Source organism: Astatotilapia calliptera, chromosome 1 (genome assembly GCF_900246225.1).
Source record: "Astatotilapia calliptera chromosome 1, fAstCal1.2, whole genome shotgun sequence".
NCBI lineage: Eukaryota > Metazoa > Chordata > Actinopteri > Cichliformes > Cichlidae > Astatotilapia > Astatotilapia calliptera.
The window spans coordinates 28,113,840-28,350,418 of NC_039302.1; the positions used below are offsets into that span (position 1 = coordinate 28,113,840).

The 236,579-nt window shown below is 39.7% G+C and overlaps 4 protein-coding genes across 9 annotated transcripts in view; 1 reads left to right on the forward strand and 3 right to left on the reverse strand.

Annotated features, from left to right (window-relative positions):
- Positions 1–1,269: 1,269 nt before the first annotated feature.
- Positions 1,270–74,885, reverse strand: cd276 (CD276 molecule). The gene is made up of 8 exons (XM_026172836.1): positions 74,521–74,885; positions 69,545–69,640; positions 56,981–57,331; positions 55,212–55,508; positions 23,323–23,460; positions 19,778–19,822; positions 12,365–12,403; positions 1,270–2,145 (listed from the first exon to the last, which is right to left on the reverse strand). Exons 2-7 carry the CDS (start codon positions 69,588–69,590, stop codon positions 12,381–12,383), a joined length of 900 nt encoding a protein of 299 aa, XP_026028621.1. The 5' UTR covers positions 69,591–69,640; positions 74,521–74,885; the 3' UTR covers positions 1,270–2,145; positions 12,365–12,380.
- A 3,519-nt stretch (positions 74,886–78,404) lies between these two features.
- On the forward strand, positions 78,405–85,812 carry LOC113025276 (ubiquitin-like protein 7). Of its 3 annotated transcripts, none has more exons than XM_026172848.1 (11): positions 78,405–78,486; positions 78,887–79,088; positions 79,245–79,364; positions 79,458–79,543; positions 82,508–82,592; positions 82,681–82,738; positions 82,826–82,959; positions 83,130–83,179; positions 83,291–83,467; positions 83,643–83,756; positions 83,930–85,812. In XM_026172848.1, the coding sequence occupies exons 2-11, from the start codon at positions 78,914–78,916 to the stop codon at positions 84,068–84,070; spliced, it is 1,140 nt and encodes a 379-aa protein (XP_026028633.1). In that variant the 5' UTR covers positions 78,405–78,486; positions 78,887–78,913; the 3' UTR covers positions 84,071–85,812. The 3 variants fall into 3 exon arrangements, with proteins under 3 accessions (XP_026028633.1, XP_026028642.1, XP_026028651.1); XM_026172857.1 differs by lacking the exon at positions 78,405–78,486 and adding an exon at positions 78,512–78,699; XM_026172866.1 differs by lacking the exon at positions 78,405–78,486 and adding an exon at positions 78,512–78,688.
- Positions 85,813–92,191: 6,379 nt separating this feature from the next.
- shf (Src homology 2 domain containing F) lies at positions 92,192–185,155 on the reverse strand. 4 transcript variants are annotated; one of them, XM_026172887.1, is made up of 7 exons: positions 184,007–185,155; positions 169,616–169,748; positions 115,137–115,355; positions 106,063–106,206; positions 100,123–100,297; positions 99,899–100,018; positions 92,192–94,040 (listed from the first exon to the last, which is right to left on the reverse strand). In XM_026172887.1, exons 1-7 carry the CDS (start codon positions 184,436–184,438, stop codon positions 93,854–93,856), a joined length of 1,410 nt encoding a protein of 469 aa, XP_026028672.1. In that variant the 5' UTR covers positions 184,439–185,155; the 3' UTR covers positions 92,192–93,853. The 4 variants fall into 4 exon arrangements, with proteins under 4 accessions (XP_026028672.1, XP_026028665.1, XP_026028680.1 ...); XM_026172880.1 differs by having other exon boundaries at positions 106,063–106,209; positions 184,007–185,019; XM_026172895.1 differs by lacking the exon at positions 106,063–106,206 and adding an exon at positions 114,214–114,306 and having other exon boundaries at positions 184,007–185,004.
- Positions 185,156–234,820: 49,665 nt separating this feature from the next.
- The window catches only part of ube2q1 (ubiquitin-conjugating enzyme E2Q family member 1), a 12,350-nt gene continuing 10,591 nt past the window's right edge, over positions 234,821–236,579 (reverse strand). Inside the window, exon 13 of the mRNA XM_026172919.1 lies at positions 234,821–236,579. This exon is cut by the window's right edge and continues 1,470 nt beyond it. The gene's annotated coding sequence lies outside the window, so the exon portion shown is untranslated.

The window sequence follows — 236,579 nt, forward strand, 5'->3', positions numbered from 1 at the left end:
ACAAGTCTAAATTTTGATGTGATGCATCATTGGTTTATCATCTTTTTGTAATAAGTATTAGCACTACTGCAACAGTACTAGAAGTACTAGAAGATGGGGACAAAAATCAGTTTTGTGTAAGTAAAGCTAATATAGAGCATCGGTCATCTAATTTAGCCAGATGAGGCAGTTTTCTAATAAAATAAATACATTAATTAATTAAAATAATTAACACACTTTCTTTTTCTGCCTTCAAACAAACTGTATGTGAATGCAGTTGGAAGTGAATATAATTTTTAATTAGCGTAACATTTGCCTTTCTTGTTTTCCCTAAAATAATAATTTTTTTTTTTTAAATCCTATTCAGGACGGTCAAAAAGTAACTATGACCTACTGAGACGACGCTTCATCAGAGTTCAGCTGAGCCTCTGTCACTTCCTCCTATAATGTAAGATTTAGAAATCTTTGCAGACAATTCAATTTTATGTGACCACTGGCTGCAGCACTCGCTGTCACAAGAAAGAAAATATCTTCAAGACTGGAATTTTCTCCCTTAAATCCCACAACATCTTTTCCAGTTTGTGAATGAGAAAATGAGCGCTTCACTGAAGGGCCAACCAAATAAACCCCTCTTTGGGCCTGGAGCCACTAATCTGTAATTTAATTTCAGGCGGGTGTCTGGGCTATAAGGACACACAGCAAGGTCAAGGGCTACTGTACAGAGAGATCTGCGCATTTGGGCACAACCTGGGGTTTGGTCAACAGTCTCAGCCAGCTTAAGCAAAGGACACAGTGTGTGCGCGCATGTTCCTGTGAATGCCGTATGGGTATCAGTATGGTTAGGTGTGCTGGGAAGGTATTTCTGCAACACTTCTACAAGTCAGACTTGATACAAGGTAGCTATTTTATATATGACAGGAACAAACAATCACAGAGAAAATCCATTATTCAAAACAAGTAAAATGTTTGGGATGACTGAGCATCTGCAAACAGAGAGGGATTAGGCCCAAAATAGGACTGCGTCTAACTGGGAACAATTCAACATGTCAGTGTTGATCTGCATGTAAATGAAATATTTGTGTTACTTTGACCATAATTCATGTTTTACTCATTATGTAGAATAGGGTAGTCGGCAGACATATCAACTAATAGAAAAGTGGAAGGACAAATTTGAACTGCGTGGCTAATCCTGTGAGTGAAGAGAAGAAATGTCTTCTCTTCTCGACCTTGCTCTGCCTGAACGAACACACAGTGGCCCTGGGAACTGGACCAATAATTACCAATGACCAGCCAGTTTCACCTTGTCTCTTTAATGTAAATAGGCATTCGGTTATCAAACACAAATGGCTTTGACATTCATACATGGACATACCTGTACTGCATAGGAATCTACTTAAGTACTGCAATAAAACAACCTGCACAACCCCTGGCCTGGGCGAGATAAATCTTTCAACACCAGCTGTAGAAGCTAGCTGTGATAGTCTGACTTCATTAAAAAAAAAAAATTCTTACATACAAGGCAGTCAGGTCAGTGAGGAAATCAGGGTGTATCCCATGCACCATTTGCAGTTTGTTGGAGCTTAGCTGGCATTCAATTTCAATTCCCTCAACTTACTGAACATAGGAGAGCGGCACACACTGACAGGTACAAGTTACTCCAGTGACAGACGCTAATTAGCAAGTGCAGGAGTAATGGGAGAGCCAAGTTCTCTCCCTGGCCAAGAGACAGTGATAGCAACTGAGGCAGGGTCATCTCTTTAAGTGTCTCACTTCCTATTAGACAGGAGATCTCTGGCACATGCCCCATCACTACCCATACAGAGTGATCTCAGCGACAGAGAAAGGATCCTGTCACATCCTGTAGTTCTCAAATAGAGCTTCTCTTTTGCATAGAACACAACCCACTCAACTGCATTCACTCACTCGCGTGGCCCTCCGTCGACAGAAAGGGAGGACGGGCAATAGAAAATAATGGCACATGATGTGTTTATGTGTTTTGATGGAAACTCGAGGGAAAGTCTTCGAAAGAAGATGATGGACTCGTCTTCTGCTCAGCGAGGCTTTGACATTCTGTAGGGGATGCTGGAAATAGTCTCCAGGTTGATGGATAGGTGGAGTGGGATCACCCGCCAGACTCATCTTCTCCCCCCCATCTGGTCCTGACTCCTGAAAAAAGGCACAAAAAGAAAATCGGCATCAGCCTGCTCAGTGTGGAAAAGGTGACGATCACAGCAGAACACAGAAACGAAATAACTAATGCAAATAGTGATGAGTCAGCTTCACACCAAGTAAATAACAATTTTCAAAGCACTATTGTCATTATTAGTGGCAGTAATAATTTAAAAATTGCAAAGAAAGAGTCAAAAGAACCCAAGTGGATTTCACATTATTAAATAAACAGTTACACCAGTAAGAATTAGTCTTTTCAACACTGTTACAACCTACAAGTCTCTCTCTATCCTCCTCTCTGTGTCTTCCTGAACTTCCCCTTACTGGTGGCCCCCGTGGACCATCCCACTGCTAGCGCAGCGAAAGAAACTGTTCTCCCTGCATCATTAAACAGTATGAATTAACTTGGGAGGAATTTAATTATGTCACACATGACGCTCTTCTACTTGAAGCTTTTAAAGGCAGTATAGTTGCCTACACACTTAGAGGTTCAGTTTTTAGATGCAATAGTCAATTTAGCCACATCTGCTGGACTCCTAAATAAACATATTGAAGACAGATATTTTCATTTATGTTTCCTGCTAAGATGAATGTACTCTGAGAGGGTCTAATAATCTGACTTGTGTGCTCTCTGTACCACTAAGACTTTGGCTGTCTAAACCCGTCATGAATCTACTTTTGTTTCAGATAGGATATAACTTGAAAAGCTTTGACTCTGTGCACTCAATAAGCAGATGTATTGTGGTGTTTGAAGCCCTCACTATAAATTTCATCACAGGAAGTACAAAAATAGTCCTGTTAGCAAGCTGCTCCTACCTCCTAATTAATGCTTATTATCATCCTTTTATTATATTTTACACATGACAGCTGGTGTGATGTGGATAAATCCTAAATGAAAGCCCTAAGGGTATTGCTAACAGCTCCAAAATGTCAGAGCAACAACTGATACAGTTGTAGAGACTGTCATTATGAATGATAGGAATCTTTGCAAATTGTAAAGCTTGCCACAAGAAGATCCATTTCATTTGCTCCCTGTCAGAGTGTAATCTGACTTCCTAACATATCCATCAACCAAATGAACAACAGATTTTTCAACTGATTCAAATCTGCCCTTAGAGTCAGACATACACATTCTCTGAAGATGTGTTTTTCAAAGTCATCAAAGCTTTTGAGCCCAGAGGTGAAATAAAAGCACCCTTTGTTCAGTGAATATACAGCTACACCACAGTAATGTAGAATCTTGCAAAATAACAAGCTGTCCACCGGTAATCAAAAAGTAAGATCCACTTTAAATGTTTAATTAACAGCTTCTGTCTGAGAATCCAGAGGGGCCCTGGCAAGGCAAAACCACTCCTGCAACCCAAACCCTGAGACACAAGGAACCACAGATTTACTGGGGCTACAGGAGGATATTCACTTGAATGATACAGCTGCAGAGGGGGTTCAATCTAATGATTGATTAAATCCACACTGTGCCCATTTCATTCCTCATTTACAGTAAAATAAGCTCCATTTCATTTTTGTCATTGGTAACTTCTCCCTAAAAGAATAACATGAAACTTCAAGTTAATAACAAGCAACACAAGAACAATCGGAATATCAATCAAAGACAAAGATCAGGCATAGCGCTGTGGAAGAAAACCACTGAGAATAACCTTGGAGACGAATTTAGAATAATGAGGAAGCAGCTAAACCTTGGTGATACTTAAAAGATGTTACCGGATGATAAACACATCATGACGCTTTCTTTGCACAAGAATGAATAATTATGATAGGTTAGACATCTCTGCCTTTAAAAGTACATTTATATTTATTTTTAAGTAGATACCCTAGAAGCTTATAATGTAAAGATGATGCCAGGGTTACGGCAGGACAAAAACTGTATGCTGTGAAATATATTTAAATAGCAGTTACTATCATCAGTGTGGGAAGACCCACAAAAGGCTGTTATTATTAGGCCTAACCATGCATGTAAATGCACTGCCTTCGAGTAAAGTATGAGGAATGTGACTCTAAATAAGGTACTAAAAAAGTTAAGTGTTTTATTACCTCTCTCTTTTTTTTTGCAGCACCTTCTTTTAAAAATAAGCTGTAGAGTTCGTGACATACGCATTACTTGAGGCAGAACTCTTAAGTCAGATTTCACCATTTATTTTAGAATGACATACGTTGTCATTGACTGTCCCTGAGATCACATCCCAGAGACTGAGATTTAAACCATTTGAATGAAAGAAATACAATATGTACAATGAGGAGGAAGGAGATGAATTTCAGTGTATCTGGGCAATGTAGTGTGATGAGGTGAGCACAGAGCAGCAGGAATAAAGGACGTATGAAGCAAGCTACATGGTTGGGCTTATGAGTGTGGCCCTGTCTGAACTAAAAAGAAGTACCATTAACATTAAAAATTTCTATTCTTAAGTTAAAAATAATTACTAAATACTGTAAGTCCCGCATTAGAGCACCTTATAGGACAAGAAAATAAGAAAAAGGGTCGGAAAGAAAGAGTGGCAGTAACAAAATCTGCCTACTAGCATCTATTAACACCTTATGTTGTCTTTGGTAGACCTGCACAAAACCCATACTTTAAATATAAGTGCTCTAAAGTGAGCTCTAGAAGAACTGGGAAGCAAGCTGGCCATAGCTTCATACTTACAGATGGAAGAATGCTATCAATCTTCTCCTCTGGTTCTTGTCAGGAAAACAATAAGTGATAAAGGATTACATACGTGTCATATTCTCTGGAAATCGGCGCAGACAGTTACTTAACTGGAAACTGTTAAGAAGAGTTGTGGGCACAGGCCTGTGCTGGGATCTAAGGGGGAGGGGGGCCCTGGTCCCGTGCAGAGATAATTCAATAGATCAGAACATATAACAATGATCACTATGAATGATGGAGTAATGCAGCAGCTCTTGCTATGGGCTTTTCCACTTTATCCCAATAACAATAAGCCAGAGTGAGGTGTCTGACAGGTCATTCTGTTACCACACTGTTGTTCCAAAGCAGCAGCATATATCACACTCTAAAAATCTTACACCTTTATCAGCTCTTTTTCCTATGGTCGCGGTACCCCACCCTTAACCTCTTTCCAAAAGCAGTCTGCAGCCCCCCTGGTGTTAATTATAAGACTTTTCCCCCCAGAGCCTGGGCAAGACGTGGAAGTGCATTAATCTTGATTCTTCACTTCAGTCTAAAGGATCATTTGAAGAGACTCCTGTGGTAAGCCCCAAAGGTGAGGTGACTCAGTACCAGGAGAAAGGTACAAAAAGGGGTAAAGAAACTGCCCTAGTTTATTCTGGGCGCACACTGGGACGCTGGCTACCTCAACAGGCAAGTCGATCATTTACCCTAACCACTTGTATTCTCAGTATGTTAACTTTGAGGAGTATTCAGTGTCATACAGGATGACATGCCAAGAGTCTCTTACCTGTGTTGTGATTCATTTGTTCCCTGATGCAGCATGAAGGTGACTGTCACCTTACAAGCTGAACTGAGGCGAGCTGAGAGACAGCTAAAGGGCTGTGACATGTTTACGTCAAAGATTTTAGATTCAGCTCCATTTCATTGCACACTTTAGTCCATTACAGTTGTGCATAAAGGTCAATTCCAAATGTTTTTATGGAAGATTCATATTTCCCATTTCAGTAGGTTTCCGGGTATCTTTTTGGCTCTTTAAATGACTTTTATTAACGTAGAATAAAAGTGTTTTGTGATGTGTAAAAATAGTTTGGTACTCATTTTATAGCAACAATCCATTGCTGCCTGATGCACAATTACTTATACGCCAGTGCGTTCCTGCACTGTTTTGCTGGCTGTGTCACAGACTGTTAAGTGGAAGGATGGAAATGACACGGGTAATCGGGCAATTGCTTAAAAAAACAAGCAATAAAAAAGCCTGTACGTGATAAACAATGGTCTGAACACACAGGTCATTTCTGAGGATAAGAGCAAAATGATCACTTCTAACTGACTGACAGATTGAATATTTACTCATGCACTACTATGCTGGATGCGATAGTAAAAGAATTAATGGTTCCATTAGAAGAAAAGAAAATCTAGAACATTCTTACAACCGTGTTAACAAGTGCATTTCAACAACATCTCTTCTGTGCACTTGATTCTGAATAGCTTGCTCTTCGCATTTGATCATGGTCCTTCTTATCTCATTAACTACTCTTCTGCATTACTGAAGCAGTTAGCCTGCCGGGACGTGCATGTTTAAGCTTCCGCTGTCTAATCATGCGATTTCTCCTGTAGTTTCACAATAATGTGCACACTTCTGAAAGCTATCCATGAAAGTCATCACGCCATCTCTCCGAGCAATATGGTTAACATATTCCCTTCACAGTGGGGGGTTTGTTCAGTGTTTAGGTTTATGCCATCTGTAAATTCTCTAGTGCTTAGCATATTCACTTTGATAACCAGCAGCATCATAAACAATACGCTGGGATCCATTTAAAAATACCAGTTTTTACAAGTGATGAGTAATTTATGTATAAAAAGTAGGTGCCAGCCAGTGTTGCTTGATATGAACTGAACATTTTCAATGTAAAAAGACAGTTGAGGAATATTAACCGATGCTATAGCTTATTATAATTGAGTTTTAGTCATTCTGTCCTTACCGTGTTGCACAGAGCCTAATAAAATAATCTCACAAGATACAAACATGTGCACACAACAGTGTCTATTATCATTATCAGCATAATAACTTTGTTGTTATTGTTGCTGCTATTTGTGTGGAGGCTTTTTTATAATCTATGCATTGATCCCATATCTCACAATCAGTGTCCATTTGGTCTGTATCCACGAATGCATCCACTTTGTGTTCGCACGTTTTTCCAACATCAACACGCTGTCGTATGCAGTCTTTCATCTGCATTATGAGTAATATATGGTAGTTAATTGAGCCCAGAGGCAGTTGGTTTCAATGAAGGCTCCTGTGCTTTCCTGGCAAAAACAGTAGAGAAGTAACTCTCTGGAGAAGGCAGCTCTCTGTCGAGTGGCAAACAGAGCAGAACTCCTGCCGTGTTCATTAGCTGTCATTGATCAGTGATTCAGTTGCTGTGCAACTCCTACCATAGCTCACATATTACCAGTTTCATCTCCTAAAAATTAATATAAAGGTAAGAGAGCGAAGCCAGCACAGCATTTTCCTTCTTGTCTTTTATTTTTATTTTATTTTTCACAGCACTATTTTGATGTGGATGGATGTTTGCCAAGGTTTTCAACAGCATGCAGAGATTGCTACGCAGCACACTTGTCCATTCCACAGTTTTCTGATATCAATATGAGCTACTATATTCAGTTATTGGCTTCCCTCAGAGGCTATCATCGCTGCAACCTACTCCATCACAGGAGATGTACTGTAGAATGAGGCTGCGAGGTATAAAAATGCTGATAAATGGCTGAGACAAAAGCATAAATAATGCAGAGATCAGAGATACTGGAATAGTGAGTCAAACTCTACTTCAAGATACCCCACACCTCCCTGGAGTGAGTCCAATGTAAGTGTCCTGTCTGACATGATCAGTGTCTGCCGGGCTTCACCTGCCACGTACAACACGGAATTCAAGAACCTCCTCTCTGGCTCCCCTTGCCCTTTACTACTCCTTGCTCCAAAAAAACACAACATCAGAGAACTCACATCCCATCTTCTAGAGTACACCTGGCTGCAGCTAGCTTTTAAAATACACTCAGGCTAGTTGTCTGTTTTCAAATTTCACCACATCTCCCCCCTTTTCATCTTTTCATATCTTTGAAAAAGAACTCCCTATTTGCAGCACAGTATGTAGTTAAAAATCCATGATAGAGCCAAGCCGGAGCTACTACTGCATAGAAATACAACAATGAGATGTATTATTCGCATGACAGTGCAGAGTTTAAGTGAATATATAGGGGTGAATTAAATCAATATTTCACAACTCTGCTGAAGGAGCTGCAAAAGGGCCATTATGTAGCACTAATTGCACCTATAGGGCCTATCTTTAAAAAATGTAATCTGCACTCTCATTGGAATTCATCGAAAGTCCTCAGGTAGATGACCGGGATCGTCCGTGCTACCCCTTATTTCACTGAGTTTTCTTTATTCCCTTCATGTCTCCCTTTGAATATTTATTCTCATCTCATTTGCAGCTATCTCTGGCTAGGCCAAGGTTCTGCGCAGTACCAGTGCTCATCCCCCCTTAACATGCACAAAGAATAAAAGACTTTAAATATCATTTCAAATTACGAACAGAGAGAGCAAGCAATGAAATGCAGAATTTCACCTGGGAAGCTCTAAGGTTTCTCTAGATAATGTTACTTCTAAGATATTCGCTGTTTTATGTCAGACGAGTCCATTGTACGATGTGATACAATAACTCCAGCTCTCTAAGAACAATGCATCGATGTTCAACTTTTTCCTCGAAGCTTTGCTGGGAGCATCATTATTCAGTGAATATCCTTCCATAGGCAGAAATACAAAAGGGAGATTTTAAACTAAAATGACAATTATGAAAAACTGGACTCACGGTGTTCTGTGGACAAGAAGGAGATTTTGTTAAATGTTTAATAACTTTAAGGAGCTCCTTGTTGAGGGAATAAATGAAAAAACCTCTCTTTTAAATCTCACTTTAAAGAAAGAACTGTTGTTCCCCATCAATTGTATCTGACACCTTTCAATGCTGAAAATATCCCACATATAGAATTGAACTTTTATTAACAGAAATTTTCAAGGACCAATAAGTTACCATAATGATCAGCACCTTATATTTACAGTGTTTACAATCTACAAAATATTGAGTGTTCTACAGATAGTAATTATCTCTACAGTCTGTGTGTATTGCTGCTAGAAATAAAACAATAAAAGTTTGAGTTGATAAATAAAAGTCACAAATGAACACATGTAAGGCAAAGGTTTATGAAAACAAAGTGCCCCCTGACTCGAAAACGACTTAATTAAATCCAGAGCCTCGCTTTATTAAATAGAATATGCTGCACTCTGCATAAATGCATTAATCGATAGCAAAGCTGCCACACAAATATTAGAATAATTGATCCAGGATGATTCAGCAGTGGGGAGGTCTTGAGGTTTGCAGGATATTACCTTGCAATAACAGTCTTGATGAAAGTCAGTAGATGCTACAGTAATGACAAATGTCCTCTCTTTGACTCCTTCTGGCCAGACTTTATTTTGGCTAGTTACAGGAAATTACTTTCTGTACCCTCCATCATCTTCTACTCACTCTGCATGGTGCTGCTGCTTTATGGCAATGACCAATCAGGGTATAATAAAAACAAGCTGTAACTGTCCGGCTTTATAATAAAAAGTATTCACACAATCGACACCAAACTGCTGGTTATTAAAGTACGAGCTAGAGGCCCAGCGAAGAACATTGTGATCTATACTTTGCTAATGTGTGATGGTAGTAAGTAAACGAGCCAACAAACTCCACTGGAACGGCTTGTCAGATGGTGGGATAGCTTAGAAAACATCCCGCCAACTGTTTGTCACACTTTTATGAGTACAACAGAGTACAACACTGTGAATGTCATCTTGTGGAGATGGTTTGAAAATTAGCCATTATCCGCATATTTAAATTACATTGCATCCTATCCCTACGCCTGCTGGTTTTTCACCCCATACTTCAGTGTGTCTGTACTGAACAATTATATACACTTAATTCAGGACAGAGTTGTTAACCTTTCATACTGATCTCTTTATTGCTAATATAACTGCTCGAGGTCCATGTGCATACTGTATCTGTACAGAGACCTCCAGGTCTGTATGTATGCAAATCTGTACACACATACAGACCTGGATAACAATTAAATGCATTAGAACTTGAATTGTAGATAACGGCAAACTTACTGTGGAATACTCTGAAAAAACAACAGCAAAAGTATCAGAAATTTTAAATAAAACAAGCTGTGTTTCATTTTCTGGCAAAAGACAGACTCTTATCTCTCCAGCACCTCAGTGACAAAATACTTCAGTATTTGTCAAATCAAAATGAATGGACTACCTTCTAAAATGTCTCCCAACATATCAGCACCTAATATCAAAAGATCTATGTCAAACCAAAGGGGAAAATATATCTTTTCACTTACAAAAGAAAGCTTTGAAGACAAAAATATCTTTTTTCCTCATAACAACTTCTGTCCTTTGTTGGATACAGTACTGAAGCTTTCCCAAAATAGCTCTAAGGTTCTGGGCTTTCCTGGCCATGTGCTGTGTTCGGGGGGAGAAGGCTAACATAGCCATATAGAGAAGTGCCTAGTTACCCAGCAATTTAAACACTGCAATTCAAGTACTAAGGAAAAAGATATACAAGAACAATGCCCTTGTGATAATACCCAGATGACAAACAACTGCCAAAGTCCCTCAGGCTAGATAGAGAACATGAATGGATTCAGTCCAAAAGTATAAATACCCAGAGAGCATCTTTTGGGTTGGAGAATGGCAGCTAAAACAGGGAGGACAGCCCAGGTAGAAGGTGCTCATAGGGGAACGTATCTACAATGCAGCAGAAAAAAAAAAAGAAAAAGAAAGAGAAAAAGAAAGAAAAAAAAAAAGGCAGTTTCCTGCATTCCAGACAATATGGATATCATACAGACAGAGAACTCCGTGAGTTATCTGTTTACTTGTTGGGCCACTTCTTTGTGACTCTGTATAATGCGTCTGTACTGATGAGGTTCCTCTCAGTATGGTCACAACATTCCCTTGACAGTTATGTAACAATTCTCCACACGCTCTCCAGGGAGAATCCCCTCAATAATCTAGTTCACCACTCTGCTTTTATGTTCACCAACTCTTGACTTTTCCAGAGGGGTATATCTGAGTCATTCACTAATTCACAAGAGACCACAGTTCAGACTGGCCAGGTACATCACCACTATTAACTCATTCACTGCCAGCCATTGGCAGTGAATGAGTTAAACCCATTGACTCATTCACTGCAGTTGACGGCTATAGACGTCAATGGCAGTGAATGAGTTAAGGAGGCAATCCCATTCAGAAAGCAATACCAAGATATGCAGATCTTCAGCCATCTGAATCATTTGGGGGTAAAAGTGTTGCTGTCCATGGTGCTGAAAGCCTTTTCTCCTCTTCCTTGCATAAATAGTGGCCTTTGGTTATGCATCACTTAATAAACTTCTAGTTTATTTCTTTTATATAAGCTTTAAGAAATTGAAAGACAACTATCTATTATTCTATGCTATAAATGTTTTCTTTTATATTGCTACTTGGGATAAATTGTTGCACTTTATTTTTAGACTTTTAATTTTCATATTATGGATGAAATCTATTTTCTAATGTGAAGACTAAATTCTCACGAGCCCTGCTGTACTTAGTATATCATGAATCCTGTGCCTTTTTACTCATTCTTCATTTTCTGTAAATACACTAATGTTGTCAGATCTACCAATCCCAAGTCAAGTCAAGTCAAGTCAGCTTTATTTGTATAGCACATTTAAAAGACAACAAGTGTTGGCCAAAGTGCCAACACCTGAAAAACAGAGAAAGTGACTAGTAATCATGTGTATCTTTAATGGTGACAAGGATGTCCAGAAAGCCAGCATGATGGTACCAAAGTGTCCACTGTATGCTGATTAAAGTAGATGTGGTTAGTTTGGGTTTGTAAAAAAATAGAAGCTTCTTTTATCCTGCAACACTGGGTGCACTCTTCTAAACACATTACATTCTAGATTATCCAAATATCTATAAAGAAAGCATCAACATTTTAAAATGGTCTTATTAACCTTAAGGCTCTGATTTAAAAAAAATCAGTGCAGTCTGTTATAGCTATGTTCAGGGTGTAGCTAGCAGTTTAAATGCTTTATAAGGATGACACTGAGCACATGTTTCAGATGCCATCAAAAAGGAAGAGACCCTGCATAGCTCACAGCTTAATTGTTTACCATTATTAAGACTTTCACTGTGGTTTTAAGGAGTCCAGGAAATCTGTCTGCATGGCAGATGAAATTAAATAGATTCATCACATCAATCAGTGACCCTGTGATTCCAAAAATCAAAATGTCAAGACTTGTCATATTCCAGACTTTCTGCTGAATTAATACATCCTAGCCTCATTACAGCTGCACTTACCCGTATCCTCCAGAGCATTACTACTGAGTAAGACTACCAGACAATTGTGATAAAGAGAAAAAAACAAGTGCGACAACTGAGCAACACATTAAAAAAAACCAGATCTACTTAAAGACACATATACTCACCTTTATTCGTTCGACCTTAGCTTTTCAGCGATATCATTCCTGAAGGTAAGAGAAGAAAACAGTTAACAATTCTGCTCAAAATATGAAACAACTGTATGACAACTGTACAGTGGTCACTTTAGTTACTTTCTTGTCCATTGTCTTATAGACCAAAGCATTATCATAGGCTTAGTAGTTGTTATCCTGTTCCCTTCTTCAGTAGCACCCCTCTGCTCCATCTTTGTGCACCAACCTTGCCATGGCTAACAGGAAGCAGAGGGCACAGCGCTTTATTTAATTAGTCACAGCAGCTGAGTGCTCATGTGGAACCAAACAGGGGAGGCAGATTGGGGTAGTGAGATGGATAGGCACTCTCCCACTGGGTCTTGGCTGTGCTGTCAGAAGAACGCAGATTACATGACAGAAGAGGGATTGTTATAAGGTGGGTGGGTATGGCAGGAGGATGTAAATGGCACTTGTACAGGGGGATTCATCCCAGAAAAAAAGAAGAAGATTGCTGTCACTCCTAAAGTAGTCTTATTCTTTCACAAAAAACCCAAAACATAAACTCTTACTTACATGTACTGTTACATTTATCTAAGCCGTGGAACTAGGGATCTGTTTTTGTGATGCGCAACAGTGAGCAGTTTGGCTGCTTTTATTAACTGTGACAACGCTCATTATTCCAAATGATTTAGGACCTGTTCTTTCTTACTCTTCTGACAATGTTCAGGTGGCCTTTTCCTTACAGACCAACAGATAACCTCTAAGACACTGCAGAAGTTGTTTGTTGTGAAACACATTCTTGATGAATTTCTAAACTCAAACAACTTGCAATTCACTTTTGTAAATGCTGATTTTTCAACTTACGTGTACTGAATGTATAAAATAATGAGTAAGCATACAGGAAATAATGCAACCATTTGTATATAATTAGAAGATTATATGTGATGTGAGGACTACATGATTCATGTGGTGTGAGGTTTATAATTCCATTATCATCGAATCAGTGTTACTTGGCCTTTAACCCTGAAGAGCTGCCTCAGGGTTTACCCTTGCTGAAAACACAACTGTAAACATGTAGGTTACTGTATGTTGCTGAAACAGCAAAGAACATGAATGCAGTACTTGTATAATTGTGCGCAACTACTAAGCAGTGGTGTGCAGGGAGCTCTTTTAATTAGCGCTCTTGAAGACATTCAGTGACCCACATCTAATAATGAAGGCAACATGAATGTTCTATTTACATATCTTTACTCAGTAATGTGTGACCGTTGGGAGAGCTCAGTGGTGGAGATTCTGGTGCCAATGAAAAGGGAGGGCATGTCAAGCAGAGCTGCCTGAGGCTACCTTCCAAGGCCTTCTCAATCTGAACTGCAGCAATGTGAAATGGTATGCTAGCGGCCTGCAGGTCTGTCAAAGTGGGTTATGTTATAAGGAAACTGTGTGCAACTTTTAAATAAGGCTTCGACTTGTAATACCATGTAGTCCAAGAAGTCAATTCCGAAAGCTCCCCCCCCCCCTCCACCGCAATATGCAGTTCTGGTTAGGGCTTCTTGATTTAGACCATTACAATTATTGTATCACAATACACACACTGGCAAAACTACTGAGGCCCATCAGATCTTTTACTTCTTCATAAAACATTGAAAAGCCCATATCTCAGAAAACACCTAAAATATTTATTTGTGTTTACATCAATTTTTCTTGCAACTAGCCTTCCACTAAACCTCTTGTTGGTGTTGCTGGTCGGTTAATATCACAGAGAGCAGCTCAACAGAATAGCATGGGGCGATCGTGGCTCAAGAGTTGGGAGTTCGCCTTGTAATTGGAAGGTTGCCGGTTCGAGCCTCGCAGTCTCGGTCGTTGTGTCCTTGGGCAAGACACTTCACCTATCGCCTGCTGGTGTTGGCCAGAAGGGCTGATGGCGCGATATGGCAGCCTCGCTTCTGTCAGTCTGCCCCAGGGCAGCTGTGGCTACAACTGTAGCTTGCCTCCACCAGTGTGTGAATGGGTGGATGACTGGGTGTGTAAAGCGCTTTGGGGTCCCTAGGGGGGGCAAGTAAAAGCGCTATACAAATACAGGCCATTTACCATCAAACAAATAAGAACACCTGATTATTTATTTATTTTTATCTGCCCCAAAAAACAACCAATCAAAAAAATATTACTGCTTGGGGTTATCTAATTTTTTACATTGCAAATTAAGATTGATTAAAAACTACTTGCTTACTCAATAGACAAGACGTTAAGGTAATCCATAAAGCGTGGCTGTCCTTGTTTCTGTTTGGAGTCACCATCTTGAAGCCTTTAGTCAGTCAGCTGTTTCAAATTATCACAATATCTAAGGTGACAAAGTGCTGGGATTGAATCTTTAACATGAGTTCAGTAACTGTCATTCTTCTTTCAGTGGTAGTCTTGGCACAAAGTTGCTAAGAGAAGAGTGAGTGAGAAAAGATGGTGGGACTTCCCTCTGTCATCACCTTTACAGGGCTTGCTATTCCCTAACCTTACACCTTCACAGAACCTTGCCTCAGTTAAAAGGGGTCAATAAAACCCTTTTTCAAATTCTGCTTCCTTTTAAAGGAGTATGTCAAATTGTTATTTTCCAATGATTCTTTGTCTGTGAAAGAACTGGGTCACTGACTGGCACTCTCTTTCAGGGCCTTGTTGCTAAGGCCTGACTCCTTGGAGTCCAGGCTTATGGAGACAGGGTAGTGCACACAAACTGAAGTCAGGTTCTGACAGGAGTTGCACTTGCATGACTGCGGCCTTCTCTAAATAGCACATCATGCTCAGATTACTGAACACATTTCTGAGCGGAGGTAAGGGATGAAGGCAGCTAGAACTGTATGCACTGCACGTATCTGCATGTGAATGGGCACTGGTGTAAACCACTGCTTCTGTCTGTGTGCTGCGGGTGTGTTCCTTTGCTTCCGACTGTGTGTTTGAGTGTGAAAAGGTTGCTGCTGGCTTTAGCCCCTAGAAATACATCCAGAATTTGAGCTTCACTGTTTGTTAAACATTATTTGCTTCTGCTGTAAAGGCAACAAAGGGATTCTATCCCACTGCAAATGAATGAGTCCAGGTCTCTAGTTATCGCTGGTTATTGTTCCAATCAGGCTGGCTTTGAAAGGGGAGGCGCGCTTTCCTTTGGACAGCTCATTAAGATAACACACAAACGTGGCTCCCCATCATCCTGGGTTTATTAAAGTGGGCCTCATTTCAGCTCCTTTGTCTCATGCAAGAACCTCTGCCTTTGTCAGCGCAATTGGAGCCAGATGGCAAAACAAAGCTGGCTGTCTGGATTGCTTAGAGAGCTATCTCTGAAGACAGAGCCATTAGCTTGACTTCACAAGCTCACCGCCTACTATGTCCACCTGGATCAACCAGGTGTGCAGACGATGACGAGAAGCAGTAAGACCAAGGGTGGCCTCAAGTTGTGCTCTTGTCACTGCAATACATGCATGCATACTACAGTCTCTCAACTCTGCTATCCTTTACTCAGGCCTTTTGGCTAAAGCTGAGCTATTAAGTCTCGCTAGTTGCGGGATGGCTGACCCTGCTCCTGGCTGCACAGATCTCTGAAACATTCATGAGAGAGGCAGTAGAGAATAAAAGCCACTGTCCCTCTTCACTCAAAGACTCTCCTTCACCTCTCAGCTTATTAAAATCACATGGTATTAGACTTGGGTGTTCACAGAAAGGCTAAATAATTCAATCAGAATAAAGAAGGTGTCAAATGAATAACTCTAATGACATTAACGCTTGAGGGAGAACTGCTCAGGGCTGTGAGGGGTAGTTACTGAGGCTAGGCAGCCAGAAGAAACTTGCTCTGCTTGCTAATGGCAAAATTAATTCTGAACTCAGAAGGTCATATTAATACTAAGCAAAATATCACAGCACTCTATTCAAGGGAAAAAAAGGCAAACATGACAGTATTTTATTTTCGTTCACTAGCACACTAGAAAAGGCAAGGATAAATACTGAAGAAACCTGCAGCTCTGGTTTAATGTGATGGTACATCTCGAAAGTTTACTAATTAACACGACATGTAAACAAGTCTGAAGTTTTACAGTGTTTGTGCCACTACTTCTTCCCGCTTCTCAGACTCTAACTTCAACGGTACTTTACATTTACTGCTAATGAGCAAATATTAACATAACATGCGAATATGCTAAACTAAGACAGTGAAGATCCTCAATACAAGGAGGAAAGAAAGAAAGTGCAGCAACAACCATGTCACAGTGGTCTCTAGAAATAGTAGAAAATGACTCTTGTACCGCTCTGGATTTTCACTGCTGTCAGTGCTGAACTTTGCTTTCTATACAAATCATGTAGTGAGTGCAAAAAAAGAAGAAAGAAAAGATTCTGTGGACACAGACAGTGTTACATTGCAAATATGCACAAGTCTTTTTTTTAATTGTCTAATTTTTGTCACTGTCTCTGGTTTTGATTGGTGCTTACTGTCCTGCATTGTTAGTTAATCTATTTGAGTTTTCATAAGAATTTCTATTGTCTAAAGTTTTGAATTTCTGATTTGATCTTTTTATAAGTTTTATAAGTGTTTCGAATCCTTTTTTCATTGGTATTCTAGTATGCTGACCTTTAGTTACCATGGTATATTGCCATGGTAACCGCCTACTGATCTATCAGTTCCCAAGAAAATAGCGTCACCATTCCTGGAAGATCCCTTGGACCTCTGCGGGGTGAGAAGGTTTTTGCATTTCCCTCATGAGTATCATTTGTGAATATCAGGAATTGTTTATAAAATTTGAAGATTTAGAAAATGTATAAATTCTGTTCTACTTGATATTAATCTGCTGCTAAATCTCTTTTAAACTGCTGGAGTTGTACCTACTAGAAAACAGGACACATGCCAAGAATCCCCGTTTGAAATTCATTTTATTTTGATCTGTATTTAAATTAAAGTGATTTCCACATTTCCTTACTTAGGGCTAGTAATGTTTAATGTTTAAATGTATCCCGTTTAAAGTTTCAAAGCTCTAATGTGCAGATGTCATGCTAGAAATAAACAGTAACATAGAGAGAGCACTCAGCAATAAAATAATTAAGTTGAATTATCGAGTCAACTGAGTTGATAGCTAGCTTCGTGTGACCACTTACCCCGACTGCAAATGTTAGCATAAGTACATTTGGATATTGTAAAGATACCCTGAATTTGTTGAACTTGCTTTATAGTACAGGGACTCAGTCCTCCCCGTATCCTATGTCATATTTGTTTAATCCTTCTGTGTAACCCGTAAGCTTAATTTAGGCTTCTGCTGGATATCTATGTGCTAATTTATGTATCTGGAAACTCCTTTTATCGGTACACCACAGCCTTCATGGTATGTGTCGACCCAACTTGTAGAATAATTCCTGCATTAGTGTGCGTTGTCCTGCCGTTTATCCCTCGTGTTTTCTGGTACCTCCCAGCTCTTCAGTTTTTGGTTTTGTTTTGATTTTCTGTGTCATGTTTCTAATTTTGATAAACCTTGATAAAGCTTGTCCTTCCTATTCTGCCTTGTTCTGCATTTGAGTCCTCCACCTCCACACTACAATCCACACAGCTACATTGTGACATTTTTAGTAAATTGGCATCAGTGCTGTGCAAGAACACACTATTCACATTTTCAGTAAAAGGTGTTCGCAGTTAAAGAATGTGTTTCAGAATACACGGGTGCTCTGAAGTGCCTGCGCCGCCTGTGATGGACTGTAAACAATAATAGAGAAATGACTACTGCTGGCTTCAGTTCCAACAACATAGCTACCAGCAGTAGTGCTGAGGCCAATCTATATGAAGATTTGAGGGCAAAAAACTCTGACTGAAAACTCTCACATTTCAGTCAGATCATCAGCTAAACTGGCAATCACTTTGAAACAACACTGACGAGCCTGTATTGGGTGACTGATGACAACAGGAAATAATTACCAATGAAAATGAGCCAACAGCCAAACAAGTTTCTATACAGCTGTTTTACATTTGTAATCTTTTACTTTATGACGCAATGCGGTAAAGTCGTAAAACACACAAATGCATGTTTTTTCTAGACTTGTGAAAGTAAAGTGTGTGTGATTCTATAGTGGTAAACAGTAACTGTTTTTATTTGGTAAATGGTAGTGTAAGATGATGTTCTACTGGAAAAGAAGACCTCAGAGCACCTTATTTAAACAAGTGCAAGAAGTTTATGTTTTTTGTTCTTTTGACACATCCGCTTGCAAGCTGATTAGCATTTCAATTGCAAGCATGCTATTATCATATTAGCATGCATCTTTCTCTGCCTTAGTACTACCCAAAAGAACTGCTAGTGTGTGTGTAGATGGTACAGCTCTGACCAGCTCCTATTCCATGAAAAATTCTAAATAATAAGTAAACGACTTTAGGCTATTGGCCCATTGGATACATTTAAAGAAATAGTGGCGTGGAGACTGCTAGAAGTGTGTATTTATTTTGCTAGACATCATAAAATTCAAGGCAACTTATTTCAAGTGACAACAATATGCCCAACACATTTCAGCCAGGATTCAATTGCAAAATCAATTTGCCTTGATAAAAAGGATAATTTAAATGCAGGACACGGCAGCACTATTGTTGGCATTTTGAGAAACTTGAAACTTGTGGAACTTGTTACCATTAAATTTACAGACAAGATAAATTTTACTTTTATAGCTGTAGCTTTGGGGGGTATGTATAATGTAAAACAGCTTGTTGGCATCACTAAATTAGTGTGCCCGTCTCCCTCTCCCTGCCTCAAACACTTACACACACACACACACACACACACACACACACACACACACACACACACACACACACACACACACACACACACACACACAGTGGAAGAGTTATGCCACCGGGTTGCTGTGTTGAATGGATTTGATGCTTGGAGCTGGTCTTGTTTCTCACACGCACTCATGCTTCATCAACGCTCACTCACACTTCAGTAAACAAACTTAACATTCAGTTACTTGTGCTGTTGAGTCCCTACAAACCTGACACCTGCATTTCGTGTTAAAGAAGCTAGACTAAACTGTGGGGGATTTTTGCATTATTTAATATTTTTGCAACTTGAAAGCCCTGCACTGTAAGTAAAGAAACCCATATGTCAGGAAAACATACACTTCTAGATCAAACCACATATCCAAAGTGTTGCATTTGTAAAGAATTGATTGCCTTGTTTACCAGCTTGGCTGGGTTGACTAATCCAATTAATACGGAACTAATTCTTTCTTTTTTTGTTACCTTGCCTGGTACTGACAGTACCAGGCATGCATGCATGATTACATTTGAAGTATTTAAACATATTTAAACATTTTTGATACAAGCTAAAAGATGTCAAGCTTTAAAAAAAAAAAGCTATTTTAAACCACATCTCTTCTCTGACCATTTGAAAAGCTGAAACTTGACCAGGTGTGTATTTGGCTGACCTGTCTTTGACTCCTCTTCTTCTTCCAGCACCTTGGCTTCTTCAGCTGTGGGAAGACAGAGGAGCCATTATCAGTGGAAGCAACAGTACAAAGGCAGGCACACAATGTAGTCACTTCATCATAAGCCTGTGGTGAGCTGATCCTTCCCAGCTCAAAGGACACGCTGTGATGACAGAGCTATATGACGATGACGCTCCAAACAATAGTACCCCCACTACATCACACGCAAGCGCGCACACAGACACACACAAAGAGTCATATCTACCCCTTAACCTCCTATCCAGCTCTCTCACAAAGACAGTAATCACATTAGGCTTTAGCTGTGGGCTCTCTGAAAACCACTGTCAACGGAGTTAGGGAGCCCAGTGATGACTGTCACACTTTATACACATGTGGCATACGTGTACACACACACACACACACACACACACACACACACACACACACACACACACACACACACACGCTAAAAATAGCCTGGGACAGAGCATCCAAGCACCAGATATGCATTCTGTGACACCATTTTCACTGCAATCAGACTCAAGATCCACTCTTTAGCGTGTGATACATGAGATTAAACTGCTGGTTGAACAAAACTAAATGTCAAGGAAACACAATTCAGATGTTTATATTCCAGCACATTTGCCTGACTTTCCTGGACTCTGACAGCAGGGACTATAATCCTCTAGGGAAATTAAGCAAAATCCGTATTATTACAGCAGCAGAACGTGTTGAGTTTCCAGATTCAAACAGCCTGTATCTAAGTCTTCCCACACCATATTCCTTAGTTTATCCTCCACTGTGTTATGATGTATTTGGAAACGTATTACACTCATTGACACATGTGTCATATATTATCACACATTTTCGTTAATCGGACCAGGTTTGGGCTTAAAGCTGAGTTGAAGATTTTGGGAAGGGTTTAGTGCCCTCAGCAGACATATTTTTAGCAACTTTAAACTAAAAAAGCAATATAATCCATAATGTTACCACATGAGCCTGTTTGAATTCATGTCTTTATTCAGCACCTCCAAGTTTGACCAGTCCTAAAAAATGGAAGCAGTCGAAATACCTTGAGGGACAAGACTTTGATAGGAGAGTAAGGTCCGTTTAAAAGCCACCTTAACGTCAGGGTGAAGACGAGGCCAACCACAGAGAAGGGGTGAAAACTGTCTCCCTTGGACACTGAATGTTATAATTTTATACCCCTACTGGCAGTATTCCAAATGCGTGGGGGTAACAAAGAGGGCGGCTATGGCTTAAGTGCAAAAGCTGTCCGAAAACACATAAAAGTAGAAAGAGTCAGGGGACAGAGATTGCTGTTCATTGAAGCTAGTAGAATGTTAATGTTCCTCTTCAACCTGCCATCTGTCCCTGTGCTTCTGAATTTCTTTAAATACTGCTGTGCCATCATGAATGATTCACATGTAAGCAAAAGAAAGGCCACAGTTAGAAACCTATAGTACTAGAAATACACTCATTAGTGGCTTAATTCATTCATTCTTGGACCCTAGAAGCAGCAGAGGCTTATTCTTATAAACCCTTTGTGCATATTAAAACACACAAGACTTAATGGCAGCTGCGTTTTGTGCTGGTAGGGTTTTAAATCTCCCTTTGAAAATGAGTGCTGGATGACAAAAATCAAGCTATTTTGCCCATTTAAAAAAAAATAACCATTTTGCTAGTATTTTGGTAAGAGATTTAACGAACGCCTGTTTTAATGTGCTTTTTACATACACCTGGAACAAAATAATTTTGTTATTTCAAAAGCTTGAAAGCTTTTTGGCATGGGGTATTCCTGTTTTTTGTGCCTAACCGTTAACCCCAGTAAAACATGTGCACCACTGTGCTACAGCCCCACAGGGAAAACACTGACTCCCTTCTGACTTTCATCTCTCACACGGGGGAGCTCTGTCCTGTGTCCCTTACAGATGATCCCAAGTGTAGGCTTGATTAAATCACACGCTTATGTGAATGTAAATTATGCTTTAGAGAAATGGATCAGTGGCCCCTGCTAGCATATCTCAGACACATAGTCATAGTAATTATGTAAAGAGGCCAAAGAGAAGTATGAATGAAAAATACAAAATGGGAGAGGGCCGAGCCGTGCTGGCGTTGAGGCAACTCTGCCTCTGGAAGGGAGCTTTCACTTCCAGCTGCAATACCACAAGCAGCTCAGCTCTGTTATGATACATATTCTAGTGCCCCACATACATTATGACAGGGAAGAAAAATGACTTGCTCACTTCTCCACTTTTACTGACCCTTCCACCCTCGATACCCAGACACAGTGAAAAGGAGTGTCAACTTCAATCTGACCATATCCGGGAATACCATTAAAAGATAAGACAACCACAATTAAGTTGCATATCCCTGCTTCCTATTCTCCCCACAGCTCTGGATATATGCGTACCAATCCTATTTTAAGCCACTCAACATCTGTATTCACAGAGTATCACTTTATCAGGAGTATAAAACTTTGCATGATATGTGAATAAGTCAGCATTCCCACTTTTTGGATCGGTGCTCGGAAAAATACATTTTAATAAGGTGGGCAGTGGATGACCACATAATCAATCCTGCCTTCAGTGGTAGGGCTGCAGGCGAGACAAGCAGATGATCTTCCAGCCCACTGAAGAAAGGGGTCCCACAACCCCTAGGAGGCCTTTGCCCGTGGGAGGAACTGCATTATATTTTTCTCTTTCCATTTCATTTGATTTCATATGTTCCATGGAGCTATTTACTCTGAGTCTGTGTCACTTCCATATTTATTTTTAAACCTCTGGGCCTTGGTGCAGACACTGGCTGACCTTTATTTAAATGTCTCCTCCACTCTGAGCAGATCTCATTACAGCAGAGCTGGTGGCTTTGCACTATCTATCTCATTTCAAAACTTTTTCTCTGTGCACTTGCGGCGATCCTTGGCTATTCCGCAACGCTAATTACCAGAGCCTAGTAATGATGTTCCTCTCAGCTGAAGATATGTGTCCCACCATCCAAGATCCTGCCTATATGCATTAACCAGAACTCCCTCTGGATTCTCACAGTTCCTTGAGCAGTTAACATCTCATCTCTGCTTTCTCCTCTATCTCTCTCACTATCATTGTGCCTCCCACGTGATCTAGGCGACACATTGGAGTACTGCATCATCCACCGGGCCAATATGTGAAGAGTTTAATGAATCATCCAACATTTTAATGAAGGCCCTGAGAAGGCTTGAAAATGCTTGAGAGCACCACTGGTTAACATCCATTATTCAGTAAGCCCTTGGATTATGTATGTAGTAGGCAAACATAGTCCAAAAACTAAAATATCAAAATAGACGACATAATATCATGACTTTATTTTATTTTTTGTGGGGGATAAAAGCTGCCACTGCTCTAAGATTAATATTTCATATTTCCTAATGAAAGCAAGGCAGCCCTAAAACATTCTTTTATCCAACCTTGAGGACTCAACACAGAATTTGAAGAGGTCATCACCCATGAAATGTGAGAATATACACTGGTGTTGCATGTGCACAGCCACCTCTCCATTTCCCCCACCTTCTCTCTTGGCCTCCTCGCAGCTCTCCTTGATCTTCCTGCGGCAGACAGCAGCCAGGGCAATGAGCAGCACCAGCAGACATATAGCCAGGCCAACAGTTACCCACAGAGCCACCGGAGGGAACGCAATGTTCTGACCTGAAGCAGAAAGGGCAGAGGGAGAAAGAGCCTCATTATTCACTCTTGCAGTGCTAAAATAAGAGTGCAACTGTCACTGCTGTATCCATCACCATTATCGTGCTATTTGACAATTTTGCTGTTAGAATTCCTTGCCATAAAGAATCTGAATTACCAAGCCTGCAGAAGTACTAAAGCAAAACATGATGACACAGATGATGATTATTGCCATCATCATCATCATCAACACTGTCACATTGACTCCATATTAGGTTTGACTTTCAGAAACACTGGGACTGTCAGAGAAAATAGATATTACTGGGAAAATTTGCTTGATGTGAACAGTAAGAGCTTCTTTACTACTGTCCAATTAAGACACTTGAGCCTTTCAATTGAGCCCAGATGGCAGATAGTTTACCAGTCACACAAGACTGTGTTGTCGTTTCAAACAGCACTGGCACCGCTTTCAGAGGTTGCTGGCACTAACTATCCCACTCCCTACCTTCTGCTACACATTGGTCAGATGTGACAAGTTTTGATGATTTTAATACTCTATAACTTCCTGATGTACCCAGTCAATGACTAGTTCTGAGTTTTGAGATGTACAACAAGCCAGAAGATTCTCAATTGTGGTTGCCAAAATTTAGTTAATGTTTGTTTTGTTGTTTTTTTTGCTATACATATGCCCATATGTTAAATACAGGTTTCTAACCATAAAATGCTTTCACTTCACATCACTTTTCAGAAATTATCCATCAAAATTGGTGACAGTATCCTGGCTAACTGGAAACTGATGAGGAAAAATAAAAAACTGGTTAACGGGACAACAAAAAGATATCAGACACAGCCAAATTTCCCTGGGGTATTCAAACTGAACAGAGGGAGAAGGAAACAGCAGAGCCACTAAATAGCTGCGAGCCTGGCTGTAGCACAAACAAGCCTCCTTCAGAGAATGCCCACTCGGGGCAAAAAAAAAAAAGAAAAAAAAAAAGAAAGAAAACAAATGCTGAAAAAATGACTGGCATTGGACAAACGCAATGGTGAAGCATGTGTAAAGACTTGGCATCAGAAATGAAGACAGGCAAGCTAAAATATAAACCAGCCAAGATGGAAGGCTAATACCGGCATTTAATCTCCGAAGGAAATCCATTAAAAAAGTAAACACCACAACAAAACAAAACAAAAAAACATTATCCTGTAAAACAAGTGTACTTGATATTAAAAATAGATTTATTTGATATGGCAATATTATTTGGTCAGTTTGTTGGCTTACCATATTATTAGATGGAGTGGTGTGGCATTTATTGTACAAACATGACTCCTAATGACTTCAGGAAAGATGCCAGTTAATGTTTTACAACACTAACTGGAGAGATCTCTTTAAGTCTGTACACATATTGATCCTTTAACTCTTTTGTGAATGCCACGATCACATCAAATTCTCAGTTTGTACAACATTTTGGTTTATTGACAAAAAAAACCCCTGCAAAATGACTATTCACCTTCACTGTGAACATATTAGCATGCTGATGTTAGCATCTAACACGATGCACCGTTTGACTTACACCCTGCTTTGTTATTTCTGCTCGACGAAGATTCATGCTTTGATATCACTCTAAATTAAGAGAGCAGAATTGCATACAAAAACGTATGTTAAGATTATACTGTAATTTTAAGGTTGCCATGGCCTGTTTAGCTGTTTATATCCATTTCAAGAGTGTCTCTCAATACAAAAGGCATTATAAAGACTCCTTGGTGCTGCAACTGCAGAGCAGAATAAAGAACGAAATGTCAGAGAAAGGATAAAATCTGGAAAGTCAATCTTGTCATTATGATGAAGCTGTGTAAGCCTCCCCAGGCTAGCCATGAGTGATGATGCTGTGGACTGCTGTCCACTGAGCCCTTCGCTCTGCTATATTTAAAGAATGACCATCTGAAAGCCACTTCGTACCAGGAACGAACACATGTATGAAAGAACTAATCGTACAAGAGCTGTTCACGTGTTGTGATTGCAAAAAAAGGTAACAAATATGTCTAGCTTTTTGTGGCGAGTAAAGAAGGTGCAGTGCTCTTTGTTTCCATGGTCTCTCATTCTCTTTTTATTCTCATACCTTCCCCACCATGCTTTTCCTCCCTCTAGGCAGGCTGATAAAGACAAATGCCATAGTCGGCTATCATTGCAACGCTGGGGCCCAAAGGGCTGCAGGATCATATTTTTCTTTTTCTCTTGTTTGATGATGTGATTTTGTTTTCTTCAGAAATAGATTTGTCTCTAATGGCTCTGTTTACCTATCCTCTCTTTCCCCTTTTTCCCTACTCCCTCTGTGCAAGGGTAAGGATGGAGTGCTCTGGGCTGCACTGTCACATTACCTGGAGCCTGCAGACAGAGGACAAACTTAACTGATACACTTGGCATTTTCTCAATGCTGTTAATGTGTAGCACTAATCAGAATACACACTTAAAATGTTGTCTGTTAGAAAAATCAATTATAAATTTCAAGCCAACTTTGTACTCAACACTGTTGGAAGTGTAATGTGTGCCTAACATTAAGCTGATTTGATTTGATAGAGACAGACAATGATAATAACAGACCTAAATGCCAAACTCTCATCAGGGTTCCTTGTCTGTATTTATTATCCTTCCATGTTTGCTGATGCCAACACAAAGTGTTGTGTTACCAGTAAACATGAAATGAATATTATGTGCACTGTGGGCACAAATGAAATCATGCTATCTACAGAGTAGATCTTTTTTTGTTGTCATATTGGCACATAAAGAACTGGAAGCACAGTAAGGATCTAGATACTTTTAGCGTATTTAAACTTTACTGCATTTATGAATTTAGTCTTGCGTAACAGTAATACATTTTATCCTGAAATAATATTTGGTCTTCTAAAAATTACATTTAGTATACTTCATATATGAAAGAAGATCAACAGAAATCTCAATTTGAATTCTGAGGAATTTTCTTGCTTGTGGCATGTGATTCCAAACAAGCAGCCTCTGGTTACTCGTTTATTAGATATTTCTGTCTTGTGATGTGGCCACTAAGAAGGGACATAATCCACAGCTCATGTAGAGATCACATATTTTGTGTACATTACTGATAAACAGATTGTGAGGACATGGCAGTAGTAACACCAGTGCAATATCATAGCTTACTGATTATGTTGTGACTTTACTCAAAGTGTTGGTGTGACGCTATATATATGTAAAATATAAGGTAGAGATGGCACGATACCACTTTTTTATGTCCGATACCGATATCATAAATTTGGCTATCGGCCGATACCGATATGAATCCGATATAGTGTGTTTTTTAATCAATAAAACTGTTTTTTTTAATATCTTGCTGCTTTTTGTATAAGTTCATACTCAAGTAAAAAAAACCCCCAAAAAAACACACTAAAGCTATTCTGTTATACCTGTATGCAAAAAATGCACTGCACCCAAAATATTTCATAGTTCAGCAATACTGATCAATCTAATAATCTTAAACCTACTCCATCACCCCTATTCTGGTATTTTAAAGAGTAAGCAACCTAACTAATAGGGCTCTAAAACTCCCAGCAAAAAAAAAAAAAAAAGAAGAAAGAAAAAATAAGGAACCACCCCCCACCCTCCACCTCATGATGCTTAATCGACGTAATCAACTTTAATTTGAAGCAGTGTGAAAAAAAAATGCACAGAAATAAATTATTTTTCAAGAATAAATAAATAGATTCAACATCTTTCTTCAACATAATTGCAGACTGCACAGATGGTACCTTCCCAAAGGAAAAAGTACTATAGCTTACTAGGGTATATTAGACTTAATAGCTACTATATACAGTAATGGACTTCTATTCATTTTACGTCAGATTAAAACTTTGGGTCTAAGATTCAGATAATTATTTAATAAAAGCTAGACATTTTAAATGAGAATAAGAAAGAAAAGTATGAGTTTTGTGAGGTGCTTTTTTGATATTTAATGGATAGGATTACATTTTGTATTTTTCTCCGATATCCGATCCAGTAATTTATGTCAGTATCGGACCGATACCAATATGTAATATCAGATCGGTCCATCTCTATTAGAGATGTGAATATTACTGCAGATGTTACTGTCAAAGTTGCTGTGACTCAAACATAGAAACATTTGATTTTTTTTATTTCCCTCACCTAGTTTATTTTAAAGTATTTTATAGCATAGAAAACCTTTGAAAATAGGCTTCAGTTCACATTTAAGTCCAGAAAATCATAAATCAAAATATGGATATTACCTGTCCACAGATTCATGGTGACGTAACTGCTCTTTTAACTGTCTGGTGTCTTTGCTTTGTTTGGTGTTTGTAGACATGGTTTACATGAGTTTTTAGCTGAGATTCAGAGGTTTCTGTGGACACTACTCATGTCAGCACTTATATTTCTGACCTTGTGTTATAATTGATTAAACGCGATCTCCTCCCTTTTGCCCCCATTTTTGATGTTGTGGGTGCAAATGATCAGGCATGACATTCTCATAATAAATCAGAGAACATACTGCAAATAATTATTTCTGCATTTGTGTGATTGAAATGAATTGAAAATGTGTGCAATGACACCGTTTTAAAGATTTAGCCTAAATAATTTTGGCGTGAATGAGCCTAAACATGATGACCTGACTAATGACACCATATCACCTGTGACACTCACACACGCACGTATGACTTTGCCAGTTTCAGCTGAAACAATTTCAGTGTTTCAAACCATGTTCCAGAGTTTTTAGTTCATCGTTCATGAGGTTTCAAGAAGAAAATGAAAGACAGATCTGAATGTTTGAAAGTGTTTTGGAGAAATTCTATAAAGATTAGATGAACAATACTCAAAGGATAAATTTAATTGGTTTATTTTGTTAGATAAGTTGAACAAAAAGTTAAACAAGCAAGTAAATAAAGAAACAAGGTAAAACGAAGTAAGAGCAAAAAAGTTAGCAAGTAAATAACGAAACAAGGTAGAGGAGAGAAAACCCCAACAATCCCCTCTGAGCAAGCACTAGGCGACAGTGGGGAGGAAAAACTGCCTTTAAACGGGCAGAAACCGCCGGCAGGAGGGGGCAGTCAACTGCCGGGACTGGTTGGGGGGGTGAACAGAGGTGGAGCAAGACGAGGCTACATCAGTTGAAGAAGCAGTATTGTCCCTCTTCCGAAAAAAGCTGAAGAATTTTTTCTTCTTTTTCATGGACTTTTCTACGAGCGCCTTTTTCTCCAGGATGAGGGTTCTCAACTCATCGATGGTTTCGGTGTTTTGCTCCTCAAGTTTCTTGCATGTTTGTTCCACCTGTTCTAATGTTGCTCGTGTTTCTTCAAGCTGTTCTTTGAGCTCTTTGGATGTTGCCTCCTGTGTCAGCTTTGCCTTCTGCAGGTCTGCATTTCTCACTTGATCTTCTTTGTGCAGGCCTTCTAGCTGCTCATTTCTTCTCTGGATGTCGTGGAGCGTACACTGCAGGTCTACATGCGTTTTGTCTTGCTTTTGGGCCTGCATTTCGGTGTTTTCCCGCTTCAAGTTGTTGAATTCCAACAATATCCCCTTAATGAGCTCTGAGTTGTTTTTGGCCATTTGATCGATCCTTTTCTGCATCTGTGAGCATCGTTTTTCCAGAGTTTCCTTTTCTCCCTGCAGCTCACTTGTTTTGACCTTCAGTTCATTACAGAATCCTTGCAACTTTTGATTTTTACTCTCAAAGTCCTTGATAATGCACTTTTCTTCTGTCAGTCTTTCTTGCTGTTGCTCTTTCTCTTGAATGAGGTCTTTATTTTGGCACAGTGTTTGATCCAACCTTACCTTCACCATTGTGTACTTTTCCTGCATGCCTTGGAGTTCGCGCTGCAGGTCTTTTTGCTTTTTGTCCTGTTCTTCCTTCTGTTGGAGGACTTCTTTATTTTTTTCTTCAGCTTCATCAAGCTTTCTCTGGAGCAGGTGATTCTTTTGGTCCATGTATTGGAGATCCCACTCTATCTTATCAATCTCCCACTCTATCTTATGCTCGGACATTTCTTTAACTTCAGCGCTCTTTTGCTTGTTTTCTTTGATGAGGAATACAATCTGCTCTCTGGCTTGAGCAAACTTGATCCCCCAGCCCTCATTAATAATGTTGATGTCGGGCTGGCGCTGTAGTGTTTCTTCCAGGTGTTTGTTTTGTGCTTCCATTTGTAAGCACTTCTTCTCCAGGTGAACTTTTTCTTTTTCAAGTTGTTGAATTTTGTTCTGGAGATGGTTGTTTACATTTCTACTCTCCTGTAATGCCCTTTGGGTGGATAAGAGGCCATTTGGAGAAGTTGGCCGGCCACGCAAGGAAGGAGAGGCGGCGTAATCGTTTTGTCTCGGTTGCCGTAATCTTGGATACATGCTGGCGTTTGTATCCGATGACTCTGAGAGGTTTCCGAATGTTTCTGTAGTGAACGTTTGAAAGCTGCGAACACGAAGGCTGCGAAGTAACGAACTAAAAATTGCTGTTTGTCACCCCTATTTAAGGAAAAACTTCAAAGGATCAAAGATCCATATGACATCATCACTCCTAAGCCAATCAGGTTGTCACATGACATTCTGGAATGGGGATTTTTTTTTTTTTTAAACAGTTTTCAAATGTAACTTAATATTTCTTAAGTGACCTGTTTAGTTGATTAAGAAATTTATTGCCACAAACGTCCCTAATGTTAAATAAGAGACAACAGAAAAAAATAGGTTTTTTCCTATGTAATAGAGCTATAATATTTTTTTTATAATTATCCTACTTTTTATAAAAGGGAACATTATTTAAAGAATATGTAGTTAATTAAACAAACTCTCTGTTCATCTACAGGGTATAACGAGAAGGGTGAGCTTCCTGCTTGAAAATGAAATGACCAAAATAAATGTATTTCTCTGCAATTACAAACTGTGTAAACAGTCTTTGTATCAAAAAGCGAACGCTTGTGAGATGTCATTAGAGATTACAGATGGCACGATACCACTTTTTTATGTCCGATACCGATATCATAAATTTGGATTTTGGCCGATACCGATATGAATCCGATATAGTGTGTTTTTTAATCAATAAAACTGTTTTTTTAATATCTTGCTGCTTTTTGTATAAGTTCATAAAACAAAAAAACAAACAAACACTAAAGCTATTCTTTTATACCTGTATGCAAAAAATGCACTGCACCCAAAATATTTCATAGTTCAGCAATACTGATCAATCTAATAAACTTAAACCTACTCCACCCTCCCTATTCTGGTATTTTAAAGAGTAAGCAACCTAACTAATAGGGCTCTAAAACTCCCAGCAAAAAAAAAATAAAAAAAATAAAAAAAATAGGGAACCACGCTCCACCTCATGATGCTTAATCGACGTAATCAAATTTAATTTGATGCAGTGTGAAAAAAAATGCACAGAAATAAATTATTTTTCCAAGAATAATTAAATAAATTCAACATCTTTCTTCAACAGAACTGCAGACTGCACAGATGGTACCTTCCCAAAGGAAAAAGTACTATAGCTTACTAGGGTATATATATTAGACTTAATAGTCACTATATACAGTAATGGACTTCTATTTATTTTACATCAGATTAAAACTTTGGGTGTAAGATTCAGATAATTATTTAATAAAAGCTCGACATTTTAAATGAGAATAAGAAAGAAAAGTATGTCTTTGTGCCCCCTTTTCCCTGTTCATGCCCTATCGGCCCCCCTGGCCAAACTTTGCTAGATCCGCCCCTGCACAGTTACCAGCCGTCAGCTACGTAGAAAAGGATCCTGGTCTAGAAAGCAATATCAGAATCAGAATCAGAATTGTGTTTATTGATTCTGATATTATTAAATATCCATATATTAAATAAATTTTAACAACAGATTATCAAGCTTAAACGTGCTGCTGTTATTCAGCCGCTGGTTTCCTCTTTCTGGTGCAAAGTGGGAGATAAACAAACAAGAGAGACGGACTCGCGACAGAAAAGCCGATCAGCTGATCACTGATCAGTTTCATGATTGAAGTAGCAGCAGGAGGGGGAGAGAAGAGGCAGTCGCTTCATATATCGGTTGTTAAGCTTAACGTGGGAATGCTTTACAAACATTCAGAGATGAACTTACACACTTGCTTTACTTCTCTCTGGGATCACTTCCTCGGAGATGAAATGCTGGTTTGCATGCTACAAATACACACAGCCGCTCTATGTGAGCACACTGCTTTGACGTGCTAAGGTTATGAGGAGAGTCACGCCGTGTCGCAAGTTTTGTGAGGTGCTTTTTTGATATTTAATGGATCGGATTACATCTTGTATTTTTCCCCGATATCCGATCCAGTAATTTACGTCAGTATCGGACCGATACCGATACGGTCCATCTCTAATATAAGGCAGGTGCAGAAGCTATAAAGCGGTCATTTTCTATTACGCTGCACATGGATATAACACACTATGTCGTTTCCTTGCAGATTTTTTATGAGCATAATCAAATTTCTCAAAAACAAGTGCCATATGGAAAGTTGCTACAATTATACCATCAATCAATTTTTGTAGCATTTTTATATGTGATAACAACCACACCTAACCCAGGGCTTATCCTGAAGTAATACTTATTATACAAGGGGTGCATCACCGTAGGTGTTTTGTGGACTGTAGAAGACCACAGGAGCCTACTAAGATAAAAATAGATATTTAATGGGGGCAGGTAAGAGAATGATAAAATACCACCTCCATATGGAGCCTCTAACATAGGGCGCAACGCCAGGGAGAAAAGAGGCTCCCTTAGTCTCTAGAAGACACTATAGAGGACTTGCAAGGGCCCAGCTTAGGTATTGTTTGGGCTTCAGTAAAAGATTTGCAGGCATTTTTACAAGCCTGAGTGTTTTCTCTCCAGCACCTCTGGAGGAATAAAGTGCTCCTAAGACTCCCTTGCCTGTCATCTTGGTTCTGCAACGTGAAGGCGGTCGAGATCAAAGCTGCTTTCTCTCCAACTGTCACCCCAGTTTTACCTTCCTAGAAGACACCTTGCCTCTTAAGCTGGGACCAAAGGAGAATAATGTCTCTTGACGGAAGGATGGCTTCAGGCTAAAAAGAGCCTCAAGGCTCATTGTAGACAAGCTGGATGGATGAGGAAGAGGAGAGGAAGAGTCAATTAGGTTTTTCTTTCATTGTCAGGATGAACAACTTGGCTTTTTCCTGGCTGGTTGTGAAGATGGAGGTAGAGAGAAAGGGCACCTGTTACAGAGGAGAATTGATCACAGAAGAGCAAGCTGGACTAGGGGCTAGCCCAAGGGTTGAGCAGCAGCAGAGCCCAGCCCTGCTAGAGGGCCTATACAGCCCTGGAGACCACAGAGGCACAGCTAGAAACATGCTTATATAGCTTTCTAACAATGAGTCATAAGGTAGAGATAAAGACATTTATTCTGACAATACAGTAAGAGCGGGAAGACAAAGTAAAGTGAATGAGATATAAAACTCAATGAGACAAAACAGGAGCTCAGAATTAAATCATACTCACCGTAAACTAGTGAAGTGATTGATATATATACACAAACTACCTCAGAAAGTGCAAATAGATGCACAGGCATCGATGATTTCAACTTTTTTCATGCACTTTCTGCGTAACACAACCTGACCACGGAAGAAAAGATTGGCAGAAACAATAACAACTGTGCTAATGGAAAGATGGCCTCAGTGTCAGAGGACACGGATTAATCAGAATGAAAAACATGAGCATGAATATTAGGATTACATTGAACGAATGACTTTGAATTTGTTTCAGCTTCAGTTTCAATTATGAGCCTTTATTATCAACCTCGAAGGTGTCCATCAAAACCCCAGAACCCTCCCCATTCAGCCCCAGCTTGAAAAGCTTGTGACTGCACAGGCACACCAGCTGTTCTTGCAATATTTCTAGGAACACCTCTCCTCACCAAGAGAGGACAAGGAGCTGACTTGTAGAGGGAAAACTTGGCAAACTGAGATGGATGGCGACAGGTTTTTGTCCTGTCAGCATCTTCGCTTGGAGCCTTTGCTCTTTTTTGCATTTCAATAAATAGCTTTTCAGTAAGATGCTACCTCACTGTCATATTGGCATGCAGAGAGGCAATGTGCTCATCTCTAGGACGACCTAGCGCCCATTTACTTACACAATTTGTCTGACATTATTGCCCTTCCCCTGACGCTATGGGTTTGAGGCAAGCAGGAGTGTATGATGTGCAGACGTGCACATTAAAACAAAATAATGGCTCTGCATTTATAGGAATAAAGATTCTAACAGCCCTCTTTTTTTCTCAGCGGGAGAACTATAAAAGCCATCTGGTGGTGGTGCAGAAAGTAGTGGAAAGTATGCAGGAGAGCAAGGTGGATGAGTTAGTGAGTCAGTGAAGGTTGAAGCGATGGGGGGTAAGCGGGGGAGTGACCAAGTGACCTGAGGAGGTGAAAAAACAATTGGATGAATTAGTTTTTGCTTCATAAGCAAGCAGAGACTGAGGCTGTGACTGCGTGAATGCTGGACTGGGCTTGAATCACAATGAACTCTGTGGTATTAGTCTACTCTCAACTCGTAAGCTATCTCTCAGACATGTCAGGCTGCTTCTGACCTTTCTCCAGTGGAAGGTTGGCTCAAAGTGTGGAGGTAGTCTGCCTATAATGCAGTGCTATGGATTTAGAATGATGAGATGGTGTGCTAAGGTTACCACCCTCATAAAATGAGTCAGACTTTAATCTGATTGATCCACAGGTGAATATTCCCTGCCACTCAACAGTCGCACAGCACAGAGAGGTTACAATGAGACATGGAGATGGAGTGTACTTGAGTTTCATTTGGCAGGTCAAAGCCAGAGATGGATTTCGATGATCGCAGCTTTTGCATATGAAACAAAACAGTGTAGCAGTATGAATGAAAAACTAAATTAATAGTATGAATTCACCTTTTTTCCCTCTCTTTGTGTTTATACGCCACTCTGCATTTCCACAGTGTGTCTTTTGTCTCATCTCCCTCCCCTGGCCCCCTACTTGCCACAGCAGATGGCTGCCCCTCCTTCAGCCTGGTTCTGCCAGAGATTTCTTCCTGTTAAAAGGGAATTTTTCCTTCCTACTGTCACCAAGTGCTTGCTCATGGGGGGTTGTCTGATTGTTGGGGTTTTCTCTGTATTAATATAGGTAGGGTCTTTACCTTGCAGCAACTTGTTGTGATTTGGTGCTATATAAATAAAACTGAACTGAATACAGAGTATAAAATGGTAAATGGCCTGTATTTATATAGCGCTTTACTAGTCCCTAAGGACCTCAAAGCGCTTTATATATCCAGTCATCCACCCATTCACACACACATTCACACACTGGTGATGGCAAGCTACATTGTAGCCACAGCCACCCTGGGGCGCACTGATAAAAGATGGATATAGCAACTGTAACATGACCCATTGGTTTCTGAAGTCATGTTTTGAAGCCTCAAACAATTCTGTATCAACATCTGTTTAAAAAGGGTGGAGCTGATAACGAAGAGGGGGCTCTGACTGTAAATCTGCATGCTGATTGACTAATAGGTTTTGGCAGACAACTTATTAGCCAATGCGCATAAAACCATTCAATTTGAAGCACAGTGTGAGACAGATTTATTAAAAATGCTTAGCGTTTTTATTCAATGTGACCACGAAAGATTGACTAACCCATAAACTCAGGACTAAAGTGTTTGCAGAAAGCTGTTTTCTGAAAGACTTCCATAATGCCAGAAGTCTTTTTGCAACCATAGCTATCGCCATCTGGTGGCCTTCAGACAGAATGAAAATTGTTAGGCTGAACTGGCTTCATTTTTGTGACCCAGAAGCAGTGTTGGTCAAGTTACTTGAAAAAAGTAATCAGTAACTAATTACCGATTACTTCCCTAAAAAAGTAATCCCGTTACTTTACTGATTACTTATTTCCACAAGTAATTAATTACTTAGTTACTTTTTAAAAACACGATTTACAACCTGAGTAGGTGATAAAGCGATAGATCTTTCAGCCCAATTCTACTTTTTCTGCATAATCCATCATACAAAATGTAATCAAATGGAAAAGTCTCTTTTTAAAACTTGTTTAATTAGTTTTAAACTTTTAACTTTATGCATCAAGCAAAAATTTAATTATATGCAACATTCTCTGACTGGAAGAAATTTGTTTAACATTTAAACTTATTTTCTGCACATTCCAGCACATAAAATATTTTTTTTTTGTGTGTGTTTACACTCACTCTTTCAAATAGATGCAAGTAAAACACAGCAGAAAATAAATAACATCAAAGACTCAGCGGTCCTCTTGCTCTATTTTCACCTGTAAAGCAGGAGTGGCGTAGGCGGAGGTTTACCCTGGTGCAGGTGTGCCGCAGCGGTCAGTGGAAGAATCCGCGAGTTTCTCTGTGAGTTTCCCATTACGTCGTAGCGCACTCGGTGCTTGCTTGGAAGTTTAGGGGTTTTTTTCGCTGTAAAAAGAAGTTTTCTTCCCACGCACAACGGACACTAATGTTTTTGTCACTTTTTATGGAATCAAACTCAAAATAAGGTCAGTACTTCCACGCTTTAAACGCTGCACGCTCATACTCTCTCCCGCACTCGATATATGATGCACTGTTGATCTGCACACAGCTGTTGTCACGAACGTCGCACTCGCTTACCTCACTGTCGTGAGACATTCTCGCAAAAGAAAAAAAAAAAAAAAAAAAAATCACGGTTTTAGTAACGCAGCGTTCCTACGGGAAAGTAACGGTAATCTAATTACCGTTTTTGCAATAGTAATCCCTTACTTTACTCGTTACCTGAAAAAAGTAATCAGATTACAGTAACGCGTTACTGCCCATCTCTGCCCAGAAGTGATATCCATGTTTTATACTGTTGGTCTGTGGGTTGTGTGTGAAACAAGGTTAGCCAAAGAGCAAAATGACATGCATTTTAAAAAAAATGGCAATACCATATAAACAAAAGGGGAAGAAGGTAGATTCATAACTGTTAGAATTTTTGAGTTTTACCACAGTACACATAGCCAAAAGTACAATGAATGTTACTGAACTGTCTGATGGGAAAAGCATAGGGAAACTAAGTCACAAGTATTTACAGAGAAATTATTTCAAGTCTTGCTCATATATGCCAGGGGCAAGGTTAGCGTGAATTTTCTCATCTTTACAGCTGAAGGTAATCCCATACCCAGTAGAGGGGCTAATTAACTGAATATACAGCTCAGAGCCAACTGCACGGCTGTCGTGTTAGTAATGCAGAGGGTACGTTACAGACAGAGAGGTGCGAGGATGCGTAATAGCTCTGTGCTGGCATATATAAACAATGGCCTGGGGTAGAGGTGCGCAGTATAACCAGAATAAACTTCAGAATGGTAAAGACACTATCTGATGTGGATTGGGATACACTTATTTGTTCTGGTGCAGAATGGAATTTAAATGTCACATCAAAGAGCACAGTGAGCATCTTAAATGGCTTACTGGATGTTAACCAGTAAGCATACACTTGCATTTTACAATAAAAAAATGAACATTTGCATGCAAAGAAAATGGTGGGTGAAGAAACAGACTCAGGCGGCTTAACAGAGAGACGCAAACCATGAGGTAGCATGTCAGTAAGTGTGTGGGATGTTTGAGAATGTGACCCAGCTGTGACATGAACAACCCTTGCACTGGTGTAAAAAGAAAAACCACAAGGCACAAGACACTGCTGACCGAGTCCCTGTCCTAATGATAAGACAAGTCAGCCATGGAAGGACATGGTGAAAAAACAGGATTCATAGTACATGAAACACACTTGCAAGCCTTTTACCCAAAATGAAATCCCAAACCAGAGGTTTTGTGAAGCACACTGCATGGATATAAACACACGCACACACTCTACTGGCTACAGGATGCGATGAGCTCTTAATTTTAACCAGCATGGAGCTAACCTCCACAACTACTGTAAACTAGAACAACGTTTAATGTGATGATAAGTTAAACTTTAGCTAAAAAATGTATACAAACAATTCTGTGCACATTGTCTACCCTGCATTTGAAACCTATTCAATTAAAAAAACATGAACTATTAAAAAAGGTACACAGTTCTGATGTTTGCACAGAGACCACAGCTGCTTCAATAATGTTGAGGTTCAGGTTCTGGGGAGGAAAATCTATGACAGTGCTCCATTGTGTGTTTTTCTGTCCAGATATGCTTTTACTGCAGTTTGAGTGTTGAGATCACTGTCACTCTGAAAAATGACGTTGTCGCTGATTAGATGTTTTCCACATGGTATTGCAAAGTCGAATAAAAATCTAAGGGCACTTTTTTATCAATTTTAATAAAATCCCAAACACAAAAATCAGCCCTGAACTGTCACAGCCCCTGCACCATGTTATACAAATGGCTGTAGGCACTCATTGTTTTGCCTCTCTCCTGACCAAATCTTGACAGCAATCTTTCCACCGAGACCATTTCGGATGAGGCTTCAGCAAAAAGTAGATGGATCAAGTGAAAAGTTAACTGCATCTTTCAGGTCCATGGCTATATTTACCTAGTGTCCAGCTAACAGTTCTTAAGGGATTACCTCATTAATACTATTTTATGTCTATCAAACTGAGTTATCTTTGGCATTTTGGTAGAGTTGACTATGAAAATGGGAACAAATGTGTTTTTTTGACATGCTCCCAGTAACAAAGTTCCTAGAAATGTAATTTAAAATAAGTTTGTTATCCGTTACGTGTAAACATAACAGTGTTAAGTTAGGTGCATTTTGTATGCATGAACAATTACCCTATGGATCATTAAGTCCTTTAACAAACAAACAAACAAAAACAAATTCCTTTGAAAATGGTCAAGTTCAAGGACTCGACTAAAAATCAGTGAAAAAGCAGCCAATGCCCTTGAGAGCAAGAAATGAGAGGGGGCTCAAGACTTTTGCACATTGCTGTACTATAATAAAAATTGTAATATAGTGTGCAGCCTTAGCATAGCAGAGGAACAAAAGCGTGTGAACACTGTCTCACAAACGGCCTTCCCATGTCATCTAATATGGGCCAGGCTAACGCTCTTCTCAGCATTTCCTGTCTCCCTGTCTGCCCCGCTGGGGCCTCAATTAAAAACTCCTCTGATGTCTAGTAACTGACAGAGAGTCCATCACTTCCGCACATCCCTCTCCTCTGAGAGTGGCATTAAGATGTTGGAGGCAGAGTGGACTATTGATTTCTTTTTTCTTTTTCTTTTTTTCCCCCCCTTCGGGTGGGGGTGGGGGGCTTCATTTCTTCACAAGGCCATCTTCACGATTCAGTCCCTGAGTGTCAGTGCAATAATCAGGTTACAATGTTGCCTTGTCTAAATTTTTAATTAGCTATAAAACAATCACTGTCTCTGAAGATGGTGAGAATGTGTAGGAGATAATCACTAGTGACAACTATCTGTACCAAAGCAGCGTATCTGGCTGGTTGATAATGGAATAGTAGAAAAGCTATGTTACAAAAATACAAAAAACCAAGAGCAAATAGGTTTAAAACACTAAGACAAACAAGAGCTGAATCTTGTTTCTTTGGTAGCAATATTATTTTTTTAGCTATATGGTGGCAGGTCAACAAGCTGTAGCCACTTATATTATACAGTTAGGTCCATAAATCATTGGTCAGTGACAAGGTTTATTAAATTTTGCCTCTGTACACCCACAACAGTACATTTAAATCAAACAATCAAGATGTGTTTGAGGTGCAGGCATTGAGCTTTACTTCAAGGGATTTAACGAAAATTATTTGGGCAGTTCACTGGCATGTGAGACCAATTCCCTCCTTATTTCATGAGAAATCAAGCAAATAAAGGTTTTGAGGTTGAGTCCAAGTGCTGAACTTGCATTTGGCAGCTTTTCACTGGCTTTCTTAATATGAAGCACAAAGAGATGTTAATGCAAGTGAAGGATGTCATCATTAGCCTAAAAGTGAAAACAAATCTGAGCGAGAACAAAAACTGACTGGACGAATCATCACTTTGGTACATTCTTAAAAACAATGAATGCACCGGTCAGCTCACTGATACAAAAAGGCCACAAAAGACAACGATAGAGTATGACTGCAGATTCTTTCTTTTGTTTAGAAAAATCCATTCAAACCATCTAGCCAAGGCAAGAGCACTTTGTTGGAGGTATGTATTTTTGAATTGAAATGCAGAGAGTCTATAACAAAGTAGGGTTATACCAAAACAACAGGAAGCAGAAAGTAGGAGAAGGAGAAAAGGAACATCTACCGCCATGTTTAATAGAACTATCATACATAGTGGAAGCAACTCTATGGCATGGGCACATGTCCACCAATGAAACCAAATCGGTAGCGTTTGATGATGATGTGAATGCTGATAGAAGTAAGAGGATGAACATTTTCTCTTTGCACAGTGTTTCACAGCACAAATAGATAACAACCCAAAGCATACTGCAAAAACAACTCAAGAGTTTCTCAAAGCAAAGAAATGCCACATTCTTCATCAGCCAAGTCACCTGATCTCAACCCAACAGAGGGTACGCTTTAGTTACTGAAGATGAAGCCAGAGAGACCGGCACATGAAAGAATAAAGTTACGTTGAAACCAAGCACACCATTGTTTTTCTTGTGACATTACCAATACGTTTGATGTGTCACATGGCCGTCTTCCTATTGAAAAAACAAAAGTTGTATCCAAGATGGCCGACTTCTAAATGGCCACCATGGTCACCACCCATCTTGAGGAGTTTGCCCCCTCACATATACTAATGTGCCACAAATAGGACTTTAATATCACCAACCATTCCCATTTTATTACGGTGCATCCATATAAATGGCGTTTTCTTACTGAAATGAGCACGGCCTTCTCTAGTTGTTGCTACCTGTGCATAACGTTCAGTCTTAATGTTCCCACTCAAGCATAAGACACTTTTCCCATTCTGTGTCTACTGATGAAACCAGATACCTTTTATAGAGGCTGTCTTTGGGACCAACATAGACTCTCCCTTTCTTTTTTTTTTTTTATAATAAACTTTGTTTGTTTAAAAAGAAATCCAAATGATTATAAGTATTTTGAAAAGTGATAAAAATCATCATGTTTTCTTTGTATGATTTTCAATTATATGAATAAGGAAATAAATGTAAATGTAAAATTATTACATTACATTTCTAGGGATATTTTATGCATATTTTATGTTTTGGAAATGGTGTTTTAGGACACATCAAAATGAGTGATTTTTTTTAATTATTTTTTTTTAAATCGCCAGCTAAAATTTTAATGGCAGTTATGACATTAAGCTAAAACAGACCATAAAACCAAATCAAACATGCCTTGTTATCACATGGTACCTTTTCCCATAATTAAATGTAATCCACTATCACTATGAAAACATGTTTTACTGCAGCTTTAGACATACATAACTTACTGAAATGTTTTTCTCTGCATTTTCTCTGTATATACACTGAAAAACAAACAAACACTTAAAGTGATGATTAAGTGAACAGATGGAACCATAACAAGAACGTCTGCATGCATAATACGTGACACATAGACAAAAATTAAATATTCCATTTCAAAATACTGAAATGTCAAAGTTCCATGGTGGATGAGCCATATTTCCAGATTCCTGATGCTCATTCCTGCGGCTCACTGCTCCGAGAACAAGCTGCAGCCTGAAACCCTCTGCAGACACTCTGTAAAGTGCACACCTATTGCTGAAACAACTCCTGTGTTGCATCAGTATAGTGCAAAGTGGGAGAGAAATATAATTCAGTATATGAACCTCAACATGACACTTATTGAACCATCCATTCGAAGTGTTCATGCCAGAAACATACCCAGTAGCTGCACTAGTTTTGTAATGGTTTTTCACATTTGATTTTCATCTCTTTAGACTGTTAAGAAGCTGTAGAACACTACATCCTGTATCTAGTGTGCTTAAGTTCTAAAAACGAAAGAAAAAAAAAAAGCCATATCACTTGGAAAACTTTCACTCAGTCATCATTGATTCTGTCTAGCATCCTCTGGTTAGACTTTGAAAAAGTGAGGCAGAGATTTTAAAGTATCAATGTTTGTTTATGATGAAACAAAGCCATAGTTCAAACCATCAGGAATGGTTTCTGCTTACATGACAACATCTCTGAATAAAAAATGACAGGATGTAAGCTTAACCCTGTATCACAAAGCAACGTAAGCTCTATCCAAAACATTAAAGCACTGCCTGGACCGCTTCAAAGAGCACAACTTCTTAGTATGCTTCTCCCACTGCAGTATTACTAGGAGAATATATAATGATAGATTTTTTTAAAGACATGTCTCTGTATGTCTCTGCCTAGGGCTCTCATTATAAAACAGCATTTCTCATTTTCCTGTGCTGCAGTCTTTGGTGGTTACTGAAGAGACAGATGAATATTCTCAAAGCACTCGAGCTAGGCTGGACTCGGATGCTGATGCAGGTCAGCTTATTTGTGTTATTCATTTATCTCATGAAAACAACCAAAATTCCTTCAGTGATTAAACTACATTTTACCTAGTCTAGAAAAAATATAACAAATCTTGTTGCTTTTAGGCAAGTCAAAGATCAGATTTAGCTACTGAGTACTATATACACAGGGCTCGCAAAATCGCTAGCCCGACGTCCCGGGGCTAGCGATTTTTCCAGTCGGGCTACCAAAATCTATCTCAGCCCTGCCCGTCGGGCTATCATAGGAAGGAAAAAATATATGTCAATGCTTTTGCATTCTTTCGGAAATGTAGCTGGGTAATTATGTCATTGGCATCGGTGAGCCACTGTCAATATGTGACATATTGAAATCGCGTTTGAATTTGCGCTTGTTTTTTGCTTTCACTTTGCAAATGTCCAGGTGCCTTCTTTTGGCGCACCAAGTCACTCGGGTCAGAACATGGGGTGCCACCATCATCCCACTTCTGACACCAATGTGGCGAGCTCAGACAACGAGGAGACGGAGGTGTCGTTTGGTCTTGCTTCCCGTGAGCTAGCCAGGGAGCACAGCCGTTTATTGACATCTGCAGAAGAACGCTGCCGCTAGCTAACTGCTCAGCGCGGCAACCGCACAGCAACAACAACAACAACAACACACAGGGCGCCCTCTGACCCCGGAAGGACACACCGTCGCAGCGAGAGGGCGTCACCCGTCACTATAGCAACATAAACAAAACATAACTGTACAAACAGAACCCCAAACAGCCCTGACCCGCTACAATATGCTGCTGAGAATATAGCCCAGAAGAAGCGTATAGTATAGCTTTTATTTTGGAAAGAGCCATTTCTCTGTAATAAACTCTCTTTTCCAAAGTGATTCCTCAATCAGATACGCAAACGCGCGTTGCAACTTCTTATCTGGTGCGAGTCTTTTATTTTGACAGCGAATGCGCACATGCGGACCACTTATGTGCACCCGTGTAAATAACATAATGTTCTGCCAGGTGTGTTGTTGGTTTTCTCTCGATTTCTGAGTCGACAAGCGCCTTTGTTACTGGGACCAGTCATTTTAAGAAAGGCCCCCATTAGAACCCATGAGAAATGCAAGAAATGCATTATTGCTCAGTCTGCAATATCTTTCCCAGAACAAACACCAATTGCAAATAACATACTAAAAATAAACCTGAAAAATCTGTTTAGAACAGCGTACTATGTTGCAAAGAGTGAACTACCACTGGCAAAATTTAGCAGTCTTTGCAAACTTCAAAAAGCAAATGGCCTAGATCTTGGTTCCACTGTCTCTTACCCGTGACTTCAGCGGAAATTTCAAATTCAGGATCTGACACAGACTGATTCATGTCCTACACAGTTCTTACAAGTTCATAGAAATTTCTGTTCAATTAGAACCAAGTATTTGAGTTGATGATTGTAATTTTTATACAATGTTGTAATTTGTTTTTCAACAATTTTTTGATTAATGTTTTGTTTCCTTTACAATATTATACATTAAAGTATAATATTGTAAAGGAAACAAAACAGGAAACAAAACATCAATCAAAAAAATTGCTCTCTTTTTTATTCGGGCTACTTACATTTATTTTTGGCTACCAAAAACTGAAGAGTCCCTGCCCGAAGGGCTACCAGGGATTTTGAAATTTTGAGAGCCCTGATACATGACAGCACTGGTGCTATAAGGGATAGCACATTTTAAACATTAACATATTTTTTTAAACCCATGTGTCCTCAAAGGAACAACAACATATTTATTTATTCAACATCCACTAGTTAAAGCAGACAGCAAAGAGGACACATAGCCTTGGAGGGAGCACGTGGCCTCTATGTAATACTATTACAGAGGGTTTGAATGCAGCCCAGGTCCTTTGCTGCGCATCTTCCCGTTGCTCAGCTGTTCATTCAGCCTCATAATAGATGCACCTATAAATTTAAAATTTCCTCTGTGATTTTTGACAAACTTGACCTCTGACCTTGACGTTGACGTCACTGGGATTTAAACTTGAGATTATTACACATGCACCTATGACCTATGGCAACTTGTTTCATGAGTTATCACGTTCATGGGATTTTCAGAAAACCCGACCTTGGTCAAGGTCAGAGGTTCAAGGTCACTGAGATTGTCCAAGAGCTTTCAAAATCCTGTGTCCGTTGTAGTGAGTTATCGCATTCACAGTCTTGGGTGTTCATGACGCTCGCCCGCCATACCAACAGGGTGATGATAATACCTCGCCAACTCAACACTAACTCAGCAATAAATAGCTTAAATAATAAATAATAAAGCAGTGTGGAAGCTGGCAGGAAATGATTAAAAGAAAACAATTCAAATATTTTAGGCTGTTAAACAGTAAAACAGCTTCACCATGTCCATTAAGAGCTCTTCTAAATCAATATAGTTCGTTTTAGAAAATCTAGCCATTTATTGAGTCTAAAACATAAAACAGTCCCTTCATTCACTTTTCATTGACTGTGTTTGAAGTTCTTGTAAAATACTTTGTAGCCAAAAGTCGGCACTGACATTGGTAAGAGTGTCATTATTGATGACTAAAATCACATTAAAATATAACATTTTGGCACACTTACATTCTTTCTTTACTGCAGTCATTTGACAAAAGCAAAAAGCTACTCCAGGCTTTGCTTTGACAGTTCTTTTAGAAGAGTCTCTAACAATGCCTTTAAGCTGTTCCAAAATCACTGTCAAGTTCAGCTTCTCATGGCTTATTGCTTAAATATACTTTGTCTCCTTCCAGCACTTTTAAAATACGGTATCTTGGACAGACTGAAAAAATGGCTCTGTAAATCTGTCTCTCTCAGTGGAATTTAGCTAATCACAGTCTCACAACTTGTGTGTAGCTAAGTTATTTAGCCTGAGAAAATGCTCAGCCTCTGGCTGAGAAACGAGTCAGGGACAATATGTTCATACTAATGTCCCACAAGGGTAGCCTTTCCACAAAACGAATATATTATAACTAAACAATGCCTTCTTATGCACAAATGAGGACAATTATTCTCTCATTCACCTTAGAATATCTACACTGGGGGCACAAAACAACTGAAGTAAGTTCTGAAAAAGTCAGAGTCAAACCAGATTAAATCTGAAACTGACTGATCATAATTAACATGTCAATAAATCCCTTTTTTCTATCAACAGATAGAAAAGAAGACAAGGAAAAGCGCGACAATGATGAAAGAAAAAATGAAAATGAATAAACACCAAGTTTTGCTCATTTTTTTAAAAGTTAGAAAACAGAAAAGTATGTTTAACTGTCCTTGAGCACTGTATTATCTCCTAAAGCTCACCCCAGCTCAGTTACTGGCATATGAGAACACTGGTCATTCCCAGGTGTGACTATGTGAACCAGGTCACTGCTATAAACAGCAGCTATGCTAAGCAAGCATTTTCTTAATAAATAAAAACAAACTCAGTTGGGGCATGACTTTGAGACAATATTCTTTCTGTAGAACAATGAATGTCTTGAGAACCATAGGTGCAAGTTTTCAAACAGTCTGACAAGATGCACTTACACTAGGGCTTAATTATAATTACAGGTGAATATAATTTGCTCAGGGATGTGCAAAAACACTGAGAAAGGATTGAGTCACAACTACTATATGAGGCCGGTAATGTGTCAATGCATCCAATGTATTCTGTATACCTGGTTTGATGGCACATGTACTACAGAATGGATGATGATTACTTCTACCAGGACTTAGTTTTTGATTGTATTCTTCTTTTTTCAGTTACAGAATACATCTTTATAGGTCAAGGTCAAGATAATCTTTTTAACCCTCTTTAAGCAATTTGTTGAACAGCCAGCAGCAAATACAATCATCGTCAACCGTCTACACACAAACAATTTATACAAAAAAAAACCCCAAAACAAAACAAAATAAAAAATGAATTTAAAAAAATTGCATCATGTTATTCAGAAGCACGATCGCAACAGGAACAAATTAGTTTCTTATCTATTAGTCTCGCTACTTGACAGATTATATCAGCAAACCAAATGGATGTAATCTGAACTCAGTGAACAAGGCTCCTACCATCACTGCACCTAAACGACAGAAAGACCTTGAAGCAAATGTTAAAATGAGTTTGTCCTTTGTTTTCCTCTTTTTTTAAATCATATTTGAATCCATTACAAAGCACACCGCTGTCGTCTTTGAGGTTGTCTGTCCCTCGCTTTGAAGTACATGATAAATAACAAGGAAATACAGGGAAAACATTTTAAGACACTGTTGAAGAATCAATGGCAGGTTTACAATGTTCAGGATTACAACTTGAATCCTATTTTACTCTGTAACCTTGACAGCTTCTTTTCCTGCTTTGGAGTACCGGCACTAATTCTTCTCATGGTTCACAATACAAAACAGGACACACTTACTTTCATCTCTGGAAGTAAGTCATAGTTGGTGAAGCAGCACATATTTCATACCTATAAACACTTACATTATCTGGTCAACGGTGTCATCACTTTATGTCAAATAACTTTACCCAGAATTGGCGGAATAAAGAATTCCAAGGACATCAGTCATCAGTGTGCTTGTAATGTATTTTAGCAGGTATATAAACAACATCCTATAATACGAAATGTAATATCACTGATACAAAATCTCTACACACCTGAATGTGATATAGGTGAGTTGATGAAAGAAAACTTCATAAAAACAATTGTCTCAGTTACTGCTGGTGTATATATTTACATATTTATTAAATTAGCTTGTGCTGTGCATTTGTCTATTTCAGTTGTGTTTTATTCAACTTCCACTGAGTTTTTTGCGCCACTTTTTGCATTTGCTGTTTTTTCCTCAAGTTACAATGTATTTTACCTCTAAGGGCTACCATCAAAAACTATGTTTTTGACATGTGGTGGAGGACAGAGAAAAGGAAAATGTAACTGTCCAAAAGCTTAAGCCTCTAAATGTATATGAGAAAATGAGAAGTTGCCCACAGAGGTTGGATGGACTGGAACATGATTAATTAACTGTACCAGTAGTAAGCATGCTAGAGTTCTGTTTAATTTTTTTTATATAAAGATAGTACACTGAAAATGTATGCAGTGCTTATTTATTTTGTTTGTTTGTTTTTTTCATTTCACAAGCCAAATTAAATAAAATGAAAAACTTGAAAATTTGGCATTCCAAATGTTTACAGTAATGTATATTAGTATTGTTATGATACAGATAGCTTACATGTATTAAATTAATCTTGCCTAGACACCACTCTCATATCTGAACTGTAAAATAAAAATCAGATATGGCTGCAGTTTTGGCCATTCTGCTTGTCTTTGTACAAAGCCTTATGTCCAATCAGAAAATCACTTTTAAAGTTAAATACCTATCAAACAATATTTTCAGTTGTAAGTGGATTTTGCTACCTTTGGACATAGCTTGGAAGTTCCTGGTTCCACAACACACTCATAGTACAGTGAACGATCCAAACCCTGTTTGGTTTCACTTGACCCCTCTAACAGCCACATTTGGAAAATAACCCAACAAATAGCATCACTCTTATTCCGGCAGAGTCACTGACTGAAAGTGTGGAGACAGATACATCATAGATATGACAGACTCTTGTGGTGTGGGTCACTGAGCTGTCTGTGCCACTGACAAAGAGTTGCACTTACTGCGGCATCACACATGAGAAGGCCAAGTGATGAAATTAAACACAGTTGACAATATTAATAAGGTAAGTGGAGCGAGTTTGCTTCCTTGTGGACAGTTTGTCTGTAATGAGCTGCAAGTTGTCAGGCAATAGGGAGACAGGCATGGCTACAAACTCCAAGCCAGCAGGAAGATATTAATGCAACGTGAAGGGGATGTAAGTCATGCTGAACTACTGTCCATTCAAACTGGTATCATAAGGAGCACGGCCACAGCATGGCTTAATCACAGTTATTACTGTGATATTTGACACTAGGGGTTGAAATAAAGGGCTCTGTAATAGGTGCGTTTCTTTTCATGCAGTGAGTCAGCGGGTGCTTACGTAGTTTCAAGTTGAGCTGTCAGTACAAAGAGAGGTGAGCGAGTCCAGCATATGCTTGCTCAAAACCACTCTCCTTTGGGACACAGCCACACTCAGTCCATTCTTAACTTCCATTTCACACTTGGCAATCAATTACTGCTCTCTAGAGCTATTGAAGAAAAGAGTCACCTATCCCGAGAATAAGCTAAATCTCTCAACGACTCCTAATTGAAAACACATTATAGCGCTAGACAATGGTTTTTGTGTGTTGCCAGGCACTAATTTGGACTGCTTGCATGCACAGAACAAAGCAATTTACTGAGGTTGCAAACATCCTTTGCAGGACAATAATTCATAGTGTTATCAGGTGCAGAGTTTAAACATCAAATAAATGGGCTGAATAATTAAATAACCAAACTTTGAAGGTGTGCCCAGTCATTCGTTGGTGGTTATTCTCCCAGCAACTCTAAAAAGCTGAAACTAATATGATTTCATATCGTGAAGCCAAGACAGATGCCAGACCTCCCGAAACCAATCCCTCTTACAGGATTTACAGGGAGCTGTGTGAAATGTACACTGCAGGGCCCGACTGGTCCCAATGATAGTCCATGCTATGAGTCCGAATCAAAATGAAATCGATCAATAACAAAAGAGGACTTTTGTGTGTTTACTACCATCATAAATACAGTGTCCTGAAAAGAAAAGCGAGGGTAGACATAGAGAGACAGACATAAAGATGTCAACCTCTACTTTGTGGGAAGGCAGCAGAGGCTAACGTCATACTGTGTTGGTACAATGCCAAAGCTGGACCCCGTTTTGATTAAATACAGAAGACCAAAATAAAAACTGAGAGGTGTAGTCTTGTAGAAACTAGACACATTCATCACTAATGTAGTCTGTGTGTAAATGCACATAGACAGAAACTGTTCTTAGAAGATAAAATACTGAACATAAAAGAGAGGAAAAATTCCCTATGTAGTAAGAAATGCTCTAGCCAGGGTCCTAAGCTTTTTGGACAGTTTACAATTTTCAGAATTTTGCCTTTCTATATCACCACTATAAAAAAGTGAAGTAATATACATAATGAATTGCTGGTCTACTAGCTTAGTAGCATTTAACCAAAGAAGCAAAAATGCTTCAGCTTCTATCAACAGTTAACACTGCTGAGCCATTTGCAGACATACAAAGCCAAGTCTACCTTTACCATGTTTGATAGGTGATTTGATATGTTCTGAATTATGAATGCTTCCTTCCCATCCCCATAATATTCTCATGTGATCACGGTGGTACAAGTTCATCTTGGCTTCATTTGTCTAAAGAATCCTTTTGGATGTTTACTAGCAAAGTCTACTTCCTGTTCTTGAGTGCTACCACTGACAGGTAAACCCTCATTACATTCATGAATGCACTGTTTGTGGACTTGACAATGACATGCCTAAACAAGTGTCCTTACTTGTCTGTAAAGGGGTATTTCTTGATCAAATAGAAAAGAGTATTTCTTCTTTTTTTAAGACTGTGCCAAATTGTTGATTTGGCCTCTCCTAAAGTTTTTGCCATTGCTCTAAATTGGTCTGTTTTCTTTTCGCCACAATGACAGCTTCTTTTGTAGCACCTCTCTGGTCAACATACTGAGAGTTTATAGAAAGCCCTATCAAAGGTAAATTGAACAATTGGAAATAATTTCACACCAGTTTATTTCCTTAATTTGTCATTAAATAAGAAAAAGCCAGGTCACACATGGCCACGGTACTGCATATCAGTCAAGTTTCCAATTATTATTCAGCCTATGAAAAATGTAAAAATGGGTAACTGTTATATCACCTCGACTGCTTCATTTCAAATCAGTTGTGGTGATGACCAGAGTCACAATTACAACAAATGTGTTATTGCCCAAAAGCTCAGAAACCTGACTGTAGGTCAGTGTTGCTTTTAATTGTAGCAAAGAAAAACATTCTGACAACCTGACAATGCCAAAAGCTTTGCAAAACCACACAGATCAGCAACTGCCCACAACGGAATATAACCCAACAATCCCTCAGAGCTGCTAACAGTACTGGGACCATGACAAATAACATTGCCTGGGCCATAATACAGGGATAAAATTTCCTATACTGAAGGCCCAGAAGAGGACGTCTTAGAGCACTGACAGCAGCAAGTGGCCTGGAGTTAATAATCCTGATAGGAATTAATGTGCTTACAATGGTGCATTGCTGCCTACCTGAATTTATTTTAGATTGCCTACATTACTTCATCTGTCTATTGGGTTGTTTTCCCTAGCTGGGCTGCAGATAACACAGAGCATACATTCAGCAAGAGGAAGAAGGCCTGTTTGTGCACTGGACACTAATTAATACAGTCGAGAAACTTGCTTGCTTGCTGCTCTGCTGACAACAGATTCATTTATACTGTTTTTTTTTTCTGTCTCTCTGACGGCTCTGTTAATTGCATTTAAATTAGACTTTGTTCAACAGAGAACCAAGGCCAACACAGTGGTTTGTTGTGGAATCTAGAAGCAAAACCTTGATTTGGGGCAAAATATTCCCCCAACATTGACGGACAGAGCTTTTGATAAGAGATCCTACTGAAGTAAGATGCAAACATGCTTGTAAAATATGTCATGAATAATTGCAATTACTACATTTCACCACAACAGCTACTCTAATGAGAGAAACTTTAAAGCAGCAGATACTGCATCTTTCTGTTTAGCCCTTTAGCAACTGGAGTACAGCAATGCTTTTACTTCAATTTGAGATACATTAATGTTTCAAACTGCTGCACAATTTTTTCTTCAGGGATTCTAGGAGAAAATAAATAACGTATATGACAACATTCTGAGAAAACAGTCATTGAAAGTCTTAGAAACAGCAGAGAGCTGGGTGTTTTATGGGTTGAATGAGTCTGGCAGGTGGCTATTTAGATGGCAATATGATGCCAGGATTAAGCTTTGAAAACGTAATGACACAGACTGAAAAAAGTTGTAAGAAGCAAGCTGGCACACATCTAATGATGTAAAATAATACTTCTAAGTGGAATGAATACAGAATATTTTCACAAACCCCACTTACCATTAGCACCTGTGTTAGAATCCGTCTGCCTGACAAAGGTCAATGTTTGTATAGCAATTAAAAATACTTTTTAACCTTGATTTATCCAGCGAAGGTTGAATATGTATGCATTTGTTTCACAATTATACAGTAACAAACAATCTCCTTGGGGATACACTGCAGGCAAAAGTTTGTGGGTTGCCCAGAAAAGACTCTCAGAAAGAAACTGTTAAGGTATAAACATTAATGTTCACCATCAGGCATGTATTTGCATAAGAGTCTTTCATAAAGCCAAATGAGTTGAGCAATCCTTTAGATATTATGAGCTGAAAGGGATTTAAGGGCGGTTAGTATTAGTTAGAGTTAGGGTTCATGCATGGTAAAAAATGTCATGTACTGCTTACGAGCAAGAAGATTGGCGATTGTTGCAAAGCAAGCAAAACACACACAAACAAAGCCAATCCCAACCATTTGTGCCATCAGCACATTGTCTCACACCAAGAAGATTCTGGGTTTCCACCCCTGTCAGGGCAGAGAAGTTAAAATGTTCGCTGTGCTTGTGTGGGTTTTCTCTTGAGCTCCGAAGGAACCACAGAGGAATCGAGTTTCTCCTACCATCAAAGACACACTAGGTCTTTCATCAAAGTGATCAAGTACCACCAAGCTGCTCCTAATATTAAGGATTATTTAAATACCAATAAAGAATTACCCTACACGGATCAGTATAAAATAACTTAAGAAACTGTAAACTGCCCTTTTACCTAGCTTCCTTAGCTAGGGTCTACAAAGAACTACACAATGCCTTTGAGCACTTGACAGAGGACATTCTAGAAAAAGTTTTTCTTTAATACTTTTGCTCCACAGCAAAACCTTTTTTAGGGTCACACCAACATTTTCACAATAATATAGTAGGGTGCTGGTTTTGAGGCAATTTTAGTTGAGCCGGTGAAGCTGCCTAATGATCATGGAAGTCTTAACATAAGGTGGTAATCACCTCAGAGGCTGCTCCATTCCTCTTTACACAAATAAGGGTACTTACTGAATTAAATCTGAAAAAGACCCAATCATGGCTAAAATATTAAGAGTTGGAAAATGTAAAAAAAAGAAAAGAAAAAAAATGATGAGGTTAAAAATAGTCATTTTCCCAATGATTGTTCAGGCAGTGTACAAAACAACAGTGCTAACCTTTAACTAACTCTGCTACCCAATGAAACCTTGAAAAATGTGTAAAGATAGTAAAATCCAGCAGGAAATTTTCCGTGCTGGGTGGGATGGCCTCACATTCCATCTGCAAGTCTATCTCCAGTGTGTCAGGTCATAAATGCCACAGCTCTGGGCTCAGCAAACATTGTTGTTTCCATCTTACTTTCTGTCATCTACTTCATACCCCTCCTAACTCTGCCTCCCTTGCTCCCTCTATCTCCCTACATCATCTCTCTATCTCCTTCCTTTCCTCACTCGATCTCCATCGGCACACTTTTCACTGTAAATGCTGTGCCAGCAGAGCAATGCCGGGGAAATGGTGCCTTTCACATTGAGAGAGCAAGCAGACGGAGTGGGGGTGGTGCTGGAGGGGGTGTTCAGTGACAGTCCTGAAACCCAGCCATCAGACAACACACTGCAGCAATCACACAGCTCCAGAAGATGGGATACACTGCTAAAGCTCTACATTCAGAAAAGGATCTGGAAATCAGAAAAAAACAATGATAGGAGACAAACTGCTGATCCCCAAAACATAATTGTTTTTGACAAGAACAAAGTGGTCAGAATAGGTTGCGAGTGTGAGACAGTGAACGGCCTCAAGAAAAGAGAAGGGGGAAGGGAGGGAGGTTCACAGGCACACTGTCCAGGCAAACAAATAGGCAACGGTTCATTTGAGGACAGAGGCTGCGCCTTTCCATCATTCAACTGTTCATTAATACCAACTATTCCTGTGGGTCTCCCCACACCTAATCTGTGCTTCACTCTGCAAATTTATCAATATCCCAGCAACACAAAAAACGTTCTCTACTCCAGGACCTCAGCTTAAAAGCTGACCAGCACTCTGCAGGGCATTGCTAAAACAGTCTCAGAGATGTCTGATGATATCTGCATATGCTGTGTGAATGCTTTGTTGGAAGTTAAGATGTTTATGGTGCATAAGTTTAAATTGTACTAACAGGAAAAGAGGTATGAGTATGTGTTAAGGAACACTTTACACAGACTCTCAACATGTTGCTCATGCCAGACTACATAGTGCTTGGCTCAGTTTGGGTAAAGGGTTCATTTTCTCAAAATTAACCTTGTCAAACTTGTGTTCTGCCTGGGGGAGATTTGTATTACTATTGTAATTTTTCAATCAAAGACTGGGGAGAGTGTGAAATTTGAACATGCTTGTTCACACTTTACCTCTTCTCATCTCTCTCTCTCACGCTCTCTCTTTACTCTCTTATTTCTTACTCTTTTTTTTTCCCCCACATTCATAGTCCATTTAGAATTTTAAGCAGATTTCACCCATTCTTATAATAGGATTCATCCCTGCCTGAGTGTGGTGTGCTGTTCCTAAGTGTATACAGCAAGCGCATTCGCAATATCAACTCAAGCTCGGCACACTCTGCTACTCCAGCAGAAGAGTTCTGCTAGGTCAGAATTAATTACACAAACTGTTAAGTACACACCAGCTGTTGTAAACAAATGCAAATACATTTTCATTTCAAACAAGCCCTCTTGTATCGTGACACACAAAATACTATAAATCTTCTGTGTGTTTACTTACAACTTGGGCCATCATCAAGCTGTGCTGCCGCTCCTACTGAGAAATTACTCTTATTCATGTGCACCCAGTTGCTGAAAATTGCAATCACCACTGCTTTAATTAAGGGTTCCCCTAGTTTATTTGTGGATTTGCTTCTTTTGTTGTCTCCGTTTGTTACAACAAGTTTCAACGCAGTCTTTAGCCAGACACATTTTTGGACTATTTTGGTTTTTGTTGTCTTCTTTGATTGGGTTTCTTGACACAGGTTTTCTTTGATGTTTAGTTTGGGGAAAAAACCAAAACCGTAGAATGATATATAAGAATAGCTTTACCATCAGGGAACAAATCTGTAACGTTTAAATGTCTGGATTCCCATGTACAGGCTGTATTATTAATAAAAGCTATGCAAATAAATAAGAAAAATATTGTTGTGGTATTGACTTGCCTCTCCTAGAAAAAACAAAAAGACCAACTGCATGACCTTTTAAATCACTAGCCCAGAAGGCTTCATCAACATTTTTCAAAATGGAAGACTTTTGTTTGTAGAGAGGAAACAGAGGAGTGAAAGAAAATAACACTATTATATCTATCTCAGCAAAACCAGAAATAGTCCATCAATCCAGCAAATGGAGAAGGGTAATAGCCACCACAGACTATTTTAACAATTACTTTACTTCCCTTCAGTCGTATTTCATTCACACCGTGTTTTTAATACCTTTCTACTCCCCCAATGGTACTTCTGACTGGTTATCTGTGCTGTTTTAAAAGAGGCCAACCAAATTGTTAGAAAGGCCACCTTCCCTCAGCCATCCAGTCCTGCCAATCGGCCATCCTGTTTCCAGACAGCACAGTCATTTCCCAGCCCAGTGGAGCAGCACTCCCTGACCTCTGCCTCGACCTCCGCCTCAACAACCCAAGCTCCAGCACCAGCTTCAGCCCAGAGAGCAGGCTCGGGCCACCTCTACTTATTTATGAGCCATTTCACACAGTGCTGCTCCCATTAGAGACCCAGCCTTGGCCCACCTTACACGGTACTCTCCTTGCACTTAACACATAGAATACACCAGCAGCGCAGGGGGGACATGGATGGTAGGTGGTGGAGGGTGGGTGTAGGAGACTATTAGACCTGTCATACAGGTACTGTCACACATATTGCTAAAGATTACATAAAACAATGAAAGAGAGGACAGCACATCATCCTGATCCCTGGTTAGCAAATGCTTCCTGCAGACAGCTGCTGGGAGGCCAATTGCTTCTTACTGCACATTCTTTCATTATCTGCTGAATAGCTATTTGACTATGCTTAGGGAAATAATAACTCACTGATCTAATTTAACAATGCACAAGAACTGATAGGTTATGCTTATTGGACCATAATTGGACATTTCATTATTTCTCATTCATTTCTTTATATCATTACTGTGACTTAGAAAGGGAGAAAAAAGTTAAGCATCCACAGCAGAAAATTCAACTCATTGATTGATTAACAAAAGCGTACAAGACTTTAATAAGAAATGCTACATATTTATGAATGAACAAAAAAAAATGCAGTGTAAGCTGGTTACGTTAAAAAACGTTGGAAACCAATGAGAATTTGCTTGTTCGCTCCCCACATGAATGAGAAAACTTTTATAAATCCCACCTGTGACTGTAACGGAGATGTAGCCCTCCTCTCCAAGTATTGGGTTGATCAGTCGGCAGCTGTAGGTACTGTTGGGCTCCAGCACCACTGTTAATACACTGGTCACGGTAAACAGCCCTTCTCCATTGGCCACAACTGAAGTGGTGATATTCTCTGTCAGGTTGCGCCCGCCCGCGTCCTGCCATATGACATCACCCTCAGGATAACCACCATAGGAAACACAAGTCAGGGCAACCTCATCACCTGGCCGCAGGTTGGATTGAGGCTCTAAAGTCACCACGGGCTTGGAATAGGGTGCTGGGGAAAAAAATGTGCACACAAAGAAAGATAAGATATGGGTTAGGACTGAAGGAGGGAGTGAAGAAAAAAAGAGGACTAGGATGAGTAAAGACAGGTGAGAATAGGGATAAGAGAGCAGCAGAGCCATACTGAATTCACTAGTTTTAGATTCTCTGCAGTGAGTGTCACCCTGGGAACTGTTTGACATGATTCCCATTAAATTCTTAATTATATTTAGGGAGCTTAGCATAACACAGTGCTTAAGATCCCACAGACAGCATCTGCGGCACATCCTGATGCTGCATCTCTACACTCTAACGCCACTCTCTCTGGAGACCCAAAGCACTGAGCCACTCCCAGAAAGAAAAATATAGTGCAAGCGAGTGAGGAGGAGGCCTGGGAGAAAACTGCCATGCTGAGAGATTTGGGACGACTCAGCCTATGGCACAGAAAAGAGTGTAGAGGGGTGGAGGTGAGGGGTGAGTCGTCAGCCTCGGCTAGAATCACGCTTTTCCAATCCCTTGAGCTGAAGCATGAGTACAGAGGTGGCGAAGAAAGAGGCTGCTGTATTCCCAGAACCAATCATTGCACAACAAACAATGGGGTGGAGCTGAGGGCGAGATGAAATAAGTTTGTGCTGCTTTTTGAAAAGTGGACTCTCAATACGAAGACGGCTATAGTGTGGCACACACTAACTTCCTCAGCTGTCCATTTGACTGACAGATTTCCGTTGAGAGTTCCATTCATTTTCTTTCAGCGCAGCTGAAGGAAATCTGCAGTGTTACTTTAAATGCTGGCTAAAAATAGAATACCTATCATTCTAATGCATAAAATGAAACCAATTTGTCACCGTTGGAGGCAGTGCTGTCCCTTTCCCCGGCAGAGGGGAAAAAAAAGAATACATATGAAACATATTCATTAGCACTGCCTGATGCATAAAACAGAAACAAACTCATAACAGATACAGAAATGTGAGAAGGGATGAAAGGCATAAAGTACCACTACAAATAAAAAGAAGAATCCCTGCTGTCAAAGTGGGATGTGTGGTTACCCAGAAGAGAAGATGTTAGCGATGGCTGATTGACCATAACAACGGCTAATAATCAATGTCATCAGATAATGATGACAGAATCAATGTTTGACCAAAATCAATGCTTAATAGCCCAGAGGAAACTATTTACATCTTGAGAAAGGAATTTATCCCAAAGAAGTTAATTGTACGAAAGTTAAATTGATTATATTTAACTGGTGCATATATGCTCATTATGTAGTTGTTGTTAGCGATACTAGATCAAGGTGAATTCATAAAAATGTGCAACTCTATTTCTTTAGCCTAATTCAAGAATCAGAATGAGAATACTTCATTAATCCCTACGGAAATTATGATTCCATTACACCACGAATGTAGAATATAGCATTTATCGATCTTGAAAAACACTTTTCACACTTTGTGCATTTTAATGTGTCACAGACATCACAGCTTGACTTACCAGCCACCTGCAGCAGCAAAGCAGCGCTGCCAAAGTCCTGCACCCTCACAAAGCAGGTATAGCTGCCTTCATCAGCCACCACCACCCTGCTTAGTAGGAGTGAAGCATTGCCCAGGCCCAGCTGGTTGGGAAACAGTCTGGTACGGTTGGCGAATCTCTCTGCCTGGTCTGCCAGCTGGTCGTGTCCCTCCAAGTACCTATGCACACTGCGTTGTGTGTCTGTCAACTGCCAGAAGACACTCAGATCGGACAGGTTGAAGGGGTTGGTGTGGTTAAAGGAGCAGCTGAGTACCACATCACTGGAGTGCAACGCCACAACTGGCTGCTCTGGGACATTCAGTTCCAACACAGCTATAAGAAAGAACAAGCATTACATGAGTATAAATAAAAAGAAAACACTGGGAAAAATACCAGTACTGTAAAGAAATGTTGTATTCTGTCAGCAACAGAAAAAAAATTAATTTATTAAATATACTTTTGGACATTTTTCCAGCAGACATCTGTAGTCAGAAGCCTTTACTATGCCAATCATGCATGCCAAGCATTATCTCTTTGCCCCTTGGCTAGCCTAAAATAAACAATAAATAGTATTATTAAAGACTATTTGGCTCATGTGTAGTATAAACATAAAGTATTCACTGAATCACAGTATTAATTCAGTGTTCAAATGTGAAAGACTGACACCTACTCAAATGTGAATGTCTTTGAAAATGAAATCAATGCTGCATTTTGAAATGGATGCTGTGACTGAAACATCCACTTTGGGCAGCACAGTAGCATAGAAAAGGCGAGACGAGATGAAGGCGAGAGGGGGATGAAGAGTGGAGATCTGGAGGTAAGCATTAGGACTTTGTTTGTGTTCCTATAGGCCTTGCCTCCTGGCGATGGCTCAGTGTGCTGAAACTCAGCAACGGAAGCAACAACATCAGTATAGCTTTAGGTTAAATGTTAGTGAAATCTAAAAAGACTTTGGTGGTGATAGCGGTGGAACATAAATGCAGAAACGTGTGTTTTTGGAGAGTAAAAAGTGACTGTGCTTCGTACTCAGAGGCTGTGCATCTGTATGTATGCATTTTGTCTGTCTAGACTAGGCCAAGCACAAAGACACAGCATAATCATTGTGGATTAGTAGCCATTGCAGGCAGTCTAAAGTACATCCATGGTATTCTCAAGAGTCAGCATTCTCCATTGATCCCTGTCTGCTGTTATACAACTCTGAGACACTCATCAGCATCACAGGAGAGAAAAAAAGCCAGTCGGCCCCTGGAGCAATACACTCTATGCTCAGGCTCTCTAATTGTTATAATCACAGCGTCATTTTAGCCTCAGCACCCCTTTTTGAGCTCTGTCTATCTCACAGCCAATGTCAATGTTGAATCACTTTGCTATGAAGGATATTTGACTGCTGCAGAGGTGCAGTAATTACTTTGCCTATTAACAACAAACAAGTCTTTCATCTGAGAGGGTTCATATATGGATGGATATTGCCAAGTCAAGGCAGACCTATTTTCAATCACATTCAGCCAATCCCAGCAAGGTGGCCTCCACATTACACCCCCCAATACCCTGCTCCTCTGCAGGAACAGTGCCACCTACTGGATTACCTCTCAACTGCAGATGAGGACAGGAAAAAAGCGTCGATTTATGCTAGTAGAATCTCTTGTATGCAGAATACAACTGCATATAAATGGCTAAAACTGAAAACACAATGAGGTTTCTGTGTTTTTACCCAAGTAAAAAAGTTACAGTGAAGGACACGCTGCATAAAGCAAAAACAGTAACATAAAAGCAAAAGCACAAAACTGTTTCTCTTACAGAAGACCATCATATCTGTGTCATAGGTTAATGAGTTGGTATTACCTCAGAGTGTCTGCACCAACAAAGTGCCAGTCACAACAATTCTCTTATCCTCAAGGTGAAAATGGCAGGAGGCTTTTTTTCTGTGATTACAAAAGCTCTACTGTTGTTGTGGGTGTTTTCTATCTCCCTATACTGTGCACACATTCACTCAGCATGGCTACACAATACAGAAGGGTTATCACACCAAAGCGTGGCAGAAGCAGGTGGCATTCTGTCACCACCAATGGGGATAACTGAGCAAATTTCTAGAGTTTGTATCGGCACTGTCTTAGAAGACAGTCCAACCTTTGTGGCAACGAACAGGTTGATGGTATTTTTTGTATAAGTAGAGGGTCAGTGACGGCCTCTACGAGACATGCATGTTGAGGGAGGAGGAGAGAGAGCAATTAAATCACTCCCCGAGCAGCCTGGGATGACTCACACCACTGAGTTCGTACACGAAGGGGGAAGGGAAGAGGGGAATAAGAAAGAGAGGCTGGTGTTGAGCTCACACTTAAAGATAATATCTGGAAACAAGCCAAGGAAGAGGCTGTGGTGGAGCCTCACACACTAATCCCTCAACCCGGACCAGAGCCATGTCAGAGAAGAGAGAGAGATAGAAACTCCCCTCTCTCATTCTACATCTCCACCTCTTCCCACCTCTTTCATTCACTGCTTCTTTAAGCAGTGACCTACCACTCACTCCAAGGCCCTGTGAGGACACAGCTCTACACAGGGACCTTGTGTAGAGACACCGACTTGGGTTTGGAAAGAGAACACAAGTGGGGAATTTTGCATTGCATCAAGGGGAGGGGATTGGACAGGAGAGGAGGGCAAGCTAGGCCGGCTGACGTCATGGAAAACGCACATCTGATGTCCTATTCGTCAGAGGTGAAGCACCACAAGCCAAAGCGAATGAGCACACGCGGTTTTTGATCTGCTGCTGCTTACAACCGAAATCATTTATACGTTTAAGTGCAAACAGCAGAAATCTACATATATTTAAATACGGAAAAAAGAGATATCGGATTGCCCTCTAAAAAAATCATTTGAAATATAATGGTAGCAATGCATGTAAAACATATACAAAAGCACAAAATTGTTGTTTTGTTATGGGGGGTTTTATTCACCTGTGCCTACATAATCTTTGGTTTATAAAGCTGTATGCACTAAATGAAATCAACTCATATAGCATAAAGACAACATCCCCAAGAGAATGCAACTTTACACTAGCATGCTGTACCTTTTTGGAACACTGCTGCACAACAAACATCATCTTCTGTACAACAGTTGACTTTTTGATATATTTCCACAGAGGTCTGCTACCGACACGGAAAAAAAAAAACCACGCTTACTGAGCAGAGACAAGCATAAGCAGGAGAAGATAAAGAGTGCAGTGCTTGTGGTCTTCCATGAGGAAGCTGCCCTGCACATTGTCTCCAGGCTATTCATGTCTTCTCAGAGGGTAAGTGAGGATCTCACCTCTCCCTTCTCTCTCTCGATAAAGAGATGCTCAGAAGCCATAGAGGGCAGGCTGGGAGATGTCAGGCTGTGGGGATTTACACACTGCACTTTGTGTTTATGGGTCTCAGCTCTGTTTGAGTGCCTGCGAGACAGAGACGGGCACTTTCACAGCCGACATGAAATAAACTCATTACAGCCTTTGCGAGCACTGGCAACGGGCCCCGCTTAGCAGCAAGGCACAGGGCTGGCTAGAAAAGGCTGCAAGTGATCTTAACACTGCTCTCCACTCTACTTTCAAGACTACCCACTACCTTGTCACTATCAACACCTCCTTCCATCCTGCTTTCCTGAGACATGCAAGGTATGGGTGCTACTGGGGTTTCTTCTACCCAGAGTTTTTCATATAGTGAACAGCATGCTCACTAGGCACATGAGATGAGCTTGGAGGCTGACTGTGAGACTGAGAGACAGTGTGATATGCAAGAAGACAGCAAAGGTGAATCTGAACTGTTATACTGGGGCTGCTCACAGGGTAAAGCACAAGTCTGTTGGTAAATAAAACCCACAGATGCCTCGCATCAAACTGACAGATACCGACAGGTGAGTGTGCATGTGTTCACCCACATGCATTTACAGATGCAGTATGTGTTCGCGTTGGATTACCGAGCTGTGACTGTAGGCCTTCAACAGTCAATCTAGTTATTACGATAGGCTTTCATTTCGACAAGTCTGATGTGCACACCTCAATTACTGTGTTATGTGCTGGATTTACAGTTAAACAAAATCAGTCGCTGAGTTTGTGTAATTTTCAACAAATTATTTTTAACCTTGATGTACTTCCGTACTTCTGTATATGTAACTGTACAAACAACATCTGGATTAAATGATTAACGTTAGAAATAACCAGATATATGAAGATTAAATAAGAAGAAACAAGAAAGAGCCTCTTAACCAAGTATACTTAAACGGTGGAATGAGTAACTAGTATTGGAAAGCCATGTTTCCAGGGCACTGATATAGTAATAGAGTCTGCTGTGACATTAGTGAAACCAGAAAATACTCCTTACTCCTTGTATAGAGTGAATAAAAAAAACTGACTATGTACAATTTATACTACCAGCTTTAAATATCATGAAAGAAGGGAAAGTATAGTGCCATTGAGCTTGAGTTAGCTTTATACTTGTGGCAGCTTTGTACTCTGGCAAGCTGTCCAGCCCAAACAGCAGACAAAAAAGTTGTATTAGAGACAATTTGCAATATTTAAAGTAAAACGCTCAAAACCAAATATATTAAAAAAACAAAAAACAAAACAAAACTGGAAAGATGTCCTGTCATCACTTTCCTCCTGTCACTCACTCACATGCTTCACATGCGTCATGCAATTTACTCATTTCAACATCAACTTTTTTTTATCCCACAGCTCCAAAAGTGAGTCAACAAAGGGATAAAATGTACAAGCACATTCAGCTGCAAACAAGACCATGCACATACACTATTACAGCAAGAGAGAAAAAGATAAGACAGACTTCCAAATGAGCTTGGACATGTGTGTGGGACAAGGACAGTTTAAAAAGGTGCAAAAATGAGAAGAATATCCTGTTGCAGACAAGCATGCACCAATACAGAATACAACCAGGGAGAAGGAAGAAGAGGCAAGTTAGGTAGTGGTTACTGGTCTAAAGCGAAGCATCCATTAGTTTTCTGCTGCTAGATCATAGTACTGCAGAATTAAGATAAAAACCAAGCCTTTTCCAACAAACAGAGGTAAACAAAAATTTAAGTAGAGCAAGAGTGCAAGGGACAAGCTACTACCATATGTTCTTTCTGGAACATACTGAAGTACAGATGAAGACCTGGACAATAACACTCTTATCTTGCATTGTTGTTGATTGTTATTACCTGCTGTGAATCACTTCACAACTGTAATCTAACTGACATGAAATCTCTTTACAACTAGATTTCAAATCTACAAATGGAAGAATTTTTGATAATTAAATAAACTAATATATTAGTGAAAACTTGAGAAAAGTTTCCAATAGCAACAATACACTATGTCTCAAAGGCTGCATTCACTCTTTTGATCAGCTTTAAGTATTCTTTGGGGTGTTTTAGCTTTTATTATGAGCAGAAAGCTTAGAAAGAAAACAGAGGAAAGACACAGAAAATGGCTCTTGGCAGATTCAAACCCAGGCATCTGCAACAGCCTTACGGCATATGAGCCACCTGCTCAGCCTCCACGCCACCTAGCTTTAATCTCTAGCCTTCTCAGAGTCATCATGTTCCAGTGGTCCTAAGTAGGGATGGGTATCGTTTAGGCTTTATCCGATACCGGTGCCAAACCGGTACTTTTGAAACGGTGCCGGTGCTTAAACGGTGCTCAAACCGGTGCTTAAAGAATGGAGAACACAAAATTGGTCCAAAAACCTCTCATGTTCAGCTGTTTTTTTTTGTAAAAAGATAACAATGTTAGCCTTTTCTGCAGCTAGAGGGCATATATGGTATCACTCTTGGCTGGAAGCAGTGCTTAAACAATGGAAAAAAACACCAACTTTGTCTAAAAACCTCGCATGTTTAGCTGTTTTCCACTTTTTCTTTGGTCATTTTAGCCTTTTTGGCCAGGGTGAAGGGAGCATCTGCCATCAAACAAGAAGACAGCCACATGTAACTACGACAGTGTTTGCTAGTTCACCTTGCATGCATTAATGTAATAACGTGGTTAACCTACTCAACGTAAATTACACACGAACAACATTAAGCTACTCACGCAGAGAAGAACGGCTGCTGCTGCCTTCATCATTTCTGCTACACTGGCAGGGCTAGGGGCCAGGACTCTCCTCTTCGGGCTTTTGGGGGATGTTGCTAACTCCGGGTCCGATAACAGGCAACCCACCTGGAGTGGATGTGCTCGGTGTGAGGTCTCGCAGCAAGCTATCAAATACGGCGCATTTTTCGGCTTTTAAAAAAAACGCTATGCGTCGCCAGGTGTTTCATCGGATTTGAGGTGTTACCTCCTTTGACAGTATCACAGTATCAGCTTAAAGCACTTGTTGCAGGCTGCTGAGTTTGCATATTTTGCTATGAAGTACAGCCTGACTTTTGACTGCTTCGCCTTGGGCATTTTTAATCTGTAGCTCTGCTCTAAAAGAACGTACGTACCTGGGCCCGCCTACTATCCTCGGAAACGTAAAATGATTGGCTAGAATTCAAAGTGTATGACATCTCAGGAAAATAAAGCACCGAAATAAAGCACCGAAATGTGCGCTGCTTTTCGGTCTGGTTACTACCGTTTATGTCAGAACGATACCGGTACCCATCCCTAGTCATGAGTTTAATCAAACTGTTGATCGTTGCAAAATCTGATCCCTTCTGGAAAAAAAAAAGCTTGGAAAAACAAACTGTGCTGATGCCAAAAAGGGTCAGTTCTGCATGGATGTTACTACAAGATTTAAAAAATAAAAAGATGGTTATGCCATTCCTGCTGTCTTTCAAAGAGCTGAAAGGTTTTGCACAAACAGTATTGTGCAGTAGGAGTAACAAGTGCTGTACAAATGTGTATATTGCAGTAGATCACTACTATGCTTTGTTGGAAAAGGGAAAGGCTACATAAAGTGTTAGTATTGATGAAATGTATCAGTGTTATCTCTATGAATGCAATTTTAAACAAAATCCAGGTCCATAAACACAATCCTACTGACATATACACATATAGAGACAGAGACACAACTTCATGCAGAAACAGACACCCAAAGGCCAGACAGCACATTGATATTCCACACCTGTATGACTGCTGACAGCTCCACAGCATCACACTGTCAGAGGATTTGGACATGAGGTACCCTGACACTACAATGGAGACACTGTTACAAAGTTGCTCTGGAGCAGAGAGGTTCCATCAGCCACAGACACAAACACACACATGTATACACAGTGCTACATCACTACCCGGGCCCCTTCCAATGTCCTTGACACACACACACACACACACACACACACACACACACACACACACACACACACACACACACACACACACACACACACACACACACACACACACACACACACACACACACACACACACACACACACGTCATTATTCAAATCAGGAGTTTCTGCAGTAATCTACAAAGATACCTCCAGTCTTTATCATCAATGTCCACTACAAAAAAATATATTTTTAACACTCAGTTCAATAATCATTTTTTAGCACTACAAAAAAGTGTCTTTGCTCCAATTAGAGTTAATTTCATTCCATTCTGTCCCACTTCATAAAGCTAATAATGGCATCAATTCACTAACAGGGAATGGAGCTATTTGCACAATGAGTGTTTAACACAGTAAGTGCATGTTTAAAAGGTACAGCCCTGCTGAAACATGATACAACAAGTGCTAATATGATTTAATACATAAGGAACATCAAGCACAAGCACTGGAGGGGAAATTGCTGGGGCAATATTGACACAGCAAAGCAAACCGGTACGTAAGGTGCAATACTAACAGACTGCACCGACAGTGGGTTTTGGTTGGGCAGGGAGAGACGCAGGAGAAAAATGCTTTTACAATAGTGCCCCCCTCTGTTGATGAATGTAACTGTAGCTCAGCACATTTCTATTCTACACATTACGCTCTACCTGAACATCAAAGGATTTTGCTCAAAGGATCTGCAAGCCCTTTCATACCGATTACTCTTATGATATTACCAATCCCTGTATAAGTCTGAGGGGAACACTAGCTTTTGATTTCATGGTGTCAGAGCAGATGTGCATGTCCATAACACTCCTATTTGAAAAAAAAAATGCATTTGGAAAACATTAACTGAGTGATGGGAGCATGTGCATAGTAAGTATGATATGGATAGAAATCACTGAGGACCGAGAGCTTATTCTCAAAAAATATCATAAATCACAACAGGAATTATCATTGCTCTATTTTCCTTTTTCTCATTCATCTCTTACTTGTTCTCTACCTGTGTTTTTTCTGCCTTTGTTTCTTCATAGAAGTATGTCATCTCATATCCCGTCAATAACTCGTTAACGGATTTCGGCAGTCAGATGGTGTTGGCTAAAGAACAGTGGGCAGATAAAGGCAAGCCTCTGGCTTACAAGCTGGAGGGACAGAGAGCCTTTGATGAACAGGAGACAGAAAAACTAGTGAAGAGATGGTGTACATGAGAGCGCCTGAAGGTAGCAGTAGGGTCATGGGGTCATATATTAGTAAAGTGAACATGATTTCTAATATTTAAAGCCTAACAAAAATAAGTGCTGCAGTTTGTTTCCAATTACAAAAGGTGAAAAACGAATTCATTTACTTGTTAATGCTCCACTAGGTCACAAATTGTTAGTAAGAACTGTTATTTGATGATGAATCTAGAGCTGATAATTTCTCATACTCTTCAAATGTTTTAGTAACGCCAACAGTGGCTGAAGAAGCTGAAAATTAATCCAAAGTAGGGGAAGGCTATAATTTCAAATATTTGTCACTACGAGGTATCTGAAAGGGATTCAAATGTCACGCAGTTAGGCAAGAAACTGAAACTCAAAATTGGCTCCTACGACAAAATAATTGCAATGAGACCTCAAAATGTACTATGAAGTAGATTTTGCTGTAGTAATGTGCAACATCTACCAAAGAAGGGGTACTGAAGAAGTTTCTTGTACATATCTGTTACGGCCCTAGCAGGGCCTCCTCCTGAAGGTGCCTGTGTGGGCGTGTCCCACCACCTCTTCTACCTGAGGTGCCACCTTTCCCTGTTACACAGCTGACTCACATCAGTAATTAAAAGTATTTAAGCCCAGGGAAAGGTGAGCTCTGGGCCAGAGTGCCATGAGTGTGTTTGTGAGTGGTTACAGCTAGTGAGCTGTGTTATTGTGGTTTGCAGCTAGTGAGCTGCTCTCTTTCTTTTTGGCTTACGTTTTACTTTATTGACCACGCCTGAGTTTTGTTTGTTTTCTTAAATGGTGATAGCGGCTTGTCCGTCTTTTTTAGTTGAGCTACTTTAATAAAACTCTTTGATTTAACCCTTTTGCCTCCTTGACTCCTTTTTCTAACCCGGTCACTTTTTGTTACTCCCCCCTCACCGCCTAGACCCCTCAGGGGAACGTAACAATATCTCACAATTGTGGTTGGGTTTTTTCAGACCAAAAAATGTAACTAAACAATGCAGATCACGCATGCAAATTCAGTTTGATAGGTGTTTGTTGTTGGAGTTGAACATGAAACAACCCGACACATCACGACAAAAGACAGAGGCAGAGTTTTATCCCCACAGCACCTGACGTCACCACCGCCGTGTGTCAGACGCAACACCAGGCAAGCAGGGGTCTCCCTCTGTCAGCTGCTGGGATGCTTTCGCAGCAAGCCAGTAGTAGCTGTGACACTTCCCAAGCACAGATCAGCATCCGTTCAACACATTCATCAAAGCCTACTAGACACACAGCAGGCCCACATATGGCTTCAGGCCTCTCTTCCCCTCCAGAACTGCAATCTCGGCATATTACCTGTATCAATTTTTTAACGATCCACAAGCCAGCATTTTTAAGACTTGTTGAAATAATCATGAGGTGCTTGTTGGGTAATGCACTCTATTTCAATAAGTGCACTGTAAGAAAAGAAGAGCTGGGAAACAGTGAGACAGAGGCAAGCCAACAGAGACTCGTCATTATGTATGCACTGCAGCGAAACCAATCTTTGTTGAGCCTGTCCTCGATTGTTTTTAAAAGGATACTTTACTGGACACAATCAAATTAGCAAAAACATCACTGATACAGGGTAATAACCCTAAATTGAATTTGTGCACAGGCTAAAGTGTCCCCTCTCTGCAGAATCAATTGCTGTGAAGAGAAAAGGAGGGAAGGAAGAGGGTATTCATAGTTAGCAGACCTTTAAAAAGTACACTAGAGATGAAGGCATGAGCGGGCTATTTTCACGCTCTGGGGCCCTGCCATAATCTGTGCCTGGCGACTACTTTACTAGATGCAATCTATCCAATTATGCTAGTTAATTTGAATTACCTTACAGTTGCCATCACTGAGAGTAAAAATCGTGTCTGGTTTTCAATTCTACATTTGCATGGATGCGATTCTCTTTCATTGTTTGGTTTCTAAGAGCTGCCCACAGCGAGCTCTGGCAGCCTAGTGACTGTGCTAACTGAACACAGAGTATGACAACAACAAGCAATTAGCTAGACAGCCCCCTGTTAGCTCTGCAACAGGCTGACACTGCTGTGTGCTGCAAGCCAAGACTGTTACTGTACTCAGCTAACTGTTGTGGCTCAGGCATTACTGTACACAGATCTGCAATTTATTTTGCATTTTGCAGACACCTGTAACCACAATACGTTATAATGAGTGTGTTAAAAAAAATTAAGTAACACTTAAGGTCAGGGGTCAAAGCCAATTCTGAGCAGGGTGGCAATCTTTTCTCTCTCCTGCTTCCTAAATAGAGAAAAACAACATCCACCTACAGACAAGGCTCATCCTAGCTCTGGAGGCAACAGCTGTGCAGTGCTGTATGAGTAACATCAGGGAGAGATTTTACTGAGAATAATCCATCATCTGACTCCTGAGTCAGGATACAGCTGGGAGCTACAGAGACAAAGTTACTATGCTGGGATGACAGTGCTGTCATATGCCTTATTTCTTTTTCTTTTTTTTTACCCCAAAACATACCATTCTCACAAAGTGTTTTGGCAAAGCCCACAAAGTAAAATCACGTCTGCTGATATGGGAACTTGCAGGAATTATCAAGAAATGACATGGTTGAGTACAACAAAGATTACAGCAAGTAATCCCAGCGAGGGAGTTAGAGACCTCGGAGACCCTGGATCATATCAGCACAGCCGTCCACACATATAAATAGATGCTCAGTTAAATGCACAAGTCTGTAGGTTTCTGTGTGTGCCAGCAGAAGCTCTCTAAAGCTACAGGAAGTGGTGATAATAATAGTTTAAATAATGTCCACAAAATATGAGACTTTTGTAATATGATACGGTGTTACATAGGCAGACTGTAGTATCAAACTAGACTCCAACTAATTCACTTAGTGCTCCAGTTAGCAGAAAGTGAATCATTGTGTGAGCTACAATATAGCCCATTACCCGTGAGTTAAAGAGCTCCATCAGTCCCTGACACCTCCTCCTCTTCCCTCCCACTGAGGGAAGCGAGTTAGGCAGTGGATGCTATACAGCCAGTAATGAGCAGGCCGCAGGCCCATTTGTGCTGGGAGAGAATGGGTCCCTAATGAACCACTGAAGACACTTAGGTCCACCGAGTCAAAATTGTAATGTGCCACTGATGGCCGATAGGAGGTTGTGTCAGCTCAACCGGAGAGCAGAAAAGGCAAAAAAAGCTCTTTAAATGATGGCATTTTGGACGATAAAAGTTCTTTGTGAACTTTGAGGATTTGCGAACTGATTTTGTCCTTCTTCTTCAGGCTATATATTAATATAGAAGAATGGTACTCAATATGAGATTTAAATTTACATGGCATCAGCCACACACCAACTGAGAAAGGGCTGATGTTGAAATATATGCACTGTTGATACTTCTTTCGGCATATGCCATTCCCTTCTTTTATTTACTGTCATGAGATGCCATCACGTCAGCCCAGGCTATTTGTTTCTTTTTTATGATGACAAGTTTTCTTTGAGCGTCATTTCTACTGAAGTGAAACTTTTGAGTATGCGAGTCATGCATCCTCAGTTGCAACATCAACCACCAGCACCCTGCTTCCCGGTGTTATAAATATAATACGATGACTTCCTCATCACCCTTCTTGAGTCAAGGCAGGAAAACTCAACTTCTAGCATTTTTCACAGCGCACCTTACCTATGCCCAGAGCTCTCGCCACTCCTCACATGCTTGGAAAAGGTCAAAGCTGTTCTCTTTTACAAGCTGAATTATAAAGAAAATACAAAACACCCTCATATGATGAAGTTGTAACCCTTTAAAACTAAACTCAAAAGAATTACTTTGAAAAATATCCCTTTTCTCCTTTAGCCAGACATCTGTTTAAATAGGAATTTGCTCTCTGACAACTCATTTCAGTTGATGTGGGTTTAAACAGGGACAGTTTATAACTTTTAAACTATTGGCACATTATTTTTTGGGAGTAGCCTCATTTGAACGGTTGTTTTTTCCCAGTGAAGCTTTTGAAGGCAAAAGACTAATAGGCCCTGCAGGGTGTATTGTTTAACAAGCGATGACATTTCCCACCGCAGCCACTCAAATCTAATAGCAGGGCAGAGGGAGCAGCAACACCCACCCATCGCTTGGACAGCCAGCACTGCGGACAGCAGGAGGGACAGCATGGTCTTTCAGGATGGATTCAAAGTGCAGGTCAACTTCTTCAGACACAGCGCTGCGGAGGAAAAAACACAGACATATGAGGAGCCCCGAGATTTTTATAACAAGGACACAATAGTATAGCAACATAAGGTGATGAGCTGATTGGAGGATTACTGAAACCAGACGGGTTGCCTTATACTAATGTGTCTTGGCGTTCTTTAACTTGTTCTCCCAAGTGGAGAGAATTTGAGATGAGAAGACAATATGTGCTATATGAAAATCTCAAATTAATTTTGTCATTTACAAACTTTACTGACAAACCAAGTTACACGTGAAGGTGACTAAGACAGTCCTTTCTCTGGCCTGCTGAAAGCTTCTTTCTTTTCAGAGCGAGTAAAGCTGTGATGACAAATGGGGACTTTCAAAGTTGACAGGAAGCAGCCAAATCATTTTCTCCACTCCCCAGAGGGAAACACTTTGTGAGGACTAAGTACAGCCAGACAAAACTATCTCCTCCTTGTCTACCTCCACTCTCCTATGCATGAAATATTTATAAGATACTTATCTCAGCTAGATTGGTAAAGGTCATTATTTGTATCTGTATTTGCTGAGACAAAGCCCTGATTTTGCATCTTGGATAAAACTGAAGACTATTGTTTTTTCCCCAAAGAAAGAAAGTCACTGTGATACAACCACAGAATATGAACTAGTGGTGTAAAACAGTGTAAAAAACACACAAGTTAGAAAGCACCACTTTGTTACATTTTTTGTTACATTTTGCAACTATTGTACACACAATCTCTAGGTAATGCTTTCTTGAGATAAACAATATTGATGAACAATATTTTGGCTATTAAAGCAGAAAGGAAACTGGTATTTTGTGGATTATAATACTACATGCGTGAGTAATTCTCACATTGTTAACAATGTTAATAACAAAAAACGGTCAATTATTTAAAAAATATAACTTAATTGGACAAGGAAAACTGAACTTTTCATATATGTTTGTGGTCAGAAGTTGACATGTGCTTATCATGGGCATGAATATAAGGGTTATTTGGGGCTTTTAATGATTTTGTTGAACCAATTCTTTTTCCAGAGTGAAATGATTGCACAGCATGCATCTTTAATTACTTAAAAAAATGTATGCCCATGATAAGTATACGTAAACTTCTAACCACAACTGTACATTCTGTAGATAACTCCCATTGCTTCGAGTTAAAAACATCTAGGTAGAAGGAGCAAAAGTCATAAAAGGCTTCTGTAGGTGAAACTGTGGAAGGATCCTTAACGGTTGCCTGCAGCTGCTTTCGTCTCCCATGGTCTCTCATTTGGTCTGGTTTTGGAGGCGTACGACCACAGCATCAGTTGTTGACCTCAGCTTTCCATCTCTTTCTCTCTGGCTATCGTGTAGCTCTCCTGAGCAATGCGAATCTGCCTTTTGTTGCCCCTTTCTGCACCCGCTGACATCCCAGTAGAGACTGTGGGCTGGCAGGGGCCAAATGACTCTGTTTCCCGCAGTATCCCTCGCTTTTTTCGTTAAAAGTTCACTCCAAAGTTTTTAAAGATCGAATAAATCACTTGTAAAAGGACACCCTTTAAAGTTAACGTTGGTGTATTTAAATAATCTAGATAATTACTGACCAATATAATCACTGCTTTTGCCACATCCGGGTAGTCCTACCTCGATGCAACTTCTTTGAAAACACAGAAAATTAGCTCAGGGCTTTGTTTTTTTCTTTTATACCACATGAATGAGGATTATCCAGGATTTATAGCAATCACTGAGTGTGATTCACTGCTTTGATGAAAACCCTGAAAATCCAGGTATGACTGTAAGCTGGGCAACGCCCTACCACTCACCACAAGTGATAAAAGTTTCTGGTGGATCATACAAATCTACAAGTTCTGGAAATTTTGCGTTATGTTTTGCATGTGCAAACACATTTCAAAATGGGAAAACAGCTGATGGATCAAATGTTTTGTTTTAGTGCTATGAATCATTTCATCATGTAGCTCCACCTCATGGCTTAGCCAAAGCTTTTTCCATGAGTTTCCATTTATGGCTTCAGCAGAGAGGATGTGGGCCGGAGTGCCGTTTCATCGCATTTTCCACAACAGCTCTGCTCTCCACTCCAGACTTTCTGTATCACAATGTGAATTTTTCTAACCTTAGAGACACTGAATTCTTCACAGCAGCGAGACTCAACAATGAGAATAAATATTCATTGAATAAAAGAGCAGATGTGTATTGTAGCCAGCATTTTTCCAGCTTTACCTAAATATATTCCTAATGGTAGCATGAACTGTAGTCTGCCAACACACCAAACCACAGTCTGACTCAGTCTGTGCAGCCCAGACATCAGGAAGCCATCAAACAGATTTTACTGAATGAGTCACATTGCTGACTCCTTACCAGCTTTTGTTTCTTTCCTTTTTCAATTTAAGATTTCGTTAACTAAACTTGCATGTCACAAACTTTATATAAGAATACAATAAAGCTTAACTGTAGGAAGTTGCAGTTGAATATTATCCATTACCATCTTACATCAATATATAAAAAGTACTGCCAGCTTTTTATTCAGGTTTTGACATTTAAATTATTTTCATGGTATTATAATAGTTAATTGACAGCACTGTCATAAGACCATATAAATGAAAAAAAGAAAGGGGTTCAAAAGCTTGCTTGACAGCAAAAAAAAAGCTCAAATTTCTCTTAGTGATTAGTTGTAAGCTTTTGAGTCATAATTGCCCTTTTATATCATTTTGACACTATATGTTAAGGACTATTAAAGTTCTTATTGAGGTCAGGGGAAAGGGAAATGATTCTTGAGATGTCACAGAACATTAAGATGAACAATTTTGCCCTGCTCATTGTACCATCACTCTATTCTTTCAAGTAATCTCAGTTATAGTGGTCCTCTTTCTTTACTACTACACTCTTGAATCCAAGATATTAAATCTTGACTCACCTTTCTGACTGAAATGTCTGATTGGCATAAAGCATCGTTACCAAGCTCCTCAAATCATCTGGACCATCATTCACCTTACTCACAATACTGACATTTTTTTAACCTTAAAGACAAAAACAGAGCCCCTGAAATTTATATAGAGGCATAACTAGATTTTACCTGAGTCCTCTTAGGAATGACTGGATTCCTTTAGTCAAATCATTTACAGCATTACCTAATAAAAGTATAATATAACATATAATTCGCTCATCAAACTGAAAAGCATATCTTAAACTTTAAAAAAGGGCTTATGGCTAAGGAGCTGTATAAAAGTTTGACTTTTACTACTGAATGCCGAATTTAGTTTTCACTACAGCGCCACCTTGAGTCTCATACTAGTGTTCAACATGTAATTTAGTGACGGCTATGAGGCAGGGGTATACATCTGTATGAATCGATATTTGGCTCTTGGTAATCTGCAAAGTTTAGAGAAACTTTTATCTTATGGCATTCTTGATATATGCTGCATGTGGATTGGCATGGGGAAGCAAAACAAGAACTAAAAGAAGGTAGCGCACCTGTAAAAAAGACTAAATAAGCTCATCCCCTAGCCAGCTCTTTGCTTTTTTTTCAGTGATCAGTTTTCAGAGAGAAATATCCTGAATGATAAATTCTACATCCTCCTGCTTCCCACGGGTAGATCTACCTGCCTGCTAAGCGCAGCTGCACAATCAAGTGACAATTGCAGGATGACGGCAGGCAACATCCTCTTTGTACCATTCCTGTGGCTTCCAACCTTCTAAGCTTGTTTTCTTTAAAGAGCAAATATGCCGACTTCAGAATCAGAATCAGAATACTTTATTGATCCCTGGGGGAAATTATTTTATTGCAACCTCACTTTCCTGACTGTCATCCTGCTGTGACATCCAAGAAGTTCACTCTAGAGAAAAACTTATCCTTCAAGTTTTGCATTAAGAAGCAAAGATTAGGAGAAAGCCTTGTCTTTCTATGGTAGAAATATGAAGCCCCAGTCTGTCTTAGAGTACAGATTGGTGACCAATGTAATCTAGGATAACCTGGTTTGCCACTTTATGCGTGCAAGCATTTTTATCCCCCGCATATTGAGATTTGATTTGTCTGATTTGGTTCTAGTTTACAAAAGTAAACACATACAAGTCTCATAAAAATCACATAAGAGATCTGTACTGAAGCAGAACAGCGGCTGAAACAGCAGTTAACAGTTATAACAGTTAATGGAGGAAATATTTGAGTGTAAAGAGACCTCGCACAAAAAAACTTTAGCCTTTATTTAAATTTATAACAGGGGTGTTAAACTGTATTCAAAGTAAATAAAGTATATGTGTTCTTAATATTCAAACCTTTAGCCTGCATAGCTTGTTTGTGTGATTTTAGGTTAGATATATCAAATTCTCAGTCTGGTAGGACTTTTTAGTACTACCAGGGTACTATTTACCCCACATGTAGTTTGTTTGAATCTAGTAACGGTAATATAACACGGGCCTCCATCGCCACAGCTCAATCAAAAACACAAAGAAAGAAAATATGAGGAAACTGGAGGAAGATATTGCAGTAGTAAGCAGCTTCTTTATGAATGTTACTTTATTTGGAACTACCGTTAAATGCAATGCTCACTTTCTATCAAACGAGGGCGCAGTCCGTTTAATTCATAAATATGAGCTTTTTAGCTCCATTTTTGATAGAGTATACGGTCTAGCTTAGTAGGCCCACGACTTGTTTAAAAGGTAAGCTACAAACATCTGTACCAGACGTGTCTCTAGACCCGGTGAACAGAGCAGACTAAGCCTGTTTAAGTCAGCCATAGCGCCTCCCTGGTCCGACTTCGTGGAGTTTCCCTTCTCCCCAGCTGTTGCTCGTCTTTTAAAATAACCTAAGTTTCCCGTTAGCTTTTTCACTATGATACAAACAAAACATGCCGGTTAGCTGGTGCTTTTGCCCCCAAACACTATGTATAAATGCTTACCATGACAAGAGGGAGAAACTTGAAAACCACCAACCCTCCAGCGGAGGCGACTCTTTTCTCTGTTCAGCGCTGGCGGTGTGATTTTCCAGAGCAGTTCATTCCTCTTAGAGCAAAGCACGGCTATAACACTTTGTTTTGACGCTGGATAAAACTAGAGGGCGTTTTTCCTGAGTGTTTGGGTATGTTCCATTGATTTGGGACGGGGAGCTCTTCACAGAAACCACTCCTTGCTGCTTCGTCCAGCAGTGATGTCATGCTGACCCCCATCCCCCAGTTAACCATTTAGTGTCGTACCTTTTTTCCGTGAACTCATCGACTTTTCTTGCCACGTTACAGTATTTCAGGATAAATACATGGTTTGACTGAGTACTTCCAAGTCCAAGTGTGTGCAGATCGTATGGTCCTAAAAGGTATGGTGGCCCTAATGTGGTAAAATGTACATTTTTTTTAATTAATAGGTTAATAAATAAATAAAATAAAAACACACACACACACAAATAACGAAAGAATGAATTGTATTGTGCTTGGCAAATTTTTGTTTTCACCCGGGGATAACACAAATTATTGTAAATCATTTTTGGATGCTTGCAATTTGGTTGCAATTTCAAAACAACGCCACTGAAAAAAGCCCCCCACACACTGGCACCATCCATGTGCCGCCTAAACAGGAAATTATGGTTCAGCAGTGCTAGTGCACTGGACATCTGTGGCAGTCTGTGAAGAGCTACAAACAGTGTCTGTTGTCAGATAGGGGTTGTGTCAAAAGTATGATACTCTTGCTTGTGCTGTTCTTGGTCCATCAGCCAGCCACAGAGACAAAAACGAAATAAAAATAATGGAAACTGTCCACTGCAGCCACTGTCTGCAATATTCATACAATGTTCAATTATTTGTAATATCTTTGATGGGCTTTTTGTGCTTCTTCCATTCTTGGTGGATTCTGCTGTTTTCTTCTTTTTCTTTTCCCTGTTCTGGTCAGCATTCGACCTATACACAGCACTACCCACATCCAGCAATCTGCAGTTGAGATTGTGGAGGACTGCACTGGAGCACTTTTAGGTTGATTGAAAACCCTTCTCCATAGCCAAATACATATGGAAATGGACACAATCATGGTGCCATAAATTAAGCATTATTTGGCACACTTTTTTTCCCCACATGCAGTCATCGACTTTTCTTTCCACATACAGCATTGCTGTATTTCATAAAACACAACATTCAGAACAAAACAACACAATAACAGAGGGGTGTGCTACAAAGTGATATTAATGGCTTGGCAAATTAATTTCACTTTGATCTGCTGACAAACTAAAGTTATGGGCTATGGGATGGTAAAAATGTATCTTTAAATTGATTAAAGTTTGACATTTCAGAGCTCTAATGTGCAGATGTGAAAAAAAAAGAAAAAAATATAGTGGTATTTAGAGTGCGCTCAGTGATAAATATACATATATATATATATATATATATATATATTTTTTTTTTTTTTTTTTTTTTAAACTGGAATTAAATGTTTACCACTCTTCATGTAAATTGTTAAATTGTTAAAACCCAAGATAAACTATTTTATACAGTATTAATCTTTTGTCTCATTTGCAACATGATTGCATTTTACTGTTATATTTTAGATGTTCTTTATTGATTTTTCATCACAATTTTATCATCATCATCTGCTAATGTCTCTTATTGGAGCAGTCAGCGCTCATAAGGATCATTTTGTGTGAAAGAAGAGTTATGCAACCCATGAAATGCACTTTTTCTTGTGAGCAAGCACAGAGCCTGAAGCAAAAAGCCTAGCTTAACTGAGAAAGTTGATAACCGCTGTCATGATACCCATCATATCCAGCTGGGTTTTGAATTTTGTCGAGCCAGCTACGGCAAAGAAAGCTTGGTTGTATTGAAATACATTTATAGTATACCCTTCAGGAGAAAACAAAATTATTTGTCAAAAAGCTTGAAATTGGGGCCTAGATGCAGACTGAGAAGGCAGGCAAAGTAAACACACACAAAACGCACCTTTAGTAGCGAATGGATCTCATTCGCTACTAAAGGTAATGTTTTGTTTGTTGCTTCGATCCAATTCAGAAATGAAAAAAGTCCACAAACATGCAAGAATAAGAGTGGGAAACACACTAGAAGGATAAACATGCATGGTGATAAAGGCTGAGGAGAAGACAGTAGACTTTAATATACATAAGGGTAACCAAGAGAAGTGGACAAAGCAGAGTAAGCACACAGATGATAAAAAATAAAGACAATGAGACAGGAGTGTAAGCAAACCTAAACACAAAACTTTAGAAACAACAAGCAAAATAAGACAGAAAGAAATTTCTACAGAGGCCAGACCCACACAGACACCTAAGAGCTGCTAAACAATGAGGGAAACTGGAGTGAAAGAAAGCTGAGAATGTGTCGATAGTTGTGCACATTGTCATTTGGTAGGATATTAGCAGCAAATACAAGCAATGCAAGGGATAATACATAAAGGTTGTTTTTTTGTATAAAGGGTATAATTTTTTGATAAAGTCTATCAATGATTGCAGAACTGGTGATAACAAGGTGATTACAGAAGTGTATAATTTAATGGTATTAGCAGCAGTAGGACTTTTTTTTTCCAGTTATTCCCCGAAATTTGATTTGCATTATAATACAATCCTGATTTTATGAACTTTAAAAAGCATGTTAAAAATTTTCTTTCCCCCTTCCTTTTCCTTCAGTGACAGATTAGTAATGGATAGGTACAGCTACAGAGAAACAGGCTGACATATTTCCTGTCAATTATGTTTTTCACAAATGTTTACTCGTTAATTGCTCATCTAAAGTAATTGATTAGCTACCCAAGGGCACTTATTGCTCATTCAAAGTGGCCACTTACACTTGTCTAGCGGTTTATTGGTAATTCAGACTAGTCTTTTAAATGTTGTAGCACATGTTAACCAATCAAATCAAGATTTCTAGAAAATAATTGGCTCATTTAATATAATCTATTATTCATAGTATTGTTTACCTTTGTGATAATAGCCCATAGCCCATCCCTGTTTTGTGAGATGTTGTTTTATTTGCTTTGTTGATGTTGATTTTGTGATATGGAAGAATGTCATTATTAATCTGCTTTATGCAACAGACATAGATAGTGACCGATGAATTTACATATTAATGATTCCTTATATTAGAATATTTGCATGTTTGTTTATTCCAATTGGTAACACTACCAGTTCCCTCAGCAAGGCTCTCAAAACACTTTCCTCACACCTGGAAACAATATTCAGAGTTTTACATGTTTCTGTGTAAAACCTTCTTTCAATACTGCATGTAAAAGTGGACTAATTAACCATTCAGTGCAGTATATACTGCATGCACTTTATTGGACAGTCAGTCCAATATAGTTAAGTCAGCATCATCAGAAAACAAAGAAAATATAATATAAAATATAATCTATCCACAGCTGTTAACACAAAGTCATTAATAATCTCTGTCATTAGTAATCTCCATATCAGTAAACTGATGCCCATTCTCTGAATACTGATTTCAGAGCATGAAAGCCCATTTTGGTATTAAGTGAATCCCTACTACAGCGATCAAGGTAGTTTTAAAAAAGTGGTTTACAAAAGGTTTATCAGTTGAGGGCTGGGGAATTTTGGACTGATTCCATCTTGGACAGGTAGGATATGAAAGTCATTCTATGTGGTGTTCCCACAGATGACGTGGGATAGAGATACTGATGTAACAGTCTGACCGAGAGCTAAGTTGGATTAGCATTTATTTTTCATTTGTGTGTGTGTGTGTGTGTGTGTGTGTGTGTGTGTGTGTGTGTGTGTATTTAAGAGTCATCACAAATATTCGAAAATATATCTATCTATGAATATCACAGAAAAGTGAAAACTCCTTCGTTTGGACAGTGGACGTAAACGCAACCTAGACACGTGACTAAAACCAGGAAGTGAATTGAGTGTCAACAACAAAAGGGTGAGTGTGCAGTTATTCGTATAGAGTTTTAGTTTTATTCTTAGTTCTGTAAGGCTCAGTTATTTAAAAAAAATGTTTTAAATCACCCAAACTAAACGGCATGAAAAGTTTAATTTAGAAAATTCGGCATGCTTCGTGAGCAAACGCTAGGCAGCTAACCGGGTCGAGTGGTAACGTGATTCATTACAACCTCGTAGAAAAGGTAATCGTCAGGTAATAGCGCATTTTGTCGTGAGTTCCTCCTGTGGATCATGGGTCTGAGGTTTATTTTGTGTCAAAAAGACCTGCCTTATCTTCACACTGAAGCAGAGTGAAGTGTAATATTATACTGTTAGCTAACAGTGTATATGTTGTGGTCTACCCCACTGTGTTAAGCTTGTGTTCTGTGGACTAATTGCAGGTGTGTAGGGTTATTAAACAGGAAGAGATGGCCTCGTCAGAATGGAATCTGTCTTTGAAGCTGGTTGATCAGCCCAAATCTACCTTCCACTTCCCGGAGATGATGCCAGGTGATGTTCCACCTGGAGGATACAGGGTCGCCACCCTGAAACAGCTTGTTGCAGCTCAGTTCCCAGACTCCATCCCAGACCCTGAACTAATAGGTACACCCAAAAACCTCCACTGTTAAACTTGGGTTGATATGAGACCTTGACATACAGCATGAAGTGCATGCTTATTGTTCATCATCCTTTAGCTGTCAGTGAAATCTGTGCATGTCTCTATGTGAAAATCTCACCACTCTTCTGTGTGTTTACCAGAGTTGGTCCACTGTGGACGCAAACTTAAAGATGACCTTACACTGGATGCCTGTGGGATTCAACCAGGATCCACCTTACACATCCTCAAAAAGACGTGGCCAGAGCCAGAGAGTAGTCCAGGTCTGTGTGTATGCATCATTTAAGCTTAAAACTGTGTTTAAGCTGTAAATGACATTGAACGTGTGAATCTGAATGTGTGTTTGTATTTTCCAGAGCCAGTAAACAGGGTAACTGCAGCAAGGGAGTTCAGGGTGTTTCATGCTGCTCTTCATTCTCTCAGCTCGGCCTACAGGGACTCGGTGAGTAGAGGAGAGGAAACACACTGACGGTAACTGAGCTGCTTAGGATTTCAGCTAATTTTTAGTGAGTGTTAAAAAGAACTTGATCCTTCATTCACTTCTTATGAGATTTCTCTCTCTCCACAACAACCATTTTGGCTAATATCTAAATTTTGTTTGAGGAAAAGAAGAATCAGAGATCTTTTGCTTGTTAGGCAAATGTGTAAACAAGCTGCTGTTTCAGCAAGGCGTGAATGCTGTTATGCACAGTATATTAGATTAGTTAATGACTTTTAAAATTAACATTGGTTTTCCAGTGTTAGTCCATGATGTGTTAACTCTATTTGAAGTAAAGTACCGGAATAAGAAACTCATTTCAGCACCTGCAACTGACGCATGCAGTAGAATGGGACCACTGAAGGTCACTTTGAGTCTCATGTCTTGTCCTGAAGCTATCATTAGCTTCTTTACTTTCTATCATTAGCTTCTTTACTTTCCAGAGCCCTGCCATTAGACAAGGTAGTTCATCTTTCAGAGAAAAGTACACAAGTGTTGACATTTTGTGTTTTTGAAAGACATTGTACTCTTCCATTAATGACAAGTATGCTTAAAACAGTTGGCCCTAAATATGAACCACTCAGCTGGAAATATTTTGTGGTGGTTTCACAGCTGCTTCTTGTGCTTTTTTTTTATTATTATTATTATTTTTACAGTGATTACATGCCTTGAACAGACAGAAGTATAGTTCCAGAAAAGAAATTTTGTTTTGTGTTGAGTTAAGGGAATAGTTATCAAGTGAAAACATGAATCAGCTGTAAGAATGGAAAAACAAAAATCATTCATAATTCATTGGCTTAGCTCTTTATTTTTCTTTCTTTTTTTTTTAGGCCATGTGGCTTCACAGCTTGCATAAAGTTATTTGACACAGGCACTAAATTTTATTTTTGTCATGCCTTAAACTAAAATAAATACATAAATAAGTAAACAAATAAGCGTTTGTCCTTGACCATGCTGGAATCTTCTCCACTGTCCTTTGGATGATGTCACATCTTTGTTCAGTGGTGTTTACCTCTGATTGCATCACCCTAGTTGCATGTCGGAGCTATGGATAAACAGACCCCAGGCCACTAGGAGCTGCTTTAAACATAAATGAGTTTAACTGTTGCAGCCTTTGCAGCATTCAATCTCAGCAACATTACAGCATGTTGGCTTAAAAAAAGATTGGACTAGGTGGATTCTACATAAACTGGTATAAATAAGTCACTGCTATTGATAGTGCACTATATGAACAAAACAAGTGTGCCACATATGCATTACAAGAGCTGCTTGGCCTTGGTCCACTGGAGTTCCAGGGGCACCTTATTCAATTATTAAATCTTTCCCCCATAAAGACAGCATTTGATGAACTCCCCGTACCCTTAATGATGAGTTTTCTGACACCCCAGAATAAATCTTTTTTTTTTTTTTTTTTTTTTTAAGAGATGTTGTTTAACATCCATTGGAATTGTTTCTGGGTTTTTCCAAGCTGCACAGGCAGAGACCAAACCCAGTAATCTTGTTCTTTAAGCAGGCCTGACATATGGCAGAAGCCATTCACTTCAGAAAAACAAGTTCAACCGTTACTTATAGTGACCTTTAGAATAGAATAGAATAGAATAGAATAGAATTCAACTTTATTGTCATTGCACATGCACAGGTACAGGGCAACGAAATGCAGTTTGCATCCATCCAGAAGTGCTTTAGTGATATCCTTTCAGTCCTTTCAGGGAGTAAAGAGTTATGAAGTGTTTGCCCCAGTTCTTTGGTCCATATAGTGTAGCTCATAAAAGTCAGGTCAGATGATACAGTAGGTCCTGTAGATGTATATAATCAGACGTACTTGTTAGTTCACATGCTTTGGGTGCTGTGTTATGGCCCTCAAACATCATTGCTATCATCCTCAACTTGTCATTTACATTCTATATAATGTACTGTATTTGAACAACTAGTACTTGCCCATGCTACAGTATTGCTTGGCCTGTTTGTACTTTTTGGCATACTGATAGACTGCATTGCCACGAGAAAAGTGAAACAAAAAAAAAATCAGGTTAATAGATGTTAACCTATAACATCTACAGTAGATTTAATAGATGTTGTTCCCAACAAGCTCATCTATAACTGGAAGGTTGCCGGTTCGATCCCCGGGCTCTCTGTCCTGGTTGTTGTGTCCTTGGGCAAGACACTTTACCCTACCCTACTGGTGTTGGCCAGAGGGGCCGATGGTGCGATATGGCAGCCTCGCTTCTGTCAGTCTGCCTCCACCAGTGTGTGAATTTGAGAGTGAATGAATAGTGGAATTGTAAAGCGCTTTGGGTGCCTTGAAAAGCGCCATATAAATGCAATCCATTATTATTATTGTTATTATTATTATTATTAGTATTATTATTATTATTATTATTATTATTATTGTAGTAGTAGTAGTAGTAGTAGTAGTATTATATGCTAAAAATGGGTAATTTTAGCCAACTGCTAACTGGTTGCTAGACATGTATAATTCAACTTTTGAGGCTATAAATGAGATGTTACTGGCATGAAAATAAAACAATAAGATGCTTTCATGTGGCTAAAAACAGGTTTTTTTTAGCTCATTGCTTGGTGGCTGCCAAGACACTTGATGACATAATATATCATGAATAATACTACAATTTAGTCATTTTAGTTTGCTAGTTGGTTGTTAGGCAACAGGATGATCTTATCATCTCTGATATCGATTATAAACTCGAGGGTCCTAAGATGCACCCTTGTGCCAAGTTTGGTTACTTAAACTCTTGATGGTCTCTGAGGAGTTTGCGATCAAAGAAACAAAGCTAACCCTAACAGAGAGGCAGAAGTTTCATATGTTATCGTAAGAAAACACTAGTAAATACCACAGCTGTTACTGTAACTGCTGCTACATCACCACTTCTTCTTCTGCTACTATATTTATTGTCTTTTCCCCTCTCATAGGTCTATAAAATGCTGACAAACAAAGAGTCTCTGGATCAGATTATTGTAGCCACACCTGGACTCAGGTCAGACCCAGTTGCTCTAGGTAAGGTCATTCTGAGTTTTATGAACATCTTTAAGCGGGTTTTGTTGTACCATGCAAATAGTAACAATTTCCTCTAATCCACACTCAGGAGTTCTCCAGGATAAAGATCTCTTTGTACAGTTTACAGACCCCAACATGTTGGATGGGTGAGTATGGCTTTCCTCTGATTTCAGCTCTGTTATGACGCATAATATTCATGTACAGTGCGGTGGATGGTTGTCTGTCTCTCATAGGTTAATCAGTTCACATCCGGCCCTTGTCAATGCCATCATCCTGGTCCTGCATTCTGTGGCAGGCAGTATGCCCGCTCAGTCCAGTGCCAGCTCTTCTCGCAATGTATCAGCCAGTTCATACAGCGATATGCCGGGTAAGCAATATAACTGAACTGAAGGAGGAGCATATCGATAAAGTAGTTCCAACTGCAAAATCATCTAAAATTCATTGTGCTGTTTCTTCCTTTTAATAATATTGTGCGTGTTTCTTTTAAGTGAATGTCCAGGTTATTAATCAGACAAAGCTTTTTGTGTTTTTTGGCAGGAGGCTTCATGTTTGAGGGCATGTCAGATGATGAGGATGAATTCCAGTCTGTAAGTCAATACAAAACTGCAAAGATCATGTATAGAAACACTGATGCCGTGTGATGTTTAATGTTGTTAATAGCCATAACGTCACTTGGTGTGCCTAAATATGTGTGACAGAGTAGCCCAGCAGGCCCCTCTAACAGAGGCGGAGTCTCTGCAGGAATGCGTCCAGTGTCCCTGAGCCATAGTGGAGCAACAGGACCGAGACCTATTACACAGAGTGAGCTGGCAACTGCACTGGCCCTTGCTAGCACTCCTGATAGCAGCGCTGTCACTCCGACAACGGCAAGCCAAGTGAGGGTTATTTCCATTTTGCGATAGATATTCAAAAACATGCTTAAATCTTTAAAATAGTACATTTATGCAAAATTTACTTAAGATTATAATGTTACACATTAAAAAAAATTACAAAAGCATTATTCCTAACACTCATTGCTTGCTTTTATTTCTCATCCTGTCTTTGATTAAGTCGGACCCCTCCAGTGGCATAGCCCCCATGCCAGCAGGGACACCAGTCAGTAACGATCTTTTCAGCCAAGCACTACAGCAAGCTCTGCAAGCCACCAACATGTCTGCTCTGCAGGTGAACTAACTGAATAAATCCCACGTGTGTTCAGTTTATGGAGAAAATAATAATATAACTGCCATTTTCCTCAATGGGTATTGGCTTAGGTATGTAGTGCAGCTGCAAGCTTGTTTAGACAGGGCTATGTGTGGATAAAAGATTAGGCCTTGAACATGTTTTTGTTTTGCTAGGGCCGCTGGCAGTCCCAGATGCAGCAGCTCAGAGATATGGGGATTCAGGATGAGGAGCTGATGCTGAGGGCGCTACAGGCCACAGATGGTGACATCCAGGCTGCCCTCGAGCTCATATTTGCCGGAGGCCAAGGACTCTGAGCCCGTACCCCACGGACAGCCTTTTATAGATAAGAGAGCTTAAAAAAGCTGGTCACCCTGCTGCCCAGAAACAATAGAGCAAATTATGAGTGACAGTGTAAGGATTTCTTAACGTTTCCCAATAAAGAACAGAAGCAATTCAGCTCATCTCCACAGGCCATTTTGTTTCTTATTGATGAGACAAATCTTCTAATAAACTTGTTCATAATTACCATTCAAGCATTGTCCATGCCAGATTTATAGTTTGTTTGCAGTATTAAAACCTTAAAGAATACAACTCAAAGTTCATTTAAAAAGGTATTGGCTATATTTTCTTTACTACCATATATACCATCATTAATAGAATTAATTGACTCGTCAGGTTTAAATGTTGATTTAATTTTGTAATGACTAAAATTAACAATTTTTTATTTGGTTTCTTTTCTGCCTAATGACTTGAAGGTATGCACAGGCATATGGCCCATTGTAGATTTTTAACATTTCCCACACCTCTATAAAAGATCAGTTTTCAAGTTGTTGTTTCATATAAATGTGTTAAATAAAATCTTCTTTTATTTCAGCTCCAGAAGTTCCATTTAATGCACGTAACACTTATTCTGTATTTACATTATCCTGCCTGCATATGCAATTCCCCTTTGTGTACACTAGATGGCAATGCAGTAGTTTAGTACTGTGGAGAGTTGCCTGATTATCATCTTAGCACACTTGCTGCCCTTTACACCCCCTATTAATTTAAAGTCTTGGGTTTGATCAGTTTTTTGCTGAACATTTCTTGGTAAATGGTTTGTGTTTGAAGTTGTGTGCCTTCATTTCCTTCAAAGGAGCACAATGCGCCTAGACAGACATCAGCATAAAAGAAAAAGTTGCACAGATAAGGTGAAAGCTTTATTAGCATTCTCTGATATTCCTGTGCTTGTTGGAGAATTGTTACATTAGTTAAGCCCCCTTTCCCCCCCAGCATTATTACAGACGGATACATTTGCTTTGTTTTGTTGTCTCCCGTTGGGGTATTCAAGGGGAGGACATATTGTTAACCCCCCCCCCCTAAACACGCACACACATACACCCTTCCACCCCCTCTTCTTCTGCTACCTACCGTTCTCCATCTACAGTAATTGCCCTGCTTAGTTTTATTACGGCATCTGTGAATGTGACAGCTCAATCAGTGGATTGGCCTTTCATGAGCACAGCACCCAAACAGCGCTTTGTGTCTGTCTGTCCCCATTACCATTTTATATGCACGCACACCTGCGGGCAATTTCCACCTCCAACTGCCTCCAAGGGTATTTTAAAAATAAAGCATTTCTATTGTGCTGAAGGAAACTGTGTCACAGGTTCAAAAGAACAATGGTGAATAAAAGTGCCATTGCCTTTCTTGCATATTAAAAAGGAGACCGTTTCAGTCTTTCAGAAAGAATTGTTTAATTTGAAGCCAACAGAGTAGATGTGGCTTATTGGTGCTTGCTTTAGCTGCAGAATAAATTCAGTTCATATTATATATACTGGTGTTTTGAATGCATACTACTGTATCTAAAGCACAGCTTCCATACTATTCTGAACAGTTTACTGTGGCAAATGGCACTATGAGAAGTTGTCATGGAGATGCTCGATGGTGTGCGAAATGCTGCCACACATACAGTATGGAAAACATGTTATTACACACCATATTTAAGTCCCTTTTGTTGGCAGCTGTAGTATTGACTGTGTAATCCCTGAAATTATAAAACACTATAGAAACTGTTGGTACCTGTCGACTCTGTTTTCACCTTTCCATCTATCTATATCTATATATCTATATCTATCTATATATCTATATATCTATCTATATATCTATATCTATATATATATATATATATATATATCTATATATATATAGATATATATATAGATAGATATAGTAGGGGTGCAACAATACACAAAATTCACGGTTCGGTTCGATATTTTTTTGATACAAAAAAAAAATGTTCATGCCTTTTTAATTTGTCATTTATTAAATTTTCACGGCACATTCCGCCCCACATCTCTGTGCGTTCATCATTTGTTTGAAGCCAGCTCACCTCCTGCAACTACTTTTCCGAGAATACGTGCTTCTTTTGTGGTTCGGACTCCTTCTGACATTTCTTTGGAGGTGGAGGAACATCACAGTAATTGCTTAAAGGAGCTTGCTTCTTCGACATCTTTAAGAGTTCTAAACAAATGTCTGTCCTCCTCCTGAAAATCTTATGTACGCAAACACGCATTGCAACTTCTGATCTTGTGCCCGTTTTTTATTTTGACAGCGAATGCGCACCTGCGGACCACTTATGTGCAGCCCTGGTTATTTCGCTTGTCATATTGCAGCCACAGAAATTCTTTTGTCCATGAAACCATAAAGCTGCACTTTCTTTTTGCCTTATCGTCTGATTTGTCATAACTTTTCCGTTTTGTGGTAAGCTTTTCTTTGGCTGTCACTTCTTCACCCCGACCTGTCTTATTTGGCTCAGCAGAATTAAAATATTGTGGCGAGCTCAGACAAGGAGGAGACGGAGGTGTCGTTTGGTCTTGCTTCCCGTGAGCTAGCCAGGGAGCACAGCCGTTTATTGACATCTGCAGAAGAACACTGCCGCTAGCTAACTGCTCAGCGCGGCAACAGCACAGCAACAACAACAACAACAACAACACACAGGGCTCCCTCTGACCCCGGAAGGACACACCGTCGCAGCGAGAGGGCGTCACCCGTCACTATAGCAACATAAACAAAACATAACTGTACAAACAGAACCCCGAACAGCCCTGACCCGCTACATAGCCCCCACCTAAGGGGTCAGTCGTCCCCGACGACCCCATTACCCCACACAAAGTCCTGCAAATGTCCAGGTGCCTTCTTTTGGCGCACCGGCTGGTCACGACCGGCGGGGGAAAAGTCACTCGGGTCAGAACAACATGGGGTGCCACCATCATCCCACTTCTGACACCAATGTGGCGAGTTCAGACAAGGAGGAGACGGAGGTGTCGTTTGGTCTTGCTTCCCGTGAGCTAGCCAGGGAGAACACTACCGCTAGCTAACTGCTCAGCGAGGCAACAGCATAGCAACAACAACAACAACACAGAGGGCGCCCTCTGACCCCGGAAGGGCACACCGTCGCAGCGAGAGGGTGTCACCCGTCACTATAGCAACATAAACAAAACATAACTGTACAAACAGAACCCCGAACAGCCCTGACCCGCTACAATATATATCCTGCTGCTTTTACACACGCACTCACATAACGCTCAGCGATTCTCTGCGCGATCAACCTCTCACATGTTTAAGCTTGCTGGGAGATTTCACTTGTCATGTTTGCATAGCTAAGGATTGATAAGACAAAGTCAGAGGAATTGGTGCACAAATTATCATCACTCACAGATCAGTGCTGTCGCTCTCTATACACAGTTCGCACGATTGCAAAGTGAAAGCAAAAAACAAGAGCAAATTCAAACGCGATTTCAATATGTCACATATTGGCAGTGGCTCACCGATGCCAATGACATAATTACCCAGCTACATTTCTGAAAGAATGCAAAAGCATTGACATATATTTTTCCTTCCTACGATAGCCCGACGGGCAGGGCAGAGATAGATTTTGGTAGCCCGACTGGAAAAATCGCTAGCCCCAGGACGTGGGGCTAGCGACTTTGCGAGCCCTGTATCTGATTGAGGAATCACTCATCTTTGGAAAAGAGAGTTTATTACAGAGAAATGTCTCTTTCCAAAATAAAAGCTATACTATCCGCTTCTTCTGGGCTATATTCTCAGCAGCATATTAAACATATCAGGTCCCCATAAGAAGAATCATGTGCTAACGGCTGTCTAAATGACTGGGGTAAAGTTTGTAGCATGCGTGCTTGTTGTTTTTTTTCTGCTTCCACTTGTCTTTGCACTAGGATGATGTCGGTGTAAATGTGCAGTCATATTTGTTGTGTTCCCACTCCTTGACATGACGTTAACGCCACAACACGGCAAATCTCCGTTAACGAGCTACCGAAGATCGCCCGTGCATGGGGCTGGACAGCCAACACCTTAACGAGCTAACTGCGCTAACACACTAGCTCCCACCCATGTAATTGAGCATTGCGTGGCACATCCAACATACTGTTTTACTTTAGTCCATGACACGCTTACCTTCAGGGTCATATGTCACATGAAAACCAAAATAGTTCCAAACGCCAGATCTGAATGAGGGTGGGGGAGGTTCAATTTGCCATGTTGGAAGGAGAGCTTAACTTCTGTCTCGCTAGCTTGCCCTGCGCTCAGTGAATCTGCGTTCGACTACTCCGCTTAGGCTGCACTGTCGAGCGCAGATCCACTGAGCGCTCAACACAGACAGCATCGTCAGGAGGAAAGTTGATAAAATAAATTATATATATACATATATATACATACATATATACATATATATACATATATACATATACATATACATATATACATATACATATACACATATACATATACATATACACATATACACATATACATATATACATATACACACATATATACATATACACACATATATACATATACACACATATATACATATATACATATACATATACATATATACATATATACATATACATATATACATATATACATATATACATATATATATACAGATATTTTTAAGACATGGACCAGAAATGGCTTAAACAGTTGGAAAAGGGTCCTTTTTAATGAATCAGGCCCTGAGCTTTGAAGCTGGCACAAATCTGCCCAATTATTCCCACAGTGACACTGGGATTCAGGTAATGAGCAAGGTTCTGGAGCGTGTCATTAAGGGCAATATATTAGGCCAATAGAAATCATCAATATCAGGCCTTTTGAAATGGTGTAAAAGCTTGTCTAATCAAGCAGCTTCACAGACAAGCAGAACATTACCAACACTATTCTCTAGATGAAATCCTCTGACGTGCTGTTGCAGGAGGATGGGATAGGGCTGGTATAATGGCTTCCATGCACTTTTGTTTTTCCTGAAAGGAGGCAACTCACATGTTATTAACATAAGGTCTGTTACCTGAGATTGCTTTCTGCCCATCGTGACTGAGCAGAATATGAAATGAGCTTCTGATAGACACGAGGCCATTTTATCCCCTTGTGGCCCATTCATTGCTTTCAAGCCATGCTTTTATTCGTTAGCCTTCTTTTGCGGCACACTTTTTGCCCACAAAAGGTTCTTTGATGCATTTCATCCAGGGTGCTTTAACCCTTCACGGAGCTTCTCTTAAGGAGAACAGAATTGAAGCAAAGAGAAGGGTAAATATTCTAGAAAAACTACTGAGGGGAGTTTCTGAGGGTACAAAGCTTTCTCCAACAATCCAAAGACATGCATTTCAGTTTAACTGGTGATTCTAAATTGGCTTTAGGCGTGGATGTGAGAGTGTGAGATTGTCTGTCTCTCTGTGTTAGCTCTGTGATGGACTGGCAACCTGTTGAGGGTTTTCCCCATCTCTCTCTGTGGCAGCTGGGATAAGCTCCAGTTCCCTTCATGAACCTAAGCTGCGTAAGTGGTTAAAAAAACTGAAAATGCAAAGTTCTGTTTTAATTGTCTCTTTTTGACCGAGGTTGTAAGTCAGATTAATTTGTGTTGGGTATGAGAAAATGAAGGAAAATGTAAACCGACAATGTTCACTGTCATTTTTTATTTTATAGTTCTGCTAAGAAATTGCTGAAAAAAAAGAAAATACACAGAACAATTTGATTTAAACTAACCTAAAGTTGTGGCTTTTGTATAGTTCACCGTTCCAATTACCTTCAACAGCTGGACTCAGTATATGATAGTGCCATGGTGAACTGTCTGGTTGAAAAGTAAAGAACTAACAGAAAACAGTGCAGCTTTTATCCATTTACAGGAAGTAAATTTTTTAGAAAAGTTAAAAAACAAACAAACAAAAAACTTGTCACATTAAACAAATTAACGGCACTGATTTTTTTTCTTCTTTCTAGCAGTTGTTTCAGAAACCTTTACAGACCTATGAATAAAACCATCACCAGGGAAAATTAACAGTTGGCCAAGAAATGGCTGCTCAATCTGTCACTTGAGGTTTTTTCCAAATGCAAAAAAAAAATCATGTATTATTCACACTCTGTAAAATCTAGGATGGATGAGTACACCTTACATATAATTCTGATGTACAATAAAGGCCGAAAGATGTGATTAAAGGGAACCGGGAAACTAAATGTAGGAAACGATGCCAATTAAACTTCAAAGGCAAGTCAAGATAATTGTACTGGAATGAAGAACAGAGTGAAAAATATATTACGAGACTGCAACAAAGTGGATCAATAAAGAACAACAAGGGTTTGCAGTACTGGCTTGATAATAGCTTCAGCATTCTGTCCTTGACTCAAACAATGGTCGCTCTTCACTGTTTATTGAAGGGCCTCACCATGGTAACTGGTCATGGCTGAGATTCTGAAAAGGGTCTTTTTCCCCCGCTTCTTTTACCAAATAATTACGAGTTTGCTTTATTGATCTGAGTCAGTGTAAAACAGGGACTGTCAAATCAAACCCAACTTTATTTTTGAAATGTATTTATTTTGTATTTATTTTGAACCTTGATGCCTCTATGTCCCCATACAATACATTCAATATATACATTTGGCCATGAGGGACTGTACAGAGATATGTTGAAGTAGTGCATACATACATGGCACGAAAATGTACACAAAGAAAACTCAAAGTTTCCACTTTACCACAGTCAAGTCTCAGGGCAAGTCTGTGGCTGATGGCTGCTTACACCAGTGCACACACATGCGCGCGCACACACACTCACTCATTCAACAAACACTGCTTCAAGCATGCACATTGTGTGTGTACGTACACCAACACACACAAGCTTTAAGACACTTCCGAGGGAGGAGAAGGGTTCTTTCAGGTTCTCATAAATAGATACACAAACGTAAAGAGAGCGTCTGCTGACTGCATCACCCTTTTTTCAAGAACACCCTCTCCTCTGTCTCCTTTATTCTTCTTCTACATCTTTCCATCTTCTTACTCTCCAAAGCTAAGGCCTCTCTCTAGACAGTGCTGCCATCATACGCAGGATCTTTCCTATAGTAGGGTAACACTCATCAGCAGCAGTAACTTAATAAAGAGCTACTTTCAACATTTGATCTCTTAAGTAGTGAACATTCGCAACATAAAGAATTCAACACACACACGGTTAATTTTAAATTTGCATTTCCTATTTGGATATCTTCTCTCGAGAAGCACATAGGTCCACTTCAACAATGCACTATTCCTCGATAAAGCTGCAGTGCCATGATGAGACACCCTCATGCGATAACAGCACCTGTCTCTTCACTTAATGCACCAGCAAAATATACCTCTAAATACATACCACATTCTGCAGTTTATTTTTTACTAATGCCACTCTAGTGATTAAATTTCTTCCTGGCAGACATCTTGTACCATCACATTTGTCATTAACATTTGTAGGAGGCACACACCTGACATTTTCCCTTCAATGACTGTAGTTTATAGTTGCATAGCACACAGCAGAGATAGTATTAAAGCCAAAAGTTAATTTGGCTTTTTACAGAGTGGTCATGCTCACATAAGTCAGTTTCTAACTCTTAGTGTCTGTAACTTTTAGGTAGGACTAAAGCCTCTCCCCCCCCAACTTTTTTTTCTAATTGCTCATTAAACCAATGGGTTTTTCAGCTCATAAAAAGTGTTAAAGTTCACCAATGAAGAAGAAGTTTGGTCACACATGCATCAGGCAGCCTTATTAAAATCACTTCGCGGTGCGACTACTGTTGGAAAACCGGCTTCTTTGGCTTATAATTTGCCAGTAACATTAGAAGCAAGCATGTCATTACTTTGAGTTGTTAAAATCCAATCTGCTTAATGAAAGAATACAGGAAGAAAGGGGGTAAAAAAAAAAAAAAAAAAAAAATAGTAAGCCATAGGTGGGGGGGGTAGAGGTGACAATCTAAGAGGTTTGAGCTGTACCTGTCACCAGGGGCCAGCGGGGTTAAAAAAATAATAATAAGAAGAAAACGACTGCAATTCTGAGTGTGTGCACACATTCTCATGTGCATACAAATACTGCACACACAGACCTGTTGGACACATGCATACTCACGCTTACACCTAGTATAGACATCTGGAGATTTTAATGAAAAGTGGAAGCATGACAGGTTGAAGGTAGGTGATTATCCAGTTTGGACACGCTGGACTGTAATCGATGTGTGTGCGGACGGGTACGCAATCGTCTCTCACACGAGGTTTGACAATCCTGTCGGACAGGAGACGCGGTGACTTGTGTCCCAGAGTGAGGCCACCGAGGCAAACTTGCACTTAGCAGAACTGGAAACAACAAAAATGCTGAAGCACCACAGCAAAAGAGGCTGGAGTAGTCCCATAAAACACGATCACGTTGGCACAGAACGATGAGGGTAGGGGTGGGGGGGAACGGGCCAATCACAAAGGAGTAACACATCAGTAATAATCACCCCAGAATAAATTACAGTCACAGAACAATTGTTAAAAGCAGAATTAGAAATCGACTGATCTAAGCGGACTGATTTGACCCATGCATTTTATAAGGCATTAACCAAACATTTCTTACGTTGCACAGTATTATAATAGTCACTATACATACAGTTGCTGATCTGAAAAAACAAAAAACTGCTTGTGTTTTCATTAAACAAATCTCAGATTAATTGTATAAAAAAAAAAAAAAAAAAAAGCATATTCCTAAAACTAATGATGCATTCTTTAAGGGAATTGGGAATGTCGAAGAGAGAGCAGATCAATGTCTGCAATCCCATTGTACCTATTGATCTGCACATGGGCGAATGAAATTGATTTTCTGAGGTAGACAATACAAGCATATTTCATTCTCCCGATGCAAAGCCATTCTAAGCAGGGGTAGTGGGGATAATTTGGTCCATTTGGACAGGCTCTGGTCTTTAGCCTCAGCCAAATGTACTGTGTCAGATGGGTTGACCCATCCATCATGCTCTCCTGCCTGTCTCAACACCACGGTACTTACATTGTCACTGGTGTGATACACCCACTCAATGATGGATAGCAGACAACATGCACTATGACAAGATAGAGAGATCAGTCTGCACAGCTCACAGGCTTGTTGTTTCCACGCAGCTGGGGACGCTCCATTCATACACAGCCAGTTTATTTAATATCCCGGCCACTGTATGAGGCACACGTGGACAATATCGTTCGACATGCATCATAAATGTTGCTTCCCTTACAGAGGTCTTATAATCTTCAAATCCCCTTTGCAATATGATTACAGTAGCAACAGAGCCTAACCGAATGAGACACTCAAACAAACATTTCAAATATAATCGTCATTTTGTGTACTCACAGGGTACAACAGTTTATGCTAAAAGGCAAATCCCAGTGACAAACGTTAAGTTGTACCTTTCTTTTTCTTTACGTCTTAAGTGCTATGGGTAATCAGCTCAACAGTCAGTGAAATGATGTTCTGTAGATAGTCAGTCTGATCTACTAAGCAGATGTCTATCATAAATAAAATAACATAACATAACATAAAATAAAATAATAAAAAACTTCTGCAAATCTGAGTCTGTATGTATGAGATAGTAAGCAGAGGGCCTTCAAACAGGTCTGGAATCTGTTGGCCAGTGAGGTGAGTCAAGATCAGCAGTTTAGGATGCCACTGTTCATCTTCCCGTGAGCCTAGTGGGCTCTTTCCAGAGGGACAGGAAACAGCGAGCCACAGGTTGGCCCAAAGTACTGCAAAGCAGATGCCTGCAAGAGACCTGGAGTACTATAGTGTCCTGATGGCTACAGGGTAGAGCAGGGACATATGTTCAGCACCTTTGATGGGCAGCTTGCGGCTGGAGTAGAAATGGATGATCTCAGGCACGCTGTCGAAAGGGCAGCTGTTCTGGCCCAGGATGTACTTGTTCTCCTTGGTCCGTGACAGCTTCATGTGCATGAAGCCCTGGCTACTCCTGGAGACAGAGGAAGACAGAAAAAGCTCAAAACAAAATTCTGATCTTTACAAGACAAAACCAGATTATTTTTATCATGCTCTGACACACAAAAATCTTTGAAAAAAATAATTTGTTTTGTCCCCACTTCCTATATTTCAGGAGCAAAGAGGCCTTTCCTTGCTTCAGGCTCTGTCCTTTCACCCAAAAAGGAATTTGATGACAGTTCATTCAGCTGACGTAAAGACATTTCACTCAAAACCGTCGAAAACAGTCGAGCCAATTTGTAGAGGTTCTAAATACTGTAGTTGGGAGATATCAGTATGGATCAAAGCAACGTATTGACCAATTAGCGAGCAGACTGATATTGCCACACCACAAGCATGCCTTAAAAAACACTAACAAGAGACAACAAGTATGTCAAAAGCATCAATCTATGGGAGTCCCAACAGATATCCTCTTTTGTCAGCTTCCCCTCATTTACTTCTCCAGTAGTTGTTCCCCACAGTATGTGACAGCGCTCTGAAAGCTGGATTACCTCTGATAACTTTGGAGGTGTCAGGGGAGGGGACTAAAAGGCAGGTTGCTTAAGGTGCTGGGTTTCACATGCAGTGCATAAGGATGAGGCTAATGAACCCCCAGGATAAATCACTCAAGCTGCAGCAATAAATGCACAGCAAATTAAAAGCTCCCCGCGTGTTCCAAGGAGCCTTCGATCAATACATTTTACAGCTTGCCAGTAATCTTCTGCTTTAAAATAGAAAATTACTTCTTTTTTTTTCCACTTGGGAAGAGATGCAACAGTAAGCTTTAGCGAGTAAGTGACACAAAACTAATGTTCACTGTAGCATGTTTTGTAAATATTCTCTTTTAGTAATTTGACTTTACAGACTAAATTAGCATAACAGCTTTTTCAATCAGCAGCTAATACCTCCAGCAGGTTATGATTGCTTTAGGCACAGTTCATTGACATTATAACCTGTCCTCAAAAATAAAGTGCACCAGCACCTGCCTAACATTTATTTTTTGGAAAATAAACTCTCGTGCAAAAGGTAAGAGGGGATAATATGTTAACCACATGTAGTAATAAAACTCCTATTTTTCACTAACCTAAGGATAACAGCTGTAAAGGTATTTACTTATGAGGCCAGTCAGTATAATCTACACTATTCCATTCTGTGCTTCAAAGTTTATACCGAGCAGGGCTCTTGTGAAAACTGTGAAAATGCACTAACCACAACAGACAGGAGCAGTGGGCTGTCAAGGCTGTTGATGAGGCTGCCACATGAAGCAACTACAGCAAATAAATTTATGTTTTTCCACAGTAAATATATGCATATTTTTGTAGTTATGCCCATTATCTTTGATGAACAGGAGTGACAACTTGGCTTTAGGCACCTGAAGCATCAGGCCGTTCTTTACTTATCTCCTAATTGCATGTATGATGCCGGTGGATATGTTCTCTCTCTGATGCACAGAGAAAACCCAGAACAAAGATAGCAATAAGATGAAAGGAAAAACAAAAAAACCAACAACAAAATACATATACACATATACATACATATATACATATAAATACATACACATATATACATATACACACACAGGTTCAATTTAGGGACACTGATCAGGAATAAAGCACAGATTTTTCTTTATTTTAACAGATAAAGAAGTGCGTGTTTTGGGGTTAGCATGATTGAGATTATTACTATAAATATCCAAAATATTTCAAAGCTAGTTCGGAGCTTTTTATGTGTAAGAACTGAAACAAAAAGCTGTAGGATTTCTAAGCCATTAAACTGAAATACACACGAGTGCCACCTCTCCATTATTGTGCAGATTTCCAAATCTCCGTTGCCACGGGTCTCTAAAATGCTATGATTCTGCAAATGGTGCTTTCAGAGCTCATTTACAAAAAAAAAAAAAAAAAAAAAAAAATCTTTCCTGCAAAGTGCATTTGATGAATCTTCACATGGAGCGCTGGGAGAACGGTGTTAGGTTACACAGAGGCACACTTAAAAAGGCAAACACATCAATAGCATCATTTTTAGATTCCCAGCTGATTTTCCATTTGGTGCTCAAAGCTGCTTATTATGTTACAGTCCTGCAGAGACAGAAACCAGGACAACAGAGCAACACGGCAGTGTTGCTGATAAAATGAATACGGGGCTATTTTTGAAAAGACAGGCCTTTGTGGTGTTATCATAACACTGCGTTCGTGAACTTATATTTGTCTAATCAGGATTAATCTGACTGGGGAGGTGTGCTGTCTTGTTTATTGAGGTTTATGACTTTGATTTAAACCGAGTATCACTCAGAGCAGGAACAGCCTGACAGCAATCACAGCTTATCTTCTCCTTCCATATATTGGATGGCTTCATGATTGATACTCTCTGTGTTATGAATCTAAGGCAGCAGAAAAAGCAAAGTCATATGCCAACAAGATAGTGAACCATAGCAAAAGGGCTGACCTTTTTAAGCCTTTCTGGGCATCGGATGTCGTATGTACTCATGATTTTATATTAGCATACACTAAACCTCCCTGGGATGATACCATTCTGTACGTTATCGACGCTAAGGTAAGTGGGTGAAGTGGCAGACAAATAAACATACAAACAACTCTTGGCATAGTTTTGTTCTTCGGCTGAGAAAGGTCAGGCTAATTTTTGTGCTCCATGCAGTCATTCGTCTATTATGTGTCATAATATGAAGCTGACATTTTGCATCTAAAAATGTTCAAAAATAGTGTCTTTGGAGGTGTTCCAGCGATAGAACACACCAGTAAGTTGCTAACTTACCCCATTTACCCCACTGGCATCAAACAGTCTTTGGGATACATTTCCCCTCCTCAACCAGTAGAAACAGGCTCTGCAGAGCTCTCTCGTGACGTGAAAAATGAAATGACACTGTGCTTTGAAAGCCCTGTGAAGGCTTTAATACAACTCAAATACCAAAAAAAAAGGTTCTCTCCACTGAGAGTAAAGAAGAGGAGCAGGTGGGGACAGGTGAACATAAAAAGGGGTTTAGGAGGGAAAAGCAGACAAAAATGCTTTCCGTAAGGCCAGAGGACTCTTGAGGCAGGAGGTCTCAGTGACGTCTGTCTTTATCAATAATGCAATACACATATGTGGCACCTCGCGGCCTCATACATTTTTCAGTAACCTCAGACATGTCGGATCTTCACCTTGGGTTTCCACTCATTTTCTGTGGCAGCAGGGGAGACGGGCTTGAGTGAGGAGGCTGAACTCATATTTGTAGGGACATGCCATTTCCACAAATGAGCATGACGATCGTTTTCTAGGTTTCAGCTGGTTTACATCAAGAGCACAAGATTCTATAACCCAAATGTGCTGACACACAGTTACACAGAAATTATGAACAATCTGCTGTTATTTAAGTCTATCAATACAAAAATAAGAAGGTTAAACTCCTAAGATGTTTGGTTGCTTACAACTTTAAGATCTCATATGGTTAAAGTGAGCTCCCGCAACAGGGTGTGGAATAACAGGGGGAAACCACTGATTTCCAGTGCTATTGGCAGACCACAGCTATTCCCAGGCAACATTAAACCTCATTCTACTTAAGATTCCAAAAAACCTTGAAAGTAGGCCCTGGAGCGAAACGCTCTAACAGACAGTGAAAAGGTATTCCTAAAGTGCTCGAGACACTTTATTCTATAGTTCTCACTAAGTCGAGACGAGTAAATAATTCTGCATCAACACTAATGACCTCATCGGCATGGCCTTTGTCCTCTCCTTGTTTTCAGACTGACAAACAGCTATTAAATGTGTCACAGAAGCCAGTCAACGTTTTATCTCTTAAAAGAGTAACCATCAGAAAAGCGCAGTAACAGGGGAGCAGAAGGATCCGACCTCACTTTCCAAACTGTTCTCTGATAGTACAGGCCATTATTATAAAGGTCCATCTGAACATCCTTTAAATGTGGATTAGTGGAATGAGACCATTACTGAACTAGAAGGTTAAAACATGTTTTAACCTCTCATCACTAAATACAACTTTACTGACCATTGCTCTTATCGTGGCCTGGCTGTGTTCAGTATAGAAAAAAAAAAAGCTAAATAAGTTTCATGGCTCCAGGCCTTCCTCACTCCCCCGCCTCCCTTCTCCCTCACTCAGATAATCTAACAATCAGCTATTTCATTACTGGAGGTAACCCCAATGGCATTAGACGGCCAGTCTCTTTTTAAACATACGAGAGAGATGGATGGATTAATACTCTCAAGCCTGGCACAAATTATACACTACATTTTCATATTTCAAAATGGGGCTTTTGCTTATTAGAGAGGCTTTCGTCAAACTCGCTGTCTTCATCATTACTCTGCATATCATCATCCCGCAGCAAAAATATTCACTTGTTATCTTTACCATTTTGTTAAAAAAAAAAAAAAAAAAGCAGACTTTTTACTTTTCTAGATCACATATTCAGGTTTGCACTTTACACACATCAATATGTTTCTTTTGAGTGCTAAACAAGTTATTTTTGTTGCTTAAACTGACATTATTACATATTCCTAACTCCAAGGAAAATTCTTTTGGTTTTACTTTCCCAGTAACTTCATATTAGACTGTTTTGTGTGCCAGTCTTCTACAATGACTATGCAATAAAACATCTGTGCATTAACTGTTAACATGTCTGTTTGTCTTTTTATAGTGCTTAGCTTTAAGCATGCATTTACGACACAATGCATTTAATTCAAAATGACAACATTTGGGACAATTGCTACATATTCAGACAAATATTTTTCTCCTGCTGTTTGCAGTCATCCAAAAGCCAGTGTACTAAGTCAGCATCCTAACAGTGCGTCTTCTTTTCAGTCAGCAAGGCAGAACAAGAAGCAGTCATAAGATGATCAGCCAATGAGACAGGGAGTTACACAGGCAGTCGACTACGGTACTGTCAAGAGAATTGGAGCAGCAGCAAGCAGAATTATTATCTTTGTCTTCCAAGTTATATAAGCCTCCAGCAGGCTGACTCCACTCAAAGAACAAAGGCTAATCAATGTGTCTCTACATACTACAGTTTTATTTCATCTGATGGCTCCCACATAGTTGCAGAGATTTTTCTAAATGTCATGGGACTGAACCTTGCCTGCAATGGTTAATGGAGCATATATAAAGTCAGTTTGACAAGACTATTTGGTAACAGATATCGAAGCCGGTTAAACACTGTTGGTTTTGGAAGACTTTCAGGCCGTTTCATATTTCTGATTATGTTTCCGACGCCGTAGCCGTGACACCTGGTAGCAACGATCGTCAAAACAAATCCAGCAAAACTCCACATTCCTATCAAAGCGATGGGACTGCACTGTAGGACTTCAGGCTAAAGTAACCTCTTCCAACTGTCAGGCTACACGTAACATTTCAGAGTAGCTTTTTTTCGAACCCTCTGCTGGACGCGGCGGGGATCAGGAGGTCAACGATGAAAGTGCACCATTAGCCAAGTTGCGGGTACATCAGCAATTCGAGGAGCAGATTCTGTCAGAGGGGTTACTGAGCGGAGGTGGAGGACGAGCCACGGGCAAGGTGTACAGCAGGTGGGGGATAGAGGTCTGAAGGGTGAAAGCTATTACCATACAGAAATGGAAGAGTCAGCAGGTATGTCCGCACCTCGACAGGGAATGATGTTACACTAGTCCACTGTGTGTACTCTGCCACTAAGTAAGTGTAGCTACTATGATAGGTCACACTGTTTCGTGAGTGTGTGTTCCGTGTACAAATCACTGACACAAGTTGTCACAACAGGCAAAACGGCCCCGAGTATTTGGAATCACATTTTCACCAAGGCTGCCAACCGAAACTGTGCATCTGATTATACTGTTTGTGGATGGTCATTTAGGAGACGAGAGCAGAGTTCTTACTTGAGAGAGAGGGAGTAGTCGTTCTTGCTGGTCTCGCTGTTTCTCACAAGATAGCTGGCCTCCTTACAGAGCCTAAGCAGAGACTCTGCATCTGTTCGGCTGATGGCTCCATGGTACCAGCTACAGCAAACGACAGGAAACGAGGATGAGAAAGGAGGAGGAACAAAGGAATGTTAAGTAAGAAAGAGTCAAAGCTGCTAAAGAAAAACCAAGATTTGACTCACAACTGGCTTTCCAGCGGCATTGTGGGATCGATACGTTCCCCGAGAGAGGAGCTGCAGTGGTCCAGTGAAGTCATTTTGGTGTTGACCAGACAGCCACTGGAATGTCGCTGCAGCGGCCGAGTTTTCCCCTCCTTGGTGGGCGACATTCGAGACTTCTCCACACCATCAAATTGGACTGTAATAAGAGAAAATACAGCTGAAAAGATTTCATTCTGGACAGATTTGATGGTTCAAAATGGCTCTTAATAAAGACAAACACCTGTAAACACCATTGAGCTACACTTCAGATTAAGGTCACTTGGAAAAACAAATTGTGTTTACAAGTTACAACATCCACGGTGTCACATGTATCAATTAAACTCGACTACTGCAAAGTGTGAGAACCAAAATCCACGCTGTGCTTTTACCAACTTTCACACACGCGCACACACAGAGCCGCTCTGTTTAACTCATCCTACTGAAGGACATGTACACATGATGAAAGAGACATAAATCAATCTAGCTTGCCCGTGTACACATTCCAGTTAGGCAAAATACACACACATGCAACCTTCCTCCAAAACAAGCTCATGCGCCTGTAAATAATCCCATATATACTACTGTATGGCTGAGCATTTTCACTCTTTAAGTACACGCAAATGTGCACACACTTAAGTGCACGCCCAACTCCAACACCCAGGTTCTGCAAGTTAAACATTGAACTAGCTTTTCAAACTCTCACGGTCAACTGTGGACATGACAAGCTCTCTTGGCAGCCTCACAGGGAAGTGTTTGATGGTGTTTGGGGGCTTAAAGTGACCTATGCGCACACATGAAATGCCAGGGGTCACGGGGCAACTTCACAGCCAATCAGCAAACAGAAGATAATGCTCTCAAGGACAAATTAAATGTGAATTTACACTTGTGGGAAAGAGTTGCACAAGCTAAAGGAATAAAAGGCTGGACAGTGGATGTAAGAGTAATTATCATGCGTCACAGGCAGCTGAGACATTTTTCCTCAGTAATCCATCACTGTGCTTCATGCCATAACATCTAAAGCTTCTGAAATCCCCCCCCCCAAAAACAACAAAAAAAAAAAAACTATTTAAAGCTACTGACACGCTTCTCAAGCAATAACAGAGGGGCGGCTTCCTACATCAACCGTATGACAAGCTTTTCCTGGTTATTGTCGCCTGCTTCTATATGGCTCAAGACCAACAGATAGCCGTTTTTGTTTTTTTGATGGAAGTGGTTAATGTCGTATGAAACTCGCATCTACTAGGCAACATCAATCTTTGCTGCTCTCTGTCACTAATGGCCATCCTTGCATCTAGTGTTTAATTACCGGGCAGAACATGGCAGACACTATACACAGAGACAGGCAGTGTGATCTTAACAACACGTCTACATCTGTCTAGACTCTGCATTCCAGTCAGAGGATAGCATTACACTTTACAGATTGTGAGCTTGCCAAGTGCCTCTGTATCACACTGAGTGGAAGGGCTGACAGTTTAAATCAATTCAACACTACTTACTACAAGTAGTTTACTTGAGTATTTAGATGTTGTGCCACTTTATTGCTCACCTCTATGACATTTCAGCTACAACTGATACATGTGTTTCTATAGAGCCTGCTCTTTTTCAAGATATTTCATTTAAAAAAAAACCAAAAAACCCCCCCACATGATCAGCTTATAAAATGCAATTAAATGATAAAGAGTGTTACCATTCAAAAAAAGCTGGTTAGTGGTTGCTGTCATGTGTAAAGTTATTCAATGTTTAATTACCAGCAATTAAAACAAGTATTTTAATTATAGTAATTAAAAGAAGTGCCACTTCCATTAACAGTGAACTACTGCTTATTAACTCAGGATATCGGAAGAAAAGCTTGTAATGAAGTATTTTTACAGTAGTGCAGTTGTAGTCCTTTAGGAATATCTTTTCTTTTTCGAATACTTTCTATGACATACCATGATGTCATCGCAAGCAGTGCTTTTTTTTGACAGATTACAGCTGTTTCAGGTCTGACCACTAGGGGCTCCCCTTAACCTCCACACTCTACTTGCGGTTGAACTCGTTGGCCTTTGGCTCAATGATGCGATTCCCCAAACATAAACTCGTGGAAATGATTATTTCAAATCATTCCGGCTGTTATCTTTGCCTCTGCACATTTGTTCATTAAAGGCCGACAGCGGGCTGGTAAAATGACAGCAAAATTGTACTGTTGCATGACAGCTGGGTAAATTCTAGGTCTCACCCTTGGAAGAATACAAGTTGCTGATCCATGTCCTTGAGGTCTGTCGCTCCTAATATAGTAATTCACATTATGATCCCGTGTTGTGTCTGCATTATTTTATATCATAGAGTCCATTTAAATTACATGCTGAATACTGGGAATTTGATCCAAGTCAGATGAATATATTGTATATGTGTAAAGGTGAGAAATGGCGTTTCCATGGAAACTGACCAAGGGGACATGGAAGATGCATGTTTGTTCCATTCAGCTCCTGTCAATGCTGACAGATCACAACATGAAGATGGAGCCAATTGCTCCCTGTCCTTTGCTTTCGATTTCTCTCTGTTTGCATGTGTCCAACCTTCTTCTGCCCTTTGCCTTCTCTTCTATCACTCTTGCCTCATCATTCTAACTCTGACTTTTTCCCCGAGCTCTCTTGCCACTCAGTGGTAGAAACAGATAGGGGAAAATGGACTGTGGAGGAATGTCTCCACAGGAAAAAAGGGGTGTTTTGATCTGTTATCTCTGATGGTCCCACTGCAGGGCAGACTGTTGCCAATTACACCTACTACTACAACAAAACCCTTAAACAGTCTACTTGCACTTCCATATTGAGAATTGACTGTGAACATAATATTATCATCTCTTCACTGATTAGTGACGCAACCATAAGAGGCTGGAAAAGGTATCAGACATCGTTAAGGATACAGGATGCAATCTTGGCTTTTCCCTACATAGTCCATATTGTATCTACAATCCACTCACCCATGTGCCTGACCTCAGCTCTTCACATTTCCCTCCTCTTACCCAGACACAACAATCAGTGATTTATTTGATCGTGATTAAACTGTTTTCTCCCCCCTCTCCGCTACCAAGAAAGGGTGGGTTGAGTGGCTATTCTTAGTGTAGCTCACCCCGTCAACCTTTCTTGTCAAAGTGGAGGCTTCACTGCAGGCAGAGTGCAGTGCTCTACAAGGAGAGTATTACCCTGAAGAAAGAGCCCCCCAAACTAAACAAAAGCCATCATTTTTATTTGCTCAAGAGTGAATGGACTCATGTCTGCTTTGTTAGCTGGGCGCCTCACCATCACCATTCCGAAACTGATGTAGAGTTATGTTTTAAGGCAGAAAATCAGTGGGAGTGAGGCAAACCAATTCCCCTCTCTCATTCTCCAGAGCACACAGTTCGAAACATGGACGACAGGAGATTGACTAGAGGATTGGCCCACGGGGGAACAAAAGCCGTATGAGGAAGCTTAAGAGGGACGAGAGGGTGAAAACCTCCACACGCACGCACACACACACGGTAACACACTTCTCTTGAAATAAACACATAAAGGCACATGGGCAACTGTGTATGTTATCAGAATTGTTGCTTGTAAAGCACTGCAAATGGAATTTGTGTATCAGATTGAACTGTCAGTCAGATGGTGACAGATGGCTGAAAGACCTGTCCCCTTCAGACACACAGCTTCCTTTAGAGACAACTATATAAAAAAAAGAAAAGTAAATAACACGCACACACACACCCCACACACATAAGAGGATGGGGAAAGAGCTGATTGGCTAAGGCACAGATTAAAAAGAAATGGCAAAAGGACATTTCACGATTACAAACCACGAGATAAAGCACTGCTATGTAATATAGTGCTGCAGAGCAAGGCACAGGTCAGCACAGTACATAATAATGTCACTGTCTAACAACATAAAAAAACACTCCAAAGTAGAAGTCACAGTAATCAAAATAAAAACGAAGGGAATCAAAAAATAAAAACCACAAAAGTGTAGTGACATCTGTCACTGAAGACTCAGCACAATTTAACTACTACTACTGTCTCCTCTTCCCCCTGTGCACAGATTTCTCTAATTAAGCAGGCTAATTAATTCTCATTTACTAATGATACTCCTATTACAAAGGATGACTAGTCTGAGGGGCAAAGTGTTTCATCGGCTGCTGCATTGTGAGGTGAAAATTAAGTTTTCCAGCTAGGACTTGTGAAATGATTAACAGGTTTCCAGCTTATTAGAATGCAGTGCACGCTAAAAATAGGGTTAAACTTTTACGCCGATATTAATTATATGCACCAGGAACTAAAATAATTGCTGCATGGCTTTTATAATACTATATTTTAGAGCCCCACTGTGGCCGTTTGAAGCTATAAGCTTTATCTCTGATGAGTCAACCATCTAGGAATACGCTCTCTTCTTTTAAATAAATTTCAAAAGGAAATTCCAAATTAGGTTTTCCAAGACAAAGGAGTGACCCTACCAAGTGTCAGCTGGGGAATTCATTTAAAATTAAAACTGGATACTTTTTAATTACTTTGGTTTCTTAGATTAAAAGAAAAATGAGGTAAGATAAATGCTTCAAAGTACATATAATTAATTCATGTTAAAAAAATTAAAAAGATAGGAATCTCTGTATCACATCCAGAAAAAAGTGTCTGGGCGTAAGGTGTAGATGTATTATTTGTTCTGCTGATCTGCATTTGAATTTTGGTAATGATGTTATATATCTAAGGACTAAACAAATGACCCTATCCAGCTTTCTAGTCTGGCTGACTCATGTAACAGATGACTAATGTCTTGATGTGTGACTGAATGTCTGCCTATATGCTGAGGTCAAGAGAGTACATTGCAACTGTATTCACAAGGGTTGTGGAGGCCATCAAGCCCCCTCCCCAAGTCTACCACTTGGACCTTTGACCCCTAAAGATGTAGACTAGGGCCATACCGGCTGAGACAGAGAGGGGATCACTTTACAGCTGGATGCCGATCTTAAACCCACTCACTTCACCGAAGGAACCAGAACCTTTCTCATGGATTTACAGGCATAAATCAACTCCTCGCCCTGTCCTCGCCTACAACACACATTGGTGTCCTCTTACATGGCCTCACTAAGTCTTTCCACTCTGTCAGGGGAAATCCCATTCCTGAAATTAGTTCTGCTACATGTCCTTCTTTTCTCTGGATAATGACAGCAGACAGAGGGCAAGTGTGTGAGAGAGCTACAAAAATAAACTAATGGCTCTCTCAGTTAAAAATAGGTCAATTACTTATCCACTGCATGCAATGAAAAAGGTAAATATGGCAATAAGTCAAGAACTGAATTCGTCTCCAATGAGTTTGATTTCCTAATTCGTGTGAGCCACTTGTAGAGAACAGCAGACCAGAGGGACATCTGGGATGGTTACGAGTATGTTGACAAGAGGAAATGGGGGTCACAGCGAATGGCAATTACGCATGCAGAAGGCAGTTCGGCACAATTAAAACTAATGAGGCTTCAGCCTAAAACCTGCAAAAGAGTTGGTGATTTTCTGCCACATGTATTCCAGATGGAAAAGAGCAGTCATTACAGAGCTAATACCTATAGTCAGATTTTTCAGTACTTCTCACATATGGTAACTCTTTCAGTACGTCTTCAGTGACCAGAAAATTTGGGACAAACATAATCATACATTGCAGTAGCAGACTAACCCTACCTATGTTTTGGTAGCTGCATATGCTTGGCTAGTAATGTTTTTTAAATGTTCAGTAGAACTAAAATACTGAGCTGTATGCTATGTAAAACACCATGCCTTCATTAATTAAAGACGGATGGATGGATGGATGGACGGACGGATGAAAAAATGGACGGACAAACATGCCAACAGGGAATAGGAAGATGGACTGGAGTGCCAGGGTAACTGATGGAAAGGATGCTGGACAATGAACACCAACACCCACCATGGTGGTGCTGGTCACAGCTCGTCTGTCCTGGCGAGGGCTGAGCTGTCTGGGAAGGAGACTCAAGCTCCTCCACTGGGGGAGGGCTGGTGTTGAGCTGGCCGACAGGAGGGGGCCATGGTAGGTCCTTGATCACTTTAATCTCTACTGCAAGTGTCACCAGAGGAGAGATGGAGGCAAGGAAACGATAGCAACAAGAATAATAAAGAAAGGAAGTGAGTTAGGAAAGGGAAGTAATGACAGAAAACAGAAGAAAAAGACAAAAGGTAAAAGGGGTAAGTGAAAAATACTGTGGATAAGAGCAGGAGAGTTGGTTTATACTGTGATCCAAAATTCAGCAGCAGCTGTGGGCTAGAAAAGGAAGGAATACAAGAGGACTGGAAAGGAAGGAACGTTAGTTCTAAAAGTAGGGCTGGATTTTATATCCGCTTCCACTCTGATGCAGAGCTGGATACTCAGATTGCTGAGAGGCCCTGAAGGTAACAAAAGGAATGTGAAAGTTTTCAATTATCAAATTCAATAATACACTCAGATTCAGCCAATAACTACAGTCTCACCTTGGGAGAGATACACTAGATAGATGCAACAAGAAGTTCTTAAGGCCGAATTGTTCAAGCTCTAATGCATGATACAGTGCATAATATCCTTAAATAACATTCAGGCCCAAGTAATAATACTGTACTTTTAATGAGCAAACTATAAAATACAAACCTGCCTTAAGCCAAACTAGATGATCAGTGAAAACAGCACAGCTGCATACACTCTACTGTAACAGTTGGTGCTGTGTTTGATGACAAAGACCCCAGGCCTCTATATTAAGCCAAGTCAGAGTGTAGACAATATCTGTAGCTAAAAAGTACCTAAGAGTAATCCATGAAGGCAATGGACGCTACCCTGGCTTTGCCCCTTAAATAATGTATGCCTCATGCAGTTGGGGCTTTACCAGGATAATTGAGCACTCATGCAGCAGCACATCTGTTTCCAGCACAGGGCCACTTTTTAACCAGCCAAGGATAATTAATGAATGAGACAGAAAGGGGAATGTTTTTCTTCATACAAGAGAAAGCCAGTGATCGAGCCAAGGCTAATAAATAAATGCAATCCATGGGTAATAGCTTTGGTGAACGACTGCATGTTCCTCGGGTGGTTGTGTTATTTTTGCTTAGATTTTGCAGAGGTCTCAAAAGACATCTTTGTGCCATCAAAGCCACAGCGATTGAGCAAATTCTAAGGTCACTGTCCATGGTGCTGGAGATTTTATTCCAGTTACGAAAGTACTGTAAAAGAAAAGAATTTTAATGTGCAGCTACTTTTGGCACATAACTATTAACGGTTTCTTTTAAGGTCTTATAAGTTAAAAACAAAACCAAAAAACAAAACACGTCATCCTATTAAATACATGTCATCCTTCATTCTCTTATCTCCTTTATCAAAACCAAATGCATTCGATGAGTACGTTAAGTTTAAAGTACGGAACAACAATGGCAAGAAAGGCTCTCAGAACAAACCCCAAACATCCGAAACCCTCATTGTGACTGATATACAGCAAATATTCGGTCATCTGTCCAATAAAGGGAGTGGCAGAATTGTTCAAACATGGACAAACAACAGGCAAATATATGGGTTGATGCAAATCAGATATACTATTAACGCTGGTGCACAGACTAGTTTTTAGTAGGAGGATGAACATAATGTTATGAACCTGTCTTCCTCCCTGAAAGGAATTGAACCATGGTGGTGGTACAGGACATGTTAATGAGAAGCAATATCAGCAAGCTAGATGAAGGGGAGACTGGAGAATATTCAATCCGACAAGCAATTAAATAGCCGGGCCTGGGGTGTCAGGGGGCTAATCTAGAGAAAGGTGGCTGGAAGGAGGAGCTGCTTGCTGTCTGTCCTGATGGGAGAGGTGTAGGCTAGAGGAGTGGATACAGAAGGTCAAAAACTCTGCTAGATAATATAACTTCCTCTACTTTGGGGTGAAGTAGGGGACTCTCTTCCTATGAGATTAAAAGCCTAATACTCATTTCACATTGCAGATTAGCGTGTAATTGTTTGGGGGAGCAGAAGGCTGCCTCCACTCTGCAGCCTCAGTGTGGGGACGAGGAGATGATTTCAGCGAGCGTGGTTCAGACTCGCTTGGTTGCACAGCTGAATAATAGCATTTAGCACTGTGAAAATTAAGGAAAACTGATTCAATAGTCAGGGTTTTGGGTGTGTTTGTGTGCGTTTTTTTAAACCTGGGTGCCTCACCTTGTGAAGCATTTTAAGGTATTGTTACTCCTAAGGTTGTCACTGACTTTAGATGCCACGCTGCTGCACAGATGAGTGCATCTTTACACTGCAGGGACAAATTCATATTCAGCACCGAGGTGACAACAGCAGTTCAGGTGATTTACACATGGACCTGAAGGCTTAGCACACTGCAGCCCACATTTTCACAGATCACACTGCCCACACTGGCTCTATCAATACATACCTGTTTACAGCTAATGTAGATTTAGACCCATTATCAGGTCTGTGGGTGGTAAATTGTACTCTGTGTACAGGTTAACTGCATCAGAGACCGCACACGCATATCAAGTAGAAAATGTAAATCATGCTCAGTATGACATAAATACTGTGCATTTTGTAGGTTAGGTTAGTTATATGTGTTAATAATCTGAGTCATATTTGCACAGCACCTTTCTAAATGAAAAGAGAAATAATGCAGAGCCCAATTAATAATTCTGAACGTTCATGTGAATACATCCGATCTTTTTTGTCGTCTAACCTTCCTCACCTGGATAATCCTCATTCAATATTAGTACACACCTCCTCCTGTTGACACAAAAAGCAGGTTATTGCCTGTCTGGAACTTGCGAAGCAGCTGTCGCTCAAAAGTGGCCATGTTAAAAATTTGAAAAGAAAACCCATCACTCATGTCCCTCCCATTGTACTCCTCCCATTGGATATGTACTTTGTTTTGTGTTGACAGTGTAGTAAATAAAAAGAATAAAAAAATAATGGATAGGGGTATGCGCTTTCCTTTCCTTTGTTCTTCCAGGAGCCGTTCTTTTTTTTTTTCCTCTCAAAGCCAGGTATTTGTTTACCCGGGCTTTTCATTAGCCCATGGCACTTCATCACTGTAAACAGTGCAGCACCATAAATCACCAGCTATGCTTGTTTTCCACCAATGCCGTTTAATTTAGTTCTGCTTAATTTGGCTGGCTAATTGCATGCATATTCAAAACAAGCTGGAGTATTGTGATGTTTATGCCGCACATTATGAGCGGAAGAGCTCGAAATACAAAAACAGCCTCTTCCGAAGACGTGTTTGTTCCATCTGCACTCAAATCATTACAGATAACAACTGTGTAATGCTCCAGGGGAACTGAAATGCCACTTCATAATTTTTCCGGTATACTGTATCCATCACATTACATAGTCCGGCTTTCTTTTGAAAGGACCTGCGTTTGTATTAAAAATGAAAGTGACACAGAAAATGGGTGATGGTTAAGAGATGACAGCAAGGCCTTTTTCCATGCTCTTCCATATAGAGAGAAGGGAAAGATGGGTTACTGACAGCTGGCCAGCAGGAGCTTCCATGGGGGCTTTCTGGCAAAACGCTGCTTCTACACTTATAGCGGGAGGTTTACAGTGCTGTTGTGTGTGGCCAATGTGTGTGAGTGAAGATAAGACCCATGGCAGCAGCGCTCCGTAGAGAACGGTGGGACACATTTGAGGCTCATGAAAGAGGGCTGACAGGAAGGTTATCAGCAGGGTGTTGCAGCAGAGGCCAGTAGGACGAGACAGCGCTGCAGAGTGACAGGCAGCGGTGGGGGATATCGGATCAGCCAAGCACAGAGAAACTGAACCCCGACACCCACAAAACAGCTGGCTTTAACCCTGTTGCAAGACACCACGGTAGGACTGTAACTGAATCAATTATTTATTTTAGAACATTAGAATCAGATCTCAGATTTCTAGGTCGTTAAGTCCATGAAGATTCATTAAAAAAACCCATAAAGTTTCCCAAGACCTGAGGGGCTAAGCGACTACACTGCCTCTGATCTTCAGTGTTAAATGCACGGTACCCTGCAGGCCAGGAGTCAAGTGAAAGGAGTTAGTAGCAGGTAACAGGGCAAGGAGATTAGGTAACAGTGGCTCTTAGTCCCACTCCTGCTGAGACAGCACTCGGATTTCCAATGGCGACGTGTCCACGTCTGGCTGTGAGAGGGAGGATACTATATGCAGAGCCAAAATGTACAGGGTGATAGACATATGGACAAACCCTACACGGGCCTCATATACTAACGCTTCATATATGGTCAAATTCTAATGCATCTTGGTCACACTTCACCTCCAGAATCATCCATCACTTACTCAGCATCCAGGGAGTAAGGATAGAGGTTGTGTCGAGTACCTGTGTTCGGCAGCCGAGTATGGTGTGGCGCTGGGGTGGAGAGGGACAGTGAGGATGAGTGATTAACTAAACCGCAAGTACACAGCCTCCCAACCCCCTAACAAGGCAGAGGATTTACATTCCATTGCATACCTGTCAGGAGATAGTTCAACAGTGAATAATAACACCAGACCAAGTGTTGTGAACAGGCGTGCAGGCAGGCTGTGATAGGGACAGCTGAGGAAAAGGGGGCTGCAGCAAGGAGCATTACTCTACTTTGCCTCCCCAGCATTAATGAAGACAAATAGTCTTTTATACAGATTGCATTACCGTGTTATACCACTGTGGGAGGGCGTAGGCGGCACTTGGTACTTATTTAATTGTTTTTTTTCCTTTATTTTTGAAACACCTACTGCACAATTTAGCAAGGTTGTTCATCTTTTTTCATTATGTGCTAATACTTTGTTTGGCGACATTTTCATTTCCCACATAATTGTGGGAATATGAACTGTGAAGGTTTTGATGGGTTCAGAAAACCGCTTCTAAATCTAAATGGTGAACAATATCATTAATCATTTATATTACACAGGCGTAAAGTGCTTCAGCAACTATAGAAATGTTGCTGAGGAGAAGTGCCCTCTGGAAACCTAAAAAGCCCACTGAGCTATAATTAGTCCTATTTTAAAAAACAGGCTATCTGAGCACAGAAAGGCTGGAATCACAACTTACCGCAGCCTGATAACGTATTTACTTAACTGCTGACATCTGGAGGCATGGCAGCATCACCACAATGGAAATCAGGGAGATCTGAACATGAACAGTCAAACAATTACAAATCTATATATAAAACAAATAAAAATGTTGTCATATTCTGCATAAAAAAAACTTAAATCAGATTTAGTCCTACAAAATCTGATAGAAATTTACAATGGAAAGCTTGGAAAATATAGTTACTTCTTTAAATTGGTGGTTTGGGTAATATTTTTAAAGCTTATGATAAAAATTAAGCCAAGGTTTTTGTTTTACATGTTCATGTATGTTTAGTTTTTAATTTGGACCTTTGTTTTTTTCTGTCAAAACATCGACTTTTCTGCAAAATGGTTAGTGGTTCTGAAAATCGAACAATCACTTCAACTACAACTAGGTTTGGTAAATGACAAAAAAAGGCGTTTAGGCTTCTCAAGCTCTAACGCACAGAAAGTTCATGATCTAAAATTACAGGACCGCCCGAGTAACCCTGTCTCGACTAAGGGTGTAGGACAATTCCGTATTGGATCTGTGACTCATTTATGCCACAGATTTCCTGGCAATGAGAAAACGAATGGATCCAAAATATAATCGACAGCGGTGCAATAAAGCATCTCTGGGAAAAGACAAGAGTAGCTGGGCCCTAACCTAACTCTTAAAACCGTGCCAGAAGAGATTAAATGGGGATAACTGCTAAGCATTTGGCTCACATGACTTAAACATTGAAGCAATGTATAATGTCCTGAAGTCGCAGGTAAGCTTGTTGCAAAGATCAGAGACATGGGTGCAAGCACACAAACTTCAAGCTTGAAAGGTATGAAACTTTCTCTAAGCCCCTTGATGTCAGGATCCAAGGCTGGTCTGCACTGACACCTGCGAAAGCAACAAGCCCATGCTGACAAGGCTTGTCTCAGAGATGTCTTTCTTCTTTTTTCCTTTCTTCCCTTTTCTGTTGTTCAAATGTTGGGGAATTATTTCGGCTTGACTTAAGCATAAAACAGAACACAATCCAGTAATAAATCAAAGTACTTTTTACACTGCAGCTTTCCTTGAAAGACAACTTAAAGACTTATCTCTTCAATTCCAAACCAATATACTTTGACATGCACTGGAAATTGAATTAATCATCATCAAAAGAGGGACACTCTCTGTAAGAGGGGGGAGTTGAAAGAGGGATGTGTTGGTAAATAGTGTCTTAAACAAACTCTCCTGAGTGCTGCTTGACAGAAAAATAATGAGGGAGAGAAGGAAAGTGATTAAGAATGCAGCATCCCTTATTTAACTAATCACTAGCACAGGCAAAAGAACGCGACTCCTATGAAAACCTCGGGGCCGAGGGTACACAGAAGTAAACAGGAAACAGAAATTAAGTGGAAACATGGAAGGATGACAAATGAACACACTGACAAATTTATTTTATACATTTGCCTACAGAGTCTCACTACACTCTGCCTAACATGAGCCAATGAATCCCTTAAATCACAACTCCTGCCACAGTCAGATACATCTAGCTGAATGCTATCTATCTGTGGAAATCTTCAAAACTAGCCCAAAACCTCTCAGTGGACAAAGATAATTTTCTCATTTATTTCAAGAACTTATGCTATCTGTAAGCACCATTGATTGGTACATACCAGTACTCTCATTACCTGCAGGTATGCACCAAATACTCTTATGAGACTATTCTCCAGCAAATGAGATTCATGAGTTTGTTTCCTTTGCAATGCCACATAAGACTTTACACGTACTTAAAAATGAGGGAGCAGACCTTCTCCATCATTAATAACATTACAAATAATCTACACAAATAGAAAAGTGCGCTATTCCAGCGATTTGGGATGGATCCGTTTTGAAATAGTCACTAGCTCTGACCGGCTCTTCGAGGCATTACATCCAAATTAGATTCAACAATTGTGATGAAAGTGGGTTGGAGATGTGGCATTAATTACATGCTTTATTGTTGGATATTAAAACGTAGCTGTGCATGTAAATGATATTTATGGAATAATTCCCTTCAACTGCGTGACTGTGTGAAGTCCATTGAAACAACCCATTAACAGCACAACACCACAAGGGATTAATGCCTCTTTCATCTTCTGTATTGTAACCGTTTTACTTTATTGCAGTGCACTTCATCTGTGATTTCAGAGCACAAAGGGAAAAATAAAGGACACATAAAATAGAGACATTTGTAGAAAAAATTTAACTATAAAGAAATTTAATTACAAAAATGTGAATTATTTTTGTACTTTGCATCACAGTGAGTTTTGATTTACGGTGCTATACCGCGCAATTACTTTTGCATGTCGAAAAACCAAATTACAAGCTTTGCCACTTGTTCCCCCCCTCAACTATACACCAAAATGAGCCTTGAGGCCATGCGTGGTTTTAATAATGCATGCGTGTTGTTTTTATTTTGCTGTGCATCAGAGACCACTTTGCCATATTTTCAGTTTGTATAATGATCATTTCCACAGAAAGCCAAACCGCACTATTCTTGTCATGGAAAAAGAATAATTAACACTGCAAAGGGTGGACGAGTAAACACAGTTTGCTTCACTTCCACCCCTGCACCCTTCAACCCCATTGCCTCTTCTTTTAAGCAGTGCTACTGCACTTGCTAAAATTGTGCGCCTGCTGAAAGACTAATCTGAAGTACTTCTACCATGCCTTTGCCTTTTTTTTTTAGTCCACTTCAAGCTCTGGGGGATTGTGCAAGTAGCATACTGATAATGTCATTCTAATTAGCAACATTTTCCAAGGCGTTTTTCAGTAGGTGACCGCTGGGTTCATTTGGAGAAAACAGCACTTAGGATTCAAATGTTAATCAAATCGTGACATCGCTAATAAACTGTAAAACAAGCTTGTAATTTTAAACAGCATTTCCAGAAAGTAGAGTGCAACCCAGAGGTTCAGGCATCAGTTTCAAAAAGCTCTAAAAACATCATACAAAAAAAAAAGAAGAAAAAAAGAAAAAGAAAAAAAAAGGAGACAATCCCCAGTCCCGCCTCCATTGGTACCTGTGAGGGATTTGGAGTCCTTTCTGCCGTAGGGATCTGATCCAGTGCCATTTACAGAGCCCTCGTAGCTAATGCAGTCATAACAAAGCAGAGCTGTTCAAGGATGAAAAAGAACAAAAATATATATATATGAAGAGAAAAATGGGGCGATTGAAAATAGTCAAGGACTGCTGATTTTCTTGAAAAAAAGGATAAAATACTTTTTTTTTTTTTTTTTTTAATTTGGGGTGCATATTTATATTCTGGCGGCATATCTTTCCAGGAACAGCCCTGTTTGATGTTATGGCTGTTTTAGCCATGCTGAAGCTCTTAAAACCACAGTGACTACCTGGACCTACATGCACCTGCGCAACCAATCATGCCTCCCTGAGCAGCGTAGGTATCAACTTAGTTTAAACAGGCAGGAGCTGGATGAAAACAGTAAACAGTGTTCTGGACACCTGCAAAATGAAAGTAGCAGGTGCAGAGGAGAGGGGGGAAAAAGCTTAAACAGAAAGGTAAAGGCAGCAGCAGCAGCAGCAGCAACGGGAGCCTCATAACCTGACAGAAGCCATAATCAAATTTGTTAGTGCTGGAAAAACAGACGTCTGGGTTAGTAAAGAGAAACAGGTTCAGATTACGTTGTGTTAAAAGCTTGACAGTTGAGCCGTTAGATTCAGTCTCTGAGCATTTGACATTAGAACAAAGACTGCGAAACAGATCGAAATGAAATTCTGTTTGTTTTTTCCCCCCTTTTTAAAGATACTTACTAAAAAGGTAGAAATAATGTTTTCAGAGTAAAAGTGCATTATGCATCTCTTGTTCAAAAGTCTTCTTTGCAGTACTTTCAAGATTTATTTCACTTACTTCTCTCTGTGCCGTAAGTTACAGTGAGGTTTATATTCTCCTTCAGTGGTCATAACAATTCGGTCAGTCAGTCCTACCTGCAAAGGCTTTGGAAATCCTCTCCTTCTTCCACTCCCAGGGCTGGTCGTACTCCTCAGGGGGTCGCTCATCATCCTGGGGCAGTCTGCTTTCTCTGGGGCAGCGCAATCGGTCAGGGTCTGAGTCGCCACCGTTCTCAGCTGGCTCGTATGGTGTGTCGTACAAGGGCAGCTGCCTCACGGGTCCGTCCTTAGGACCTCTCCCGCCAGACCTGATCTCTAAAAAACATGAGAAAGACTCATTGTTAATGCTAGGTCTCTGACATAAAACTTAATAGATGAAAGCTATAAAGTTATGACTGTAGGTTCACTGGCAAACACAAAGGCAACATATTTTATCAGGCCTGAAGTGGATATTTCTTGTAAAGCACGGAATATGGAAGAAATATGGAAGAAGTAGCCTCACATTTACACTTTTAGCATCTGTGTTAATACAGGAATAAAACTGTGACCAGTGACATCAGTTTGATGGCCAAAGGGCACAACTAGCATCACCTATCAAGCTGAAGACTAGAATCTTGTTTTCTATGTGTTCAAATGAGAAAGTATCCATAGGCTGAGCAAGTCCCTCACTTAGTGGGTTTGGCAAATTTACAGTAATATAGAAATAATAAATAAAATATAATAATAAATTTAGAAAATAAACAGCAAAAAAACAGACTAACAATGTAGTAACTTGTGGTGAGCCAAGTTATCAAAACACTGTTGTACAATATTAAAAGAATGTGCTTTGTCTAAAATACCAAATGCATTTCTTGTACAACAGCTAGAAGCATCTCAGTCAGAGGCCATATGTAAAATAGCAAGGCAATGCAATAGTTAATACCGGCATAAGATGGGTGCAGATAGCACAAGTCCTGCGATATCAGGTACAGAGCACTGTCAAAAGCAGGCTATTCTCACTGAAATCTGCCATCAACAATAGTCAGAAAGCAAAATTGGGCATGAATAAATTGAAAGGCAGGGCCTCCTACAACTATTATTCAGTGAATGGCAGTGACAGTTTGCTGTTGCTATTTGCAGAAAGTGGGAAGCGAGTCTGCACTGAAATAAAAAAAAAAGAAAAAAAAAAAGGTTGAGTTCATGCAAAAGCAGCTCTCTGCATAAAGCGTAGAAATCACACAGCGGTCCTCGATGAACATGCCCATCACTGTCAGAACCGAGTTGAATATAAAGTACCAATTTTCTTTCTCTCTGTAACATTTAACAACTCTTTGAAACCAACAGAAACCGTCACAAGCGTTAGAATAATTTTGTCGTAAATTATGTGAAAATGTCAAAGGGCCAAATAACGCCCCTGATCTTGATGTCACAAAAGCGAAGCAAGCTGTGGTTTCTTTTAAATAAAATGTTTTGTAGCCTCAATTTAGTTCTCAAGCCACATAAAGCCTTAAATCCTTTGAGCCTATTCCCTCTAGTGTAGAAATACTTTAATCATTGGTTTTGGAGGTGGATCCCAGAATAACTATTGATATAATACAGGAACGACAGGTTAGCCACAATAATAACAGTGTCACAAAAAAAGCAATTCCCAATACACTGTAGAACAATTTTCCATAATATCTGTGTAACTGAGTAATAAAAAATAGCTTGAAAAAGCAGACAAACACCTATTATGTAGTGATTCACTGCATTATGGCGTCACCACACAAAGTGGTTAAGTACTGACACACGACATGCTCGTTTTAATAATACAAAAACACAGAAACAGTGCTACAGTGTATTCATCAAGTATCACTTGAAGAAGAAATATGACATACTAGATATTTTCCCCACAACCTACCTAATGTATGATTTCATAGCAACCTTTGTACTACTTGTCAGCATTTCTCCATCAGACTTAAATTCTTGGCTAGACGCACAAACAGAAATGATGACCACCTGGTGACCTAATGCATTAGAAATTTTTTTTTTTTTTTTTCAGATTGACCTCTCTTCAAGAAACACGGATGTTTGCAACTGGCAGAAAAGATGTGGGCACAACCCACATCCTCAACCCTGCTGTTCAACCCAGAAAGGGATTTTCCTTATGAATGTGACATCATTTAGCAGCAAATACTTATTGTATTAAGTTTATGTGCCACCACTCAGGAAAAGATGAAATGCAGGAAAGGATTTACAGTGCCAGAAAAGAAATAGCAGGATCAAAAAAAAAAAAAAAAAGAAGAAGGAGGAGGAGGTGATTTTATCTATCATGGTGGTTGGACAAAAACAAATGTGGGCATAATGACATTATACTTTGTGCAATCTTTGTAGAGTTCAAGAAAGGGCTCCGTTTTTAAACTTTGGTACCCTCCTGGAACATACACCATTAACTGGTTTCTGGAACATTGCCAGTTTGTCTATAGACATCAGTTATAAAACGTCTACGTTTTCTTTTGTTTACATGTATAATCATCAGTGAAACAGAAGGCATTGAACGTTGCTTTGTTGTTCAAAGGCGGTGGAAATACAAAGTAAAACATCTTAAGCGTGTTAACCAAATATGACTTTCCCCCTGTAACTGTTGCATGCAAGGAGCAAAACTGTCAATCCAGTGTACATTTTTATACTCATGAGTCACGTCGCAAATCTAGTTAACATCACCTGACCACAACTAAAACGCATGCCCACCCTTTCACTCTCCATGTAAGAAGGTGAAAAAGACCTGACGATGCTAATGAAGCATCATGCCCTTGAGAACTCTCCTCTCCCTCTTCCACCGCCTCCTCCCCTCTCCAACCTTCCTCTTCTCACATGAAGTTGTTAGCAGCCTGCACCTTTCCTCCTGGGCCACATGAAGCTGTTAGCGGCCAGAACCACCATAGAGCAATGCGATGTGAAGAGAATGAAATATTATGCCACACTACTGCATAATTGCCTCTTGGCCCAAGGGAGCTCTTGCGGAAAAATGAGCAATGCGTTGAGCCTAATGGAGCTACCCGCCACTGGTGGTGGTGTAGGGGTGGAGTGAGGTGAGGCTGCCAGGTCCCGTATCTGAACGTAATCCCGCATTAGACAAACTTGCACTCTTTGATCTTGGCAGTTAAAAGCCTTGGTGTTATGAGATCCTACCACGATTAGGCCCTACCTTTGTTGCAGAAGAACAAATAACTCTGGAAGAAGGGAAAGAAAGCAAGTTGCAAGGAAGGGGGAAAATTAATGGGGGAGGTGTTACATTGGTGGGGTGAGTACACCATGTGGAAAGAACCCTTTAATTGAAGGCATGCTGCCTTCAATAAACTGTTGCGGTGGACTGAGACTCCCTGCTAAACCAGGCTTGTGTATGGAGACAGGAGCCTTGTTGGCCTCCTTACCTTTATTTGCATTTAAAAAAAAAAAAAAAAAAAAAAAAAAAAATTCTTCCTCCCAACCTTTCGTTCTTCCTTCTTTCCTACTGCTCGTCTTATTCATCTCGTCAGTTCCTGTTGATACACGTTTAGTAAACAGGGAGGGGGCACATCTGTCAAGACAAATTGCAGAGACTGGCCTGACCGTGAGGTTGCATGTAGCAACACTGCTGCAGCCTATATTTTGCATTTGACCCCTACCCTCTGATCAGGGTCAGAAGTCAAGCACCACACCCTCTCTTGATCTACCTCATACCTTCCCCTCCCCGGATGTCAGAGTTCCTGTCCAGATGCTGCACTTCCACTTTTTGCTTTTTACAGCCACCCCCCCAAAAAAGCTTGCAAAATGTGATTTATAAACCTCTCTAGGGGGCAGCAACATTGTTTTTGTATGTTGGAAAAGCCCTAATACAGTCCACCACCCTCAACAGGGTTTTCAAAAGTCATGTAGTGGCAGCAATCTAACACCCACAACCATCTGTTTAGTGCTACTAAAAAAGATGGTTGCGATGGCAGCACACTGCTGAGAACCGAACATCTGCCTTTGCACCGAGAAGCAATTTTCCCTAATGAAAAATGACAAATACTGCATGCCAAAATAATAGGTGTCCACAACTGAAGGCAAAAAAACCAAAGTAAAATAAAATAAAATAGGAAAAAGAAAATTTAATCTCCAAAATAAGAGGCAGATCCAATCTTTGTTTTCATTTTTCTTCCTGTGGTTCCAAACTAAGGAGATTAATTCTGAGAGAGAGGAACATGTTCCTTGCTATAAATCCAGGGAGGCTCCTGTTCTACTTACTGCATGAGTAGCCCTCTGGGCATATTATCATGGCAGCGCAAGGGCAGTCAGAAAGCTCTGGATTAAATCAAAAAACATTAACTGCAACAAACCTGGCAGCCGCATCCTGCTGCACATAAAGAACTGATCAAACCATCCTGCCATCACCATCATCCAGACCGATTCTGTGTTATTTTCCTCCATTTCCATTATTGACTGTCAGTAAATTCACTGCATTTGCAAGAAAGTAGCAAACAACTACATAACCGTGCTTTTATTGCGAGGCTAAAGAGTGTAATATGTAAAAGAAAAACACATTTATCTGCCTCTCTGGTTGACTACCACCCACCCACTCACACTGAGCCAGAGAGAATTTGCTGCTGTGAGGCGCTTTCAGGGGCACAGGGAATATCTGGATTTGATTGAGGGCATCTCTTGAGCACTATTGAAGGATTAAATGTGACTGACTTTACACCCCTAGAAAACAATGTGCAGAAAATATCCAGGCTTAAGGATTTGCTCTGCCTGCTCTACCAGCTAAATCACTCTTAAAAGAAATCCTTTATCATTTGAGTTGGCTTGCTTTTTAACAAGGTGAATTTCTGCTGACAGCAACTCCTTAAAGTGAATTACAAAATATCACAAGTGAAACTGGATGTAGAAAATGAGACTAAAAATGGCTTTTTTGTTCATGTATTAAACAGATACATTTAATTGCATTTGCTTTCTGATTCGCTAAAATAATAAAAGACATGGTCCTCCCAAAGACACATATTTAACAGAGGTAGAAAAGGAGCTGATGAACAAAGCTTTGATTTCGTTCCGTTTGATTGGCCTAGTCTGTGACGAGAAAACGGGGTTGATCTGGTGTTCAAAGCCAGAGATTTGAGCAATATCGGGGGCCACCCACAGGTACTGTGTGTCAGTCAGAAAGCTCACTGACAAGTAAAGGTGTTTGTTCATTGACCCATGGCGCCTCTGTGTTGAGTATAAATCTGCTTAGTGACTAGAGCCAAGAGGAGGCTCTTGCTGCTGACGGTTCCCCACAGATCTCTGGGAGAAAAGTTTCAGTAAACAAAGACACCACAGTCCTGTCATCTTTGTGTCTGTATCTTGGCTAAATTATGATTTCATCTCTATGTTTTATAGAACAAAAAGGAGAAAAGACAAACATGAATACATTTATGTATGCCTTTTTAACAGTCTGAAAATATCAACTTAAAAAAAAAAATAATTCATAATAAATATATATTATAAAGAGTTTTTGTGAACCACTCAGCGTAAATGTTTTTCCTATCCATGCTCATGCTGTGACACGTTTGTCCACGTGTGTGGAGGACGTGCATCTGTGTGCTGCTGTGTCTCCATCAGCCTCCTGCAGATGGAACAAAAACAGCCATGTCGTTTGTTCTCTCGCTCCTCCTTTCTCCTGGCTTAACACTGCACTTGAGGTGGATACACATTGAGGCCTGTGACAGTCACACACACACACACACACACACACACACCTATGTATATATATATATTTATGGGAAGCCTGGAAACTAAGTCTCAGATCTAGTCTATTCATGCTTGGTCCAGAGAGGAGAATATTTTGGGTCTTGCCACACTATTTTTGGTTCGTTCCTTCCTATAATTTCTGTTTCTGTTGAAGGCTGTACTTACTGAGAAACAAATGACACACAGTGACAGGCGCTTGTCAGCAAACCCACATAATTGGGTCACCTTTGTGAACTGGTGAAAGAAAATCTATTAAAATTATTTAATACAAGACATAAATATGTACTAATTTGTTCAGCGATGGTACAAAAAGAACCTTCTATCAAAATAGCAAAACATAAAAGAAGGCATTGGAACCAGCCAGTCACATATCATATCCCAGCGAAGGCATGCCTGTGTTAGTGTGTGCACTTTATGCGTAAATTGTTTGTTTCTCTAGGTGGCCTGAGGGAGTAGAAGATGAACAGTGTCTTCCACAGCACTCTGACATGTATATGGATTCATTCCCTTACTGGAAAAGAGAGTAAGCCTAAAGAGACAACATACACAAAGCAGAAAACAAGACAGAGGCGGGCGGTGACGGAAGTAAGCCAGACAAAGTAGCGGAGACAGAGAGCGACGAGGGGAAGAGAGGAAAGCATCGGAAGGAGACAGTAGGGATGTATTTAAAAAAAAAAAAAAAAAAAAAAAGACAACAGTGACAGCGAGTGAATAGAGAAGGGGAGGAAAAAAGAAAATTAGAGACAGTCAGGTGATGCAAGTTTGCCACAGAGAGAAATATAAAGAGAGAACATCAGGAAGTTGAGGAGAATGAAAGCAGGAAGCACAGATGGTGGGAGAGTGTGGCAAGAATAAATATACATAATAAAAATACATAACAGCGGACAGCTCTAATGAACACATATCACTTGATATTTGAAGCTCAATATTAAGAGACCACTGCTTCTGAAGGGTCAGGAGCCAAGAGGAGGCTTTTGCTGTGAACTGGTTTTAAATATGAAGGAGATGTAAAAATCCTCTTCAACATAGTCTTCTTGCTTTAATTCTCATAGGAGGGGAAATCCTTACTAATCAGTCACACCATTACCAACTATAACTAATACACAATACTCTAAATTTTACCAGCCTCTAAAGAAAAAACATCTTCAGATTTCCTTTACTGCATTTCTTATGATGCTTTTAAACTCATGTTTAAGATGATTTCTTTCTGTAGAGTGATCCATGTCTAAAGTGCGTAATATGAAAACAGTTTTTTCCCCAGATGTATCCGAGGTCTAAGCAAATCAAAAACAACCATTTAGAGGAGCACACTTAACTATTCGTATCAGGAAAGGCTACAAAGAAAACAAGTGTACCTAGTATTGCTTTATAGAGAAAAAATATATATCAGTGCTGCCTTCTGCAAGTCATCAGTTGCAAGATTTATGACTTAATTACTTTGGCATGCAGACTAGAGGAAGCGGGAATCAAACCACTGAACCTGTAACTGGTAGACGATCAGCTCTACCTCTTTAGCAATGTTTACATTCAAGAGAAACACCATGAACCCAAATACTTGTAGGTGTGGTGGAACAGATTTAGTCTCAGAAGTAATAATGCTAAAACCATCAAGCGTGGGTGGGTGAGCTTTTGACTATACCATAAATTTTGTCTTTTGAACATTTACAACCAGTTGTAAATGCAGTTTTTCAAGAGTGAAATGCAGTCTGGAACTCTTGTTCTGCCTGCTCTACAGAGGTGGCATACATGTATATAATCGCATCATCAGCCTAGAGATGTACTTTTGCTGGAATGCTTGCGCCAAAATAAATAGAAGATAAAATCAGTCCGAAAATGACCCAGCCTCTAAACTCCCCAAATTCCAATCTGATCACTTCTTTTGTATGTCCAGAATGAATGTGATTTCTAGATGCACTACTTTGCAAGTTCTGTAGGTTGTGCCCCTTGCTAGACTCCACAGCGTACCCCCGGAGATCCAGTATCTGGACTGTGACAGATCAGGATGCATGATGGGAATTTTCACAACACTGGTTTCAAACATTGTCTGAGAACCATGAATGTTGTCTACAGCAGGTAAAAACCTAAGAGATCAACAAAGTCATCCAGAATTCATAATACAGTTGGCAAATTGTTATGCAAATATTTTACAAATATCAATCTGACTGTGGTGCTAAGACACATTGAGAGATTATCAGTCAGCAGGATTCAGGTCATATTTAAATTTTGGCCAAAGTGTTGGACTACTCCCAACTCACTGACATCGTCATCACTGTCAACAAACTACTTGATGAGGTCAAGCACTCAACACACACAAACTTAACACTTGAATAAGTCTTGAGTTAAGCCTAAGAGCTTCCTGTTTTATTTAAAGGATCAGCTTAATAGCTGACACAGTCTGGCAGTAATGAGTAATTAACTGGATTTTCTGATTACCATGGGATCATTTAACACTGTAAAATCGACTCCCTGTGATTTGATTCTCGCATCACTGTCTGATTGGCACTGCCTCACCTACATAAACGCCTGCCAACTGTAGGACCAGCGCATATAAGGTGGCATTGATTCTTTGCGTAGCTGCAATCACAGCTCATTAGGACTGAGGTAAAAGCTCATTAATAGAAGATTAATGGGAACAGTGGCTTGGACAGGTGCCTACCTAACAACATGAATCACAGCATAGTCCGAACAGCTAATTTATACCGCTTCATGGTGAACAAACAAAAGACAAGCGACAGATCAGCATACTGACACAATGACAGCAAGCACAGATACGAGAAGTCATTTGCTCTGGCTGTCAATTGCACTGCAGTAATAGAAATTCCATTTCAACCGACAGTCAAACACACAGAAGCCGAAATAATTTCTCGACAAACAGTGAGGAAGACTTCATGTGAAGCAGAGACAGGCTGCTTGGCTGATGCTGCTGGATGCAGTGTCCCACAGCCTTATGGGAGCAGAACATTTTTTCTGACGACTGTAGCTCTGAGCCATGCTACACTCTGTAGCTATTGTTCCTGAGCTGAGATAAGACATACGGTGGATTAGAGGGGAGTGCATCCAGAGTTCAGGTTGTGTATAGCTGGTGAAAGGAGAAGACAGCATGGGAATGGGATTGGTTTTGGGAATGGAAATGGGAAGAAGAGAGTGGTAAGCACCTTTTGTCCTGATTCCTGGGTGGTCACAGAAGAGGGGGACAGGGGAGTCAGATGACACGTGGATGTGGCTATGATGTATTGCCACTTCATGCCTCTACCCCATTGGGGGTCAATAGCCCATTAATGTTGAAAGGCCTCCAGCAACAGTCAGCAAAGACCCACTCGCGCCCCCACCACCTTGCTGCCACAACCTTCAACTAGCTCACATTCCTCCCGGGAATGTCAAGACAGCTCATTCTACTTCTCTTTTAGAAAGAAAATGCGTTGGAAAATGGACTGGACATTGGAAAGGAAAGTGCTATATAGGGCCTACAAGGGCTGTCTTATCCTCCCAAAATTATTTGCCAATATAAACAAACAAAGAAAGATTTAAATTGTAAAATTTTACATAAAAAAGATTGATAAAAAAAAAAAACATCCAAAAAACCCCAAAGATTACAAATTTCCCAAATATCACCATTCAAAAATCATACAATTCCCAATTAAATATATAGTTTATACGATCTGCAAATCATCTTCTTGTGTTTTTGGTTCACAACTTTTTAAAGATAAGTTTGTATAATATACAAAGATAATCACGTTGGATTTCCAGTTATACTTCCCCAAGAGTCTAGCTTCAACAAATAAAAACAGAAAAAACAACACACGCACTAAACACTTAAGCGGTGAAGGCGCGAGAATCTCATGCTTTTAAGTCTATTTTTTTTTTTCTACATTTTGCGTCATTGTGTGATAATCCGATAATCTCCCCCTGCAGCACAACAATGCAGACAGAAGCCGCAGCCTAGAAATATGAGGAAAATTAAGTTCTATCACCTCCGCACTTAACGGTGCTGACAGACACCGCGCTCTCCTTAGGCTGTCTCTCATTAGTGGAGATAGATTCATGCTCAAACGCTGACATATTTTACTCTCAAACTGGGTTGCAAACAGAGGACAGAAGCAAATCATTTCTTGTGGCAAAATTATACAACCTGAACTGTGCGTGACCTCAGTTTTGCTACTCGTAATTCACAGTAAAGTCTAAACTACAAATACACCCAATGAGCATTTAAATAATAAAGCATAATGCCACTCTTACTATTCCATCACTTCAAAGTCATGGCTCATTTATGAGTCATATTGCGCATAAATGAGGACGCTATTGCAACGAAGTAGGAGAAATAGTGTAATTAGCTCAACAGAAAGGCATAAATATTTATTATGTCCAAAAAAAGTTAGATTTTCAGGCTAAAGGGGGGGTACATAGGGAGACGCCAGAGTGCTTGGTATTGATTTGTTCTCTTTATCCGAGATAGCTACTTCTGCTGGTGCAGCATTGTGACTTGTGTACCAATCCTGCTATTCCAGAGGACGTACGTGTCCTTGGGGAAAACGTGCATTAGCGAGGCTCGGGCAATGCAAATAGTTACACAGCATTGACCGTGGTCTCTCTTGACACTTGTGCTGTTTTGACCTTCAGATGAGTGCTGCCTCTTGGTAGGTGTTCCCCACTTGATTACACATGAGGAGAAGTAAATACAGTAAAGGCGGATTACCACTGTAAGCTGCTAACAGTGTTTACATGACTGCTTGTGATCTGATCCCTGTCACCCTGCTTCTGAGCAAATGAAACAACATGACTGCCAGCAGATTAAACAATGGGGAACACCAACAGTCTTAGAGAAAGTGGGTTCGAAATATTTTACAAAAGGATAGTTGCAGTCCACTTATCAGATTTCCACAGCAAACTGCAACATATTGAGCTAAAATGCAGAATGAGCAATACAAGTCTTTTGGCAAATACACAAAATAAACTTTCAAAATTGGACCTTTGTTCAGGAAATGATCGAATTTTTACTGAAGTGTATTTTGCCAACAGCATTCAGAAAACAGACTCCCTTGAGGTCAGACGTAATTGATAACTTGATCACTCAGGCATTTGTGCTGCGCTGGTTTTATTTTAGCCATTCAACTTCATCCTCTATAAAAAGAAAAGACAACTAAGGCAGAGATGTGGCTCTAACGATATAATGGGAGAGTGGATAATGTTTTTCATGTTTTATGTTTCTGGTGGAATGCATTTTTTATAAAGCCCACGCTCTAATATTGAAAGCATCCAGTCCAACGATCAGACATGAATCATTGCAAATAGCCAAAGCCTAATTAAAACCTACTGTAAAAGTGTCTGACTACAGCTAGAGACTGCGCTGTCGGTTACTCCAGCTAAACTTTACACATATGCACTGGTTTCAAAAAGCAAACAAAAGAAAAAGAAAACCAATAACATATCGTAAAAGCTTTATATAAGCAAAATGATTAACGTCATACACTTCACTCCTCTAGCGCCTTTATGTACTTTGGTCTTTGGATCTGCAATATATCCAGTGAGCTGCACAAGAGTGAAAGTCTACCCTGTGTGTGTATGTTAGTGTGTTTGTTGTCTGTCCTCTTCAGCTTCCATTAGATCAGACATTAGACAGCCTGGAGAGAAAACTCTGATAAAGTCCAGTCAGACCTCTCAGCTCTGTCCAACCTGATTCAGTCTGACAGGGCTGATAGACCAGAGCTGGGAAGGCACATGAAATATGAGCTAGCAGTAAGGGCCACGGCATTTCTTATAAAACTAAGGTAAAAAGGACCGAGCAATTTGCAATAAAACATCCAAATGTGCATCGTTCTTTCTCTGTGCAACCAAACCACATTAAATCTGGGTTTTAGAAAGGGAAGTGCAGTAAAGTCCTTATATGCTCCCACGAAATCTCTCTTCATTTTCATGGACGTTTTACCCGCATGCCTACCAGTTGGCACAAATATGCTAACCAAGCTCCCAGCAGGTGTAGCTGAGACCAAGAACTGCCTGACTACAGCGCAGACTGGAAGAACAAACACCGTCGTAGCAGATGGTCATTTGCATCATTTTCTCATGCGCCATTGTGGCACTGAGGAAAAGGCAGAAATGGAGTATAACAGCAGGGGTTTTTACGCAATATTTCACCATTCTTATAAGATGTACAGAGAGCGAAAGTAAACATGAATGTTGGTCATGCTAATGAATGCATCCACAAGCTGGAATGCATTTGTGTCACAGTACAGTTGCTGTGTTGCTGTGATATTCAGATCCAAACAAGAAATTTATAGCATATTTTTATCTCATGAATTTGTACCCGTGCCTTTTATTAACTCACATGATGTATTGATTTCTTTTTTATTAAAGCTTTTCTCTCTTGTTTTATTACATCATCTTTCATGACACTCAAAAGCCTTTTGATTGATTTGTCACACTGTATCAAAATTAAAATTCTTTATCCCTTGTTGGTATTTAGGTCAATATTTGACAACAGCGAATGGGATGATGCATATTTTTTGTTTCCATACAAACAATACATATTAAAATTTCATTAGCTTTCACATGGCTCACTGTTAATCAAAGCGTTTCAAAATTCATAGCACGAGCTTACACATCAATACTGCTGAGCACCTGCCCTTGAGGAGTAAACAAGACAATGCAATAGCTGGCAAAAAGAAGAAGAAAAGAAATGTCATTTCAAAAGAAAGGACAAGAATACATTTCAACACGGTTGTCAATTCAAATCTTGTTTCCAACCAAAGTCGATTTTATTAAAAAAAAAAATTGTTATAAAAGTTGACGTGTAGTTATGGTGAAGATTAAAGGCACATGAGCCAATGTGTGCTCATGGTGACGGTATGTAATGAAACTCAAACGTCAGTTCAGTCTCACTCCAAATGAAGCTCTTAATTTTACTCTTCTTCAAATTTGCTTTATTCACACTCTACAAGGAGCTATCCCATAAAAGCGAGCTCATTTTCCTTAATGAGTCAAACACAAAACAAAAACTCCAGATGACTGAACAATGAATGCTAATCGACCCCAAGAGTGCACTGTAGAAAATGAGCTCTTGTAAACAAAACTGATTACCAGTGAAAAAAAAAAAGTTGCAAAGTAAACCTGGAATAAACTAGTTCTATCGCTCCTCATGAATACATTTCTTAAACACCTAAACGACTTCCACAGCGCTCGCGTCCTTAAGTGGGGTATGACATGTGGCACTTCATAAACTACAGGAGCAGGAGTAATTTATGGACAGCTGATTGATGGTGTGTGGGAATTAGTGCTAAAGATTTTCGACTTTTTTCTATGTGTCAGGTTAAAGTACTACCATAACAAAAGGGCTCGTCAATAAAGGCTCGTAATGACCGACCCTAGAATTAGTATACAATTTTGACGACAGGATCTCTGCTTTGCATTTTCTTGTGGAAATATTAAAAAAAAAAAAAAGAAATTCAGCAGAAGTTTAACTTCACTCTTAACCTTTTTTTTTTTTTATTGTTTTTTTAGCACAACTTTTTGCTCATTTATTTACACTTGTAACGTTATTCTTCTTACTCTTAGTTTAAATTTTATTTATGAGCTGCTGACTTTAATTTAACAAAGTATAAATTGGCCTTGCAGACAATCTGAAATCATAAGTGCATCCCAATCTAGTCTTTAAAAAAAAATTCAATCAAATATAATTTAAAAAATGTGCAAAACTGTATAATAGCTACGAACATGATTTAATCAGATAGGATTGAGGAAAGACAAACATAGCTGCCTTGATTCGCAGTAAAAAACAGCTCGCAACGTAATAATACGATGTCAGTGTCTGCTATGCCAGGTCCCACACCTTTTTTACACTTTTATGACACCTCTCTGTTGGCTGGACCCCAGACATGTGCCTGCAGTATGCCACGTGGGCTTCTCCACAAATTTGCCAGCAGCAACAGCAGCAGCGCTGGTCGTTCCTCTGCCAAACATCCGTCAGCGCTCTCCTGATTTTTATAGTTCAAGTTCCAAAAAAACACCACCAATGAAACTACAGTTTGCCAGCGCTGTATTTTGGGAAAGAGTGTGTCACTATTGCAGAACAGTTATTAACATTTGACCGGAATCAGGCTCAGGACTTGCGTTAGAATGTCCCTTAAAATATATTCATACCCCGCCTTTAAAAGTCAGCGGGAATCCTGTAAAAACACTCATGCCAATAAAAACTGGATAATGCTGAGTGAGTAATTTTTGCCTCATCCCTTTCCCGGATCCAATAATGGTCCATGCCATTGCAGAGAAAACAAAAAACAAAAAAAACCCAGCAGAAGGCTGAAAGAACTGCCAAGCTATAAGGCTCATCCCACTGATGAAGCAGCAGAAGTTGGTGTGACAGTACAAGTCAAAAGAACGGCTTGTTTGCACTGCAACTAACTCTTTGTGGCAAAAAAAATAAATAAAAAATGCACTTTTAGATTTATAGTATATACGGAAGCCATTGCAGGCAGTCAACATGTAGTAAAGATGAGCCAAACTAGGTTTTACTCTCCCACTTCTTCCACTGTTTCCCTCAGGAGTGTAATCATCCTCCATGTGGTTTGGCCGCCTCCTTCAACCCCAGCAGGAATGCCTTCTCCATTGCCAAAATCCCTTTCACAAAATGTGGATGCAAGCAAAACACAAAGAGCCAGGCCGTGGAGCAGGATGAAGCTCATTCTGTCACTAGGGCAGGGAGCGTGATATCAAAGTGTTATAAGCAGCTGCCGAGTATGTTTTGTAGGAATGCTACTATTGATTTAAGCCAGCTCCCTCTGTATATCACGCTAGTTGGAAGGAATGACATGCTGGCCTTTTTTTAACAATAGTTATTCACATACTCAAGCATGCACGAGAACACACATACAGAGAACTCCCCCTTTTAGGTCAAAACCATCTATTACTGTGGTCTAAACTACAATATCATGGCTTCACAAGGCTGCATACCTGCTGTTAGTCTGGTATTTAGCTGGTTATAGCACTAGCGAGTGGGAGGCTTCTGGATTTGTCTCCTTCTGCAGCTGTGTGGGCGACTGTATTCAAAAAAGGCCATGTTAATGAAAGGTCACCTGGTACGCACAAATATGAGACAAGTAGCTACATGAACACATTTGACGCCACAGACGATTGGTACAAATGTGTGGAGAGCACACAAGATGCATACCAGTGGCTGACAATCACACGCATGGATGTGCCGCACTGCCACGAAAAATACTCCCTACCCCACCTCCCTACAGAGTAACAGGGGTGGGCTGACAAGACCCATCCCGCTCAGAGCTGCTAACACATTCTTGCACCTGCTGCCTCACTCTCGACTGCTCCTCATGCGCTCTCTTTAGGGAGCACACACGCCGGATTCCACACATGTGTCGCGGCTGACTGTTGAACGGTCATAATCTTTCTGCTATGCACAGTTGTGCTGTTAACTTCTGACAAGTGTATTTCTAACTTGAGCGCTCTGTTTTCTTCAATGAATAAAACATAGTTTTGCTGAAAAGGAGCCTCTACGGGACTGACAGGACATTAGGCAAATGAAGAAATGTTAGCGGGGAGGAAGGAAGCAATCTCTGCCATCTTATGCGAGGAGTAAGACTTTTGATTGTAGGTCTACTTGTCTATATACGTGTGCGTGTGTGAAATGTGTGACAGGGAAAGAAACAAACATGTAGGCAGGCCCTGCCCTACAAAACATACGGAGGAGACAGGGGTTCTGTGTTCTAGTTCTGTGGGCGTGGAGATGAAAGACTGAGAAGTCTGACTTTTTGCACTTCCTGCTGAGACATAGGAAGCTACCAAAATCCTGTCAGGAACAGGAGGGGCCAATTTCTTCTGGCTCAAATTTTCTATAACTTGTCAGCCTCTGCTTCACACACTACAGAGAAAGACAAAAAAAAACAAAAAAACAACCAAGATTGCTGAATGACATTATCACCTTTCTTGTGTGTACTCTATATGCGATCATGTCACAAGAGAAACAGAACGATTCAACACTTACAGTCTAAATAACAGTGGGAAAGACGAGAATATTGTCGGAAGCGTCTTATCATCATGCTCTGTGTGTACTGACATTTTCCACTGCTGTTGTGTAAATTCTTGTGGACACAGTGTGGAGGATGTGGCACCAGCGAAAGCATTCTCTGCTGGCTAAATGATACCTGACCTTTCCACTGGCAGTCTGCAAAACAGGGAGCCCAGCTCACAAGTGAGTCTTGATAGGACACAAGGGGCGGAGCGGCAGATGAGGCTGAAAAATATTTACGGCTCCAAGAACTCATGAATACACGCGTGAATGGATGAAAAAGATGACACGGTTGTTGCAGATGAGGAGGATTATCCCATCCTTACGCTTTTGTTCCCTTGAAATGGTTAATTTTGAATGGCTGTCTGCTTGCATTAGCAGGCTTCATTAATAACATTCATTAGCCATTCAGGGTCTATTTGAACAGAGCATCAAGAATCTTCAGCCTCCCCTGGCTCCCGTCCTGATACACTTACATGGACCATGTAATGCCTGCAGGACAATTCAATTAGGAAAGAGGCATTTGATCACCATTAAGACTTAAGACTCACATCTTAAAAGCATAATTTATCACCATCAAGGTCTATTGTATGACAGTGCTAGATTAGACGTCCTGAGCATTTTCTGGAAGGTGACACATAGCTTCTTAGAACTGTTAGGGGTAAATGAGATTAGCCTAGTCTCCTCCTCTCTTTAAAAAAAAAAAATGGAGCCCCGAAGAACTAATGATACAGTCTCACTTGTTTTTTATTGTTTTTACCTACAATAGATCATGACTGAACACAAGCCATTTGTTGTCCTTCTCATCATAATTACACAGTTTCCAGGAGAGAGCAGCAGAGGCAGAAACAATCAATCACAAGAAGCCCATCTGCAGATGTCTCTTTAAATCATCCACAAATCAAGGCCATGAACAATATCCACCGAAACCAAAAAGGGGAGTTGTATTGAAACAAAACCACTCCAAGGTCCATTTGCGGTGAATGAAACCTTGCCAAGTGGAAGGAGAATGAGCAAGAGTTGAAAAATGGGATGAAAAAAAAAAAAAAACAGAAGAGGGGAAATGAAGATGCCAGGAAGTAAGGCAGGGTAGTGTGTGAACAGCCCTCTGTGCCAGCTGACCCACTGTTGGCAGGTCTGGCTGCTGGGCTCTTGCTACTCTCAACAGCACCCAGACGCAGAGGGGAATCCGAGGTAATTTGTCCACTTGTTTGGATAATCCACCATCTGCCACACTGCGAAAGGCCTCAGGCCCAACCTTAAGGCTCAGTGTTGGACTCAAATGCTAAACATATGGGGGCAAGCAAAAATGAAGTCCAATTTTTTCTCAGGGCACCACAATTTCAAAACAAGACATAATCAGGGAGCTCCAAAACAAAAATCGAAAAAGCATTCTTTCTGGACAAATCAAGCATGATTTATGATGCAACATTTTAGTCCATTTAGTAGCATTTTAGATAATTAACGTTTATTTTCCAGGTTTATTTTTAGAATTTGGGATAATCGAAAGCAGCAGATTTTCTTTACTTCTTTTAAGTGTTTATAAGTGTGAATATTTTGCACAGGGCAATAAGACATGGACTGCAGCTCAGCTCAGTTATTGCTTTCATCTCTATCGAACATCACAGGTCAACTCCAATTTGGTGCTAGCTGTTTTGTTTGCTAGCAATGGATAAAGCTAATTTATTTTTATTCAGTTCAAGTCTGTTTCCTTATAAAGTCCCAAATCCCAACCACGGTCAAAAATGATCTTTGATCAGTATCAATGCAAACTTCAGCCTTATTTGGCAAGAATTCTATGTCATTGCTACACAGTAACTGCAAACTTCTACAATATAACCTATGACGTAACCTGCCATCTGCATTTCGGGCTACTTTTTGTTGCAATTTTTGAGTTTTTCAGTAACAGAATAACAACCATGTCACAGTATATGGAATACAAATCATACAATTAATATAAAGACTCACAAATGTTAGCAAATTCCTGAAGAGCGATTGAAAAATATTAGAATGGAAGTGAGGGAACGTAAAAGGACAAAAGAAGAAAAACATGTTTGCACCCTGAAAACAAAGACGACGACGCTGGAAGTAAAAAAGTCCCAGCACTTTACTTGTTTGCACTGCATATAAAACTCTGGGACATGAGCACAAGTTAACTGACACATAATCTACCAGCACAAGCATAAATGCAAGCAACGCTGTCAGCCACTTATGTAGGTTATGTATTAGACTCCACAGTGATTCACAGCAGGAGTCTAAATCAGGCCTCAGTTAACACATTTTTTCGTTTGTCTCCAAATAACCTGGTACCATTCTAATATTCATGAACAACATCGAATTAGTCAGAAAAACACGATATAAACCAACAAATGCAACAGCACAGCACATTTGTAAATGTGCACTTGCAGGATGTAAAACATGCTATTACGGGAACTCCAAACTGCAACTTTACTAAAGCAGAATCTGTAAACATAGATAAAAACACACACGCTCAGTGATGCGCAGTGACTATCCTTCATTATTACTGTAGGTTCAATCAGCTGTTGGTGCTGCAGTTTCTCCAGCAGTGAACAATTAAGAGACAGACAACCTCTTAACTGCACTCTCTTGGATCAAAGACCATCCTGGTCTTCTGAAGTTGCAACACAGCCCAGCACTTAACATTCTCTGATGTGAATTAGAGAAAGCTGTAGAATAAATTCATAATATTTAAATAGAGATTGCAGGTCTGCAGGTCTGCAGCACCCACACTGGCACAAGGGAAACTATATTTGTACCACCAAAAGGAGGATAGCAAAGCGTACTGAAATGTCATGGAAAACCCATTTCAGGAAGGTTTACCATTCTATCAAGAATTATTGCTTTCAATTTCCTGGTTGTTTATAAGGATAGGAAATGGAGGAACATGCGAGGCTTCATCATTTACATGACTGGGCCCTCAAATGACCTTTGAAAAATAGAAAATTACTTTCCAGATTCTGGAGTGAAAGGAGAACACAGTTGTAAGAAGTGAATACTGAAAACAGCAATATCCAAGTCTATCATTATCAAGTGAATAAACATGACAATATTTTGGTGCGGTGAACATCATCCTTTGGAAATTAAGTTCTTAAACCAGCTTCAGCGCAATACAGGTTAGCTTACTGCACCTCAAAACAATGAAGAAAAAAATGAACAGGTAAGCCGACAAGAGTGGAATGAAACACAGAGTGAGACTTGGCAGAAAGAAATCCAAACAACAACACTCTTGGTCATATGCCTAAGATTGCTCGCCACACTATTTCTCTGCTGTATTTCTTTTGACAACAGAGTGTTGCGGCAGCTACTCACAGTGCTTTGAAGTGCCGTGAAATGACACAAACAGTACTTTCGTAAAAGGATGAACTGAGTCACCGGGCAGTGGCGTGACCAGGTCTGGAGATGATTACTGCGAGGAGGCTGTGAGGAGAATAACTTTGGTGAAGAGTGTTCTGCTTTTTGGTCCTTAGCTTGGCTGCATGGCTGCATAGTTAACAGGTTCCCCACTAAGAAGATGACTTTGATTTATAGTCAAATGAAGTAAACGATTATCCTGGTGATCAAAGCCTGGATTTCCCCTCAAGTCACCAACATCTGCTGGTCTTACATAAACATTGTGCCCTTAAGGAAACATCACCGTGTATCTATTAATAACTGATGATTTTCTATCACTAGCTTTAAGTCACACAAACACTGCATATTTCCTGTCAGAATTTTTGATTTTCCACAATCAAAGCAGGTCAACATTCTATTCTATTCTATTATTAGCAGGAAACCATTGCCACAAAATGAACTGAGTCAGCAGGTTACTGTTTGTATCGCACACACGTTTTGCTGCCATCTTAACCGCATGCAATGAACAACTTCTTCCAGTTATGGGTACTAGTGCAGGGAATTAAAGTTTCTGTAAGGCTAGCATGTGCTGAGAGCAGCTGGATCCCCAAAGACTGTGCTCATCCATATAGGCAGTGTCTGTATGGATGGACACAGACTGTGCTCATCCATACAGAAACTGCCTATGAGAGATACTTAAGAAGTCTGCATTTTGGTTTAACACTGAAGCAGAGCATTATGGCTTTATCATTAAAACCATTTATTTAAAAATACTGAAAACAGCTATGCCTCTGAGGAGATGTAGTGGAAATTAGAAGTCTTCATAGGTCCGGTCAGACCTGTCTTTTTGAACTCAGTTGAGTTGGAAAAGGTACAAACGCCACTTAGTCGAATTGGGTCAGGGAAGATCCTTTACAGGATTTGTGGGTCAATATGTAAAATGTCTGGATTAATTTTTATATAAAATTATGAAGCACATAAGCAAACTATTTTAGTTCCTTTTAGTTCTTACTCGCTGCTCGTGTTATTCCTTGTGCTGCCGATGAGGTTTCTGTTTTCTCTCCATTACAGCCTCATTATGGACTGGGCTCAGCTATCCTTCGTTTCAGGTAGGCTGTTTGTTGGGTTCAGCTATCCCTTTTTTATTGGAATCCTAATGTATGCAGATCAGATTCCACAGGTCTGCTTCAGATGGGGTCCAACGTTTTTGGAGCAATGAAAAATCTCAACCGCAGACCACCTGCCAAACTGCAACAAAAATCCAATAAGTTACAAGGTCTGGGAGAAATCTCGTCTGAATTCTCTTGTGCCATAATTTGCATCTCCTATTGCTCGTTCCAGCTAGGCCATATGTAGACAAGTGAATGGATGTGTTCTGGTTGCCCAAATCTGTAATATGACAAACACATTACATGGAGTTCTCAATGTTATCAGAATTACTGTTGTTTTTTGAAGAGCGGGACGGGTTCATTTTCTCAATGCTTACCGGTGCAACTTGAGCATCTGCATGCTCTCCCAGACTGCTGAATGAGTGCAAATTGCTGTAATGAAGCTATTTCATTATGGGGATGAGCAGTGCTGAATAAACAGGAACAACAAGGCAGAGTGCTTCATTGAGCCATCTGTGGAAGTACTTTGGCAAAGAGTATTGCTGTGTTTACAACACTGATGGCTGGCAGTAGGACACAGATGACTTCTTGCTACAGTAAGTTGAACAAAAGTCATGTCCACTGATCTACAAATATAACCACTTCAAAGCAGTGGGGTGGTGACACCAGAAAAGAATGGATAGATAAGATTAATTTTCAACTATGAGCTTTCTTAAGTATTGTCAGTGTCATCTTTATTGCAAGGTCATCTGATTTTAAGGCATATTTATAACAGCAGGAAATTAATTTTAGCCTTACAGCTATCTAATCTAGCAACCTCATTATGAGACAAATTAAGACAGCCCCTTTATAAGAGAATGCTTGTACTGTAGTAAACTAAACACAACACAGAAGAAGCAGATGATGCAGACTGACAGGACAGTCAAACAGTAATAAGAAATATACCCAAACTAAAAACAACAGGTAAATCAGATATATAAGGTAGAATCGGCTTTCTACCTGATTTCCTTTGTTCTCACTTAAAAATAATACTTTTTTTATGCTGAGGACTTGACACAACAAGACACAACGTAAAGCTAAAAAACACAGTGAAAGCAACACTGTGCTGACTTCAGGGAGTACTCAGGAAGGAGAAAAGGAGCCAGGGTCAATTTCAGCATTTTTCCGCCACCCCCTTACAGAAACGGATGAGAAATTGAGTTAATAAAAGAATCGAAAAATGGGAGAGAGACACCACTGTGTCAAACAAATGCCTTTGTAGTTGCTGCTGCTGGTGCAGCATGATGCCATGCTGGAGACTTAAGGCGCTCTCTGACATCTGATAAAACTGAATCTAGAGTTGATGCTCCAAGAAAAGAAAAAAATCCACTTTTTATACACACTCACTGGCCACTTTGTTAGATACACCTGTCCAACTGCTATTTAACACAAATTTCTAATAAGTTCATTCAGATAAGGCATCAGTGTTTTAGGCTGTGAGTGGTGGTGGGGTGGGGAGTATTTTCAACAGTGTAGCAGTCAAACAAACACAGAATGTTTATTGTGGAGTTTTTACCTTACAATATAGAGTGCCTTAAGGTAGGGCTGTGCGATATGACCAAAATCTCATATCCCGATATAAGAATTCTATCGTCCGATAACGATATAAATCACAAAAATGTAACATTTTTGCAGATTCTGTGAATCTCGGGCAGCTCGACTTGCGGGAAGTGTTTTCAGCTGCGCGTCATGTACCTGGAGTCGAGTGTTTTAACCGATGTATGAAACTATAAATTTTTAGACATAAGTTGTAACGGCCGCCGTTTTCTTTGAGAGTATTTATTACACTGCGTGCTGCGGGGAACAGCCTGTTCTAATGTTTGAGTCTAAGGTTTCTTTTTTAGCACCTGGCGGCTCTTTTTTACTTCTCATCCGTAAATAATCTGCTCTTTCACGTGATTCAGTTTATTTTGAAAAATCTCAACAGGATGTTGAGGTTTATTGTGAAAGGTTTATGTGGAAAATAAACAAGCGGACACGCGATGGTGTTACCGTCGTTGTTGCTAACCACAACGCATAAAAACAGGCGCTTGTCTGTCCTTAGTGTGGTTATATTAAATGTAAGAGAAAGAGAGAACTTTAAGAAATTAACATAGCCACTACAGTGACCATCAAAACGATGAAAAAAATATTGCCGTAAAGTGACACCACGAAACAAACAATAGCGTAAAATGAAACGATAGACGTTTTTATATCGTCATCCGATATATATCGTTATATCGAACAGCCCTACCTTAAGGCAACTGTTGTGATTTGGCGCAATATTAATAACATGGAAATGAATTGATTTGAAAAGTGGGTGTGTACATATTTAGACATCTTTGTGGGGACAGAAAATACCCATGCTACTATACTTGTGGGGTCCAACGGTCACTAATAAGGGCAAAATGCCCGTCCCCATGAGTTTGAAGGAATTTTTGAGGCTCAAAATGTGGTTTTAGTGTCAGGGTTACAATTAGGTTAAGGTTAGGTTTAGGCTGAGGGTTAGGACTAGGCATTCATTTTTGATGGTTAGGGTAAGCGGCTAGGCAAAGCATTATATCAATAAGAGGTCCTCACTAAGATATGAAAACAAGCTTGTATGTGTATGTACAATACTTTGTCTGAAAAGCAGTTGTTTAAGGAGGAGTTGTAATTTGTCAAAAGGTAGCTCATGATGGTACTGTAACAAAGACTGCATAAATGAGTTAATTTTCAGTCATGACACACTCCACGGATGATTACACGATAAAGACGAATACATCCAACGCATCAATCGCCAGCCTCACAAATGTCCGGATCAGCTCATTTTCATGCCAGAGTCACATTCTCCAGACATGTCATAATTACTTGTCTCCTGACATTCATTAAGTAACATGCTGATTTCCCTCCTTCTCTCAATTGGGCTTAATTGACCGCTTTTAAAAGCCAAGCCAGTTCTTCCATTAGAACAAAAGCCAGACAGCTAAATGTGTCGGAGAGTGGAGAGTGCGTGTGTGTGTGTGTGTGTGGGCACCACTCTGCACATTCGCAGCAGTAATGGGTTGGGGCAGCTGGTCTCAGTTTTTCTGTCATTCCTGTGACAATGATGGAGGCTAGATGGCCGGGCAAACAGCAGCACTCAGCCCTGCATCTTATTCTAACATTGTGCTGCTAACGAACAGAACTGCTCAATGAGCTTCACGTTACAGAGGCAAACTGGCAATCCTGTTTTACTCAGGAACGAGAAGTTTAACAAAAAAAAATATGCAAAATATTGTATTGCTGTACAAAAAAAAAAAACTGTAATAATTTTACTTTAAGAATGACTCTTAAAAGTTACCTGGTTTCTTAAACAGGAACACCTGTGGTGAATGCAAAATTTAACAATTGCCTATTTTCTTAATCGATCTTTTAATGGAAGGAACACAGATGGGCTTTATCCACATCACATTTATCTCACATTTGCACAGTTATCAGCTTATCACAATCAGCAGTAGCTGCTGAGCATTCCCAATTTCTCATTTTCTTGTCACTTAAAACAGAGCCTTCTGTCACTTTGCTGGCTGTGTGCCATGTCTCAATTATACCTGCTCTCACCCTGGTGATGTTAATACCTTTAATTCTTTTTAATGCCATTAGAAGTCACAGCCAACCATCCTATCATCACATATAAACTCAAGTTCAATCTAATTTCCACTTCTTCCATTTATTTAGCGCTCTACTGTCCGTAATGGGAGCAGATTAAAATATCTTTGCATGGTCTGAAAATTGAGGACATTTTAATTAAATATGTCTTGAATGAAAAGGTGTGTGCTGTTAGAATACAGAGTGGCAGTCAGACGTCAGACTCTGTTAGCTGGCTAACTGCAGTGCTACTGCAACAGAAACCGGACTAAGGAGCACTGGAGGGAGCTGAAATGTGGCTGGATGGATTCATGGCAACAACAGGAGGACGTGTAACCCTTTGGTCTAAACTAAACCTCACACTGCATCTGGAACTCTGCACTGCTGTTGGGTCTGAATAAATGCATGTAATGAGTGTAGTTAGGAGAGATACGGTGCATGACTGGACCACTGACCTTTCACTTAACTTTTCCCCTCAACAGCAATCCTCAAGACATAATTTAGCAACCACAACTAGGCCTGTCAAGGCCTGTCAGGCTCAGTTTTCTCCAGATGCTAAACTATATTTATTGGGATGTAGTTAGAGTGATACTGGGTGGCAGTGTTTTGTTTTTTTTAAACCACTTTTCCAAAACTATACACACACATTCAGAAATCAAAGGAAACCACTAAAATGTGTGTTTATGTGCCATAAATGCTGGCTAGTTGGCTCATGTACATCCTTAAAAATCAGAGTGGTTCTCCTGTCTAATAATCGCCCCACTTAATTAAACCACTGCATTCATATCATATTACTTAGTGATGCAGTACTGAAAGTGTTAAATCTGTGTATTTTACAAACACTTGAAAGCTAGCGTGGCACGGCTTCATTCCTAATTTTCCTAAGAATGAAATTCCATGATCAGAGATTCAACCTTCAGTTTCATGAGAGGCAATGTTATCGCAATCCACTGAAATATTTGTGTTCCACTGTTTTATTGAAATTAGGAATAAAACTGGAAACTGACAAGTGTCTATTTAACTTTGTTAAAGCTTGCTATGTCTTGTGAAAATAAATTTGTTCTGTCGTTATTTATAGGCGGGTACAAGGAAATTAAAAACAAAAAACCCCCCACAACAACACAGCTGTGCGCTTTATTTTATAATATCTACAGTGCTTATTTCTTATTATCATCATCATAACAATAACGGCAGCGATTGTTCATCATGTTTAGCAGATACTGGGATCCGCAGGCTATTTCCCTACAACACGAACAATAAGGTCTTTCAACTATGAAAATGTAGGGTCAGGGGCGCACAGGACAAACTCTATGAATATAAATCAGCTATGAAGGAGAGCTGCCAATCCAGAAGCAGATATTTGGCAGCTGCACACAGAACAGAGTTGGAGGCACCATCCAAATGTGTCAGAAAAGTCAAATATCAGCTTAACAGCATTTCCCCCTGCATTGCTACGAACCTCTGCATTAAATTCATCAAACGCTAACAGGAATAAACACAGGAACAACTGACAGCTTTTGACTTTAACATCACTGTGCTCTCTGAAACTGAATCAGGCTTACTGTTATAAGCCATATGTTTATCATTTTCCTGTCTGTGTCCCTATGTTTACAGTATTACTCAGCAACAACAGCAGCAGCAGCTATGTAAACTAATTTGTGAGTGACATTTATTAATCCAGATAGGAAGATCAAAACCTTCCTGTGACACCAAAAGCATGCTTTCACAGGGTTGTAAATCGCAGGCATTTTGTATTTTCGTTCGCTTAAGGGGGGAAGCTATATTGCCTCAGCCTAGGTAATGTCAGTTTATACATTAACTCAGGTAAAAATTACATTTGCTGTTAGATGGCACTGAACATGTTATTTTATTTTAGCCAAAATAAATGGATTACAGGCTGATTTTGGAGACAGTAAAAAAGATACTAAGCACTAATAACTGAGAAAAATCTATAGCTTTTAATGTAAAGTAGTGAGATACGCTCTTTTTTTTTTGCTTTTTATTGATTGCATTTGTTTTGCTTTCTTACAAAAGGTAACATAAAAGACCTGTATCTCAGAAGGGTGAGATAAGTAATGTTGACATGACAGAGTCCTTAAGTAGCTGAATGGACACATTTCTGTGTGTATCCATTCATTTTGTGGTAGGAATGCCTCAATGAAAAACAGACTGAGTGGTTCAAAAATAGCTGGAGTGCTGCTGCAGTTGCATCACTGCAGCTGTGTCGACAAACTTACAACTGCTGACTATTTACAGTATTAGGCTACAAAGCATATACGTCTGCATCACCGAGCTGATGTTGGCTTTATTTAGAAAACCTTTAGCTGTTACTCTCCATTGTCTCAATTCAAGCTTTTTCTTTGGGCAGCTCTCAGATTGCCACTGTAATTCACATAGAATTAGAATTCCAACAGTAGACCTACCATAAGAGCAGTAATAATAGCCCTTTACAAGCCACACAATTGCTTGCCTGTCATAAGGAGAAGGTACAATGAATCAACAGTCATACTTAACTGGAGCAAGATGACATACCTTTTCCATATGAGGGCATCTGATGGGTTATTTTCAGCTATCCAATAACTTTCAGTCTCAGTATTTACAATGCTGACTCAGGCACAGGTGAAGTTTCAACACACCAACCGTCGAGACTAAGAAAGCTATTTTTAGAGTAAAAGTTCCATGCTATGTGCAAACATAAGGGTGTTAAATTAGCTTAATGCATAAACATGCTATTTTCAGTATTACAGTCTGGCAAAGAAAACAAATAGCAGTGCCAAAACAAACATCACACATTTGAAGTAATATATCCATGAATCCTCACAAAAGAAAAATTAAGGTACTATAGTTTAAGATTTTATAAATCACCAGCTCTGTGGCAGTAGAGGCCAAATGGGAGCATCAAGGAAACAACAAAAGAACTCCTCGACTCCCAACCCGATAAAAACTCATCTTATCCGACTTATCGCAGCAGAAGTAGAGTTTACACAACTCTACTTGAAAAGTGACATTGCCGAACGGATTTTCTGCCCTGCATCTGAAGGGCCAGCTTGAACTTCAGAACATGCCTGAGGCCACTTATGAAGTGAGGACAAATCAACCTCGAGGCCCACAAATGTAGTGAAGTGAATACATAATGGCAGCACCGGCACTAAGGTCTGCATTATCTTAACTCATATATTGTGGCTTTACGACAGCAGGGCATGGCTGTGCATTAACTGGGAAGCACCGATCTTAGGAAAACAATCATTTTAGACATACGGAATAAAAGACATATATCCAGATATCTCATCGTTTTATATCTTAGACATTCTCACCATTAACCTAAGGCAGTGGCAAAATTTCAGCATGGCAAGCATTCAGATCCTGCTCTTTGCAACCTCATCTCTCTGATTCAACACTTTCCTGGATCCGCCTCAGCTATTTAGGACATTTTAATAATGCATCATCTAATGATCAAAGCCAATTAATAGGCAGAAAAGCCTTTTTGACTCTGTGGCTCTTAACCTTGTAAGGCCTTCAGTTCTGTTGAATAAATTATCAGCCAACGGGATCTTGTGTTTGCATAGTGTCGTTTCAAGATTGAAAGGCCTGTGTGGGCAGGAGTGCACACTTATCTTTTTAGACTTACTCAGGCCTCTTGAGTATTTCTACAAGACTTGGTATATCTGCAGCCTTGGCAATACTTCTCTTTGTAGGAAACACTGATAAACATCAGCTGACTCAGTCCTAACTTTGGCAGTGGACACCTAGTCCCATTAGTAAACATCATCAGTATGAAGAAAAGGTGTCAAAGCAGTGAGGCTCAACAATCGGGAGTGTGAGCACGAGAATCCTCCGACAAACAGGAGTGGCATTCTCAGATGAGAGATGGCGGGGAACCAGATGCTTTATTTATTTTGGGAAAAAAGCAAACATGCTCTCTGTCAGCATGACCTTGTTACACATTTAAATATACATAGAGTACGCCTTGCCTTGTACTGACAGCGTTGAACTGCAGGACAAACATGGTCACTGAACAAAAGCTGCAACCTTATTCAGGGATTAAAGTCAATCAAAATGAGTAAAAAGGGAAAAAGCCAAAGCTAAAAGAAAAGAAAGCTTTAGAGCAAATTCAAACATTACACAACAGCACCACACTATGTTCCATCCGTCTTGTGCAAAGACAGACAGGCTTGCATATAAAACTCATATTCACCAGCACATACCCATCCATCACTTTTAAAAAAAAAGGGTTCATAAACACAATACGTAAACAAAGAATTCTTAGCCTACATCCCAAAAGGTTTACTGTAATATTATTATATTACAGAAAATGATAGTTCAGTAGCTCTTTTGTATTATGCTACACACTAGAGACTGTTTTGTTTTGCTTTATTGCAGGAACTGCATACCTTTTCTTAGGACAGAAAAGTATGTTGCATGTGATACAGTTTGTTAGACTCGGCTAAGTTTAAAAAATAAAAATAAAAATAAGGAACCCAAGATCATTATAGGTAGTGCAGAGACGGCGGGATGTCAGACTGCCTCCCTTTCATTTTGTTTTAAGAACATGACCTATTTCTTTCAATGTCTCTCCTGTACATTTCGTCTTCTTTCCCCTGGTACATTTCCGTGCTTTCACAGAACAGAGGCCTGAAAAGGAATGGGAGTTTTCATTCCGGATCTCCTTTTCAATTAAACTCCTTCGCTTTGCCCGGAGTTAAAGCAGTCCAGCGCTTATGCAATCTTCCTCCAAACACTGAGGCTAAGTGGCAGAGGGGGAGAGAAAGAAACACAGAGTGAAAAGAGACAAAGAGGTACGAAAAGAGTGCGGGACGAGTGATCCTTGCAAGTGTCTGGCACCGTCTGACCCGGTGAATGGCTTTCCTTTGTCAGGATATGGAGAGCGTGGGTGGGTGGTGCTTCCGTCTTCATTCGCACACTTTCTTCGCAGATGAAGCGACTCTGTTGCCACACGCCTCCGCGCAGCTGTCATAATCGGACCAGGCAGCAGGTAAACACTGTGTCTGCCCACCTGAAATCAGGGGCCCCTGTCTCTCACCAGGTCCCCAACTGTTCCATTAGAAATTCTGAAGTTTCCATTGAACGGGCTACCAAGCTGGAAGACTTGGAAAATAAAGGGGGCCCGGCTGGAACTGCAAAGGAACTTTGATATATGTAGCGGGTGATAACAAAACTCCCCAGGGAGCAGGAGGCAAGCTGGAATGAGAAATGGAGAAGCCACAAGGTTTCGCAAAAAATGCTGCGGTTGCTGTACATAAACCCCCTCCTCTCCTTCCAAAACCCTAGCAGCCCCTCTCTGCATCCTCAGTGTGCACAGTCGCTGCAGGAAATACTGGGTCACACTTGTCTAAGAAAGACTGTGGGCTGCTCATGCTGGGATTTTCTGCATGGCACTTCACAGCTCTAAGAAAGCCCAAAGAGTCTAATTACTCAAGATGAAACCACAGCATGCGAACAAGTCCTACAGAGAAAAACGTCCACTATGAAGAATGGGCTTCATAGATGTACAAAATCCAAATGAGTTTAGTGACGGTTTATCTATAATCCAGCTGCGATGGCATAGCTTTTACCTAATGTAAGTAGAAATGACACAAGTCTTTTACAGACTTAAATATGTCACTCTTCATAAAGCCATCTGGCACTCTAATCCCTATGTTTACACATATATGGAAACTCATACACAGACTCACTTCACTGTTTGCTTGCAGTAGTTTGAATAATCACTACCTGCATACATAAATCCAGTATTCATAGCAAACAATCCCTCAGGACTTCCAGTTAAATATGAGAAGAGCATCCAAGGAAGAGGCCTCAGAAAATTCAATGCATCTGCAAGTAATGGGGATAAAGCCTTCGATATTTTAATCTGGGCATATTTGTGCGCATGGGGCAAGTAAATGAGAAACCAAATACATGCTCTATTGCATTTCAACATACAAAACATTAACATAAAACACTCAGGGCCAGAATGTGAGGTCAGAACTGCATAGACACAGCAAGTTCATTTCATTAATGACCAATATTCTCCAAAGAGCGCCACAAATTAGTGCATCAAAATTAGCAAAGAGGACGAGGGACTGAGCAATCTAACCAAAATAATACAGCGTAAACACAGGTATACGAATCCATTTCTCTTCAGAAACAGTATGCCAATTCAAATCAATGAGAAGCAGCTGAAGAAGAATCCATATCGTTTTGATATTGAGACAAATGCTTCGGTTAGAAATTGCTGAGGAGTGCTTATCATCTTGCTGGTTGAGACTGTGGTTTTCTGGAGAAATGTATACCAATAGGTTGACTGCTTATTACAAAATATTCAATTATAGAAACTAACTTGACCTGTAGGCTATGCAGAAGAAGAACATGAAGCATTTATGTTTATTATTTATTACTGGCAAACATCAATTTGGTTTCTAACAGATACCAGGAAGGATACATTTTTAAAAAGGTTTCTCTGTGTGCGTGAGTGCATTGAGCACAGGCACGCATGAGACACAAGATATTTTCGTTATGTGCCAAAATCTGAAACACTGCCTGTACAACAACATGCACCCATGTATGAGTCTCGTAGTGAGATTCTCCAGCTCCCTCGGATTCTCACTTTGGTTCAGTTAAGTTATGCTCCATTTCATCAAAATCCCACTACTCCTGATGATGAAATATGTTGGAATCAGGTTTAAACATGCAGAGTGAGGACTCAATGTAGAGTAAAAGGACACGGCAAAAGCTTAAGGACTAGGCTCACAGCATTGAGCGATCCACCTTTGACATCTACCCACTTCCTCCGATAAAATCACTCCCCCCACCCAGTCCACATAACCCTCCTAGTGTCAACTCCCACAAAAACACCAGGCATAAAATAAGGCATACTTTTTATTATATTGTATACAATTAAAAAAAAAAAAAAAGTTGCAGTAAATTGCCTGCTGCAAACCTTAGCAAATCATGCTTCCGTGATTCAGTTGAATAGGCCCTCACAAAGTCTGTCCCTAAGAAAAACTTCTACAAGCACATATTGCAAGGCTCTTTGAAAAATACCTGTATCCAACATTTTCAGTCACCAAAGTGACCCTGTGCCCCTTTAGTAAACACCGGGAGTAGCTTTTTAAAAAGGGTTTAAAGAGGTTGTTTGTTTGTTTTTTGCTAATGCAGACCATTAGTAAATCTGGCCCTTGGAGTACTGTAAAGTAATAAATTTTTTTAAAATCCATTTCTCAATCAAATCAACTTATGCCTAAAGCTGTTTATGCATACACACTGTTACAAACATTATCCCACTGAGAAATGTTTGGCGAACAGATTTGCTAAACACTGTCTTAAGTTCACATATAATAGCAGCTTGGGTTCCTTGCCCTATGCTGAGGATGACGCCACTTGTACAACTAAAAAAAGTGGCTCTCTCACTCTTTTGGTCACTTCACACAAATCATGACTACAAATGAGAATTTGAGCCACTGGAAAACTGATAACTTCCACCTCCAATTCCATTTTCACATGACTTCCTGTTACTAAAGTGTCAATCTCACCCTGGAAGATTTCTAATCAAGAGACAAAAATCTCTCAATTTCTTCTTGAAGGTAGAAATTTGCAGAGGTGTGGACTCGAGTCACATGACTTGGACTCGAGTCAGACTCGAGTCATTAATTTTATGACTTTAGACTTGACTTGAAAAAATGTTCTAAGACTTGTGACTTGACTTGGACTTTTACACCAATGACCTGGGACTTGAATTGGACTTGAACCGGTTTACTTGAAAAGACTTGATATTTCACCCCAAATATAAAACTTAACATGCATATTATATAGAGATTGAAAATGTGATGTCATTCAGGGGTAAAACCGCAAAGGATTCTGGGAACTCGTGGCAAGAGGTACTAGCGCACGCAGGCTTTCAATTGAAATCAGTCACACAGCGATAAAAAGAAACACAAAAATGGCAAGAAGCTGTTGTATTATTAACTGCAATGTTGCATGACAGCCACGGGAAGCCGACGGGTAAAGAGATCGGTTGTTATCGGATTACGACGTTGAAGAGAAATTGTTCGAGCCATGTTTCCGAAGTAACAAAGACGCGACGGATGGCCTGGATTTCAGCCATTCAAAGATCAAATATAACGTCCCAGAACACTCCAGCTCACAGGTTAGTCTGCTCCAAGCATTTACACAAAGGTCAGTGTTTTTTAGTAGTTAATACGTCATTTTCATAACATAATTAGTGATATAGGTTACAAGCAAGTCTGGCGCTGAACAGAATTTGTCGCGCTATGCTCCTTTATTTATTGTGCATAAATAGTGAATTGTCCTGACACAATATTGCGCTAAACTTCATGAGTGTGTGCACTCACTCCAAGAACCGTATAATTATAAATATGCATATAAATATGCTACGATGAGATAGCTGACTTCATCTAACTAGCAAATGTTTTCCAGGCTACGTTGGTGATACAGTTTTTTTTTAATATGTATGATATTTTTGTCATGCGATTTTAAAGCCGGTCCTACAACCGCATCCAAGAATAACATGCAGCGTATCTCAGAACTGTCGGTGAAAATTATTCTTGGAGCTAGGTTTAATTGAGCTGCATTTTATAGAGGTGCAATTTCACAATTTGTGTATATTTTCTAAGTTCACTATTTTGTCATGTGTTGAGAAAAACACAGATTTTAAAATTACATGGTCTAATATTTACATTTAGCATAACTGCAACATTCTTTTTTCATTTTTTTTTTAAAGACTCGAAAGGACTTGAAATTCAAAGTTTCAGACTTGTGACTTGACTCGGACTTTTACACCAGTGACTTGAGACTCGACTCTGACTTGCCTGACATTACTTGAGACTTGACTTGAGACTTGAGGATAAAGACTTGAGACTTACTTGAGACTTGCAAAACAATGACTTGGTCCCACCTCTGGAAATTTGTTCCTGCTTCCTAAAAGTCCAATTTTCTATTTGCCAACCATGGCCCAGGACTACCTAGCACTGATAATCCTGTCTGCTGCATGTGAGGCTTCAAATTGTTCACCAGCATGCTGAAGGCCACAGGTTACTAAAAAATACTTTTGTAATGCCATCATTTCAGTTTTTTTACTACTGTCACACACATTAAACTGAAAATATTTCATTTAAGTCGTTTTCTTAAAAATAGCGAGTATCTCAAAAATCAAATCTTAACTGGCTTTTACAAAAAAAAAAAAAAAAAAAAAAGTTAGGTAATGTTCCCTTAAGTGGCTTTGGTGTTACAATCATCTGGGGTTACTGGGTAAAAATGTTATACAGGATAAGAAAAGCCTGTTGTTATTCTGATGGTCCTGGAGACTCAACACTGCTTTTGTATGGTCAGGAAATTACCCACCTGGTGCAATCCAAGTATAGAGGCTTTATTGCTCAAGTGTTTTGTTGTACTGAATCCTACCTCTTAACACAGAGGGAGTACTGGTTACTGAGCAGAGACTGAAGAGGGTAAGGGTCTCTCCATCTGATCCCTGAGGAGCTGTCCTTTCCACAGAATTCATTGGTAATGTCAAGTACATCAATGTACCAGCAAAGCGGGGAGAGCTTTCAGGGTGCTCAGGGTATTTGCATACCCTCATAGTGGGTCAAAGATGGAAAAAAAATAAATAAATAAGAGCAATGACCATATGTACATATGAATATCTTAAACAATTTCATGAGCATGGTCACAAAACAACCACAGGGGATGTGTTGGCTCGAAGTCAGACTGACTTAGCTAAATGTGTTTCCAGGAACAACATGAGAATGAGTTCATTGTCACTCTCTTTTCTAGTTAAATCAATGTAATCAAATTAGACTGCTTCATTCCTTCGCACTTTGGAAAAAGAATCTAAGCTAACACACTGTCTAATTAACGACATCACATACAAAAAGCATTGTACACAACTTCATTCTCTTGTCGAGTGAGTCTCACCGTTCTCTGACTAGCACCAACACCATGTCCATAGGCAGAAATCGCACGCATAATGTTCTTTGATACTTGCAGTTAACTTAAAATTACTATGCACCACCAGCCTTTGGTGTGGAGAATCGTTTTGACTGAAGTTGTTCACTTCAGTCTGCTTTATCTGTCCTGTTTATTCTATTTGCTAAATCCAAACTGAGAAGGCAGCCAGGGGACACAAAGGCAGCAAAAAGAATGGAGTGAGAAGGGAAAGAAATAGAGCCAAGTCTCCTCTGTGTGTTTGTGGGTGCTGATGAGCTAGGCAGAGAGGATATGGAGAGGGTTTCCTGTGGGGCAGCAGTCTGCTCTGAATGGGCCAGCTGTTCTTTGCTCATTCTCGTGTCCCAGTGCCCACCGAGCAGCAGGTCTCTGCCAAAAAGAAGGACAGGCACAGCTTCACTACGGCGCACACACTGACAAAGCCTGCTTTTGTGAGGGGTTCCATTCAGAGGTGACCAACAGGCTCCAGGATAGCTGGGAAGACCATATGCTCTAAGCAGGGCAGAGCTTCTGCTCCTTCTTCGGCTTTTTCCTCAGGACATAGTCCACCTCCATTCGACCCCACGACTGGCCTGGCTTGACCTGGCACAGATAGTCTGCAGGTGGCCTCGGGGACCCCAGGGAGGTGTTGATGGGCTTGGAGTCCAAGCCTGGATGCCCTGCTAGTGACCCACTGACAGTGACACGTGGGCCTGCTGACGGAGCACTGAGCGGGAGCAGAGAGGAGCACGGTGAGGCCAGACATCTGTGGACTTATGCAGGGCAGTGGAGGGTTAACCCTGAGATGGAGGGGTTGAAAGTAATGAATACCTTTGCTTTGTTTTTCAGTGAGTGCAACACGAGCGCATATGAACAGACGAGGAAATAATGGAACAACTGAGTGGAATCGGTTAATCATTTACTTCTGAATTTCTGAGAGTGGCAGGTCTTAAATGTTTCACTTTACTGGCAATGGATCCACTCTGGTGGAATGCAAAAAACTTCCCACCTTTGGAAACTCTAAAGGAAAGCCTAACGCCTTTCTAACTAATCTCAGTCATTTATCTTAATGATAAAAGTTCAAAAGAAAGCACATATGCTCAGCCTACTGAGATACTCTGGCATCATCATGAATAATAACATGGTCCCAATCACCCCACTCAATCAGAGCAAGAAGCAAAACAGGCACTGGAATTGTCCTGAGTAAACAAAGATATTGATTATATTCACGAGGCAATAATCACTGGATGTGAAGTTGTAATTACTCTTTAATCTCACTTTCAAATGAACTTCATGGCAGAATCCATTTTTCATCAGAAAGAAATTTCACGCTGCTTATGTGATATCATAAGATGCAAATGTGATGTGTTAATAAACATTTTTTTGCAAGACTTGTGATTTAAATATGATTAATGATAGTGTTTTCATAAAAATAAGACAATGTAAATAATAAATGTAAAGCTGTTACAATTCATTAAATAAAGAAAGAATAATTCAATGTTTACTATCATTTTTCCTAACATAGGCTTGACTTATTAAACGTTTAAAAATGTATTTCAACTATTAAACATATTCTAATTAACATTTAATCTTATCTAGACTGTATTGAGACACAGACATACAGCACATGCTACTTAGACTGGTCTCTAATTCACCTGCTGCCTTGTGTAAGCAACACATCTCTGTCTGCCACATCTGCTTGGGTTTAATGAGCTCTGAGGTCTGATAATGAAATTACTGCCTGCAGAAAACAGCACTGTGAAGAGGTTTTCTTCACTCACATTCAGGAGCACTAAGCACACAATACTGATGTGCTTGCACATATGAAAAGGGTGAAATGGTTGCATTATCAAGCATCATGTCTGTAAGTATCACTGGAAAAATAAATACCCCAAATAAAAACACCACATCAAAAAACCAACTGACGTGGGCACAGTGCAAATTGATTCTTGTGCACCTGAGGACCATTTTAACACACACGTTGCTGCACTGGATGTGTCTCTTTGGCTCTGGGTGATTGGTGACTGCTCGAGCAGTGAAAGGCGCACCATAAAGCCACACTTAACAGGATGGAGGATTTCCTGCTGTCAGCGAGGCCTGAAAATCGGAAATGTCACTAGTTGTGGTTTTTGGGATATTTATTGCCACTCTCTTCACTTTTACTCCTTCAAGCCCAACGCTTTAGGTGCTCGTCATCATGAACAGTGTCCGAGCCACGCACAAGCCCAAATATAACGCAGGCTGATACTGCTTAATACAAATATGCTTTGACAATATTTCAAGACAGGATATAGGATTCTGTGTATAATATTTGGTGTGTCTGTGGCTCTGTTGTAAAAAGTTCCAATATGCTCCTGTTTTATTCATAGGTAAAGAATCTGGGGGAGTCAACTACCTCTATTATATCAACTATATATAATTTTTAATAATGTCCATTTTAGGTTACAATACAGGGAAGGTTATGTAGACTGAAGATATACCAGTGCTCAAAGGTACATCATCAAAATCTGTCTCCTGACAATACAATGCAGTAGTATTTAGACAAGACTTAAATTCACATCCTATCAGGTCAATGTAAAACATCACAACTGCCACACCTCTGAGTAGGCTTCCAACATGACGGACTATAACATGTTCTGATTCTTAGGATGTAAACAAAAGCAGTGATTTATAATAGACTAAGGCATGTGCCGTGTTTGCCAGTGCAGATCCAATTTACTAACAGCGAGTGGCAGTAACTCAAGAGCAAGTGACGCCATGAAGGTTAAAAGGAAGGTCCGTGTGTGTGTGTGTGTGTTCAGCCATGCTTGCTCACTGGCTAACCAACAGTAAAGTGAAGACTGGCCACGATTCTTCAGAGGATGAGTCAGATCACAGATGACACATCTGGCTGGTTAAACAAGGACACATATATGCTGGAAGTTAGACTGATGTTGTTTTAAGACCAAACCAGAGACTGTGAGGTTGCGTTATCCCTAACAGGGCACTGACTCTGAAATCTGAAGTGGCATTAATCATACAGAGAGAAAATAAACACAGGTTAAAAGATGCCGTAATCTGAGAGGATAACTGTCAGCTTGGTATTAATGATGTCATGATTATACTGAACTTTGATTGTTTAGAGATTTGGACAATGGTCATTTGAAATGCAAATGCTCTTCTGTAAAAAGCACCACAGGCTTCTGTAACTCAGAAAAGAAAGGGATGAATATGGACAACTATACCTTTAGTTTTTCCTAAAACTAAAAAAGAAAAAAAGAACTTACAATGTGTAGCTTCAGTTCCTGTTTTTCAGTCCCAAAAAAATCTATTGTCATTCTGTATTGTGAAGGCATGAACCAGTACAATCAGGTAGCCTAACTGTCCGCCAGGGACGACTCCAGGTCAACCAGCCAGTGCTTTATCCCCTGTAGTGATCCCACATGAACAGCGGTCAGCTTCTAGCTCCTGCTGGATTTCTCTGAGGTAACTTCACAACCCACAACCCACTCTGACTCGCTTTCTTTTTCTGATATACTCCCTGACAAAAGATAGACAGCTATGGAAAAAAGGAGAAAGACATATGCAATGGAGAAGACATGTTTTGAATCAAAATGTTGCACAAGCTAAGTACAACTCATAAATTCAAACTGTGCTACAAAGACAGGAAAATTGTGTGCTTTGAAGAATAGCAAACCTGTGTTTTAGAAACATAAAAATAGAAAACAAATCAAATTATCGCTCCACAGTCAAATATATACACCTAATAAAATGGGAATAAAACTGTGAAAAGAAGCAGCTGTTAGAAGGAAATCAATTTCACTGCAAAATAGTTTGTAGGAAGCTAAATATGAAACTACCCAGACTGAAGGAATGTGTCCTCTTTCCCATTTAGTTTTGAAGATTGAATAACCTAACATAAGAAGTAAGGATGCGTGAGAGAAGAACACAGCAGAAGAAGCAAAAGCAAAGACACTACTTCAGTTCCAAGTATCCACTCACCTGCATCAGTATTTTCAGATCACTGAGATGTGGGTTAACCATGACCCTGTTGCTCTGGGCAAGGGCCACAAGGGATACGCTTGCTGTGAGGTCCCACCCTCCCGAGTCTGTGCTCAAGTCTGGCCCCAGCTCCCTTAATCACCACCACCAGAAAGTCAATACAGCGCACGAGTCAATTACCTGGGGAGGAGAACTCAAGGCTCGACATCCACGAGTTTCCCTTATCCAGACCACCAATCTTTCTGACAGCCAAATCATAGGCAACTTATTGGATTCGGTGGAGAAGGAGATTTTTACATTAATAATTCACTCTGTCCGTGGCTGCATCTCATCTCCTCTGTGCTACAAAAAAAAGTGAGACCACACTGGTGCACAGAGCAGGCGACAAAATGCAATGCTTGAATGGAAATGAACCTCTCTCGCTGTACTACCTCATTCTCTGCTTCCTTGCCTCTTCTCTCCTCTTATTTGTTTCTCCAATATTTTTTTCCCCTCTCTCAGCCTCCATCTTCATACTCATTCTGGTTGGCTGGTGATAGCAATCCTGTGCCATTTCTTCTGCTTCTCTACTGTCACAAACACTCAGCCTCCCACACTCTCTCTAAACCAACAATGCCGTTGAGAATAAAAAGCGGATGACAGCCTCGAGTATACTTTCTGACTTTCATCTCAAAGATTTATTTTAGTCTAAATGACAGGTAAACTATTCTGGGGAAAACTGTGTGTAAGGTTTATTAAAAAAAACAAAAAAAAACAACAACAACTCCTTTCTGAATGGAGTATTTATGGTCTATGGATGAGAGTATATCAGTGCCCCTTCAGTGTCCCCATTGCTTCTCCACTTATGTTTGCTGTTTTAATACTGTCAGACCTAGAGTCTTTTCTCCTTCACTTTCATCCTCTTTCCAAATGATGTCTCTTCCTTTCCTCCATCTATTTACCTCCATCCCATTTTGCTCTTGCCAGTGGTGTCCTGCTGGTGATGGAGAGCCGCATTTCCTTCGGTGAGCTGCTGCCCTTAATGAGGCTCCTCAGCCACACACCGTATCAAATTAACAGGCTGCACCAAACTATTACAACCCATACCCACCAGCCGGGCCCCGGGCAGACCCAGCGCCTTACCTCATTGCACCCACGATCGCACTGTGTGATTGATAAGATGGGATGTGAACAAAGAGAGTAGGGTGTGCTACAGACCTAGAGAGAAAGAACACCAAACTCTGAATTTTGTCCCGTAATGACAAATATTAGGCTTTCCAAAGAGCAATTATCCTCCTGATGGAATCAGTAATGAGGGGAAAAGGTCACAGATTGCCTGTGTGAAATATTTCATCTTTAAAAAAAAAAAAAAAGATTTAAGACACAACAACAGCTGCCATAGTCTCCCAAGGCCACGTTTAAATGCTAGTGTTGGTCTTATAGCTGCAAATGTGTATCTTTTCTTTTTCTGGAAAACCTTGACCCCTGTTTCAATCCAGGGGGTCAATGTGGACATTGTGGAAGACTATAAATATCTTTGAGTGTACATAGACACTAAACTTGACTGGGTTAAAAACACCACTGGACTCTACAGGAAGGGCCAGAGTCGTCTCTATTTTCTGAGGTCTTTCAGCATCTGTCAGACAATATTGAGGATTTTTTACGAGTCTGTTGTGGCCAGTGCCATCCTCTATGCTGTTGCATGCTGGGGCAGCAGGTTGAGGGTCGCAGATGCCAACAGACTCAATAAACTGATCCGCAAGGCCAGTAATGTTGTGGGGATGGAGCTGGACTCCCTTAGGGTGGTGTCTGAGAGGCGGATGTTGTCCAAGATAAGGACAATGCTGGAAAATAGCTCCCACCCACTCCATGACGTGCTGGCTAGTCAAAGGAGCATGTTCAGTGACAGACTGAGATTACCAAAAAGCACCACTGAACGACACAGGAAATTGTTCCTGCTCGTGGCCATCTCCCTGTACAACTCCTCCACCTAACACACTGTAAACACTGCAATAGTTACACTCTGTCATTTATTATTTTACTGTAGAGTGTGTGCAAAGTTCACAGGTTAGAGTTAAATGTCAATGTTATATATTTCACTACTGAAATATTCTTGATATTTAGAATTGAGTGATTTGTATATATTAGTGCCATTTCTTAAATTTGTAAACTTTGTAATATATTGTATTATTTAATTAGTTTAGTCTGTTACTGTTACTGTCTTGGAGCAACAGTAACCCACATAATTTCCTTAGGGTTTATTAAAGTATTCTCATTCTGATTTAAATGTTTGCTACAAAAACTTGCAGTTTTAAAGACCTAAAAAGATTTTTTTTCCCCAGCACCAGGCTTAAAACATGCAGATGGGAATGTATGCACAGGAGAGCGTGTTATGCTGTAACCATCCATCTGGCTAATTGGATCTCGAATCTTAGAACACACACTTGACATGCTCTGATAAGGTTATAATCTCCCTTGTGTCTTTATAGTGCTGGTTCCTTATTTTAATTAGTCACCTCAAGTTTAGGATGGCATCTTCTATAAAGAAGAGGGACTCTGACATCACGTGCTCGTGAGCCGAACGGAGCAAAGCAGAACAGATGCGCTGGAGCCAAAATGACTGTTAGGTGATACAGCATTAATAGAAATAGTACACACGTATTCATTGTTCAGCACAAAGACGTGAAGACATAAAAACTAAAAAAAAGGAAAGGGTAAATGTTTAAATCAAGCTACAATAATAGCTGGATTACTCTGCTAGGGGAGATAACGGCGTGTGTCTGTGGAAGACAAATCCGGAGAAGGTCATTCCTGAATAAATGTCACCAGTAAATTGGCTTCCAGGGAAGGAAAAAAAAAGCTGGGTTATTTTACAAGACAACAAGGCTTATTATAAAGGAGCTTAATCCATTGTCTATCACAGGGACAACAGGAATGTCCCAGACTTCTGCCTCCTGGCTAGATGATAGCAAGAACCTGAAAAACCATGAGGTGAATACTAGAGCAAAAAACAAGACAAAGAAGGCAGAAAGAAAAGGAGAGAAGAAGTATGCTGGCACTTCAAACCCTCTGAATCCAAACCTTTTTGTCAACGGGCCTCTCCACCTGCATTAATCACAATGAAACAGCAGTTACCGGCCAAGTGTCTTCGGACTGCACTGCTCACACAGACAAGCGCGAGCAATCAGATATAAAAATAACCCGTTTCACCCAGAAACAACAGTGAGTAGTAACACTGTATATAAGAAATTTAAAGTGCCAGAAAAAATGTAATCGCAATATTTCTCATTTTTCTAAGTCTCTAATGAAATGAGCCTGAGACATTCTGGGTGGTTTGGTGAAATATCTGATGTGAGACATCAGAACTGGAGCTTGAATGAAATTTCAGACACTATAAAGCTGTTCTTTTGTATGCACTGCAGAGCATCTCCTTCCTCTGTTTCATTCTTTCGCTGTCCTTAAAACACATTCACCTAAAGTCAGGTGAATGTGGAGGTGAGCTTAAACTGCACGCGAGCACGGCTTGAACTGTACAGTTACAAAAGTGACAAACACAAACTGTAACACTCTGAGACTGGCTTTCTACTTTATGAGATTTATGAACATTCACACACTATCACCTCAAAATTCATGCCACTGAAACTAATAAACTAATGAGGCACATTTTGAATCTTTCTGTCATACAAAAAAGAAAAAAGAAGCAGAGCCTTCTATGCCTTTAAATGTTTTGTACTGGCTTAAGTATATTGTACATTTGCATCCCTGTGAGTGCCGAGTGTTCCAGTCTTTCCAGTTTTTTTTTGTTGGTTCCCCATCTGTTCTTTTCGTGTCCTTCAACAGCTGCAGAGTGCTAGCCGCCCACTCGCACATACTCACACCTAAATGCTCCCTGTCACACCAGAGTGTCAACAGGCCGATTTCCACTCTAGCTCAACCGTCGATTCCGCAGAGAAAAAAAACCAAAAAACCACACACACACACACACAGACACACACACACACACACACACACACACACACACACACACACACACACACACAGGTCTGAGGTGAGGTTGGTGCTATCAGTTTGTCTATTAGTAATTCAGTGAGTCTGTCATGCTCTCGCTTGTTCTCTCAACAGCCAGCCAATAAAAATCAGACCAATAACTCCCATAAAGTAACTGCCTCCAACAAGGACACAAACTACAGCCTGAAGTTCCTTCACCACTTCAGGGCAAATGGCTACTTGACATATAAAATGACTCAGTGAAAAGTGTTAAGGAGCGCACGAGAGCAGCCTCTGTGCATGCACGCGTGCATTAGCAGAGCTCATGCATGTGTGCCGCAGGCCCCAGGTAGCCAGCAGCGGGTATGAATTCTGCCCTGTCCTCCTCTGCAGTGGCCCAGACATGGATTAATGGTGTCATTAATCTTACCTTTAAAATGAATGACTTCAGCACCTCCAACCTGCGCCATAGCGGTTGCCCAGTCCCTCATCTCTACTCCTTACCCCCCTCCCAATCCACTCAGCTGTGACGGATGGATAGTGGGTCTGGATAGTGGGTCTGCCATCCTTGGCTTGGCACAGACCGACTCAGTGGGATATCAGAGGCCTGAGAGAACTCTCTTGCCAGTACCCATTGCTTCCTTGCAGACGTGCTGCTAATTTTGGTGCCTTTGTGTCTATGTCCATCTGCAAGCTTGTTAAAAATCATTCATTGTCATACCAGTTGTAGTGTGTGACCATAAAACACAATAATAACAATAACTGCAGTTATATATAAATATTTCCTCGACGGACCAAATTACGCTCAAGTGACATCATCACAGAAAGCATGATAAGGGCGTCTATATAGTGGTTTTCATACCAGAACTGTAATGTGAAAGTCACGTTACCTCCTCACTTTTCATTTCAAAAACCTGCTTGGCTCTAGGAATCGGCTCTTACATAAGTAACGATTTCATCATGTTTTCATCAAAAGCCAAACAACATCATGTGATTTATGGATGAGTGACGTTGGAGTAACTCAGTTATTTTCAATATTGACTAACCTACTGCTGCTTTTTCAGTGAACCGCTGAATCATTGAATCTATCAAATTTAAAAGAATAAGAAAGAAAGTTCATGTCGTCAGATATTTTTGCTTTTGTATTTACCGAGCGAAACACCAACGGCTAATTGAAATGCTGTTCTCTCATCACCGCGTGTGAATATCTAATGGAAATGTAGAATATATATCGACAAATGCAGCACCAACGTGCACAAAGCCATGTGTGAGCTGCTTGAGCTCCAGTGCTGGATGCCATTCATCACTAAGTGAGAGGGAGGGAGGTTATCAGGCTGAGCTAGAGATTTCTCATTTCATCAATAAGTCGTCAGTCTTCCTGTTCTTCCCTTCTCCTCCCACCTCCTACACCTTCCGTTCCTCAGCTCTGCCAAATGACCATCCACACCACGGAGGCTGCTGGCCATTATCCAGCAGGCCAGAGACACACTTACACATACACAAAACCACATAGCCATAACCTGCTGGACTGTATGTCACTGTCAAAGTCAAGGAAGCACACAAAAACTGTTTTAAAAACACCAGTATAGGGAGGAAATATTTTGCTGAGCATGTGTTGTTGTTCAGCACCGCGCACAGTTCAATAGAGGCTCATTTTTCACATTCTGGCGGCTGAGCATCAGATAAAAGTTACGTCCCTTTTATTTGAACAACAGTTCAAATAACAGCAAAATTTCCACGTGTTTCTTTGAAATAACTTAGCCTTTACTTCCTCTAACAAACCAGAGATTATAGCCACAGGGAATCAAGGAAGAGGAGGAAGTCAGACTATTTATAAAGTGGGTGTCTTTGTTTAAGCTAATTATTGAGCAGAGCTTGACATTTATCTTCCTTATGTGAGGATAAGGCTTCATAAATGAATCAAAGAACCAATGAAATCTTAGAAGTAACCAAAGAAAATCTCCACATTTTATTCATCTGTAGTTCATGTTCTCATGAAATAATGAAAAAGGAAATTTATGTCCCAAAACACCAGCATACCATATTGAAACCCATCAAACCGAACCATTCCACGCTGAACATAACAGCTAGATGAAACTGCAGTTCTTCTCTAAATGTTGTTTCTTTCTTGAGCAGGATCACTTTACAGTTCAGTATTTCTAGAAATAAGACCCAGCTCTGCTCTTATTACACAGCGCATTTTGTTGACAAGACCATTTTTAAAAGTTAAAATAATATGGGCCCAACAATAGCACCAAGCCAAAAAAGGACCACCTGACACCAGCTCTGGGACTGTGAAGGACTGGTTTTGCATCACTTGGTACCACCCTGTCAGATCAATGTGTAATAACTGTCAGTCACTTCTCATGGGATCATGAAGACGTGACATAAATGGGTAGCTCGCTTCTGACAACATCTGGCAAGCAGCAGTGAATGGGGTGCAGACTTAATGACCAGTCAGAGAGCAGAGTGTAAAAGAGGACCGTTTCGCTGTTATCTATTAAATAAACACTCATAAATTATAGTCAGCCTCAGTGGGATAAGTACAGACTCTGTGGTCAGTAGAAAACCTTGAAAATAAGGTTACTGTAACTATGGAACCCGGTTGGAAACAGGCAGGCACGCAGCCCCTCCCCTCACTAACAGTCGAACACATGAAAAGTAGTTGATACGCACAACACCGAACAGCATGTTATGAGAGGTCAGTCGAGAGGTCAGCCAAGCTGCTGTTTCAGCAACGTCTAAGAACTGTATCATTTTCAATGCTAACATGGGCAGCGCACACAACTAACGTAAGCCATCTGTTAAGTTATCAGTATGGTAGTGGCTATTGGCTAACGTGGGAGCTAAATAGGAAACATTACCTGTCCTGCCGATCTAACATTAATTTGACACACTGCAATAAATCATGTCTAAAAAGTGTCCAAGTCCCAGACTGAAGAAGGGGAAGGTCAAGTAACTTAATAGAAACTCATTATATTATATTAGATTATATTAGTATAAACATATACACATGCTGTATCTTTCTGCACTACAACTTAAAAAGAGTGACGCCACTGATGTTATTTTTATTAATACAGACTCCTGGATAAAGTTTGTTAGTGAGGTGCAAGCAGTGAACTCTGGTGACCTCACATAACTGGCTGGCATGGAAACGTTTCCCACATCTCGTGCTGTTGGCTCCACAGCTTCATTATAACAGTTTACCCCTGAGAATGTAAAGTAATGCACTTTCACTTTTGATTTTTCTTTTCACTATGAATGTTCTTCTGCTAGTCATTGTTGTGAAATCCACCTACACTTCTTACCCCAAATTAGCAGCACATCATAATGTTCCAGTCAGTACACAGTACAAAAACTGGTTGTAGACATTTCTCTCATTTGTTAGGAAATCTTCATGTTTTAACTTTTTTTTTTATATAAACTGGTACAAAAATAGAGAGAGAGGAAAAAAAGAGCAGCTTTGAGTTAATTACATGGCCCAAATGCCCTTAAATAGTAGTTTGTAAGGTGCAAGAGAAGGAGGAGGGTGTTAATTATTCACTTTCCTATCCAGTTCACAGCTACTGGCCTTGCAGTCAGCACTTATTTATAGCTGCCTATAATCAGCTGGGGTAATGCATAAATGTTTTGCTGAGGTAATTCTTAAGTAATTCTTCAAATACTCCGAGACTGATGTGAAGGAACAGAAAACCAAACCGGAGAGGATAATTGCTGAATCATTTTATGCTAAACTAACAAAACACTCCTGGGAATCTAAATTCATATAATGATTGCACGGACTTCCAGAAATGTTAAAAAACATATCACTTTACAAAAGTGCCACTGTCAGTACAGGCTCCGGATATCCCTCGAGTTACAGCTTGAGGCAATAAAAGCCGTGTTACAGGCCAAGAAATGTGCAGCCACATGTACCTGCCATTGCCTGGGGTGAGTTTAGACTGCCATGACCGAGTGTGGGGGAGGTGGAAACCTTTTGGCACACTATGCTTCCATTCTTTGCCCTTAAAAAAAAAAAAAAAGACTCCACAAAGTAACCCACAGGTGCTGTAACACGAATTTGTTCCCACCGTCTTTGCCTCTAGGTCTCCTTCTCTTGTCACTCCCTTTACTTTCTGTCATGGACAGTTGCTCTCTTTTGATTTAGTTTCTCCTGCCTTTTGCTTTTATTTCAACTCTTTGCTTTCACTTTCTCCATCTCCAACAATGACACATCTAAACATGTTCTCTCATCCACTTAAACTAGTTCTAAACTGGTAATATTCCTGGCACCTATATTGTAGAGGCAACAGAGGCTTAACACCACACTATCATGAGTAACTGAAATAACTAACTCCATGGCTAATGAATCATCCTTGGCAATGGATGGTCTCCACAGCATTTTGAGTGCGGTGCATGAGGTGCCAAATCTAGGAGCTTTTTCCCGGCATGTGTTTCAGTCACAAAAGAGAGAGAGTAAGAGAAGGAATGAATACCCATCTACTCTGAGTCAACCATCATGGAAAAACATCAAGGTTTTTTTTCTTTTTTTGCTTTGGGCATTTTGGCCCTCTTGCACAACTCCCATGCTGTGAAATGACAGAGCATGACCTAAAAGATGGGATGAGGACAAATTGAGGTTACAACTTTGACACTGTGTGTAATAAATTCACCACTAGCATAAAATATTTCACACTGGGTTATTTTTGTACGATACCTCCAAATACAAACACATTTTTGGTGTGGTGTAGCTACGGTTTGAGGACTGGCAAGTGGGCCGCACTGGAGTTTGTTTGCTCAGGAGAGCTCAATCGTGCAAGATGTTTGCACAACAGGCCTCTTCTGTACTGTGGGAAATCTCTCACATGGTTGTCTGCCTGGCTAGCTGACTGGGAAGCATGAGGATGAGTGTGTGTGTGTGTGTGTGTGTGTGTGTGTGTGTGTGTGTGTGTGTGTGTGTGTGTGTGTGTGTGTGTGTGTGTTCATTGAGAAATAGCTTGACGCAGGCTGCCCTGCAGTACTAGTCCAGCCCCTTGTACTTGTCAGTGGAACAAGTCTCAACAGCTACAATAATGTATGACGGAGTCAAGTGGAGGAGATAATATTAAAAAAAAAATATTAAAAAAAATTGCAAGGGTTTATTCAGGCTTTTCTTTTCCCAAATAACTCCTCCTATGATTAGGTCATAGGCTATTTCCTGTAATAGCTGAGGAGATGTGTGTGTATACCTGTAGGGGAAGGTGTGAAATACTAGAAAGGAAAACATCTTTTTGTCATAAACATTCAAATTAGTTGCATGCCACAATAAGCATTAATATCACAAGTAATAAGGGGGGATAGTCTTCTATTGGGGTTATACACACATGTACCACAGACTCCTACTCTCAAACAGAAATAGCACATGCAAAGGCTGACGCGTGTAGACATGACAAACATTCAAGGCATTCTAGAAACACACGCAGGAAACATAAAGACAGTGTGTCTGTGCACATCTTCACATAACTACAGGAGGTGCAATGATTCCCTGCCAGCAGCCAGTGCGGAGAAGCTTATGGGGGGTGGGGCTGGCTTTTCAGGTTAAGGAAGTTGTGACATGCCCCTCCAGTAGGCCCATAAATCAGCCAGCTCAACCTCACTAAGGATGGCTCTTGGGAAAAGAGACACGGAGCACACAGCACATACACAGGCACACAGGTCTCGGTCTCAAACACATACACACGCGTACAACAGTACCCGACAGTGCGCGTGCCAACACACACAAATAGCAGGAATGCACACTTTGTTATGTAAACGGCTGTGGCACTTCACCTCAGGCCTTACATGACACACCTCCCACTATGAGGTTGAATGTGTGTCTTTGTGTGTTTAAGGTGTGAATGTTGTTAAGGAATTATAATTGTATCTTCAAAATAACACCTTCCGGTCTCAAAACAGTTCACTTGAAACCAGTTAAAAACATAATTCTTTTTTTAATAATAGAATCTATACAGCAATCTTTTTCAGGTGTGCAAGCTTTCAAATTTCATTTATAGCAATGGCAAGGGATCAAGAAAACAATCAATGCATGTGCACGTCAGTGGAATATGCCTTTGATACAAAGTTGTAAAAGATAAGCATCCTTATATAGTATATAGTATAAGGGGAGACTTTCTTTCATTATTACAAGGTATGATCATCAGGGTGCAGATGTAAAATAGACTGGACTCATCTTCGAGGCAGGCACTGCTTCCATTACCACTGTCACTTGTGACCACCTGCACATGTGCATCTGTAATGTACGCTGGATTTCCTCCAACTCAAGTTTGAGAGTTGCCATTTTGACACAGTGAAGGCTTTTCAGTGCACTGTGTGTAGGCGCACAGCAACAAGACACGCACCACAGTTCAAGTTATGTTCATCCTCAGTTGCCTTAGGATGTTAAAGTTGAACTGATTCTAAACTTGACCCTCGAAATGAACTCATGGTGCGCAAAGTCTTGTTGACACTGAAGATCAGTGTGCTTCTTCTGAGTTTGGATGCTACAGACTTTTCCACTGAATTCTTCCCTTTCATTTTTAAATCCTAACTGGAAACCAAGCACTTGTCACCAGTGAAATCTGGGTCAGTTTAACACAGAAATTGTGTTCAAATTTGAGCTCACAGTGATCACAGACATACACATGTAGGTGACCAGAATACACCTCTAGGGAGCAATCTGAAAATAACAGCAATGCTCAAATGTTCTTCTTCTTTTCCTTATATTTCAAATTGCTGGCATGTCCCAGTCTTTGAAGTAACTTCCGCTTAGTCATGCTGTTGTTCATACAGCTGCCTTTTGGCTGATCACAACCAAATTTCTACTCAAAGCTGTGCAAAACCACAAGTAACGATTAAACTCTAAAGATGTCATCAAACTCTTGGAATTGTATACCTGAGTCTGTGGTTCCCGGTGTTTATGACATGGCTTTTGTGTCACAAAACAAGGAACTATGCAGTTCAAATGAGGTTATCTGAAGACACTACAGTATAATTACTGTCACTGATCAGAAAATGTATTAAACGCTCACACTTCGACTGAACCAACGTGTGTGTCTGCTGAATGAGGTGAGCGCAGACATGTAGACACATAAAAAGCTAGAAGAAGATGATGAAACAGTTAAGATGAAACAGTTTCTATAAAGAAACAGTTAAAAAGTCAGCGGATGAGTCATTTTCAGTCTACTTCTTAAAATGAAAACAACGGAATTTGAATGAAAAGAACAGAATTTGATCAAAAACAAAAGAATTTAAATGAAAACGACGGAATTAGAATGTATAGAACAGAGTTTGAATGAAAGCAACAGAATTCTAAAACAAACAATAGAATTGGAATAAGAGTAGAATTAGAATGACAACGACGGAATTTGAATGAAATGAAAACGACGGAATTTGAATGAAAACGACGGAATTTGAATGAAAACGACGGAATTTGAATGAAAACGACGGAATTTAAATGAAATGAACGGAATTTGAATGAAAACGACATGAAAACAACGGAATTTGAATGAAAACGACAGAATTTGAATGAAAACGACGGAATTTGAATGAAAACGACGGAATTTGAATGAAAACGACAGAATTTGAATGAAAACGACAGAATTTGAATGAAAACGACATGAAAACGACGGAATTTGAATGAAAACGACAGAATTTGAATGAAAACGACATGAAAACGACGGAATTTGAATGAAAACGACGGAATTTGAATGAAAACGACGGAATTTGAATGAAAACGACAGAATTTAAATGAAAACGACAGAATTTAAATGAAAACGACATGAAAACAACGGAATTTGAATGAAAACGACGGAATTTGAATGAAAACGACGGAATTTAAATGAAAACGACATGAAAACAACGGAATTTGAATGAAAACGACGGAATTTGAATGAAAACGACATGAAAACAACGGAATTTGAATGAAAACGACGGAATTTGAATGAAAACGACATGAAAACGACGGAATTTGAATGAAAACGACAGAATTTAAATGAAAACGACATGAAAACGACGGAATTTGAATGAAAACGACAGAATTTAAATGAAAACGACATGAAAACAACGGAATTTGAATGAAAACAACGGAATTTGAATGAAAACGACATGAAAACGACGGAATTTGAATGAAAACGACAGAATTTGAATGAAAACGACATGAAAACGACGGAATTTGAATGAAAACGACAGAATTTGAATGAAAACGACATGAAAACGACGGAATTTGAATGAAAACGACGGAATTTGAATGAAAACGACAGAATTTGAATGAAAACGACAGAATTTAAATGAAAACGACATGAAAACAACGGAATTTGAATGAAAACGACGGAATTTGAATGAAAACGACGGAATTTGAATGAAAACGACGGAATTTAAATGAAAACGACATGAAAACAACGGAATTTGAATGAAAACGACGGAATTTGAATGAAAACGACATGAAAACAACGGAATTTGAATGAAAACGACGGAATTTGAATGAAAACGACATGAAAACGACGGAATTTGAATGAAAACGACAGAATTTAAATGAAAACGACATGAAAACGACGGAATTTGAATGAAAACGACAGAATTTAAATGAAAACGACATGAAAACAACGGAATTTAAATGAAAACAACGGAATTTGAATGAAAACGACATGAAAACGACGGAATTTGAATGAAAACGACAGAATTTGAATGAAAACGACAGAATTTGAATGAAAACGACATGAAAACAACGGAATTTGAATGAAAACGACAGAATTTGAATGAAAACGACAGAATTTGAATGAAAACGACATGAAAACAACGGAATTTGAATGAAAACGACATGAAAACAACGGAATTTGAATGAAAACGACAGCATCTGAATGAAAACGACATGAAAACAACGGAATTTGAATGAAAACGACAGAATTTGAATGAAAACGACATGAAAACAACGGAATTTGAATGAAAACGACGGAATTTGAATGAAAACAACAGCATCTGAATGAAAACGACATGAAAACAATGGAATTTGAATGAAAACGACAGAATTTGAATGAAAACGACATGAAAACAACGGAATTTGAATGAAAACGACGGAATTTGAATGAAAACGACGGAATTTGAATGAAAACGACATGAAAACAACGGAATTTGAATGAAAACGACGGAATTTGAATGAAAACGACAGAATTTAAATGAAAACGACATGAAAACAACGGAATTTGAATGAAAACGACGGAATTTAAATGAAAACGACATGAAAACGACGGAATTTGAATGAAAACGACATGAAAACGACGGAATTTGAATGAAAACGACATGAAAACGACGGAATTTGAATGAAAACGACGGAATTTGAATGAAAACGACGGAATTTGAATGAAAACGACATGAAAACGACGGAATTTGAATGAAAACGACGGAATTTGAATGAAAACGACATGAAAACGACGGAATTTGAATGAAAACGACGGAATTTGAATGAAAACGACATGAAAACGACGGAATTTGAATGAAAACGATGGAATTTGAATGAAAACGACATGAAAACAACGGAATTTGAATGAAAACGACGGAATTTGAATGAAAACGACATGAAAACGACGGAATTTGAATGAAAACGACATGAAAACAACGGAATTTGAATGAAAACGACAGAATTTGAATGAAAACGACATGAAAACGACGGAATTTGAATGAAAACGACGGAATTTGAATGAAAACGACGGAATTTGAATGAAAACAACAGCATCTGAATGAAAACGACATGAAAACAACGGAATTTGAATGAAAACGACAGAATTTGAATGAAAACGACATGAAAACAACGGAATTTGAATGAAAACGACGGAATTTGAATGAAAACGACATGAAAACAACGGAATTTGAATGAAAACAACGGAATTTGAATGAAAACGACATGAAAACGACGGAATTTGAATGAAAACGACGGAATTTGAATGAAAACGACAGAATTTGAATGAAAACGACATGAAAACAACGGAATTTGAATGAAAACGACAGAATTTGAATGAAAACGACAGAATTTGAATGAAAACGACATGAAAACAACGGAATTTGAATGAAAACGACATGAAAACAACGGAATTTGAATGAAAACGACATGAAAACAACGGAATTTGAATGAAAACGACAGAATTTGAATGAAAACGACATGAAAACGACGGAATTTGAATGAAAACAACAGCATCTGAATGAAAACAACAGCATCTGAATGAAAACGACATGAAAACAACGGAATTTGAATGAAAACGACAGAATTTGAATGAAAACGACATGAAAACAACGGAATTTGAATGAAAACGACGGAATTTGAATGAAAACAACAGCATCTGAATGAAAACAACGGAATTTCAATGAAATGAATAGAATTTGAATGAAAACAATGGAAGTTTAAAACAAACAGAATTAGAATGAAAACAACGGAATTAAAATTAATTGGAAAGATGTTTTCATAAGAGACTATTTTACACACAACTTTGAGTTTGCAAGTTGAGACGGTTACGGTCCATTTTATGAGAAGGTAGACAGACCATTTTATAGACGGTATAAATTTGGCCAGCAGTAATTAAATAATTAAAACTTGCTTTGACAGTCATAAATAGAAAAGTTTGTGTTGTGCTGGCATGTTTAGGGTTTGGTGTCCATCTGCACCCATCTGTGGAACCAGTAGTGACATAATTAGACAGAATTAGGGTCAAAAGGACCTCTTTTGCTAGAGTACAGCAGTCTGTGCAATAGTTCCTCCTTCTCCTGTTAGCTGATGAAATTCTGAGTGTGCAGCTCTGCCTGACTAAGATGCTGTCAGAACGAAAGATGCAGCAATTACTCTATAGCATAGCCAGTATGTTGATGCATTGGTGCGTGCATCCGGCCTTGCACAGTGGGAGAAAGTGAAAGAGCCTGACCCTCATATCTCTGAGACGCCCTTGGGTGAGGCATTTGACCCCCAACTGTACCAGTGGAGCTGTAGTGTGCAGCTTCCAAGTTTGAATCTGGAATTTGGTAGCTGTGTGAATATGGAGGAAAGCATTTACTAAAAAGATTATTCATCCCCAGTGTTTCTTCTATACTTGGTTCTGTGCAAAGGTCTTGAGCCACCCATAATTTCTTTATATATTTTGCCAGGGGAATAGGTGCAGCGATTTACTGCAACATCCGCAAACATACATGGAAATACAGGGTATAAGGCAAAAACAGAGTTTGTACATTTCTGATATTTGCTACGATCGCCTCTGCTGTTCAACACAGCCTGAACCTGAAGCTTTCTTGTGGTTTCTTTAAGTGGACTTCATGACTACATCTCTTAAAAGGCAGTCAAAATGTATTTTCTCTTTGGATGTTGCTTGGCTTTTGTTCCATTCTGTGTCAAGATGATCCTATACTGTTGAGGTCCTGACTCTGGGGAGGCCAATCCAAGGGTTTTTTATCTATCCAGGTATGCTTTTACTGCATCACAAGAACATCTCGCTTCTGGGCATCAAAATATAAACGATCGAAGGGGATGTTCAAGACTTTTGCACAGCGCTGTATGTGGCCAGTATGTTAAATGTAATAACTTCTTTCATGTCCCTGATGGCATCCATTGAGGAAATAGCAATCCAAGGACTTTGAATATTAAAATATAGACAGTAAGTATATATAGATCTCTTCAAAGCTCTCTTTATACAACACCCCACCAAAAAATGGCAATCAATACATATAAAAAAATGAAAGCAGGAAGCCTGAAAATAACACCACCTCAGGTTACAAAGATAGCAACGACCAGAAAAATAAAGTGAAAACTTAATTGAATCAAACAGACAGCTACTGCCAGAATAGAACTGTTTGTCAATATAGCCAAATGCAGAGCTGTGTCAAGTAAAATTTATAAAGCAGCCAAGAACTTGGAATAAGCTCAAGATTCTAGCGATACCACAAGTCTTGTTGAAATTTCTTTTTTCCTTTTACGGCTTTCTCATTCCGAGAGAGGAGATTTATCCTGAGTTTTTGTACTCTGCAGAGGCAAAGACTCGGCCAGAGGTCAAACCAGTAAGACAGATAAAAACAAGAGATTGTCTGGAGGCCCATTAAAAGAAAATTGTTGTAGAGGGACAGAGACATTCACGTCCTGCCTCCGTGGTAGCAAATGGAGCAATGTAAGGGCTGGTTAGAGGAAACAGTATACGGATCATATGTCTGTGGATCGGGACTATCATATACAATACCTTTTAGTCAATTCACAGTTCCAAATCTGCTATTCATATTTTCCATCATCCTCATCTTGGATACTAAAGTCAGTAAAAGAGAGGAAAACAGCTGCCACTTGTTTTGTTTGCTTAAAGATATTTCCTCAGTTCTCTTTTTCCTTGTGCATATTCCTTGCTCTTTGTCACCGCTTTGCTCAGCCACAGGATGAACGTGCAGTGACGAAGCCATATGGGGAATGTGGTTAGACTAAATTCTTGTGTTAGCACACAGCTATTGTTGTCGAGAATTTTAAAAAAAGCCTTCCTGGAAATCACAGCAAGCGGTTGTCTCCGTGTCTGCACAGTTCAATGAAAAATATATACATATAAAATCTCCTTCTCCTAGAAGCATTGCATCATTTAAATCCTTGCATGATTTTTTTCTTATGGGCAAAATCACAGCTTTTGAAAATGGTTTGACATCTTTTGTGACACACTAGTCATTTATGCTCTGCTGCACCTGTCTTGTAAAATGGCATCAGGGCATCTGAGCCTCTTCATTAATTCATATAACCTCATCACACTGCATATTAATGACCACTCCACTACAATAAGTCCTTAACTTGTGATTACTGCAGGTGTGGAGAGGGTTAGAAACAGTCATGTGACACATGCGGACACACAAAAGGGTGACTAGAGAGAAGATTTAACATGTTGACCTACCTGCCATCATCTTCTGGGCTTCGTATGGCTCCATGTAACCATCGTTCTCAGTTGTCACTTTTTCTGTGGTGGTCTGAGTGCCGCCAGCCTGCTCGGCATCAAAAGGGTCCGCGTAGTCTTCAAGAATAATGAGCTGTAGGAGATTTTTAAAAAAAAGAAAAGAAATAAGGTCAGGTTGAAGGAGAGAAAAAGTTTGAAAGAGCAACCGGGGAACACTGCTGAACACTCAACATGAGTATGGTGCTTTGTGACAGACACCACTTTGGCCCCGGACAGTACCAAGCAATATCCACTGAGGCAAGCCAGAGAATAAAGGGTGAAATACATAAATAATGCCCCACCTCTGCATGCCCCAGCACACCGCCACAATGCCTCAGCTTTTAGCCTTACAGCACACTCTGCTACTGCTGGTTTGCCTAATTATATGATAGCCTTGTGACAGGCCTACATTTCAAAAGTAGAGGAAAGAAGACCACAACTGCTCAACTTTCTTAAGAGAAACAATTTGGCAGATTTATCCCGAGCTGGCAGTGAGCCACGGCTAATTGCAGTCTTGCTTTTTTGCTGAGCATTTTGTGCAGTGGATGGCAATTAGGTGGATGTCCTGAGACCCAGAAATACAGCTCAAACCTTTAGGGAGCAAAGCTAGCCCACTTGTACAGTGCCTTGGGGGGATATTGCTTTCCTTGAAATGTTTGCTTCATTTATGAGCACACCACTTCAAAACTATGGACCTTGAATTTGAAAGGATATAAACTCCCATTTGAACCATCTGTCCTCTTGAGCACTGGCTCTAATAAGGGTGTGTGACTGAGGTCATTTGGACCAGTGGCTAGAAAACGCACTTTTTCTCTGGAGCCTCTGTCTGCTCCTACCAATCAGTGGTTACAAGAGAAGAGAAGGGCAGGGCAGTGCGTGTTACGTAATCTGAAAACATGTTAGTAAAAGGGCCTTTTTTTTTTTTTTTTTTTTTTTTAAAGGTCAGTGCACAAACAAGAAAACACCTAAATGACTGTGTGAATATGTACGACTGGCACTACACCCAATGAGTCATGTGTAACAGGAAGGGATTTGGTCTCATTATAAACAAGCTCATCACTCATCTGGTGGATGGGAGCGGGAGGGGCAGAGTGGAGGTGGACTGAGGCTCATGCTCGCCATGCTGTGCCTCCACCGAGCCAGCGTTCTTTTGAGAGAAACCTCTGTCCATTTTTGCCGCAGAGAAAGCATACTCCCCGAAAGCCAACTCCATATCCAGGCCACCCATGAGAGTGCCACAGACACACACAGACACACACAGACACACACACACACACACACACACCTGCCAACCCTCAGGGAAGAAAATGCACAGATACACCCTCAAAATTCGTGCCAGAAACGCAGGAATTTTAACATCATCGATCAAGGTTAAGTATCATTTAATGCAGTCACACATTAAAAAAAAAAGAAGAAAAAGACATCTTGAAAAGTTTCCAAGTATTAAATGCAAGTTCACTGTCTAGGGATAATTTGTAAGCTGCTTAGTGACAGGGAAACGCTGGCAGGTATATTCCTGCTCAGATCATCCTCACTATATGTGGATTAGGCTATAATAGCATAGAAAGTAAAGCACCGCGGATGTGTTCATAGCAGCTACTCTGAGTTAAATCTGCTTTCTTCAGTATTCACTCTCCATCTGTTTGGGGAAAATAACTAGGACTTTTCTTCTGCCACAACATAATTATGGGTTCCTTGAATGTTTTGCTGCTGTGAATTCAAACAGCGGGAAAAATCCAATACAAACATCGTCCTGGTTTGTTTTTGCGCTGCAAAAGATATACATATTTACAGAAAAGCGAGATTAAAATTCAGGCAGTCTGATAAGTGACATCTTTGCAGCCCAAGAGACCCTAAAATTATGCATCAGATCCAGTATCATTACCAGCTTGCACCTTCTTGCTTGAAAACAGCCATCGGTAATCATATTATGTGGCAAATCCACTTCAGACACAGAAACTACAAACACAGCCAAAATCTAAGAATAAGTAACCCTCATTAATAAAAACTGGATTCTCCTTAATGGCAAACAAGTCCAGTAGATATCTTACTGTGGTTTACTTATTGCAGCAGAGTGACTCTTAAAGTGACTTTAAAAGGTGTATCATTCATTTACATAACTGCTTTCCTCCAGATGAATTCACTTTAACACAATACAACTGCACAGCAATGTACGAGTACAAGCTAGAGCTCCCATGTTCACATAGCAAAAACTATACTATACTGTATGTTTACTCCTAGCAGTGTGTTAGCAGAGCTCCCTGCTTGAACTCAATCACCTTACCACTTAATGCACCTTCATCATGGGCCAAAGGATGTTTGAGCAAATTTCAGGAAATAATGGCAATCACTCGAGTAATGCGTGGAACCACACCAAATGCATGACATCATACTTTGCCTTTCCTGTTGACATAATGTAGGACAAATAAAGGCTGGGCACAAAACTTCTGAAAGAGAGGGGATGGATGCGATCGTGGATAGAAACCAAAGCCATCATTTGAGATTCAAACGCCATCCTTTGTTTTGCCAGAAGCTTGAATTTAAATTAATCAGTCTTGCAGTCTACCAGTGCTTAATGTTCAAGGCTTCAAAATGTTAGCTGTTTAACAAAGATAGTAGCATAGCACGGGTGGGCAGAGAAAGCAAAACACTTCACTCAAACGTAAGCATCATTTTACCTTCCTAAACTACAAACATAAAACAGCTATGTGCAATCAGTGATAAGTGGGCCTTGAATTCTTCTTCTCTGCTTATCTGCAGGAGCTTTCAGTATTTCAAAAACCCTTTAAATAATTTAAAACATTCTGTTTTGGAGCTACAATCAAGAAATCTGTTGGACGGATTAAAGGGATGCATCCACACTTGTGATTAACAGTACTATTAATCATGATCTCTCATTCCTGCTCATAAGTGCTTGTCATAATGATTTGCATGGTAAAGTGCATGTATATATGAGGCTCAAAGCTGGGAAGTAAAAGGTTTTTCGGCATGTTGCTTGTGTTTGCATTTCAGTTAGAACCGAATGTGAACTCATCTTTTTTTAATTCAAAACCAAACTTAAGTATCAGACCAACTAGTTTTCAGTCTCCCCACCAATATCAAATGAAACTATGTAGTACTGATATATCGAGGTCATCAGTTAAGTTTCATTTTGAGTTATGAGGCAAAATCTCATTAAAAAGAGTGACACTGAGCTGTTTGATAAATACCTCACGGAAAATTGTAGACTATATGATCATTATTATTATTTTGGTCTTTAGACCAGTAATGTGTACACGTATGGTATTTTATTGTCATCCATAAGCTGGTAAGAACATTATGAATTTCATCCCACGCAGGTCATTGTTTTGCACTTGGAGATCTCTAAACTACTCACAGTCAGATAAAGTCTATTTGGTGCCATCATACAAGCCCTGCAGTCCAATTCAAGATAGGACAGAGGAGGTGGTTAATATATCCAAATTGTTCCAATGTGTTCTTCTTGTCCCACTGCACTAATGACTACTTGTCAGTAGGACGAACAAGGGGCTTTGAGGAGAGGGGTGCTAGAGAGCAGTGGCGTCGCCTGGGGACACACCATCTGCCTTACGGCATGCCAGGGTGTGTCAAGACTGCAGCCAAGCCACACTTGTCATGAAAGTAAAATTCCCCCCTCAGCACAAGACTGCAGTGCCTCCATATATCAGGTCTTTGCTAAGCTGTGATGTAAGTCTATATAAATCTCACAAAGCCACCTGACGGGCTTAGGCCATGTCCCTGTGGTATCTAGGTCCTTTACTGGTCTGCAGCATAGAGAGAGAACTCACTCAATTACTTTCATTCCACAGTTCAGATTTCGGCTGGCCACGTCTTATACCTGCCAGAGCTCTGGCAGGTATAAGACGTGGCCAAGGAGATAGCAACAGACTTCTTGAACTGCACTGCGGCTCTCAGGCGATGAAGCCGACTTCAAATCAGTGGGAACAGAGGGAGAACATTAGCAATGGAGGGAGGCTATAATAGGCACCTGCCACTTTGGCTCAATGTCCGTGATGCTAGAGCTTCTAGGATTACACTTTGATTTTACCCTGGTCTTCCATTAGAAGTGAGAAAGCGCAGGCTGCGATCCTCCAGCAGTCTTAAAGCATAATGTGTTTAGTCGGCTCATCAGATAATCAAGAACAAAAGAATCCAAACAAAAAAAATTGAAATCCACAAACTGCATTAGATGAAATTTGAGCACAAATGGTTTAAGGGCAACACAATAGATCGCTGAATACTGAGCAAGCTACATGTCCATTGTTGGCATTTTACAACCCTAATCCATCAGCAAATGGATGGTTTTTTCAGGAAACAGAAAAAAAAAAGACTTTAACCATAAAAAAAAAGAGGAAAATTGGGATTAACACCACTCCTGTTAAATAAACGCAAGCAGAGTGATGATATTAATGTCATATACACATGAGGAATAGAATGCATCAGAGGCTAGTCAGGGTTCAAGCCCTATAACTACCACAAAAGTCAGCAGGCTGCAGAAAGAGGGAGAAGGGAGAAAGAAAAGAAAAACGAAAGAGGACTGACGTGTGTGATTTATGTCTCGCGCCACAAGGGATTTCAGCCACCGATAACCTAATACAAGTCTGTGCTTAGTGGGTCAATTGCATTAAGGCATTTCAAAAGGCTTCTTTGTTCTTGTTGCTCTTTTGTTCTTCGGTGTAACAAAAAAAGGAAAACATGCCACTATTTAAAGAACAGTCAAGTTAAAGAATATAGGAGGGGAGGGGAGAAAAGACAAAAGCTGAGGAGACACTATTGGAGACTGACTTGTATAAAGAATGCTTTCTCCTGTGGGGTGGAAAAAAATGTTCATGTAAATCCAAACTCAGCAAGCTGTACCTCATTGAAATGCCTCTGCTGATAGCTCTCCCACCTTATCGTTGTCTATAAACACAGGATGAATGCTGTGTGGGCAGTCATCCTAAGATAACGTGGCTACATTTCCCCCCCCCAAAGAACATACCAGTGAGAAACACTCCCTCAAGGCAATTTATTTAAGCAAAAGCGATCACAGGCTCTCTGTTGACATAACACAGTTACCATCAATAAGATACTTTTATGTTTCTAAGAAGCAAGCACAAATCTGGTTACATTTCATTGAAAGCCCCTTGTGCAGTCCTGAGCTTTGCTGGGTTCTGCATCTCCCAAATAGATTAGGTAGATGGAAAACTGGCTTTGCCTCTAAAGGAGAGACGGTGCAGGAGTGCAGTTCCTACCATACAGGCCTGACATTAATGAAACTTTATTGAAATGTTTCCTAAGAAACATGGTTGCTGTTAGAGCATTTTGCCTCTTTGGAAGCTTTGAAGAGCGATGTGCATCCTTTAAAGGCCTGCTTAGGAGTCTGCAGGGGTACCTAATCAAATTAATATATTTGCTCTAAAGGCGCTGCCTTGCAATCAGTCACAAGCTACTGCAGTCCATGCAGCAATGAAGAGCACTTCAGTGGAAATAAACAAAAACCCTGTTTATTTCAAGGTGTGTTCATTTGATTTGCTTTTAATCTAATTGGAGAATCAGTCGAGAGCAGCAATTCAGTGTCAGTAAACATGCATCAGCAAGGCAAGAAAAAAAAATGGAGACTTCGAAGGAAACAAGATAAAAGCACCCCCCACACTTCTTCAGAGCATTTATAGCCTGATCAGGAGTCGCGCTGTAAAATAAACAGAAGCCCCTTTCATTTTCTTTTCATAGCACCATTTAGTGTACCAGCAGCTACTATTAGCATACTCAAAAATACTGCAGCCCATGCACAGCCATCAGTTGTGCACGTGTCGTCCTCAGACATCTGCATTGTGGGTGCTGACTTATTTATTACACCCCACCCCTGTTAAGATTTAGACCACATTAAAATGTTGTTCTGATCTCTGCACTCTTGCCCATGTGGAGCGGCTTTCGCACGCCAGCTAGGGTGAAGCTGGTTCTTTTGGCACAAGTGATTTAGGCTGTTGTTAATCATGGTTTGCATGGGAATGCTTCCAGATGCAGCAACAGCAAAACTGATACCATGCGTCACAATTCAGTGGAGAGACAATCCGGCAATGTAGAAAACAGTTGAGTCAGAAAGGAAGGGGATGTAAAAGATATCAAGTACACCTGGATCGTCCCCACACCGGCACTGTGAGAGCACCATTAACTGTGCAGTGAAATAAAGACAGAGGAAGAAATACAACTGTCAACCACAATGACAGCAAGTAAAAATGACAGAAGACTATGTTATTTTTACCTTTTCGTGATCTTTTTTCAGCTCAGAGTAGACGTTCTGGAAGTTCTTTGTGAGCTCATGAGAATCAACTTGGATAGTTGATACTCATGAGTAATGTGGACTGATAACGAACACTTTTGGGAGTGATCAAGGCCTTGCTGAAACCCATCTCAATGTGTGCATTTGTGCAACTTGAGCAGACACACTTGTGCAGTGTTTGTAGGTTTTAAATATGGTATGTTTTATATCTGTATAGCATGTGCCTTTATACTAAAGGTTTAACTATGTTCAGCAAGTCTAATCAGCTGCTAGTGACCCAGAAAAGCACACATTTCACACTTTAACATCACCACCTGTGAGTAGACTTCTTTACTAAGACAACTGCCAATCATGAGTATCAAATCATTTGCCTTCCTTATCCCATTTACAAGTGGATTAGGATTCTCACAGATCCTAATTCAATAAGGGAGATTATTGAATTATTAGACATTATTACCTTCCCCAAAAGCATCTTTAAAAGCAAATGAGAGTAGGCTATAGAACCTCTACACTCTAAACTGCATTTTGGTTGTACTTAACACAGAACACTGCAACCTCGACCACAATAATAGGGCAATTTAAACAATCGCTCCAATTAAAGCTGTCTTGTGCCTTTTCCTAATTTTATGTAGAATGCTCACAAAATTAACTTGAAACAAAAGCTTGTTCTCAGTGATTATAATAATTATTAAGCCAGTCATCGTTAGCTATTGAAAAAAATGTATGGCTTTTTGTATCGACTTGTTGGGGGAAGCTCAAAAAGTCAGAAGAAAGACAGTGTAAGAAAATAATTTGGTGGCATTGGAAAAAGGCAAGAAGTAAGGGTTTAAATTAAGATTCAGAAATCATCCAAACAAGCTACAATGTGACATTTAAGCCACTAAACAATCAATTTTACAGGTCAAAAAGTAAGTAGATATAAGCATGTTTTATGACATGGTCTCTTATATTAATTGCTCAAACAACATTTCCTGCGGATCTACCTGCGGATCTACTCCACGAATAGTATCCAGTGTGGATTATTTCACATATATAAAGAGCTAAATCTGCACCCCCACTTTTCTGCAATTACCTACTCTTTCCCGATCTCCTGATAAATGCATATGCATAGTTTGTTAGCAGAAAACACCCCAACCTGTCCCCAAGGATCCCCTTCATTGAAACGCACTCCACACAGCCACTTAAAAACTCCAGCGAGGGGAAGGGAGGGGGGGGGAGAGAGAAGCCAGCGGGTTGCACCCTGTAGAGGGGACGCTGCTTTTAATATGTGACAGATATTCAAGATTAAGTACTTGACGACACGCTTGACAAAATCCAATTTCCTTTCTCTGTCCCCATCCTTGTGTGATAGATTTATTGGCAGTGTTTCTGCTACATACACTAAGTGGTGCCACACAAGAGTCAAGAATAATTCAGGTACTGTGATGGAATGTAGGAATTTTCATTAAATATGATAATCCTGTGCTAGTGTGAACAAACAATTTGTCCTCAACACTACAGGCATTACGATATAATGCCTCGGTTTTAAGATATAAGAATAATTTAAGATGGAAAGAAAAAGTTGTCTGCCCACTGAATGTTTATGCTGGCATTTGCAGTGAAAATGCAATATGCTCCCATTTGATGGTTTTATCATAATGTACATGTAAAAAAAAAAAAAAACGCCATATTTTAGTGATAGCTTCTATAAGACAAAGTGACAAACAGGAGAATAGGGCTTCATGTAATAACACGATGGGATCCACAGGGAAAGAAGCTTTGATTATGAAAGTGTGATTCACTGAGCAGGGAGGAAAACAAAACGCACTGGCGGCGTTAAACAAAGCTAGAAATGTTTTCACGCTATGTGAGGATGAGCTGACTGAGACTGGGAGCTCTGTGGCCTCAGATTGCCTCTGCTTGGTGAGGATGTACTAAGGTTGCTATACACTGCCCACTATGACAATAGAGCTAGCGCAGGGTGGAGTTCCATACCGCTGCTATTGCTACGCGGCTTCCCACCTCTCTAAGGAGCATAGCGAACGGCAAGAAAGGCTACGTTCAGATGGTTGAGGAACAGTCACTACTCTGTTTCAACAAAGTTATGTGCCTTTTGCCACTTGAAACTTTCAGAATTCTCAAGTAAAAACAGCCACCAGGAGCATTTTATTAAAAGAGGGAAAAGCAGAATAGGCAGCCAGAAAAGAGGGGCAAGCACAAACTTGTCAAGTTAAAAAGGGAATGTCACCAAGTTGTAAACACTTCCTGTCAGGAAGGGAGCACTTCCTTAATCCTGGAGCAACCAAGCCACTCTGCATTTGCTACCATACAACTTCAGACAGTGGTTTAATTCTATTCCTTTAATCTTATCACCAAAACAACTGATTAAAAAAAACAAACAAACAGACTAATTTTAAGAAACAAAAGGAGTAAAACACTATCTTGTCTGCATAAATGATGCAGTAGCATTACAGCAGTTCTATTTCTTTTACTCAAATCTTCTCTCATTCAAAGAATGCATGAAATGAAAAGTCTGGAATCCCGCTCAGAAGAAATGGAAGTGTTCGGCTTCCTGGTGGGCACTTAGATCACAGGGCAGCTCTGTTTGCAAGACGGAAGTCTGGCTGCCTCCTGCAGTGTGACACAAAAACAACAGCAGCCACTTGCATGCACCAAATTAGAAAAGAAAAAAAGCAAATCAGTCTATCTCTAGGACCTCTACAGCAAGGCAAAAAAAATAACTATTTGGTTACAGATGAAGTTTGCATGGCTTTTAAATCAGAGTTAGAGTGAGCTTGCAAAAATACGGCAAAAAGCCACTGCTTTATGCAAATTCTCTCTTTGTGTCTCAGATGGCATGCAAACTCATTTGTTTCTCTTTTAATCTGTGTGTGACGATCTGCCTGCAGACCAGGGCTGCCTGCTTGTACACTCAGCTACACACACTGTCATTAAACAAAACAGAGCCATGTGTCTACAACTCCCTAGCCGCCAGAGCTGCAGCACTAGTCTGCAGGCTAATTGTGACCTGGTGGAACTATACGACTGATGTTTCGGCGCAAAGCTGGAAAAAGCAAATCGAGCAACAAACACAACAGACTCCATCGGGACTCTTTAAAGTGGGAGGAAGGTTCCCTGTTGGAGAGAAAAGAAAATGAGCAAACAATGGCTAAGGGCCATTATTCCCGAGGCCTACAACTTTTATGCGCACGTGGTGGGATGGCTGGGGAAAAAAAACAAAAAACAAAAAATCCACTTTAGCCATGGCTAGTTATTACACTCAATGATGTTAGCTTACAATGTCATGATGTAAATTAAATGGATTTGTGTTTCCACCAAAATGATATCTTGACAAAAGGCAAAACCTTTCCATACTTTAAAAGAGTAACTGTTACATGATGGCTCACATCTTCCACAACAAGATGACCTCATACTGTTTTAGACGAGGTGGAGCTTAAACATTTGAGTTGTTAAACTCAGTGATCCTTCCTTCCGTTCAAAGAGCCCTTCTAAGATTCTTGTTCAGGTCAGGAATGCATTGTAAAGCTCTGTTATCAACAACAATAGAGCATAGAAACGGTGAGTATAAAAAATGTTTGGAATGAAAGACTACATCTGTGGCAGAGGGCAAATAAAACTTATTATTGGACAGTATGATTAAAAAAAAATGCTGTAGATGCTTAGCATAACTCAGGAAATTCAAGGCATTCCTGAGCCCTTTAGTGGATACATGGGTCAAAGTGGAAATGAAGAAAACACTCTTACAATCAAGCTTGGCATATCTCACCAGTAACATCACTGTCTAGTCCTCATTGCTATGATTCAGAAAAGCCATAACAACACGCAAACTTAATTATGTGACACAGTTTAACACAATTTATCAAAATAGTGAGTCACAATGTGCCCGCAACTACCGAGCATGATTATGAGAAACAGCAGCTGCAAAACACAAGACAGCACGACACAGCTTTCACACCAATCTGTTGATTATTTCAACTTGGGCATAAAATTGTCACAGCAATGGAAAAAAAACAACAAAAAACACCACACATCCCTTTTTAGTACTGCTATACAATAATTCCATTATACTATATTTATTCAACAATTCAACATACGAAAGACATGACTTTAAGATATATTCTTCCAACTGAGCGAACACAAATAGGTTCGTGAAAGACTAGAGAAACAGCTGCCAAACCGCACTGCTCCAACAACCAGTCAGGCCTGCTATCAACCTCGCCAGCCTCCGTCTGATACAAAAAGCCAGAGAACTGCAAGTAAAAGGTGAGCTATAACAAAACATGATGGGCTCTCATGTTTTCATCCATTTTCTGGCTCCCTGAAGAAAAGCACTCTCGCAGACCCAGGTGATATTGATGTTTGTGCTTGACATTTTTCCTATCACTGGCAGAGATGAGACCGTGAAAGGCCAGTGGGATGCATTTATACAACTCCACTGATGTCTGGAGTGCCAGGGTGAAAGGCCAAGCGGAAATATTCAGGGTGTGGGGAAATGAAGCTGAGCGGAGATTAAACATGCACTACCGGCAGTGTAATGTGCATGCAGTCCAGACAGTCTGACCAATGCAAAAGACAAGGAAATGTGTCGGTAGGAGTATATGAACTCGTACCAAGTTTGATGTTTTTGCATTCCCGACCTTTTTTATAGTAATACAATCCCTAAACTTTACCCCAAGACAACAGCTATACGTGAATGCTATGGTAAAGTTAAAAAAAATAAGAAATAGCACATTAACTTTTCCCAAGCTGATCACTTTTAATGCATATGGCTGATAAGATTGGATTTTAACCCTAGCAAATGTAGGAATCTCTGTGTATCAGTCTCTCATTGCGTTTATCGACAACTGTTCACCAATCCAGTTCAGATACAAGGGAACATATTAATGGGAACTTGAGTAAAAGCAGTGACAAGTGATTTTTATTTTTTATTTTTTTTGGGGGGGGGGGGGGGGGGGGGGCTGTACTATCTGTTGGTAATGGAAGACACTAGCAGCACATAGTACGTTCTTATATCCTCCAAGAATGCGAAAAACACTACCGATCTTGGGAGGGTATACCACAGTTTTTTCTCCTCCAGCAAAATCTATTGAAATTCAGAGTGAGGTCTTGTAAAAAGGTGCACAGAAGGAAAATAAGCATAGAGGATATCTGTCTATCCAGATGCCTCTGCAGGCTGCACAACAACTGTCTGCAAGCCTGATCCAACTACTCATTTCTATAGACAGAAATACAAGCTGGCTTGTGGGATCACTGAATCAAAGGTACTACGGGCAGTAAAAAGAGCCAAAGTTAGATGGAACAGCCGTTTCCCAGGTCCATTGACAGATACCGATGATGACAGGCACCACTCCGCCCAGATGCAGCACCCTGTCAGCTCTCCGTTATTGCTTTTGTTTACACATTTTCAAATGGAGCTCATCACCACTTTTGGGTGTCCTTGAGAGAAGTTAAGTTAGTGCTGAGTAGAGCGATGAGCTGGGAGATGAGGCCTTTAATTATCTCCAAGGCAGGATGATAATTGATCATCTCTCTCAGCTCACTGTACCATGAAGGGCTTGGCATCATTAAAAACAAAATGCATCACAATACTTTGAAAATATTAATCTATGAGTTAAACGCCATAGTCTGCATAAAACTCCATGTTAAAAGTGCAAATCAAAGTAAGCGCAAAAAGATTATTTGAAATTTTATGAGATGAAATGGAACACTTTGAAATTGTAAGAATAGATACAGTGTTCTCACTTCAGAAAATTCACTCCACTCTGCTATTGGCATTTCAGGCATTAGGCAAGCAGTGATATAATTAGAATTCATGAGTCAAGTAATTAAAACATCAATGTAACTGAGCAGTGCTGTTAAGGCACTTGTGCGCTTTTTACAGAGTCTCCTAGCAGTCAGCATTTAGTCTGCAGCAAGACAAATAACTATCACTATGACTGGGAATCTACGCTTAGATATGTGCTACAAGGTGGAAACACACTTCTTTTTATCATTATGCAGATACCCCTACATTTGTGGTAACACAATGCCTAAAGAAAAATAGCTATGAAACTGTTAAACACGAAGAACTCACAAAGACGACCACCTACCTTTAACCTCTTAACATTAGGCTTACTGCAGAGATTGATGGAACACACAACTTCATTAACAGCATTTTTAAAATCCACACCAGGAGAATCCCTTTAACAAGGATTTACAAACAATTACCGTGGCCGGCAACAGTCGGAAAAGAAATCCTCAGCTTCCACACAAAATGTAATCCTCACAAAAGCCTCACAATGCTCTTTCAGGAAGTTAAGGAGCGTAGCTTACGGCATTTCAAGGGCTTTTCTCCAAATTTCTCATCCATCATTTAGAGAAGTAAATATATGGGACATACCCGTGTTTTTTTGTGGGGGAAAGATTTGTGAAACAGTGTAATATTTTTTGGCAGCTATTTTTGCTACTTCATCTCACTCCTCTCTCCGTTACTGCACGTTTTTATTGAAACTTCATCACCTGACAAGAAAGCCTTAAAAACCTTCTCTTGACATACTGCTTAAGCTCCCCAGCTGTCAGTATTGATTTAGCTCATCTATAACACCAAACATGCTTCTCGGCGTGAGGTATTTAGCCCATACTATGCCATCAATTGTCTGTACATTAAAGCCATGTGTGCACATATGGGGAGAGAGGTGAAGCACAGATGCAAGTGTAATTCTAAATTAGTGAGATCTAAATAAGCTTCAATTAACAAGAGACAACTGTAATTTCTTTAATCAGCTAGAACAGCTGCAGTGCCTGGTTAAAACTGTGTATTTTCATTTCCTGCTTTTTCTTCTGATAACACATAGCTGCCTGATTCTCAAACCGGCATACCAAGTTAATGAGGTCTGATAAAAAAAATAGGAAAAAAAAAGAAAACGAGCTGACAGTGTGGGAAAACAAACACTGAAACAGAATATCATTTTATGAGTTTCACTTGGTTCCTGTTTTTTGTGTTGAGGGTATATGGGAAATTCAGGGGATGGTAACAATCTTCTTGCGCGTCATTAAACCTGGACTTCCTTCGCGCAACACTCTTGTGGCAGGCTGCAGACACACTGGAGTATAAATGAAAGTGTTGAACACTCCAAATGTCACAAGACAAGTGTGAAAGGTGCTGGAGGAAGTAACATGCAGGTGAAGCCAAGAGGCACGCAAAAATTTTATAAGAGAGGTGACTGAGGCGTGCTCTGAGTTATGAGCACAGGTTTCAGTTAACAAGGTATGCAGAGACTGAAAATATTCTTAAACTGGATCAATCTTATAAAACCACATGTCCTTACGCCCACTAATACCAAACATCTCAGCTTTCTCCAAATAAGCCCAGTGCATGGATTCCTGAGAAGCCTGGCATGACAGCATGCTCCAAGGCACAGCGTGTTGTCTGGCTGTCAGTCTCCACATTCACTCTGAGAAAGTTAAAAAAGCAAAAGGTGCGAAGTATGTGCTGGCAGAGCCAGGAGAGGATCAAATTAGAGCATAATATATCCATAAACTCATCACAAGTAATTTCCCTCTAAGACAGCAGGCTTTACTGCAATGAACATTCGCTAAATTGGTCTGTCTAGATAAACAAGATTAGATTAAAGTTCAATTAAAGCCACTGTCGAGATCACAGTTGCTCGAGAAGAAGCTACAGATGGGCTGACAGCAGTGCGTCTGCACGTGAAGGCTCAAAAGGTGAGCGAAAGATCATTTTTTGCATTAAAATGAAAACCGGGCATATCAGCTGACAAACTGAGCTATTTATCATACGGCATACAGTCTCTGTGGTGTAGCTTTTTACAGGGGCTGATGTCGCAATTCTGGTGGAAAGCCGTTGTGCGATTGTGATAACAAGTTCTGCCGGTTGTGGCGATTAATTCCTCACAGCAGTAAAGTGCCATGTTCACCACACACGTTTTCCCTTGAGTAAAGTTTTAAACGAAATAGCTATAATTTGGTTTTGAGGGAAACGATTTGTTCACATACAAATATTAGTGGGAGGCAGAAAGTTGTTGCTCTGTATACGACTCGGGGGCAGGCTGAAAGGACCAAACTTTACCCACCTTCTCCTTGTTGTCGAGGTCCGAGGGAGGTGAAGTAGGAGATTTAACGCTCCCTACGGCGACAGCCTGGGTGACCGTGACACCCCCGCCGGGAGCTGGGCTGCTCTTTTCGATTGTTTCCACCTTGATAAGTCGGTGCTTTGGTGACACATACTTGATATCCGGTGACCCCACAGTGTTCAAGCTCGGGGGGAATGAGATATTTCCACCTGGAGTGTACGGATCCTCGAAATCCAGGTCCTTTTGTAGTTTGTAGGCAGCGAGGATGTCCGGCTGAGCGGGACTCGGAAAGGTGGTCCCGGAGCTTGTTTGTTGGAAGCCAGGCGCACCGGGCACACCGGTGTGACAGTGTCTGTAGTCCGGTTTCGGAGGAGCCGGTGGTGGTGTTTTGGTAGTTTTGAATCCTAGGTGCTCCTTGAACCACTTGGCCATGCTGCCAGTTCATCGCTCTCAAATCAATTCATGTAGTTTAGTTCCACCTTTCGTGCCAGAGCAGCCCGAGTCTGGTCATCAGTGAGGGATTCTCGGGTCACACGCGGCCAGCCGACTGGCTTCGGAGCGTGTCGCCAGTCTCGTGCGACTCTGGCGGTCCAAAGAGGACTGCGCGAGCCGGCCAAAGAATAGCTACAGGCACTTTCTGATCTGCCCTGCCGCAACTCTGTCCCCGTCACACACACGCACACACTCTCGCGCGCACGCACGCCGCTGTCGCTCTAAGCGCTCGGCTGCGACCCACGTCAGGTTTAAGCAACATACGAGCGCTTGTGCAAGAGGAACACACGCCCCCCCACTCCTCCACAACCTGCCCTCCCTACCTGAGAACACTGCACTGCCACCTACCGGACTTCGGGAAGCTTATCGTAACCGTCGAAAGCACAATCGCACCTCTGTGTACTAACCAAGTAGAGTCTAATCTCTAGCTTGTCTCTCTATTGGCATCCATGAGGACATGTTCTGGTAAATGCAGAGCATGTCTGAGCTTCTGGGTGAGGCAGCCGTTGAATAACACAGGGAGGCTTCTTAAACTTACTGCTGGTCCTTGACAATACTTGATGAATCGCTTGCTGCCATATAGTTGGAACGGTTTATGTTGACTTTGAGGTAGCTTACCAGTGAAATTGAGTCATTAAAATAAATAGGACCTGTCCCATTCTTGTGCAGTTGTCCAGACATATAAAGCAGTATTAAAAAGAGACCTTTTTTCACCAGTGGAGCTCAAGGGTAAACTGTCATTTGCTTATTCTTGTTGCTCTTTTGTCCAGATGGCCACTGCAGTGCGTTTTAATTGCAAACTGCATTGCAAATGACCAGCCAGAGCCTGAACTAAAATTGCGTACCTTCCTGCTAAGTCCATTATACAAATCCACGGGTAGAGGATGTGATTTGTTTAAAGGAACAATACAAGTAAACATCTCTCTCCAATGTGTCTTTCAATCTATTTGACTGATAGGGTTTTGGGACCACAACACTAATTGCCTTTGCAATAGGAGGACAGATGAAAAAAAAAAGTCCCATTCCACCTCCCAGAGACAGCAACAGTCTGCATTAATGGGAGTCCTGGCTGCAGCGCAGCAGGTTTTTATGAAGCAATATTTCTTTTTAATAACACCACACACATAGCCTTGAGCAAGTCATGGTGTGCAGATCAGAGTTTAACCCTGGCAGGCCCCTGGGAGAGACAACTCCATGCTCTAGAGATCAAAACTAAATCTATTATTTCTGTCCTGAAATTCTGCCATTTCTGCACAATCGACTTGCAAAATAAAAAAAATAAAAAAATCTGACCATTGTAATTCCCGTGCACTTTACGAGGACAATTTTACCTTGCCGCCAGGGCATTGATCTGATCAGCTAGTGTATTATGCATTTAAAAAATCTTTAAAAGACAAGGAATGGGTTGGGATAGGCTTAGTTATTGCAGCACTGTTCTTTTATTTCTGGGAAAAATAGCCTTTCAAACAGAAGAAGACAATAATTTAGGCCTCAGGTATATTTCAAGTTTGCCTTTACAGTACACACTGCATGTTTAACTGCTCTGCTGCATTTATTCGGACTCACAATGTAATAAGTACAGAGAGTGATGCTAGCTAATAACCTGTCTCCTCCTATAGGTCTAAGAGGATCAGTGTTAGGCAAGAGCAGGTGTGTCATTTAGGTTGCCAGGCTTGATATTACAGATCCTTTGTCCCACTGCTGCAAATGCATTCACCAGTTTTCTCCAGCTGCCTTCAACAACACTATTTAAAATGCAAACCCTGTAATCCAGCACCTCATAGGATTCAAATAGAGTCTTATGGAGCCTTCAAAAGCAGGGTTTGATAAAAATTAATTTCTGAAGATATAGTATTGAGGCTCCAGCCTCCCCACAGCCCTGGTAAATAAGCTGAAGAAAGGTGATGTACGTATGGATGGATATATAGGATCCTGCTTAAACCATAGTATTAAAACCGTGTCAGAAATGTTGGTAGTTTATTGGCAAAAATATGAGTACTTCTCACAAGAACAGACAGAAAAACCTTTCATACTTACAGAAGTGACAACCCCTTCTTTAAAAGAAATGGACTGAGTCAGAATTTCGGCAGTGTTTGATTAATATGCTAAACTGCTTACATTCCCACATTTGCATTTAATCTAAAAGGGAATCTGTTATTCTAGTGATCATTTGATACTGCACAAGTTATTTGCTGTCTAAATGAACTGCGAGTATCATCAACAAAGTGCTACTAATTAAAAACAAGTTACTTAGAGGATCTGGTGCAAACTTTCCTTTCATCGAGGTGACAGTAATAGGGGTGTTAGCATGGCAGGATTTTCATCTACAGAGTTCAGACAAGATGACAGCTTAGGTTTGCTCCAGGTGAATATTAATGCATTCAGGAGTTACTGCTGGCAACTCAAATGTTTGATATGCAGTGCAAGACATATGACAAGTTTATTTTCCTCTTTACATCTGCTGGCTCTGAAAATGTGGGAAGAGAAAATGCCCCAGTGACGGCTGAAAAAAATAAGAAAAACTTTAAAAAGTCATATCAACTAAATATGAAACTAGGCTATGTAGTCTCCATTTTTATATTTTTAGAGTTTCATTTAACTTAATGTTTTGTGTTAAGATACAACAGTTTTTATAGACAGTTCAGCATCTTCTAAGCTCACTGTTTTCAGTATTGTAATTGCATGTTTTATTATCACAACAGCTCAGCAATAACTACTCGCAAATCCTTTAAAAATGTTTTTGGTAGCATTTAAGCTTTGCATATGAAAAGAAGCTGGTAATCCTTCTCACTTATGCTGTGAATCTGTGAAAGAAACCAGCTGAAAAGAAATTACAGTATGTGAAAAATTGCTGAGGAAATAACTGAAGCACTCTATATAAATATGTATGTTTATGTTCAGTTTGACTAATACATTTCTCAGTGGTAATGAGCAAAATCCAAGATGACATGAAAACAGCTTAAAAGAATCCTAATCATATTTGCATGCAAAACACACTGTTGTCATGCTAAATTGTGCTGTAGCACACAAGACCATTGTTGGCTTCCTGACACCTAAAATAAATGTAGCAAACACACACACACACACACACACACACACACACACACACACACACACACACACACACACACACACACACACACACACACACAAAAATCAATGTAATGTTTATTTTTCTCTGCTTTGCATTTTCTAAATGGTTCTCACTGCTTTTTCATGCACCCACACTGGCACATATACACCGTGTTCTTACAACCACTGCTTTTTTTGTTTGTTTTTAAAAAATCTGAGTCCACCAGGTCTCTTTTGCTCAATAAACACTAAAGTCTACTGTCCATCAACAACAAGATCCTCAAGCAAAAAAATCAATATCTTATTGCTCATGTAGACAGCGGAAGACAGTGGTCGGACTGTGAAGCTCCCATTGTGAATGTACTGCAGGAACAGTTTGAAATGAAGGGAAGCAACTGCTGATAAACAGAAAGTATGCTTAACATAACTTGTTGCCCTACTGAGGACCAGTTAAACACTGAAGTTAAACCATTGCTTTCAACCATAATCAGTAGGGAATCAGTAGAGAAACATACAGTAGCTAATCCATTATCTTTACAAATATATGCACTGGTACAGATTTAGTGGTATTAAACACATGACACCAGTCAAATATAGGCTTTAATCCAGTATATAACATGTCTAGAGACTCTACATTACGAAATGTCAAAATGAAATTTAAGATACAACCTCTACAAGTTCAGTGCCCAAACCAAAAATGGAGTTTGGAACAAAAGTGATGTAATATATACAGAAGAGGTTAGAGCACCAATACATGCATGCTATTCTGTGGGGTTTCATCCCTTGTGTCTCTGTGTGCGTCAGTGTTATGCTTTTTTTTTTTAGTCTGACTGTGCTTGCTTTCCCATGGCTGTCAATCAGAACAAACACTGGGAGCTTAAAAGCTACCTCCTTTAGCAACAGCATGTATGTCATCTTTGAATGTTAAAGAAACGATGGCTGCTGCAGACTGGTGCTCTGAATGCATCATAATTATAATTACTATAATTACTAATTTGACTTAAATGTGGATCTTTCCATCTGTTCAGACGTAGGTGGGGATGTACATTATATAAACAATGTTGGACTCTGTAGTTTTCTCTGGTCCCCTCCCCAATCAGACCAGACCAGGAGTGACATGTTTAGCTGCATGTTCTCCTTAAATTGCTGGCTGTCTGAGTGGTGTCCAAAAAACGATGTGGGCTTCATAGATAATTGGCAAACCTTCTGGAGGAAAACTGGTCTTGTTAGGATGGACGGTATCCATCCCACTTTGGATGGAGCAGCTCTCATTTCCAGAAATATGGACAAATTTATTAAACCCCCCAAAATATGACTATCCAGAGTTGGGACCAGGAAGCAGAGTTGCAGTCTTACACACCGCTCTGCAGCTTCTCTCCTCCTGTTACCCCCCAAAAAACCCATCTCCATTGAGACTGTGTCAGCTCCCAAACAGACAAAAACAAACTAAAAACCAGCAATAAACAACTTAAACATAAAAAAATCACAAAGAAAGAACAATACAGTATCCACATCTGAACCAAAGAGTAAAACAGTGAAATGTGGATTATTAAATATTAGGTCTCTCTCCTCCAAGTCTCTGTTAGTACATGACTTAATAATTGATCAACAAATCGATTTACTCTGCCTTACAGAAACCTGGTTGCAGCAGGATGATTATGTTCGTTTAAATGAATCAACACCCCCGAGTCATTCTAACTACCAGAAATCTCGAAGCACAGGGCGAGGGGACGGTGTGGCAGCAATTTTTCACACGAAAGACCAAGACAGACTTTTAATTCATTTGAAAGCCTGATGCTTAACCTGTCCACCCCAGCTGTGAATCTCAGAAACCAGTCTTAATTGTTATCATCTATCGTCCACATTCATGTAGATGCTAAAAATTACAGGCTCAACATGGCATTTAATCTGTTATTAGACTCAATTGGCTTCTCTCAAAGTGTAAAAGAACCCACCCACCACTTTAATCACACTCTAGATCTTGTTTTAACATATGGTATAGAAACTGAACATTTAACAGTGTTTCCTGAAAACCCTCTCGTGTCTGATCATTTCCTGATAACATTTACATTTACAATAATTGATTACACAGCGGTGGAGAGTAGACTTCATCACAGTAGATGTCTTTCTGAAAGCGCTGTAACTAAGTTTAAGAATATAATCCACCCACTGTTATCATTTTCAATGCCCTGTACCAACATAGAGCAGAGCAGCTACCTGAACGCTACTCCAACAGAGGTCAATTATCTTGTTAATAATTTTACCTCCTCACTGCGTACGACTCTGGATACTGTAGCTCCTGTGAAAACTAAGGCCTCAAATCAGAAGTACCTGACTCTGTGGTATAATTCTCAAACACGTAGCCTAAAGCAGATGACTCGTAAGCTGGAGAGGAAATGGCGTGTCACAAATTTAGAAGATCATCATTTAGAAATAGTTTGCTGCTTTATAAGAAAGCCCTCCGCAAAGCCAGAACGTCTTACTATTCATCACTGATTGAAGAAAATAAGAACAACCCCAGGTTTCTCTTCAGCACTGTAGCCAGGCTGACAAAAAGTCAGAGCTCTTTTGAGCAAACCATCCCTTTAACCTTAACTAGTAATGACTTCATGAACTTCTTCACAAATAAAATTTTTATCATTAGAGAAAAAGTTACCAGTAATCATCCCACAGATGTAATATTATCTACAGCTACTCTTAGTACCATTGATAACTTCAATAATTACTTCCTCCAAACTATCAACGTGTCTTTTAGACCCCATTCCTACAAAACTGCTCAAAGAAGTCCTGCCATTAATTAATGCTTCAATCTTAAATATGATCAACCTATCTCTAATAATCAGCTATGTACCACAGGACGTAGTTAAACCTTTACTTAAAAAGCATCTCTAGACCCAGCAGTCTTAGCTAATTATAGGCCAATCTCCAACCTTCCTTTCATATCAAAAATCCTTGAAAGAGTAGTTGTCAAACAGCTAACATATCATCTGCAGAGGAATGGCTTATTTGAAGAGTGTCAGTCAGGTTTCAGAGCTCATCACAGCACAGAAACAGCTTTAGTGAAGGTTACAAATGATCTTCTTATGGCCTCTGACAGTGGACTCATCTCTGTGCTTGTCCTGCTAGACCTTAGTGCAGCATTCGATACTGTCGACCATAATATCCTATTAGAGCGATTAGAGCACGCTGTAGGTATTTCAGGTACTGCACTGCAGTGGTTTGTATCATCATCATCAATAGACTCCAATGTGTGTATGTAAATGGAGAGTCCTCTTCACACACTAAGGTCAGTTATGGTGTTCTACAGGGTTCAGCACTAGGACCAATTCTGTTTACATTATACATGCTTCCCTTAGGCAGTATCATTAGAAGACATAGCATAAATTTTCACTGCTATGCAGATGACACCCAGCTCTATCTGTCCATGAAGCCAGATAACACCTTGGAGTCATTTTTGACCAGGATATGTCCTTCAACGCACATATTAAACAGATATGTAAGACTGGTTTCTTCCATTGGCGCAGCATCTCTAAAATTAGAAATATCCAGTCTCAGAGTGACGCTGAAAAACTAGTTCATGCATTTATTACTTCCAGGCTGGACTACTGCAATTCATTATTATCAGGATGTCCTAAAAACTCACTGAAAAGCCTTCAGCTAATCCAAAATGCTGCAGCAAGGGACATGGACTAGAAAGAGAGAGCAGATTTCTCCTGTTTTGGCTTCCCTTCATTGGCTCCCTGTTAAATCCAGAACTGAATTCAAACTCCTGCTCCTCACATACAAGGTCTTAAATAATCAGGCCCCATCTTATCTTAATGACCTTGTAGTGCCATATCACCCTATTAGAGCACTTCGCTCTTGCACTGCAGGCTTACTTGTTGTTCCTAGAGTATTTAAAAGTAGAATGGGAGGGAGAGCCTTCAGTTTTCAGGCCCCTCTTCTGTGGAACCAGCTTCCAGTTTGGATTTGGGAGACAGACACTATCTCTACTTTTAAAATTAGGCTTAAAACTTTCCTTTTTGCTAAAGCATATAGTTAGGGCTGGACCAGGTGACCCTGAATCCTCCCTTAGTTATGCTGCAATAGACGCAGGCTGGGGATTCCCATGATGCATTGAGTTTTTCCTTTCCAGTCACCTTTCTCACTCCGTATGTGTTAATAGACCTCTCTGCATTGAATCATATCTGTTATTAACCTCTGTCTCTCTTCCACAGCATGTCTTTTATCCTGTCTTCCTTCTCTCACCCCAGCCAGTTGCAGCAGATGGCCCCGCCCCTCCCTGAGCCTGGTTCTTCTGGAGGTTTCTTCCTGTTAAAAGGGAGTTTTTCCTTCCCACTGTTGCCAAAGTGCTTGCTCATAGGGGGTCATATGATTGTTGGGTTTTTCTCTGTATCTATTATTGTACAATCTATTGTACAATATAAAGCGCCTTGAGGCGACTGTTGTTGTGATTTGGCGCTATATAAATAAAATTGAATTGAACTGAATTGAATTGAATATGGTGTATGGAGACATTGACATGCTGACTTAGTTTATATAACATGCTTTGATGGTGAAGGTGCAGGTGCAGTGTGTTGCAGTGAAGTGAAGCCTGACCTTGTTAGCTATGTGTGTGTCTTTCTTCTTGAGTATTTAAAGCAAAAAAATTTGTGGTCTGAGAGAAGGAGGATAGAAGTACTATATAGATCATTTATTAGAATCACAAATAGCATAATATAAACTTTACTAGAATAAGAATGTATAGCATTTTTAAAAGTAAAATAAATTAACAGAAGTTTTTATTCAGTATCATTACATAATTTGAATACAGCTACTGATGCATTAAATTACTGGCCACATCTCCAGGTTTTAGCTGGTTCATTTGAATTGCCTTATAAAATGTGGGGTAGTTTAAAATTCACTGTTTCCAAAACTCTGAGCCTCCTGGTGAAGATACGTTTGTCACAAATCTTTTCTTACCAGCTCATCTGCTTCAGGGTCACAGGAGCTGGAGTCTATTCCAGCTGTCATGGCTAACGATGTAGACCCAGTCTATCAGAGTTTCACCACTCTACAGAGAGACAGACAACCATTCACACCTATGGCCAAAAACCAACAGCTCATTCCTCCCACAGTCTTTAGAGTTTTAAGGAAAGTGGAGCAGAACTCAAAGAGAACACAGACAGGTACAGGGAGAACATCCCAACTCATCATCATCCCATATAAAGCTGCTTCCTAGAGGATTCAAGCCTAGGACAAGTGATAACCACTCCAGCACTCTCCTCTACAATTAACAGCTCCTCAGACAGGATTTGAATACATCCAAGTATTTAGTTCACCCACAACATTTCAACCCTTATAAGCTGAGATAAAATCTGAAAAAACTTCCATGGCTTTCTCAGTCACCCTTTCTATGTTCTTCCATTTATGTTAAATGGGTTAAGGTTGTAGGTAAATGACTGCGGAGGAATGGCTATGGCAATCACTACTTCTTGATCTTCTTTGGTTGTGAAGTAGACCTCACAAAGCTTTGAGGTCCATTTGGGCTCATTTAATTAATTTCCCTTTCTAGAGTTGAACATTCATACCATTGTGCTTCACTATATGTCTGTGATATCATTGTCCTTCCTGTCCACCTATTTACATTTGTTTCAGCCATAAGTCTAACATTTTGATAAAGTAAACCATTAAAAAGAAAAAGTCCACCTTTTTTGCACACGGAAACACTAAATCCATTAGTATTTTGAAACATAAACAATTTCTGCTCAGTGTTCAAATTTTACATTGTACCTCTTTTTCTGAAAAGCATTATTCTTTCTAACTCCCAAACACTATATTCAAGTCCCCTAAGGTTGTGGTGATTTGTCATATTCTTGAGCTTGTCAGAGCTTTCGTGTGTAGAGTCTGATAATGTTCCTTGTACATAAAATCAACAACTGTGTGAGATTTTGTCAAAGGCTGGTTTGCATAGGTAGTATGACTCAAGCTGCAAACTAAAACCACTGGTTTACTTGCTTCTTGAAGACCTAGAACCAGGCGGAGATGCCTAATTCTATTTTTTTATATGGAATTATTCAAGGCATTTCTCTGGTATCCCTAAAAACTCATTCCTCACACTCGCACAAATCACGTATTGCTGTTATTGCAGGGTAAACAGAGTATATCCAGACTGGCTCAGATAAGGAATAGATCTAATCTCAAATGTTTGATGTTGGCAGAGTGTGACCCTTCCTCAGCAGTAGCCCTGTTCCCTTTTGGCACTCCCAACTTTGAGGGGTCCTCTGATCCAGTCATGTCTAACTGGACACTTCCCCGTGTATCGTCTTTGTAGATTTAATAACATTTAACAATGAAAGTTGTAGCATTGTCAATTATTAAGGAGCTGCAACACTGAATCCCCTTGGAAAATTTTCTACTTGTGTTGGTTTAGCGATTCTCCTATCACTCTCCCACTGAAGCCCTCAATTTGTCAGCAAGAGAAGCACTCCAGCTGACATGTTACCTTTTGAACCCAGCTAAGTGTGTCACCCAGTTTGATAAAATACACGCTGTCATACCATGCAAAATAAGGATTTACTGCCTATTAACTGGGATCCAAGTGTGTGCACGGGTTGGTTAAGAAGATGGTGCAAAGCCTTGCTGAGCTTTGCTAACGAGAAAGAATATTCTGAGTGATTGATGTCGTTGCCAACAGTAACAGACATGGATCAACCACGATGTGTATGTTTGGAAGTAAGGATTTCCCATTTGCACGGCATATTTAAAAAATATTCTGCAGGTAAGATTGGAAAGAAAAATCTGTTCTTCATCTCATTCTTTTATGTTTATTCAGATTGCACTCTTGAGGGTTGCATGTTTTTTCCGGGTATGAGAAAGACGGTCGTTTAGTATCACTGTTACTCAAGGGAGTGTATTGTGTGTGATTGTGATGAATCAGAGCAGCATGGTTCACAAGTCTGCCTCTTCAGTCAGCGTGACACAGTCAATGGCCTCTGACGAATGAAAATGTACTGCTCTTCTCTCTTCACTGTCCCTTTATTATGCACTGCCAGTCTGCAGTGCCATGTTTGGACATGACAAGAGAGGCCAAAACTTCAAAAACAGAGAACAGAAAACAGAGCATTGTCAGCGAATACAGTAACGCTGCTGTGAGGTGATGAGGACACTATTTTTTATTGTGAATTCACATTTTGATAAGGGTCACTGAGTAGTGACCTAATCAAAATAAGATTAGGTTACCACGACTCCCTGAATCAAATGGACTTAACCTTAAATTGGTTGTATAATTTTAAAGCTCTTTTTGCACCAAGATTAGTGCTGTTTGATATTATTTCAAAAATGCAAGCATTCCACCTCCCGGTAATAACAACCCTCTACATATTTTTCCTAATTCTCCCCCTAGTTACAGTATCAGTAAAATGATTATTACTGTGTGTCAGTGATACTTCAGCTTGAATGTGATTTAATTATTCCAAAGCACAATTATGAAAGTATAAGTCCCAACAGTTCAACTCATATTGATTGCCTTGCTGGAGGTTCGAGTGATTCGATAGCCCCCCATTGCAACTACCCTCATTTTCTTTTTCATTATAAATCTGAATGTATTTCTTCAACAAAGAAAGTCTCCAACTGAGCAGGTAAACGGTCGCTGGTGTGCAATAAGGTGAATTTGGCAATCTTAACAGCAGGCCTCATAGTAGCCTATTAGTGCCAGTCTTGTGGTATATGGTGAAACAGCCTCCAAGGATCAAGGGCTTACATAGAAGATGGATTTTGCTTAATAGTGGAGCTGCAGAGAGCTGTAGAGAATCGTAGAAACTCTCTGGGGTGTTTCTCACTGAAATACTCTGTACAGCAATTTTGAGGGGATGTAAAACAAGAAAAATGTTACCCAGCGGCTTCAGGCATTACTGCTATTGTCATGCAAATGCTTCAGCATTGACTGGCTGTGCATGTATTGAAAACTAATAACTGCTTTATTGGGTTTTTCATGCCGTGTCAAAGGCAGAACTGATGATGGCTGCTCCCTAAATGTTGCCCTAACTGACATGTTTTTATATAAACAATAAAGTAGTTCAAATGCATCGGTCTAAGCAGAGTATTCAACGCAGAAGGCAGAAAAAAGGTTCCTCCCTTTTTTCTAACTACATCAATATCCACTGCAATAGGTCAAGTAAGGATAAAGACTGCTGATGAGTTAATTGCCAAAGTGATACTTAGACTGATGGATGAAGGGTAACACATTTACTATTAAGGAAATCTGGAAAGTTGAGATAACATGATTCTTTATATTTGTACTTCATGAGCTATAAAATATATAAAACTGTGATTGTATTATTGATCCCTGCCTTGTGTTTTAATGTTGCGCTTGGTTTGCTGCCCTAATCTTTAGTTTATCAATAACCTGTTTGCCTTCTAATTGCATATTGATTCAACAAACGTGATGGTTGAATTTTTTGGGTGAATTTTGAGACAGATCTCCGCAGCCCTTTTCATTTTCTTTTGTGGGGTGTACAAAACATATTTTTGTGGCCTCTGTGGGCATAATAACTGTTTGTCAAGCACCGAGAGACACAGTTTTCTGTTTACATGCAGAAATGCCCGTGTTGTGGTGAACTGCAGATGGTGAAGGTATCTGCTGTGAGCTTTCACATTCCACTAAACACGAGCATCCAGCATTCTTGAGTACCTCTCTAACACCTTCTTGGACAAATTAGACACAGCTCAGTAACACTCAATGGGCTTCACCCATGGGAAATTATCACAAGACAATGGGCTTCTCATCTTCTTTTTATGTTCTGAGGGGGAAAATGGAAAGAACGAGTGAGGGGGGAGAAAACACTTTTGAGAATTCCCCTAAAAAGAAATACAGAGACTGGCTGTATATTCGACAATCAAAGAGCTGTGAATAATAAGCAATTTCATCGTCAGTTTGTCATCGCACAGCAGCGGATGCCTCAGACTCTGTAGGTGTAGTGTTTTAGAAGCGATGATTGCATCCTGAAAATGATGGATGTGCGCTAGATAATCTGGGAGACAGGAGGATGTCCAAGATGCTAGGTGGCTGATGACTCGCCACTGGCAGCCGTAACCGCAGCCTCATTACACACATAGCCTGAGATAAGCTCTTTATCCTGTGGCATGGAGATTAGACAGGTGATCTCAGTAGTCTTGCTCAATTAAGCAGAGCTATTCACACCCCCGTTTCAGGTGGGAGTCTGTTAAAGACTTTTAAAGAATAAATGGGAGCATTATATAATGAAAAAATCTCTTTCTGTTCCCACCCTCTGAGGCAAAGTGGCAAAACTGATTAATTTCTCACTTGTGAAATGTCAAAATGACTTAATGATATACAACATATGCAAATGTAAGGCTCATTTCGCTCTGGAGGAGATTTTCCTTTAGCTCATCCCTGGTGTGAGCTTACAAAGGTTCTATTAGCATATGGTTTTTGGAATGGATGGCAGCATCAAAGCCTGTTATAGAGACGCACTGACCTGTTTCAAACTGTTGACCCAAACAATTCAGGGCACATTTCATCTGATAGTATGGTTCAGTGACAGGATGAAAAAGCCAGCCTGAGTTCTAAGCCTGCTGAAAGGGAAAAAAAAAACAGTCTGACAATGTGAAAAACTCACTTTTGAAGACGTTGTCATGTTTTTTTTAATTAACATAAAAAAAATAAATCCTGTATAACACCAATAGGTTTATATGATAGCATTTTTGTAATAGGATCAAACAAACACGTCTATAGGCTTTACCTAGCAGCTTGGTGAGGGTGTTTTAGACCTCTGTCATCTAGTAGAGTGAACTTCACCATTGCTTAACACTGTTGAGGTAGTGAGTAGAGCATTGTATTGCAACTAGCTTTGGGTTCATTTCTCCCTTGTGGGAGAAAATGTATGACAGCTGTTGTGTACATAGCACACCATTCCAGTAACAACTTCTCCACTAATTGAATCAGTCTGTGCGTTAAGCTTATGTTAAAGCACACACCAGGCAAACATATATTTCCCACTGAGAGACCCAGGCTTGTTTTCTCTGGGAAGCCACCTTGGCAATAACTAGCAGTAGTTTATTAGATGTATCTTTATGTGCTGTGAAAGCCGGGAGAGCTCCGGGCGGTTGTCTTACCCTTCCTTTCCTCTCTGACTGTTGTCTCGGTGCAGCTGTAATTCTCAGCCTGTTAGGCTGATAGCAGCCATTTGAAATCCACACTTTCTCCACATAAGTATGTGCAATGTCAAAGGGAGCTACAATTTTTCCCGTATATTTCAGACGTGTGTGATGATCACTTGCAGAATTTTGCCCGTGATGATACCCTTGCACATCAGGAACAGGGCTCATAGCTCTGATGTTTACGTTTCCAGTAAATCGCCATGGTCTTTTAATCCCTTAAATTAAGAAGTTGTCTAATTAATTTCCATAATTATTTGTTTATCTTCCTCAGCACTGGCACAAACATGTCAAATTTGTTACAGCTCTTAATTAAAGACGATTTTTTGATCCATTTAATGGATTTCTTTCAGACTGTTTTCCCCCCAGATCATATCTTGAGGATCAGGATGACATATCTGCTGTCTATGGAAACCTGGGAACTGTGACCAGAATTTCAAATAATGTAACTTTATATAATGGACTAGAAATGTTAAGCACTACAGAGTCTGGTTATACATTATACAGAGTCTGTTAAAATAGCTTTTTTTTTTTTTTTTTAATTGTGTTTTATTTTTCCTTATTTAACTGAGAAAAACTGAAAAAAACGAGTCACTTTTTTGAATGAAAAATAAAGGGGTATATAGTGAGGGTGCACACAAGTCTCTGAATGGGTGTTTTTTTTGTTTTTTTGCATTAAAGTTCTAATAACTAGATGGGTGGACAAGACTGCTGGGAATTTGAATAAGTAATGCTTACCAGAGTAGAAGGTCAAAGTAAGTCTCCCAGTTGACAGCTGAAAATCCAACTGGCTCCTTTGGGACAAAAATGAAAGGTGTCCAGACATGTCTGCCATTTGGCAGTTGCCTTGGCATAACATGATCTGTAAGATGCTGCATTATACAAACACCTCTTCAAGCTGTATTATTTAACCCAGCTGTGCAGTGTGCCTAAAATACTTGGAGTTATTTTGCATGTACCCTGACTGCCTTCAGCATGACAGAAATTGAGTTCTAAATGGAGCGATGCACACCTTCTCTGTTTCCTGTGACAGCTCCTCCCCTGAGAGAACAGTCTGTGTCTTCATAGTGAGGAAGCTCTGGGAAGAACAGAGAGACATGCAGAGAGTATAAGAGAGATATATAGAGGATACTGGGTTCAGTGTACTAAAAATACTCTTGTGCACCATAGCAGTCCATGGCTACATCTCATGACCCTCGTGTTTTTTTCAGCACTACAGCAGAATTTTCATATCATAGAGAAAAGTACACATTAGTTCTTAATGCTGGACATATTTTCAAGTATATATTTCTTCTTTTGCACTTTCTGTTGAAAATTGAAAGAGCAAAAAAAGAAAAAAGTGCTGCCATGCAATTACACCACAGGTGGACACGTGACCAGGAAAAATGCAGGACAGGCGTGATCCAGTGACCACCGCATACGTTTCCTTCTACAAAGGGCACCGTTTTATCATTCTCTCAGAAGAATACAACTCATGTCCCATCTGAGTGAATATAATTAGCATTCGGTGATAAAACAAACCCCACAGGAGCTGTCCACACACAATATATTTAATTGAAGCAAATGATATAAAAGGATAAATTGTGAGTTATATTACAGGGCCATGACCCAATAGTTCGACCATAAACTATTATACAGGCGAAGTCATTAACTGTGGAGCATTCATTAAATAAAATGGTTCCAGGCAATGAAAACCAGGCAAGAACTTGGACAGTGGGGCTTAGTCACCCCATCCTGTTCCCTCTTCTCTAAAAAAATAATGGGTGTTTTAAGTGTGTGGATATGCATGCATATGCCGGCGTGTGTGTTGGTCATGCTAATAAACCACTTTGATGTCTACCCTCACTTTTGTGTGCTCGTCTGATCAGACCTCTGACAATGCCTCACAGAGGTCAGGGCCTCTGCAGACAGGTTGCTGGGCTTCTGATCTACTGACTTCATTTGCATTGCACAAATGCACTGCATCGCATGAAAATTCAAGCGGACAGTTTTCTCTGCATTCACCCAGTTGTGCAGAGTCACAACCATGAGAAGATACTTGATTGGCATATATACCAACTCACATTCAGAACACAAATGAACACACATGCACATCTCTACACTGAAATCCTTGTCTTTGTGCATGGTTACTCAATAAAAACAAGCTTTACAGATGATTTCCTTCTTCTTCTTCTAACATACTGTTTTTCTTCTCCAGGCAAAACACGCTGCCAGACACTGCATTTTAATTCTAGGCAAATAAGAGTTTGTGAACAATTAAAGCAACAAAACAAAGCAGTGTGAGAACACATGTTGCAGAATCTTTCCTTAGCTTTAGATCACTATGATTCTTTGTTTTTAATAAAACATGTTCCAGATTGTCAATACGGCCCGTTTCAGATCAATTCAAAAAGAGAACAAAACAGCTTAAAATGAATATGATTTTTTTTTAAATAAACTGATTAACTTAATTTAGTGGTTATATCAAGGTTGTTCCTGTAGACTGTTCAGGTAGATGGACGACCTTAGTTAATTAGATTACATTACTTACTACTTACGAATGCAGCATTATTCCAGGGAGTGCATTGCACAGTTTGCCCATTAGTCTCATTAGTGCATTAGCCTCAGTACTGTTTTACTTGCTAATTACTGAGTGTTAGAGGAACTGGTTGGCTCATGTGTTGTGTTGATTTAATTACAAAGCTGTGATGCTAGGATCTCTTTGGCATCGGTCTTTGTTTTATTCTGACAATGATAAATACTAAAGCTGAACAACCATGTAAATAACATCGTGGGCTCCAGTTGCTATCCCTTTGATGCACTGCACAAAAAAGCCATTGTTGCAACATGGAATATTCACGACAAATAATACAGACCAGTGTGAATTAAGCTAAGATCAAAAAGATGGTAAAATCTTGCATAGCGTGTGATTTTATTACATTTCTTACTGTCTGAACGCAAACAGGCAGAATGACATTACACCCACCATCACCGCAATCAAACTGTTTCTTACATTTGGAAAACACATGTCTTACTTCTGTATTAAATTTGATACGCTCTCATTCTCCTTTGCTCAAAGAGTTCATAAAAGGAACTAGTGAGTAAAAGGAGTTTAACAGTTTTTAGAGAGGAATGTAAAAAGTCACTATTTTCTTTCCTTGAACAACACAGAGTACTCGAGACAGAACTAAGGAATACGACATCAATTTCAAAAGATGGATTTTTGCCTGTATGGCTAAATGTGACATATTTAGATGATGGAATTATGGCTATATATTAATGAATGTGTTTTATCTCATTTAAATTCAAAAATAAATAAATAAGCAGAAACATAAACAAGTGTTCTCACTAACAAACAAGCAGGATGGGCAACAAATAATCTCACAAAATAAACAAACTAGAAGATTTATCAAGCAAAAATTAATATCAATGGATTTTCCCTGTGACTGGCTAGTTGATTTCCTAACCAATATATCTTATGTCTTATTCAGTTACACACATTATCTCACCAACATCACTTCTTTTTCGGCTAATAACTTTTACAGTGATACATGATCAGATGTGTCCCTGTGTACTCTGCCTATATGTGTGTGTGTGCATGAACATATATGTTTGTATGATGAATAGCACACACTCAGAAAAAGCCATTATGTTCAGTAATGGTAAAGTGATGTCAGAGAGGCTTTTTGAGCCACTTAGCTCTGTCAGCGGATCAATAGTGTAGCTCTGGGATTATTTACACTGTCCACATCTCATTTTTAGGGTTACATCTTGATCATCACTCGCTGATAGATATGTGTTTCTGTAGCAGACTCCCGAATAGATCAGTTGTTTTGGGTCAAACAACCATTTTGATGATCCTGATTAGGTATAGTGGGTGTCTATTGTGGTATTGATTTTTCAGTCATCCTGCTTGAGATCATCTACTAAGTGGGGTGACACATAGAACTGAACATAGACTTGAAACTGCAGGGAATTTATTGACCACGAGAGAGACTGAAAGGTGAATACTCATTGTTCTGTTAGAGCATAAAGGGTAAATTGATTATTTACACTGAGCACACTTCTTAAAAAACAAACAAAAAAAAAAACCCCAACAACAACAAGCACATACACTGTTGAAAACACCAGAATTTAGTGTGACAAAATTTTTCCAGACTGAGACAGAAATAAAATTTCAGTGTTTTCTGCAGTATCAATCGAAAACAAACAAACAAAGAAAACCCCCCAGATTTTGCAAAGAAATCCAAAGTGCATTAAGCTCCCCAGAGTGTGTTTACTCCTCCTTCTTTTCCTCTTTTTTTCAGTGGTCCTTCACTTTGAATCTGACATCGCATTCTTTATTTTCAATATCTCCGTGCCAGTCCGTAGAGGCCAAGCAGCGACAAGTGATGTAAAGATCTTGTAACATTCCATCTTTGATTCCTGAACCTCTGCCACAGTCCTGCCAAAGCCCCTGCTGCGCTTTGCTCCTGTGCCTCCTCCCCACCTTTCCAGCGCCGTCACAGATGAGAGAGGAATACAAATGTCTGCAGTCCCTAAAGCTCAGCCCCCACCCCCTCCTGCTCCCATGGCTGTATCCCCACTCCCACATCCCCACCACCCTCTGCCTGCCTCCCTCCATCCCTGACTACTCCCCTCCAAGGACAGCCAAAGACATTCTCCAGGGCGAGATAAGAGTGATTTCAGCCAACCCAATATGGCAGTGCTTTCACGGCCGCCTGAGGTCGGTACCGCTGGAGCCACATTGAGATTGAGACTTTGAATACATATGTTTGACTTGCTGTCGCGTCGCCAGTCATGTGTCGCACTGGAAAATCAACCACCAACCATGCTGCATTTCAAGGCGTGAAGCACTTGTCATGTTACAGATATACTATGTGTGACCCAGGTTAAGAAACCAAGTCCCGCAGCATGAATGATGAATGAAAGGTAGATACCATATGACTTACGTTATATATATGAGTCATCTCCATTTTTCCTTTTACCCTATAACACATCAACGTTTACACTTTCACACGATTGATCGCACGATGCCCACGCTACATCCATATATTTTGTTTGTGGCCCACATTGTGCTGAAGACATTAATACTTAAAAATAAGTATCTTCTGCCTGCCTGTCAATATAATTAAATTATTCAAAAAAATCACTCAGTGCTTCAACATTCAACTTGCTAAAGAACTAAATAATTTCTCTACTTAAATCAGTTAATACTGATTTTATGTGAGAAATGAGGACGCTTTTAAAATATTTGCACTGAGATGGAGAAATGTGGAGGAAAAGCAGCAGGGCACATGTGAATGGCAATATCATGAATTTGGATTTGCACTCACGTCCAGCCTTTGACAGGAAATGTATAGCTTTTATGACCGTCATCTGTAAAGTTATTTGGCTCCAAAAGGACAAAGCAGGAAGAGGTGATTAAAAGCAGAATGGAATGTCACACCTAATAGATACAAAGCTAGATTGAGAAAAATAGGGAAAGTGGGAAGGAGGAGGAATGGACAGCAAAAGGAAAGAAAAAACAAAAAACAAAAGGTCAGTTATTACGTGTGTGAGTGTGTTTGTGAATGGACATGTGTCTGACAGAGGGTATAAGTGCATTTGTGTGTCTATGTGAACGGCCTGTAGAGAAACTGCAGAGCGTGTGAGCGTAGGTGTTCTCAGCGTTCCCAATTTAAGGTGTAATTACCTGAGAGTTAAGTGAACTCGACAGATCCCTCTTGATTCCTCTTTTTCTCAGCTACGGCCTCCTCCCCTCCTTCTGTATAAGATTAGAAGGATAAGATTTACAGCTATTAAATGCGCAATATATGCCACCTTGGCCTAAAGGGGAAGAGTTAAGTCACTTCCTTCACCTGTACCGTCTAATCCTACTTTTTGAATTCAGCAGGATCAGAGAGAGTATATATATGTTAAATGAAAAGTAAGCCTTTGACTGGGCATATATGCCTGCTCTTCAAATTCCCATTGTGTCTATGCCTGTCGCTCAGAGGTTTTATTTCTTTACCTCTTTACTTGTTATCTCTGGTTAAAGTTTCAAATTTACACCTTCAACATAGATTAATTAATAAAGAATTTTTCACCTTTTTTTTAGTGCTCATACTCTACCTCCATCTACTTCCATGTTTCTCAGCAAAACCAAAATCCCACCCAAAACTATCCTATTTTAATGCACTGGCCTTCGTTCTACTGATCGATTTTTATTTTCCTATTTTACACTATGGATTTTTTTGGCGATCTGAATGACTCCTTACTGTAAGCTTGCCTTCTAACCCAGTAAAGACTCTGTTCTCTGAGACAGTTTTTGGGCATTACAGCGACTGGAAGTTGCCCAGTTCTCCCACTCTCCTCCAAATTTGGCTGCTCATTCTTTCACTGAAGCATTTCCAAGATAAGGTATCACATGCTCCAATCCTGGTTGCAAAGTGTATACCCTACACATTCTTTACAGATTATTGAATGTCAGTGCCATGTGTACAGCGATAGAAAGCTAGCCAAATTCATCTTTGACTGATCTCTTGCTGATGGCTTTCTTGGCTGCAGCATGTTGTTGTGGCTGCAGCACAAAATCTCCTTCCAACCCATTCACTGCTCCAAAGGTACCTCAAAAGGTATAGAATATATAGCCATAACTTTAGGCTTTCCGTATCTCCACCTGTACTGTCTGTGATATATTTCTAGTGCGTGTGAAGAAAGCGTGCTTGGTACACAATTTTATCAAATGAGCTACAGGTTTGAAATTTGGAAGGCAGAGAGACAGCGCTTTTACAAGCATCAATAAAAAAGCTCTCCTCTGAATAGGATCAAATGTTGCAGGATAAACAGTACAAGGCATGCTGCATGGCTGGGGCAGGTCTGACTGGTTCATGAAGTGAATCTATAAAAAGTGCAGTAAGTAACAGTAAGCTGTGATGCATAGATTAGCATATTATGTTTCACATATAGTACTGCTTTACTTTCATACCTAATAATAAGCACCTTGCCTATGAATCACCTAGTGTCTATCTATAACATAATGTAATATCATGCAAAATAAATGTCTCTGTATGTGTAAACAGGGAAAGAAATTAACAAAAGTGCCGTTACTTTACCATTTAGCTGAAACGTGTATACTCATAGGAGAAGACCTGCTCATACTTTTTTATGGTACTGCACCCTCAAGGAGGCGTGGATGTATGGCTTCCTGTCAGTAAACTGCCCTTCAACAGCATTTGTGGTTAAACTGCCAGAATGAGGTCTAAATGCAATTTATAACACGACCTTCTACACAGACACCTCTCTCCTTGCCTCCTCCTCTTCCTGTCTTTATCTCTATACCCCAGCATTCCCTCTCTCTCCTTTCTCTTTGAGTATTTGATCATATGAGATCTATCTGAGCAACACCTGCCTTTACAAGATTAAGAATAGCTTTCACATAAAATAACTTAATACACACAACAGACGACACTAAAAAGCAATGTATATGATTTACGAAAAGACATACTGGGTGAAAAACCTATTAGATGAAAATAACACTATATAAATTATGAAACAGTTTATTTCTTGGGATTTTTTTCCTTTAATGCCTTTTGAAAATGGAATTATAAAACAATGCAAGCTAGAATAAAGCTACCCAAAGTCATTATCAGGTGGGTCACAGACCAAGATTCACCCTTGGGCAAGGTGATAGAGCTGGCAGGTGGTTCAAACAGGGAAGCACAGAAAACAGGGAACAACAAAATTCAGCCTGAAAAATGCACCAGGGAAAGAGCTGCTGGTGTGCTTTGGAACAACAAAAGACACTATTCTATTTAACTGACTATAAAGACAAAGATTAGAAATATGCAGTTAAATATCAGCTGTGTTTATCTTAGATGTGCAGATGGCGGGCAAAAGATGCTATAACACTGTAAGTATATATATATATATGTTTAGTCTGTGATATAAATGACTGTTCTGACAGTCTGTCCTCAGATCAAATAATGCCTAAATAAAGACGTAATATTCTTTGTTTTTGCATCCACCTGCTGCTGTTATAATGTTTTCTTATATTTGGTGACAGCAGGCAGGAAACATGATATACTGACTCGCAATAAAGTCTCTTCATCAGAAAAAATCTTTGTGTGATTTTAGTCTGAAAACAGCATGTTGACTGTAGCCAGACCTGCTGACAGTAAACGCACACACCCACACAAAAAGCAGCTCCACACCAGTCATCCCTAGTCTCCAACCGAAAATAGGGAAAACCTCCTCTTTTTTAGCTAATAACAGGAAGAAGTTTTTAGTTACATTTTTTCATGATTATATTTGGAAGAAAAAGAACAGTGTTTACTGCTATGACCTGTGCTCTGGTATTTGGCACTTTAATATAAATATAAGCGTCACACAAAAAGGAACTTTTTACGTTTCTCAAAGCTGGTATTACACTCACTAAAACATTAAAATCCCTGTTTTTTGTTTCTTAACAAACCAGATTGCTACGAAAACCCAATGACTGGATAAAAAAATATGCTCTGAACCAAAAGAAAAATGTTTTCTTAAAAAGACTACAAACTACAAACTTAACTGTAAAACTCTCTCATGAGAATTTCCAGAGCTTTTTGTCTTTTTCTTCTTTCTTTCTTTCTTTCTTTCTTTCTTTCTTTCTTTCTTTCTTTCTTTCTTTCTTTCTTTCTTTCTTTCTTTCTTTCTTTCTTTCTTTCTTTCTTTCTTTCTTTCTTTCTTTCTTTCTTTTTTTTTTAAGTTCATGTCAGCATTGCAACATTTTAAAAGTTTTCCCCCTTGGGTTCTCTGATTTCTCTACCATTAAATGTATAATGCATAATCTCGAATAAAACGTGTGCCAGCAACACGGTCAGATAAGCTCTTGTCTCTTAATTCCTTGCTACTTCTCTGAATGTGGACAATCTTTGACATTCCTTTGGTAATAAATATTTTGTAAGAATTGGTCAGTCGATGGTTTCTTTCAGTTATTGAGTTTATTTTGACATTTTTTTTTAGCATGTTAGCCTAAAAATAAATAAAATAAAAATAAAGTGCTTTGTTGCAATATTAGACAAGATGTAGTATATAGATATAGTAAGCTCATTTAAGCAGCTAATGTAATTTCAATGAACTTTAAAAAGGTATGGTTAGCACATACCATCAGATTAGCAGAAATACTTTTATGGTCCATATTTTTATGCTCGATGGGGTTCATTTGTATATTTTCTGTTTGGCTTTGACAAACATTTCTAAATATGTGTCATTGTTCCTTTTACTTCCTGCCCTTGTGTTTTTCCCATTTGTGTAATTTTCTATTCCGCTTTGATGGTTTTCACTTGCTTCCAATTATCCTTCACTCAGTGAAGAACTGGGAAGAAAGACAACAAGAAAATCTGAGGACTGAGAATGGCTGTGCACACCATGTGCTGTTTTAAATAGTCCTGAATCTTACAGGGTCAATACTGAGTTAGACTCTGGTATTTGCTGGTATTTGCTTCTTATCTATGTCACAAACTTAATTTGAAAAAGACAATTCTTCTACTGACCCAACCTATAAGCCCCTAGCTTATGCAGTGGGTCAGTAGCTTTGAGCATAGGTGAAGTAGAAGCCAAGAGGTTTCAGCGATTATTAAGGTCCTTCACTGCACCAATGTCAGCTTCAGGGGATTCTGCAGGAGAATGGTCCTCCCTCTGAAAAGAACATAGTTCCTCTCATTCTCAATTTTAACCTGGCCTGGGGATGTTACTGAGCAACTCTTACATCACACAATTACCAGACCCCTCTCAGTATCTTGCAAACATTTTTTAAGTTTTTTTTTATTTTTATTATATAATGGATTTTCACGAGTTTCACTGCTGGAGGTGAAGTCACACATTAACAACCTTTTAACAAACTTCTTTAGTTAATGGAAACCCATGAATCATGTTTAACTTGTGCTTTTTATTCAAACCATGCAAGTTTGGCTGCACTGTGCTTTAGTTGATCTCTGATGATCTGAAAAGGCACCTCCACTTAACTGTTGCTAAGAGACATTCAACTTGAACTGAAACCTTACAGTATTTGTGATTAAGCAACAGTATGAGTGAAAATGGAAACGTATTAAAGAGAAGTGCTTCCATTGTAATTCCAGTTCAAGTGAAGGATGTATGTGGAAGTATATATTAACACTTTATAATATTAAGAAAATAAAAGTGAGCGAGGCAGGGCATGATGCTCCTGCTGATGCAATTTCAAATATAGTTTCCAAATAATCTACTTGCACCATTTCGAAACACACACACACACACACACACACACACACACACACACACACACACACACACACACACACACACACACACACACACAGATGTGTCAGTGTCAGCAAAATGCAGTTTTATAATCAATTTGGACTCGAGGGTGGAGTGGGTTGATGTTCCGTACAGCAAAGCAAATCCCAAAGTGACTGTTGCTCATATAATGCAAGCAGTGCAATCAATTTCACCAGTCTGACCAATGGAGAGATGGGTGTTGTGAAAGATATGAGCTGAGCTAGAGCTGGGGCAGGGAGTGACACTTTCCCAGTCCTCGTTTTGAGTGGGATGTGCTCAGTACTGTACGTACACATGCAGATCTCCATTTTGACCTCACATCCCTTTTTGCCTCAGGACACATTGCAAAGCTAGCTCTCATTTATACTGCAGTAATGCTGTCCTGTACTACTGTAGTAATGTAGTAATACTGCAGTAATGCTGTCCTGTACTACTGTAGTAATGTAGTAATACTGCAGTAATGCTGACCTGTACTACTGTAGTAATGAAGTAATACTGCAGTAATGCTGTCCTGTACTACTGTAGTAATGTAGTAATACTGCAGTAATGCTGTCCTGTACTACTGTAGTAATGTAGTAATACTGCAGTAATGCTGTCCTGTACTACTGTAGTAATGTAGTAATACTGCAGTAATGCTGTCCTGTACTACTGTAGTAATGTAGTAATACTGCAGTAATGCTGTCCTGTTGTGAAAATCAATAATAACGGTGGTATGAAATTTGAATTGCAGTTGTGTAATGCTGGATTTGAAAGTGAAATAATAAAAAAATATTTGTCCATGGTTACACTGCATAAACAACAGCAACAGTGGGCTTAAACAATGATTGAATAAATTATATGTATTTATAAATGATAATTTTACCCAGAGAAGAAACTTTCTAAGAAAATGTTACAAAACTACAGTTATATTCATGAACATTGAGGGCCAAATAATGTCCTATACACTGATGATTTTCAGATCCACCCTTTCCATTAAAGTTATGTACTTTAAAAAGGGTATACTCATTTGATGTAGATTCATCAAAGTCATTTATATTCTATCGAGGTCTCTTGGTTTTATTGCCAATCTCATAAACGCGATTCTCTAAAACTCTTGGCTCCTTGAACAGTAGGGGCATCAGGTTTTTAATCTGGCTTAAAAGCCCATTAAAACTCATGAATCAGCTGGCGCGATAAGAAACTGTAGAGGACACTGCTTCCTTTCCCCTTTTAAGGACTGTGTAATCACTTCTCACATGTTTTACATAGATTAATGAGAGCAGAATTTGCTGGGAATCATGGTGAGCTGTACCTCACAGACAGAGATGAGGACAAATATTGCCTTTGTGCTGTGAAATGCTAGTCTTACATTGTCTACTGGATATTAGTTTAGGTATTGCAGTAGAGATTTATGGGATTCAACAGTCTTGTGAAACCTTCAGTGGGCCTAACATGAGCTACAGTGCAACCAGAAAGTCAAATTAGCCACCAATCTGTCTACGTGTCCTCTTGGCTGTCCATGCATGTTGATCACTGGAATCAGTTATTGACTAAAGTAGGCTGACACAGAAAAAAGACACATACAGATCACACTTCTAGTCTTGAAATCATATATTGGGACATATATTGGGTCTACTAACAATCTCTCGTGTTGGCATTACCTTTAGTACACTACATTAAACTGCATAAATTGGGTGTTATAAAAGACCAGGTCCACAAACTAGACCCACATACCACATGGGGTTTTATATCAAACCTATCATTTCCCTGTGGAGTTTCCTGCAAATGAACAAAAAACTAAATTTAGTGTTATTCTTTTCCTTTTCTTTTTCCTTTTCCAGATGGCGAGGGTTTTTGTTGCTATGTGATTCCCATCAGCTGTCAGTGAGAAAAACTGTGTGTAAAGTATGGATGTAGCCTTTGTGCAGTGGTTATTTAATGTTCTTCTGATAACCACTTGTAGTGGCTGAGCAAACATCTGACTCTTCACACCAAACATAATCCAGTGTCCACAGAGCTGTTGCTGAAAAGAAGCAGTAGTTATTTAAAATAATAAAGATATACTTGAGATTTTGAAAGGGATTCCACAAACAAATTAAAATTTTTTTTACTACTTTTTATATTTATGCCTACAACACACACTTTATATAAAACATGGATGTAGTCACAGTGACATCACCTATTGACAAGTGAAATCCTGCATTGAAGAGATGACAGGAGGTGGATCTGACTGAGACGCTAAAAAAAATCTACTTTCAGGTGAAAAGTTGGTGCATCCTTAAGCTTATTCTACTTTGTTGTTCTTTCGTCTCTAGTATGGTAAATAATTTACAAGATGAACTTTATGTTGTACTAGATAAGATTTGAAACGATTAATAACATAAACCCATTTAATTATGAGTCATTGTTAATCTCTGGCTCTATTCCACAGCATGTCTTTTGTCTTGTCCCCCTTCCCTTCACCTTCAGTTTTATATAAATTCTGTGTCAGATTTTCATGTAAGTATCCCAGGACATAGTATTTTATTTAAAATTTGTACAAAAATACAACAGGGTACCTTTATGATTGAATCACTAATTTGTTACTGACAAAGACAATGTATTCCTAATAGCGTTGCTTTAATCTGCCACCATCTCCCCATGTCTTCTGTTGCTAAGGCTTAGAGCAGAATAAATAACTTTGATTTATTACCTTTATCTAAATTAAATTAGCTTATTTACTTGTGCACGAGATTTTTTTGTGCGTGCCTGTCTCAGTTTTTAAGACTACTGCTACTCAACCTTTTCAGAGCTGTTGTAAAACATGCAAATCCATCCCAGTAAGCCAAAGCACACCTGTTGAAATTGACTGGTCTAGCCAAATCCGCCTCTTCAAAGCACCCAGAGAGAAAGCTGGACACTTCTTTCATTCAGCAGCCTCCATGCTCTGGGCACCGCTCAAGCCCACGCACACCTGTTCAAAGCGCCTCTTTCTGTCATCTAAGTCCCGAATCATATCAAATGAACACATGGCGTATGTACAAACTTTTGCTTAGCTGCTTGATTTTAGATATTTTCTGTATATATTCCACTTGCTGAAAGTGATCAAATTGTATGTGCTTGAGAAATGATCTGATAGACTTTGGTTGTTCCTTGCTCCTACACAGCTCGTGAGGCACTAGTTGTACTGAATTTGACAGAAACTAATTTAAGCAGTGCTTTCTGCAGTCAATATTTGACTTATTTTGGGATGAAAGGAGGCATGGTTACATAAAGGTCTGGTGTTGAGACAAAGCAATAAATTCACTATCAAGAGAATGAAAGGAAAGATTGTAGTGGCCAGCTTTTACATAATCTAAACCCATCCTTATTGAGGACTTAAAAAATTAAACAAATGTAGTTTCTTTATCATTTTCCAGTAAGTAAGAAGCCATCTATCATGTCATACTGACAAGCAACTACAGAGTTTTCACTGGGAGATCAGAAAAAAGTTGCAATCAATGACTTCTTCATTTATACATCTTCCCATCAGTTCCCACTGTCACTCTCTCATCTCTCTCAATCTCTGCTAGTCTTTGTATGTCCCTGTTTATCATGTGTTCCTTTGCTTCCTGTCTTCCTCTCCCTGTAGTTATCTCGCATCTCTTTCAGCTCACTTCTGTCTCTCCAACTTCCCCTTTATTCTCCTGCCTTCTGTTTTTCTCTTTGTCTCTTAATTCCCTCATCGTCGTCACACGGTGCTAAAGCCTCAGCGATGCAAACTGACATGTTAAATATGGCTAATCGAAGGGTTTGGTGCTATTTCATTCGGCCTGACAAAAAATCAATTTATTCGCTCTCCTTCTTTCTGTGCATCATTTATCAACTCAAAAACAAACTTGTTTCTTGAGGTTTGTAACGATCAACTGTAAAAGAGTCATTAGCTTTGTATTTCAAAGAGGTATAACAATAAATTTCCTGCAATATTTTTAAGACTCAGGGCAAATTGATCTTGACATCTCTGACTGATGGCCAAGTGTACAATTTCACAGCTGTGGGTTTTGTTGTACTGACTCTCTTCCAAGTACAAATTCTAAAAATACTCTATTATATTAAAAACCTGCATTGTTTACGTTCATATTTTCTGTCCTTTCGTTTGTTGCCACATTACCGTGATTGCACACATCTACTTGTGAGATGCCAGTGGCTTTGAAAAATGTCAGTATTTCAGTATATAGTAAAAACAGGCCAGCTGCAACCTCATGTAGATCTGTGAAATAATACAAAACATTAACAGAATGTACTTTGTGTTGCACATTCAGCTCCAATGGATGGCTTTTTCCACATTCTTCTAAATAAGAATTACTGAAATCTACTCAACATTTATGTGAGGATGTTTTTGATATGATAATAACAACCATGATAGAAACCAAGCTCATGTAAACTGTCTGACATTGTCTGTGTGATAATGTTATGAATTAGGATTTAAAAAATATCAGTGCTAACTATTAAAGGAGTCAAAGGGAGGCAAAAACCAGTAAAGGTATAATTGAAGATTTTTTGGTGATTCCCAAAAGAGCATCAAAAGACAATAAAATCAAATGACAATTGTTGAGACATCATTGTTTGCATTAATAAAGGCTGGATTGTGTTTAAACATTGTATTTTAGACTCAAATTATTATTTTGTCAAAGTTTGGGGATGTTTGTTATTGTTCAATAACCCCTTAGCTAAGGGAAGGGAATAATCATGGTCACTTCAAAGGAAACTAGCATTGACTGTTGGTGAGAAAAAGCAAGTTTCCATGGTAAAGCCTGATGTTTTGTTGACCCACTTATACTGTTCTCAGTGCTCCATAATTTATCCCACATTTTCTTTGAAATATTACAAAGGTTGTCAAATCATTTTTGAGTATTTACTAAATGTATGTGGCTGATGTTTTTGTTGCATGGGCATTTTTCAAATACCATATAGAGAAAGAAAGAACAGATAAAAACTAACTGACTAAAACTAACTTTTATCCAGTGTCCATTAGAGTTTCAGTATTTATTTGTGTGTGAGTTTTGAAAATGGCAAAACAAAAAGAAAATGATATAGAAAGACAAATCCTTGCAGGCGTGACTCTCCACAACAGACAGAGGACTTCAACAATCAACAAGAGCAACAGCAAGGCTGCTCCTCAGTGTGAGAGCAGCTGGCTGAAGTGATTACTGTGATTGCCCTGCTTCTACCCAAATGGTGACAAGACTGTAAGCAAGAAAATGAATGATTGGAAATGTCAGTTTAAAATGAGTTCAACTGAGATTTACATTTGAGGATTCTAATATGTGTTATTTAGTAATATGCACACAAATAAACTATCAGTGTTCTATTAAAAAAGACGATGACAAAAGTTTCAGATAATTCAGAGATTCTTTTTTTTTAATACCTAGATGTATGATTTACATTTAAAATGTGTTTCGTGAGCTGTAGCCTTTGATCTTTAACTAACATGAGAATTTGTATCACTACCAGTGAACAATTCTTATAAACATTTAAACTATCGCTCACATATAGGTTTATACCTTTTGACTCAAGCTTTCAAGATAATTCCCTTGTGGCCAATGGGAAATTTTATTCTTGTAATCAAAGTGAAGGTACTTCTGAGCTCCTCTTCGCATGTCATTTTGTCATCCACCATTGTCTAATCCCTCTATCTCCACAAAACGGCAAGGGCAGTGAATTAATAATACCCTCTGAGGGCTACGGCTCAAACCTCTTTCAAAAATGAGGTCTGACAAAGTCTCCACTCTAATTGTATAAGCATTGCCACTTTTCGCCCGCTTCCAGGCACATCAGTGGAAGTAATGCTTGCAAGAGCTGCCCTCTTGGCCCTGACGCTGCTGTCATATCTCTGCCCTGCCAACTACCCCCACAGCGGGAAATCAAATACACTTAATGGAGAGAGGAAACATTACGACTGTAATCGAACCTGGAACGAGATAAGTGTGTCACCAATCACCACCTTACTGCATATCGTCTCAGCGGTAGAAAAACCTTTTACCGTAACTACAGTGTCAGCGGTCCTCGTGATTTCATTTGAATGGTTGGATGACAAGGAGATTTATGTGTTCAGTGTATTCCACGACCTTGAGGCACATGAAGCCCATATAAAGCCATAATAAAATTTCACTTTTGCACAGCAGGAAAGCTTAAACTACAAAAAAGAAGTATTTCACTGTTTGAGGAGAACACATTCACAGATGGTTACTCAGGGATCCACACATGTCCATCCACCGATGGCCTTAAGAGCTCCTGGTGGGCAACAGAGTGCGTGGCCAGTGGATCAAGTTCTCCCTTAGATTGAGGTCAGTCTTCTTGAACGCAGAGTTATACTAGTGCTCGGCTCACCACAATCCAGCTTCTGTTTCAGGGGAAATGGGCAGACCTCTGAGGGCAACCTCAAGGTGAAACACATGATAAGTGTTAGGGAGTATTCAGAGACACTGTATCCTGGATCTTTTTTCTTTTGAGTCAGAGAACTCAGGTTTCTGAGAGATGCTGACAGACATTGAAGGTAAAGTTAGCCCGAGAAGCAGCATTTGTATTGAAGTAGTTCAAAATAGTTGTTTCTTTACATTTTCTACAGGGAAGGTTTCTTTTGAATGCTTTTTAATTTTTTAACAAAGACATCCTTCATGACAAGTCTGTTGAACTCATCATCTATCTGCGGTTTCACAGTAATATTTAAGTGAAAATAAAAATTAAAAAGTACCAAAAGGTATTTTTATTCTTGTTTTCTATGTTTGTTTGTTTGTTTGTTTGTTTTTACATCCAGACACTTTGTTGATTTTGAGAATGAACCCTGCCAAATGAGTCAGGCTTAATCTCATGTTTAACTGTAAATGTTGTAACAAGCATTTTTATGCAGATGATTATTTCACATGACACTGACTCTTCCCTTGATTAAACCACTGCAAATCTGCTATAGGCTTTTGAAACATTTAGGCAATGTCTAATCACACTTAAACTTGCTTTAAAAAACGTTCCGTCACTCATCTCAGTGACTTCTTCAGTCTCAGCTTGATGCAGGTTCCCCCAACTTTATAAAGACACAATGACTGAAACTAGCACCACTGACAAACAATGGGCTATGAGGTCAGTTTCTTGATCATTAATATGCACATTGTCATGACCACTGATCAATGATAATTTGATCAATGCCCATGAGTATCATTTGCAGAGAGTTGGGAAATGGCTGCAATCATAGCAAGATGTATGATGGTGAACGATGTACCCTTAGACCTCCTCCTCAATTCAGAGATGGTTTTTCCCTTTTTGCATAAATGACCTCTTTGACTCCCGGCTCAAACCAGCGTTCCTCCCTGTCCGGCATATTACTCAGGGCCGCTGTATCTGTGGGGATGGAGTTCGCTCTGTGTTGTCAGATCCTAATGACACCCAGTTTGTGCTCCAGTGGATGATGAGAGTCAAACCTAATAAATACTGATCCGTATGGATTGGTTTACAGTGCACATCAACTTTTAAATGTCCCCTATTATTGATGGAAATCTCACAGTGATCAATGAATCAATAGTGAATTCTGGTATGTTTGAGCCAATGACTTGGAGCCCTCTTTTCTATTTCTTCTGTGTACAAGTTGGACACAATGGGTGAAACTGGGGAAACCCAAGGTACATGCATGTTTCTGCCTGTAGTACTGACCCTTGTATGTGAAATATGTGAAATGAAGACTCGGTTCTGAGAGCAAACACAATTAGTGGGTGCTAAGAGGTTCGGGTCACCCTGTAATCTCTTACGACCTACCTCCACTCCGTCATTGACTGGAACACAAGTGAAGAGAGATGTAACATCATCATGTTTATAAGGTTGGGGAAAGCTGCATTTAGCTGAGACTGAAAAAGCCACTTGGATAAGTGACAAAATGTTTCTCCTACTGAAAACGCTACATCCAGACAAATAGAAGCTACATTTTATGGGGTTTTTTATATTAAAAAGTAAATAATTCCATGTATATTCTTGAAAAAGTGACATAGCTCCTAATGCAAAACCTAAGAGTTACAGTTCACTTTTGCCTTGCTCAAATGGTCAAGCCACCTTCACACTCTCACAGGGTAATATTGTGCAGAACCAACATCCTTCTCTCCTCATCATGGTGATACAGTGATACATTAACAATAAATAATGAAGAAATTCATCAGAAGAGACTTTGCATATAGATAGCCTACTTAAGCCGGAAGCGACTATTAACATAACTTGCTGGAGACTGGAGGATAATTAGAGTGGCTCGCCTTCTTTCCCTTCCTTTTCTGTGACTAATAGAGAGACGATGGTGACAGAGGGAGGATACTGTTGTCACAAGACTACGGTTCATCAAAAAGACACTAAACTTTTGACAAAGTTGGGAGAACCCTTATAATCTGCAGATGTGCACAGGAAATACAGTAATCAGAGAGAAATTTTTAAATGGCTCTAGCTCTAACAGTGTAATTTCTAGTGGACACGAGCGCCTGCTCAGTCATAGAATTTGCAGCTTTAGATGCTGGAAGTCGTCCTGCTTATTACAGCCAGATGATTTTATGATATCCTGAGGAATATGCAACTTGTCTCACCTCAGTGGGTGTTAAAAGACTTTTCAGGCTCATAAACCAAGTTCCCCCCATGTTTTTGCTTTTTAGGCCAAACATTTATCCTAATCCTAAACCCTGCATGTAAAAATGTTATGACAGACTAATTGTGCTAGAGCTGTGCAGCTGTATTAACATTTTAGTGTCCACTCATTGGCTCTTGTACTTTTGTGTGAATCAGCTGATTGTAAACTGACAGATGACTCCCTAATTCCCTCTGGGTTGTCTTCCAATGCTTACTTAATTATACAAATCTCTTAAAACAGGTCATTAAACACAGAATACATTAAATATTATAAGGTTTTCAATTCCAGCTATCAAACATTCTTCCTTTACTTTGGTTGCACAAGATTTGGTGGGGTAGCAGTAGGGCTGCTGTGGAAAATTGGACCGATTTCCAGAGTTTTATTGTAGAATTAGAAACATTGCCCATTGTGTAATTAATGTTGGCAGAGTGACAGGGATTTTTAAATATGCGTGCACCTGTTTTCCTCATAACCTTTCCAATCTGTTGTTTGCTGCTGTCAATAGCTTTTCACTGGCTTTAGCTGTTGCAGTTGTTATGGAAACTGTGGCTTATTAAGGATGTTAATGCTCTTTATCTGCCGTTTTAATACTTGGTCTTGGTAACACACAACTCTAATTTTCTTGCTGTTTCATGTAATATTAAAAACAGAAAAAGAAACCAAACAACAATGAAATGATTAACAACTCATGTAGCTCAGGTTTGGATGACACTGCAAATTAAGGAATGCTGTACATGCCAAAAAAATGCTGAGACACGACAATTATGATGCACAAAAACTTTCTTGAGGGCACCACCTGCAGGGTCAGGTGATGTTTAAACAGCTGGAGATCCCACAGCAATTATATCACACCATTTTACAATTTTGGATGGCAGTTACAAAATAACACCCTTCCCTAAGATTTCTGCAACCAAAAAAAGCCTGCAGGTGTTCTTTGGGATATTAGCTGAAGAACAAAATGCAGTGTCTGTGTTTTCCCAGCAGCATTTAGGTTGCTATCACATTATTCACAAAATAAAAAAAGAATGGGACTCTGTGTGAAATGTGCTGCTCTGCAGTTAGCGTTCATATATTTGAGTCAAGACTAGAACTGATGTGTAAAAATGAGTGGCCATAGAAAGAGAGGCGTGTTAGTGGTACAGCCTTCTGATTTGAAAAGTGTCATGTTGAGACCTGAAAATTGATTCAAGGACATGACAGAGCCCACATGCTATTACTCATGTGCATGACTGCTGCTTTCTAAAGGTTTGCTCGAGACCACCGGTCATGCATGCCAGTCTAAGAGTGAAATGTCAGTGAAGACAAAGAGATTTGTAGATAAAAATAGTCAGTTTCCATACTTCCATACTTACTCTGAGACATGATGTGACAATGTTAGCTAGCACATACATAAACAGTATGCAGCAAAACTGAATGAAGACCTGGTTGATATTGCTAAAATTTTAGATCATTATGATTCCTATACATTTAATGTAAATATGTCCTTCTTTGATAAAGATCAAGTGTAATCCAGCTAATTTCTTAGCAAAGTAAAAAAAAAAAATTCTAAATCAACTGCAGGAAAGGTGAATGCACACAATTTTAGTGAGATTTCACTTAATATATTAAAAATATAAATAAATAGAGGTTAGCCTTTATTTATTTATATTTAAATTGGATCCTTACTCGTGGATGAAACCAGTCCCACAAGCACCTGCAGAGTGATGTTCTGCCATTCTTTAAAGCTGATTCTTTTTAGCTGCTCTGTGCTGGAGAGGTTTTGTTGCCTTCAACGTTCCACTTTAAAAATACTCCAAATGACTGGCTTCTAGTCAAGGACAGAGTCAATCGGGTCATTGTGTTAAATTTATCTTCTTCTAAAAGACTTTTGCATTTGTTGCAAAGAAATACAAATTTCTTGAGACTGAAAAAGCCATGTATGAAAATCACATACCTATACTTTCTGCACATACTTATGTACATAATCTAACTTGCACATTGCAGACTACATTATGCAAACGCTTTGGGTGAGTCATGTTAATGACCCATGAAATCAATAAATAAACACATTAAAATATATTTTGGACTTGGATCTATCTGTATATATCAGGCTTCTTTTCAGTTTCATCTGATTTCCTTTGCAGTATTTGAGCAGTCACAGAAATACTCCAGGTAATTCTTTAAAATGTCGACTCATTAGGCATTAGATACAGCCCAGGCTAAAAAGAAAAAAGAAAAAAATGAAGCTGTATAGTGTTTACAGGTCTAGCCATGTTCAAGCAATTATCCCTAATTGGAAATTACATGTGCACTCACTTTTGTTGCATTGCGTTTGTATGGTTTTAATGTAGCCTGTCTGTGTTTAATTGTACATAATTAAAATACATTTATTATAAGATTTGTTGTGCCAGTAACACTGTACAGTGCTGGAATCTATTTAGCAGTATGTTTCATACATACTGCACGCCGTGACTGAATATGTATAGAAAAGCAGGACAATGATGCTGTTTACAAATATCAAATTTATCACATGATTACTTTGCACCATGTGAGACAAAATTCAAGGCAATATTTTTCTAGGTCATCTGCCATTTCCCATAAATGACTATTTCTATAAAAAGAACAACATGTCAAATAGCAATGTTTAAAAAAACACTGACAAAGTGAAAGCAATTGCTTTGTAGTAATGATCCGCCTGGAATTATCACTCAAATCTGCAGCTCCCCTCTTGCTGTTTTCAGCAGGGGGAAAATCACTACAAATTCACTGCATACTACCTGCCCAGCATGAAAAAGCAGACAGATAAGGTTAGCAACAAAGTGGCCCCACAATTTCCAAGAGACTGATTTTGCAAAATGGCCTTCTTTCTTGGTCAGCACTCTCTCAGTCCATGGCAATGTAAAACTTGCTTCACTGTGGACAGTGATGTTGGCCTTCCAGCAGTTTCCAATTCATGGCAGGATGTAGCCTTGATGGTTCTTTGGTTGTTCCTGAAATTTGTAACAAATCTCGTCTCGTCTGTGGGTGACCATTTGGGTCTGCTTTCAGACTTCCGCAAAGTGGTGACACATCTAAATAACTTGTACTTATGTACAATTGTTTGAACAGATGATCTTGACTCATTAAGCTTCTGAAATGACTTTCCCTAAGCCTTGTTTTTACCACTATTGACAATTTGTGGAATATACTTAAAAGCTGGGTCTGTTCCAGGAAACCAGAAAGTTTAAATGAACTCCACAAATTCTACCAAGAAAAATGGTCAAATATCCAGTCAGAATTATTCCAGAAGCGTTTTGATGGTTACCAAAAGTATCTGATTGAGATGCAGCTTGCTAAGAGACATTTAACCAAATATTAGTGGAGGTGTATAGGCAGCCTGCACGTTTGGTCTTGTGTGGATTGGAGAAAATCTAACACAGCTTCAGTCTTTTGCACAGAATTTTATGTAAAGTCATTCAAGAGATATGCTGTATAATCATTCCACCCTGGAAAAAGAACAGTTCAAAGAAATCAACAAAAGCCCAAAATTACCATGACATTCATGCCCATAATGAATGCATGCAAACTTTTGACAATAGTTGTTTATTTAACTTCAGTCTCTGAAACCTTACTGCTTCACCCTGACAGCTGTGTTTGAGAGGGAAATTACTTTCCAGCTGCTGCTGATGGCAATGACGTTTCTCTTTGTTGAAGACAAGACAGGAGGAAGGAGAGAATGTGGAAAGATTGTCAGCAGCATTCATTCCCTCTCTCAGTTGACGATGGATGGCTTCAATGCGTCCTTCACTGCCGGCCTCTGATAAGCCCTCTTTCAGAGACCCAAGGAGGAGGGCCCTCTTAATGGAATTGCTCTCATCTGGGTAGCAGTGGTCTATCGACTGCTCTTACCAGTGAAAGAGGACCCCGTTTGTGAACTGGATGAACCGGGAGATTGATGAGGCTTTGCTGTGTCAAATCAGCCCAGCATTGTCTCCTATCCAGCCCGAACCCTTCAACAATCTATTTAGGAGGGTATAATTCATATCTATGTAAAAATGAAATGTTTGTACTGGACTGCAAAAGCTGTGCAATGCCAATACATGTCAGCCTCCAGTGAAGCAGCTTGAACAGCCTCCATGCAACTGGCGAGAGGAAACACAGCGTAATATATTTCACTGTCTGTGTTATAATATGAGTTCCAAAAATATAGCATATATTGGAAAAAAATGGATAATAGATAGCTATCAGTACAACAATAAATGACACTGTGTACACTTTTCTCATTTCTGCCTGAGAGAGAAACTTTTGATTAAACTAATAAAGTCAACCAATGTCAAAGGACGATTTTTTCCCCCCAAAATGTGAAAAGTACAAAAACAGAAGAGTACTTTATCTAGTAGCAGTAGCTGTCTAACATTCTGTAATACAACAGATATCCTCTGAGAGTTCAGGAGGCAGACGACAGTCTGATAAGATACTTATCTCCACTGAGGCTCTACCGCCTTATCGCTCTTATAGAGGCTCTTACCTTTTGGCTCTGACACAGCCAGACAATGATCCATTCTCAATAGGACTTTCAGCTCTGTGTGGAGGAAACTATTTGTTTGCTTGATTTCACTGTCAGTCTTATAAAACCTTGAAAGTATTTGAATTGTGTGCACAGAAAAATACATTAACATCTATACAGGATATGTATTTTACATCTATATCTCTAATATCTACAGAAGAAAATTGGTATAAAAGTCTTTTCATTGTAAAATTAGAACATAAAGCTGCTTATGTGGCTGTGTTCATGGTTATCAACAGCATTAGCGCTATATTTTTGTGAAAAGCAATTTAAAATATTGCTTGATGGCAAAAAGCCATTCCCAAGATGCAGTTGTCCCCCAGTAATGGAAAGTCCTTTGTCTTTTCTGTGAGCCCTGTCTCTCCCATAGTCGTGAAGCCATTTGGCCAATGTAGAGGTCCATTCATCAGGTCTGTGAGTGCCCTCATGTCTGATCATCCGTCAGTGGCTTCCTTATGTCTGTGACATCCCTCCTGCTGCTTCTCAAAATAGAGCAGGAGATTAGGAAGATGAGAGCATTTTAGCCTGGTCCCAGGAGGTCATTAATTCCCTCCATCCAACCTTCCAATCACCCAAGTCTCCACCTTTTTCTTCCAACATCCATCCTTTCAATAGCCACCCTGTCCACTTTCCTTCCCCTCCTCATTCTCTTTCTTTCCTTCTCCTCCCAATTTTCCCTACCATCTTCACCTGATGGAGCCATCATGGGAAATCACTGTCGAGTATGTGCTATGCGGTATGGGGGAGGGCATCATCAGTCACAAAATGACACACTAGTCCAGCAACAGACACATAGTCGGGCACAGAAGATAAATATTGACTGAAAGCAGAAAGAGACAATCAAAAGTTTTGGAACAACCAAAAATCTTGCACAGTTTACTTGTGGATCATTATGAACATAAGATAAAAACAAAACAATAAGAAATAGGAGATTATATGACTTTACATACAACTAAAAGATTACACCATTGCAACCTCCTCAGATGAACAGCAGATTTGAACCTAAGCACTGCTTGCTGTGAAACAACATTGATTAAGATTGCACTATTGTGTCTCCCTGTGAACAGTAGGTTTTAATTGTACAAGTTATTATAAGTAATTATAATTGACATAAAAATACAAATAAACAGATTTAACACTCTATACGTGTCTCTCTTTCTATCTTCTTTATTTTTTGTCATTTATTAGAGACAAACTGTGGGTGCAATCAGTTTTTCATTGTCTATTAAAATTTAGAGATTCATCTGTGTATCCGTGGTTTGTTAGATCCTAATCCATGTGTCACAGGTTGAGAGACAAGGTACTCGCTGGAAAGTTACCAGTCTATCACAAGGTCTACAAGATAATAGTAATTATTATCAGAAAAGCAAATGATAAATTAAGTTGTGTTGGGAGACTACATGCACAATGACGGGGGTGCAATAAATGTATCTAATTATAGCTCTGATTTTTACCTAGCAACAGATGACAAATGTCTGTTGTAATGGCCCAAGGTGACAAAAACAACACTCTGAGGTCAAACGTTTGTCAGTCATTCCACACTTAGCATCTCATTAAGTAGTTTATCAAAAGCAAGTGCACAATAGGAGTCTGCTCGCATGGTAAAAATAAAGCTACTTTCAGCTGCTCTGTTACTCACAAAGGGTCACCACAGCGGGTAGACTGACATGTTTGATTTGGCAGAGTTTTACGCCAGATGCTCTTCCTGATGTAAACCCCCATTATTTGTTCATGTAATAATCCAGTTACAATGCAGTTATTGCCTCACCCTTTCTACAATGTAATTGTGAGTAATGTGATATATATCAGATCAAACCAAGAAGCTGTCATCCTTGTTAAGATCTTAAAAGGTTGTCTTCAGGGCATTGCCATTCTAATTAGTAGGAGGGTGTTCATTAACCGGAGACTTATGATACAAGTATCTTTGCTGTTCTAAATGAATGTGAGAATAAAAAAAATGAAGCAGTACAGACAATGAATATGACTTATTAGCATGTAAGTCATAGTAAACTGTACCAAATCTGAGTTTAATTCACCAATGTGAAAAATATAAAAAATATGATTGCCGCTTCCCAGAATTGCATAACTCATGGTTCCACCTTTCTTAACTGCACTACTGTATAATTCTGTATAAACAAACATTCTGTACAATACGATAATTTTAATTCTACAACAGTTTATAACTTGCATAGTTCATATTTCTGTATAGCTTTCATATTTGTATCCTGTTCATAGCCTGTACACCACTACAGCCTGTACATACTTATAGTTATAGCATATTCATAACATACCTTCATACCGTGTACATTATAACATACCCATAATAGACCCATATTTTGTACCCTCATACCTATAACAGACCCATTTCTGTAACATATTTACATATCTATATTATTGCTAATATATATTTTGTAATATATCTATATCATGGCAAAAGTACTTCTGGATGGATGCAAACTGCATTTCGTTGCCTGTACTTGTGACATGTGCAATGACAATACAGTTAAATTCTATTCTATTCTTTAGCAGCAACAACTGCACCCACTCACCTCTGATAACTCTGATACCTGATAATTTCACCCCACTGATTTTTCCTGGGCTGCTTTAGTGCTGCCACGCAGCAAACTTTGTGTGTGTGAACTGCTCTTTTCAGATACCGCCACAGCTTCTGAATAAGTTTCAGCCCCTAATCTTGACTTGGCCATGGCAAAACTTAGATGTAATTGCATTTGAACAATTCAGAGCTTTTTGGTTTACTCCAGATATTTCACAAGCCCCTGTCTTTGAAACAAGTTCAACTTTCACAAGTCCACAGAACATTCCCTCCAAAGCTGCAGGGGTCATAAAACTGTGTTAATGTTTTATTAGGTTAGCGGTTGTTTATACCTTGTCTCTCCCATGAATATCATTTCATGTGCTACTGGTGAGCCCTTTCGGGCAACTTCATGCTCATTAAAATGGAATATTTATTAAATGATTGTTTAAATAGTAAATAGGCTTGCATGTGTTGAATCTAGCTGAGATCCTTTATCGATGCAGTTCTGAGGGCTTTTTGGCTTCAGCAACTGAGAAGGTGAAAACTTTTTCACACAGGCCCACTTGAGATTACATAATTTTTTATGACTCAAACACAAAAATAGAAGAAATACAAAGTGGGCACAGCACTGTATTTGTGTAACCACCAACAGCCATGAACATAAAGCTGCACATTGGATGAATCTTCTGTCATCATTAGAAATAATGAAACATACTGCCGGCACTGCCATGGGATTAATTCTGTGGAATCTGTTGAATGAGCGTTTTTCCAACAGTATTTTATTGAAGTGTTAATGCTAGTTAATATTTGTTGTTGTAGTTGTTGAATGGTGAAACAGATGGCCTGAGTGTTAAATTACTCCACTGATGAACGAACTAAATGATCAACTGTTAAATACTAATGTTGATTGTTATTATTGAATGATTATAAACTAACACAGACTGTAGACACACAAATTCCTCTCAATTTGAATTTGTGTAAAGTTTAATGGGTGATTCTTACAAATGCTTGTCAAAGAAATTTATTAAACCATGTAAAGTGAACTTAGTAATCACTTCAGAGGTACAGAGTGAAGGCTACCACTCTGTCGGTGGCCTTCGAAGGCTACCATGATGGTAAATGGCCTGTATTTGTATAGCGCTTTACTAGTCCCTAAGGACCCCAAACGTCCAGTCATCCACCCATTCACACACACATTCACACACTGGTGATGGCAAGCTACATTGTAGCCACAGCCACCCTGGGGCGCACTGACAGAGGCGAGGCTGCCGGACACTGGCGCCATCGGCCCCTCTGACCACCATCAATAGGCAATGGGTGAAGTGTCTTGCCCAAGGACACAACGACCGAGACTGTCCAAGCCGGGGCTCAAACCGGCAAACGATTACAAGGCGAACTCCCAACTCTTGAGCCACAATCAAAATGTAAAGTACAAATAGGTCCATAAGTAAGGTCAATGACAATTTTTTATGGCTTTACCTTGTGTACCACCTGTGTGGAGTTGAAATCAGTCAATTAATTGTTTAAGAATTAGAGCCATTTTATAAATTCAAAGGTTTAAAATTCATTGGAAAAGCTAATATAGTTTTAAATATAATGATTACTTTTTTAAATGCTTGATAATTTAAAGTCTAGAAGTCACTGACATCACCAAATGCTGTGTCATCTACCTTGATGTGCTCTGCTAGGCCTTTATTATAGCCACCTTCTGTTGCTGTTTGTTTGTGGGACTCACTGATTTCAGTTTTATCTTCCAAAACTAAAAAAAAAAAACATGCTTTGAAAAATTCTTGGTTTGCTTTTGCAGTAGACCGTGAGTCATTATCATTTTGCAATATGAAGCACCATCTAATCAGTTGTTTAACATCTGGCTGAATATGTGTAGAGAGTATAGGCCTGTACACTTCAGCATTCAGTCTGTGACTTCTGTCAGCAGTCACACCATCAGTACACAATAGTGACCCAGTTCCACTAGCAGCCAGACATGCCCATGCCATACCATCGGCTCCCCCATGTTTAACAGATAAAGTTTTATGCTTCAGATCGGGAGCTGTTTGCTTCCTTGCGTGTACTTTTCTCTTCCCATCATGTTAGTACATGTTAATCTTGGTTTCATCTCTCCAAAGATGTCTTTCTTTTTCTTTTCAGAACTGCGCAGAATCTTCTCAGCGTAATCTGGCCTTCCTGTTCTTGAGGGTAGACGGTGGATTGTACTACAACTACAAAAAGATTTATTTGGAATGTATTTATTAATTGGTAATAATAAATAACAACAATTTTTAGAGTGAAAAATATCATTTCAAAGCCCAAATACGACAATTATGGGGGCCAGTTTAATCGTGTAATCAGTCATTAAGAGCAAGAAGCGTTGTTCATTATTCAAGCAGCATTTACCAAATGCTATTTATATATATAAACTTTCTCACTTTGTCTTAAGAATTGAGGGGTGTTTTTCGGCTCTATAGATGTATTCACACTGTTCATATTGTAGCTGCAAAGCTGTGCCTAATGAAAGCTGGTATGTAAGTAGCTACAGCAGCAAAGAAAATAACACAAAAGATTATCCTGCTTAACTTAATATAATGAAACAGTAATGAGTCAACTAGGCTTTGCATTAATCAGCCTGCACAACCCTGCACAACACACGGAAAAGTGATGTTGTCTCTAACAGGCCCAGACTAATTTTCTTTTGTCTCAGTTGAGATTTATTTGATCTCTTCTTTCTTGTGTTGAAGGTATTATTTTTGTTTTCTTTATTTGAAAGACAATTTTGGAAGGCATTATTGTCTTTCTTTCTAAGCTATATTAGATCATCACATGTGTAATATAGCACAGTGTTTGGCTGTTGTTGACTTCAGACAGTTAACTAGAGCCAGAGCAGCTTTTTAAAAATCTTTTACAAACAAACAGTCAAACCAAAGTCAGCATTATATTATAACACTAAATATCATATACCTTAATTTTTTTGTATTAAAAAATCTCACACGATACATTTTGGCCTTAAGAGAACATTGCAGGCTTTAAAAGAAGTATATCAGCTCTAATACAAAGCACATGACAAAAGACAACTACCCCTCCTCGGCACAATATCTGGTTAATATAATCCAAGAAAAATTCTAAAGAGAGAACAGAGTGCTACTCTTTCTGCTCTTTTTGTGGTTTTAAATCAATGCTAAGATGATAATTCAGTTACATTTCTTCACTGCAGGCAGGGGGCTGCGTGAGCGAATCACTGTAAGATGAACGGTCCATTTCACTGAAATCATTGCTTTTCCTATTGATCATCTGATGCAGGTCTAGCCCGAGTCCAGATATAGTGCTGAAGAAACATATACATCGCATTGGAGGAAAAAAAACATGCAATCTCTGCCTGGAGGTCTACCACACACACACACACACAAAGAGATGATGATTGGTAGCCTCATCTGAGCAAGCTGATTGATCAAACACACACTGTCGGCAACTAATTCCCATTAAGACTGTCTAGCTGTTCTTTGTTATTTACTTTGCAGTAACATGAAAGCTAGTTAGCAGTTTGTCATGTTTCCTCCTGCTCTGTGTGGCTTTTTTTTTCAAAGTTTCTAATATAAGAATGATTTAACAGTGGCATGTCTTCTCTGCTGTAATAACTGGAGCATGCATTTTACAGAAGGAACAAAGCACAGCGCTCGCTGGACACTATCTCATCCAAGAGTGTTTGGTTTTGTTGTCCTTTTTGTTCTGTCTGAAGGAAACTTTCTGCTACAGTGCCCACACAGTATTGAGTAAGCATCTGGAATGAGTCATAGCCCCTCTAATGGAAATCCATTTAGCCTGGTCTGAAGTATAAGTCTGCGCAGGGAAGCATAGCGTCACGCTGAACTGAACCTCTGGCTATCGTTCACAAGGGAGGACAAGTAGGCAACACTCAAGGTGAAAAGACCAGCCTAGACAATCAACAGCAAAGATATGACTGTTGTGTGACAATAGACGTGTTTGCAGTTAATGACAATTTTTTTTATGAAACTAATTTTAAGGTCAATCTATTTTTTTTAAATACAATAGAAAACTTTTGAACAATCCAGGGATCATACTGCTATGCAGTCCAGTCCAGAGTCTTTATGATGGACGACACTCAGTGAGTGTCCTCTCTCAAAGAATTATCAGATTTAAATGAAAAGAACCAGGAAGGCTGCAGAATATGGAGAAAAATGCAGATTCGTGGCTCATTAATATTTACATATACTTCAAGCAGAGGGAGAATTGGATTTTGAGGCGGGCCTTTTATGCATTCTGCCTCTTGATTGTAACGTTGCTGCAGCCCATGAGGCAAACTATGAATACATTTGAAGTGAATCTTTTAATGGAGACATGAAAGGAGGCCTGTGAAGGTCAGCTACTCAGTAGTGCTGAGAGCAACTGAGCTCCTTTAACCTGTTTGTGTCACTAAAAAATTGAATAAGAAAGGTTTCCTTTTTAAAGTGTAAGTGCTGTAATTTAAGACTAAAATGTATATTCTTCTCTTTTATCACTGGAATTATGAAGCCTAATGTTTTCTCAGTAGCAGGCAACCATTTATATAAAGCCTTGCTGCTGGTGGATATAAGCAATCAATCTCTAATTGCTTTGTTGAATATTAGCAGACAAGAATTATATTCAACAAACTTTTATGGAAGCATGTTTGTGTAACGTTGATGTTTTCTTTAATGAACACTTACATTTAAAAAAAAAAATTGGCCCCAATTCTCCATTTTTGTATTGTTTGAGGTGAATAACTACAGTGAACACTTGTGCTTTTACTTTGGTTCTTTGGGGAAAGACCTCATGGTGGTTTGGGTGGAAACTTGTTTGCATCACCTGGAACCCTTAAGGAAATTTTCCCAACCTGCCAGATAGCCTATATACGTCACGCACTCACTTGCTTGTTTCAACGCATGATGAGAATTTTCAAATTATTTAAATAATCCGTCCTGTAATTGTGCTTGATCTGCATTGTGGCCACTCAAGATGCTCAGCGGAGGATTATAAGGGAAAGATTTTCTTCAGCTTCACATGTGTGTAAGGGCTGGGACTGAAAAATGAAAATATAAAATATTCCCACAAGGTCTGCTTCATGTTCCTGTTTCTCTTCCACAGATTGTGTTAGTGTCACTTTAGAGTATCATATCAATACTGAAAGAGTAATAGGCTCCATCACCTTTTTCTTTGTGGTGACTTTCTACACTAACTTTTATAATTTGGTTCTGTGTGTCTGTGGGTTGGTTCAAAAAATTTCATGATTCATTTTCTATTCTGTGCACTTTGTCAGCCACCAATTTATTTTGAAGGCCTTGAAGATAAATCTGTTGTCAGTCGACTGGTGATGTGAATTTAGATATCCCCTGCCAAGGACAGACCTGGTAGCAATAAGAGACATGAAACAGAAAGGCATAAAGAAATGCAGGAAGGTTATATTTAGGTCTAAACTACTTTTCTTTGTCATTTATTTGTTGTTGATTCTGCCTTGTGTGCAGAATTATCTTCCGTGATGATATGAACAGGATTTAAGAAATCTTTTGTTAAAAAACCGAAACCTGCAAGACCTGCAACCCAGGTCTTGTTTCAGTTGCTTAACCCTTTAAGACCTACCATAGAACCAAGTCCGCCAGAGCTTATATTATATTTTTACATGCTGTAGAGCCATTTTTGGGAGCATTTCAAGTTGCTATACATCAATACAACCATTATAGCCCAAATTTTAATAATATGTAAGCATTAAGTGCATAGAAATTACATAAATTGCAAGAAAGTGCAATAAACTACAAAAAAATTGAAAAACTTTTTTTTTTTTAACATACATTTCTAGTTAGAGAAATTTAAGAGGCTTATCCCTCAAAACTGTAAATACAAAAAAGTTGCACAAAATAGTTTCCCACCACAGGAAATGTATTTTGAGTGTCTTCATAGTTTTATTTTTGAAATACACCAATTTTTATACACTGTAGGAAAAACGAAAATAAATATTATAATGCAAATTTGCAAAAAAGCAGCATATGCATCAAAATAAACTATTTCCAGCAGTGCAATATGAGTCCTAAGCATCCCAGAAACGACACAGAAAGTCATAAAGTCAAACATGACTCATGAGGCCCTGATGGTAAAAAAAAACTACATTTCCTCGAAAATGACGTCACTTCTGGTTTCGGGCATGTAATCGCGGACATGCGATAGTTCACGCTGACGTCTATTCTAATGTAGGAAGTGTTACGAACAGCTGATCGGATCGGCAAAGCGTGTTTCTGGAATATTATGTTTTTGTTGCTGCAAGTGCTTTTTATGCAATTTTTGCAAAGCTATATGTGGAAGGAAACTGTGACCTAGGACAAGCTGATGGCATAAGATGCAAGTACAACTCCTCCGGTTTCATATGCAAAAAAAATTATTGCGTTAGCTTACGTGGTTGCAGTTCTACAAGGATTTAAAAGTAGTTGCGCAAAACGGAGCGTGCTGCTCTGACCGGCTTTAAAGGGTTAAGTAATCCAGCATAAAGCACAAAATAAAATCTGCTGATTTTAATTCTCTTGTCCAATTCAGAGTTGGAGCTTATCATGGGGTGAGAGGTGGGGTCACTAATCTCTCAGAGGCCTAACATTTGGAGTTAGACAACCATACATGCTCACATTGACGTCTATCAGTTTAGTCTTTGGGAGAAAGCTGGATTACCCAGAGAAAACCCACACAGGGGGAGAACATGCAAGTTCAAACAATGCATACATTTGTCATATGTAAAGATTTTCTTTAAAAAAGCCGCTTTATGACAAAAAAAAAAATATTCCCACAGCACACTTAAGGTATGACTATGCAGCGCATTGTTGCTGCCAATAAACTAGTGGATCATATGTCTTTGGAACAAATGAGGTATCTTCTGACCTTCACAGTGACATCAGCAATTGCACTGTGGGTACTGTGGGTTACGCAAACCAGGCTGTCAAAAAGATCCAACAAACTGTCTTTCGCTGCGGTTGCAGCCACTCCTGCCTCAGATGATGATGACTGTTAAGCTGTTTGTGGTATCATGAGGTTTGTTCTACACTCTGTCAATCAAACCTTATAGCAACAGGGAAACCACCTGTCGAAACTAGGGTGAAACACACCAAGATCTCATTTAGTTGAGGTCACATGATGTGGGAGTTTTGAACCACGCTTTGGAGAATTGTTTCGAAACATGCTTACGGTTAGCTCGATACAGCTTTGAGACATCAGTATCGAGCGTTCAATCTATAGTTGTCTGTCTCTCTGTGTTAGCCCTGCGGCAGACTGGCGCAGGGCTAACACAAGGGTGTACCCCACCTCTCGCCCTGTGACAAGCGAGATAGGGTCCAGATCCACCTACCACAGCCCTGAATTAGATAAGCAGAAGAAGATGGATGGATGGATTCACAGAGTTCCACACATACAATAATGTATTATTCAGTAGCCATTCATAATGTTCTCCCTGTGACAACTATAACAGTCTGTACATTCATCACAAGGAGATTTCTAATATGTGATAATATACTTATCTATCCTAATTACTAGGTTATGTTGTCTTCTCCATCTTCATCGCCTAAAGCTCGAGGCCTCAATTTCAAATAAATGACTAATTCTTTTGATCTAAACAGCAGCACAGTGTGAGCAGTAGAGTGTTTTATAGCTTTTCACTATCTGTCTGTGGGGATGACACCTGACATAGCGATCGAGATGATCTGCTGTAACATCAGGTCACACTGAGATTTGCTCTTTTTTCAGAGAGAGACACGATTACTCTAGCCCTGTGCCTGTGCTCTCCATTTAGCTTAACAAGGCTCACACAGAGCACTATAAAAGTGCTGCTTGTCTATTAATACCAGGAAGCACCTGCTGTCTGTTAAAACATCTGGTTTTGTTCCTGTTGCACTGTTTAAAGCATCTTTGGGATACTGACCGCAGGAGTTGGCAGGAACAGATTACTTTAATTAAATGCATCCAGGAATAAAAGACGACTACAGGCTGTCACATCCTAAATGAGACACAGTGCTGCCCTTTAAATATGCCTATGGAGGTAAGAAAACTGCATGATGAAGGCACTCTGCATATTTTGTTTACATAGCTACTGTAAGCTAAAGAGAATAACGAGGTATAAAATATATACTTTTTTTTTAATTGGGGGGGGGGGGGGGTGTTAATATTTCCATTTTCTTTTTATGATGTTTATTAAAATGTTCAGTATTAAACAGGAAATTTAAACCTTTAAACTTGTTCTAAGTGTGTTGTCTTTCTTGGAATTGTACATACACTAATCATGAGCATGAATGGTAGTTTTGTACTGCTGGCAACACGACATCCACAGATCACGATGCTGCCACCGCCATGCTTGGGAGTACATATAGTGTTCTTAGGTTAGAAAGCCTCACCGTTACTTTTAAGTATTTGTCTTCTTCCTCATTTATTTTGTTTTCCTGCATATTTACTTATACATTTCACATCATCAAATATATTTTAATATTAGACAAAAACAAAAAAAAAATGTAGTTTTTAAATGATCATTTCATTTAAAGGGGAAAAAAGCGATTGAAACCTACCTGTGAAAAATTCTTATGTACAGTTGTTTGATGATTTCCAAATCTGCAGTAGCTCCAAGAGACCTTTACAACTGCTGTCTAAAATTCTCCTTCTTAACTTCACTGGGTTCCTTAGACTTTCCCATTGTTCTCAGTATTGGTTAATACAATGAGTACTTTCAAACAAGTCCTTTTCATGCTGGCAAAGAGAAACTACCAGTTGTAGTTGATCACGATCACCAAACAGAAGACCTTGGCCCTATTATATTTTCTCCCGCCTTCCTAAATTTTCTTTCCTGTCTGTCAGCTTAGACATTCTCATATTACACATATGTTGCAATAACTGAAATAACAGAAATTGATAAACAGATGAAAGAAACACACAAACAAGAGAATTTATAGAGCTCACCTTGAAAAAAAATCTAAATATATTTGGCACAACATTAGCGAAAACTCAAAATGAATTTAGACCTTTGCACTAAATTCTTTATCTTAAGTGATTAAAGATGTATGCTACACAATCATGTCACTTGATAATGAGAACGATTCTGTTCCCTTCACCGGCAAAACAGCAAGGCTATTTTAAAAAATGTTTCAAGGCTAAGCTAAATACTAGCTGTCTGTGGACAGCTAGTATTTACAGTAAACATAAATTAAATCTTTGCTATCTGCATTAACCGTAATGTCATATCTGCCCAGTTGGTGAGAGGAGGAGGATTGGTCAGGTACAGGACTAAAAGGCTCAGAGCTCCCAGTTGATGCACACAATCTGAATCTGGGTTTACACTTGAGCATGTTGCCAGTAAAAGGTAATACAGTCAGGCTCTGATGGACGTGGCTATCAAGCTGGAGGCTATCAATCAGCTCCAGCTGGTTTTGAATACGTCCCACCACGCAGTGCTCTGGCCCAGAGTGGAGGAGGAAAAGTCAGCTATTTCACGCCCTCAGTTTGGACACTTAATCACACAGATGCACAGGGTATTTCCTTTGTGTTCCACCCTTGCTGATCTCTTGCAGAGCTGGATCCAAGGTAAGCAGCAGGTTGGACACGGATAATGAGCCCTTCTCTTCTCCAGCTCACAGGGCAGCCATCCAGACCTACCAGTAAACAAAAATAAAAACTGCTGTAACAACCGGCCATTAGCCTTTTGTTGACAAACTGCTTGTTTCCACTTCTCATTATGCTGGCATCCAAGTTTAAATTAGCGATGTGGTACCAGTTCCTAATTTTGTGGTTCTTGGCTTAAGTGGTTTATAAAACCCATAACTATCCAGGTTGCAACAGGATGACAATCAATAGGTCATCTGTTATCAGTGATGGGTCTCCTGCTCGTTATGAGACCTGTTTGGGATTAATTCTGCTATTTATCACAAATGTGACATCCATTAGATGGGGGAGAGAAAAAAAACTGATGGTAGATTATGAACTGTCCATGTCCATATGAGACTGAATTCCATCAATAGCAAACCTTTCACTGAAAGAAATGACCTCATTATTCATTCATTCATTCAACCTTGGAGGAAATGAGCTACAGAGACGGTAAGAACAGGAATGAGTTTTATAATGGAGCACTAACTGCGGACCAATGTTACAAGCCAATGTTGAATATCACAACTGACTTTGAAAGAAAAAAAAAAAAGCCTCAAGTTATAAGGGTGCTCCATTACCACCTAGTGGTGTTTTCTAGCACAAACAGAACCTGGAAGGCCAACTAACCATTTAACTAATTCTACTATTAAACCATTAGTTGAAACACTAAAGAGGATCAAATCTGTTTATCTCATTTACCCAGAACACCACCTGTTCAAGTAGTTTCCCTTTGGGAAGTTGCAATAAATTATTGCCATCCAAAGAAACTAAATCAAAAATTGGAACTTCCTCTACTCCCTGCAAGACTATCGAAGAAGAGAAAGTCTCCAATTTGATCCCATGCATCCACTTCCCTTAAGCTGTTACTGTTGCCTTCACACTAGATGCATCTATGGGTATGTGACACTGATGCAACCATACTGTCATCTGACTACACTGGTCAAGTTTAAATTACTTCAGACATACAGCAATGTAATCTGAACATTTCATCATAATTGTTGGTGCACCGTGCTAGTTCAGATACCCATCTGAGCAGGTCCTATTATTTATTATACTAAAAAAGGCATAGATTCTTAGATATAAGTTAAAAAACCAAAACCTTAAAATCATGTTTAAAGAGAAGCAGATGGACAGTTACTGAAGTCACTGCCACATTTCTTTTGGTCTTGTCAAGATACTAGGTGAGGAAGGCTAAGCAAAAGCTGACACCTGAATAATTAAGCAAACACCACCATCTACTGGAAAATGTAAGACATGCACTCAAACGCTAATAAAATTAAACTGCATGGACATCAGCACCTGCAAAAGTACAGTACAGTAATTATGCATGTGTGCAGCCAAAAAAGTTTTACACTTTAGTTTCAAAATCTGTTAATTACCGTTTAGGCTAGAGTAACATATTGTACTCCAACACCAGGTTTTCCAGTGTATATTCTACCTTTTGCCCTGGCAGCTGAAATAGCCTACATCTCCAATTCAACCCCAAGATGAATAAGTAGAGATCATCTTACTTCCATACTTCTAATCAACTTGTATAAATAAAGAAATAAAAAATTCATAAAATTCTTTATTCATAAACTTGATGCAAGTTTACAAATTACTTTACATGGTCAAAATCACCCTTGCAATGGAAAAAAAGAAAAAAGAAAAAGAAAAGAAATTAAACGAAAACAAAGCATGCCGACAGTGCATAACTTTATAACCCGGCCACCGCAGTTAATGAAGCAAGGTGAAGAACCCAGTTTCAGGCTAGTTCAGTCCTCCGATACGTTACTCGTCAAGCCAAGGTTTTGTTAGTCAGACATATGTTGGTGTAATAAAAGCTCTTATTTGGAGCACAACAGACTTGAGTACACCATTACCCCAAAAGGTCAAGTTAAAGATGCAGGATTATAATTGATCTGATGGCACACGAATCTGAACTGCGGCTTTTGTTGGGAACCCTGGCATCTTTGAAAAAGTAATCCAACCAGGTAGGATGTCTTGTAAGTCCATGAGTCTCATACTGTAGCTGACCTGGTTAATTAAACAGCACACAGGGAGAAACAATTCTGTGCACTGATGTAGTAGGAAAGCACAAGTACGCATGTGTTGAAAAACTGGATACATCTATTAAAAAAAACAAAAAACAAAAACCAAACAGCCAACCACTTGTCTTTGGTTGCTTAGGGGAAACGATCCACTGATAAATGGACATGCAAAATACAGCAATATCAAAGACACAGGGTAGATGTTTCCTTAACTCCTGATCAAGTGCTTTATAATCAAAAAACATCTCTTCTCCATTTTGTTAAATCATTCCAAACACTTGCCAAGTAAATATGAACCTCAGAATCCTATCTGCAATTTGACAATAAAACCTACAGGTAAAAAGGAGGCGTAGTTTTAAAACAGCCCAAAAAAAGGTTGCCAAATTCAATTTTTTTTCCTTTTTCATGACGATATTCTGAAGCAAGAGCTTGGAAAATCGAGTGTGCAGTATGTATTCCTGAGTTTGCTTCTCCAGATAATGCAGGGGTGGGCTCAAAAATATTACCGGAGTGAAGTGAATACCAATGCACATCATAACAGTTAACAACCATGCCAATAATCCATAGTCATGTTGAGATTGTTGTGGTGAGAACACCACAAGAGGGTGATTCTCACCATATCCTGCAAGCCTCAATACATGCCAGACGTGCTGAACACGAACAAGCTCTATGCTTTGTACCCATCTCACACTGTTGAGACTGAGGTCAGTATCACAGAGGAAATTCTAAATAAACTCAAATATGAGGAATGCCTGTATGAAATAGCATAACTAAGCTTTCTACGCTGGTCATCAGGACAACATACTGAAAACAATGCAAGTAACCACACAACAGAACACCCACAACAAACGTGTAACTGCATTAATTGGAATGCTCCACAGTTTCTGCATATTATTCACATTACATCAAAGCCTCAGCATGCTGAGGGGTACAGCAGCACTGAGAGTGGTCATGAATAGTAACCAGAGAGGTGGTAATGGGAAGAGATAGGTCTTTCCGGTGGCAAATCTGAACAAATATTTATCAAACCTGACCAAATATTCTGGAAATGGAACAGCCTCGAGTTGATCTTGCCAAGTGTGAAGCTAGAATGGTAAGGAAAGGTAAATGGAAAGGTATATGGTCAAGACTATTGCTGTGAATTTGTAGCTCTGACTGAACTTTAAAACAGCCATGAGGTCAAGGAAAAGTCAGCAGGTAAAAGGTCACTTTTTTCCTAGACTGCAAAATTGGAAAAGTTGTCAGGATGCAGACCAGTTACAATAACTAAGCAGGTAACTATA

Excerpts from the sequence above, each read along its gene's own strand:
- shf (XM_026172880.1), bottom strand. The coding sequence starts at position 184,438 with ATGGCCAAGTGGTTCAAGGAGCACCTAGGATTCAAAACTACCAAAACA. Across the intron at positions 115,356-169,615 it reads AGCCCAGAAGATGATGGCAG|AGATCAGGTCTGGCGGGAGA; the intron begins GTAGGTCAACAT and ends CATGTTTTTTAG. Across the intron at positions 100,298-106,062 it reads CTGTGACCAGCACCACCATG|TCCAATTTGATGGTGTGGAG; the intron begins GTGGGTGTTGGT and ends CTCTTATTACAG.
- cd276 (XM_026172836.1), bottom strand. The coding sequence starts at position 69,590 with ATGCTGTCCCTCCTGCTGTCCGCAGTGCTGGCTGTCCAAGCGATGG. Across the intron at positions 57,332-69,544 it reads GCTGGCTGTCCAAGCGATGG|CTGTGTTGGAACTGAATGTC; the intron begins GTGGGTGTTGCT and ends TCTTTCTTATAG. Across the intron at positions 55,509-56,980 it reads TTTGCTGCTGCAGGTGGCTG|CACCCTATTCCAAGCCCGTG; the intron begins GTAAGTCAAGCT and ends TTTTTTCCCCAG.
- LOC113025276 (XM_026172848.1), top strand. The coding sequence starts at position 78,914 with ATGGCCTCGTCAGAATGGAATCTGTCTTTGAAGCTGGTTGATCAGCCC. Across the intron at positions 79,089-79,244 it reads CCCAGACCCTGAACTAATAG|AGTTGGTCCACTGTGGACGC; the intron begins GTACACCCAAAA and ends TGTGTTTACCAG. Across the intron at positions 83,468-83,642 it reads CTCCGACAACGGCAAGCCAA|TCGGACCCCTCCAGTGGCAT; the intron begins GTGAGGGTTATT and ends TCTTTGATTAAG.